Consider the following 282330-nt stretch of genomic DNA (forward strand, 5'->3'; position numbering starts at 1 on the left):
GCAAGCAGGCACTCTCTTCCTGTATTGCAAGGGATCTTACTTTGCCATTGTGTACAAGCAAGCTGGCTTCAGTACAGTAGCTCTGTCATTGACTCACATTCCTGCAGAACTCCCTGTTAATATTTCCCATTGGCCTAACAGACGTGATACCTACCTGTTATGCAATATTTTTCCCACAACTTATTCTTCATCCTTTCAGACCTGTCCATTTTGAATTGTTCCAGCCACCATCCTCGTGTGTGCAGCCTGCTTTCTAGATCCCACCTCAGAATCAACACTATGTTCATTGCTCTCAGGTTTTCACTGTTTCAGATAGAATTTTCATGTCCTGCTAGCAATTTCCAAAGTCCAGCCACGTTACAATGCGCGCAGTCCTACCATATCAAGTTGACAATCATGAGAAGCAGTCGCTATCTCCTTTCTAGTAACTTGCATGCATTTGTTAGACGTAGTTGAGAGCACCATCTAGTGCAAACATGAGTTTGTTGATCCATAAACAAAGTGCATCCACCACATTGCATGCGCTTTCGTTTATTGTTTTCCTGAAACCTATTTACTTAACCAGACAGAATCTTTTCCGGGGACAATGAGAACGCATCATTCCATCCATGCCGGATAATGGTGAACATGATTCTCAAATTGATTCTGATGCATACATCAAGGGTGGTGAACATAATACCTTCCAGGTGTTGTTGGACTACAACTCCCATCAACCCCCACCAGGTAGCTATGTTGACCTCGGGAGACAGGAGTTGTAGTCCACAACATCTGGAGGGCACCTAAGCCAGGCAACCCCTGGCTTAAGACTAACCCTGTAACAACAACAACAAAAAGTGAAGAATATTCAAGACTTTGTTAAAGGATAGAAAATTGTTTTGTTGTTTTGTTGAATTTTAGTTATGCTTTTCAGGTCTATACATTTCACTAATTTTACAATCATTTTAACATTTCAAAACTTGACTTCTTTCCCCCTCTTTCTGTGGTTCCTTAAATTTATTTTTAATATCTTCTGCATATACAAATTAACTTAATTTGCTCATTTATCCATCTACTTTAAATATATACTCTTATCAAACTGCAGGTTATTACAATAATCCTGCCAATGTTCTTATTTATCTGTAAATATTCAATAAACCATTTCCATTCTTTTATAAAAAAGTTTGTTATCTTGATATCTTATTCTTCCAGTAAGTTTTGCCATTTCTGCATATTCCATAAGTTTTTGTATCCATTCTTCCTTTGCTGGGACTTCTGCTTCTTTCCATTTTGGGGTGAGTAACATTCTTGCCACTGTAGTGACAAACATGAATAAGTTTCTATACAGAGGTTGACGGAAGTCCTAGGGTTGACCGAAGTCCTAGGCTGTGATAGCCAAAGGTTTATTATATTGTATAAGATGGGATGTTATCTCTGGAAAACATGTGCAAAAACCAATAAAAAATTTACGTGTGTGTGTGTGTGTGTGTGTGTGTGTGTGTGTTTCTATACGGTTTTGGTAGTTCTGTCCCTATAATTCCCAAAAGAAAAGCCTCCTTTTTTCTTTTTTTACAAAAGTTATTTCAAACATCCTTTTCAATTCATTACATATCATTTCCGAGTAAGCTTTAACTTTACTACAAGACCACCACATATGGAAAAAAGACCCTTCTTTCTCTTTACATTTCCAACACTTATTTGATTTAGATTTATACATTTTTGCCAAATTTACTCGGTGTTAGGTACCATCGAGATTTCATTTTCAAATAATTTTCTCTTAGACCATAACATGCTGAAAATTGTTAACGACAAAATTCATTAAATAAACTGAGACCAATACAGGCAAGACGGAGGTGCTGCTAGGTGAGTGATGCTCAACCCATCACACACCCCTGAAAGGAAGACATTGTACTCCTCCCAAAGGATCAGGTCTGTATCTCTGGTTGCTTATCATTACAGGAGCGAGTGGCCTCTGTAGCTTGAAGCCCCTCCATGGCTTGAAGTTGCGACCGTACATGAATGGCGATAGCTTGGCTACCATTACCCTTACTCTGGAAACCTACCATTTAGACAAGGGATGGGGAATCTGTGGTACTCCCCATGTTGCTGGACCATAAATCCCATTGTCCCTGACCATTGACCATGTTGGCTGGGGCTGCTGAGAGTGGGAGTCCAACCCAATCTGGAGGGGCACCAGTCCTCCACCTCTGGCTTAGACCATTGCACTACATTCTATATGGGGTTGCATTTTAAAAACGGAACAGAAATTGCACTTTGTCCACTATAGGGCCAGAAGATTGCTAATCGGGACTGGGCGATTCTTATCACATTACATCTTTGCTTCAAGAGCCTCACTGGGTCCCAGTCCATTTCTGGGACCAAATTAAAGTGTTGCTGTTAAACTTTAAAGTCCTTAATGGCTTGAGTTACCCCAAAGCTTGGCTTCTTTCCATATATAGTTCTCTAAGACGTTCTTCAGAAGCCCTGTTCCAAATGCCTCCATGTATTCCATGGGTGTCCATTCAAATTTATCTACCTTTCCTGAATATAAACACTATCCTATTTATGTCATGTTCTCCCCCCCCGCGCCACCCAGTTTTATTACACATAGCCAAAGGCTGCCGCAATGTACACAGAATCATTGAACAATTAAAAGAAAATATACTGGATTGATACAAAAGACTTAAAACATTTATATTATCAAAACATTACATACTCTAAACAGAGCTATAAAAGTACCCAATATACAAATCAAGACATTAAACAATAAAATCCATAAGCTAAAATCATCACATGGCCACTAATATATCAAAAAACAATGTCAATTAATAGAGTGTGCAATTATACTTGGAGTTTGGTGACAAAGATAGAGCATAGCCTAATGTAGATAGGGTCAAATAAATTCATCTCCTTTACAGTTGGTGGCTACCTTGGCTATATAATTTGCTCTAATTTTCCTAACAGCAGTTGCAAAGAGTGCTACACGCCAGGTCACATACTTATCTGCGTCTGCGAGGAGATGTAAAATCATGTCAGAGGGGTTCTGGCCAGGGGACCTTGTCATTATAGGTGCTAAAAAAACCTTTCTCTTGCATCATTATATAAGGGACAGCGCAAGATATAATGCATAAGGTCCTCTACTTCAGGACATCCCCTAATGCAAACACGTTCGTTTGTTGGTTAACTCTTCCTTGTGTGCTTCTATCAGCTCAAACCTGGTGGCCTCAGATGTTCAGTTGACTGAAGATATAGTCTAAAATTTCTTGAGGGCACTGGGTTGGGGAAAGTTGATTTGAATCTACTGAATAAAAAAAATTAGAGATGTGACAAGTGTCTCTAGCACACTGTTGCTAACTTATTCAGCAGTGCAGTGGCCAGAAGCCAGATATTCTGGAAACCATCCTTTCCCTCCTACCACTTTCCCAGAAAATCTTGTTTATGCTTTGGGAAATCATGCTTTTCTTTCCTTCCTTCATTTCCTTTAATTTTCCGGCTTAGGGAAAAAAAACCCTGTAAAAAGCACAGCACGCAGGAAAAAATTGTGGGAAAGTGCTGGATGCCTAACAGCTATTATTGAGTATTCTTTTCTATTTTATGCAACTGGATCTTGTGTGAATTCAGGGCTAGGTGTTTTAGAAGGAAGCTGAGGAAATGCCTCTGCGCTCTTCCTTCTCACCCCCACTTCTAGAGATCTTGGCTGGGAGCTAATTGAAGATAACCAGGGCTACAACCCTTCACTTTCACCCCACATGCTTGCAACATCTGCCCAAAGAACCAATCATAGCAGGCCAAAGGTAGAGATCTGAATTCTTCTGCACTCAGGTAGCACACCAGTCAAGATACTGGACTTGGGGTAGCAGTCTTTGTATTGCAGGAACCATAAGAAGAATCCAGGTGGATGAGACAAAAGGCCATCAAGTCTATAATTCTTCCCGAAGAGGTCTCTGGGGAAGCCATGGTTAGTGTATTTCAAACTAAGGCCCGGGGGCCGGATCTGGCCCAATCACCTTCTAAATTCAGCCTGCGGACAGTCCAGGAATCAGCATGTTAATAATAATAATTTATGATTTATACCCCACCCATCTGGCTGGGTCTCCCCAGCCACCCTGGGCGGCTTCCAACAAAGTATTAAAATACGGTGGTCTGTTAAACATTAAAAGCTTCCCTAAACAGGGCTGCCTTCAGATGTCTTCTAAAAGTCTGGTAGTTGTTCTTCTCTTTGACATCTGGTGGGAGCGAGTTCCACAGGGTGGGTGCCACTACCGAGAAGGCCTTCTGCCTGGTTCCCTGTAACTTGGCTTCTCGCAGTGAGGGAACTGCCAGAAGACCCTCAGCGCTGGACCTCAGTGTCCGGGCAGAATGATGGGGGTGAAGATGCTCCTTCAGGTATACTGGACCGAGGCCGTTTAGGGCTTTAAAGGTTAGCATCCACACTTTGAACTGTGCTCAGAAACGTACATGAGTAGAATGTGTGCTTTTATTTAAAATGCATCTCTGGGATATTTGTGGGGCATAGGAATTCGTTCATTTTTTTTTCCTTTTCAAAATATAGTCCGGCCCCCCACAAGGTCTGAGGGACAGTGGACCGGCGCCCTGCTGAAAAAATTCGCTGACCCCTGGTATATCTACTTGTCTGTATTGTCTGCCTGAAAGGCTTCTAGGGTTTCATATAGGAGTCTTCCACAGCTGTACTTGGAGATGTCAGTGGCTGCAGCTGGACTTTTTCAGCGCAAACTAGATGTTCTACTGCTGAACCCTCCCCAATATGCCTCTCCACAAACATGTGGAAATACGTATTTGGCAATAAACTGAACAGAAAAGCAAATCTCATGAGAAATCTTTGCTCAAAGATCTTATCAGTCTCCTTTTTCAGGGAGGGGCAGTTGAGACATCCATAAAGCAGGGAAAACATAAAGCCAACTGTTCTCCTTGTAAAAGGTGGTTTACTGGACACTTAAGATGGGAGAAAATGCATTGAGTGTCCTGGGAAAGAGTTGCTGCTGCTGTTCCCCAAACCATCAGACCCTTTTGTGCCTTTCCATATGGACCAGCCAGGGGTGGGGAACCTGCGTTCCTTGGCTTAGTTTGTTGGGGATCTCAATCTACGGTAATTTTATGTGAAGAGAAGGGGGGTGGGAAGGGAGAAAATAGGAAAAGGGAACGCAGATTGGACAACAGAAAGGAGGGGGAGGAGAGGGGGTGGCAGTCAGAGAGAGTAAAAAGGGTGTGGCCCTGATAGGGATGGGTGAGTCTGCCAAGTTTGGTTTTTCTCAGTTTCTCATTTTTCTACTCTCTCTCTCTCTCTCTCTCTCTCTCTCTCTCTCTCTCAATTTTTTATTTCCAAAACCGAAAAAAGAAAAATTACAAACATCAAATTCAACATCCATATTCATTTTCTAACATAAACCTATTACATAATTAACTAAATTAAAACATACCTAATTACTCTAAACTTCTCTTTGCTGTATACAAATATAACACAGTTAGAAATTTCATATTAAAGCTTTTATATTATAAATAATATTTCAAATTCCCCTATACCCCCCATTCCCCTTCACTGTGGGTACGAACCCCCCAGCTAATTATCCCAGGCAATTATAGACTATAAAGTCATATTGTCAGCACTCTGGGATAAGCCACTTTTCTCCATGCAAGGAAACATATTAATAGATCCAGAGTTTTGGACTGGATTGAAAGGCCAGGAATAATTTCTTTGTTTACTGAGCTGGACAGAGGGATAAAAATTGTTGTCTTCTACTCATTTGAGCCACACTACAACCCCTTGTGTGAATCTTAGGTTGTGTCAGTTTGCATTTCTTAGTGCAGAAAGTATTGATCTGGTGTGTAGAGGTCTTTCCTATTCTAATTAATTCAGGAGGGTTCTGGAAGTTTCTCTATGTGAAAGAAGCAAGCAGAAAGTTCATGATGTTTGGGTTATTCCTTCAGAGAAGCTGAGTACAGCTAGTTTAAACCAGTTCGGTTATCTCTTCTTCAGGGTCATGCTGACTATAATAAGAGGCCAGAAGGAGACTGGGTTTCTCGTTCTCTTTCTATCTCTTTTCCTTCTGGTGTGGTGTTCTGTACATAGTATGCTTAGTGTCAAAGTTTAGACTTATTATAAGTTATTGTAAGTTTAAGTCTGCTGCAACTGGATTTCTTATGGACAGTGCCAATCCTGAATGTATTGGATTTGCATGGACAGGCAGAGTCCCCCCAGCCCCAGGTGACCCCTGGGTGGAATAATGACTCAAGAGACTGTGTTATGGGATTAAAATTGGCCACAACTTTATTAAAACTTCAGGTGCAGGGAGACCTTGGCTTAGGCATTGGGCATTTATCCCTCCCAGTCCCTGGCAGGGGAGCTGGGGAACATCAGGGTTATCTAAATTGAGTGGGGATTGGGCTGGCTCTGGAGAACATATGTTCAAGCAGAGAGTCCACCCCCCATTTTGCCGCCGTCGGAGGGGAGAGCAATGACAACCTCTCAGTGTATGGCCAATGCCTCCCCTCAAACAACCCCTTTAACAGGGAACCATGGGATCGCCGCCATGAAGAGGAGGGGGGGTGGGTCACCGCTTCAGGGCCTGCCCCCCAGTTATGGAAGATAGACTAAAGGATTCCACCCAAAGCCTGAAACTGCCAAAGTTGTGCCGTTTTGCTACGGGAAAGGCAAAACCTGCCAATGCTGGAAAATTCCTTTCTGGCCCTTCAACAGCGACCGTGACGTAGCAGAACCCTTGCACCTGTGAAGAAGAGGTTCACCTGCAAAAGAAAGCTTAACTGAGGGAGGGCAGGGTGGGAGAAGCTCTGGAGCCGACTGAGGATTCCCGGGTAAGTTCCGTCCTCTATTGTATGGGCAGGTCGGTCCCTCCCCTTACCTGGCCAAATCTCCTGGCGATGTCTCCCCAGCCGGGGTTGGATAACTGGCAGAGGTAGGCGGAGACCTCCAGGTGTCTGGCTGGGGGGGGGCGAAGCCAGGCTGTACTGCCGGGAGCCGCATAGGTCCAGGGGGGCTGTGCATGATCACGCAAAAGGTGCCTCCATTTGATGTGGGGAGTGGTCATTGTGACCATTGTGCTCATTTGCCTTCAGTAGCAGTGAAGCTCTGATGGAAGAAATACAATTGCCTCTGAACTATTTCTGGGGAATCCTGCAACGTGTGGAAGAAGAAGAAGAAGAAGAAGAAGAGTTTGGATTTGATATCCCGCCTTTCACTCTCTTTAAGGAGTCTCAAAGCGGCTGACATTCTCCTTTCCCTTCCTCCCCCACAACAAACACTCTGTGAGGTGAGTGGGGCTGAGAGACTTCAAAGAAGTGTGACTGGCCCAAGGTCACCCAGCAGCTGCAGGTGGAGGAGCGGAGACGTGAACCCGGTTCACCAGATTACGAGTCTACCGCTCTTAACCACAGTGTGGTGTAGTGGTTAAGAGCGGTAGACTCGTAATCTGGTGAACCAGGTTTGCTTCCCTGCTCATGGGTGACCTTGGGCCAGTCACGCTTCTCTGAAGTCTCTCAGCCCCACTCACCTCACAGAGTGTTTGTTGTGGGGGAGGAAGGGAAAGGAGAATGTTAGCCGCTTTGAGGCTCCTTCGGGTAGTGATAAAGCAGGATATCAAATCCAAACTCCTCCTCCTCCTCTTCTTCTTCAAGTTTTTACTCTGCTAACTATGAAATGGAATCTGCTCTGGATCAATACTGAGTAGAATTTCAATGACAGTAAGATAGTGACTGAACCAACAAAACCCAAGAGCTTCATAGCTGAATGTCAGGTCCTGACCACTTGACCACACTGCCTCACATTCCTATAGCAGCAGCACCACAAACCAAATGACATAGACCAAGTCATATGCCATTCCTCATTCACACAAAGAAAAGCATCGCACGTACCACTGAAGCCTTACCCATTATGATGTGTAGGCAAAGGTCTGCTCTGCTTGCCACAAATACATGAAGTAAAACCCATAATTTATAGAGCTGCAACATTTACTCTGTTAGTTGATTAACAATTAAAAATCTTTTGATAGAAAGAGCGGGCATGATTATTAAGCATCCAAAATAATGAGACATTGCACACAGTTATTGAGCCTAAGTATTGCCCTGACCCCAAAGTTACCAGTCTAATAACCAGGGCTTTTTTTTCAGCCGGAACTCCTCTCAGCTGAGCATCATTGCCATGATAAGAGAATAAGAGAGGCGTTCATGGTGATTTCTGGCACCTTTTTTTCTAGAAAAATAGCTCTGCTAATAAATGATAACTATAAAAGGGTGGGGAAGAGTAAAGAAAAAAAAGAAAAAATGAAAGAAGAAATGAAAGAAAGAAATCAGGGATAAGATGGATAGTAAAAACATACAAAAAACTCCTGGAAGAAATATAATTTTAAGAGGGAACTCCACAGAGAATTTGAACAAAAGAAAACATTCACAAAAGGGACACCTTATTTTATGGAGCAAACAAGGAACTAAGGAACGAAGAGATCATAGAAAGATATTTATGCAAAGAGGTCACTTTCATAGGAAAGATATGAGGAAACCACGCAACTGACCGTCTTAAAAGCTGATAAAGCATCTTGAACTAAACGGTAAGGAATCTGTGAAAATAAATCATGGAAAGAGTCACATGATCAAAAATAATAAATAAACGAGCCAAAGAATGAAAAGCAAAAATAATTGCCCTGGGATGAGAGACAGGAAAACCAATAAGCAAGTAATTACGATAATCCAAGGAAGGCAGTGAAAGAAAGAAGTCTTAGAAGGATAAAAGAGCAAAAGAATCAAAAGTAGTTACTAGAGCAGAATTAAAAGAGGAAGCTGCAGTAACATGAGCAGACATTGCAGAAACAGAAGACAGATATTGCATTAGGTAAGCTGAAAAAAAATTTAGATTGATGGCTTTGGTTGGCATTTTTGGAGCTAACTTCTTACTGTTTTATTGTGGTTTTATTTGTTTGAATAATTCATTTTATGATGTTTATACTGTTCTGGTGATTGATTTTATAAAGTAGCTTAATAGACACTCATAAACTCGAAATTCTGGCTAGGCTGCAATCACCACAGTAGAAGACAGGGGAATGCATATGGTATACTTCTCAGTAGTGGAACACCCTCCCATCAGATGTCAAAGAAATAAACAACTATCGGACTTTTAGAAGACATCTGAAGGCAGCCTTGTTTAGGGAAGTTTTTTATGTTTGAAGTTTTATTCTGTTTTTAATGCTCTGTTGAAAGCCATCCAGAGTGGCTGGGGAAATCCAGCCAGATGGGCAGGATATAAATAATAATCTATTTATTATTATTATTTATTATTATTATTATTATTATTATTACTTCTACTACTACCGGGAACTTTGTTCTACTAGCTCCTACCACATACACAAACTGGTTCCTTAACCAAGAAAGGCACAGAAGCTAGCTGAACAAGGATAGGACAGTTACTACCAACATCACAATTTTGTCTCTGGGATTCTAGGAAACAACAAAGTAGATAGATAACACAAGGCTGATGTCTTCCAACTGTTGAAACAAAATTAAAAAAAATCCTTCCAGTAGCACCTTAGAGACCAACTAAGTTTGCTATTGATATGAGCTTTCGTGTGCATGCATACTTCTTCAGATACACTGAAACAGAAGTCACCAGACTCTTATATATAGTGAGAGGGTGGGGAGGGGTATTACTCAGAAGGGTGGTGGGAATGGGTGATTGGCTGATAGGTGTGGTAAACCTGTTAACGACTGTTAACGACTGCAATTGGTCTTACAGGAAAAAGCAAGGGGTGAGATGGCTAAAAATAGCTTTATCATGTATTATGAGATGAGAATCCAATGTCTCTATTCAGACCAGGTCTCTCCCTGGTTTTAAGTTTGGTAATAAGTTGCAATTCAGCAACTTCTCTTTCCAGTCTATTTCTGAAATTCTTTTGTAATAAGACAGCTACTTTGAGATCTCTTCCAACCGTAGTACACCATTTAAGCATCGGAAAAAATTGTTAAAACAGGGTGCCTGTTTTGTAAGCCAGCCAACACGCTTAAAGGGGTGAGGTTTCTCTTCATCCACCTTTGAAATGTCCTAGTGCAGTTGGTACTCCATTAGACAAATGGGGCATATTCCTGGAAGGCATCCATTATAAGGAATGTCAGCTAGCTGCTGCCTGCTATTGCTGTCTCTCCCAGTAGTGAGAGGACAGAGGAAAGAAAGCACTCCTTCACACAGTGCATAAACTATGCACTGTTTTTTCCTCACAGGAGGCAGTTATGGCCAGCAACCTCGATTGATTAGATAAATTAATGGAGGAGAAAACTATCAATGGCTATTGGCCACAATGGATTTGCTCTGCCTACCCCATTGGGTGAAGCCAGGCTTCTGAAACCACATGAAGGAAGAGTGCAATGAGGCTGAGGGTACGTTCTGTAAGAGTACAGTGGTACCTCGGGTTACATACGCTTCAGGTTACAGACTCCGCTAACCCAGAAATAGTACTTCAGGTTAAGAACTTTGCTTCAGGATGAGAACAGAAATCGTGTTCCGGTGGAGTGGTGGCAGCAGGAGGCCCCATTAGCTAAAGTGGTGCTTCAGGTTAAGAACAGTTTCAGGTTAAGAATGGTCCTCCAGAACGAATTAAGTACTTAACCTGAGGTACCACTGTATTGGGAAATAATTTATAATGAATTGGGGGGGAAATGTTTAAAAGTACTTTAAAACACACACACACACACACACACACACACACACACCAGAGTCCTTTTGGTTGGGGATAATTCAGATGGAAATTCCCAGGTGTCAAAAAAGATTATCTATGTATGCCACTACTGCGGCCCATGTTTGCTAGCCCCAAAATGGAAAACGAGTGAGGTCTCAACTAAAGAAGAATGGCAACTTAAAGCTGATGGAATATGTTCAGCTTGCAGACTTAACATATAGAATAAGAGAACAAGAAGAACATACGTTTAGAGAAGATTGGGAAATGTTTATTGAATATATCGGTGAAAATTGTGTACAGCTGAAAACGCTGGCAGCATTAAGATAAATTCAACAGTGTAAATAAATTTTGATGGATGTAATAGTGGACTACTGAACAGTTTAGTTTATGTACAATATGCATGGATTTATGTTACGTAAAATGAACCCATGGAAAGAGAAGAAGGGAAGCCATTGCTATTTTAAGGTTGTTTAAATGAATATTCTAAAATGTAAAATAGAAAAACTTAATAAAAATTATATATCTAAAAAAGAAGGAAGAGTGTCCTTGTGCTCAGTCCTGCTTGAAGAGTTCCCATGGGCATCTGGTTGGGCCATTATGTTCTTATGACACACGTGTGCAACAACTAAATGGGACCAGGGTGGACTTTGGTAATATGGTGCCCTGAGGGACGACAAAATTTGCCACCCCACAACTTTGAGTAGGCACCCATATACATAAACATATAAGTTGTTGTTGCTGTTGTTGTTTTGCTCCCCCTCAGCTTGGTGCCCTGTGTGGGGGAACCGCCTGCACCATCCTAAATCCGGTGCAGACCAGGTAATGACTGGTGCAGAAGAAATGATACGCTGAGTTGTTCAGGGTTAGCCCTACATAAAATTACCTTTGGTACCGATTGGTCCTCTCAGGTCTCCACCTGGAAACTGCCAGGAACCAAACACACAGTAAATAAGTTTTAAGGCAGGGCAGCTGTAGAACGAGTAAAGCTCCATTGTGGTTTCAACATCTGCCAAGATGTGCACGATCAGTAAGGAGGGTGGAGAAAGTAAGCAGAAGAGCAGATAAACAAGAAATATAAATAGCTCCACTGAAGCCACAGATAAGTGCAAGTACGCTCAAGGCATCTGTACACGTGAGGTGCCAAGGTCAGAGATGTCTCAAACCAAGACTTCCAGCAACTAGTTGTGTACCTCGTTTGTTAATAGTGCTCTGTTTCCACTGCCAGGTGGATAGCCTGAGCTCTGGTCTCCAGCCAGGGGGGCCAGCAAGACTCCAGTATGAGCTTGCCTGAATGTTCAGTCAGCTGATTCCAGTGGCCAAATCCTGTCCACCAGACCCTATAAAGCAGGGGCCATCAACCTGGCACCCATGAAGGCTTCCGGTGGTGCCCAGACTCTGAACTCTCATCTAAAGTAAGTCTCTAGCTCACCTAGAAAGAAAGTTATGGGACAAAATGTGCAGGTACGTTCTAAGTGATTTATGTGAAAAGACAGTGATGTGGCACCTTGTATAGTATCCTTGTACTGCAGAATGCAGAACTAGACAGCAACAATTTGTTTGCATATGACACAGAGAGAGAGATCTATAATCAGGACCAGCAGGACATACCTGACTTCCCATGGTAAACATAAGGTTGTTGAGGGTGGTTGTCCCTTATTTTGTCTTATGCCACACTCCCTCCCTGGCAGCCATTTTGTAACTGGCACCCCAGCACACTCTCCAAAGTCAAAATGTGCCCACTTGTCCAGAAAGGTTGATGAAGTCTGCTATAAACTTTGAGCCTCAGAACTTATCCTCAAGTAGCTTGTCTCCTGTTTTAGAACTATCTGCATACCCATCTCTGCTCTAGAAAAGGAAAAGCAGATGCAACTAAAACAAACAGAGCAATTCTGAGAGGAAAACACACATCTGAAAAATAAATTAGCCGATATGGATAGCCGCCAAGAAAGAGAAAGCATGGAAGCGAGAATTAAACTAGCAGACCTTGAAGATCACAGTAGACGCTGCAATATCTGCTTCCACAATTTCCCTGAGAAAATGGAGGACAAAAACTCAGTCAATCACATCACACGCTGACTAAAAACCACAATCCCAAACCTGAAACTCGTAGACGATCTGAAATGGACACACACAGGTCTAAGACCCATGCCAAAAGCCAACGCCCCTCCGCAACACATGCTTGCATGCTTTGCCCACTACAAAAAGAAAGAAGACCTATGGAACAATCTCAGAAACTCAACCAACCTCCGATATGGAGAAAATCCCATCCTGGCCTTTCAGAATTTATTGTAAGAGACCCTAAACTGAAGAAAAAACCTATGCCCATTTATCCAACGTCTTCAACAAGCAGGAATCAAGTACCAATGGGGCTTCCTCTTTTGCCTCATTGTAACAACTGACACAACACAGCACACAGACACCAACATACCTGAAGCCCTGCAACTACCGGAGAACCTCAGACTTAACCCTCCACCAGAATGGCAACCATCAGACCCACCGAACGACAACCAAGACGGAAATACAGTGAACGATTGGAGGACAGTCAACAAGAGAAAGAAGAAACAACAGAAACGACATGACAATGCAAACCAAGACAGTCAAGTACCACTCAAAGAACAGCCCCATCGAACACACAACACAAGACTACGAACCAACCAACCAGGCAGAGGGCCTTCTTGGTGGTGGCGCTCGCCCTGTTGAACGCCCTCCCATCAGATGTCAAGGAAATAAACAAGACATCTGAAGACAACCCTGTATTGGGAATTTTTTAATGTCTAGTGTTTTACCATTTTTTATGTGGTGTAAGCCACCCAGAGTGGCTGGGGAAACCCAGCCAGATGGTCGGAGTATAAATAATAAAATTATTATTATTATTATTATCATCATCAACCTCATCTAATGTCACGGTCCGGTCTACGGGCGATCGAAGTCCCGGCTGAGGACGTTGGAACCGGGGGCAAGATGGGGGGGGGGGAGGGGACAGGAACGAGAGTCCAGAAGCCAGGGGTCCAAGGCTCAGGAAGCAGGGAGTCACGAAGTCAAGTGTCCGAGGGTCGAGAAACAAGGAGTCAAGTAGCCAATGTTCAAGGATCAGGAAGCAAGAAGCCAAACACAGCAAAGCAGGAAACGAGTTGCTGTGGCAAAGAGCCGAAGGGAAATGCTGACCTTATATCCCTTCCCAGCTCTTGCCACCAGGTGCAGTGAGTTACCAAGTGGCCTCACCTGTGCAGCCACACCTTGCCTCTCCAGAACAAACTTAGGAAGGCCCCAGTCCTGCGAAGCCCTACTGCTCACAGGGCCTGGCTCCTGCACACACTCCTGACAGCAAACCCACACACCAAAGATTGACAACCTTGCAACAACAACCACTGCCAAATGAAGCAGCCAGAAACCACCTTGAACCAATGGACTGGTGAACTGCCCCTTTCCCCTCCTTTCCTCTCCCCCCATGCTATCCACAGAGACCCCTCCCACACCAACACCAACCCAGATGACACTCACCCTTGCCACCCCTCCCACCCCACCTCTCCACAGACCAACCCAGGTGACAGTCCTCCATTCTCTCCAACTCCACCCACCCAGCCCCTAATATGGTTCCATTGTTGAGACATTTTTATCTGGCTCCTAGGAGGAGGAAGGAGGCTGCAATGTTTGAATAAAGTTTTAGGGTGTGTTATGTGTGTGTGTTCCATTTTGTGCTGGTAAATAAAAATGCTTCTAAAGATTTTGAGATATTCCACACACAGTTATCTCTCTGTGTGCGATTCATATAACTTACATTGTATTGCCACTGAATTAATCTCTCACTGATCACATTCACCTGGTGCCTTCAAAACATATACAGTGGTACCTCTGGTTACGAACTTAATTCATTCCGGAGGTCCGTTCTTAACCTGAAACTGTTCTTAACCTGAGACACCACTTTAGCTAATGGGGCCTCCTGCTGCCGCTGCGTGATTTCTGTTCTCATCCTGAAGCAAAGTTCTTAACCTGAGGTACTATTTCTGGGTTAGCGGAGTCTGTAGCCTGAAGCCTCTGTAACCTGAAGTGTCTGTAACCTGAGGTACCACTGTATTTTGGCATTTCTTCTCCCAGACCTTTGGCTAATTATATTATTATTATTATTATTATTATTATTATTACTATTATTATTATTATTATATCCCACCCATCTGGCTGGGGTGTTGTTGTTGTTGTTATATTAACATTTATATACTACCCTTTGTTTGTTACTATGTTACGCATTTTTGCTTTTTTATATTGTCAACCGCCCTTGGGTGAAGGGCAGTATAGAAATTTTATTAATAAGTAGCAATAAATAGTAAATACTTTTGATGAGCTGAGGCAAGTTTCTTGACCAGTGCTTTGCCACTGGGAGTGAAAAAAGAATAATCCTCATGGTCAGCTCTGTTTATTATTAAACGTTTCCCTCTCCGTTAGGCCCGCCCCATTAATCCAGTCAGTCTAGTCAGATTTGGCCTGTGTTCCGGAACACGAGGGAAGGAATACTAGCATAAATGGTAATGTTCACAGCAGACGTAATTTATCGATCTGCCTGTGCCACTTTGGTCCACTGTGACACAAATTAAGAATCTCCTAATAAACCTAGAGAGCCCTGCAACTTGCCATATGGCACCCATATAAATGAAGATTAGACAGGAGTTGAATTCCCTGTAATATGATTATGGTATATAAATAGGAGCAGCAGAGACCAGGATAGCACCTCCCCATTCATTTTGCACTATCCTGGGACGCACAACCCTTTAACAAGCTCGCTCAGTACATACAGATTTGTTTAAAAGTCGCAGCTATGACGGAAAGTCCACCCTCTGCCAGGGCCAATACGCTTGCTGTAAATCCCAAAACATCCTCTATTTAGCAACCTATTTAGTGCAGTTCTTTTGATGAAACCCTCCCCGAGCCTGAGGATTAAAGAAAGCTCAGTTGAACGTTACCGTTTCAATTACCGTGCCATATTTATGTATGTGATAAAAACACTCCATCTTTCTGCCCCACCTCGCTGTAGTTCAAGGCAGCTTACAACAAATCCCATCTACAAGCAACAAAAGATAACAGAAGTTAATAAGAACAACACCTCTCCGGTTTCTCCAATGAAATAAATAGGTATTAAAATGCATTAAAAGTGGCTGGATCTGCCTATGACAATTTTAAAAAAATATAACTAAAATAACAGCTGCATGGGGGGGGGGAATCATCTAGCCTACCTTACTGGTTCTACAACATACCACACCTTCAGTCATTATTCAAAGGCCTTGAGGAACAGGTGTGTTCTGTGCTCTGTGGAAACCACAAACGTCATCTGTCGTTCCACAGCCTCAGGGCCAACACAGTAAAAGCCCTGCTCCTAGCAGATATTATTCTAACTTCACACTGCAAGAACAAAACCCTACCTAGTTCAAAGAATGCACTTAGCAGAGGAGTTTACCTATATGTGCCAGGGTCTGAGTGAAGGGGGGTGGGTCTATCCTTGTGCAAGGTTTTAAAAGTAAGTATAAGGATATGTCCAATTTCACAGTAGGAATGAACTGCTTTCAAGAAGTTAGTAGGGTAGGTTTTTAAGGCCGCAAACACACCATACATTTAATGCACACACACACCGGAATCATGGAAACTGTCATGTGTTAAAATAAATTAAAAAATTGTCCAGTAGCACCTTAGAGACCAACTAAGTTTGTTCTGGGTATAAGCTTTCATGCACATTGTTGTTGTTTAGACTTTTAGTCGTGTCCGACTTTTCGTGACCCCATGGACCAGAGCACGCCAGGCACTCCTGTCTTCCACTGCTTCCCGCAGTTTGGTCAAACTCATGCTGGTAGCTTCGAGAACACTGTCCAACCATCTTGTCCTCTGTCGTCCCCTTCTCCTTGTGCCCTCAATCTTTCCCAACATCAGGGTCTTTTCCAGGGAGTCTTCTCTTCTCATGAGGTGGCCAAAGTCTTGGAGCCTCAGCTTCACGATCTGTCCTTCCAGTGAGCACTCAGGGCTGATTTCCTTAAGAATGGATAGGTTTGATCTTCTTGCAGTCCATGGGACTCTCAAGAGTCTCCTCCAGCACCATAATTCAAAAGCATCAATTCTTCGGCGATCAGCCTTCTTTATGGTCCAGCTCTCACTTCCATACATCACTACTGGGAAAACCATGGCTTTAACTATACGGACCTTTGTTGGTAAGGTGATGTCTCTGCTTTTTAAGATGCTGTCTAGGTTTGTCATTGCTTTTCTCCCAAGAAGCAGGCGTCTTTTAATTTCATGACTGCTGTCACCATCTGCAGTGATCATGGAGCCCAAGAAAGTAAAATCTCTCACTGCCTCCATTTCTTCCCCTTCTATTTACCAGGAGGTGATGGGCCCAGTGGCCATGATCTTTGTTTTTTTTGATGTTGAGCTTCAGACCATATTTTGCACTCTCCTCTTTCACCCTCATTAAAAGGTTCTTTAATTCCTCCTCACTTTCTGCCATCAAGGTTGTGTCATCTGCATATCTGAGGTTGTTGATATTTCTTCCGGCAATCTTAATTCCGGTTTGGGATTCTTTAAGTCCAGCCTTTCGCATGATGAATTCTGCATATAAGTTAAATAAGCACATACCCAGAACAAACTTGGCTGGTCTCTAAGGTGCTACTGGACATTTTTTAAAATTTTTATTTATTTATTTTGACTACATCAGACCAACATGGCTGCCTACCTGAATCTAGTGTCATGTGTTAAGTGTGCTGCGAATTATAGTTCTTTGAGGGCTAGGAACACAGTTCCCAGGATTCTTTGGAAGTTAATAATCTGCTTTAAATGTATGGTTGTGTATGAAGTAAGAGCAGAGTACGACAAAACTTATTTTATGGCATATGTTGGGTAGAGTTGAAAGCAAATGCTCCATTCGTTAGGAGGGTAAAATCTGAGCTTCTCCTGTTGGTGATTTTCTTCATGGCCTTCAAATAAAAGAGAAGTCAAAGAGTTGCTATGAAAGAACCTTGGAAGTTAAGCGCTAGATGAGGTTTGCAGACAAGGTTGTATTAATACATTCTTGTTTCTGGACATGCTCTTTGATGGGTATTAGTAAGAGGATATAGTAAGTACAACTGATCCTCCACAGACTCACGTGTGTGGGTTAACACAAAGAAAAGTGGCTTGTGCTTGTTTTTGAAATGCAGGGCTTACACATAAAGAGCCCAGTAGCAGAATTTAAATCCCATCATTAGGCAGATTAAATGGAACATAGGAATACGTTTTTCAACCTTTTTAATACGTTCCTGCTCCTTAAGGAAGCTGGCACCCTCTTCTCTCTTTCTCAATAAGACAGACCACAGACTGCAAGGTAAGTTTAAAAATGCTTTACTTACAGTTACTAAATCCCAGACTTGCATTTTCCTTAGTAGCAACGATAACATGCAGGTTAATGTTCTTAATTGAAAAATATACAGCAGGGGTGGCCAACTCCCAAGAGACTGCAATCTACTCATAGAGTTAAAAACTGGCAGTGATCTACCCCCTTTTTTGGGTTCAGGTCAACGTTGTTGAATTTTTTCAGGGAGCTTTTTTTAGAGGAACCACAGTTGTTCAGATTCTTTGTGGAGAGCCAATGATCTATCAGTGATCTACCGCAGACGTCTAGTGATCTACCGGTAGATCACGATCTACCTGTTCGACATGCCTGATATACAGCAAGGCAGCCTCAGATCTGAGTCAGAGAGCTATGTTAAGGCATGTCTTTTTCTGTCCTCAGTGGGAGCTGGGGGAGGATAGGAAACAAGCTTTACATCACAGAGCCTACTCTAGGCATTTAGAACTCTGTGATTCTTAACCCCTTCACATACTAACTAGCATTGTTAGATTTGACTGCAAATCTCCCACACTCTTCACATGGCAGATATGGTTGTTTATCAAGAGGTAACTTATCACCATGTGCATGTAACCAACTGCTAAGCTGGTCCTCAGTAATGTTCTGCTAAGTGTCATGGAGGACGACATCACTCTTAGCTTCCCGGGATTTCCATCCCGGTTTGAATGTACCAAGAAGTATGTTCTTTTCGACCACCTCACAAAATGGTTGCACACACATCACCTCAAGGTACCCTGCAGTGAACAGTAATCTGTATTCACTGCCCATTGCCTGCAGCTAAGATGCATTCCATATGGACAAAGAACCATTGCATGATCCAGCAGCCCAAGTCACATGCAAATAGAACGTATGGGACTCACACTGGAGCCGAAACAAATGGCTCCCCAAAATTCAATTACCCTGCAAATGCTATGCATATTAAAAGAGATTGCGATTGTGGTTCTCCAGTTTATGACAGATTACCACAGCGTGTCTGTGTGTTGAAACAACTTGTCCCTGGTTTGGGATGTGGGTTTGAGCATAAGAGACAACTCTGATTGAAGTCCCTTTTGCAGCCCAGCCTTGTTTCATTATCATTTTAAGCACATAACATCACGCTGTGGGTTAAACCACAGAGCCTAGGACTTGATGATCAGAAGGTCGGCGGTTCGAATCCCCGCAACGGGGTGAGCTCCCGTTGCTCAGTCCCTGCTCCTGCCAACCTAGCAGTTCAAAAGCACGTCAAAGTGCAAGTAGATAAATAGGAACCGCTCCGGCAGGAAGGTAAATGGCGTTTCTGTGCGCTGCTCTGGTTTGCCAGAAGCGGCTTAGTCATGCTGGCCACATGACCCGGAAGCTGTGCGCCGTCTCCCTCGGCCAATAAAGCGAGATGAGCGCCGCAACCCTAGAGTCGGTCACGACTGGACCTAATGGTCAGGGGTCCCTTTACCTATCACTGCTCAGGAACAATGAACAGCAGCAGTTTTCCTTTAATACTGAAAAGGCAAAAAAAAAGGTTTTAATCTTTATTGCCTCGGGGAACTGTGTTGCAGCACAAGGGGTATGTGCATAGCGGGTGTGTGTCTCTCATTAGAAAACGCAGCTTTGGTTTCAAATTAATAATTTTGTGACTACAGAACTGAGCTCGTTAATATCCTTTGATGTGTGAGCAAAGAGGCGGCTCTATCCCTTAGAGGCTCAGTTCATAAGCAGCTTAGACTTGTTACAGCAGACATCTAATCCAAGGGGCAACACAGGGCTATCCCTACTTCTGACACTGAAAAGTGTGGCTTAGGAAAACACTTACATAAAAGTGCCCCCTAAGTACTGCCAAGACCAAGGCGAGTGACTAGCTCATGTCTAACACAGAAAAAGAAGTACAACAGGTCATCTCTTCTGTGTTCAGCATATTGCATTGCAACATGTGAGCCAGGGCCAAACCACAGCCCCAAATTGACTTGAGCATTAACTCAGAGCTTCCGGGGATTCATGGCTCAACCAGCCCTACAACTTCAGGATTTCAGATTTAATGTTCTTGTATCAACCTTGATTCAAATGGCAGGATTAAACTGATAAGTGCTTAGCATGTACGATTAGGAGGAGGCTGAATATTTTACTTACCTACTGAACTTGGACGCCAGAGTTCACACAGAGCTGTTGCCAAGTATTTTGGTTTGCTGATCAGTTTGTTCAGCATCAGTATTTCTGCCTCAGGTTCAGTATCAGTTTGTTGTTCAACAAACACAGAAATCTAAGCCAGGTGGTTTAATATTTTTTCTCCTATTGACCCTGCACACGTATCCCTTCTTGCCTGCCCCTAAAACCTATCAACCTTTTTCGCTGCCCCATCAAAACCCAGTACGGCCTTCTGTTGATCTGCCCAAATCTTAGCTCTTTTCCTTGACCTTGAAAATGTGAAAATTCACCTTCTCACTTTCCAAAATTATATTAGCCTTCACCTGTTCAGAACCCAACAATCCATTGTCCGCTGATCAGGTACTTTTACAATCTCCGATTGGCAGGCCTAGGACCACACAGAGCCACTAATAATAATAATAGTAATAATAAATTTTATTTATACCCCGCCCTCCCCAGCCAAGATCGGGCTCAGGGCAGCTTACACCTGGTATAAAAACAATTGATTAAAATACAACTTAAAAATAAGATTAAAATACAACATTAAAATGCAGCCTCCTTTCAGTAGAAACACATTATTGACACATTTGCAATTAAATTTCCCTCTAGATTAAAGGAAGCTGCTATTGGTTTCCTGAGACTGTTGTGGCTAATTTGGTACATTTTAAACGGGGGCCAGAATTGTTTATGGCTCCATGCTGAGAGGGGAAGTTTAGTGACTGTGGACCTTTGAGGTAATTTTTGGAAGGCAGGCCTATCCGTGATGGAACTATGTCAGGCCTTACGAAATTTATCTCAGGGATAGACAACCTGTGGCGCTCCAGATATCACTGTATTGCATCCCTGATCATTAGACATGCTGGAGTCGGGCAACACTTAGAGATACAGGTTCCCCTAAACAGGTTAGGTTTTTTGTTTTGTTTTGTTTTTAACCTGCTAAGAGGATTGTATCCAACTAATGAAGATTGGAAACAAGTACATTGCAGGGAAAGAGCTTTAGGTATTATTAATTATTTTTATGATTTTATTTTATTATATTCCTGCCTTCCTCCCAAACCCCTCAGTTAACTATACCATTATACAATTATAATACAATTTGCAATATTAAAGTACCATAGTAGAGCACTTGCTTTGTTTTTGTGGTTTTTATTCTATATGAAGGTCAACTGTGTTATACTTTTATTTATTAATTAATTTACTGTGAGTACCACCTTTATCCAAAGGTCACAGGACAGCTTGCAACATTAAAAATACAAAATATTTTAAACATTATATTTTTGCAACCCGGCCTGGGATCATTTGGTGATTAAAAGAACTCATCATCTGGCATTTGGTTTTCTGTATACTTGGATTTTTGTTTTAAAATATGGATGAAGACTTGTTTGGCAGATGGGAAAATATATGGTTTACTTTAAGTGGTTTGGTTTGGTGTTTTGTTTTTTGTCCCCCCCCCCCAAAAAAAATTAGGCAAGATATATGTACCTAAAATAAAAATATTTGGGCCAATTTTTAGTGACCTAAGGAACTTATTTCCCAATTAAGTTGGCCAGATGCAAAAGAGGACAGGGCCCGTGAACCTTGAAAATCTGTGAAGAGTGGATTTCAGTAGGTACACCTGCTGAAATTGCCCCTTCTCCATGACCATCAAAGGTATGGAAGCACTATTGTCTCTTGTTGCATGTAAACATGTTGTGTCCACATGAGTAGTTGTACCAAAACAAAGTTTGGGATGCTTGCTTCAATCTCCATTCCATTTAAACTAATGCAGTGTAGATAATGCAGTGTTCTTACTGACTTAACTTGAGGAGGAAACCTTTCTCATGGGTAGGGATTGGGGAGAAATTCGATTCAGGTCTCATTTGAAGCTGAATCTATAAAATTTGCAATTTCCAAAACAATATGTGAACTGAGGCACAGGTATCCTTTGCTATGCACTGACTATGCCAACCAAACCATGCTTAAAAAATGCATCCACTGGGGGAAAATACGCATAAAAATGAATGTATTGATGACAATAATGCACAAAAATGCATTATGTTAGGGAAAACTGCCGGCAAAAATGTGTACATGAAAAATATGCTTATTAGCAGAAATTCGCACTATAATGCTGGTGGATTTTCAAGATCTTTTTTTTAAAAGAATGCAAATTGCTGCCAAATGTAGAGAACTCAATTTAATTTTAGTAAAATGAGAACCAAAACAGACAAGGTCTTCCATTCAGGGCCAGATTAAGACCTTTAGAGGCCCCAAGCACTAAAAAGAATTGGGTGCCCCCAAATATATCTAATTAAAAATACAAACAATAATAAACCGTAAAATAAAACTTTATTTTTTGAAACCAAACCTACAGTAAGATGGAAAATAATGTTTGTTTTTGTAGATTTGTATAAAAAAAGTTTGTTTTTGTTCAGCTGCACCATGGTTATTCCAGCAATGGGAAATTTCTGTGGTGCCCCCCTTGATGTGTTTATATTGCTTACTGGTTACCTCAGCGCAGTTCCATCCCTACTTATGAGTAATTGCTATATAGCATGAATGTGACCTGTCGGATCAGGCCTTTTGCAACTGGAGCTATGTTTCCTCTAAACTGGTTCTGTTGTTTAAATAAACTGGCTGCCACACACCTGTTTGTGCAGGCCCACTGAGAGGTTGGTTTCCAGCAAAGCATACCTGCTGTAATCTCCACACTTTGCAAACTGTATTTGCAGCATCCATCTTAAGGAAGGGCAGAATTGGCGTGAACACCTGGCTTCCTACAAGCCTCTACAAGAAGCAACAGATTTATTTTCTGCGTCTAATGAGGCATCGTAAGCACCTGCTCTGAAAGTGCATTTCCTGAAGACAGCTTTGTGTAGCATCAGCCTGTCAGAGTATCTTTTTGCAATGGTTTATTTCTGGGCGTGCCGCTATTAAGCATTGGACACAGCAAACCCAGCAGGGCTTTTAAAAATGTGCCAGTCACAAAGCAAGCAGTTCGGGGGGGGGGGGGAATGTGCACTTCTAAAAGAACATTTGCGCAGTTCAAAAATGCAAAGTTGCATTTTCTTCGGTGGCGTAGCAACTGAACGATAACAATTTTTTAAAAAAGGAAAGTGACCACAGACACTGATCACAAGCCATTTTTCTCCCCTTGCCAAAGACTTTCCTGGTGGACTCTGTTTTTATGCTCCATAGCACGTCCACCAATGTTTGAAGGACGAAGGAAATCATTTTAGAACAAGGGGAGCCCTTTTCTAACAAGTTGTGTGACGTTGCCGATGTCATGAAAAGGGTCAGAAAATATCCAATATGTGTCAAGGCAGGAATCTGGAAGAGGCCAGCAATAACGAGGTACCAGTAAACTCTTTATTCAAAGGAAAAAAACAACTTAGGTCTAGGGATCACAGCAACCCTTCGCAGTAGGCCTTGCCCCAATGAGGCAGTTGCGAGGACTGAAGGTCCCTGTCTTCCCACTGCTCTCTAAGACTCGTCCTTCCCAAGCAACATGAGACTTTTTCACCTTGTCTGTCTTTGCTCTACCCTCTTCACGCCTCTTCGGGTTCTGGGGGACCAGCCGAGGAGCTGGTCGCAGCAGGAGGGGGAGACTCCCTGGCTTCTTCAGCAAAGGGCCTTCTCGGTAGTGGCGCCCGCCCTGTGGAACGCCCTCCCATCAGATGTCAAAGAAATAAACATCTGACTTTTAGAAGACATCTGAAGGTAGCCCTGAGTAGGGAAGCTTTTAATATTTGACGAATTATTGTATTTTAATATTTTGCTGGAAGCCGCCCAGAGTGACTGGGCAAACCCAGCCAGATAGGTGGGGTATAAATAATATATTATTATTATTATTATTATTATTATTATTATTATTATTATTATAGCCTGCTTCATCTGTCTCCTGCTCTCACCTCCTCTCCTGCCTCTGATTCTGGACTGCTCTCTCCCACAGTATCTTCCTGCTCACTGAACCCACCGCCAATCCCTTGGCTCTCAGTGTTTTCACTTGGGGGGGTGTTCCTTAGGGGCTCCCCAGCATTCCTTTGCATCATCAGTCCACAGAATCATAGAGTTGGAAGGGAACACAAGAGTCACCTCATTCAACCCCCTGCAACACAGGGATCTTTTGCCCAACTTGTGTCTCGTGCTCTACCAACTGATCTACCACAGCATACAATACATATAATGTTCTTAACAAGTACCTTAGCTATGCTGCACAAAAGATATGTGGCTGAAAGTTGGGGCTGAGCAACGTCTGGCTTTCAACATCGTGATGTATCACTAGTTAAACAACGCGAAATACCGATATAGCATGGCGGCTGACATAAGGATGTAACTTTGTAGAGGCGAATGGGGTAATGTCCCGGAAACTGCTACTAATTAGGCATCTAAAATAATAATACAATAATAATAATTTATTATTTATACCCTGCCCATCTGGCTGAGTTTCCCCAGCCACTCTGGGCGGCTCCCAATCGAGTGTTAAAAACAATACAGCATTAAATATTAAAAACTTCCCTAAACAGGGCTGCCTTCAGATGTCTTTTAAAAATAGGATAGCTGCTTATTTCCTTGACATCAGATGGGAGAGCGTTCCACAGGGTGGGCACCACTACCGAAAAGGCCCTCTTTCTGGATACATTTTTACCTTTAACATATTGTTACAACTGTTATTTTATAGTATAGTAGTATCTTGGAAGTCAAATGGAATCTGTTCTGGAAGTCTGTTCGACTTCCAAAACGTTCAGAAACCAAAGCGCGGCTTCTGATTGGCTGCAGGAAGCTCCTGCAGCCAATCGGAAGCTGCAGAAGCCCCATCGGATGTTCGCAAATCAGAATACTCACTTCCGGGTTTATGGCGTTCGGGAGCCAATTTGTTCAACAACTAAGGCATTCGACTACCAAGGTACTACTGTACTGTCTAGAGCAACGGGGAGAAGGAATCATGAGAAAAGCAGTTACTGGCTTCACGGTTTTCTCACACTACAATTTTTTACATAGCACACACACACAGTGATTTGCGATATATCACCACGTTGATTTCAGTAAAGAGGACTTAACTGCTGTCTCTGTGCAATTCTTGGCTAGGGGTCAGTAAAGAGCTACCTTTCCACAGTCCACTCAATAAGTGTACTAGGGCTAAACTTACCTTTTCAGTTTCAAAAACTGTGAGCAGCTTCATATTTCTTCAGGATTTCAGAGTAGGGCGAGCCGAGGAGCTTCTCCTGTATCATTGATCACTCCTCACCAAACACGAGTAGCCTTTATCATGCTTTATCCTGGTGATTAATAAACACTGTAGCATCAAAGTAAATACAGCACAGTTTATTTAATGCTGGATTGAACTACAGCTGTAACAAAGCAAATTTATTGCTCCCAAACTGGTCTCCTTTTCAAAACTTGAACAAAAACAGGACAAGGCCAAAACGTGATGTTTTAATTAATTCATCAAAACTTCAGACGCAGGCACATGTACAGGAGTAATTTAATTTGATGTCATACAGCTTGTAAATTTTAGGAAGCTACTCACACATCCACTATGATAGCTCAGATTTCTTCAAAGCTCTAACGTATCTTTAACCAAGGAAAATTTCCCCAATGTAATCCATTTGCTGTCCTGATTATTTAGATGCTTGTTTTAATGAGGTCAGTGAAGGAGGACCACACTTGAAGAGAACTTTGGAAAGTCTCAAAACATACTGGTTTTATTTGCTGAGGAAAGGTATTTTAGTAAATGAATTTTAACTGTCCCAATTAATAAATGCCTTCATTTGTTTTAAGCTCCTATTAAAAAAATTGCATCTGCTCTGCACTTTGCATCCTACCACCTTCAACATGGTTCACAACAGTTTTCCATTAGCACTCTTCTTTTTAAAATAATAATAATAATAATAATAATAATAATAATCCACTGCTGTGGCAACTCCAACCTGCCAACATTTGCAGCACAGGCTATTTATTCACAATGGCCCCATTACCAGTCAATAAATAAATGTTGCAAGTAGGACCCATTAACAGCTTCTCCAAGTCTTGATTGCACAAACAGCAACAGCCAAGCAGTTGTCAACACTGGCTTGAACCCAACAGTATGTAAAATTCAGGTGCACAGCATGAGTTTACCATGCAAAACATCTCAGTCCAATTCCTGGCATCTACACATCCACCTTCAAACTCTAGAAAGGACTGTCAGTCAGTGCAAACCAGGGATGGGTAACTTGTGGTCCTCTAGATGTTGTTGGACTTTAACTCCTGTCAGGGAACTGCCATCAGTGTCCGAGGGAGAGAGCAAGCTCCAAAGAGATCCCAGAGAGCGTCCCGGGAGTGGGAGAGGCAGCCCGTCTTCTGGGGAAGAGAATCAACGTAGCTCCAGTGGAGAAGGGGGGCAGATGGGGGAATCGGCGAGGCGGTCCCATGACTCCTTGCCGGGGACCAGCGGGGAGAGGAAGGGTCCTCCGCTGCCCACACCCTCCTTGCGCAGAAGGCTTCTGCGCAGGGAGAGTAGGAGGAGACTAGGCGTCAAAGAGCTTCTTTGCTGGAAGAAGTTTAAGAAACGCCCACTGACGGATTCTGCCAGCGATTGAGACAGCCACGGGCGAGTGGCTGCCCGGACAGGAAAGGTTCACTCAGGCAACCCAGCCAGAGGTTGGGACAAGCTTACGCACGAGCAACCCCTAGAACCATTACAACTCCCATCAGCCCCAGCCAGCATGGCCAATAGTGAGGGATGATGGGAACTGGAGTCCAACAAAATCCGGAAGGCCACAAGTTCCCCATCCTTTGTCTTGGACTAGATGGGCCAAAAGCCCAGCCTGGAAAAATACAGCTTCCATTACTGCTGAGAGGGGTGTGGGATCTCCAATTGCCAACAGTTCCCACTCACACAGCTGAACCCCCCCCCCCCGGCCATGTCAAACATCATTTCAGATAGTTTCCCAACCTTCAGATGTAAGCAAAGAAAAGAAAAAGCAGAAAAGTTCCATTCCAAGAGTGGAACTTTGCTTGCAGTTATTAGAATCCTGGCTGCTATGTTTACAGATGCCACAGAATTAGCATGCATGATATGAACGCATGCATCCCAAGTCGTTGTGCAAAAAGCTGGGAGTAATATGAGTCAGCATCCCACATCGCACTGCAAAGGATCCTAGAGCATACCACAATCTTGCCTTCGTAATGGACTGGCAACTGCCAAGGCCATGTTAAAAACTGGGCTGTGGGACATAGATCGCCTGGAACTAATCTCAGCTGCGGAAAAAACATGTTCCCCTCTTTATTTTTTACTCTCTTGGGCGCAGGAATTTAACCTTAATTACTTACAATTTGTGTTTAACCCGCAAGAAAGAAGGGCTTTTTCGCTGGCTAGGTTCAATTCTAATCCTTCTAACCTCCTTTGGGGTAGGTTCGCGGGTTTGGCAGAAGGAGATAGGATCTGCCCATGTGATGCCCACCTGGTGGAAACTCTAGCTCACATGGCCCTTAAATGTAAAATGTATGATGATCTCTACCAACAATTCTTAGACCAGCTATGTATCCCAACATGGAAACCAGAGACAGAGGTCATACGCTTCTTATTACAGGGGAGAGACCAGGAGCTCACCAAGACAGTAGCTAAGTTCCTCTATTTGATTTTTTGCCACCGAAGTACGCTACAGGATCCTGCCCTTGCTGGAGACCCACAGAGGTGAAATAGATTACTCGCCTCTTCTTCCCTTTGGCAAATGACTGTACTGTTGAAATGGCGACGAGATCACATTGGCCTATTTATTCTGAATGTTTGTATGTGATGCCAATAAAGGTTTGATTATGATGATGATGGTAATGGACTGGATGAGAACCAACAAAGCAAAGCTCAGTCCAGTTAAGGCTGAGGCACTGCTAGTGGGTGGTTCCCCAAACTGGAAGGATGGGAGGTTGCCTGCTCTTGATGAGGTTAAACTCCCCCTAAAGGAGCGAATATGTAGCTTGGGAGCCCTTCTGGGTCTTTTGCCGCTGCTTGAAACTCAAGTGGCCTCAGTGGCATTGAGTGCCATCCATCAGCTTTGGAATATGTCAACTAAAACTTGCCGTCAAATTTTGAGAAAAGCAAAATTAAAGGAGAAAGTGGGGCTCCTGCTCAGGCAAAGAGGAAGTAAAAAAAATACAATCAAGGAAAAAAATATTAGTTCGATTTTACACAACAGGCATCACAGCTTAGTAGCACCCCCTTTTAAACCATGGCTTGTTGATTGGGAGCACCCTATAAACTCACACATTCCCCCCCCCCCTAAATTTCTTGCATGTGCCTTCCTTGGTTAGTGTTAGCCATGGTTCAACATTATATCTGAACCTTACTTTTTACTGGTTTGCTTTTAGAGTAGAAATTGACCCAAGCTAACTTCAACCACTAGTTTAAAGGCAAACTACGATTCGCTCTAGATTTTTGTTGTTGTTGTCATTTTACTTTTTGTGTTTAATTTCTTTATTTGATCTGAGCCATTTATATCCCCATTCCAAAAAGTTCAAAGGTGCAGACAAAAGGAAATACAACAGATAAAAAAAGCACAATCGAGATATGACAAAACGCTAAAGCATCATTACTTAGAAGAAACAGAGCAGCAAAAACCTTAAGAACAGTGGCAAAAAGTTCACCAAAATTATTAAGAAGATCATCAAGGAAAGAGAAAGAAAAAGAGGAGACAACTCTCTCTGGGCAGGGAATTCCAGAGTCTGGGTGTAGCCACTGCAAAGGCCCTGTCCCTTATTTCCCATCACACAGCCCACTGGGCCTTCAGTAAGCTTAAGAGAGAAAAGTATTTTTTAATTTTTTTTTATAAACAATTAAAACTATGGTTAAATACATTGAAATATAACACTGAGCCAATTTATGCTATCCATAAGTTGTGACTTCTGAACAGGGCCTAATAATGCCATTAACTACAAGCTGGTTGCTGAATTCTTATTATGAAACACTTGCTGGTCTGTGACTACATATCAAAATTAGTATTATGATCTTAGGTTTCTCCCAGACAGCCTGTTTATTCAGCATTCACCCTGATTCGTTTGCGGGGAGGTTAGATGATATCATGTCAAGCAATTGTTACCCCACATTTTCCAGTGCATTTTCTCATCGCATTCCTTGCCACCAAGAGCCTGTTTTGAGGGGGAAGCAAGTTTGTTGTGGAAGAGAGCCAAATCAACTTTAACTGCGCTACTTGAATTGGCTGGCATGTTTTTGAATCCTACTCAAAAATAGTGACAGTCTGGAAGTGCCTTTTCTTATCTTTTCTCTTTTCTCCCATATTAGTTTATTGAGAAATTCCGTTATCAAAGAAAAACAAGCAATTACTTTTCAGTTGCTGGGATTTGGAAATTGTTAAGTACTCTGTCTACTCCAGTACAGCAGGGTTAGAATCAGATCATCCACTTTTGCACTAAGACGCACAGTAATAATTTTAACATGCAGGAGGGAGCAATGGCAGGACACATGCTTGGCATGCAAAAGGTCCCAAATTCAATCCCTGGCACCTCCAACCGAAAGCATGAGGTAGCAGGTAATGTGAAATACGTTTGCCTGAGACTCTAGTAGACAGCCGCTGCGAGTCAGTGTAGACAATATGGGGCTGAATGGACACACAGTCGAACCTGATAGAAGGCAAATTCCTTTACCTTGTCGGTGGAAGAATCAACAAGCAATGGGCATTCAAGTCAGGTGCCTGGAATTTGGAAACGGGATCAAGGAATGCACCCTAGGAAGTCACAGAACCCAACTGGAAGTAACTTGGCATTTTCCAAGGATAGACCATTCTCTCCAAAATGCAAAAGGGAATCAGAAATCAACATGACCTTGCTAAAAGAGCACCCAGTGAACCTTGAATTGGCATATAGGCTAACTTTCTGTGCATGTGGCTGGTACATCCCAAACAGCCCATTGCAGGAATCACCTGCCACCTTGACCAGTTCAAAACGGTCTCCCTCTATTGCTACTACAGTGAGAACTATAATAGGAGCAACAAGGGAAGCAGCGTACAGTTTTGTGAAAATAAATGGAATAAACTCATAGCATATCACCTTGAATTACTTTAAGTGAGACGTAGATACAAGTGCCCATTGCGTTACAGAGCGCAGATGAGTGCCTCCCAGTGTAAGAGTAGAAAAAAGCCTCCAAATTTCTTCTTCGTGACGTACTTGCCATGTCGTGCACAGAATGAAAAGGCCAGGGCCGCCCCCTTATTTCCTAAGCTGCCTGTCATTTTGTTGCTTCCTAGGAAAGCACAGCTGCTGACATGCATGTGTTATTATCTGCAAATATCATTTTCACAGGTTTTTTTTAAATAAAAAATGATCCCCCCCTCCATATATGTTATATTCCGCCTCCCCCTGTCCACCATGCACCTGAATACGCACCAAGCCCTGCCCTTCTGTTGCTCCATGCCTGCACAACGCACCAGGCATATCATATGCGCATGGCAGGATGGTGGGAGATCATATTCTACCTCCTGGCTTTGAAGCAAGAATCTGTCAGGGTAATCCAACTACACAAGGAGCTTCCCAGGAGCACCGTGAGCTTGGAAGGTGTAACGATTGATATATACAGTGCATTTCTTGATAATTTTCTGGGGTTCAAACTAGTGCCGAGCTGAAAAGGAGGAACGTGTTTTGCAAACAGTTCTATCACACCACACACCACCGTGACACAAGCCCTACTTTTCCAGTGAATTTTCTGCACCTTTTTGCAAAGAAATGTCAGTGCTCCCTTGGTGGTGGGTACTAGGGTCTTCCCAGTGCTATTTTTCTAGAAAAAGAGGTGCCGGAATTCACCACGAACACCTCCCTTGTTCTCTTATATAATGGCAATGGCGCCGGAAATGAGTTCAGGTGAGTTCTGGCTGGGGGAAAAGTCCTGATCCAGATCTGTGGGCTCAGATTCACCTGGGGGCTCCTTAGAGAATCTACTAGGCCCCATACCATGGTTGACTACTGTTCTGGGCTCTAAAATAATAATCCAAAAACAATGCAGATGGTGGATGCCATCTCTGTTTCCAACCATGTCCTGGAAACAGAGGTTCTTGGGGGCATTTGGGCTCTTTGCTGCCTTCAGCCACCCTTGTACGTCCCTCTTGACCCCCAGAAATGTTAGGGGGCACCATGGCAAAGGGGTCCTCGCACAACAGCACTTTGCCCAAAGCCCAGTCAACCCAGGAGCCAGTCCTTTATAAATATAAAGATAGCTGAATACATCAGCTATCTGTATCAGCTGAATACAGTTAGGACATAATGTGGACAACCATTTGGATACAAATGCACACCCATTGCAAAATGGATGGATGGCATCTGAAATTTATATGCGCAACTAATGCACATCCAAATGTAGACTTTCATGCATTAGATCTGCATCTGGATGTACATCTTCAGCATTCCTGTATTCTCATTCTGTCCCAAACTGTCAAGCATCAGAATGCACAACATGAACTAGCTGGCAGCAAACAACTTGCCATAGAGCAAGAAATCTAGGGAATTCAAGAAGCTGCCCTACATTGAGCCAGAGCATTGGTCCATGTAGCTCAATATTGTCTACACTGACTGGATGTGGGTCTTCAGGGCTAGGTCTCTGGGGATGCTGGGGATTGAACATATGAGGTTGACATGCAACCCATGTGCTCCCCCACTGTGTCACAACCCTTCTGTGAACTGGGAGTTAAATCTAGTTGCCTCTTTAGCCCCCCAAACTCAGAGCATGTTGTCACATCTTCAGATCTGATTTGCTCTGTGGTGCTGTGCCTGAAACCAGTCCTAAAAGAAAGCCCTAAAAATTGCATCGAACCAGGAGCATATTAAGAAGATAGAAGATTTTGCAAGAGCCTTTTCATACACCTTCCCAGAACGTTCCCCCCCCCCCCCACTGAAAACCAGAACTCACTAAAATTCAGGACAGCCTTAGTTTGAACCACTTTCTTCCTTCACATTATAAAGCTGACAGTTATCTCAAGCATTGAGTTTGTGGCCAATTCCTTACAGTCTACACTAATCAGGTGCATGCAAACCACTGTGTCTCAGAAATCAAAGTGCATCGTTAACTTTTAAAAAATTGGGGTGGGGAAATGAACTAAAAACATTTATTCTTCTTTGTCCATTGTTTTAAGCACGGAATCTTCCCCTAAGATTTTGCAAAGTTCGTTCAGTCTCTGCTGCATTTTTGGCATTCCTGCAAGCTGGGATTCTAGTCTCTGTTTCTCCTCACTGAGGGTTAAGCGGATAGCATTGTCCAACTGTTCAAAGCGCCAGTGTCCTTCCCCATCAAACTGTAGCAAGTGTGTATGGTACTTCCTGCAGGAGAAGAAAAGAAACACTCAGAAATCCAGCAACAAAATCTCAAACATTCACAGGAGGACCATGATGAGCGGGCAGACTCTCAGGAAGAGACCAGAAACGCAACAGGTTCCGTAGGGTTCATTTAGAAGAGCATTTGCGAAAGCTTGGAAGCTGCAAGAATTTCAACTTTCAGAAACTAGTGCTATGTCTGCAGAGAGCAACCTCCATTGGCTTCAACGGTTAAGAAGACGGTTTCTGCACGTGTTGTAGAGGGGCAGATGGGGCTTGTCAACCTGGGAAGGGAGCCCATCTAGGAGAAGGAAAACTCTGATCCTAACCCTTCACTGCCTTTTTGATAAATATAAATATAGATAGATAGATAGATAGATAGATAGATAGATAGATAGATATAGATTTTCCAATATCGTTCCAATAACAGCCTCATTACAACAATGCCAATTTTACCCAATTAATACAATTATTAAAACCAATTATTTATATACTGAATTATGCAGTTCAGTTAAAGTGACCTCCTCACGTGCTAGTTTTGATGGGTTCCTCTTTGTTTCGTTTTGTTTTATTTTCTGCGTTCCAAAATCTTAATAATTTCAGTTGCATTCCCTTCAAGATAGTAATCCCTTATACAACAGCTACAATCTTATGGTTTTAATTTGTGTTAATATATTATAAGTAATTTATAAAGTTTCGAGTTAGGTACTCAAGTCTGTAATCATTGTTCTGTCCTGCGTGTGGTTATCCCCCCCCCATGATGTTGTCCCAACCATATATGGCGTTGTGTCCTTCATTCTTCCAACTGTTGATATTTCCCATCGTGACTCGGAGTAAGTGGTTGTCTCACAGTTTTCCAAAAGCCTCCACATCACTCCATCCCGTGATTGTAAGCTTGTAAGAGACTCCGCTGTTTCAACAAATAAACCGTCCTCACCATTTCCGGCCCCCCCCAACCTAGGAAGAGCATTCCAATTCCAAACTGCCAGAAAACATGTGACCTTGGAGGTGGCAAACTTCTCTCCTCCTTTAAACTAAAAAAAATTATAGTCGGTTATCCTTCCAGTTAGATTACATTCAAAATTGTCTCAGCCTCCTTCACATTCCTTTGAAAATAACAGAGTGGGGGTGGATTCGTTCTATATTCCAACATAGTCCTTTCAAAGGGTGAAACGCCCCGCCCCCTTTTCTCTCTCTCTCCATCCCATTCCTCTCACACATGCAGTTCCAGTTTGATGTTAAATTTCATGTTATTAATCCAGTTTCTTCAGTCTTCACTTTCTATATTATATTTTAACCTTGCATTCCAAGGAGGGTTGCCAAATCAGAAACGTAGAAGAAAAACTTTGAAAAACAAAGTCTGTGGCACCGAATAAAACCTTATCTCAATTCCAACCTTTAAATCCTTGTAGCTGAGATGTTCCGCGGTTTGTTGTCTCATCGCCTCTAGCATATGCCTTTACTTCAGTTAAAGCCCAATCAGCAAGATATCCTCTGCTTCTGGGACCGGATTGGGGGTGTGTGTCACGATAGTCACATTGAACCCAGTGCTTTTGCTTGCCCTCACATTCCATAGGGAAGTGAGTACCAGACCGCAGGGCAATCTGCAGGTGAGAGCCTGTTCCTCTCCCACCCAGAGAGGAATTCAAAGAAAGAGTTTTCCCCATCATTCTTTGTTTATCTCCGTCTGTCTCTCCCTGCAGTGCCGAGGGAGACCTCCATTCCTGGCATAGGCAGAAGGCCACTTCCGACATCAGGAGGAGGTGGGGTTGCGGGCTCACACCCCCAACATGCGCACGGAGGCTGGTTTCCAGCCCCGCGCGATTAGGGGAATCCTTGGGCTGCGTCATTCCCTGAGCCAGCCAATCAGCTGGCTCAGGGGGTGTAGCTTGCCTCATTTAAGGCAAGCGCGGCCCCGGGATCTCCCTCTTTGGTCCGCGCAGCTGTTGTGGTTTCCCACCCACCCGCCCTTTAAGGTTTCCCTTCTGACCTTACTATGGACTTCGGTTGGTCGCCGTTAAGGGGCCTGGTAGGAATTTTTTCCACTTGGCAAATTGGCGCCGGCCATTTGGTTTTTCGCCTACCTCGTAGCAAATCGTCACAACTCCTTGGCTTTGGCGGTTAGGCATTGGTAGGGGTATTGTTATGTAGATGTGTTGGGGGGGAGGAGTGCCATCACCTCTCCCAAATATTGAAGGGTAGTCCGGTAAAGGATTCCGGGGGGCGTTGTCTTGTCCGAAGCCTATGGAGGCCAGGGCCTAAAGCGCGCCCCCAATTGGTGACCCCGGGGGAGTACCTAGTTGATGTGCATCAGCAGGGCTCCCCCTGCTGGTGTTAACCCTATCTGGTTTTCTAGCAAACAGGCTGAAGCCGGATAGTCTGATAGGACCAATGCCTAAGCCAATACCACTCTTACCTGTAACCAATTAAGTTGTGGCCAATTTTAGCCCATTAACCTTAAATAATTGTGTCCTGTGTCTTTATTCCTACTGGGGGGAGGCGGGAACTCGCCACGCAAACAGGAAGCCCTAACCCTCCACTGCCTTGCAGGATATCTTCGGGAGAAGAAAAGGCTAAGGAGCAAACCCTACACGAATCTGGAGTGGAGTCTCTAAGACAGTTGGATGGCACCTTGTACGCCTCCTTCTGGCAACTCCTGTAGCCCACCTGGTGCCAAACATATTGCTCTGCTTTCCTTTGGACCACATCAGCGAGGCCAAGATGAGGGTCTTGTTGGCTGGGCAGCCCAGGACCTCCAGACACGCTGCCCAGACTTGCGCCCCTAGGAGGTCACTTCAGTGCTGCTAACAGAGTGGTTTGACTTCACATCTGGAGGTGCACTTCATAGTCTCTTGAGACAGACAGATGCCAACAATAGGTGCTGTTTGCTTCAAGAGTCTTCCTGTGATTGGGAATGCCACATAATCGTGAGGTGAATACAGTACCTGATGAAACCTACATACATTATAAGGCAAGAAGGTTTTTTTAAAAAGGTCCTAGGTAAAGACTCACCAAAGAGATGGTCTGTGTGTTATTGAAAGCAGGGATATGCCAGCCCCCTTAGCAGCCTGAAATATCTTTCCTTCGACGTCAATGCTGACAGCACTTGTACACTCATCCAGCAATGCATATTTGGGCCTTGTAAAGAAGGAAAACAAATAGTTATTCATTCACTTTTTGAAACAGCTAGGAGGCATGATTTAGGCGAACAAAGATGCACATTCTCGTGCGAATCACACTTGCAAGTGTCCACTGGATTCCCCCCACATGCGCTGAAATTTTGGATTCAGAGCAATCATCTTAGCTATATACTGAATGAAATCCCCCCCCCTTTTATGTGGTAGGCTGCCCAAGATAACTTCTGTAAGCTAAATGAAAAGTTACATCAGACACCCACATATCAGAAATTCAAGGCAGCTCAAGGTGTGTGCACCCATGAGAACGATCCACATTTGAACTTGAAACAGACTTAATTGACGTGAAATGCAATTTGCTCTCATGATCACTATGAGCAAAGCAAATGGGGATCCTTCAAACTGTGAAACTGATTTCAGCAATCTTCTCCAAAAAAGTTGAGATGATCTTCCAAAATGCTACCAAGGACTATATGGAGTATGGAAAGGCGGAGGTCTGCATCAAGTATTTTTCTTGATGCCCCCAGTGACATAGGGAGCAGCTGGTGCAGAGATCTCTTCACCCCAAACGATGTCTCTTCTAAGTTTTTATCTGGAAATGGGAGTCCACACTATTTCCCCCACCATGTGCTTGACCAGGCACAGGCAAACTCGGCCCTCCAGATGTTTTGGGACTACAACTCCCATCATCCCTAGCTAACAGGACCAGTGGTCATGGATGATGGGAGTTGTAGTCCCAAAACATCTGGAGGGCCGAGTTTGCCTATGCCTGTGCTTGGACTGTCCCTTAATTTCAAAGCAACCTGGACAACCTGCCACAAGTAAACATACTTAAATGCAGCTTCTGTCAGCTTGGCAAGACAAGTTGCTGGACCTACTCTTAAGAAAATGGTTTTTAATTTTTTTTGTTTTTGTTTTTCAGCATGACCAGGTTCTTGTTTGTACAGACTATAAATGCGCAAAGAGCAACTTGGGAACAACTAAAGTCTCGTGTTGCCACCCTCCAAACCTCTCAGGGAAGGGGGACATAGAAAAGGGCCTCAAGTGATGAATGCAAGGTCCAGGTTAGTTTGGCTCTTAAGGTCTTGAGGCTTTATAGGTCAATACCAGCACTTTGAATTGGGCCCTCTACAGCACCATGTGCTTTATTCTGCCTCAACCCCCTGAGCAATACCAATACAATCTACCTATGTCCATCCTATCCATACTTGGAAAAAATTTACTTACTTGTGGTAGAACATCCGAGCCATCCCCATTCTCTGCTTTTCTCCTCCGGACAGGACATCCTTCCAGTCTGTAACAGCATCCCACCCTTCAAAGGCACCCAAAAAGAACAGGTACGTTTTACTCTCCGATTTAAACTTCCTTTTCTTTCTTTTCTCCATTTTTGTCTTTAACAGGTCAGCTTTAGAGTACAATCCTAACCATGTCTACTCAGAAGAAAGTCCTGCTGAATTCTAAGGAGCTTATTTCCAGGTAACTGGAGTTCAGAGAGCAGCTTTAAGTAACAAATGGACGTTTACTATACTGTACTTTGGGTATTTTTATAAATTTGGATTATAAACATATGCACAGTGCAGATGAGCTGCACAAGGGCTGCAACCTGAGAGAGGTAGACTGGGCATGGGCTTAAAAGTTGAAAGCAGACTGAGCTTAAAAGGCTCAGTCTGCTTTCAACTACAGTGGTACCTCAGGTTACAAATGCTTCAGGTTACAAACTCCGCTAACTCGGAAGTTGTGAACTTTGCCCCAAGATGAGAATGGAAATCGTGCGGTGGCGGCAGCAGGAGGCCAGATTAGTGAAAGCGCGCCTCAGGTTAAGAACAGTTTCAGGTTAAGAACGGACCTCTGGAATGAATTAAGTTCGTAACCCGAGGTACCACTGTACAGCAAGTTCCTACAGATAGTTCCTTGGCGCTATCTGTGGTCCTGCAGTATCTGCTCTGCCCCCTTCTCTGGGGGATCTGGCAACGGCGCTGAGCAGGGCATCAGATTTGCAGAAAACCCAGCAACAATTATATTGCTATTAATTACCGTATTTTTCGCTCTATAAGACGTACTATTCCCCTCCTAAAAAGTAAGGGGAAATGTGTGTGCATCTTATGGAGCGAATGCCGGCTGAATAGCTATCCCAGAAGCCAGAACAGGAAGAGGGATCGCTGTGCGGGGCTCCCTCTTGCCGTTCTGGCTTAGCCCCTCAGTCCCTTCCCCCTGCCCTGAAGAGGCTTCACGCGGCTAAGCCAGAAGCTAGAACAGCAAGAGGGAGCACTGTTCTAGCTTCTGGCTTAGCCCCTCGGTCCCTTCCCCCCACCTCCCGGAAAAGCCCCAAAGAGCCGAGTTCCCTTTAAAGAGCCGCGCGGAGTGTGTGGGCCCTTGGGCCCTTCTCCCTCCTCGGGGAAAAGCCTGCAAGCACTGCACACACGCTCCACGCGGCTCGTGAAAGGGAGCGCTGAGCAGAGCCTGGGACGCATACAGGCTCTGCTCAGTGCTACCTTTAAATAATTTTTTTTTCTTGCATTCCCCCTCTAAAAACTAGGTGCGTCTTATGGTCAGGTGCATCTTATGGAGCGAAAAATACGGTACTTGCAAAGTCAGAAACCTTTCCAGACTGAAGGCAGATCCTGAGTTCTCCCAACAGACCCCTTCCTCCTCCCCTCTAAGTGGGCAGGTAGTGTCTGACATTACTGGGACGCAGGTTTCGCTGTGGTCTAAACCACCAAGCCTCTTGGGCTTGCCGATTGGAAGGTCGGCGGTTCAAATCCCCGCGACGGGGTGAGCTCCCGTTGTTCGGTCTCTGCTCCTGCCAACCTAGCAGTTCGAAAGCACGCCAGTGCAAGTAGATAAATAGGCACCGCTGCGGCGGGAAGGTAAACGGCATTTCCGTGCGCTTTGGTTTCCGTCACGGTAGCCCATTGCGCCAGAAGCGGTTTAGTCCTGCTGGCCACATGACCTGGAAAGCTGTCTGTGGACAAACACCGGCTCCCTCAGCCTGAAAGCACCGCAACCCCAGAGTCCCCTTTGACTGGACTTAACTGTCCAGGGGCCCTTTACCTTTTTACCTTGACATTATTGGGGCAGCCCTGAACTTGCTCGATTTGAAATAGGAGACCTCAAGCGTTTACCTCCTTCTCTTTGCACTATGTGATTCAAATGAACTATCTGCAGGATGCACTCCAGATCCTGGTCTTGGTAGCCCTTCTCGCGCATGTCGTCCACAGAGTCAGGATAGATCACTTGATCCCGCAGCGTTCCAATGGACATGTAAGGTCTGTAAAGCAACAGAGAGAAAATTAGCCGCCTCCCGGGGAGTCACATCTCAACCCTGCTGTTTAGGGTTCTTTGAGCAGCGCATAATGCTTTAAATGTGGTGTTTCTAAATACTGTAATTATTTGAGGGTGACTGTTTTAGTAAACACACTCTAGAGAACAATGCCTTGTTTGCAGAACAGACTGCAGTGCAGTGACATGGATCACTGTGGCTCAAGAGCAACCCGCCTGATAAAGAAGAACCGCACATTATCCCTCGCACAAAAGTCACCTTGCCTGAGTACACAGTAGCATACATCAAAGTAGGAATGCATTTTCCTGTTCAATTTCTTCCGGGTACACCGTGGAACTCTCATTTTTGAGCCTCGGTTATTCAAAAGCTGCGATTTTTCGAAATTAACGTTGCCCACATCTAACAGTGAGTAGAATGCCCCACACCCCATTTTCCAAGACAACGGATTATTTGTATACATTTATCAGGAGCTCCCAGGACTTAAGCAGGGAATCTTCAGCTCTTTGCTGCTCTCTATGGTGAGCCACTAGGACTGCAGATTGCAGCATATTTTTTTAAGGGATGTACTAGTTCTCAGGTGCTCGACTGGTTCTACCCACCCAGGCTGGCCACCAAATCCTCCTAACAGGAAGAACTACAAAAGCCTTCCTTCTCCCAGGTGTCAAAAACGGTTATTTATGTATGCTTCTACTGCGGCCCGTGGTTTGTTAGCCCAAAAATGGAAAACGAGTGCGATCCCAACCAAAGAAGAATGGCAGCTAGAGCTGACAGAATATGCACAGCTTACAGAGTTAACATGTAGAATAAGAGAAGAAGAAGAACATACGTTTAGAGGAGACTGGAAAATGTTTATTGAATATATCGGCGAAAATTGTGTACAGCTGAAAACGCTGGCAGCATTAAGATTAATTCAACAGGGTAAATAAGTTCTGATGGATGTAATAATGGAATACTGAATGGTTTAGTTTTTGTAAAATATGCAGGGATTTATGATAAGCAAAATGAACCATGGAAAGGGAAGAAGGGAAGTCAATGATATTTTAAGGATGTTTAAATGAGTATTTTATATTGTAAAACAGAAAATATATACCTACACAAACACAGCCTTCCTCCTTGGGCTAGAACAGGCATAGGCAACCTCAGCCCTCCAGCTGTTTTGGGACTACAATTCCCATCATCCCTGACCACTGGTCCTGTTAGCTAGGGATCATGGGAGTTGTAGTCCCAAAAGACTGGAGGGCCGAGGTTGCCTATGAGGTTGGCTAGAACTTGCCTGGGCAGCAAAAGCCTTCCCAGCTCTGGCACATTTTGGATTTACTCTTTCAAGCTTTCATTCCTAGCCTTGTTCCTCAGTATTGACTCCTGACTTGACTTCCCAGCTCTGACCTCCTGGCACAACTTTCTGGTTTCCAGCTTCACTCTGACAGGTGCTCAGCCTTGAGAATGTCCTCTGGCACATTCAGATAATGGCAGACACGGAAAAGTGGGCAGCCTGCCGGACTCTAAAACTGTCTGTGCTACAAACAAGCAAATACAGCAACTTTCACCAGGTTTACAAGCAAAGAATCTACAAATATTTATGACCAGGGTACATGAGAACTAGACGTAAGATTCAATATTCGTTCTCCGCAAATGGAGCATAGCTGGATGCCTACAAATAATTATTTCATTTGGGCTTATGGATGGTAGCATTTTTGTAATGACAAAACAAACAAAATTTCCAGGACAATTTGCCAAGCTAGATTCTCCTATAGATAAGCACACAGGCAGTCTAGAGCGCTCCAGTTGGAGAACAGCCTTTACCAAAGGTGTCATGGACTTTGAAGACACTCGAACTCAGGACGCAAGGGAGAAACGTGCCAAGAGGAAGGCACGCTTGGCAAATCCACACCGTGATCAACTCCCGCCTGGAAACCAATGTCCCCACTATGGAAGGACATGTGGGTCCAGAATTGGCCTCCACCATCACTTACGGACTCATTGTTAAAACCGTGTTTATGGAAGACAATCTTACTCAGCTACGAGTGATCGCCAAAGAAAGAAGAATATTTTTCAGCAAAAAGAGTAATTGCTTTGTTGTTGTTTTATGGCAGGTTGAAGGTTCATCCTAAACACCTTGTGAGAATATTTGGTTCATAGTTCCACAATGTAAGGCCAGGACTAGCCGCCTGAGAAACAGTTTCTACGCAAATGCAATTCTGGTTCTAAACGCAGCATAAGGGGTCTCTGTAGTATATTGTATTTTAAAATGGGGTTTTAGAGTTTTTAGGGGGTTTTGAATGTTTTATGTAGTTTTATGTAGTTTTGTGGTAGTTTTATGTAGTTTTTATGTAGTTTTATGTAGTTTTTCAATTTCATTGTTCTACATGGGACAATGACAATAAAGATATCGTATATCGTATATGTTTGTTTTCACATGAAAACTTAGTCTACTTTTATAGAACTAAATACTAGAAATACATTTTCACGGAATCAGATGCAATACCTAAATAAACATGATATTAACTGTAACTCCAAGGCTTGTATTTCAGATCATCTGTGACATATCAGGACAGAGTTAGAGCACCAGTGAATATTTGCTTGACATTATATGATAGCTACCCAGAAATAAGATAGCAAATATTACAATGTATTTGGACAGAGGCTAAATAATATTATAAGCCATTTGAGCAAAGGACCCTGTTTTATGTGTGAGAATCCCCAGAATCTCTGCTTTACTTGCTTTTATACACTTGCATATGTTTTAAGGTTGTTTAATTGTTTTTTTGTTATATTATTTGTTTTGATGGATATCGTTTTTATGCTAAAGATAGTGTACACCACTTAGGGGTTTTTAAAGGACTAAAAGGTTTAGAAATTCCTTTAAATAAATAACTAAATAATGAAATATAGCAGTTGTAGAAGGATTCAGGATCAATATGCGCATGTGAAATGAGCTTAAGGCGGAACTGCAGTCTTTTGCTGTGGCTTACTAAAGGAATTCATTTGCTCTGGGCATTTAAAAAGAAAACTGCATTCACTGAATACTGGCACCCAGTGCTCCAAAAAATGCTTCCTTCTTTGTGTTACATGGACACATGTTACATGTGACAAATGACATTGACTCAGTACGAAATTAGAGCCAGGATGTGGCATGACCAAAAAATGTTACATTCTTAAGGGTTTTTCAGCTTGGTTTTTTGCTTTCTACTAATGCATATGTACATATTACCCATATTTTTACTCACATGGTGAACACATATGTGATATGAAACTAATGATACTATGTGTTCCCATGTCAGAAAGCTGTAATAATATTACCTGAATTTATTACTGATAATTTTACCCGATGCTGAAAACGAATGTGATCAGAGGACTTTGGCCCTTCCTTCCTTCCTTCCTTTCCAAAGAAACTGGCCTATATTGCATTTCACAAGGGTCTTTGTCTTCACAGCAGTGGGAAGAGAGACAGTGTGGCGCAGTGGTTACAGTGCTGGACTAGGACCAAGGAGACCTAGGCTCAAATTCCCACTCAACCACAAAGCTCAATGAGGGACCTTTGGCCAGTCATGTTCTCTCAGCCTAACCTACTTCAGAGGGTGTTGTGGGGATTAAATGGGAAAGTCATCAAGTCATCTCAAGCTCCTTGGAAGCAAGGTGGGATATAACTGCAATAATAATAAGTGCTACGTCATAAATAGAAAGCAAATCTCTGACTGGAGAGGCGGCTCTCTCCGGTTCTCACATGCAATGGGCATCACTATAGTGAAATCTCTGAGCAGACCGCCAGCTCAATCCACAATTCCTCACACACCGTTTGCACGCGATGCAATTCCACACGCATATTATTTGGATGATGGTCCATGTTTCTAGAATGAATGGCCCTTTGACATGCTTAACATAATGCACTTTATTTCAGACATTGTAGGTGCCCCAGCTTTTTGAAGCACCTAGCCAGTTATTTGAACCAACTGTCTTGCCTCCTTATCAGAATCTCTGCAGCAACGATTGATGTCTACAGCAATGTGAACGGAATCTGGCTCAGCAGGAGCACAGACACACTGGTATGGCAAAGAACCACCACTGAACCTGGAAAATGTGGGGTCCCATCAAAATCCACCAATGGGCTCACTAGATTAAGGTGAGGGGGACTAAAATAGCATTCCTTTGCTTCTATTCTCTCTTCATAAACTAGAAAGAATTGTGCTGTGTCATGAAGATAGCTCATGGACTCTAAAGCGCTTTTCACATTAAAAGGGCCATATTAACTGTATAAATAGGGGACTGGATCATTTGAAAAGCAATTTAAAAACACAGAATCAGAACTGAGACAAACAACTGGGCAGTGAGAGCAACTGGTGGCAATTTCTTAAGGCCTCTGGACTGATTTTATTCTGTTGTTCCTGGGAGAACCGCCCCTCCAGAGTTTAGGAATTAGGCTAATATGGGTGCTGGGCTGACACAGCAGTCTTTCAAAACCTGCATCTTACAGATGTGCTATGAACATTTGCTGGAATTCTCAAGGCTAATGGATAGGGGAAAAAAATCTATTGAAAAAATGATCTACAGAACACAACGGAAGGCTTTTACAGAACATAAACACTAAGGGCGTTTCTTATAGCGAAGACTTCGGTGGGTTAAATAACCATTCCCCATCTCCTGGGAACTTTGGGAACTGTAGTTCTGTAAGGGGGTCTTTAACCAAGAATCCTCAACACCTTTAACAAACTGCGATTCTGATGCTGCATTGTAAATTTGTACTAAGGGCAGCCTCAATGGTTTTAATGTATGTGACTACAGCAGCAAGGATTCTATATGAACCAAAATGGAAGAATGGTTGATAAAAATCTTGTAATATGCAAAGATGGCATATTACAAAACTGACAGCACTGATAAAACATACAACTTTAGAATCTTTTAAAGAAGACTGGGAACCCTTTCTGGTCTATAGAAAAAGTTATTTCCCATATGCGAAGACCACAGTGGGGTCTGAAGTGTAAGAAAATAGCAGAACATATTAGGAAACATGTTAGAGAGGATGAAATTAGATGACGGAACTTTAAAACACAATTGTATGTAAGGGTAAAGGTAAAGGGACCCCTGACTGTTAGGTCCAGTCATGGACGACTCTGGGGTTGTGGTGCTCATCTCGCTTTACTGGCCGATGGAGCTGGCGTACATGACTAACTAAGCCGCTTCTGGCAAACCAGAGTAGCGCACAGAAGCGCCATTTACCTTCCCGCCGGAGCGGTACCTATTTATCTACTTGCACTTTGGCGTACTTTCGAACTGCTAGGCTGGCAGGAGCAGGGACTGAGCAACAGGAGTTCACCCCGTCACAGGGATTCGAACCGCCGACCTTCTGATTGGCAAGCCCTAGGCTCTGTGGTTTAACCCACAGCGCCACCCGCGTCCCTAATTGTATGTAACTTGGGTTATAAATATCAATGTTGGGCAAGAAGGAAGTCACTAGTTCTGTTGAACTGGAATATGATTGTTGAGTATCAAATGTAACTTTCTATATGGAATAAAGAATAAAATATTTATTGTAATAAAATAAAATAAAATAAAATAAAATAAAATAAAATAAAATAAAATAAAATAAAATAATAAAATAAATGTACCGTAGATTTGCCCTGTTGGAAGTTAAGTTCTGTTATATACATTTGTCCATCATGACGATGGATATGGAGGAACTGCTAAAATATACACGTCTGGTGGGATGTCTATAGCATTCTTCCACTCCATTGAAATAAGTTCAAGGGTGTTTTAGGGCAAGCTGCAGTTTCCACAACTCTCTCCAGATATAAATAATTGATTTGAGCCCAAAATAGCCAACCGTAAGCTTTCCTCTCCAGTATCCAAGAGCGCCTGCTAAATATTTCAAGGAGCTCAATTACCAAGCCTGAGCATAATTACCTTACACCCGCTAACATAGTTTACGGGGCACGGATCATAGAGCTTTCCCAGCACGATGCGTAATTAGAAGCTGCTGTCACAGGCAGAAATATATTATTGCACAATAAACAACCGAACCGCAGAAAGAGCACAAATCCTTAATCTGGAAAGGAAGCCGTGCGATTGAAGGATAAGCCAGGTTAAGCAACGCTCCTTGATTTCATGAAATTTTTATCGGCTCCCTTGCAGCCGCACAAATCAGAAACTGCCCCCGTCAGGGATTCAGAACCACTGGGGAGACGCAGCAGGGAGCTGGCTGTCAATCACGATAAAGTCAGCGCTGTGAAATCTCAAGCAGCTGTCAGGACATTTCCTGCCCTTTATGACACTTCCTTTGTAAGGCTCAGGTGCCAAACGGAGGAGCCGTAGAGTTGGGGAAAAGATTACAAGAACACATGGCCTGAACGTAATGCATGACCGTGACATCAGCAAGTAAAAAAGGCGGTCAGCTTTCTTGTTACATCACCACTAGGGAGCACACTGACAAAGAGCTGCTGCTGACATGATCGTTATTGCTATTATTATTTACATACAAGCCAGTACAAGTATTTGAACAACTGCCACCCTAACAAATACAGTGGTGCCCCGCAAGACGAACGCCTCGCAAGACGAAAAACTCGCTAGACGAAAGAGTTTTCCGTTTTTTGAGTCGTTCCGCAAGACGAATTTCCCTATGGGCTTGCTTCGCAAGACGAAACGTCTTGCGAGTTCTTGCGAGTTTGTTTCCTTTTTCTTAAAGCCGCTAAGCCGTTAATAGCCGCTAAGCCTCTAATAGCCGTGCTTCGCAAGACGAAAAAACCGCAAGACGAAGAGACTCGCGGAACGGATTAATTTCGTCTTGCGAGGCACCACTGTAGATGTCAGTATCTGCTTCAAGCTGGGAGGCACATTGGGGAAACTGGCCAAATCTATAGTAAGGCAGAAGCACTTACCGTGTTGGCCTGAATATAAGCCTCACTTTTCCCCCAAATTCCGACCGTGAAAAGTTTAAGTGGGGCTTAAATTTGTGACCTTACAAAAATGGGCTTTTACGATATTGCTGCTGAAACAGATATACGGTAAAACGGAATGGGTGTGAGTGCCTGCGCAATTTTAAGGGAGTGGCTTATATTTGGGTATTGCCTTTTTTTTCTCCCCCCCCCCACACATATTAAAGGTGTGGCTTATATTCGGGCCAATACAGTATGTGAACCCATTCTAAACGTGCAGAACTGAGATGGGATAGGTTGACATGACAAAACTATGCAAATATGTGCAACCAAAGGCCTACAAAAAGAAGGTGCCACGTTTCTAAGATATGGCAGTCGGGAAAAATGTATTCAGTGGGCAGACGCAAGACATGTAGACTTTTGAAATGGGGTGTGGGTAGCTGAATCAGTTTATAGTTATGTTTCCTGCTAAGCATATGAAGACAGAATTCGGAGTCAGGGAACTCTGAAGAAAGGGCTGGGCATAAAGAATTGAAATGTTCTACTGCACCATACAACCCAGTAGGGAAGAATGGTTAGAGTGGGGGAGGCACCCAATGTGGTCCTTTCTAGATGTTGGAATAAAACTGGCCCAGGGTCAGTAAAGATGGAAGCTAGGTTCAAAAAGCTGTGTGTGTGTGTGTGTGTGTGTGTGTGTGTGTGTGTCATATTGCTAGCCCTGGGTGTGAGTATTGGATACTCAAATCTGCAATCCATCCGCGAAGCTCCTTGAGCCAGTGATCCTATCACAGCTTAACCTACCACACTGGGCTGATCTTTATCTATAACGTGGGGAGGGGAAGGACCCTGAACCCCCCCCCCCCACTTGAGCTTCGTGAAGAACAGCAGAAGCAGATGGGAAGAGAGGAGTTCAGGGATATTTAAAAATAATAATTTTATTAAGCTGCGTGTTCTTGATTCTCAATTCCATCCTTTTACGTGGTTTTGTATGGTTTGTGGCATTTTATGCATTGTGACTCACTGTTGCTTTTATTGATTGTAGTTTAGTAATTCTTTATTGTAAGTGTAAGCTGTTTAAATGTCAGCAAACAATACTGTTTACTATTAGATTCTAATAGATTGTTGAATCTTGCTTTATTTGATATAAGTTGTTTCTTGTAAAGTTACTGTTACTTTTTTGTATTGGTCAGACAGTTATTATTACTGTTTGATGTTTTATTATGTTTTTATGTGTGTTGGAAGCCATCCAGAGTTGCTGGGGAAACCCAGCCAGATGGGCGGAGTATAAAAGAAGAAGAAGAAGAAGAAGAAGAAGAAGAAGAAGAAGAAGAAGAAGAAGATAAGCTGGTGAATGTAATAAGTAATAGCAACAAGTATTAAAATAATCTGCAACACCAATTAAATGAAGAAAGCAAAATTATGTACAAAATGTTTGCTTTGGATGTAATCTACATAGTTTTTATTATTAAAAAAAAGGTTTTAAAAAAGTTATTACGTGACATTTACACACACCTTAGGGCGCAAATGTAAATATGTGTTCCTTAACTTTGACCAAATCCTCCGTCATTCAAGACCTCCCAGGCAAGGGGCATTATAAATATCAACTTTGACGTTGTGCAAAGTATTTTAGGAAATATAATCTCTGTCTGGGATTTCTCTAACTCTAAGCCCTGGTTCTAATTAGCAGACGGCCAGAATGCCTGGGACGGTAGGGGAGAAAATGACAGTTAATCTCTAAAGCTAATATTCCCTCCTGGAGACTTGCCCAGGTTACTCCTATACATTTTATAATGGTAAATTGTATTGTCACATTTCTGGGCCGTATCTCATGCTGTATCAGTAGGCACAATGATACAAAAACAATTCCTAAGGCTATCTGTATATTCACGTATAAATGGAGAGTTCTTACGGACGAAGGCAAGCAAAATTCTCAATTAAACCATATGGAATCAAGACAATCCCTGTCTGAGCAGATTCAGCTAGGGCTACATTTAATTAGGAAGGCAACACAGCATGTTGCCTTAAAGGGCTAGTCTACTAATTCAGAGAAATCCAATACAAATAGTGGCATTTGCAAACTGTGCTGAGTAAGATTCAAGCAGACAATGGCTGCAATGTCTCCTTCATTACTGACTTTCGGGAGAAGTTTAAAAACATTCCTGTTTACCCAGGCATTTGATGGCTAAAAGATACAGGTCAGGACAACTTGAAACCAGTAAGCTTTTAGATATTCTATTTTTTTAAATGTTCTTAGGTGGGTTCAAAATGTTTTAAATAGGTTTTGGTTACATTTTAAAATGTATTGTTTTGACTTTTTTATGTTGGCTGCCCTGGGCTACTTTGGAAAGAAGGATGGCATAAATAATGGCATAAATCCATAGATGTTTTCCTGCACTAGCCCAGTTGTGGTGAGGCCTTGGCCCTTCAGATGTCGCTGAACTACATCTCCCATCACTCCTGGCCACTGGCCACACTTGTTGGGGCTGATGGGAGTTGTAGTTATAAGCATCTGAAGGTCCACAAGTTCCACACACACCACCAGAAGCCCCTTTCCCTTGAAAGATATTCACACAGAAAAGTCTCATGGTGGTTTAAGCTTATTGTCCCCACTTCAGTTGAGAGTTATTCATGGCTGAATCTCACGGAAAGCAACAATACCAGCTCTTCCATTGCTTTCAGCAGCTAGGTAAGAGCTAATGTGCTTTTCATGTTAGGAGTGGGCAGTTTTTAATCAAGCTATTGCACAAGATCCAAACATCATTAAAAGTCCCACTTGCTTTTGTCAAGATAGAGCAATATTCTGCTGTTGGACCACCCCAATTACTCTTCAGATTGGTGCTTACCCTGTGTCTGTATCTGGCGATGAGTAAGTCCCCTCCTTTCCTATATCCTCCCACCTACCACGCCAGTGTGAAAATTTCAATAATCCTCCTTTTGATTTTTCCTGTTTAGAGATTGAGAATCATCCCTAGCGTCACTCTAGTGGAAGCTAGTGTAGCCTTTTAAGAAGTCTGTCAACAGTTGTTGACTGTGGCCTTTCTCTCATTTTTCTAAAATCAATACCTGCCCCCGCCCCAATCCAAGAAATCAAAGAAGCCCAGATGACACTTGTAGACCTCCGATAACCTTATATTGGTTAATTGTTTTTAATTGTTTTGTTCCTTTGAGTTGCCTTGAGCACTATATCTTCAAAAAGCAGGAAACACTTGTAATTTATAAAAAATATATTGTTTTGCGAAAACAGATACAAGTAAAATCACAAACCTCTGAGGAATGTAGAACATATGCTGAGGAGGTGGTTTGTAAAGAACTCCTTCATAGACAGGCCACAAACCACTTAGAATCCTGAAGAGAGAACTCTTCCCGCAACCATTAGGTCCAGTGATTAGAAGATGCATACCTTCTTCCACCTACAAGTGATGAGAAACACAATAACCTTTGAGAAAGCAATTATTTCCACCAACAATCTAACACAGGACTGACTTTGATGCAACGTCAACCAAAGCTTAGAGTTATGACAATGCGTCTCAACAAACTATGGTTTTCAGTCTGAACTTCAAACTACAGCTTAGGAAGCAGGCTTGTTTCAAGCAACCACAGTTATGACAAACCACAGTTTAGGGTTTAGGCAACATGCTAAACTGTGGTTAATCTAACATGGAAGCGGAAGCTTCCCATCTCTTTCTTGTTGCTGCGGCGAAAGAGGCGAGGCGGGAGGGCGATGCAAGCTGGAATGTTAAACCACAGTTTAGCATTAAAGAGTGTTTTTTATGCACATGATTCGCAGCGATCCACACAATTGACCTTTTTAATATTATGTTTGGGGGAAAACACGGCAGTGAAGAAGAATGCTGCAGTGAGAATTATGCATAAAAAAACACTCTTAGACTAGTCTTCTGTGCTCCCACTGTGGCTTGGACAGGAAAAAAGCAATTGAAATATAAATGTGGAGCCCCATTTAGCATAACCAAGAACAGTGGCTTCATATATATAGTTCATAGCTTGTGTTTTATTCCCGCGTGCTTCCTCTATTGGCTATAAACCAACTGCAGTTTGTTTTTTACTAAGTAGGGACATTTGGCTTCTGCAAAAATAGGTGTGTGAAAAACACGCCCATGCAACATGTGCCATAATCAACAAGAGTCCCAATATTTCTTGGACTGGGCCTACAGTTTTAGGACAAAACCTTTCCTCGGTTGACTTGACCACACTAAGGTCAAAATCGTAACATTTGCTTTCCACAATGTGTTGAGTTTTGCGGTCTTTATGAACTGAGATTAATATGGGAAATCTAGGATCTCATTCTATGTCAGCAATTTGTCGTTAGTGAAAATGCATATGATTATATTTAGATCTAAATGAATATCAGAGTGGAGGAAGTAAACTATATATAAACATGGCAATTTTTCGCCAGAATTTTTACCCCTTCTGCACTTAGAAAGTGTCTCTTTTTAAAGAGACCATGTATAGTTACAACAATCATAAACGTTATAGTGCTAATAAAGTATGAGACACCCCCTTCTCCCCCAAAAAACTAATTACACACACACAGAGAGAAGTGGGAACTGATACCCTATGCCACAATCGCATACCATTGTGTGTAAAACGTTATCATTGTGTGGTTCCCACCTGATATATATTCCCCTACTGCCAAATGAGGAATGGCGCAGTCAGTAGAGCAGAAGACTCTTAATCTCAGGGTTGTGGGTTCAAGCCCCACATTGGCTGAAAGATTCCTGTATTGCAAGGGGTTGGACTGGCTGAGCCTCGTGGTCCCTTCCAGCTCTGCAATTCTACAAATCTATGATTCCTAGGGAAGTGCTGAGCAGGCGAGGAAGACCCACGCAATCAGCCCTGGCCACATGGTTGCAATATTAGCACACATTCCCTACTGGGAATTCCCCACTAAGATGTTCTGTGGGGGGGAGTGTGAAAGATTTCCTGGTGTTTACAGTGGTACCTCGGGTTAAGTACTTAATTCGTTCTGGAGGTCTGTTCTTATCCTGAAACTGTTCTTAACCTGAAGCACCACTTTCGCTAATGGGGCCTCCTGCTGCTGCTGCGCCGCCGGAGCCCGATTCTGTTCTTATCCTGAAGCAAAGTTAACCTGAAGCACTATTTCTGGTTTAGCGGAGTCTGTAACCTGAAGCGTATGTAACCTGAAGTGTATGTAACCCGAGGTACCACTGTATTTCCTAGCACTGAAAGTTCTAGGAATAAAGATGTACCTACTAATTCGCCAGGTATAAAGCACAGTATTTTTCGCTGTATAAGACGCACTTTTCCCCTCCTAAAAAGTAAGGGGAAATGTGTGTGCGTCTTATGGAGCGAGTGCAGGCCGCGCAGCTATCGCTGAAGCCAGAAGAGCAAGAGGGATCGGTGTGCACCGATCCCTCTTGCTCTCCTGGCTTCAGCGATAGCCACGCAAAGCCTCTTGAGCGCAGCTGGAGCGCTCCTCACTCTTCGCTCAAGAGGCTTTGCGTTGCTTTCTTGTTTTCCTCCTCTAAAAACTAGGTGCGTGTCAGGGAACTGCCATCAGTGCCAGAGGGAGAGAGCAAATTCCAGAGGGATTCCAGAGAGCGTCCCGGGATTGGGAGAGGCAGCCCATCTTCTGGGGAAGAGAATCAGCGTAGCACCAGTGGAGAAGGGGGGCAGATGGGGGAATCGGCGAGGCGGTCCCATGACTCCTTGCCGGGGACCAGCGGGGAGAGTAGAGGTCCTCCGCTGCCTACGCCCTCCTTGCGCAGAAGGCTTCCGCGCAGAGAGAGTAGGAGAAGACTAGGCGTCAAAGAGCTTCTTTGCTGGAAGAAGTTTAAGAAACGCCCACTGACGGATTCTGCCAGCGATTGAGACAGCCACGGGTGAGTGGCTGTCCGGACAGAAAAGGTTCACTCAGGCAATCCAGCCAGGTGTTTGCACCGGCTTATGCACGAGCAACCCCTAGAACTATTACAGTGCGTCTTATGGTCGGGTGCGTCTTATAGAGCAAAAAATACAGTATTGCTGGCTCACAGCATCTACATGATCAGCTCTCAGCCAATTAATGTGGCTGAAAAAGTTTATCACATCAATGGGCCAACAGCTGATTTGCATATGAAGCCATGCAATGCTATCCACTTGGTGAAGTAATGGGTTCACCATCATCATCATCATTATCATCATCATCATCACATATGACTCACCCCCCCACCCCATGAGGAAGCAGCGTGGAACAATGATATCCCATGGATCTATGCATATGTAGGGAGAGAGGTTATATGCTTCTATTCTTTACTGTGGAGGAAGCCCCTAAAAGGATCCTCGAGGGAAAATTATGGGCTATCTGGAAAATCACATAGTCCAATTCCATTGCTGATACTCTGCCATTTATGGTGTCCTCTGCTCAGGTGAGTCCTGCTTCATCTCAGCAGATGGAACTGCAGAACATGCAGAAATTAATGCATGCAGATGATGTATTAAAATGAATGGGAAAGCCAGATAAATTCTTGGGTGCACATCTGTGCTGAAGCACTTATGTGTCAGGATCAGGAAACCGTATCAAGAACACAGAAGCACAAAGATAAATTCCCTCCCTACTGACCATGTCCTAATTTAATTATTATTTTTTAGATTCTGCTCTGAAGTTTGCAATTCCGTAGCCTGTACATTTGCTTAGTTCCGTAAAACTCAAGGTCTGTTTGGCTGGAAATGAGCCATGCTTCAAATCCTGAAGGCTCCTACCGACTTTTAAAAGGAACAGGATCAGTTTACTGATATACAATCCTTGTTTACAGACTGCAAAAAGACAGATCGTGAATCTCAGGGCCCAGTCTCTTTGGACGCACTACGCTATTAACCAAGGGTCACTAACCTAAAGCCTGGGGCCGGATCTGGCCCAATCGCCTTCTCAATCCGGCCCGCCGACAGTCTGGGAATCCACGTGTTTTTACATGAGTAGAATGTGTCCTTTTATTTAAAATGCATCTCTGGGTTATTTGTGGGGCCTGCCTGGTGTTTTTACATGAGTAGAATAAAGTAAAGGTAAAGGGACCCCTGACCGTTAGGACCAGTCATGACCGACTCTGGGGTTGTGGCGCTCATCTCACTTTATTGGCCGAGGGAGCCGGCGTTTGTCCGCAGACAGCTTCCGGATCATGTGGCCAGCATGACTAAGCTGCTTCTGGCGAACCAGAGCAGCGCACGGAAACACCGTTGACCTTCCTGCCGGAGCGGTACCTATTTATCTACTTGCACTTTGACGTGCTTTCGAACTGCTAGGTTGGCAGGAGCAGGGACCGAGCAACAGGAGCTCACCCCGTTGCGGGGATTTGAACTGCCGACCTTCTGATCGGCAAGTCCTAGGCTCTGTGGTTTAACCCACAGCGCCACCCATGTCCCATGAGTAGAATATGTGCTTTTATTTAAAATGCATCTCTGGGTCATTTGTGAGACATAGGAATGTGTTCTTCCCCCCCCCCCAAAAAAATATAGTCTGGCCCCCCACATGGTCTGAGGGACGGTAGACCGGCCCACGGCTATAAAAGGTTGCTGACACTTTTGGGGAAGTGAGAATTTCAGAACACATTTCTTCTCCCACAGTATATGGGGGAAATCCCCATAGTGTTTTGTTTTTCACAATTACTGAGTAAAGTAGAGGCTGACACCTTGCCTTATGTAGATTCTGGCCACTTGCCTTCTAGGTAGTGGTGCCCACCCTATGTAATGCCCTCCCATCAGATGTCAAGGAGATAAGTAACTATACAACCTTTAGAAGACATCTGAAGGCAGCCCTGAAGGGGGAAGTTTTTAAATGTTTAATGTTTTATTACGTTTTTATATATGTTGGAAGCTGCTGCCCAAAGTGGCTGGGGGAACTCAGTCAGATGGGCAGGGTACAAATATTATCATTATTATTATTAATTCTCAGTAAAGGTGTCTGGATGAAAGCGAAGAAAAACTAACTTCTTACTGTAAATCTAAGTGAAGGGGTCACATCCACATCAAGCACACCCACACGCCCACCTGAATCCTGGGAACTCTAGTTCACCCCTCAAGAGAGCTACAATTCCCAGCACGAACAATCCTTCCACAGATTCTTTGGAGGAATCTGTGTGCTTTAAATGTGCTGAGAAATAATGTATGTATGGAATGTGTGCTATCAACCGGCCCAGAAGGATGGGATAGATTAAAGAAGTATACACAAGCTAGTTAAAATTATTTTCAGTAACTAAAAAAAACAAAACAAAAACCAAACCCAGTAGGTTCTGTTAATACTTCCAGCCAGCTATCAAGCATGCTTTCCCATCTTCCTGGCCCTCAGGATCACGGATTCTGAAGTCTCAAGGCTGTCTCAGCAGTAGAGCACTCACCCAACTTTAATACAGTGGTGCCCCGCAAGACGAATGCCTCGCAAGACAGAAAACCCGCTAGACGAAAGGGTTTTCCGTTTTGGAGGTGCTTCGCAAAACAAATTTCCTATGTGCTTGCTTCGCAAGACGAAAATGTCTTGCGAGTTCCTGCGGGGTTTTTTTCCTTTTCCCCCCCTTTTTCCCAAGCCGCTAAACCGCTTATCAGCTGATCGGCTAAGCCGCTTATCAGCCAATCGTTAAGCCGCTTATCAGCTCATCCTTAAGCCGCTTAACAGCTGATCGCTAAGCCGCTTATCAGCTGATCCGCTAAGCCCGCTAAGCCGCTAATACTGTAGCGCTAATCCGCTAAACCGCTAATGGGCTTGCTTCGCAAGACGAAAAAACCCGCAAGACGAAGAGACTCGCGGAACGGATTCTTTTCGTCTTGCGAGGCACCACTGTACTCTTTTCTTGACTTGATAATGTTTTTAAGGCAAGAAGCAGAACTGCTTGTCTACTTAGGAGGCATAGATAGGACATCTAACGGTAGCAATGGAACCCAAAAGTAGCTCTTAGGTGCTCTGAGCGTTCCAGCTGTCGTTATTAACCTGGAAATGGCATGATAATGGGAAAAGGCCATCCTCACTGTCTAGCCCTCTTTGCACATCCCAGTCCACACATTTAAATCAATGCATTGAGGGTGGCAGAACTGCAGCAACTGGCCTTGTCCTTAAGCTAAGGGCCTGTGTGCCAGGGACCCCATTCCCAATAGTTTAGTCAGTATAGCTGAAATCACTAATTGAACTGCGTCTGAAGGACTTGGAGCAACAGAACAATCTGGCCATTATGAAGAAGCGCTGCCCTTGGTATGCCTCCCCCCCCCCCCCAGTTTGACTCCCTGGCACCATATTTGTATAAATTAACCATCCCAAAATACAGACGTGCCTTCACATTGGCCAGATTGGATGTGATGCCCTCTGCCGTACTTGAGGGCAGATACCGAAGGATTACAACTGAGAAGCGACTCTGCCCCTGTGGAGATGGCAAACTGGAAACAGTGGCTCATGTTCTCTTGTCTTGCCCCCTTTATAAAGACCTGAGGAATGAGATCTTCACCCCACTCCTACTTAACATCCCAGGCCGCCCATCTGAGGCCACACTGTTCTTCCTGTTATCAGATCAGAATGATCAGACAACAGCAAAGGTTGCTAGGTTTATCGAGGGTGCAATGAGATTAAGGGCCACTATTTGAACGATGGTCTTGGTCATTTGATGGTCCTTTTTATCCATTGTTGTTGTTTTTTAATTGTATATATTGCTTCTTTTATGTTGCTACAGCCGTTGGCTAAGGCAAATAAAGTTTATCTATCTATCTAGTCAGTATAGCACGGCACTCTTAATCTCAGGGTGGGGGGTTTGAGCCCCACATTGGGCAACAGATTTCTGCTTTCCAGGGGGTTGGACTAGATGACCCTTGCTGTCCCTTCCAGCTATATACTTCTATGATCCACTCATTGGGTGGAACAAGAAAAAGGTCTGTACTTACACGGGGCCTGTACACATGGCAAGGGCTCCTTACTACAAGTACTGATCCTAGATGTGTAATAGTTTACATGCATATATAGTCTTTTCTCATGATCTCTGCAATGGACAGGGGCAAAAACCAATAGATGCCTGTTTTCCTCTGCACATTGATTTAATGTGCGGGCCGCAACATGTGAAAGGGAATCCTGTCTCCCTGTTTACTAAAGTCAGAGAAACTATAAGCTTCTAGCTTTGAGTCACTACGTCTGCTTTGCTTGATTCCCCCTCTTTTATATATTGTTGTCCAATTAATTAACAGAAGGTACAGGAACTGCATGCTGCATTTATGCTAACTGTGGTGGCCACGGTCGGAAGATTCTTGCACATCGTCTTACTTTGAAGTTTAGCCTTGACGCCACCACATCTCCATTTGGGGTAATGATAGGAACGTTTTCACAGATAATTCCATGATCAACATCTATTACTCTTCCTACAAGTAAAACAAACAAACAAAAATTACAACATGTTAGTGAAGCACACACATGTACAGGAAGACAGACAAAAAGCTGTCAGTCTTGGGAGGGCTTATTCATGCAACGGACCCCTGACCGTTAGGGTCCAGTCGCGAACGACTCTGGGGTTGCGGCACTCATCTCGATTTACTGGCCAGGGGAGCCGGTGTACAGCTTCCGGGTCATGTGGCCAGCATGATTAAGCCGCTTCTGGTGAACCAGAGCAGCGCACGGAAATGCCGTTTACCTTCCCGCCAGAGTGGTACCTATTTATCTACTTGCACTTTGATGTGCTTTCGAACTGCTAGGTTGGCAGGAGCAGAGACCGAACAACGGGAGCTCACCCCATCGCAGGGATTCGAACCGCTGACCTTCTGATTGGCAAGCCCTAGGCTACAGCACAACTTCTGAACCCACCCTTCTCCTTTCAGGATCTTCTAAGTCTGCAAAGCACTCCTTGGCTTCACCTTCACTTAGCATTAGAGAGAATGAATGGTATTAGGGGTGATTAAACAGCATTAAAGCACACTGCATGGTTATTTCTTTTAAGTCCCAGCAGATGGAGCATGAACGCTCTTTCCAGCCATTAGCTGGAATACGGTGTTGTGTGTTGGGCCGCAGAAAGGTTAGCCTGTCTCCTTTTGGCTGGATGTGAAGGGCACTGCCTTACCTAATGCTAAACAGGAGTCTCACAGCTGCTTCCGTGAATCTGATCTTAAACATTACACTGAAACCAGCCTCTAGCTTCTGAATTCACTGGTTTAGCATCGTATTTCGATATCCAAAGCACGCTTCGCTACAGATGAGCAGAAACTGTTCAGAAAGTAATAAGAAAGGCGAAGCCATTTGACTTTTTTAAAAACTTGTATGAATCCACATGTCTAACCTAAATACTGAAACCCTTCTTCATCGCAAGAATGTATCACTGAATGAATGCAATACCTTTTCTCAAAGACTTAAAACTGTTCCAAATAGTTGAAAACTATTCAACTATTGTTCCTAATGTAAAATAAACAATAGATTCATTATAAAGTCTGGCAGCATTTCTCTGAAGATTAACAAGAGTTCAGATATGCTTTTAAATAATCCAGATTTGTAACCAGGGAACGACTAAAGCAGTAGCAGCATACTATAGCCACACTTTTGACAATGTATTTATAGAATGACCTTCCCTAACCCCCATTGTTGTATGCCACTATAATTGTAAAAGTAAAGGGACCCCTGACCATTAGGTCCAGTCATGACCGACTGGGGTTGCGGTGCTCATCTCGCTTTATTGGCCGAGGGAGCCGGCGTACAGCTTCCGGGTCATGTGGCCAGCATGACTAAGCCGCTTCTGGCGAAACAAGAGCAGCGCACAGAAACGCCGTTTGCCTTCCCACCGGAGCGGTACCTATTTATCTACTTGCACTTTGACGTGCTTTCGAACTGCGGGGATTTGAACTGCCGACCTTCTCATCGGCAAGTCCTAGGCTCTGTGGTTTAACCCACAGCGCCACCCGCGTCCCTATAATATTGTAATCTATAATTGTAGATTACAATAAATACAGTAGTGGGCTATATAACTGATTTATTATACACTTTTGATCATGAGAAGTGAAGGAGACATAACGGTATAGGGTACAATACCTATCCGAGATGTAGTTAGAAATATGTAAAGTGGGGATTGTCTCCTTTACAGTCTCCCTCCTACATAGAAAGGTTCTAATTTTCAATTCATGGACTTTGAAAGAGAGCTGGGAGAACTATCCTCAGAACACAAAACTTAACCAGAAAATGTGGTTACAATTTAGAAAAGTGCACACGATTTGAAACCTCACTGCAGAACCAGAAATTACTTTTCAGTAAGTTCTCTTAAAGAATCTTCTAATGAGGGTGAAAGAGGAGAGCGCAAAATATGGTCTGAAGCTCAACATAAAAAAAACTAAGATCATGGCCACTAGTCCCATCACCTCCAGGCAAATAGAAGGGGAAGAAATGGAGGCCGTGAGAGATTTTACTTTCTTGGGCTCCATGATCAGTGCAGATGGTAACAGCAGTCACGAAATTAAAAGAAGCCTGCTTCTTGGGAGAAAAGCAATGACAAACCTAGACAGTATCTTAAAAAGCAGAGACATCACCTTGCCGACAAAGGTCCGTATAGTAAAAGCTATGTTTTACCAGTAGTGATGTGAGAGCTGGACCATAAAGAAGGCTGATTGCTGAAGAATTGATGCTTTTGAATTATGGTGCTGGAGGAGACTCTTGAGAGTCCCATGGACTGCAAGAAGATCAAACCTATCCATACTTAAGGAAATCAGCCCTGAGTGCTCAGTGGAAGGACAGATCCTGAAGCTTAGGCTCTAATACTTTGGCTACCTCATCAGAAGAGAAGACTCCCTGGAAAAGACCCTGATGTTGGGAAAGATGGAGGGCACAAGGAGAAGGGGACGACAGAGGATGAGATGGTTGGACAGTGTTCTCGAAGCTACCAACATGAGTTTGACCAAACTGTGGGAGGCAGTGGAAGACAGGAGTGCCTGGCGTGCTCTGGTCCATGGGGTCACGAAGAGTCGGACACGACTAAACGACTAAACAACAACAAGTTCTCTTAGTTTGAGTAAGTCCTCCAATCCTACCCTATTTCACAACATGCTAGGATGCTGTGGAATTCAATACATATTTAAAGCAGCACCTTAAAAGCCACCATTTACCGTATTTTTCGCTCTATAGGATGCACTTTTTCCCCTTCAAAAATGAAGGGAAAATGTGTGTGCGTCCTATGGAGCGAAGACGCCATAGCCCCGCGACCCTCTCCCGGCTGGAGAGGTGACGCGCGGCTATGGCAGGAGCCTCTATAGCCGCGCGTCACCTCTCCAGCCAGGAGAGTGCACGCGGGGCTAAAGAAGCACCCCACAACCCTCTCCCGGCTGGAGAGGTGACGCGCGGCTATGGCAGGAGCCTCTCCGCTGCGCCTTTCCGCTGCTCCCTGACCTGCTCTTTGGGGCTGGTGGTGGGCTTCCCCCCGTCAGCCCCAAAGAGCAGGTCGAAAGGAACCTGAAGCCTGGAGAGCGAGAGGGGTCAATGCACACCGACCCCTCTCGCTCTCCAGGCTTCCAAGGTAGCCGCCTGAACGCACCTTAAACGGCACCTTGTTTTAGAGCGGGAAAACAAGAGGGGGAAAGTTCTCCCCCTCTCTGCGCAGCGCCTCCTGCTGCTTCTCTGAAGGAGCGCTGGGCAGAGAGGGGGAGAATTTTTTTTTCTTGTTCTCCCCCCTCTAAAACAAAGTGCGTCCTATTGTCCGGTGCATCCTATGGTGCGAAAAATACGGTAACAATCCTGCAAGCAAGATGACCCCCAAAATAATATACATGTTAATAGACAGAATGAGGGGCGGTCAAAAATCAGCTGTGGGGGGAAAGAGTATGCATTGGAAGCAATGAACAAGAAAAGAGTATTTACTAAGGTTAGTTAAAGAGAAGGGAGATAATGGGGAGGGAAGTTTTCTGGATAAGCCAGGAAATAAAACAAGTATTAGATGAAGAGTTACAACAATTTCTTTAGAGAGGGCTACTGGAAGGCAAGCAGCATGGCGTCCCATGAGAAGTAAGAGGCATGAAGAGGAAAGCAGAATAAGGGAGAGCTGAATGAAAATACTGGAATTCCATTAGCAGAAGACCTTCACGCAAATGTACTCATACAATTCCTGGGATTGTACCAAGGTGGAAAAGTGAAAGTTTGAAATGCACTGCCACATTTTTCATTCTATCATGCAGAATACTAAACTAGAATTATCTTCCTGACATACTATGTTTTCATGTGCAGGGGGATTTTGAAGTGGTGGAGTATTCAGGTATGTCACCTTCCATCTGAAATGGTGCAGCCACAGGAACCAGGTACCATGTTGTTGTTGTTTTTGTTGTTATTATTATTATTATTATTATTAAATGCACAGATCGGCCTTTAGCATCTCACAGAAAACAGATTATAAAAGTCAAGAGTTGGATGTGGAATATGCATAGCTGGGACCAGAAGATACCAGGATCTATTATTCTATGCAAAGGAAATGAATTAAGTGGATAGTTTTGTTTAAATAGCTGTCCCAGGGTTTCAATTTCAAACTGCAAGCTGTTAAGGAGGAATCTTTTAAAAAAATTAAAAATGCATCATTCATTACCCTTGATTTCCAATGGGCCGTCGATATGTTGCTCTGTTTTATCTCTTTTCTTATTGTTGCTTTCACATTCTTGAGAAACAGCTGTCCTTTTGTAAATGCCCCTCTTCACTTCATCAAAGACTGAAAACATGTTGTACACACGAGCTGTGTAGCCTGCTAACTCTGTGACCTGCAAAACGATAAACGATTGAAAAGATTAAAAACAGAACTGTGCCGATGAATTATTGTAGCACGTGCTTTTACTCTACCAAGTATACGACCGTGTAATGTGCATTGTGTTCTGTTATTCCAGGGGAACAAGATGATTCCATGAAAGCAATGAATCCAATTGGAAAATATCCAATTCAGATATTTCTTCCTAAAGATAGGAGCTTCCTATAGAAATTCAGCTTCTTAGCGTAGTGTATGATGATGACACCACCACCTGAAAATCACTGGATGGCAGGGGCAGGAAAAACTTCAGCAGCTTTAAGCTGTCTGTAAGTGATTCGTGGACCAATAAACAACAACCTCAAGAAAAGAATAAGTACTTCTCTTTTTCATTTCTGCTGCCAACTTCTTAGAGAAAGGCAACACCGTTCACTTGGCTTCAACCAGCATCTGGTGACTGATATAGAAAGCAACTCTAGGCCTAATGCGCTCCTGCTTGCCTGTCAAAGACACACTTTCAGATGCACTCGTAAACATTAAATTCTAGGCAAGTGTCAGAACACCCCACTGCTTGATTTAAAAGTAGGGTTTGACGCCTGTTTACCAATTTATTCCCCCCTTCCCTCCCGGAAACATTTGCTTGAGATGTTATTTGAAGGAGGAATTTTGCATGTGAACGAAAACTGGATTAATGGTCTGTTGTGGACTCCCCAATTCATCTACATCATGGGTAGGCAAACTAAGGCCCGGGGGCCGGATGCGGCCCAATCGCCTTCTCAATCTGGCCCGCGGGCGGTCTGGGAATCAGCGTGTTTTTATATGAGTAGAATGTGTCCTTTTATTTAAAGTGCATCTCTGGGTTATTTGTGGGGCCTGCCTGCCTGGTGTTTTTACACGAGTAGGATGTGTGCTTTTTAAAAAAATGCATCTCTGGGTGATTTGTAGGGCATAGGAATTCATTCATATGTTTTTTTCAAAATATGGTCCGGCCCCCCACAAGGTCTGAGGGACAGTGGACCAGACCCCTGCTGAAAAAGTTTGCTGACCCCTGATCTACATGCATGTGTGCATGCACACACACTCATGCATGCTCACATATCGGGTCAAACACAACAACATTCAGACTACTATTGCACACACTTTCAAGCATACTGTGATTTTTTTATGTCTACGTCCAGCAGTGTTCTGGACATGCCATTGCTGCTGTAGGTGCAGCCAGATTCAACACAGCATGCATCCACTGTAACCATTTTACATCCCTGCTTTTATTTTGCAATTGATTTTTAAATACAGCTGTAGGATTTTTCTGGCTTTAAAAGAAAACGAAGAGAGATGTCCAGCGCTACAACAACATGCTGCTTTAATCCTATACTGCTGCACAACACGAATTCCATAGCGTTATGATCTTACACACCTCTCTTTAACTAGAAAAGCATTTGAGCGATAACTGAAAGATTAACAAAACAAAATTGGGGTTATAAAATGGTACCCACCACAAGGGTTATAATGAATGGGTGTTAAGTAGAGATAAACTGCCTTCCTGATCCGTCCCTGCCCATGTCTAAACCCCACTATTTTAAAAAGATTGACAAGTAGTGCTAAAGGAATCTACATTGTAAAAACAGTGATATTCTTCCAATCTCTTTTTAAAAGACTGCTTTTTGCAGTCTGAGAAGAGACAGAAGCTCCACAAGTGAAATAAATAATAACAATTAATAATAATAATATTAATAATAATAAATTTGTATTTATGTACAACCTTTCTGGGATGCGGGTGGCGCTGTGGGTTAAACCACAGAGCCTAGGGCTTGCCGATCAGAATGTAGGCGGTTCGAATCCCCTCGACGGGGTGAATTCCCGTTGCGCGGTCCCTGCTCCTGCCAACCTAGCAGTTCGAAAGCATGTCAAAGTGCAAGTAGATAAATAGGTACCTCTTCGGTGGGAAGATAAACAGCATTTCCGTGCGCTGCTCTGGTTCGCCAGAAGTGGCTTAGTCATGCTGGCCACTTGACCCGGAAGCTGTACGCCGGCTCCCTCGGCTAATAAAGCGAGATGAGCGCCGTGACCCCAGAGTCGGTCACGACTGGACCTAATGGTCAGGGGTCCCTTTACCTTTACCACCTTTCTGCCTAAGGCATCCAAGGCAATTTACAATTTTTATGGACTACAAAAATGAGATAACATTTAATGTTGGCTGTGGGGAGGGAACAGTTCTGCTAGAGCAGGCCTTGTTGGTGTCTGTGTCTGCTTCCTGCACATCCTTCCTCCTCCTCGCAGTATCCCAATGGATACCATCTGCCCAAGAGAGGCAGGAGCAGTCTGGCTGAAGCAGGCCTGGTCTTCTCTGTGCCTCCTTCCCTCAGCCTCTTATTTCTCCTGACAGGGCAGATGGTGAATGACAAGGATTAGATGACAGTGTTGCGTGAGAACCTCATTAAACACAAGTGAACCAAACCTGCTGATTCAACACTGAACATCCATGTGGAAGCACTCACACACCAATTTTACAGCAGAATCATTCAGTTGTGTCTTGACCCCAATGAAAGATGATGCCGTGGAAGTTGCCTGGATTTTTGTGTGTAGGAAAATGTTTGAATGCAAATCCCATCCACCTTCACCGGAATAATGTTGGCTCATTCTATTCAGGCCCTCACTCCCTTATCTGATTCTTCTGCGATGCCTCTGTTATAGATGGCGGCTGAAATTATTCCTATGCCTTTGGCCCTGGCTCAGCCCGTCTTCCAAAAACATAGGAAACCACACCCAAATTTCTGGGGTGTGCGATGGGGAGAGATTCTGAAAGCTGGCGAGTTCCCAATCCACAAATTATGACAACCCCAAACCGTAATGTGCCGTCTCCATCTGCTGGCAGAAAGGAAGTAGGCCGAAACATCTGGACCAGCAAGATGGATGAAGGCAAAAATCCATTTAGGCCAGAACTCAGTTTCCTACAGTGGCCAACCAGATGTCACCAGAAAGCCCACACAGGCCTGAAGCAATACTTGTCTCCTATTTCTGCTCCCACCAACTGGCATTCAAAGGTACAGACGCTACAGGTTACATACGCTTCAGGTTACAGACTCCGCTAACCCAGAAATATTACCTCAGGTTAAGAACTTTGCTTCAGGATGAGAACAGAAATCGCCCGGTGGCGGCAGCGGGAGGCCCCATTAGCTAAAGTGGTACCTCAGGTTAAGAACAGTTTCAGGTTAAGAACAGACCTCCAGAACGAATTAGGTTCTTAACCCGAGGTACCACTCTATAGTGTATCTGAACCCAGAGGTCACAGCTAGCTATCACCGTCTCCCCTCCCACTTTCCAAAGCCATATAAGCTTATGGGCATCAGCAGGTCTTCTCAGAGCAAATTCCATAAATTAACTGAGGGCTGGCAGAAGTTTTGGGCTTCATCCCTGGTACTGAGCTCTCTGTGCCCTGAAACGGGGCTGGTAACCTGTGTGTGTGTGTGTCCAAACTGGTTTGCCAGTTTGGGTGGGAGCCGGGATGTTTAACTGTCTCGCCAGAGTGGTACATGCTCTGGTTATCTCCTGCTTGGACTACTGCAATGCGCTCTACGTGGGGCTACCTTTGAAGGGGACACGGAAACTACAATTAATCCAGAATGCAGCAGCTAGACTGGTGATTGGGAGCAGCCACCGGGGCCATATATAGCACCGGGCCTAAAGGCTCTACACTGGTTCCCAGTATGTTTCCAAGCACAATTCAAAATGTTGGAGCTGACCTTTAAGGCCCTAAACAGCCTTTGCTCCTGAAGGAGCATCTCCACCACTATCACTGAGCCTGGACACTGAGGTCCATCTCTGAGGGCCTTCTGGCAGCTCCCTCACTGCAAGAACTGAAGTTACAGGGAACCAGGCAGAGGGTAGGGCCTTCTCAGCAGTGATGTCCTCCCATCAGATGTCAAGGAGGTAAAGAGCAACTTTTAGAAGACATCTGAAGGCAGCCCTTTATCGGGAAGTTTTTAATGTTCAATGTTTTGTTACCGTATTGGCCCAAATATAACCCGCACCCGAATATAAGCCGCAGCTTTAAAATTCAAGGGGGGAGGAACAGAGACAACATTCCGCAGGCACTCACACCCGTTCCATTTTACCGTATGCCTGTTTCAGCAGTGATATCATAAAAGCCAATTTTTGTAAGGTCGCGAATTTAAGCCGCACTTTAACTTTTCATGGTCGGAATTTGGGGGGAAAGTGAGGCTTACCGTATTTTTCGCTCTATAAGATGCACCAGACCATAAGACGCACCTAGTTTTTGGAGGAGGAAAACAAGAAAAAAAATATTCTGAATCTCAGAAGCCAGAAAAACAAGAGGGATCACTGTGCAGCGAATGCAGCGATACCTCTTGCTGTTCTGGCTTCTGGGATAGCTGCGCAGCCTGCATTCGCTCCAGAAGACGCACACACATTTCCCCTTACTTTTTAGGAGGGAAAATGTGAGTCTTATAGAGCAAAAAATACGGTATATTCAGGCCAGTACAGTATGTTCTTATATGTGTTGGAAGCTGCCCAGTGTGGGTGGGACAACCCAGCCAGATGGGCAGGATAAGAATGATGATGATGATGATGATGATGATGATGATTATAATATAATAATAAGTGGCCAGAAGCAACAGCGTCTTAAAAAGCAACACACACATTTAAAATGCCACCTTTTGTGAGGGCAGCAGTAGGTTTCCTGTCCTGTTCTCCTCATGGTGCTTTCTATTAAAGCAGCAAGGGCTGGGACTTCTCCACTAGCTTCCACTATGTCTTCCTAAAGGTAAAGGTAAAGGGACCCCTGACCATTAGGTCCAGTTGTGACCGACTCTGCGGTTGCGGCGCTCATCTCACTTTATTGGCCGAGGGAGCCGGCGTACAGCTTCCGGGTCATGTGGCCAGCATGACTAAGCCGCTTCTGGTGAACCAGAGCAGCGCACAGAAACACCATTTACCTTCCCGCCAGAGCGGTACCTATTTATTTACTTGCACTTTGACATGCTTTCGAACTGCTAGGTTGGCAGGAATGCTAGGTTGCTAGGTGCCAATTAAAACACAGGTGGGGACAGGGAGAAGATGTCTCTGCCTTCGTCACCGAAAGTGACATTAAAACATTACAGAAAGGTCCTGAGACTTCTGGAGGCGGCGCGATCGGCAATGGCTGCCCGATCCTTGTAAGGAGAGGGTAGCTCCGCTGAAAACGGGTCGTCCGCTACGGCGAAGCGGAGACCCATTAAGGAAAACTACAGGCGGCAGCAGCCTGTAGTCTCGGGACCCGGCGGGCGTCAGAAGCAGCCCCCAAAACGTTGAAGGGACCCCGTAAGGGGCTCCGGATCGCGGAGGGGGTAGCGGCGCTGTGGGTCGCTGCGCAATCAACGGAGCGAAGCCGCGTTGCTGTTGCCGGTGAGCGCTGACCTTTCTTCCTGCAATCTTCAAATTCAGAAAAGCTGCAACTCGTGAGTAATTTGGACTTTAAGAATTTTTGGAGACCTTTAAAATCTTGAATTTGGCTGAAAGCGGAGTGACGATAAACAGGAAGCCCGTCTTCCGCTAACACTGAACTTGAAAGCAAAGAACAGGAGGAGTGGAGACTAAAAGCGATGCTTTAACCAACTGCTGGCACCTATTTAAAATAGCTACTAGGGCAAAGAGATTTTAAGCTGTTTGCTTTTGGACTTATTTGGGAACAAGGATATCCTTCTTCTGTTGAACCAGTGGATTACAAATTAAATAAGAATCCCAGGTGCTGGAGCTGCCTGAGTAACTGAGCACCAGTCTGCAACATTGGATACTTTGAACTTAGACTTTGAAACATTCTGAGCTGGAACTTGTTATTTTGAAACATCTGCAGTCTAGGCACTGTCTGAAACACTGTTTTGCCTTACGTATACTCTGTAAAAATTTAACTCTGTGGAGGTCGTTGGATGTTGAATTAGATCTATAAATCTGAATTGGACTTGACTTTCTCCCTTAAGACATTTTAAGCTCCCTCTAGAGGATTTTGGACTTACAGCAGTGACTGTGTTTTACTTTCCTTTTCCCGGCCTTCTGTTTGACTGTTGCATCTGGGCTTCTACATTCTCATGGGAACAACTCAGTTTGACCTTGGTCTTTAGATAACTTTGGAATGAGTGGAACAAGGAAAAGGGGAAGAACCAAACAAACAACCTTAACTTTATCTGCAGCCTCACAGCGTAGATCATCTGTGCCTGCTTTGCCTTCCACTTTGCCTCCTGAGACAGAGGCGGCTTCCCTGTCACAGGCAGGGGAGGGAGAAACGGAAGAATTACAATTGGAAGATATGGCCTCAGGAGGGAGCGCTTCTGTTTTAGATAAAATTTTTGAAAAATTGGAGGCTTTGGATAGAAAGGCTGATTTGCAAACGGCTAAAATTGACCAGAATACAGAAAGTCTGAATAGATTAACTGGACAAGTCGCACAGAATGTCCAATCCATTGGAGAGTTGAAGGAGGCTGTAGGTGAAAACCGGAAATTGGCTGAGGATACTAGTCAAAGACTGGGAGAATTGGAGAAAGAAGTTAGACCACTCAGCAAACAAGTTGGAGAACATCAGATTCACTTTTTGATGACAGAGCTGCGGAACAGGGAGGCCAACTTGAGGATACGGTCAATACCAGAAGTAGAAGAAGACAATTTAATTGAGTTTTTGACCAAAGAATTTTCCAAGTTTTGGAAGTTAGAGGAAAAAGATTTTAAAATAGTATCTGCTTTCAGGCTTGGAAGATTTAGGAGGAAAGAGAAGCCCAGAGACTGTTTGATTATACTGAGATCCAAGGAGGAAAGGGATAAGATTTTGGGCCTGCACTACGGGAAGTCACTGGACATTCTGGACAAGAGAATTGAAATTTACAAGGATATCCCTAAACAACTGTTGGACCTTAGATCTGACTACACGGAACTAGCAAGATTGTTGAGGAGCAACTCAATTATCTTCAGGTGGGAGTTTCCTCAAGGATTATCTTTTACTTTCAGAGGGAAAAAGATCAAAATTAGAACATTGGAGGATAGAGACAAGTTTCTGGAAGCACACGGAGAAGATCTTCACAAAGGACTTGGAGCACCAGGGCCCGAACCTTCAGGGGAGCCTGCGCCCTCGGATCCTCAAGGACCGGAGAACAAGGTACCACCCCAGCAAGAATAACCAGATTTATTCAGGATGTCTCTGCAGCTTCTGAGCTGGAATATAAATGGCTGCAACAGTCCGGAGAAAAGGAGAAAAATCTTTCACATTTTAAAAAAAGAACAATTGGACATTATTTGCTTACAAGAAACACATGTGACTAGGCTCCACAGAAAAGTGTTAATAAATAAAAGACTCGGCCAGGAATTTATATCTTCTGACATAGTCAAAAAGAGAGGCGTAGTGATTTATGCAAAAGAGAGCCTTTCACCTAAATTTCTGTTTAAAGATGAAAATGGAAGAATTTTGGCAATAGAAATACAACATCAAGGAGAAAAAATTTTGATATTAGGAATCTATGCCCCAAATGAAGGAAAATCGGATTTTTATAAGAAGTTGCATGAGACTATGCTGGATTATCTGGATTACAACAACATCATCATGATGGGAGACATGAATGGAGTCGTATCAACCAATATGGATAAGTCACAGAATCAAAATGTTACTAAAGAGGGAAGACTACCAAAGACCTTTTTTGAAATGACTGACAATATGGACTGGATTGATATTTGGAGAGTGAGAAACCCCCTGGGAAGAGAAGGAACATTCTTCTCTGAAGCCCAACTGACTTGGACAAGAATCGACCAAATATGGATAACTAGAAGTCTGGCACCTAAGATTAGAAAGGTGGAAATCTGCCCAAAGACATGCTCCGACCACAACGCACTGAGAATGGATATGACACTGACCCCAACCGGCTCCTTTAGATGGAAGATGAATGATGGCCTGTTTAGAGACCAAGAGATTGTAAAGAAGGCCCAAAAAACTCTAAAGGACTATTTTGAGGTTAATATGAACACCAGGGTGGAAAAAAGAACTATATGGGACGCAAGCAAGGCCGTGATGAGAGGGTTCCTGATACAACAGAATACCATAAAGAAAAGATCACAGAATGAAAAGAAGGACAAAATTTTGGAAAAAATTAAAGAGCTAGAGAAGAAGTTAAGATCTAACCCAAAGTCCCAGCCGATTCTACGAGAAATTAAACTTTATCAAGCACAATATTCTAAATTGATAAACCAGGAAATAGAATGGAAGATTAAAATAATGAAGCAAAAAACTTTTGAATCGGCTAACAAATGTGGAAAACTGCTAGCTTGGCAGTTGAAGAAGAGACAAAAACTAAATACGGTAACAAACCTAGAGATTGAAGGAAGAAGCATCCAGAACCCTGGAGAGATCAGAAAGTGTTTTCAGAAATATTTTAAAAAGTTATATACTCAAGGGCCACAAGATGAAATTGAGATTAAACAATTCTTGGAGAAAAATGGATTAGCAAAGCTGTCAGAAGAAAACAAAACAATTTTGAATGGTAAAATAACACGACAAGAGATTGAGCAGGCCATCCAGAACATGAAACAGGGCAAATCGCCAGGGCCAGATGGGCTGACCTCCATCTACTATAAGACATTGAAAGACTACCTGATACAACCATTGTTGGAGGTCAGCAATGAAATTATGGAGGGGAAGAAGGCGCCGGAATCATGGAAAGAAGCTTTTATCACATTGATACCAAAATCGGAAAGTGAAAAGACACAACTAAAGAACTACCGTCCCATTTCCCTTTTAAATGTGGATTACAAAATATTTGCAGATGTCTTGGCACGTAGATTCAAGAAAGTTTTAAATGAAGTAATTCATAAAGACCAGGCAGGCTTTCTCCCAGGTAGACATATGTATGCTAATACAAGGAACATCATAGATATATTGGAACTTTTGCAAACAAACATAAATACTAAAGCAGTTTTAATCTTTATAGATGCGGAGAAGGCCTTTGACAACATATCCTGGAAATTCATGAAAGGGAATCTAAAAGAAATGGGAGTGGGACGGGGGTTTGAGAATGGGATTGAGGCAATATATTCAGAACAAAAGGCTAAACTGATAGTTAACAATGTGGTTACAGAAGAGTTCAAAATTGAAAAAGGTACACGACAAGGCTGTCCGATTTCCCCACTACTATTTATCTCGGTTCTGGAAGTGCTCCTGAATATGATTAGAGGGGATCGGCTGGTGGAAGGGATCCAGGTCGGAGCGAAACAATATAAACTTAAAGCGTTTGCAGATGACCTAGTTCTGACATTACAGGAGCCGGAATCTAGTACGAAAAGAGTATTACAACTGATTCAAAACTTTGGTCGAGTGGCGGGATTTAAATTAAATAAACAAAAAACCAAGGTATTGGGGAAAAATTTGACAGATACTGAGTCGGAACGGTTTCAGAGGGAGACAGAGTTAACGGTGGTCAAGAAAGTGAAATACCTAGGGGTAAACATAACAGCAAAAAATCTGAGTTTATTTAAAGATAACTATGAAAAATGCTGGTTAGAAATTAAGAGAGACTTGGATAGTTGGTCAAGATTAAAACTTTCTTTGCTAGGCCGAATAGCTGCCATCAAGATGAATGTATTGCCAAAAATGTTATTTTTGTTTCAGACACTACAGATCGTAGACAAGACAGAGTGTTTCCGGAAGTGGCAGAAAGATATTTCCAAATTTGTCTGGCAGGGCAAAAAGCCCAGAATTAAGTTTAAGATATTAACGGATGCAAAAGAAAGAGGGGGCTTTGCCCTGCCAGACTTAAAGTTGTATTACGAAGCGGCAGCTTTCTGCTGGCTAAAAGATTGGCTACTTCTTGAAGATACGGATGTATTAGATTTAGAAGGTTTTAATAATGCATTTGGATGGCATGCATATTTATGGTACGACAAGGTTAAGACAAACAAGGCCTTTAAGAACCATATTGTCAGGAAAGCAGTATTTAATGTCTGGATGAGATACAAAGACTTATTGGAGAATAAAACTCCGAGGTGGCTGTCACCCCTAGAGGCTAAGGCCCGAAAAAGAGCCAATATGGAGGCCAATTGGCCAAAATATTGGGAGATATTAGAAAGAGATGGTAACAATTGGAAATTGCAGAGTTTAGAGAAAATGAAAGATAAAGTGCGGGACTGGTTACACTACGCTCAGATTAAAGAAGTATTTAAAAATGACAAAAAGTTAGGATTCCAGGTGGAGAAGTCAAAGTTGGAAACTGAACTGTTAGAACCTAAGACTAAAGTACTTTCAAAGATGTATAATTTGTTGCTGAAATGGAACACACAAGACGAAATGGTCAAATCGGTTATGATAAAATGGGCACAGGATATTGGGCATAATATTATGTTTGAAGACTGGGAAAGGTTATGGACCTCTGGGCTGAACTTCACTGCATGTAATGCTTTGAAGGAAAATGTAATGAAAATGATATATAGATGGTACATGACCCCAGTCAAATTGGCCAAAATATACCATTCGTCTGACAATAAATGTTGGAAATGTAAGGAAAATGAAGGAACCTTTTTTCACCTCTGGTGGACTTGCCCGAGAGTGAAGGCCTTTTGGGAGATGATATATAATGAGTTAAAAAAGGTGTTTAGGTACACCTTCACTAAGAAACCGGAGGCCTTCCTCTTGGGCATTGTCGGCCAGAGTGTGTTAAAGAAGGACAGAACATTTTTCATGTATGCAACAACAGCAGCAAGGATACTGATTGCTAAGAACTGGAAAACTCAAAATCTACCTACGCTGGAAGAATGGCAGATGCAGCTGATGGACTATATGCAATTAGCTGAGATGACCGGCAGAATTCGAGACTCGGGAGAAGAGAGGATGGAAGAAGATTGGAAGAAATTCAAGACTTATCTGCAAAAGTATTGTAATTTGGCTGAATGTTGATTGGGATGTCAGAGTAGAAGTAATTGTCTACCACTAAATAAGATTTAAGTTTAAACTATATGCTAATGATCAAATCCAAGATTATGAACAAAATGATAATTTGTTTGGAAACAATTTTTTAACGATGCAAGTGTGTGCGGGAGGCGTGGGGGAGTCCAAAGCAATGATGAAAAGATGTCAAATAATTAATGCTATTTGTTTAAATATGTTTATGTATTGAAAAACTTGAATAAATATATATTAAAAAAAAAATAAAAAATAAAACATTACAGAAAGGTCCTGCCACAGACACTCTGCTAAGATAGTAAGATATCTATTGAGATTGGCAGCCCTATCGAGATTCCCAGCCAATCACAGCTGATCCCAGAGGAAAGTGAAGCCTGAAGTTGGTGCCGATCAAGCTTTAAAGCAGGGGTCAGCAAACTACTTTAGCAGGGGGCCAGTCCACCGTCCCTCAGACCTTGTGCAGGGCCGGACTATATTTTGGAAAAGAAAAAAAGAATGAATTCCTATGCCCCACAAATAACCCAGAGATGCATTTTAAATAAAAGCACACATTCTATTCATGTAAAAACATGCTGATTCCTGGACCGTCCGCAGGCCGGATTTAGAAGGCGATTGGGTCAGATCCGGCGCCCGGGCCTTAGTTTGCCTACCCATGGTTTAAAGCCTGGATAAGCTCAGTTGGTTAGAGCATGGTGCTGATAACATCAAGGCTGCAGGTTCAATCCCTGTATGGGACTGCTGCGTATTCCTGCCTTGCAGGGGCTTGGTTTAGATTATGCTCAGGGTCCTATCCAGGTCTACAATTTGAGGATTCTTTTTTTTAAAAAAATTAAATTTTATTAAATGTTACATAAAAATAAAATAAATAGAAACAATGCATAACCGTACAGAAAAACATTTATCTATACAATTTTCCAGAATGCAGACTAGAAAAGAAGACAGACAAAAAATAAAAGAAACAAAAAAAAATGAAGGAAAAGAATACTTTTCATAATCAATAATTCCAAATTCATACTTCAGACATTACAATATATAAATCCTTGTTAAAATATTATAAAAGACTTCCACCGCATTCACCACACGTCTCTTGGTTATCTTTCCCCACCACCACCATCGCCCAAGACAAAATGGCGGCCGGGATGCTTCCGGCGGCTGAGGCGAACGCCAAGAGGGAAACTACTGTCAGGGAACTGCCATCGGAAGGAAGGGAAGTGAAAGGGCTCACACAGGTTGGGAGAGACTCAGCAGCTGAAGAGGGAACCAGTAGGGGGAGAGGAGCTGGGCTGAGGGAAAGGGAGCTGGAGGGATGGCTCAGAGACACTTCCAGCGAAAACAGTGGGGAGGTTTCAGGACCTCCTGTAGGGACACCCACTCCTCGCCGGAAACTGTCACGCAGAGAGTCCAGAAGACGTGTTTCCGTTAAGGAGCTTTTATGTTGGAAGCGATTCCGAAAGCAACCACTGTCGGAATCTGCCAGCGACTGACGGAGCCATGTTTAAGGGGCTCCGTTACAGACAGAGGTTTGCAAACTTGACCAAACTCTGAGGGACTAGGATTTTACACACAAGCAGCTCATCGTCCCATCACAGCATTCCGACAGTCTTCGTGAGCAGCTTGTGCAGGAGAAGGCATCATGAGCAACCCAGCCGGAACCGGAGAAGCAGGAGCTGGAGCGGGTCCAAGCCTGGAAGAAAGGTACCGGGTGTTGGAGGTCCAGCTAGCGCTGCAGACGGCGAGGCTTGAGGAGAGGAGGGCTCAGGATGCAGACAAAAAGGGGAAAGACACCCAGCTCGTCAGAAAGGTACCAGGATTGGTGCAGAAGTTTGGGGGGGAGCCCAAAGACTATCATGGCTTTCGGACAGAGATGCAATATGCCCTCAATCTGCAGTTTGATGAATTCCCTGACGAGGAATCAAGAGTGGCTTTCGTGATTGGGCATCTTGAAAAGGGGGCGAGAGACTGGGTTAGACCCCTGATGGCAGCGAATAGTGACGTCCTAAAGGACACGATGAAGTTCTTTCGCGCCATGGATCTGATGTTTTCCAGCGATATTGAACAGGGAGTGGTCCGCAGACAGTTAATGGCTTGCAAACAGGGGAGCCGATCTGTCCGTGAGTACTGGACTGAATTCACCATGTTGATCCATAAATTGGGGTGGGATCTATCGGCGGAACCCATTCAAATGCTTTTTGAAGAAGGGCTTTCTTCGGCTGTGAAAGACGAACTTTCCCGGGCGCCCAGGGCGGAGTCTATGGACCAGCTGACCAAATCAGCGCTGACCATAGGAGCGCGCCAGGAGGCGAGAGCATTGGAGAGGCGGGAAGGGAAGGGGGAACGTTGGAAGGAGTTCCGCATTCCAGACATTCCAGAGCCAACTTTCCCGCCGGCAGAGCCGATGGAAATCGGAACAGCGCGCGCGCGCGCAGTTTCAAAGCCCAGTGAGGGGGGAAAGAAGGAGGGAAAAGGCGCCCGGAAATGCTATCTCTGCCAACAGCCAGGTCACTTTGCCAGAGTCTGCCCCCAGAGGAAGGAATGGCAAGGGATGGTAGGAGCTGTGGAGGGAAGAGAGGAAGAAATACCGAAGCAAGTAAAAGCCAACGCCTGGCTGCCACCGTCGGGGCACAGCAGTCAGGCCAAAGAGCAGTGAAAGTGCCCACGCCAGAACCTCCTAAACCCGCCCTAGTGATAGAAGTGGCGCTAGAGCTGCCAAACGGACACCCTCTAAAGATAAAGGCGCTGTTGGACTCAGGCAGCTCCTGCAATTTCATGAGCAAAGAGTTTGCAGCTGAACACCAGATACAGACGATCCCTTTAAGCAACCCCCTGCAGGTGACCACGATCGATGGCAGGGAGCTGTTGGGAGGAGAAGTCAGCTTGCAGACCGTCCCAATGATAATGAAGGTGGCAAGGCACACCGAACTGATAGCGTTTAATGTGGCCACCTTGGGAGGAGCTCCCATTATATTGGGGATGAGCTGGCTAGCGTTACATGATCCGCTGGTGGGCTGGCATCAGAGAGTGGTTTCTTTTGGTTCAGCACATTGCTTAGAACACTGCAAAGAGGGAAAGGGTTTGGCAGGGGCCCAAGCCACCCTAGCAGGGACTGAAGTAACGGAGAACGTGAAGGTACCACGACAATACGCAGATCTCCGCGACGTCTTCAGCGAAAGGGAAGCTGACCAATTACCCCCGCATAGACCCTTTGACTGTCAAATCAATTTACTCCCTGGGGCACAGCTCCCTGTAGGCAAGCTGTACGCCATGTCAGACAGAGAGATGCAGGAGCTAAGAGAGTTCATTGACAAGAACCTGAAGAGAGGGTTCATCAGAGAGTCCAGGGCGGTGGGGGGCAGCCCAGTGTTTTTTGTGGATAAAAAAAACACGAACAAGCCGAGGCTTGTGTGTGACTTCAGGGCCTTAAATGCAGTGTCAGAACCAGTGGCTTTCCCTATGCCCAGGATTGACGACATTTTGACAAGGGTCAGGAAGGGAAAGATTTTTACTAAACTGGACCTAAGGGGGGCGTACAACCTGATACGAATAAGGAAGGGGGATGAATGGAAAACCACCATGTTCACCCCTTTGGGGGCATTTGAATATTTAGTTATGCCCTTCGGCCTACAAGGAGGCTCCGCGTGCTTTCAATCGTTTATGAACCACGTCCTGGGGCCTTTGCTTTACAAGAATTGTGTGGCCTTCTTAGACGACGTGTTGGTGTATTCTGAGAATGAGGAGCAGCATGTGAGAGACGTCAGAGAAGTGTTGAGCAGGCTGCAAGCCAACCAGCTGTGGGTGAAACTGGAGAAGTGTCAGTTTCATACCAAGGAGGTGGAATTCCTGGGGTATCGCCTGTCAGACAAGGGATTGGCCATGGATCCCGGCAAGGTCCAGGCGGTGCTGGAATGGAAAACACCCAAAACAAGGAAGGATGTGCAGAGGTTCCTAGGATTTGGGAACTTCTATCGTAAGTTCATCCGAAACTTTGCCCACCTGACGGCGCCCATTACGGACTGTCTCAGCAGTAAGAAGAAGTTCGTTTGGACTGAGGAGGCGGAGCGAGCATTTGAGGAACTAAAAAGGGCCTTCGCCTCGGAACAACAACTCCTGCATGTGGATTTACAAAAACCGATGAGAGTGGAAACTGACGCATCAGACAGAGCGATTGGGGCGGTGCTTCTGCAGCCAGGGAAGGAGGAGTCAGAGTGGAGACCGTGTGCCTTTTTTTCGCGAAAGCTGAACAAATCCGAGAGGAACTACACGGTGTATGACCGAGAACTACTAGCCATTCATGAGGCGTTCCGGAGATGGAGGCACCTGCTAATTGGCGCACAACATAAGGTGCAAGTGTGCACTGACCACAAGAACCTAGAGTATTGGAGGACGGCACGAGTGCTCAACCAACGGCAAGTGAGATGGGCCCAGGAGTTCTCCAAATTTAACTTTGAGATTTGTTACGTGCCAGGCCCAGAGAACATTAGGGCGGACGCTCTCTCACGCAAACCTGAATATTTGGAGGAGGAGGGAGCACCCGAAGAGAGACATGTCATTCCAGAGGACCGCTGGGTGTGTGGGGCGGCATTGGTGGGACAAAGAGAACTGGTAGAGGAAACAGAGAATGATGAATACGCCCAGAATAAGCTCAGAGGTCTTAGGGGTGAGGGAGAGGAACCAGGGGGTTTCGAGGAAAGAAATGGAGCTTTGTATTACAAAGGGGCACTGTATATCCCTGAAGGAGACTTAAGGGGGAGGGTACTCAAGCAGTTGCACGACAGCCCCACGGCGGGGCATTTTGGACAACACAAAACCATGTGGTTGGTCACCAGGGAATTTTGGTGGCCTAAGGTGAGGGAAGATGTACGGGAGTATGTAAGAGGGTGTGAGCAATGCCAGCGAGCCAAAGGGGAGAGGCGGGCACCGGCGGGGCTATTAGAACCCTTACCAACCCCAGAACGACCTTGGGAGGCAGTGTCGATAGATTTTATGACTGATCTGCCGAAGTCCAAGGGGAAAACAGCCATCATGGTGGTGGTAGACCTACTAACAAAGATGTGCCACTTTGTAGCCTGCTCGCATGCAGTCACGGCGGAAGAGACAGCGAAGTTATTTGTAGAACACATTTTTAGGTTGCACGGGGTGCCATTGAGGGTGGTCTCAGACCGAGGAAAACAATTTACTTCCAGGTTCTGGAGGAAGCTCATGAGCTTACTGCAGGTGGAGGTCAACTTTTCGACTGCCCGGCACCCTGAAACCAACGGGCAGGCGGAAAGAGCAAACGGGGTCCTCCAGCAATACCTGAGGTGTTATGTCAATGACAGAGAGAATGACTGGGTAGAAAAGTTGGCGCTGGCGGAATTTGCCTACAACAATGCCGAGAATGTGTCCACAGGGATGAGCCCCTTCTTGGCTAATTATGGGTGTCATCCCAGGGCTTTCCCAGGGGGAGAAGGGGAGAGATGGGGTGTCCCGGCAGCCGAGCATTTTGTAGAAGAAATGGAAGCAATCCATCGTCAGCTCCAACTCAACTTAGAAAGGGCGAAGGAAGAATACAAGAGGCAGGCAGACAAGAACCGAAGGGAAGGTGAAACCATAAGGGTGGGAGATAGGGTGTGGCTGTCAACCCAAGGGTTGCCGTTCAAAGGAGGTTGTAAGAAATTAAGACCCAGGAGATTGGGTCCCTTTGAGGTCATTCAACAGGTCAACCCAGTGGCTTTCAGGCTCCGGTTACCCAACCACATGAAACTGCACCCAGTATTTCACAGGTCGTTACTGTCACCGTATGAGGGGGGACGAGAAGGGATGGCCACTCGGGGACCGGTCATAGAAGAAAGGGAATGCAGCAGCCATGTGGCAGAAATCCTCGACGCCAGATGGAAGGGGGATCAGGTGGAGTATTTGGTAGCGTGGGAAGGAGAACCGGAGTCAGAAAACACTTGGGTAATGGCAGAAGATATCAATGACGAGGTATTGATAGAAACGTTCCATCAAAGGTTCCCAAGGAAACCTCAGCCTGTGGAGAGGTTCCGGAGGGAATACTTTGGGACCACCGATGAGGAGGAGGAGTTGGAAGGATTCTCGGAATCGGAAGGGGAAGGGGAGATGGACTCTGAGGAGGAGGAGTACTTCGAGACCAGGAACCGCAACAGGTGGAGAGAAGTGTTCGGGACATCGGAAGATGAAGGAAGTTCATTCCGGGGTTTTGCCTCCTCACCGCCCGTAGAGGAGGGGGCGAGAGGGGATGAAGGGGGCCCTGGAGGGGAGGTGGATGTCAGGGAACTGCCATCGGAAGGAAGGGAAGTGAAAGGGCTCACACAGGTTGGGAGAGACTCAGCAGCTGAAGAGGGAACCAGTAGGGGGAGAGGAGCTGGGCTGAGGGAAAGGGAGCTGGAGGGATGGCTCAGAGACACTTCCAGCGAAAACAGTGGGGAGGTTTCAGGACCTCCTGTAGGGACACCCACTCCTCGCCGGAAACTGTCACGCAGAGAGTCCAGAAGACGTGTTTCCGTTAAGGAGCTTTTATGTTGGAAGCGATTCCGAAAGCAACCACTGTCGGAATCTGCCAGCGACTGACGGAGCCATGTTTAAGGGGCTCCGTTACAGACAGAGGTTTGCAAACTTGACCAAACTCTGAGGGACTAGGATTTTACACACAAGCAGCTCATCGTCCCATCACAACTACCAACCAACCAACCAAACAAACAAACAAACAAAACTCTTGGTGATCTAATTCACCTCACAATTTGAGCATTCTGTGTCTGAGCAGTAGCTTCAAGGCCTGCTGAGCTGTACTAGGATTTTCCATTCTAGCACAGCCCACCACACTGGAAAGGAAAAATGAGTCACCTGATATCATAGCATTATCAGGTGTCTATAATGTCCCTGCTTGCTCACCTGTCTTCTGAACTATATAACCCTACCCTGCACAGTTCTCAACGAAATGTGCATTCCAATGTACACTTGGATGAACACCCGGAGTCATCCTGGTGGAAAAAAGTCACATATAACTCTTTATTTGAAGGCTCAACCAGACTGAGTAGGTGTTGGCATTTGTTTGAAAAGTTTGTACTGAATATTAAGATTATTATTATTTATTTTCATCTTGCCTCTCCTTCCAGAAGGAGCCCAGAGTGGCCATTTAAACAATGAATAAATGCAGTTTAAAAATCTTGACAGCTAGCCATCTCAAACCTGTCAGAAATGATGACAGTTCGAGATGCAGGTTTGAGTTGTCTTTTAGCCCAAGCAACCCGGGTTCAAAAACAGTCCTGGCAAAAAATGAGGAACTTGGTGTTGGAACTTTCTACACAATTCAACAGATTTGTACTTGTAAACCTGCATGTGTCGCTCTAGTATCACATTGCATAGTATTGGTTTCATCATGAATAAATAATAAAAAATAATAATGTGGACATCTATTTCACAGCAAGAACTTGCAGAAATATAAACCAACTTGGGAAATAAGCACACAGTTTTTAACTGTCTCTGGCGCTTAAGTTTGGACTTGTAGACTGCAAACCTTAACTTACATTAAAACGCTGCCTGTATGGAGTAAAGGTAAAGGTAAAGGGGCCCCTGACCATTAGGTCCAGTCGTGGCCGACTCTGGGGTTGCGGCGCTCATCTCACTTTACTGGCCGAGGGAGCCGGCGTACAGCTTCCAGGTCATGTGGCCAGCATGACTAAGCCGCTTCTGGCGAGACAGAGCAGTGCACAGAAACACCGTTTACCTTCCCGCCAGAGTGGTCCCTATTTATCTACTTGCACTTTGACATGCTTTCGAACTGCTAGGTTGGCAGGAGCAGGGTGTCAAGGGCCGTGTCGGCCGGCTGGTCTTCCCCTGGGCAGGTGGGCAGGTGTCTCAGTATAGCCCCACTTTGCTCCGGTGGGGATGCGGTTGTTCCAGTGGCATCGGATGGGCTGACGCCCTCCCCGCCCAGCGCCCGCACCCACCCACCCACCCTGGGCACCAGCAACTGATGCTACACCACCGTGTTCAGTGGCTGTGGTGGCAACTCACCCTTCCCCCAATGACGGTCTCTATAATTTGGATCCCAGCCTTCCTTCATAATTGCATGTACAAAGCAGTATTTCAAAAACTCCAGGCAGCATACATCCCCCAAAACCCAAGCTATTTACTTTCACTTAACAGGAGTTCCCTATCTCCCAGCCCCCTGCTGGTGGTGGCTGGGTGGATTGGGGAATTCTTGAGAATGGTGTGAAATATCCTGCAGGAAGCTGCTGATGGAGGGGGAAGTTGGTGAAAATCACTTTATGTGAATAGAGGAGCAACTTGGGATTCAAGTCTATTTATTCCTTAGGAAGACTTGCATCTGTGGTCATTATAAGAAATACAGTCGTACCTTGGAAGTCGAACGGAATCCGTTCCGGAAGTCCGTTCGACTTTCAAAACGTTCAGAAACCAAATCGCAGCTTCTGATTGGCTGCAGGAAGCTGCTGCAGCCAATCAGAAGCCACGGAAGCCCCGTCGGATGTTCGGGTTCCAAAAGAACATTCGCAAACTGGAACAATCACTTCTGGGTTTGCGGCGTTCAGGAGCCAAAACGTCCGAGTTCCAGGGCGTTCAGGATCCAAGATACGACTATATTCAAAAGCAGACACAACAAATGCTCTTAAAACACACAACCTTGGGATTTAATAGTGACTATATTAAGGAACTTTTGAAGCTTCCTGTGAATCTTGTCTGGATTTCCTGTTCCCACCCTCCCTCAAATGGGTATACACAATTGCATTTTAGACTATGTTTACGATTCTTCCCCCCCCCCAAAAAAAACCCAGTTGTTATTATTTCTGCTTTCATGCGTATTTCATCCAGTACCTCTTTGTAAGAAGACATAATCCTTTCAATGGCATCTGCTCCCGAGGCCAATAAATTTCTTGAAGTGGTGAAGGTTTCCGTCCTCTCGCTGACCATCGCTTGTTTCTGACCATCTTCTAATTCTAAAGGCAAGAAAGAAAGCTTAATTAGAGCAAACCTACTTGAAGCATATTCTAACTCCACTAAAGAGAAACTTCTCTAGAAGGAAAGGAGATGCGGGCAAAATTTGTGTAGTTAAATCAGAATCAGTCAAACGCAGTTGCCAAATCCTGACTCAAAGAATGGGCCTGTGGCAGCAGCAGCGTGTCAAGGAGACCTTGACAAATACTCCTTCTCTTGCCAGCACACTCAAGGAAGGGAAACTGCAGCATCTGCCTAAAGTCTCCCCACTATGCAGTCATCAAAAATACAAGAGCATTTGAGTAATTCCGGTTCTGGAAGAACAGTTTTGGAGAGACTGCGGCAACTCAATTTCATATTTGCATCTCAGCATAATTCAAAGCACTGGTAGCTACATTTAAAACCCTGCAATCAGGTGGCAAATGCGTAGTCTGATACGGCCCCTGAAAACCCCTGGTAGTTTGGTGGCAGCAGATACAAAAACAAATGCAGTCCTACCGATCTCATTTGGGTCACATGGTGAAGTACCTGGCACAGATTTCTGCTGCAGTTGCCAGGGGGAAAGGATGTGGGGGAAATTGTGTGCAGTCAAAATTGTGCTACGATTTCCATCGAGGGCCAAGGATCCAAATTCCACAGCCCATCATGGAGTGCTGTGTGCGCGCTCTGGTATACATACATGTGTGCGAGGGCACTTTTATACTACACACATTTGGGGGGCCATTGACATGTAGCCAGTGTGGTGTGGTGGTTAAGAGCGGTGGACTCGTAATCTGGTGAACCGGGTTCGCTTCCCCGCTCCTCCACATGCACCTGCTGGGTGACCTTGGGCTAGTCACACTTCTCTGAAGTCTCTCAGCCCCACTCACCTCACAGAGTGTTTGTTGTGGGGAAGGAAGGGAAAGGAGAATGTTAGCCGCTTTGAGACTCCTTAAGGGGAGTGAAAGGCGGGATATCAAATCCAAACTCTTCTTCATCTTCTTCTTCCTTGGAGGACCATGTAGCTATCGGGTGATAAAGCTTTGACCCAAAGGCCTCGGATCCAAAATACCCAAAGGAATACATTCTGCTATATCAATTTACCTGCTCCCTCCACTCCTCTTAGTGTGGAGCACAACTGATTGTGGCAAGAGATAGGGCTTTTGAGGAGCACCAAAAACCATGCACCAGGCAGGGGTAAAAAAGCCACTCTCTAGTTGTCATGTGCTGGCTGGTGAGGATGCAATAGGCCTCCAGCGTCACTTACGGACTCATTGTTAAAACCGTGTTTATGGAAGACAATCTTACTCAGCTACGAGTGATTGCCAAAGAAGAAGAAGAAAAGAAGGTGAAGACTTTTATAAAGTTTGGCAATCTTTTTCTTTGCTAAGCACCTAATATTTTATTTTAAAGGTGTGGTTCATGTCTCTGCTTCTGTTGTATTTTCACTGAACTTTAACTGAATTATTATTATTATTTATTATTTATTAAGTTTCTATACAGCTCTTCATCCAAGGATCACAGGGCATTTTACAATATAAAACTGAAACTTCAGGAAGGGATACACGATTATGTGGATTTCAAAAACACATGTGTTGTTTTTAAAGGACAGTAAGGTTTTAAATTGTTGCAAGACACTCTGAGTACCGCCATAGGGACCAGAAGGGTGGGACAGAATTTTTAATATAAAAATAAATACAAATAGTATAACATGAGCAAACAAATGACAACAATTGTCTTCGGCTTTGCCATTACCCAGTGGTTTGTCACCCAATGCCCCATGATTCCTGTTTGTACGTCTTAAAAATATTTCACTCATTCGTTTGTTCATTCTGTCCCTGTTTTCATCATACAAAATGATCCCAGAAGGGAATACAATCAATTATCATTAAAATAAAACATAATCCATAGTGCAATTGACTGAAGGCAAATTCTATTGTGTGTGTTAAAAAAACAAACCAACCTGTCATCAAAGTAGAATTTAGGAAGCCTTAGGAAGTCAAAGAAGAATTTAGGAAGCAAAGAGTTCATTCTTGTACACACTGTATATATCTATTTATAATATTTATAAGCTGCCCTTCCCAAGGTGACACAGAAGTTTACGGTTATTTATATTGCATATTGATTATTCAAAAACATAATGCTAAAAATGAAGAACAAATAACACTAGTGACATTTAAAAGCAATAAAACACGTCTAAGTCACATGGGCCGCCATATTGCTCACTGCTGGAAGGTTCCAAATTATCTTTAAAAAGCAACCATATACAGCGCATCACCTCCCTTGGAGAAGCAGATGGAAACAAAATTTTCACTCACAGAGCGATGACACTTCAGCCAAAACCTCTGCGTTACAGTGGAACCTTGGTTCTTGAACACACTTCATTCCGGGAGTCCATTCAACTCCCGAAACTGTTCCAAAACCAAGACGCAACTTCTGATTGGCTGCAGGAGCTTCCTGCACTCAAGCGAAGGCCGTGTTGGATGTTTGGCTTCCGAAAAACATTCAAAAACCAGAACACTTACTTCCCGGTTTTCGGCGTTTGAGAACGAAGATACGACTGTACTTCCCTCAATTTTTTCATGCAGATGTTAAAATGCACGGGGCACACAATGGAATCTTGTGGCACACCGTAGGTCAATGGCCAACCCAGCAAAATGCTCCAGAAAGATACCATGTTTGATGATATGGAAAGTTACTTAGAGGTTCAGGAGAACCAATCCAACTGAACTTCCTCATCCAGCCTTCATTGTAAGTTGTCCAACAAGACAACCATGGCTGTGTCTATCCCATAGCCAGGCCTGAAACTGGGAGAGTAAGCTCCACTGAGCTCAGGGGCGGATTAGAGTCACATAGGATTTGTACTGTAAATCCTGAATAATTTCTTCACCTCTACCATTAATCACTGATCATTACTAGAACTCTAACAACTTGTTTCATTAGGGAAGTTTTTAATGACTGAAGTTTTAATGTATTTTTAATCTTTTGTTGGAAGCCGCCCAGAGTGGCTGGGGAGACACAGCCAGATACGTGGGGTAGAAATAATAATTATTATAATATTATTATTATCATTTATATTCACTATATTTTTTCCACAGAATTCAAGGCGGTGTTCCCAGGCACTGGCAAAAAACTAATTAGTTTCAGCAAAGTCCCCGTGTTATGTCCTCTCAAGGGTCGACTTTCATTTGCTTGTTTTGACTAGAACAGCTATTAAATATGTTCTTGTTATTTTAGAAAACAAGACCCCCCCATTTGAGAATATTACAATAATGCATAGTTGAATAAAGAGATGTACTTTGTGGGGAATCATTTTGTTTTCGTCACTAGGAATTATGTTTGCGTTGTGAGAGAGGAAAAAACCTTAACTTTTTTTTTAAACGCAAACTGACAAGGAAATGTGGAGAAGTCTGGGAAAATGACAAAAGGGAATGAAACTGAAATTATGCATCCCAAGTCAAGCCTCTTTTGAGGAATGGGGTGGGGAAGAAAGAGGGAGAATAATTTCCTGGAATATCCTGACATGTCAGGCTGCCCCATTCAATGGTTTGTTTCAGACCCCATTTGCATATATCCACTGCTGCAGTGGGATAGGCGATAACTAAATGCTGAATATAATAAATAGTGTTTGCACAAATCAGTTTAATGTATTGATTACACGGTATGAACTGGCTAGAATTCGTCTCATTTTCTCTTTCTTTCTGAGACTGCTTGCAAGTACAGAAAAGGCATTGCATGATGTGCTAAACTAGTTATCAGAAACAATTAAGAAAAGAACAAAAATTGCATGTGTGTAATAGCAATAGCTGGACCCACCTTTATTTAAAGGGCAACAAATCTGTAGTTGTTTCTTTTAGTATTATTGTACGTTTACTGCCAAGAAAACGTGATGGGGGATTTTCTGCCTCAGGCACCAAAGTAATTTGACCTACCTTGGGCACTAAGCCCCTTGACTTGAGCCTGGGGGCACCATTTACTATTCTGCCCAAGGCAACAAAAGGTTTTTGGGTAGGACAGCTGTTTTTATAACTTACCATATTTTTTGCTCTATAAGACACACTTTTTCCCTCCTAAAAAGTAAGGGGAAATGTGTGTGCGTCGTATGGAGCGAATGCAGGCTGCGCAGCTATCCCAGAAGCCAGAACAGCAAGAGGGATTGCTGCTTTCACTGCGCAGCGATCCCTCTTGCTGTTCTGGCTTCTGAGATCCAGAATTTTTTTTTCTTGTTTTCCTCCTCCAAAAACTAGGTGTGTCTTGTGGTCTGGTGCATCTTATAGAGTGAAAAATACGGTAGTTTTTCCTAGAGTTGTTCCACCTAGCCACACAATGCTGGGCAGACACAGGGTTGCTGCAGCTAAGAATATGTAGACACCTTCCTGACCGATTCCTCCAGATAATCCCACTGGGATGAAACCGCCACACAAAACGTTTCACGTTCAATAAAATGTTATTACCGCCATCAGCAAATCCCGTCGCAGTGATGATAGGTACGGCCACCATAATCAAGCCGCTGCTGCTCCAGACGTACTTCATCAGAAACTGCTCCAGCATGATGTACCATAAGCGTTTGGACAAAATGAGGTTCATTTGGTCTGCTAGAGCTTTGTAACTTTTCTCTAGTTGGTTCATTTCTACCTACAGTGTAAAAATGCAGATACTGATAAGAGCATGGAACATGTGATTATGGATGCACTTTAAACAGATAAGCCTAAACAAGTGAATATATATCTGTCCAGAGATAGACAGAAGCCAACAATACCAGGTGACCAGTAAGTAAACTCATATTCTTACCTGGCTTTTAGTACACCATTAACACCAGTCCTGAAAGACCTACATTGGCTCCCAGTACGTTTCCGAGCACAATTCCAAGTGTTGGCCTTTTAAAGCCCTAAACAGCCTCGGCCCACTATACCTGAAGGAGCGTCTCCATCTCCATCGTTTTGCTCAGACACTGAGGTCCAGCACCGAGGGCCTTCTGGCAGTTCCCTCCCTGCGAGAAGTGAGGTTACAGGGAATCAGGCAAAGGGCCTTCTCAGTAATGGCACCTGCCCTGTGGAACGCCCTCCCGTCAGATGTCAAGGAAATAAACAACTATCTGACTTTTAGAAGACATCTGAAGGCAGCCCTGTTTAGGGAAGTTTTTAATGTTTGATCGTGTTTTTGATATTCTGTTGAGAGCTACCGGGGAAACCCAGCCAGATGGGTGGGATATAAATAAATTAATAATAATAATAATAATAATAATACTGTTAGGCAGGGTCTCAGTTGGTATATGTAGTTTTGATCAACTCAACAACCCAAACAGGGTAGCTTGGACATATCTTCCTAGAAGTGAAATATGCAGTGGAGGCTGGAACATTAAGGCAAACAAAGCACTCCTCTACCAACCTCAGCCTGCCCTCACTCAATCCCCACCCGCTTGCCCAAATTCTTACAACAAGCAGTCCAGCGAGGTGGCACTGCTTGTGAGCTTCATCCACCTTAGCCTCAGAGTTGCTCTTGCAGAACTCAGCAGGGAGGAGGATGGAGACAAAACTAGAATTAATTGACTGTGGTTTTACTTACTGCCTTCTCTTCTACCAATCCTAATGGGCAACAGCCAACAATGGAGATATGTTAATTCCCAAGCTTCGTGTAAGATAATGATAATAAGTATGGCAAGAGATTGTTACTCACTCATGCTTCCACTTTGTGTCCCATCTGGAACCACCAGAAAAGCAACCTTTGTATTAAAATGGTAACATAGGTAGACCTGTTGATTCAAGACACCTGATCCTGATTGTTTCACATATTATGTAGCAGCAAATCAAGGTGTGTACACCCAACAGCAACCTACCCCAGTTCCATGAGGGCTGTACCTATAGCCCAAATACTGCCTACTCTGATGGGCAGAAGACTTCCAGGGTATTAGACAGAAGTACATCTCAGCCCTGCTTCCATATCTATATAGAAATGTGAGAGGGTTGAACGTGGGACACCATATAGGTTCTACCACTAAGCTCCATCTCCTCAGTCACATAAAATGGTGACTCATTACAACTCTACCCATTCTACAGCTTCTCCATCAAGTTCAGTGTAGATCTTTGCACTATCCTATGGCATCCTTTCAAGAAGTAATGTTATGGAACAAATTACACCCTCTGGCTCCTATGGGACACTGCTGCTTTGGAATAAGAGCTAATCCTTTAAACATCCTGCAACCCTCTTCATTTTGCTTGGCTAAGGAATCTCTACCAACATATACCAGCTGAACATCTGGCCAGTTAATGCTAACATCAACTCAATCACTTACAGCATGGATGATGATGATAATACTTTTATAACGAGTACAGATATTTATGAATCAGAATTGCTGTTTGCAAATGAATGGTGATTTTAGCAAATACCCATCTTCAAATTAAAACAAAACATTGTGTTGTTATTTTTAACTCCATCAAAATACAAACCAGGAGCCAAGGCAAGGATAAATAACTTAAAAGCAAATTATAACTTAATGGCTTTGTTGCTGCTTTTAGACTCAGACCTGCAAGTTTTACTTAGGTCAGAGAATTCTAGGAGCTTTGATTCAGTCAAACTTGATTATAAAAATTGCTTTTAATAATGTTTGTGTGCTTCTGGCTGGAGCTGTGATCTTTGAAGTATGGCAAAACATCATTTGCTGGACCATCCTCGGGAATTCTCAACTCTGTTTTTGTGGGGAATGCTCTATTTAAGTGCATAACTGATATAGGCTTAGGTACCTGACAGATGCTGAACGTGAAAATGAGCAGTCCGTTATTTTTCAGAGGATTAACCCTTCTATAGGTTCTGTTATACACTCAGATAAAAATATTCCTTTGATCAACTTTCCTTTCTGTTTTCCTCTGAATGAGCCTGAAACTTGATTCTGACTCCCATTGGCCCACATGCAATCCCTTGTGAGGCTGCATGGGTTCTTCATCAGCTTGTGTGGATGCTACTGCCTCCATATGAGGCCAACACACACAATCACTGTAAGTTGCAAGAGGACTGCTAAAACTGGTACAAACTGTGATGGCTGCATATACGAGTGCCACATCAAAGCACTTATCACCAGCAGTGCCTCATTTCCCCACGCCAAGCAGTTGAGTGGGCACCACCAAGCACACGCCCACGTGCTGCAAGTCAACTGCGAATTCCTCAAACGCTGACAGCTAAACTTGCCCATGGCTGCATATCAATCATTTCCTGCATAGCCTTAAGAGGTTAGGAAGGCTATAGCCAGAAAACTTCTATTCTAGATAATAGGGTAAGGGTAAAGGTAAAGGTAAAGGGACCCCTGACCATTAGGTCCAGTTGTGGTCGACTCTAGGGTTGCGGCACTCATCTTGCTTTACTGGCCGAGGGAGCCGGCGTACAGCTTCTGGGTCATGTGGCCAGCATGACTAAGCCGCTTCTAGCGAACCAGAGCAGTGCACGGAAACACCGTTTACCTTCCCGCCGGAGCGGTACCTATTTATCTACTTGCACTTTGATGTGCTTTCGAACTGCTAGGTTGGCAGGAGCAGGGACCGAGCAACAGGAGCTCACCCCGTTGCGGGGATTCAAACCGCCGACCTTCTGACTGGCAAGTCCTAGGCTCTGTGGTTTAACCCACAGCGCCACCCGCGTCCCCAGATAGTAGGGTAGGAGAGCTGAAAAGAATGCCAATATATTTCACATCTGGCAAACAATGTGCCCCTTTGGTTTCAGATGGTACATGGGTAAGGTAAAGGTAAAGGTACCCCTGCCCGTATGGGCCAGTCTTGACAGACTCTAGGGTTGTGCACCCATCTCACTCAAGAGGCCGGGGGCCAGCGCTGTCCGGAGACACTTCCGGGTCACGTGGCCCGCGTGACAAAGCCGCATCTGGCGAGCCAGCGCAGCACACGGAAACACTGTTTACCTTCCCACCAGTAAGCAGTCCCTATTTATCTACTTGCACCCGGGGGTGCTTTCGAACTGCTAGGTTGGCAGGCACTGGGACCGAGCAACGGGAGCGCACCCCGCCGCGGGGATTCGAACCGCCGACCTTTCGATCGGCAAGCCCTAGGTGCTGAGGCTTTTACCCACAGCGCCACCCGCATCCCAGATACATGGGTAGATGAGTCTAAAAGCCTGGGACACAAATTTTCACAGCCTTCCAGTGTATGTGGTGGTTCATTTACCAGAAGTGATATATTCAGCATTAAGTATGGAAGTGTTTACTCAATTCTGAGCAAACTAAGCTCCTTGATGTATTATTTTGTTCTAGGAGGCTTAGTTTGTTCTGGGTTTTCTAGTCTCGTTTACCCATGTACCATCTGAAACCAAAGGGCACATTGGTTGCCAGATTTTAATTTTTTCCAGCTCTCCTGGAAAGCAACATTTTGGGAGAATTTGGAGGTACAGCTGGTATGAATCAGGCCTGCATTGTTCTTGCACCAGCTCTAAGTCTAGGCCAGTTCCTTGTTCATCAGCACAGCCATGATGGTGATGGGAGTCTCTCCTTGTATTGCTCCAAGGAAGACAACTTCTTCTCCTTCCACCTGTGCTAAAGACCAATGTGACACCATAAGAAGTTCTGGTGCAAGCAGGACCTAGGTCCAGGTTAGCGACATAAGAAGAGCCCGTTTTTAAGGTGGAAAACTCTGTCCCCACATTAAAACAAATTTTTAAAATGCGCACTGAATATATTTGCCACCTTGATTTTTTTAAAATACTCATTCATTTTATGTAACTAGTTGTTAAAGCACCCACAACACTTTGGCCTGAGCTATTTAAAGACTTTGCAGCGCTGCATCTCTGCTCAGCTACGCAGATCAATGGCAAAGGTTGTATTGCTGTCCACATTGAAAGAGCAAAGTTTTCCCCAGGCTGCCAAGTGAAAGTGCTGCATTGATCAGGGTGGGACAGGAGGGGGAGGGGAAATGATTTCTTGCAACCAGGACATTTGAAAGAATAGGAAGAACAGTCTATAAGAAACGAACGAAAACAAAGCCCATTTTATGCTTAGCCCTCACATGTGTTTTCTCAGGAGTGAGTCCCTCTAAATTCAGTGGAGCTTACTTGCCAGTAAGGGTTTAGGGATTGCAGCCTTTGGCACTCTTACACGGGAGTAAGCCCTACTGAATATGATGGATTTACTTCTGAGTTAGTCATGCATAGGCCTGCACTATCAGTCATCCAAACAACTGGGAGAGAAAGAGTAGAAAATGGGATTCACATGGGAGTGTGCAGATAAGTCCGTGGCCTTTTTATTTTGTATTAAATTAATCCCAAACCTCAGGTTCTGCAGCCACTGTGGCTGCAACAGAAGGGAAATTCACCCTTTTGTAGGAAGAAAAGAGTGCTTAGCATGTATTAAAGGGAGAGAGCTAATGACTGTTAAGCTACTACTGCCAGTACTTGCTCTGGCCTTTTCCAGGTAAAGGAGAAAAACAAAGCTCCTTTACTAAGCCTGCAGGATATTGTAAACAGGTCTGGGTGTCATAGGAATTCAACTCTCCCAGGGATGAGGGCAGCAGCAGTAGGAGGGATTGCCAAGTACTACAGCTGAGAGGTCTCTCCTGTCTCCGATGTCACCCAGCTCCTGTGTCTCCTCCTCCTCCTCCTCCTCCTCCTCCTCTTCTTCTTACCTTGTGGCCCCTGTAGAAGGCGATCTCCTCCACGTTGGCGATGATCCGAGAGTGGACGTAGCGCAGGTAGCCCTTGCGCTGGGCCTCCTCGGCCACCAGCTTGCCAAACCTGGGCGAGCAGGCTTTGAGCACCTTGGCGGTGGCGTAGACCACCAGCCCGGCCAGGAGCGTGGGCCCGATGGGGCTGGCCCCCCTGGACCTGGCCGTCTGGATGAGGGTGTAGGAGGTGAGCACCACGTCGAGGATGGGCTTGGTTAGGTTGGAGTAGAGGTGCGCCACCGACTGCGAGAACATGGCCATGTCCTCGGTGAGCGACTGGTCCGGGTTGGCCAGCCGGCTGTCCATGTTGATCACCTTGTAGTAGGTCTGGTCGGCGAAGTAGGTCCGGTAGGCGTGATCCACCAGGCGGGTGCGGAAAGCCAGCGCCAGCTTGCCCTCCAGGTAGCGGATGGCGCTGTTGACGAAGGTGGCCGGGATGGCGATGGCCAGCCACTTGATCAGCTTCCAGGCGAAGCTGCGCGGCCGCTTCTCCACGATGCTCTTGACGATCTTGCCGTCCAGGCCGGCCACGTAGATGGAGAGGAAGGTCCGCGACACCAGCGCCGCCGAGTGCAGGCACAGCCAGCCGCTCTCCGCGCTCACCGCCCGCGGGAAGAGGATCTTGCGCAGCGCCAGCAGCTGGCGGAAAAATTCCGCATTGGCCGCCGGAGACGCTCGGCCGGCGGCGGGGAGACCCGGGCAAGGCAGCAGCTGCAGCTCCGGAGGAAGATCAGCCCGGCTGCCGCTGGCCATCTGCCTCTGCTGCGGGTCCTTCTTGCAGCCCGCCTGCCGGAGCCGCCTGCGGACCAGCGGGCAGAGGATCTTCAGCCCGTACACCGCAGCCAGCAAGCACGCCGCCCTCTTCGCGGCGCCCGAGCGGCTCCATTTCTCGCGCCCGGGGGGCATTTTCCCGGGGATCCTCCTCCTGCCTGGCTTATCTATTCCACCCGCCCAGAGGGAGGGGCGCAGGGACGGCAGCCGCTCATCCAGGCCTGGGGAGACCCATCTTCACGTGGCCCCCTTCCCCCCGCGCCGCCGATCGCGCCCGCGTCCCAGGCGGAATGACTCCGGGTCCGCCGGCAGCCGAGGCTTTTTCCCTGCCACCACCGGCGAATCATTGCCCACCCCGCCGCGGCAAGCCACGCCCCCGCCGCCCGCTCATTGGTCGCCGAGGCCTGGGAAATCCTCGGCCGGCGAGCGGCGTCGCTTTCCTTCTGGTCCTCCACAGCGCTCTCGGTTAAAAAGTGGGATTCCGAAGCCGAGCAGCGGAAATCCTTTCCGCTGCCGGGTTGGTGTAGCGTCGAAAGCATCTGCTGTCATCTCTCTCTCTCTCTCTCTCTCTCTCTCTCATAGCTGTCAACTTACAGATTTGAAATAAGGGACCAGCAGCCTCGAAAATAAGGGATCAGCAGCCAAAATAAGGGATTTTGCATAGCTTATACAGTGGTACCTCGGGTCACATACGCTTCAGGTTACAGACTCCACTAACCCAGAAATAGTGCTTCAGGTTAAGAACTTTGCTTCAGGATGAGAACAGAAATCGGGCTCCGGCGGCGCGGCAGCAGCAGGAGGCCCCGTTAGCTAAAGTGGTGCTTCAGGTTAAGAACAGTTTCAGGTTAAGAATGGACCTCCGGAACGAATTAAGTACTTAACCCCAGGTACCACTGTACATCAATCCGGCACTGATGTAGCCATGCTGCTTTGGCTGCCACTGACTGTGTTTTGCAGGGAGTTGGACTAGATGATCCTAAGGGTCTACGACTCCGACCAAAGAAGAGTGGCGGACAAAACTGGTGAACAACGTTGAGATGGCAAAGCTTACAGGCAGAATTAGAAACCAAGAAGAGGACCTCTTTAATAAAGAATGGAGAAAGTTTATAATTTATTTGAAAAGCTATTACAAATACATACATACATAGAGTTATATATATTGGTAGGATTGACAGAAAACTTGTAATAAAATTTTGAACTATGGATGGACAAATGCTTTATAAAAATAGAGTTATGAAAGGGATGCAGAGGGGGGAATCACTACATTAAGATGCTGCACTGGTTGGAGGGAATGCTAAGCAGCACGTCGGGGCTGCCGTCGTCCTGGCACGAGGAGTTCCATCGGCCCTTCCTCGAGAGAGAGGGAGGGAGAGAGACTGGCCCACACCGCCCGCGAGCCCGGCATGAGGTGGTTGCGGCGCCACGGCAGCCACTAAAGTGCCGCCCTTCTGCACCCCTCCCCATCCCCTCCTCTTCCTCCTCCCTCAGGCCGCCTCCTCAGCTGCCGCTGCCGTCTCCGGCTTCCCCTGGCAGCGCGGTGGAAGTCTCGCAAGAGAAGGGCTGCCTGCCCACCTGCCACCACCCATCTCCTCATGACACGCCCCTGAGGGGGAAAAGGGAGAGACGGAGACATGACAGCTCGTGCACGTGCTCTCTCGCGCGGCGGAGGACCCCGAGCCGCTGCTTCCCTCCTGAACCAGGCGAGCATGAAACCCGGGAAATTTAAGGGATATCATCAATCCGGGACAGCAGTGGGAAACGGTACTGGGATAAGGGAGTTTCCCGCCAAATAAGGGACGGTTGACAGCTATGCTCTCTCTTCTCCCAGTGGTGGCATGCGGTGATCTCGGTGAATTCCCTTTCGGGATCTGCTGCCCCACACGTGCTCCTGTCCTGGGGAAAGGTGTGGAACAGAGGGGTGGAAGGAGGGGTTCCGCCCATCATCACAGGCTTTCCGAGATCGATCTGTAGCCTAGCCTGCAAAAACTTGCCCCTCTTTCTCCCCAGTTGCAGCCTTCCCTCTGCCCAGTTGCAGCCTTCCCAAAAGAGTTGCATTGCGAGCTAAGGCAGTGGAAGCTGAGAAATTGTCCCTGCTCACATCCAGGGCTTTAAAAAGAAGGGGTCTGCACATGCAAGTTCCCTGTGCATAGTGCTTCCTTGCATATTTGAATGAGCCTTGCAATCAGAGATGCAAAATTTGGAATCAACTTTAAAAAAACAACAACGAAGTTATCCCAGGAATGGGGACTGGTCAGGTGATTTGAGAATTCCGTGAATGAATCTGCATGTGCAAACTATTCTTTTGTTGTTGTTTAGTCGTTTAGTCGTGTCCGACTCTTCGTGACCCCATGGACCAGAGCACACCAGGCACTTCTGTCTTCCACAGTTTGGTCAAACTCATGCTGGTAGCTTCGAGAACACTATCCAACCATCTCGTCCTCTGTCGTCCCCTTCTCCTTGTGCCCTCCATCTTTCCCAGCATCAGGGTCTTTTCCAGGGAGTCTTCTCTTCTCATGAGGTGGCCAAAGTCTTGGAGCCTCAGCTTCACGATCTGTCCTTCCGGTGAGCATCAAAATATTATTATTGCTATTATTAATAACCCACACTTCACCCTAAGGTCCCAAGTCAGATTACAGCGCTTAAAACACATTGTTAAAAGAGTTTTAAATAATTTCCAATCAGAAATAAGGTGGGTCCTAAAAATATACATCTCAGGTGTCAAAAGCCAGGTTAAAGAGATGTCTTCAGCATCTTCTGGAAGCTGTATAATGAAGATGCCAGACCCACCTCTGTGCGGAGGGAGTTCCACAATTTAAGGGCTACCACAGAGAATTCCCTCTCCTGGGCTGTCAACCCCCCAAGGTTCAGAGAGTGATGGAACAACCTCTGCTGATCTTAACACCTAAGGGGGGGTTCTGTAGGGAAGAAGGCAGTTTTTTCAGATGGCCTACTAAGGAGAAGAGCTCTCTAGTCATTTCTATACTGTTCTCAGACAGACCCTTGAGCAATAGAAAATAGGTTTGCTGCTTTGGAGGTGAGGGGGACAGGGCCTTGGTACCATATTGATGCAATTGCATGTTGAGAAAAGTTTTGTTTTCTGCTTCTGCTAAAGGCACAGATGCCACATCAGAAAAATGGTAGTGACCTCAAAAGGACAAAAGGATTTAGGGCTCTCTGACAGCACTCCATTGATAGCAGAACTTGGCTAGCAGAAACTTCCTCATGCGCTAAGTGCTGAACTGAAAGACAAAGTGCTAAGAAGACCACAGCACAGTAATTATCATCTGGAAAAACCCTGTGTGGTTATTGCTGCCCTCATCCTGACATTGATTTAAATAATGTACAGTACATATATAAACTTCTATTCTTGTTTGTGAGCTAGCAAGAATACAGTTTAAGGCTTGAGGTTTTCACTTTCTGCAAGCCCAACCTTTTTATGGCACTGTTTTGATGCTGGCTTGTCTCATGAAGGCTGTGATCCTAACCACATCCATCGGCCCGATAATAAATGTTGGAAATGTAAAGAAATTGAAGGTACATTCTTTCACCTTTGGTGGACGTGCCCAAGGATTAAGGCTTTCTGGGAGATGATCTATAATGAAATGAAAAAGGTATTTAAATATACCTTCTTGAAGAAACCAGAGGCCTTTCTCCTGGGCATAGTCGGCCAATTGGTGCTAAAGAAGGATATAACTTTCTTTATGTATGCCACAACAGCAGCAAGAATACTTATTGCAAAGTACTGGAAGACACAAGATCTACCCACTCTGGAAGAATGGCAGATGAAGGTGATGGACTACATGGAACTGGCGGAAATGACTGGCAGAATCCGAGACCAGGGAGAAGAGTCGGTGGAAGAAGATTGGAAGAAATTTAAATACTATTTACAGAAATATTGCAAAATTAATGAATGTTAGAATGATGTCAGAATGATGTTAATTGGTTTTAGCAGCAATGTCATAAAGGTGTATGTAAAAATGGATTGTTAATAGGTGAGAATCTAAAGCTATAATATATTAAGTTAAAGGACTAAGACAAAAACAAAGAGGGAAAGGAATTGCTGAATTAACCAATTGAACTGGAATACAAAAAAGGGAGGTGAGAGGAGGTCAGGGAAGCAAGGAAATGAAATGTAAGATATGGAAGGATTGATTTGTTTTTAAGTGTTTTTTTTTTCTGTACTTTGTATTTTGTATGTTTTTTCTCTTTTTTATTTTTTTCTTTGTTTCTTTTCTCTTTAACTATGTAATTTTTTGTTTCTGAAATTTTAATAAATATCATTTAAAAGAAAATAAAATACTTGTAAGCACCAACACAACGATCCATTTTGCAACAAGAGGCTTGAAATGTCTTTTTCTTTTACAATGTGACTAATAACCATTCATGTCCTATCTAGTTTTCTTCCTTTGAGGACCAACGCATACCAGGAAGCAGCTGAAATACGGCTCATGTTTCATGGCCTGGGTTTTAGTCAATGCTGTTCAGCTTTTCTGCAGACCTATGACTGAGAGGCCATCACATATGCAAGCCATCTTGCCAGGTTCACCCCGAAATATGGCACCAATCATCTCCACATCCCTGTAATTAAGGGGCAGGTTGTACACATTGCAGATACACACACACAAACACACAACAAATGTGGCCATCATTTCTCATAAACAATGTAGTGCATATGAGTGTGATTTGAAAGCTCATGCACCCCCTTTAAAAACGGCTTCTGGTTGGTAACTCTGGTTTATCTGTCTGTGTTGAGTGGCCCCAAAGTGTCAAATGAAATAAATGAAATTTATGCAGACAGGTTGTTAACAGTTTATGGAGGTCACTTTGATCTAATTTAACTGTTAGACACATAAACATCCAGAAATATACATATACACACTGTGTGTGTGTGTGTGTGTGTGTGTGTGTGTGTGTGTCTTTTAAAAATACAGTTTGGTTATTTTAATTGTAACTGTTTTTAAACAAATGATATGGTTCAGAATGGAACAGCCATTTAATGGGGAGGGCATGGATGGGTTTTGGAGGCAAAGCATGTGGACCAAATAATGTGGTATTTGGAAGATTTCTGGAGCACTGCCATTACAGTAGCAAGAGGGCAAGTTGGAGAACTAACTGAAAGCAGAGTTCTGCAATGAGTCAGGAAGCCCAAAGTTAGATGTAACTGTAAACCAAAGTGAAGCTTGATAGAACACAGTCTGCACAGCAAGCTTTGTTTATTCAGCTTTTTCATTTAACCATTTATATTCCACTTCTCTACCAACTTGAGGCAGCATGCAGTATTCTGAAATCACGTCAGATATCACCACCCATATATAATAAGAAGCTCACAGCACTCCAAAAATGACACATTGCACAAAGCAGACCATATCAGCAGGATATGCAACATCTCTCAGCTTGCAGTATTTTAAAATCACACCCTGCCAGACTTGAGGTTATATTATGAAGTGTCATGTCTTTGTTGGTTGAAAGAATGGATGAAGTTAGAAAATAATGAATTATTGGATTTAGAAGGTTATGATAATAGATTCGGTTGCACGCGTATTTATGGTATGATAAAAAAAGAATACATAAAGGGTTTGAGAACCACATCTTTAGAGGATCTTTGATTGGAGTTTGGAATAGGTATAAAAATGTATTAGAGCCAAAGATTCCACATTGGTTATCACCATTAGAGGTTATGAGTATTAAAAAGATAAATATGAGCAGGAGATGGATAACATATGAGAAACTATTAAAAAAGGAAGGAAATAAGTGGAAATTGAAACCATATGAAGAAGTAAAAGAATATGTTAAGGATTGGCTGCATTATTTTCAGTTAAATGAAATGTTTAAAAAAGAGGTTTTAAAGAGGGGATATTCTGAAAAAGAATCTAGATTTCAACAAGAAATCTTAAACAATGAAGTGAAAATTTTATCTAAAATGTGTAAAATATTGTTGGAATGGAATACTGTGGACGAAGAGGTTAAATCTGTTATGATTAGTTGGGCTAGAGATTTCAGATATAATATTGAATTTGAGAAATGGACTAAATTATGGAAGGATGGGTTAAAGTTTACAGCTTGTACAACGATTAAGGAAAATGTTATGAAGATGTTATATAGATGATATATAACACCAGTAAAACTGGGTAAAATGTATAAAGTGTGTAATAAATGTTGGAAGTGTAAGGAGACAGAAGGAACATTTTACCATATGTGGTGGGAATGTAAGAAGGTAAAAAGCTTCTGGGAGATGATCTATAATGAGTTAAAGAAAATGCTGAAATATACTTTTTTAAAAAAACCAGAAGCTCTCTTGTTGGGAATACTGGATAATGAAATTAGTAAAAAAATGTGAAATTAGTTTTGTATGCAGTAACAGCAGCCAGAATTTTGCTGGCACAGAAATGGAAACAGGAAGAGATGCCCACGAAAGAAGAATGGAGGATGAAACTGATGGAATACGCAGAAATGGACAGATTGACGGGGAGAATTAGGAACCAACGTGACCAGAGATTCTCTGAGGACTGGAAGAAATTTACAGAGTATATCAAAATTTTCTGTGATGAGCAAATAACGTTCGTTGGCTTTCAAGAAGCTCTGTGAAATTACTGTTAGAAATATTGTTTAAAAAATATGATGTGATTAAGAGTATTTGAGTGCAATATAATATTGGGAAATGTGAGACAAGGATAAAAAATAAATGGAAAATTATCAGACAAGCTGAGGGAAGTTCTGGAAAAAAAGGTTTAAGTTAAAAATGGATGTATAATTTTGTAAAAATGTTTTTTTTTTATGGAAAATCTAATAAAAAATATTTATTAAAAAAAATCACACCAAGTGAATTAGCACCCATATCTAATTATATATAAATACATAGCGCTATAATTATAAAACATTGCACAAAACATAGCACGTTAACCAAGCATGAAATATATATTTACTTTTTTAAAAAAAATATTTTTTATTGATTTTCTTTCTTGCAACAAATATCCATAATCATTACTAAACATTCATTTTCCAATTTCCCCCCTCCCTGTTGACTTCCCTCAACCTCCATTTCTGGTTTGTTACATCAGATGGTAAAATCTACTGTTTATATGTGATACTATGTTTTCCCATTGTTATATTTCTTGTTCTCTGTAAATAAAATTGTAAATGTTTATTTAAATCCTGCCAGTGAGTCCATTTTTTTGTTGTTTCTGCAAATATGTTGTAAAGGGTTCCCATTCTTTTTCAAAGTCACTATTGTCCTTTTCATGCAACTTGTCCATTAATTTTGCTAACTCTGCATAGTTCATCAACTTTTCTTGCCATTGATCTTTGGATGGTTCTTCTCCGGTTTTGTGCTATTAACATTCTTGCTGCTGTTGTAGTACACATAAATAATGTCCGTTTTTCTTTTGGTGACTCTTGTCCCAAAATACCCAACAGAAAAGCTTCTGGTTTTTTAACAAATAACAAAATGTTATTTTAAACATTTTTTTTTCAATTCATTGTATATTATTTCCCATTTTAAAAAAATAATCTTTCAGTCCCACCACATATGGTAAAATGTACCTTCCCCATGAAATATATATTTACTGACCAACCAAATGGATGGGTTTAATGGCCCTTTTTAAGGACTAGAAGGGAATATACCTGACCAAGGCTGCAAGGCAATGAGGTCATATTTAGATGCTTTCCCCCACAATCTGAGGTATGGTGGTGACAAGATGCCAAGCAGATATGATCCCTGGCTCCTCTCATTTTAGAAACTGAACAAAAGGAAAGGGGATAATTAGGGAAACTTAAAAAAAAAAAGTATTTGCCAGGCTTGAAGGGCAAAACTGGCTGTGTGACTGGCATGCATCCGATCCCAAAGCTTGGAGGAAGGGAAAGAAAATCTTAATACATAAAGCAAATAAATAGGTTACCCAGAATAAAAGAGAATGGAATCTCATGTATAGCTCCCCAAATATGTTTCCATCCTTGCTGTGCTCAAGCTTTTAAACGCAAATCTGCTACAAGTGTTTGAGCAGAAACCTGTTGCTGCTTTTACAGTGTTCAGTAAGGACTTTGGGCTCATCTGCAGTTGCAGTTTTAATTGAGGACCCAAGGGCAATGAGCTGGGTTGCTGAGGAAAGGTACCTGCGAATGATATGACAGCAAAAACAATAGTGCTAACTAAGGTGCATGGGGAAAACAATGCGTTCAGTACCAAATATTCCACACCATATACACAAGATCACATCCTTGTCTGTATTCTGCTTTGTTCCAGAATTAACACCTTTCTGGTTTCACACCCAACAGCGGAGAAAGAAGACTGTAATTCCTACTGTGACCATGACATGGCGGTTTAAGGTTGTTAAAGGGTAACTAATCCAAATGTGGAACATGCAACCCTCAAGTTATGAACCATCTTTTCTCCCGACAAGCTGATTTTAAACCTGCCAACTTCAAAGTAGTTGTGACTTTGTGTTTGTGTTTAACTTTCTACAACCTTTGGGGAGACCAAATTCCTGAGAATAAGACATTATACATAGCTGTCAGCCTTCTCTTTTTTTTGCTGGAAATTCCCTTATTCCAGCGCCGTTTCCCACTGCTATCCCGGATTGTTAGATATCCCGTAGACTGTCCCCGGGACAGGTGAGGCTGCTGATCCCTTATTTTCAAATCTGAAAGTTGAAAGCTATGCATTATAGCCCTCGGCAGCCTTGAGAAAACAGAGGATCATAGCTCAAAAGACCACAGTAGGGTGACACCAGACTGCTAAATTATTCCTCTACAAATATGATCTGCGGTAGGTTAATTTCATGTCCTCCAACGAAAATAGGGACAACAACAACAACAAGAAGAAGAAGTGCTATTTTTCTAGAAAAAGTGCTGGAACTCACCAGAAATGCCTTCCTTTTTCTTTTGTAATGGCAATAGCACCCAACTGAGAGATGTCGGGACTGAGTTCCGGTGAGTTCCAGCTGGAAAAAAGCCCTGATGATGATGATAATAATAATAATAATAATAATAATAATAATGTTATTATTTATACCCCAGCCATCTGATTGGGTTGCCCCAGCCACTCTAGAAGGCTTCCAACATATATAAAACATTTTTTTTTAAAAAACTTCCCTATACAGGGCTGCCTTCAGATGTCTTCTAAAGTTACCGTATTTTTCGCTCCATAAGACGCACCAGACCACAAGACGCACCTAGTTTTTGGTGGAGGAAAACAAGAAAAAAAATATTCTGAATCTCAGAAGCCAGAACAGCAAGAGGGATCGGTGCGCAGTGAAAGCAGCAATCCCTCTTGCTGTTCTGGCTTCTGGGATAGCTGCGCAGCCTGCATTCGCTCCATAAGACGCACACACATTTCCCCTTACTTTTTAGGAGAGAAAAAGTGAGTCTTGTAGAGCAAAAAATACGGTACTTGTATCTCGCATAACTCCAAATGCTGGGGTGAAAACTGGTGGAGATTCTATATCTTTCACACAGTACAAGCCCCCCCCCAACATGTTTAAATCATGTATGGCCATGAACACACATGCAGGGACGAGAGGGGGCGGGACACAATGTTCTGTGTGGATGTTAAATCAGATGGGATGAGGACTTTGGCCATTGTCTAACTCTACCCCAGCTCCTCAAGCCTTTTGATTACACCCTTATCTGCCCCCCTCCCTTTAATAATCTTTCTGGTTTCTATTCCTTATTTAACTGCTGGAGAAAAGCTGCCTCTGCCTTTGCTCCTTCCAAGAGCTCCAGGGAGGCCTTGGCTGTCTCTGAGGGGAAGAGAGACGCAGAGGAGTCCAGCCTTCGTACCACATTCACTCCTGGGGGGCTCATTGCAAGAGCCAGTTGCCTTCCTGCAAGGCCTACCTAGAAGGGTGGTTTTTTAAATATATAAAATAAATAAATCATCCGTAGGCCGCTCTGTTTTCTTGGGAGAGAAAATGAACTGGGTTGGTGGCTCTCGGTGAGTGCAGCCAAAAGGGCCTCATAACTGCTTGCAGCAGAAAGGAAGGCCTCTGACCTCAGGCAAAGGTTTTGTGAAAAGAATTGCTGAGAGACAGCTGGGAGCATATGAAGTTCCTCAAATGCAGATTTGCAAATGTCGATTTCCTTAAATCATTATGTTACGCTTCCTCAAATGTAGGTTTAGGTTTCTTTCAGTCATTACATTACACTTACTGTGGTTCTGAGGGCTATAGGGCCACCAAAGCAGTACCACAATAGATAAACAATGAAGCTTTTATTTTTATGAAGCTTTTATTTTTATTTTTGCAAGGGGAGGGCTTTGAATTTTTGCCTGCTGTTGGGGGAGAAGATGGCAGCCATGTTGGAACTGATCTGTGCAGCTCAGGTGCAAAAGGACAGCATCGCTCCCTATTCATTAGAACACTTGATTTTTAAAAGTGCTTTCCAATGAGCGTTGCGTTTGACAGTTCAAAAAGTTGTACTGTTTAGAATTCACAATCGGGCATTTGAGGATGACAGAAGCGGATGTGCCCAAGATGGCAAATTAATTCCATGACCCAATTTTCCCAGAACCTCCATCTTTGTGGTCCTAGAACCACACAGGCCTTGACTAAGGCCTAGTTTTCATTCAGGTGATAAAAGCTGCCTCAGGGCTTCACCACTTCAGGTCAAGGCTCACATGACTGAGGGTCAAGAGAGAGATATATAAAGAGTAATATTATAATTGTGGTAGAAGTTTTTGCTACAAACATATTCCTGCATTGTCGGGGGTTGGGCTAGATGACCCGCAGGGTCCCTTCCAATTCTTCTGTGATTCTATGTAGAGGCATCTGTATTCTGGGAATAGGTAATAATTACTATTTTCACCACACTTCAACCATGTGGTAGGCTGCCCTCCGCATATAACTCCACACACCAATGCACTTTTTTGTTGTAAGAAGACCCCACACTTCTTTATATGTGCATTGGAAAGACACAAAGTATAAACATGTTTGACTTTCTTATGTTTGGAATGTTTCTCCAAATATACATTCCTTCCGCATCCAAGACTGGATATTGGGAAGAAGACCCTTGTCACATTGATTTTTCATGTCAGGGATTAAAAAAAAAAAAATTTAAGGAGAATTATTGACTCAGATGAGGCCCTAGGATTAGACAAATCCACAGAGGATAAGACTAGCAATGGCTATGTTCTGCCTCCACTGTTGGAATGTCAAGTTTCTGGGAATCACAGGTAGGCAGAGCACTGTTGTGCTCAAGTCCTTTGATCAAAATGTAGAATTTAAGGATTTATCTTTATTTTATTTGTTTTCCCTCCAGTGGAGAGAAGTCTATTACTGGCTAGTTGGCTTTAAAACTTTGAATTAACAGGCATTTAAGAACTGAAGCATTCCATTGATTAGTGCAGATTAGCTTTAGCTGATGACCTGGTAAATAGAAGAGTATTAAACATGCAGTATGTAAATGTCTCCTAAATGTCTGCAATCGTTTATTATTTCTGTATATTACTAATGTAATTACAAATTCATGTTTCTTTTAAATCTTTCAAGTAAAAGAATCATGCTCACCAAGGAGAAAAGAAAGCAGAAGGTAAGGAAGAATTACACTGAATTAAGAGGCAGGTGCAAATGTGATTTCTGCTTGCCAGAAATAAACAACAGAGAAGAGAGTATTTGCATCATTGAAGTCTGGAAACAGATTAATTTTTCCAGAGAGGTAGATGTGATATTATGAAGCCATTCACGGGGTTCAAACACTCCAATTTTTCTGCTTGTAGACAGAAATGTCCCGTGATTGGAAATGAGGAATTAAAAACCCATGCAAGTCAGCCATTCCCAAATCACGTTTTTTCAGTTCATATTGTCAGTGTCCTTTTCAAGGTTCTACTTTCAGGCTGAATTCTTTCACAACTGCTAACTCTTCTCTTTTGCTGCCAATGGCACTAGCTGTTTTGAGGATCTTGATGGAATGATCGAGGGAAAGTTCCTTTTTTTTAAAGGCAGTTTGTAATTGTTTGTCACCTTGAGCCTCGAGGTGGGATATATGTATGACCAAGGGCCTGTTTCTTTAGCAAGGAAGTGTACATTGTTATGACATTTTTTCTGTCATTCTTAATTTAATAGGACTTTTTCGAAAAAGAAAAGCTTAAATCAAAGATGAAGCTGTTGGGAATTTCTCCCCTTAAAAGCTCAGCTGTCAGCTTAGATCTCCTCAATCTGTGTGTTGTTAATCAGATATCTACCAAGAAAGATTGTTCTGGTGAGTTTAACTGCAAATTTATTTGTCAAAGTTTTACCATTAAAAGCATGACCACAGGAAAAATGTGGCAAAGTTCTCCAACATTCACTCCATCAAATTTACTCCTACTTCATCAAATCTGAACCACAACCTTTTTGTGTTCATTGAATGTCTTGCTAACTAAAAATGAAAACATAATGCCGAAAAAGTTGTAACCTACAATGAACATATCACCAATAATGAATACTGTATAGCACTGTTTAAAAAGTGTTTTGGTCCTGCACTCTTACCAAAACATTGGATGTCCCTCTTTAATTCACTCAAAGGACTGTTAATCTTTTGAGTACTTTCATTACAGAAAATGTTCGAAAAGCAGTTCATGTGGATATTAACAGAGGAGTAAAATTCCCACTGAGAAGGCGCAATGTAGAACTTCCCGAGTCACCACAACGTAGACAGTCCAAACCATACCAAGATGACACTGAGCACAGGTACATCCCAATATAATTTTCTGAATTGTAATATTTTGATTCATTATATCTGTCTACCTACCGACGTACCTACCTACCTATCATAGACTACATTGGCATGCAGGAGCAGCTATGTGAAGAGTTATAGGTTCTAGCTGAAATGAAGACATCCCAGGCAAATGTTTTAATAATCACTGCACATCACAGATTCCTAGCTCTTTTTCTTATATATGCCACAACCTCTCTCACATTAAAGTGAAAATGTAAGTAGCCTATAAGAATGCTATGGAATTTTCTGATCCCTTATGAAAATCAGTAGCCATGAGATGCTACCGTTTCTTTCTGAAGTCAGAGGATCCCAACAAGACAAGCTGAGAAAAGTTTTAACATTATGAAAGAATGGTGACGTTGACAGTGGTTGCATACAGCTAGAGCTCCTGTTTTAAACTGATTAATAGATCTTCCTGTTGGTATAAAACTGTGTGAATTTTTTTACATTTAAAAGAGGTGTTCCATGTAGAGAGGTGTTTGGGAGCCCTGTTTAGTGCCCCTAGTAAAGCTACAGATAGGTAGCCGTGTTGGTCTGCCATAGTCAAAATAAAAAAAATCCTTCCAGTAGCACCTTTAAGACCAACTAAGTTAGTTCTTGGTATGAGCTTTCGTGTGCAAGCACACTTCTTCAGATACACACTTACATCTGTGTATCTGAAGAAGTGTGCTTGCCTAGTAAAGCTATTAGGCTCAGAATCAACATTATTTATTCAAATAATAAAACATGACTTATTTATTTGGGCTCTGCATAATAAAGTGACACACCTCATTATCTTTTGCTTGGCTTGGCCTTTTGGTGTTATAATTACTTTCCTTTGTTCTCCCTTTGACAAAGTGGAGTCTGGGACATGAAAGTTTATGCCACAATATACAAGTTAGCTTTGACTCAAGGTCCTTGAGGAGACCACAGCCTCCTTTCGCTGCTATACACCTGAAGTTTGTCTCTAAGGCAATGAGTAGACAGGCATAGGTTTACATTGTAAGAGTTTTAATTTTGCCCGAGTCAGCGTCAAGAAAACCTAAGAATACCAAATGCCCTCTACTTAGTCTGATAAAGATGCAAATCTCAGTACCTCTGAAAATATGCAAAATTTTCCATAAACAATAACACCTTGGAAGTCCCAGGCCTCAAGGAGGTTAGACTGGCCTCGACCAGAGCCAGGGCCTTTTCAGCTCTGGCCCCGGCCTGGTGGAACGCTCTGTCGCAAGAGACCAGGGCCCTGCAGGATTTGACATCTTTCCGCAGAGCCTGCAAGATGGAGCTGATCCACCAGGCCTTTGGCTGGGGTCCAGTCTGACTCCTTCTTCTTCTTTTTATAAGACCCTGTATGTAAGTGGCCTCCCTAGCCCTTTCCACTGGCTCATATAAGACGAGCACAAACATTTGGGCCTAGTGAGCACTCAATACTCCCAACCCCTATAGTTATAATCCGTGGGTTGACATCTGATTTTATTCTGCTCCTTGATTTTTAGCTGTATTTTAATCTATTGTTTGATTTATGTTTTTAATGTATCATATACTGTAATTTGATGTTAGCTGCCCTGAGCCTGGTCCTGGCCATGGAGGACAGGGTATAAATAAACTATTATTATTATTATTATTATTATTATTATTATTATTAAATTTCCTTGTCATAATAGGATACAACAGGAGGTATTAGAAAACAGAAGAAAATATCTATCTGAAAAGCAGAACATTCAGTCCCAAGTAAGCTATGCTTATACCATGCCTACCAAGATTTTTTCTGTTACACTCAGTTGTGTCACTGTTGGCTCTATGTTAGTTGCAGCATAATATTTTGCATCCCCCAAATGGCTCTTGCTACAATTCCTGTGAGATCTTGTACAATAAAAGTTTGTGCCCTAGTGATTTACATTTATTGCATAGTTTTGTTTAATAGTTGTCTTTCCCAAAATAGGGCTGGTGGTGGCATATAAACCCATAATCATCAAAATACTATTTTAAAATAAGATTCATAAGCATAAGTAAATCAGTGTATGCTAGTAGAAAGTCTCAAGGTTCATTTGATTGTCTATCAGGAAAAAAAAACAGATTTCCCAGGGTTTTAGAAGTTAAGCAAGTGTCCAAGGACATACTGCATCTGCTACAAAGTGTTCTTATAATCTGTTGACAGTGCCTACAGTCTTCTCAGCCAGCAAATACTATGTGTGAAGAACCTTGGTTTTCAAAGGCTGCCTGCAGGCAAAGGAATTTCAGTAACCCAGATGTAGACACAGCTTCTGGTCTATATTTCCAGCAGTTGAATAGGTAGGGACGGGCTTTATATTGCAAATAAAATATAATGCAGAGTGGATTTTTATCCACTTAAAAATATAATGGCTTCTGAAGTGCATAATTATATTACTTTTTGTGTTTTCTGCATCTTGAAGATAAAACTTGTGCTAAGATATTACTGTACTGGACTTCCCGTGCTTTTTGTTTTTCATATACAGAGAATTCAGTTCTTTGTTTTGAGAAATCAGATTTTAGAGTTGTTTTCACAACATATATTGTGGTATTGCTGGAGCTTTGTGCAGACATTGGAGACTAGGCATGGCGAGCATATCAGAATCACGTTTCCCCTCGCACACAACTCCAGTCCTAGCATCACATGATGGATTGTCATATTTACAGAGGGGCCTACGCTCATAGAGCCCATTGCCTGCAGGGGGCAGCTGCCCAATCTATACATTCTAATTTTGTCATGTACAGATTGCATGGCTGAAGCCTTGACATTTTTGACTACAAACTTAGGCCCATATGCAAAAGGATGATCCAATATAAGATCATTACAACGTGGTGTTACAACATCAGATAAGCAACCAAACATCACAATTGTGATTCCTGCACCATGCATATCAAACATTTACATGACACTTCGGTTTAATGTAAATAGTCTTCTTCTGCCAGTTCTTGCATTAATCACTGTGCTTAATTTATGAATTAGCTTATGACGAAAGAGGATCAGAACGCTCTCATAAATTACATAAACAGAACAGGGAACAAAGCCAAATGGACTATTGAAATGACACAGCATGACAATTATTAGCTTCTTTTGTCTCATTAAACCACACTTGCACAAATAGGATCGTAGACTACTGTGGCTCTCAGCAAACACACTGCCTATTTTTAACAATACATTTAAAATGTATTGTTAAGTATGGCATGATAGTATTCTGAGAGCCATTATGGATCTGAACATGCTTTCAGAATTCTATCACAGTATACATGATAGCCCATTAGGTGTTGCATATTGCTAACATCTTTCCCTGTGCTTTTCATGCAAAAGTGCTTTATGCCTCTCCTCCTGCTACTGACAAGTTTACTGCAGTGGAGCTGCAGTGACATACAGTGGTTGAACTAGTTAGTCACAACTGCTTAAAATAAGATGTTTCATACGATTCTGAAAAAGACTAAAACAAGGTCCCAGTTTCTCTTCATAATTGAGATGTAACATGCTTAAAGTATTCGGAATTCTTAAAAAATTGGGTAATTTCAGAGAGAGAGAGAGAGAGAGAGAGATTGAGATCATATCGAAGAGAAGAACATGCATGTTTATACTAGTAATATAATATGTCAGCAGATTATATGTTGCTTAGCTGTTTAAATGCTCACCTTTTCATTTCCCCCACCCCATCCCCACAAAGTCCAGACTATAGTAACCCACTTGGCAAGTCTCCCAAGGTCAGTGATGACACAAATTTCAGAAGCCATCGCAATGAAGAGCCATTGTTTGGGTTTGTGAAGAACATATCAGAGGCTACCCCTGGTGAAAGCTCTGGACCCATTGCAGCTTTCTTTGAAGAGGAGAAACAGCAGTTTCCAACTGCTCCTTCTTCCGATTCCAGCCATTCTTTTGGTAACAAAAGCATCATCGACCAGCTGTTTACTGATTCAGCTAATGCAAATGAAATATCCAGAATGCCTAGTCCTTACGATATGGAAGAAATGCACCAGATGTCAAGTGGTGCTCACAGGTGCCCTGCTGAAAGAGACCTCAGAGGCATTTTCACAGCTCCAGAGCAGATTTTCTTCCCAAACAGCCAGAGCTTAAATGCAAGTACCCAGGAGTCCATTAATCAGCCAAGAGATGACAGTATTCAAGAACGAAAGCCTGTAATGTTTTCTGAACAGCAAGAGAATGCTAAAAACTTTGGAAATACGGGTAAATGTCTGTGATGGAAGAAGTGGGTAAAGACAGTGTAGAGGCCTTCTCATATTTAAGGAGCCCAATAATACAATTAGCAAAATGTCCTTTTGTTAATATAAGTGCTTCATATGAGGGTCTATATATCAAAGGGACCTCTTGAGGTCCTATATATTGAAGGGGATACACACAGATGCACTGCTATTGGTATAGACAATATCTCTTACACACTGCTTTCTTTTTCTGCATGTAAGGGAATGGCAGCCATTCACTTGTCTGGGAGAAATTAGAGGGAAGCGTTGGGTGCTGAAGCTGCATCTTACTAGGTCCAGAATCCCAACTGAGAAACAATATTTGCTTTCTCTCTAATGTATTTGCATTGCATCCCACTTAACTTTATCCCATATTACTGCATGGATTCCATCAAGAAAGAGGACAGAGCCAACCTCTATGCAAAGTCCCACTTGTTCACTTGCACTTCCTTGTACAGAATACTTATTGGCTTTTAAGCTTATTACCAATACCCTTGTCTTTTAAAATAAGTTACCAATATCATCATTATATGTGCAGTGCATTGGCTTCCTGCCAAATTTGGAAGTGGATTAACAGCATACATAACTGTTCTTGTCATGGAGCTATGGGGAGATGCAGCAACAATTATCACTGCTGGTTATCTGGTTGCATTTAGAATTAGATTACAGAGAGACATATTGATCCAGAATTCTATGTGTGTATATGAAGCTTCTATACAAGTGGCATTCCCGTTCATTTCCATGGAGGAAGTCAGTGAGCGAATGGATTCCCATTAAAATTAATGGAGAAATTGTTGCAGGGAAAGTGTTCATTGAGATTCTCCACACCTAAAACACATCACATCACATCACATATGTGGGGTACATACTTGGTTGTTGCTTTTTTTGTTTTGTTTTTTAAATAGCTTTAATAAATGGTTATTAAGTAAGCCCCACGGAGAGCCTCAAGGTCCATAAATAGCAACACCCTAGTGGTCCCGGGCCCCAAGGAAGTTAGATTAGCTTCAACCAGAGCCTTTTCAACTCTGGCTCCGGCCTGGTGGAACGCTCTGCCTCATGAGACCAGGGCCCTGCAGGATCTGATTTCTTTCCGCAGGACCTGTAAGACAGAGTTGTTCCGCCTGGCCTTTGGCTTGGAGCCAATTTGATTCCCTCCCTCTCTTTCTTTTTTTCTTTTCCTTCTCCTCCTGCAATGAGGCTACCTTTTAATATTTTAATGTTTCAATATTTTAATGTTGTATTTTAATTTTGTTTTTAAGTTGTAATCATTCAATTTGTTTTTATTATTGCTTGTAAGCCACTCTGAGCCTGTCCTTGGCTGGGGAGGGCGGGGTATAAATAAAAATTATTATTATTATTATTATTATTATGGACGTATCTGAAGTTATATTTTATAACTTTTTTATTTTCAGTGGGATTTGAAAGCCAAAAGAGAAATATCAAGGTAGCAGACAGCATGCAAAATCGCTTAGAGAAAAGGTAAGTCTTTGAAGCTGTCAGGGAACTGCCACTGGCTCAGGGGGGAGAGGGGAAAAGCCGGATGGATTACAGAGAGCCCCCCAAAGATCGTGGGGAGCAGCTCCTCCTCAGCGGAGGAGAGTAACCACGCCTCCAGTGGAGAGGAGCTTCAGGGCTCGGAGGAGGCGAGGCAGTGCCAGGACCTTGCCTGGGCAAAGCGGGGAGGAGAGGGGTCCTCCGTTACCCACGCCCTCCTTGAGCAGTAAGCTTTCGCGCCGAGAGCGGAGGCGCAGACTGGGTGTCAAGAAACTACTTTGCTGGGGAAGGTTTAAGGACCGCCCACTCACGGATTCTGCCAGTGAATGAGCCAGCCACGGGAGAGTGGCGCTCTGGACAGATAAAGTTTATTTTGGCATCAAAAGCAGGGCTTCACAGCCAAGCAGGGAGGCATTTGCCTGCTTGCTCTCGAGCAACCCCTTGGAACCCTAACAGAAGCATTTGTGCTTCATTTAACCCAGCATGGTTTACCTCGCCTGGGCCAGTTCACTCCCACAGAGATTACTCTGTGGGCTGGATCGAGTCTGTGCAGACACGATTTCTGGCACCGCGGAACTGAGTCCCCGCTTTGTGCCGGTTTAGCGCAACGAGAGGGGAATCACTGAGCGGGTGGCTCGGTTTGGGGGCGGTTCATCGGCCATTTAAATGACCCCCGTGGGCCGCTTGTGGCCCATGGGCTGCAGGTTGTCGACCCCTGATTTATTTTTATTTATTTTTATTAAAATAATTTTTATTAACCGACCAATCACATCAAATCAAACCAAATTACATAAATTCCAAATTACAAAGCCGAATTTTAAATTTTTGTTGGGGGTACACATATTTCAAGTTCCGAAGGGGATCCAATCATCTTCTTGCTGCTGCTTTAATGTCCACAAATCTGTCCATATGATGTTCACAATACTGTCCAGTCCTTTCTTATTATTTTCCACATCTACTCTTGTTATTCTCATATATTTTTCCTTTCTCTTTGTGACCTCTGATGCTCTCCAAAGCGGGTTAAAGCAAGTTGTAATGCTGTGTGGATATTTTTATTCATCCAAGAATCATATTCAGACGGCTTCCGTATATCATCACTTCCATAAATAAAAACAGTCTTACCATTGTTAATCTTCACAAGTCTGTCGCTTTTATCCAACCTCTGAGGAGGTTCGCCAGGAATGCTGTCCGAAAACATATCCATTCCTCCTCCCGGTTGCAATTCCTTCGACAAAGCCTGGCAAGATGGTGACTGTTTTTATTGCTGCGTCACTCCAAAAGCTCTTATTCTTTACTCAATCTCCATAAAACATACTTTTGGTTAAAGTTCATTTCCACACAGTCCTTAAACATCCTGCTTAGGTCAGTTAGCCTACGGATCCAGTATGAGGAGGGGTTCTTGGTTAATCACATAGAAGAAAAGAAAAAAAGTCCCCCCCATCCACTCCCGCTACCGACATACCCAGCCTTTAATATGTCCTCTCCATGAAATATTCCTGTTGCTCCGACCCGTCGCTCTTCTTTCACAGAGGTCCCTTCAGTTAGTAGTCTTCACTCCCCTTCTTCACTTGAAATATGTGCATTTGCTTCTTCCAAATTAATTATTACAAATTGCTGCAGCTAGTGGTGCGATCAGGGACAGCGTCGAGGAGAGCCGGAGTCCACACAAGGGCATTCTGCCTAGTGCCCTCACCCCCTTCTTTCGAATCTGGGGGTGATTTATGGGCACAGCAGGCAAGGGCAGTGTTCCCCATATCCTTGGGGCAACAAGGGAGGCTGCATACTCCCATAACAGCCTCTTAATTACCTCGTGTGGGCCAGAGAGATGTTATTGTCAGCCATCTTCCAATGCGCCCCTAGTGGCCCCCCGTCGACCCCTGATTTAACCTTTAAAGTAGTGATATGGTGCCTACTGCATATATGCAAGTATTTCTGTTGTGACAATCTCTATAGCAGTCTGACTCTCCAGTTTCAGTGTCCGATTCAATGTGTGCATTTTTAAAAGCCATTTGATAAAGCCACCATGGCCAGAAAATAGTTTTATGATCCACATCTGTCAGCTTGCACACCACAGGTTAGCGGTAACCAACACGGTCCCCTCCATATCTGGGGGACTACAAGCACCATAATCATTGACTCTTGGCCATGCTGCCTGGGACCGATGGAAGCTGAAGTCAGACAATGTCTGGAGGGCAACATGTTGGTTACCCCTGCCAAAGTCTGAGGTAAAGGGTATAATCCATGATAGCAGTTAATTAGTGATAGCTGCTGTTCAGCAAAGTATCATAGATGTTTACGTACTTACTGCAGTTTCTCAAAGTAAGTCACTGTGCAGTTGCCCTGAGGCCTAAGAGTTTTAAATTGATCTGAATGACAAAAGGACATACCAGCATATCACACCAAAGGTTAGGCTGGTGTTTGTGTTACATCAGATGATCCCATGCTATCACTCCATTTCAGGTTGCAAGATACCTCACACTCCTTCCCCAACTTTGTTTCCTAACAAAAATGGTTGTGTTGGGAAATACAGCGATACCTGTTGAATGTTTAGAAGTTATTACTGAGCAAGGAAACCTACTGCCTATTGCATGCAATTACAGTGGTGCCCCGCAAGACGAATGCCTCGTAAGACGGAAAACCCGCTAGATGAAAGGGTTTTCCGTTTTTGAGTTGCTTCGCAGGACGAATTTCCCTATGGGCTTGCTTCGCAAGACGAAAATGTCTTGCGAGTCTTGAGATTTTTTTTTCGCTCCCCCCCCCTTTCCTAAGCCGCTAAGCCTTTAATAGCCTTTTAGCAGCTAAGCCGCTAAGCCGCTAAGCCTTTAATAGCCGCTAAACCGCTAATAGCGCTAATCCGCTAATCCGCTAATAGGGTTGCTTCGCAAGACGAAAAAACCGCTAGACGAAGACACTCGCGAAACGGATTAATTTCGTCTTGCGAGGCACCACTGTATTATAGAACAAAGATCAAGGCTGAGCATATGCCTTATTTTAGAATTACAGTCTTTGGCCCCATTAGGCTAATGTTTTAAATTATAATGCATCTTATTCCTCTTCTACTGTTACAGTGTGGCATAGAACAGGCACTTTCAGATCAGGAGCCCAGTGTTAGATCTCCACTATTCAAAAGGGTATAAACTATTCAGTTAACACTATAGTTTAATTATAGCTACCATAACATACCAAAACACCACTAGCAATGTTAGTTTTAGTTTGGTGATCAGGGACTGAAACTGCGATGGAAGTGACTCCCCTCTCCCGATATTTTGCAGCAGGAAGGCTGGATGGGCAGAACATAATCTGAGTAACTTGCAGATATTTGGACTTGAACAGGTAAAAGCTCTGTATGATTTGCATTGTGTGTAAAGGGAAGAAGCTCGAGTAGAATATGGCATGTTTTCAGTGCTACTTATGATCTGAACATAGAATTATTTTATGCTGTGTGCCCTCTGGTGCTGAAATCTGGCATCTTGAGCACTTTTCTCATTATATGAGGAAAGGAAGTCTCTTCCAATGAGCTTAGGTTGGGCTCTTGACTATTCCTTAATTGTCTGAATATTGGTTGGTGGGGTACACCAAATTGCAAGCAAAATTCTTTAGGGGTATGTTTTGAAGAGTAAATTTTCAAAAATGCTCCAGGTTAGCAGTGCTACTTAGAGGAGCACGACTCACATTTGTTTCAAACACTGCATTTCATGCCACTGTACTGAGAGTTTGTGCAAACAGACACATCATGATGCGAACTAAACTGGGAATCAGAATTGATTGTAGGTAGAGCTGAGGAGAATGCAATAAAGAAAGCAGGGACAAAGTGATGGAATATTACAGCTGAGAATGTAGACAGCAATATAGGTAGCAGGCAAGCAGGTAGATACTACGGAACTCCAGGACAGGATAGCATCATGCAGGTTGTTTCCCCGCCCCCTAACCTGACATCCACCATACCTCTGTGGGCATGGTGAAATGAACACAGTGACATGTGTTTTCTTAACGACACATGGACAGAGTAACTCGCTGTAGGGTTTCCATTTTTGTTGGCCAACCCACATTTCGTTGTCACATCTAGATCAGCCTATAGAATCAGCCCTTAAGAATTCGGTGGGAGCAAAAGGCTGAGGAGTGAAAAAGAGAGATCAGTATTTCCTATGCTGGGATAGCTCACTCAGTAGAGCATGAGACTCTTAATCTCATGGTCATGGGTTTGGGCTCCACATTGGGCAAAATATTCTTGCATTGCAGGGGTTGGATTTGATGGCCCCATGGGCACTTCCAACTATATGATTCCATGGCAGCTCTTTGCTCCTTCTTTTCTAGCTCTGCTATAATGTCAAAACAATTATTAAAGTTAGTATAATTTGAAATTAGTATGACAAATGCCTTTATTATTATGGGTAGCTTTTACTTGGGTTACCTTGGAGTGGAATTTTGATTTTCTTCAAGTATAAAATTGACAGTCCTTTCTATAGATTACCTGATATGGCAAGCATCAAGACCTTGACATTTTAGTTGTTTTCTCAAACTCAGTATGACAAAATGTTAGGTTCTGTATAGAGAATGGCATTAGTATGTTGGCAACTGACTTGTTTTTGAGAGTATGATTCAGCTGTTAAGGGGGAGTTAATTATGAAGTGGGAAACTATTACTAACCCAAAGAGGACTGGCTAATTGCCACTCATCACTCCTGTGGAAAGTGGGCAAATTCCCAAGGATTTATATCAGATATGAAGGTTGTGATGAGGAGAAACAGTATTTGATTTTCCTGAAGTGTTTTATTAATTAATTTGTCTGTTTTATTTATTCATTAAATCTATATCCCACCCTTCCTCCCAAAGGGGCCCATACTTTCTAGGTCATCTTTCAGGGTTACCCCTTCTAAGGCAGCTTCCAACATACTGAAACAAAGCACATTACAACAACAAAAGCATAGCGTAAAACACCACACGGCTCATCTCAAATGTGTGTGACAGGAGAGAGCCTATGTGCAGCACACGATACACTCAAGTGTTACCCTTCCCTATCAGTTCAGCGCTTATTTCTCTTGTGTGTGTGTGTGATAAGGGAAAAGCTGAAATATTAGAGACTGTTCTCATTCTGCAGTGGACCAGTTGCCTGCCATTCCCCCAAACTGTTCTCAACAAATCTGAGGGCCACACCCCTAGAGTACATATGGAGAAAAGAGCTAGATCACTGTAGAAGCAGAACTTGGGAAGATCAAATCAACTTGGTTCAGGCAGTGGAGGTGCACAGATGAAGGGCGAGATGATTCTCCTAATCATACTCTCCATTTTTAATAGCATCAGATGTTGAATAAACTCATTTGTCTCATCTGGTGGTGAAAAGATAACTTACCCGGTTCAAACCAGGACAGAGGAACGGCCTAGAATGATGGAGATGCAGGTGAAAACTCACCAAACTTGCCAATGGCAGCACTCAATAGGATGCGGGAACAAACTCCTGCAAAGAAGAGCCTCACTTTCCCCATTTCATTTCAGCAAGCTGTGTTTGTGCATGAACGAGAAGCTACAGTGCTTTTGTCTCAGGGTGCAATCTGGGGGATGCCTATAGTCCAGCCCTCTACAAACAGTAGTTGTAGCAATAACAATGAAGCACAAGACTCCCCATCTGCAGCTTCAGGTGAGGGAAGGTCCTTAGGTCAACTTGGCTTGATAGGTGTCGCCTTTAACTCTTCCTTCCCACCAGACTTAGCAATAGCAGAAATTGTGAAGCCTATGGAGAAAGTGTAGGAGGCCTGGTTGCTTATACTGAATGACCTCTTCTATGTAGAGTCAGTGTTGTGCAGCAGTCTCATGAGTGAATATCTACACCTTGTCAAGTCATTTAGCAAAGGTCCAGTGGTCTAGTTGCTATGAAGACAGATAATGACCTAGTAATCTTTCTTTATGTAAAAGGCAAGTTATGTCCATTTTCCTGGGTCAACTTCGAAGCTCATGGTTTGAGATCATGGTAGAAATAAGAGAATGTGAGCTGCTTAGTGCAATATTATTGGAATGACTGGTCCACAATTTGTGGGATTTGCCTTAAATAGAATTGAGGAACTCAAAGTAAAATGTACAGTAAATGAAGTTAGTCTAACATCTTTATTTTTTTTAAAAAAACCAACAACAACAACAACCCGAGAAAGGAAGCCTGTAATTACTATGATCAGCACTCAAAGCATGGAAAACAAAAAGGTTAGTACTAATTTCAGATTCCTTAGTTTTCTTAATGGTCAAGAAGAACAGAACACATGTTCTTTAAGTCTGAGTATCTCACCTAATGAGTTCTTATGTAGCTTTAACTCTTCTTAAATAGGTAAACCACTGTTGATGGACCTGTTGATGGCATTTTACCATTGTACTGTGGAGAGTGTATTAACTTATGGTCTGTGTGTGTGGTTTGGGAGCTGCATGGCCAGGGAAAAAACAATGCTATCCAGGGTTGTAAAGACTGCAGAGAGAATAATTGGGTGCACTCTTCCCACCTTAGATCAAATCTATGCTGTCAGGTGCCATAAGAAAGCTGCAGAGATAGTGCAGGATAGTGCGCACCCCGGAAATGATCTCTTTCAGCTTCTGCCTTCTGGAAGAAGGTATAGGGTTATAAATACCAGGACTAGCCGCCTGAGAAACAGTTTCTACGCAAATGCAATTCTGGTTCTAAACGCAGCATAAGAAGTCTCTATAGTATATTGTATTTTAAAATGGGGTTTCAGAGTTTTTAGGGGTTTTTGAATGTTTTATGTAGATTTTCAGTTTCATTGTTCTGTATGGGACAATGACAATAAAGATATCGTATAAACCACTGGGCGGAACAAGCCTATGAGGGTGAGGAGGGAGAATCTGCGGTGGAAGATATCACCCAGTCCAAAGCCATATGGGGCTCTTGACAACAGAGCAAAATAAGTGTCCTTTAATTTCCTCCTTCCCACTGTCCCTTGCCACTTAGTCATTTTCATCTTTTAAAAAATGTTTCCCTCCCATTGGTTCTAAAACATGGGGAAATTAGACAACATTCTTTTAGAAAAGTTTGTTAGTGCTTAGAATTTTGAGATATATATTGTTTCAGATGAAGAATCTCAGCTAAGCAACCAGTCACCTAGTTATTCTCCAAACCGAACAGAGAGCTATGCCACTACTACATCTGCTGAGGTAAAGTGAGACAAATATTGCCATAACTGAGTTTACACAAGCTTATCCAAGGGTCTGGGAATAAGCAGGGGTGCCAATGGTTTTTTGTTTTTGTTTTTTTGTTTTTTTACCCCAGTACAATGTATATATTTATGAGCAGGGTTGAATGCAGCAGGTCACATAAACACCAAAAACCATTCCTATATGACATTAACTATAATGGTGATTCCCTGGACCCAGACGTGCACAATTAAACTAACAATTCTGTTTCAACAGTCTGAAGAGGAAGAGCAGGATGGAAGAGCATTGTCTTACTCTGAGAACCCTTTTGCAAGAAATGATGGCAATCCACTTCCAGTTTCAGGAAATCAAAAGCTGCAGTGCAGTTGCCAGTCAATGGCCATGTATTCCATTTTCCTCGACAAGAAAACAACTGACATTCACCCCCAGGCAAAACCAGCCAGGCCCCTGAAGAAAGATATGTTGCACAGAGCTCAAACACACAGATCGTGTGAAAATAAACATGCTAATTTCAAGGCGCAGCTCAACGCTTGGTCGCAAACAGAGACACGTGCTGAAGAAATAGAAAAATCTGACGCAGCCGTGCAATGCAATATAATGCAGGCTTGCAGCTGTAATAACGTGCCATCCTCTGTCCATAGTGCTGAAATCACCACTTCCGCCAGCAAGGTAGAGACCACTGGAGGGCAGAACATTCCTGCAGATGAAAGCTGAAGCGCTGCTCTGAGAAGCACCCATTCGTTGAGAGTTAAGAGTTTGTCTCTTGAAACAGTACATGGCAAAATAAACTTAGGCATTCTGGATTACAGTAATAAAGGGGAGGCGTGTGATTAAATAAAGAAGTCATATCAAATCAATCTATATGCTTATTAGCTGTTTAATAAATATGGGTGTTTTGACCAATTTATTCTTTTTAAAGAATGTGGACACACATATTTGTCCTGCTCAGACACAGTTAAATCCCTTGGCCATGATCAAACATAGGGTTAAATGTATACTACAGTGATTGTAACAGGTTTAAGCATGGTTAATTTAGTGTTAATTGGAGCCAGTTTAAATAAGGTGTGTTGCGTTGGGTGGCGACCTCTTTTGCACAGCTGTTTGCTCCTCCCCCCCAAAAAAAATCAGTATATCCTTCTGTAGTATACACAACTGATAAGAACATATTATGGTAAAAGAAATGTCTGTCTGTTCTCATTCTGCCTTTTTCATCTCGAAGGCAATGGACCAATTCAGAGGTAACAAGTTGCTTGGACAAACCATGGTTTGTTGGTAGATGAACAAGCTTGAACAAGCCCTCCTCTACCCCATCCCTCAACCTCCTCCATGTGTGCTCAGCTGCAGAAAAAACTTACAGGTTTCTTAAACCATATTTGCCTGTGATCTCCAAACTGGAGAACTGCGGTTTAAGCACTGACTACAACCAGAATTAGTCTGCAGTGCTGGTTGGGGGGCAGCACTTAAAACACAGTTTCTGGGTTTATACTCAAAAACTGTGGTTTATAAAACTGGGTTTCCTCTGCAGCTGACTGTGCAAAAGGAAGAGGAATGGAAAGCGTCAGGATAGGGCAAGCTTGTTGCTTCTTCATGTGCCAAGAAACTGATGGCTTGGAAAAGGCCCCTTACATCTGAATAGGATCGTGGAAAAGGGAGTCTTTATATAGAACCAATTGTTTCCACCTCTGTTGTCAACACACAAAATACTCTTTTCATTATCTGCATTAGAAATTGCTGAACAGGAACACAGAAATTCATTGTGCAATTAGAACTGTTAACCAAAGTTACTTCATTGTAATCTGCTATTGCATAAACATTATGAATGGTAGTATATAAAATAAAAAACATATTCCAAAACATCATTTCTCAGCCGTTTAACTTAATTTAACCACTACCGGCTTTTACTTTGTTTGGATGTTTTTCTTGAGCCTGAAAGGTTGACATTTACTCTTATTTTATTCAGTAGCTATGTGATCTGCAATCTGAAATAAAATTGTTTTCTTTTACTCTCTGTTCTTTGAAACATAACTCTGCTAAGACACCCAAATCCTCTATTGGCTGTTGACTGTATTCCTTGCTTCAGCACGGCCACATCAGTGTCAGTCAGCCCTGACAAGCTGTGGCTGAACAGAACCTCCACTTTTATTTTAAACTCTGGCCTTCTGATTACTTCCCACGATCCCATTTTGTTAGGAAATGTTTTGGGTCAGAAGAGAGACATTAACTGTTGTTCTTTCAGTACTGAAAGAAAGGCAGGGATTATCTGAAGGTTAATATGCTGTGCCTTTTTCCTTCTCAGTGAGCATTGTTGAAAGATTTGCTGACCCTGCTTCAGCTGGGTCCTTCTGGTAACACGTTCTCATTCAGGAGACGTTGTCATGTAAAAGGTTTGTGCGTGTGTGTTCTCTGGCATTCAAACTGTGTTTTAAAGCACCAGAAGCAGATTCACACATAAAATAACAACAGTAACAACAATTTTCCTTGACAGGCAACACACAAACCAGTAGACGTTAGCCAAGTAGGTGTTTCTACTGCAGGACACTCCAAGGTGCTATAATTCCTACATAACTGAAAACTGAAAGAGCTTCTTTTAGAATCTATAGCAACCTGCTGGCAGAGGAAGAATCCAGAAGAAGGACACAAGACTATTTTCTTTACTTGGTCCTTTCCATCTTCTGCAGGCAAGATTTAAGTGTCCATTCTGGGCTTACCAGTTTCATCAGTCTTAGTAACTAAACTGCCTTGCACTCAACATTTTTGGGAAAGGCAATATATACAAACAGATTAGCAGAACTAGCACACGTTGTTGTCATTTAGTCGTGTCCGACTCTTCATGACCCCATGGACCAGAGGATGCCAGGCACTCCTGTCTTCCACTGCCTCCCGCAGTTTGGTCAAACTCATGTTGGTAGCTTCAAGAACACTGTCCAACCATCTCGTCCTCTGTCGTCCCCTTCTCCTTGTGCCCTCCATCTTTCCAAACATCAGGGTCTTTTCCAGGGAGTCTTCTCTTCTCATGAGGTGGCCAAAGTCTTGGAGCCTCAGCTTCAGGATCTGTCCTTCCAGTGAGCACTCAGGGCTGATTTCCTTAAGAATGGATAGGTTTGATCTTCTTGCAGCCCATGGGACTCTCAAGAGTCTCCTCCAGCACCATAATTCAAAAGCATCAATTCTTTGGCGATCAGCCTTCTTGATGGTCCAGCTCTCACTTCCATACATCACTACTGGGAAAACCATAGCTTTAACTATAGGGACCTTTGTTGGCAAGGTGATGTCTCTGCTTTTTAAGATGCTGTTTAGCACACATACAGCACCAATATTTCAACCTGTCAAATGTCCTTTATGTAATAAAAATCAATTCAATAAACACATTTCAGCAAAGCAAGCAAAAAGAAGAGTATCAATTATACATCAGAAGAGTGTATATATTATATATAAACTGGGATGTATGTGATAACTCTAATTACTGAATTTAAGAATACTGTTTCCAAAATTTGTGAGCTGAAAGTCTTTCCTTTTACTAATAAGCGTGCAACATTTCTGTTGTTGCCCATTTGCTGAGCTTACATGGACAAAGCCATCTCTTCAAATACAAAACTAAGGAGTGGTTTGCACTGCCTTTCTCCTCTGAGCAACCAGCAGCCTTATAATCAAGGGATTCAAGTTCCTTGTTGGAATACTTGTTTGGCTGGAGTGCCGCAAGGAAAAGGTGGGGTTTTCCGGTCCAAATGCATAGTATGGGAGCAAAGATATTCTAAGCTAGCATTTCTCAAAGTCACTGTGCCTTTGGACGGTGAATGATAAGCAAGAACCAGAAAATGAAGTGTCTCCCATCCTGTAAGTGCAACGTGACATGCTGTACCTGTGTATTCTCTACCTGCCATGCAAATGTTACAGAATACCAAGGTATTCTATGGTAGCACTAGCTGAAACTGCATAAAACAGATACAGGAAGCAGAAAGCCTTTTTAGATCTATTGGTTGTGTATGTTTGTGCAGTCTCTGAATTCACCTCGGGGCACTGCGACATGGATTCACTGCTGTTGCTCATCCATTCTCTTCTCAGCCTCGACATAAATCAAAACACATTTTCATCAGGGCACAGTCCCCACATAGCTAAGTCATTTCAAGACTGCTTTGGCACTTCATCATGGAAAATATTTAGGAATGCACCCCCTTAAAGAGACAGCTGGTTTTCAGTGCATCACTGCAAAACAGTTAACAGCTTCCCCCACAGGCTCTCAGTCCCAAAATACCATTTCCATTGAACATCTCACTTGGTTGAAGGAGGGCAGATAGAACATGCCCTTATAAATCACACTACCTATATTTTATAAAGTATTTTAATATAATCTATGGTGCATCAATTGCTACCTACTTAGATCTTTTCACTCTGTTGGAGTGCATGCTAAAAGAACTTGAAAACTTAACGTGTAAATCATTCGAAATCCAATTTCAAAAGGCCCCATAGATTGAAGATTAGTAAACATTCTACGCTGTATTTGTCTCACCCTTGTGGGATTTAGAGGCTGGAAGATAAGTTCACCCCAGAGTAACTTTCACATGAGAAACCTTTCAAGCATAGTTCTAATTAGCGCAGCTGATTTCTGATAGGAGATCATGCATCTTCATTGACCATATGTTATCTCATAGATAGACAGATGATGATAGATAGATAGATAGATAGATAGATAGATAGAGATATGCTCTTACTTTAGTCAGCGCTAAGCTATCAAGCTGGTTATATATGGGCAAGGCTAAGGCTCAAGGAAATCCTAATCACATGATCTCATTTGCATTTTGGCTGTACTATTGTAGTCATGGTTACCAGGAGCCAGAGCAAGTTTCTTAATGTGGAGGAGCATACCTGCCAAGCTGGCTTTCTTGTCATAGAAATGAACTTATCAACTAGGCACCATGACCAAGCATGGAAATTCCATATGCAGGGTAACAGCTGTTTGGCCCAGCGTAAGGATACTTCACAAGAATAAATGTTTCCTTTTAGAAACCTGTGATCCTAGGCTTGTTTGTGCTGTTTGTAGTTTCAATTAGGTACCTGTTCTCTGAATTCTGCACTGCATGGTTTTAATGGAAAAACTCTTTTCATCGTTCTTCAGCTGCTTATATCTCACTATGATTTATTTTTTAAAAAAATATTTATTTGGTTTTTCAAATTAGAATTTTACATTCACATATCCAACATACAACATAAAGACAAGATTCCAAAGAATCTCCAAGACTTCCCTCCTCCCCTTTGTGGGTCCTATTATTAATCATTTCCTCCTGCATCTTCTATAATAACCCAAATCTTTTACATCTCCATTATATCCAAAATTCACCATTAAACTACAAGTGTTAGTCCAATCCTACTAATGATTTTAACTGTTTACAATGGTTTTTAAGGTAAATTATAAATTTTCCCTATTCCTTATTTAAATTTCGGTCTTCCTTTTTTTAAATATTTTTTTTAATTGTTAAAATAATTCATCATTGGTACACATATATTACAAATATACAAGCATACAAACATACATTTCATACAATCCTTAAAAGTGTTCAAACATACACTCAATCCCACAAATGATTCCTTTTCCCATCACCATCCACCACCCCTCACCCCACCTTTGTGTTAGACTTCCAATCTACTCAACTGCAATTTCTTTCCACTTCTATTACTTTCTTTCACACACCTTCAGCCTAATTTTATACTTCTTTTTCTATTACACATTGTTATCCATCTTATTTTGTATTTCAATATTTGAAACGGAACTTGTTTATTCTAATAGGCGTTCTGATTTTTCGATATGGTTTTGCAAGTATCTTTTAAACTCCTTCCAGTCCCTATCTATCTTCTCTTTTGAGATCCTTCCAATTTCTCCCATTGTTTTGGATATATTGTGGTACTCCAATAATTTGGCAAGCCAAAATTTCGGTCTTCCTGATTTCTGATTCTTCCGGTCATTTTTGCCGTTTTGGCATAATCCATCAACTTAATCTGCTATTCTTCTCTGGTCACGGCTTTGTACTCTTTCCATCTCTTGGCCAATAACATCTGCACAGCTATGGTTGCATACATAAATAGGATTTTCTGCTCCTTTGGGATTTTGATATCTCACTATGAAATCTAATGCATTTGGAAAGGGCAAGGTCCAGTTGTGCAGATACATACACTGACTCTCCAGCAGGAAGCTATTTAACTAAATAACCATTTCCAAAACTCAATTTGCTTGCAAGAGGATTTGATTTCCAGGCTGCATTCCACACAGGCTCCTTTGTCAGCTACATCCGTCACCTCAAAAAGGGCCTTCAAACCTTTGCCAAAAAGGAGTCAGTTCCAACAGAATTAATAGTACTGCCAAGCAAATATGGCCACATGGTCCAGAATCAACATCCAACCTCTAATAGTTATTCTTTCCCAGTAATGTTTCATAAAGTGGTCCCATCACAGTTACCTTCAAAAATCCATCTGCTCATATAGAGAGCTAGCAATCTTATGAAGGGTTTTAGCATAGACTTTTGTGCAATCCTAAGCATGTTTACTCAGGAGTAAGTCCTCCTGAGTTCAACGAGGCATTGTCCCTAGTAAGTGCGTTTAGGATTGCAGACTAAGATTGTAAATTGCTTGGGGTAGGAATTTTTGCTGTGCTGTTGACAATGCTATTTATACAGTGGTGCCCCACAAGACAAATGCCTCGCAAGACGAAAAACTCGCTAGACGAAAGGGTTTTGCGTTTTTTGAGTCGTTCCGCAAGACGAATTTCCCTATGGGCTTGCTTCGCAAGACGAAACCTCTTGCGAGTTCTTGCGAGTTTGTTTCCTTTTTCTTAAAGCCGCTAAGCCGTTAATAGCCACTAAGCCGCTAATAGCCGCTAAGCCGCTAATAGCCGCTAAGCCGCTAATAGCCATGCTTCGCAAGACGAAAAAACCGCAAGACGAAGAGACTCGCGGAACAGATCAATTTCGTCTTGCGAGGCACCACTGTACCATTATTTCAAAATGTATGCAAGTGCTCGGTTATGTTATTCCACATTTAAATACTACTTTTGTTCACTGGGAAGCAGTTTGAAGTTGTACGTATTACACTGGCTAATAATATTAATAATAACAATAATAGCAAGAATTCATTTATATGCCACCCATCTGACTGGGCTGCCCCTGCCACCCTGGGCAGCCTCCAGCAAATTAAAATATCAAACGCAGTAAGATGTCAAACATTAAAAACTTCCCTCTACAGGGTTGCCTTCAGATGCCTTCTAAAAGTCAGACAGTTGTTTATTTCATGGACATCTGATGGGAAGGCGTTCCACGGACCAGGCGCCACCACCAAGAAGGCCCTCTGAACATTTCCATATTCCAAGGAACTGTGATTAGCAGTACATCTCTGCTAGATAAATATGCTCATTTGGATAATATGCAAAGTAGCCCTACGAACAGTCAGAAGAGTAGACCTCAGTGACCTCATAAGGTCACCCTTGATCAATGTTCTCACCAGTGATGCACATTGCAGAGAATAAAGGCTGATTGTCACATGGAATCTGGCATCTGTGACCACGCCGAACATGGCACCGCGTAACCAATGTCACCAACCCGCTTCATTCATATGTTATTGATGCACGCCCATCCACAAGGAGACATCAGCTTTGGAGCCTATATGAAGGCAGCGGCAATTCCAGCTGCTGTTTCCTAGGATACCTGAGTCTCCTGACTATGCATCCCCTTGTCCAGATTAATCTGAATTTTGTGGCAGCAGCTGCATTCTGCCGAGATGCCTGCTTGCTCACCATAAGCATATGTAAATAGCAAAATTTTTAAAATCCTGTCGATATAGAATGAAGCCAGTGGAGCAGAATCGTTGCAGACAATCACTCTTTGGAATCTCATTCGGGCTCTCCATCTCCAGATCTAAAGCTTTCGCATTTTCCCAACGAATCAGATAGGTAGTAATGATTTCTGACCCCACAGGGAAGTTTTATTTAAAAGCTATCAAGCAGGGGGCATAAGCCATCTTCCTCTCTAGCTCATAAGAAAATTGCTTACTCCGTTGCGGCTACTTTTATGTTATCTCTGACGACTCCCGTCTTTTCCAAGTAATAAGCAAGCAGCAGGTGCTGCTGACTTGTGACTTTGCTTTGATGCCACTACACAGCACACAACATACCCCCCCACCTCTCCCCGGCAAATTCATTAGGCAGGATTGCGTCAAAGCACCATGGAATAGCAGGAAGGGAAGCGGTACTCGCGCCCACGCAGAAAAAGGTTTCGCTGTCATCTTGCATCGGTGGCATTCAGGGAAGATACAAAATCATCAAGTCTACTGCTGTTAGACTGCAGATCAGCAGGACGGGCAGTTATTATCTGTAAGTTGAGGCCTGGATCCAAAGAGCTGTGCAACCACTTTCTGCACATCCAGAAAGCTTTGGATCTCAAGTTCTTTGTGCAGATCTTCCTCATGGCAAACCTTGAAAAGCAGTCTGCATGGCACGACCTCCCGGCATATCAAAATAAAAATCATCGTCATGGCCAAACCCTCAGCCTTTGGATCTTGACGCTATTAAGAAGGATCGCTTCTCAGCAATATCTTCATGCAGTTTTCACTTGGTATTTTAGTTCCACTTGTGTTCACTTACACTCGCCTTGAGAAACAAGGGGGAGACCTAATGTTTTACCATATGACGACATTAAAACTTGCTGCCTTCTGGGTAAAGATCTGAGGATTATATGAGAAATGCCATTTCTTGTCCAAATTAGCATGCACAGCTGTAGGCCTCAGATACCCATTTGCAATTTTAAAGTTTTGCTGCCAGGTCTAGGTGGGTGTCTGCGTAGAGAAGACTTCCTAGCTAAGGCAATTGTTAAAAAAATAAATAAATAGACATTTGAATTCTATACCAGCTGCCTTAAAAAGCAGAATATTTTGCTTTTCACAGTCACAATTTGTGGGTGGTTTTAATCGAAGCATGGTGTTAATTTTTGACACTAAAGGCAGCCTTTAATAGGTCAAAGTTAACAAATGACCAAATGCTACATAGATTACTATGGATTTTATGACGTGTCTTGACATTTATCAGTTTAATTGCCATAAAATCAAAAAGTGCTTCAAAAGTGACCTTTTCACATGAAAAGGGGTCTCTTTTTCGGGGTTGTTTTGGAGCAGAGAAAAAGTTAGTTTCAGACCATAGCTAAGTTACCTTGGGCTCTAAAGTTAAGGGTGTTCACTGAAGGAAAGTTTACAACTCCAGGAGCCCATAGCAACATTTTCCTGGGTATGACTGTTTAAAGTTTGCTGAATGAAGGCAAATGCCAAAATCTGAGACTGGTTGACATCATATTGGAATTAGAATCTTTGTGCTGCATCATTCAGCAAGACTTCAGGAGTTTAACCTTCTATGAATTTTACTACCACTTAGGAGAGGTAAGTGTCATTTTGCGAAACATATTCACACAATTCCTTATCAGGTTCTGTCACAGCAGTTTCTTGACAACGTTCTTTAAAACTCTGTCAAGCACAAATAAAACCCCAAGAAAGATTTTGTAATCAAGTGCCTCACCTTTATTTTTGTTCATTTACAATTGTCAGACAATTCTTTAATAAAGATATTTATTCTTATGTAGAGAGACACTGAACTTTCAGGAGGGTAATTTGAACATAAAAACATTCAACTGTGTAGCACTACATTGTCATAAAATGTACACCACTTTTTATACATTATAGGCTTGGTTGGTTGAGCGACAAAACGGAATTAATGTTAAATGTGGAGGGAGGGGAGGATGACTGATTCAATACATGCCTTTCTGATGTGATAGGCAGAATTCCTCACGTGTTATTTCACCACCCAAATTTCACACGGCGAGGTGTTTACCTAAAAATCACCTGCATGTGAAAACAAATTCTTGTGATGAGGCATAACTGCTTTTGGATGCCACTTCAGACTTGGGCGGCAGATCGGTGGAGAGATAGGGGAAAAATATGACTGAATATTCTGCAGCAGGGGAGGTAAGACAAATGTATAACTAAATTTTCTTCCATAAAAAGAAAATCCCCGACATCTAGCTTTCTAAGTGCCGGGAACTTTAAAAAACAAACATAAAACAATACAGTACAGTACCAATCATGTACTTAAACATGTTCCAGGACAGAGGCGGCTCTAATACAGATTTTTTTCTTTTATATCAATCCATGTGACCCTTGAAGTAGAAAACATCTACTTCCCTTCTTTGGTATGTTACATAAAATAAAATAAAATGTCAACATCCATTTGGAAAAGACCCAAAGAATATATGTACTCCAACATTATATATTTATATGTAAAGCTTTATAGTTACACATGCCCAGTTCCTGAATGTAATATAGTTTATATTTATTACATACAAAAATTTATAGAAACTAGTTTCTTACACTAATTTTAACTGCTTTGATTTCAAGAGATGCAAGTCAGATTAGGAAATATGTTTTCATATTGTACTAACAAATCTGTTGGCTAAAATATTTTCATATACAGTACTTGGAACAACATTAGCACTTTGTTACAAAACACCACAGTGATTATTATTGGCACATTAAAAACCTTTCTCTATATGAAAATACACAAAATAAATAACTTCCCAATATTTTTCTTATTTTTAAATCTATGTAATTACCTTTAAATAATTTACTCTCCAGTACTGGAGCCATTTTTACCGAGAAGAATATACTTTGCTGATTTCTTACCTTGAAAGCATTATCTCAACTGAAACCATTCTAGGTTACACCAAATGGTAGCTGTACACAAGGCTATTTATAGAAAACAACAATTTTGCAAGAAAAAAAAGGTGACTTGTTTAAATCCAAAGAATAATTCAGGATTATTTTGTCATCAGTAGCTACATTTAAGCTGTCAAAGTTACCCGCAATAACACACGTTTTAATAATAAAAAAACCCCATAAAACACATATTGTAGCCTCACTGCTTCTGGCCTGATGCACATCCAGAAAAGAGGCAAAAGAAAGAAAAATGCACAAATCAATTGATTAAAGTGCTACTCAGATAATTTATCTTCACATTAATTTTTCAAATACTGATTTCATTGCAGCTTCTCTCACGTTTCTAGAAGTTTTAAGGACTACCGGGAAACACATTTGACATTTAGCGATAACCACGGGCACAGTCCACTGGGAGCTTCACCTATGAAGGGCCATCAAGTCAAACGGAAGATGTACAAAAACAACCATGGGCTCATATCTATAGAATGCAACCAAAGTTGCAGTAACTTTTGAATCACTCGTTTTGAGCTAGTACTGGGTGACCATACCTTGTTGCCCTGGACCTAGCTCAAAAACAAGTCTAGCCTTTCGAAGGGTTGGTGGACAGTTCAGCTTTTAGGTCCCCATGATTACGGGTGACACAATGGACACTCTTCATCCCCCTTCTACTACCGCTGAGAATTAATTTTAATTCCTCCAATCTGAATTGAGTGATGTCAGAAGAAGTCAAAAGAAAAACTCACAGATCCAGAAGCAACAGATCCAGAAGCATGCTCATTAGCTACATTATGTTGCTTAGAGACACTGGGAAGTTACAAGCTGGCCCTTTGACATGCCTTGAAACGATCTCCCACTAGATAAATTTCAGAAAGGGGAGAGGGAAATTGGAAGCGGGGGAACCTGGAGTCCAAACAACCATCAGGCCAAATATGGGCTTCTGCTGTAATTAATGGTGCTCCTTTATTTATTTTTAAATGGGTACTCTTCTGAATCTATCCAATTCTGAAATGTGATGCCACCCCTAGTTTAAGCCAACTCAGTTCTTCTTGGTGCACGATGGTGACTCATTGCTTGGCATGTATGTTGGCTATATGGTTATATGCAGTCTGTAAATTTCTCAACCAGGAGCCACCAAGCTTTCTGGGCCAGTGGGCATTCTTGGAGTTTTGAGAAGGTGCCATGGGCAGCAGGCACAAATGGCTACCGTGGGGACATGGCATAATGGATGCCACATCTCTGAGACATGGGACCAGAAAATGGTGAGGGCATTCAGTGATGAAAAGGGCATCTGCATCAGCTACTACTGCACTCACTCGCAAAGAATTTGTACATCATTTCTGTTCTGAACAGATGGGAGGGTGGGTTGTCCTGGCATCCAATGAAACGTGGGCATGTTTAAAGGACCATGTTTAAAGGGGCATGGTCAATACAGGAGGGGCCAAGCCAGTGCAAACAGGAACAGAGCAAAAACAGCCAACAGTTTCTGGTGTCTTGTGGATTTCTGAGGTCACCGTAGGAGATACTGGAGGATGAACTGGCACCTACTGGCACAAAGTTGGCAACTCTTTCCCAATGCCTGCTTTGAGATCCCCCTTTTTGGTCCTATCTAGGCGAGTTGCTCTATGTCTGAGATGGCACGCATCCTTGTACAAAGCCTTCTATGCTGAATGGGACATAGTCTACTATTTTGGTATATTTACTGAATACATTCCAAACCTGCTTAATGTTCTTTAATCTTTACAGAATTCTCAACGACAACACCTCATCGTTACTAATGGTGGGCATCAATCAATTTGCTTGGCATTTCCCTCAGTGGTCTTAGACATTAAAAACATATTGACTTCCCATTCCTAATGTGAGCTTCCTTCAAAATAAATTCTACATGATCTCCTGCTCTCATTTTCCTCATAACAGTGCTTTCACTGTAATTCACAGGACAATAAAAGTTATGGAAATTAAGTCTGGTGCACATATAACAAGTAAGGCTACTTGCTTTTATTAAGTTCCTCACCCTATTTACTCATGCTTAATAACTTAGTGGGAGGGAGAAGGTATAACAGAAAATAAATGAATATTTTCTACTTAGCTAAATCAGTAGGGCATGGGACTCTTAATCTCAGGGTTGTGGGATCGATCCCCTTGCTGGGTGAAATATTCCTGTATTGCAGGGGGGTTGGACTAGATGACCCACGTGGTCCCTTCTAACTCTACCATTCTATCATACTATGAGACAAATCAAAATCTACCTGAATGTTGAACAAAATAGAAGATATGGATAAACCGGGGCGGGAGAAGGAGAGACAGAATTAACCAACAATCCTGAATTATTATTTTCCAAAGGTGTGTTTGTAACAACAATGTGCTATTTTAGATCATCCCAGAGTGGGCTGCATGGTTTGTGATAAACTTCTATTTAGAGCAATCACCTTCTGATTCAATCAGACAAGCAGCAAATAAGTGTTATTGTCCCAAAGCAGGTAATTAGAGCCATAAGATGGTGACCATACAGTACCAATCATCTGCCTTATCAAATGTGTTCGCTTGGACCTGGACTGGTATGGTCCATTCCACACACAACCCTAGGTGTAGACAGATGCCACCACTCCAATCCTGCACTGCAAATTTTTCTGCCCAAAGGACCTGATCCTCGGACTGGAAACCTCCGTCCACCTGCAGATTGCTTTTGCTAGGCTAAGATGAGTTCTTAGAAGAGGTATTTTAAGATTTCTCAAATACACCATATCTGAAACTACTAACTGTCCTGAAGCACAATAGATCTGAATCAAACAGACCTACAGAAACATGTGGGCATTAGAAAGTTTGAATAAAAGTGTTGTGCTTAGGTATGCTGTCCGTGTTCTGTTACAAATAAAAGTCCTAGTAGAACAGATTGACCTGCTACATTGGAGAACATTCAACATTAGTCATACTTAAGTTACGTCCACCGATTTCGATGGGTCTACTCTTGAGTCGGGCTAAACTACATATCATCTATTGTAATTAAATAGCTGTATCTCAAATATTAAAACTAGGCTTTTCTGACAAAGTTAAGATGTAAAATATAAACAAAAATATGCTGTAAAATAGAAACATTTCTCCTTTACTCTTTGATTATAAACATTCACAGATTCCAAAAATAAAACCCCCAATTTTGTAGGACTTTTTCAAGTAACATTCAATTCATTGTTATTATAAGTAATTCTTGGTACTGTGACTAAGGCATTATTACAGCATAAAGCAACATCAAAAGGAAGACTTATGCCAGCGTGTCTAGAAGGGAAAATAAAGCAATGGAAAAAAGGTGGCTGTGGATTTTGTGCTCTTGTTAGTGAGCTCAAATATACTGCTTTTGGCCTCTAACAGGTAGAGAGAGGGGGGAAATGTCAGGCCTGGCTTAAAAAAAATATACTCCCTAAGAAGATAAAATATGTTTCAGAAAAAGAGATGAGGATGGCGGATGGCTGAACGTCATTTGAGAGAATGTCAAAGAACCAAAATGCTGGCTAATGCTTTTCCGTTGATAAAGACGTCAGCGCAGTCTGGAAAAATAAGAAAGTTAATATAAATGGGAACACTATTTGCAATGCTCAACACATGGGCTTGTGACAAGGTTCTGTCTAGAGCAATCATCTTTTGATCTGATTGGGAGAGCAATGAGCAATTTTTATTGTCCCAAAGCAGATAACCAGAGCCACAGAAGATGAATAGATCACCAATTAAACACCTATATCCTATGTGGCTTTAAGCCCCAACCCTGCAAATTTCTGAGATCAATTTGAAATCTCCTCCTGGGCGTACCTTTCACACATTTCCCCTCAATTAAGGCTTTAGGCAGGAAAACCAGTGAAGGCATATTTAAGGACTGGCCCTATTAAAGGCAGCATTTTGGCACAGACTTCATTATCATTGGACTTTATTGGTCATAGCAACCAATTCCAAGAGGATGTTTAAGGGGCAGGCAGAAACCAGTTTCATCATAAAAGCAGACCAGTTTGGTTTATTTGCCCATTTTTAAAAGGCAGATGCAGATTAAACCCATTTTAAGGCAACACTGTTTGTTTGATGGAACCATACATTTCAAGGTTGAACGGTGGCTGTGGAAAATGTGGGATTGTTCTGGAAAGAGAGCAGCTAGCTTGAAAAGGTGAAGCTCTACACATCGGAGCCTTGAGAAAGACAGCGCTTCCTTTCCATCAGTCCCCTGCCTGAAACTTCAAAAGGTTAAAAGGGCAGGTGGATGTTTAGCAGAAAGAGCCAGTGGGAATGCAAGTCCTCTTTGGGGTCACTCTCATGCCAAACCTCCCATACAGCTTTTCAAATGTGGGTTCTACAAACAGCACTTAAAAATGAATGATTAATTTGCCTTTTAAAGGTATCCTTTCCTGAAGAAAAGTCTTATTTCCTTTCTCCCAGTCACAAAGGAGGATGTATATACCTTAAATGCAATTTGGAAGAGGCTATAAACTACAGATCGGGGTCTATAATATTATCCCCTTAACTGGTTTTTTTAAAAATCCCGAAAGTCTCTTGAGCCAAATGCTATCCAAGGGAAGCAGAATCAGAAGGGGCAGGGGGAATAAGAGGAGACACCCAGTCGACATAGCAGAAATTTGATGGCAGCACTAACTCTTTGATTAGTGCAGTTGCTAACCTAGGCATGTGCTTTTAACTTCTTGTTCTTCTGCAGAACCACCTTTTCCTTAAAGGTAAAGGGACCCCTGACCATTAGGTACAGTCGTGTCCGACTCTGGGGTTGCGGTGCTCATCTCGCTTTATTGGCCGAGGGAGCTGGCATACAGCTTCCGGGTCATGTGGCCAGCATGACTGAGCCGCTTCTGGCGAACCAGAGCAGCGCACGGAAACACCATTTACCTTCCCGTCGGAGCGGTACCTATTTATCTACTTGCACTTTGACGTGCTTTTGAACTGCTAGGTTGGCAGGAGCAGGGACCGAGCAACGGGAGCTCACCCTGTCACAGGGATTCGAACCGCCGACCTTCTGATCAGCAAGTCCTAGGCTCTGTGGTTTAACCCACAGCGCCACCCGCGTCCCTAGCTGCTAACCTAGGCATGTGCTTTTAACTTCTTGTTCTTCTGCAGAACCACCTTTTCCTTAGGCATACAATTATATGCAGGAGGGGGTAGGAGAACTTTGCGGGCTTCCAGAAGTTGTTGGGACTACAACTACCACCATTTCTGACCACTGGCCATGCTGGCTGGGGCTGATGGGAATTTATGTTCAACAACATCCCAAGCGCCACAGGACCCCTGCTCCTGATGTAGGCTTCAGAGTGTTTAGAGTGCTTCACACTCATTTCTGTACTGGAGCCCTTTCGTTCTTACTTTTCTGTGTTTAGCTGGAAGTGAAGGTTCCGCACAGTATTTAATCCAGAACTATATTACCACGCTCTCCTCAATGGCCAAGAGTCCTCTGTAGGGTTTATCCATGAGCAAGTTTCATTCAATAAAAGGTGCTCAACCAAGTTAATGGAAAGTTTCCTGTACACAGGTCCTGCCTGTTTGTTCGATCTTTTGGAGGGGAATAGAGATGAACATTAGTTGCTCCAATGGTGCTTTCCATTCTTTGGGGAGGGCAGAATAAGGGGAAATAAATGGGCGTTAAGAAGCTCTGTGTATCTGCCCCCTCACCCTTTTTATGGTAGAAGTTCTAGCCCACCCATAGCTTCATAAAGGAGAAGTGGCTTCATGAAGGGATCAGCTTTTGTCAAATTTTACCAGGTTCAAGGAAGCAATGTGCATGGATCTGCTGTTGAACAAAACAGACTGCTACCCAGAATTGCCCGTGTACAGTTGTGTTTCAAGCAACCACCCACAACACTACCCAAGAGAGAATGCTAAAAACCAGCGCCAAAATTCTCTGCAGACCTGCCCTGTGGCTGTTCTCGGGGGTCCCTTGTGCAGAGCAATGGTCGTAAAACAGTGGCAAGTTATTACAAAGACAGGCATGCCCAAAGGAAGGAAGGAAGCAACCCAAAGGGCTGCAACACCCTGCCTTCTCCTTGCATACAAATGAATCTACTTTTGAAAGAAGTAATAATATTAAATTACAATTTCCACAGCAGGCAGCCGATTTCTCTCTCCCGCTTGTTTTGTAAGAGGCTGAGCACTTTTGTATCAACCCTCAGTTGCCAGGTAACCGTACTTTAATGATTCATCTGGTTTCTGAATAGCTGTTCTTTTTCACTTTTTTCAAGTGGGACAAAAATGCATGGTATATCATCAATTGAGTTTGGTATCGTCATTCCTAGGACCTCAGACATACACCCACCTGGAATGTTTGTATCCTCCCAGAATAAATCCCTCCCCCTCACAATTGTCCCATTATGACTAATTGAAAGATCAATGTCCTGTTTTGCTGTATTCGTCTCAAATGACATGGTTTGGAACAGGAAAGTGAAGCTGGATAAGACAGTAGAAAGGAGAACCAGACCAGAAGCAGGGCAGTGAGGTCATCAAGAACAGCTCCTTCACCACCACCCCCTGCCAAAAACAACACCACCCCGGCTTGATTAAATACACCAGCAGCTGAAAATCATTCCACATCAGAAGCATCATTGTCAGAAAGATGGTAATTACTTCCCTTCACCCGGATATATTCAATATACCTCCCGTCATCTGAATCTGAAATGCCACATGTACACAGTGAGTTCTCAAATAAGCATTCAATTTCCTCCAGTTTCTTCCCTTTCGTCTCAGGAAGGCAGCCGTAGAGGAAAATGAGTCCCACAAAAGCAAATCCCGCATAAAGGAAGAATGCTCCTGCAATACAAACAAACAAACAAACAAACAACCCCCCAGACACAGAATTAATAGAAAGTTTTCCTCTAAAACAAAATACAAGGTCACAACAATAAAAGATCTACTATGTATCTTAGCAAAGTTAAAGTGAAGGTTTCAGAAACAAGTAATTATTTTAATATGCATTCAAATAATTATATTGGTCAAGACTCCAAACATTTGTTTGATTTTTGCAAAACCATGATGGCGTCCCAATAACCCTCAAATCTCATTTAAAATTTCTTTAGTAAAGAGACTTGCTAAAGAATGCAAGTTACCACAGAAAGAGACTGGGGGAACTCAGTAATATGGGTTTTTGGGGAAAGGGCAAAGCTATCAGCTAGATTATGGGACGCGGGTGGCGCTGTGGGTTAAACCACAGAGCCTAGGACCTAGGATCAGAAGGTTGGTGGTTCGAATCCCCGCGATGGGGTGAGCTCCCATTGCTTGGTCCCGGCTCCTGCCAACCTAGCAGTTTGAAAGCACATCAAAGTGCAAGTAGATAAATAGGTACCACTCCGGCAGGAAGGTAAACGGCGTTTCCATGTGCTGCTCTGGTTTTCCAGAAGTGGCTTAGTCATGCTGGCCACATGACCCGGAAGCTGTACGCCAGCATCCTTGGACAATAAAGCAAGATGAGCGCCGCAACCCCAGAGTTGGTCACGACTGGACCTAATGGTCAGGGGTCCCTTTACCTTTATCAGCTAGATTACAAGCAGCATGACTTGAAGGACTCAGGAATGTGTCCCCAGACACGTCCTGGCATCATGGTGAAGCTGGCAAGGCTGCCCTGTCAATGGTGGTAACTGCTGAGTCTCCACACCAGGCCCTGGATGCCACCTTAGTTTTCCTAAAGTGCAATGTCCCAGACTTTCCACTGTTCCATGCCAACATGGGTTTTTGTCACCACAATGTCACACAGCCAAGCATTACATTTTGGGAGAGCTAGGATTTATGGGTACAAGCACAACTGCTGGGGAACCAACAGAGAGCATGTGGCCAAGGGCATCTCAACCCTGAAACTGGCCTGGGATGACTAAGTGATGGGTGGCTTGGCAACACACCCTGTCCTTAAAGCCAAATGATTAAAAAATGTAAAACATCTACTACTTGGAGGTTTAACTACTCACAAACCACCGAAAGCACTAATACAGCTTTAGGAATGCTGTTTAGAAACAGAACTCAGCAACACAAAGTCTTGAAAAGAGTATATATACACAAGTTTTCTAGAGGCCTTTAAAAAGGAAAGCTAAACTGCCCATCGAGACCTTAGCTGATGAAAAGCTAAAATTCCAAGGATCTTAAATGCAATGAACTTGGTACTATTTAAGACAGAACACACTTCTTACCATAGTACGTCAGATATTCAGCTGTGTGCAGAAATGTAAGTGACACTAGGACGTTGAAAATCCAGTTCACGCCGGAAGAACAGGCATTTCCTGTACTTCTAGCCCAAAGGGGGTATATTTCAGAATTTACTGTCCATGGCATTGGTCCCATTCCTTTTAAAAGAAACATGCCACAAAATTAATTTTAATAAACATTCACATCAAATACTGAAGGATCTTCAAAAATGGGATGTGGTACAAACAGAATGTTGGAACAGTAATATTTTACTTCAGTAGAAAGCCGCCATATGAGGAAAAATTAAGTTACTCAGAGATCTAAATCTTATATTGGGGGGGAGGTATTATTCAGTACACACTAGTGTCTGTTGGGAGTGACAGAAGGAAATGGAGATTGAAGAATATTGTACCTAACTGTGGATCTGATGAAGGGATACTTTTGGGAACAGGAAGGCAGAAGTCAACCTGTTTTTATAGATGCATAGATGGAGGTATTCCAACCATTATTGTATGTATTCCTGTGGCTTAGAAAGATGACTCTTTATCGTACATATTTCTGTAGTTCAGAAAATTGTCGTTTGAATAGAATTATTTAAGTACAGTGGTACCTTGGTTTAAGAATAGCTTAGTTTATGAACAACTTGGATTAAGAACACTTCAAACCCAGAAGTAGGTGTTTTGGTTTGTGAACTTTGCCTTGGAAGCAGAACATGTTCCGCTTCCTGTTGAGTGTGTTCCATTTGTAAATTGAGTCCCCTGCTGCTATGGGAAAGCACACCTTGGTTTAAGAATGCTTTGGTTTAAGAACGGAATTCCGGAACAGATTAAGTTCGTAAACCAAGGTACCGCTGTAGTTAAATGCTTGCTCCTACAATGCTAAAAGGACTAACTCTTCAACACACTGACACTCGGCCCATGGAGCTGATAGTTTTAGCAAGATGAATATATGAAGGATATTGAAACTGACAAGGGCACCAAGAAAAGCAAAGAGATACATGGGCTTTTGGGGGATTATTTTAAGTAAAGGAATGGGGTATGGAATGTGTTAACAATATGCAGAAATGGCAGGAGAATGTAGCCTTAATCCGCCTCCTTTGATTTTTCATTGCTATTTAAAATCAAGGAAGTAAACAGCAAGATTAAGGGAACTGGAAAAGGGGGAGAAATTCCTGTAACACTGGGGGGGGGAAATATGAAAAATTAAAAAGGTATAGTAAAACAAAGGCTGAGTAGCAAGATGATATTAATCATTATTGCAAAGGTCAATCTGTTGAGTTGTTACATTCCAGGAGAGTTCCTGATCCAATATGAGCCTGAGGCTCTCACACGGACGTCTTTCTCGGGGGGAGGGGAGTAATGAGTGAGTGAACTGGGTTATACCAGTTATTTGAAAGCAATATCTCCCTGCCCACTCTTGTCAGAGAACAGAGGTTTTCAATCCGGTGGCCAAGGAGACAGTGTGTTCAAATAAAGGCAAGAGAGGCAGTTCGCTCATCATTTTCTCCTCGAAGTGAGGCAGGCACACAAATATGTCTAAGACTTTTATCAGTCCTAGAATTTTTCCTGGAATATAGCAGCTCCACAGGTCCAATTTATTTCATATGACAACTAAACACGCCAAATCTGTTTACCTGGTGCAAAGAAAACCAGGTATAAAATAAGTCCCACGAGCGCCGTCCAAGAATATGGTGTAGGGCAGAAGTTATATGCCCAATATGTCTCTTCAGTTTTGAGTCTGGTCTCATTTGAACATCTGCAAGATAGCCAGCATATAAAACAAAGGTTTAAAGGTAAAACCGACATCTATAAGCAAAGAGCAAAACAAAAGCTTAAGGATAAAGTGAGCGCTACAAGGAAAGAATAAGAATCATTAAGTTATAGCAGGCAGACTCAGACCAAAGAAACACAGTACCTTCTGGCTAAAAGCAGATCACTGCATGCAGGCATAGTCTCTAGGAGACCGTTCCATAATACTGCAGGCAGCTTATTCCATTGCTGAATTATTCTTATAGACAGAAACTTGACAAAAATTGATGCCCTGTGTATTTCAGAAGTGTTGCTTATTTTCCCGTCTCAGAGGATAAGGTGGACAAATATTGCTGCTCTTCTGATCTCCAGAGGGGTAGCTGTGCCAGTCTCCCACAGCACCCCCTCCCAAAAAAACCCCCACCCATAACAAAATAATGCCGTCCAAGTCTCATGGTACCTAAAGGGCTAATAAATAATTTTATTCATTTATTTTACTTAGGAACAGTTGCTCATGAAACATCCCGAAGCCATTACAATAAAAACATAGCCATAAAAATATACAGAAAACCAGTTTCGGATCCAGACAGATACAGAACAGGGTGGGGTAAATATCTCCACTTAAAAGGCTTGTTGAAATAAGGAGGTCTTCAACAGCTGCTGAAAAGAAAACAGAGATGATATTTGTGTGATATAGATAGACTTCCGGGGGCGGCGCGAACGGCAATGGCGGTCCTCTTCTGAACGGGAGAGGAGGCTCCACAGACAACGGGTCGTCCGCTACGGCGAAGCGGAGACCCACTCCGGAAAACCACAGGCAGCAAGAGCCTGTGGTCTTGAGGCTCGGTGGGCGCCTTAAGTGACCCTCCAAACGCTAAAGGAACCCCGTAAGGGGCTCCGGAGCGTGGAGGGGGGTTGCGGCGCTGAGAGCTGTTTCACAGTCTGCGGAGCGAAGCCGCGCTGCTGCTACCGGTGAGCGCTGATCCCTTTTCCTGTTAAAATTCGGATTCGGACGAAAAGCAACTTACTCGTGAGTAAAGACTGAATCACTTGAAATTAGAGACTTTAAATCAAAAATCTGAATTTGCTTGAACTTGGCTGAAAGCGGAGAGACGTGGAAACAGGAAGTCCGTCTTCCGCTGCCATTGAACTTGAAAAAAGCAACTAGTTGGAGGAGTGGAGGCTGAAAGAAAGAGATTTTAAATTTTACAGATCTAAGCACCCACTGAACCTGCATCCTAAAGTAAAGATCCTAAGTTAAAGATTTGGAATTATTATTTGCACTTGACTTTCCTCCTTTTATTGGATTATAATCAAAAGGTGAAACCCAGGGTCCGGAGCTGCCTGAGCTTTGAGAGACTGAGCTGTCAGTACTGCAGATTTGGATATTGTATATTGGAACTTGCAACAATCTGAGGGTATTGAGACCTTTGAATTTGAAACATTCTTTTTGGAGACAAATAAGCACTGTCTGTAACAAAGTGATTATTTATTAACTCTGCTAAATATTTGTATCTGAAGGTTCCTGGATACTAAACTAGACTCTGAAAGACATTTTAAGCTCCCTCTAGAGGATTGGATTAAAACAGTGACTTTACATTTACATTTACTTTCAATTCCCTTGTTGTTTGCTTGCTCTGGGCCTTTCTATTCCCATGGGAATAACTCAGTGTGACCTTGACTGATAGATAACGTTGGAATGAGTGGCACAAGAAGAAGAGGAAGAGTTAGACAAACAACTTTAACAACTCTAACCTCAGCCTCGCAGACACGCAGATCATCTGTACCTACTTTGCCCTCAGAAGTAGAAGTAGAAGAAGTTGCCTCGTTACAGGCAAAAGAGGGAGAGGGTGAAGTAGAGCAGTTACAATTGGAAGATATGGCCTCAGGAGCATCTGTTTCTGTTTTAGACAAAATCTTTGAAAAATTGGAAGCTTTGGACAAGAAAGTAGATGTGCAATCAGCAAAGATTGACAAAAATACAGAATGCTTAAATAAATTAACTATACAAGTGGTACAGAATACACAAGCAATTGGACAGTTAACGGAGGCCACAGCAGAAAATCGGAAATTGGCTGAGGATACCAGACAAAAATTGGAAAATTTAGAACAAGAGGTAAGACCACTCACTAAACAAGTTGGGGAACACCAGATCTATCTTTCTATGATAGAACTCCGAAATCGTGAGAATAATTTGAGGATTAGATCACTACAAGAGGCAGAAGAAGGAAATCTAGCTGAGTTTTTGAACAAAGAATTCTCCAAGTTCTGGAATTTGGAAGAAAAGGACTTTAAAATTGTGTCAGCTTTCAGACTTGGAAGATTTACAAAGAAGGAGAGGCCCAGAGACTGTTTGATAACATTGAGATCAAAGGAGGAAAGGGACAAGATTTTGGGCCTACATTACGGAAAGTCACTGGAGGTTTTGGACAGAAGAATTGAAATTTACAAAGATATCCCAAGACAACTGTTGGATCTTAGAGCCGCCTACTCTGAACTTGCCAAACTACTAAGGAGCAACGCAATTCCATTTAGGTGGGAATTTCCCCAAGGAATATCTTTTACCTTTAGAGGGAGAAAGGTCAAAATTAGAACATTGGAAGAGAGAGATAAATTTTTGTCTACATACGGAGAGGACCTTCAAAAAGGAATTGAACTACCTTCTGGGCCTGGGGCAACGCCAGCACCAACACCAGCACCTGGGGAACCTGAAGATCCAGAGAAGATACCACCCCTGGAGAAATAACCAGATCAATTCAGGATGTCTCTGCAATTGTTGAGTTGGAATATTAATGGTTGTAATATTCCGGAAAAAAGGAAGAAAATATTTCATATACTAAAAAAAGAACAATTGGACATTATTTGTTTACAAGAAACACATGTGACGAGGCTCCATAGAAAAGTGTTAATAAATAAAAGATTGGGCCAGGAATTTGTATCGTCGGATAAAGTTAAGAAGAGAGGCGTGGTGATATATGCAAAAGAGAGCCTGTCACCCAAATTCTTATTTAAAGATGAACATGGAAGAATTTTGGCTATTGAGATACAATATCAAGGAGAGAAACTGTTGATATTAGGAATCTATGCACCTAATGAAGGGAAATCGGAATTTTACAAGAAGTTGCAGGAGACAATGCTGGATTATCTGGACTACAACAACATCATAATGATGGGAGATATGAATGGGGTCGTATCAACTAACATGGACAAGTCACAAAGTCAAAATGTTACAAAAGACGGCAGACTACCTAAAACCTTTTTTGAAATGACAGACAATATGGATTTGATTGATGTTTGGAGGACAAAGAACCCACTAGGAAGAGAGGGACCATTCTTTTCTGAAGCCCAACTGACCTGGACAAGAATCGACCAAATATGGATTTCTAGAGGCCTGGCACCTAAGGTCAGAAAAGTGGAAATCTGCCCAAAGACCTGTTCCGACCATAATGCAGTAAAGATGGATATGACACTACTACCAACTGGATCCTTTAGATGGAAGATGAATGACAATTTGTTCAGAGATCAGGAAATTACTAAGAAGGCCCAAAAAGTTTTGAAGGATTATTTTGAGATAAATATGAATACTACGGTGGAAAAAAGAATCGTCTGGGACGCAAGTAAAGCTGTAATGAGGGGATTCTTGATACAACAGAATGTAGTAAAGAAAAGAACACAAAATGAGAAAAAAGATAAGATCTTGGATAAAATAAAAGAATTAGAGAAGAAATTAAGAGTGAACCCGAAGTCACAGCCAACTCTGAGAGAAATTAAACTTTATCAAACACAATATTCTAAACTGATAAATCAGGAAATCGAATGGAAGGTTAAACTAATGAAACAAAAAACGTTTGAGTCGGCGAATAAATGTGGAAAACTGCTAGCTTGGCAGTTGAAGAGAAGACAAAGATTAAATACGGTTACAAACTTAGAGATTGAAGGAAAAAACATTCAGAATCCAGTGGACATCAGAAAGTGTTTCCAGAGATACTTCAAAAAACTATACACCCAAGGGCCGCAAGACGAAGCTGAGATTAAACAATTTTTGGCAAAAAATGGACTATCCAAATTGTCACAAGAAAATAGGACAATCCTGAATTCTAAAATAACACGACAGGAGATTGAACAAGCCATTCAGAACATGCAACTTGGCAAATCTCCAGGGCCAGATGGGCTGACCTCCAAGTACTATAAGACATTAAAAGACTATTTGATACAACCTTTGATGGAGGTCAGCAATGAAATTATGGAGGGGAAGAGGGCACCGGAGTCGTGGAAGGAAGCGTTTATCACATTAATACCAAAGACGGAAGCTGAAAAGACACAACTTAAGAACTACCGTCCCATCTCCCTTTTAAATATGGATTACAAAATATTTGCAGACATTTTGGCAAGTAGATTTAAAAAAGTTTTAAATGAAGTAATCCATAAGGACCAGGCAGGCTTTCTCCCAGGTAGACATTTGTTTGCTAATACAAGGAACATTATTGATATCTTGGAACTGTTGCAAACAGATATAAACACAAAAGCAGTTTTAATCTTTATAGATGCCGAGAAGGCCTTTGACAACATCTCCTGGAAATTTATGATGGGAAATTTAAAAGAGATGGGAGTGGGACGGGGTTTTGAGAATGGGATTGAGGCGATATATTCAGAGCAGAAAGCTAAACTGATAGTCAATAATGTGGTTACAGAAGAGTTTAAAATTGAAAAAGGAACTCGACAAGGTTGCCCTATCTCCCCTTTGTTATTTATTTCGGTTCTGGAAGTGCTATTGAATATGATTAGAGGGGATCGGTTGGTGGAAGGAATTCAGGTCGGACAGAAACAATACAAATTAAAAGCTTTTGCAGATGACCTGGTTTTGTTTTTTTTTTTTTTTTAAATAATCTTTATTAAAGTTTCAAAAGGTTACAAAAAAAAACAAAACAAAAACACACACAAAAAATAACACAAAACACGACATAAAAAAAAAAAAAAATTCCACCTTTTAGATCTCATTTTCAATAACTTCTTTTCATGACTTCCCCACGCCTCCCCTTATTGTATTCCAACTCCAATTGTTTATTCAAGCAAGTTTTTATCCTTAATGTCCTAATCATAATTTATTAATTTACTTAACCATAAATTATTAATGTGATTCTTTATAATAATTTTAAACCTTAATTCATTATTATCCATTAATTTAGATTATTTAGCAATTTTTAAAATATATACCTTAATCATACATAAAAAAAAAGATAAAAAAAAGAGATATAAAAACAAATAATAAAATACCTTCCCTAAGATTGTCCCTAATTCCCATCCACAGATTCCCCATTCTTATAATAATAAAGAGCATATAGTTTTACACTGCAAAATAAAAATCAGACCCCCTTTGGACTTCTAAACCCCACCCTTCTCTTCCCGGTTTCAATCCCAAACCAAAGTCCAATTAGTCCATCTTTTTAGCCTGGTGACCTTACGTCCGAGGCTCTCAGATCTCTCTCAGTCCCTTTCCGCCGGCTTCTTCGAAAATCTTTCATATTGAACGCCCCAGGTCGGGAAAGTACCTTCTCCATGTTAACCATATTTCTTCCAGCAAGGCCTACTTGTTTAGAGGTGGAGCTCCAACTCTGTTTCTTAAGTCTATATGTCCCAAATAATCCAGTTTTCATCTTAGTCGAATTGGAATTCTTCTTGGCAGGTCTCCGGCTCTCTTTTATCTTCTGTAACTTTTCAGCCACCCCTTCTTTCTGCTCCTCCTGTTCAGCTGATGTCTTAGTCTTTGGTTTCTTTTCTTGTCCAGCTGCCTGTGTTTTGAGCATCAAGTCCCTTTCCAACTCAGTAGGTATATTTTCTGTTGACTTCGGTTTCGTAGGACTTGTAGACAAAACATGGCCTTGCTCTATCCTCTCTTGCAGCTTTCCCATGAGAAAAATAAGCTCTTGCAAGTCAGCTCGTATTTCCCGACCTAGTTCCATTCTTGTAATATCCAAGAATCCCCTCTAGAGGGATTCTAGTTACTTAGTATTTCTTTTCCCTTCCGATCCAAAAATCAAGTTTATTTGTATCAGTCTTTCTTTACTTTCAATATTTTGTAGCAGTATAGCCGGTTAGAATTTAAGCTTTGATTTTTCCGGCTTTGACAGCTAATTTGACAGCTGTCAAAAGTTTTCTATAAATCCTCTGCAGGCTCTTTTCACGGGTTACTCCCGGGCTTGAGAAAGGTGGTACTTAGTCCAAATAATTAAACTTTTGTCCTCCGGCACATTAACTTAGTCCTTTAAATCTGTGGAATTTATATCTTTTATCGAATTACCCCAATTCTTCACGCAACCTTAGTTGACAGCTCCTTGCTTCAGACTGTTTACAATAAGGGGGGGGCGGACTTCCCTTTTTTTCACCTCCCCCGCTCGTGCCAAATTCAAAATCAAATTATTTGTAATCCAATTTCCAATTACTCACGGGTTGTTGTTCTTGATTTTAAGTCCAAATTTTAATAGGAAGAAGTCAGCGCTCTCCGACAAATGGCATGCGGCTTCGCTCGGCAGGGGAAGCAGAAGACTCACAGCACCACGCCGCTCCCCGGCACCCGTTCCGTAGCCTTTAAAAAGGCTCCTTCGCGAGTCGGGAGGGCGCTTAACGATGCCCGCCGAGTCACCATGTCCACGGGCTCCTATGCCCGTGGTTTTTGAGGGTCCCCGTGTCGCCGGCACGGCAAGACCCAGCCCCTGTCAAGCCGATTCCCTCCGGAGCTCGGAGGGAATCCGCCATTAGCCGATCGCGCTAACCCGGAAGTCTGCAGATGACCTGGTTTTGACCTTGCAGAAGCCAGAGCCTAGTACGAAAAGAGTATTACAACTGATTAATGACTTTGGTCGGGTGGCTGGATTTAAATTAAATAAACAGAAAACTAAGGTTTTGGGAAAAAATTTGACTGATACAGAGTCAGAACGGTTTCAGAATGAGACGGAACTCAATGTGGTTAAAAAAGTAAAATACCTAGGGGTAAACATAACAGCAAAAAATCTAAGTCTATTTAAGGATAACTATGAAAAATGCTGGACAGAAATTAAGAGAGACTTAGATAGTTGGTCAAAATTGAAACTTTCTTTGTTAGGCCGAATTGCTGCTATCAAGATGAATGTATTGCCAAGGATGTTGTTTTTATTTCAAACACTTCAGGTTTTGGACAAAACGGAGTGCTTTCAGAAGTGGCAGAGAGATATTTCTAAGTTTGTCTGGCAGGGCAAAAAGCCCAGAATTAAGTTTAAGATATTAACTGATGCAAAACAAAGAGGGGGCTTTGCCCTGCCAGACTTAAAGTTGTATTATGAAGCCGCAGCGTTCTGCTGGCTAAAAGACTGGCTACTTCTTGAAGACACTGATGTGTTAGATTTGGAAGGGTTTAACAATGCTTTTGGATGGCATGCATATTTATGGTATGACAAGGTTAAAGCAAATAAGGCCTTTAAGAACCATATTGTCAGAAAATCACTGTTTAATGTCTGGACAAAATATAAAGACTTGCTGGAAAATAAAACACCAAGGTGGCTTTCACCTTTGGAAGCTAAGGCCCGAAAAAGACCCAATATGGAGGCTAAATGGCCAAAATATTGGGAAATACTAGAAAAGGATGGAGATAACTGGAAATTGCAGAGTTTGGAGAAAATGAAAGACAAAGTGCGAGACTGGTTACATTACGCTCAGATTAAAGAAGTTTTTAAAAATGACAAGAAACTAGGGTTCCAGGTGGAGAAATCGAAACTAGAAACAGAATTGTTAGAACCAAAGACTAAGGTACTTTCAAGGATGTATAACTTGCTGTTGAAATGGAATACACAAGATGAAACGGTTAAATCGGCTATGATAAGGTGGGCACAGGACATTGGGTATAATATCATGTTTGAGGACTGGGAAAGGTTGTGGAGTATTGGATTGAAATTTACTGCATGTAACGCTTTGAAAGAAAATGTAATGAAAATGATTTATAGATGGTATATGACCCCAGTCAAACTTGCAAAAATTTACCACCTGACTGACAATAAGTGTTGGAAATGTAAAGAGTGTGAGGGAACGTTCTTCCACCTCTGGTGGACTTGCCCTAAAGTGAAGGCGTTCTGGGAAATGATTTATAATGAATTGAAAAAGGTATTTAAATATACCTTCACTAAGAAACCAGAGGCTTTCCTTTTGGGTATTGTCGGCCAAGGGGTGGTAAAGAAGGACCAGACATTTTTTATGTATGCAACAACAGCAGCAAGGATACTTCTCGCAAAACACTGGAAAACTCAAGATCTACCCACACTGGAAGAATGGCAGATGCAACTGATAGACTACATGGAACTGGCTGAGATGACCGGCAGAATTCGTGACCTGGGAGAAGAGAGGACTGAGGAGGATTGGAAGAAATTTAAGAATTATTTACAAAAATATTGTAATTTGAGTGAATGCTAAACAGGATGCTAGATCAAAATAACTGAGCACCACTAAATTTAGAGGATTTTAAGAAAATAAGCAAGATTGTGAAAATATAACCCCTTTTGAGAACTAGAAGATTATGAAACATAGAAGGGATATAAGAATGCAAATAAGATAATAAATTGCTGACAAAATGTTATAACGATGAAAGTGGGAGAGGGAGATGTGAGGAAGTCCAAAGAAAATGTGAAATTATGTTAAGATAAATGTTATACTGTTTATTATGTTTATTTCTATTGTAAAACCCAATAAATTGTTTATAAAAAAAAAAAAAGATATTTGTGTGATATATTATGGGATGGAGTTTTTAAGGGTAGGTGCTGTCACATTAAAGGCACGATTCCTACACCATACGGAATGAACCTCCTGATGAGATGGTATCTGCCGGAGGGCCTCTCAGGTATACAAAAGATGAGGTGGTATTTTAGATATCCTAGTCCCAAGTTGTACAGGGCATTGTTCAGGGAAGTTTTTATGTGTGACATTTTAGTGTATTTTTTGACTTTGTTGGAAGCCGCCCAGAGTGTTGGGGAAACCCAGCCAGATGGGTGGGGTACAAATAATAAATTATTATTATTATTATTATTATTATTATTATTATTTGAACCAGCATCTTGAACTGAGCTCAGTAACGAACTGGTGGCACTGAGCAGTCAAGCCCACTTGCCCACAAAAGCTTATGCTGTATAATTAATTTGTTAGATGCCTCAAGACTCTTGTTGCTTTGCCGCTCTTCTGAGATTCTTTTAAAGCTCAGAACTGCCTCGAACCTTTTCTGCAAGCGAAACACACACACACACACACACACACACACACACACACACACACACTGTTCCTTTAGGACCCTGGAGTAAGATTCTACACACCGTTGTGGAAGTGTTTCCCCACGCTACAGAAGGCATAAGTGCCCAGAAGGCGGAATGCCATGATCATCAAGTTTCTCACATGGGAAAAGAATAACAACATTTATGAAGCACGTAAAAACCAGAATGCTGTAGAATGTTAAAAATTAACTGAATTCTGACTGCAAGCGTGCAGTCAAAATAAATAGGCCGCATTTCCTTTGTTCAGAGACTACCAACAGCAGCAGCTGCCAGCTGGTAAGTACTTGGCTAGGTAGTTCACTGCATATGCAGATCCATTATCACATGGAGGGGGGGGTGAGAATTGGGATTGGGAAATGCCTCTCAGCCAGTTCTTTGATTTGGGGAACCTGTCTATGATCAGATTTGAAAGCCACAGGGAGAGAGCATGCTTTGAATGCAAGCAGGTGTCCAATACAAATCCTAAACTGCTCCCCTTCACAGTCTAGTTTCCCCCCATAAGTTTGGCTTTAATTTTTGACTGCTTTGTCTGTATTTGGTACTTTTCATACCATTAGCCACCTTGAACTTGAAAATGTTTAAATCTGGCAGTCCCTTATAGAAAATAAATAAATCAAATCTCATGTAGGCTTAAACACATATTGTAAAGATCGTATCAGCTGCAACCACAATCTCTTCTTTCTCATTTCATCTGCTTGTTTTGTATGAAGTGTGATGGCTGACTCCAGTAACCATGAGAGCCTTTGTGATAAGCCTTACATGGTAAAATAGTTATATATTCGCCCATTATTGCTAGTAATTAAGGGTGATGGAGGCAATTTTTGTCTTTGCGTTGAAGAGCAGCACTACGCACATGCGCTGTGGGTTTCTCCCCTACTAAACAAGTGGATTCAACACATCTACTTCTTTCTCTGACCCACCTTGTATGGCCAGATTCTTGCATTTACGTCAGTTTAAATTACGGACAATAGGGTAACAGCTTCACATCCCATCAGCTCCTTTTAGTATTGCCGTTAGTATTTTTTGAGCAGGTGCACAGTGATGAATAGTGGCTGATTATCCATGTTTGAAGTGTCTTGAAGCAAACAATACTGTAATTGGCTTAGTAGATTCCTTTCAGGCAGCACTGCAGCTGCCCACTAAAGTGAAGTCCAATGTTTTCTTAGGAACGCAGTAAATAAAGATGCTAGCCGGTTTGTCATCTTGTATCCCGGTTAGGCGGTATGAAGCTATCTGCTCAGTAGCTTACATTTGTAATTATCAAAACGCCCATCCTTATAACTGGCAGAATATGCAAAGCAAGAGCACATGAACGTCTTGAGGTCTCATAAGGCAGGGGTTGGCAAGGTTTACCTCGCCTGAGCCGGTTCACTCCAGCAGAGATCCCTCCATGGGCTGGATCGCGCATGTGTGGCCGCGATTTCCAGCGTCTGCACAGATGCGGTTTCCAGCACCGTGGAAGCGAGTCCCCGTGCTGTGCCGGTTTAGCTCAGCGCACGGGGACTCGCCACGCAGGCAGCTCGTTTCGGGGGCGGCTTGGGGGCCGGTTAAATGACCCCCGTGGGCCGCTTGTGGCCCATGGGCCTTAGGCTGCCTACCCCATCATAAGGGATGCAGTGCATCTCTATATGCTCTGCATTTGGGAGCCACACTGCATTTTCTTTGAAATCTCTACTGCAGGAACAAGGCTGGAGAGCAGTCTTCTGCCTTTAACACAATAGAGATCCTAGGAACCGGGAGAATCAGCAGCATTTGGCAATGTCCTAGACTGCAAGTCAAGAATCAAGCCTCTCCTGTCTACATAGCCTCACCTCTCTATCTGGGGACCTGAATCTTGGGCATGCTAAAGGATGGTGAAACTCTACAAACTGGTTTCCGTATACACAGGCATGCAGAGACTTATAACCCTGGTCAGAAATAACTTCCATCTTCATACGTATAGCACTCAGGATGTTCTCCATTTACATCTTCATCTGAAGATAGCAGGCGTCTTCCTGTGGACAACTTGTGGCCTTGCAACTTCTATCAGCCCCAGTCAGCATGGTCAATGGTCAGTGATGATGTCAGTTGTAGGCAAATAACATCCGGGAGGGCCAAAAAATTCTCCTGCCCTGACTTAGGCGAAGTGCAGATTAAGTGAGGATTTCTAGCTGAGCTGCAGGGCAGGAGTGAATGTGAAGATGAGACACCTATTCACTCAACTGGAGAACTTCAAAATACTGCATGGAAGGCAGCAGGAAATGAAGCTCCTTACTCATTCCTCCCAACCTTGCTGGAAACACCAAAAATCCTCTTTCCTTCGTCACTCCATTAATGGCTACAGTGCCCTGAAACACAAACTAGGATGACAAACAAGACACGAATCTGAGAGATTCACGATAGGCTCTCGTGCCTCTAATTTCTTTTAAAAGCAAATAACTGAACATGCTATTTATACTGTTAGGAAACCTTAGCCTTCACTCTCCCAATGTGCACGAGTTGGTATTTCTGGAAAGAAGGGCGAATGGGCAAAGATGCTCAGTTATTCTACCTGATAGGAAGAAAAATAGGGCAGATAAATGGAATTACAACTTCTCACCTCATTTACGGATTGCTTTCACCAGCCTCAGATACTTGTGCATATTGCAGGCGATTTAGGCCAAAATAAATTAGATGGTGGTGATCTGCTGATACTAGTGATTATTTCCTATTTTTCTAAATAAAAAAACTGTCATGGGAGCCGCCACATGATCACCCTAATACAACAAACAGCAACTCCAGGGTGAGTGGATGACTTTTGAAATATGGCACAGGAGAAAGGGTTAACCCCCTGCCACATAGCATGTGGCCCTGTACCTTATTATGTGAGACAAAGATGGATACCCTGTTGGATCAATGCATCAACCTCTGATGGATTATTTAGATGATGTCACACTGCGTATGTCCAAAGAACAGCTCCCACAAAAAACGTCCTTGCATAGTCAAAGCAATCTCAGCCTTTTGCTGCTTCTTGAGACCTTCAGCATTCCCCTGAGTTTGGCTCTTACTTCCGTTCTTCCAGCTGTGTCAGGGCTGATGGGATTCAAAGCCTTTCCTTCAGCAACTGAAAAGCCATGGCAGCACAGGGCCAAAGGTGCTATCTTCTCTTAGCTCAAACTGGAGTCAGGTGTTCCCTGGATGATACGTTTTCCAATTGCTTTGTTGACTTTGGCTCCACCAACTCCCCACTTTTCGTGTCACACAGGATCAGAAAGCCAAGATGCCTGGCAGCAGCTTGTTTTCCCAACTGTCCCATTTAATTAGCCTCTCCAATTCCCATAGCTTCTTTAGCCATTCCCAGAGCTTGTTGCTTCTGAGCATGCTCATTAGTGTTGGCAAGTTGAGAGCTCCAGGAATTCTTCTCCATCTGCCTCAGACCTATTTTTTCAGCAAACCCCTGGAGAGGTATAAACAGAATGCCAGCCGGTTTTAAATCAGCTTTGTTGCTATTGCAAAAGCAAGCAGGAATTCCAAAGAGCCCAAGGGATGCATTATTAAAGGGCTAGTGCAGTCACTTTCCAGAATAGCTGTTCAAAGTAATCATGGGGAGGTGGAGAAGAGAGGCAGACATTCTTCAACTTGCTCTTCACTGACAGGGAACATGGCATACCCACAAAACGTTTTCTAAATATCAGGTACAGGAGCTGGCTTGGCATGGCGAGAAAGCAGCATATATATCTGATGTGTACAGAATCAAATAATTTTAAGTTGCAAGGATCATCTAGTTGAACCCGTTGCGATGCAAGAATCCTGCCCACAGCTATCCCTGGGTGGGCTTGAAACACCAACCTTCTGGTTAAGAGCCAGCCACAATGACCCTTTGCACCACCTGAGATGCCAGGTACTAGTTCAAGTTCATGTTCAGTATAGACAGAGCTCTAAACTTGGAACTATAGCCAAAGTCTAGCAAATATGCGCCTTCTGGGACGGCATCTTCAACACAGAACACAGGAAAAGATCCAGGCCACTGATGAAGGTTGACGCTGAAATGACACATTACACATGTGTTCCACATCATTGGTCTATCTGGGACTTTTTGTATGCAAAACAGCTGCTCTACCACTATTATTCTTTCCAGCAATATTCTTGTTTTTCAAATGTAAGACCTGGCCTTACCAAGCTGCTTTAAGTGGAAGAAGTATGGTTTGGGAGATGCTGCTCAGACCTTTCTCACATGGTCATTTATTTCCAGCTCGGAATCACTATGCCTTTGGGAACTAGGGGACAGGGGGAATAGCTGTGGTCCCTGTCTCTTCACCCGTCACCTGCCCTATATAAAAAGCAGTTTTGGAAGGAGTATTTTTGAGGCAAGGAAGAAGGGCTATCCTTATGCAATTCATATAATCAGTTATCAGTAATCAATATATTCGTATATGCTCACACATAATCAGGGCTTACAGTATTGTATAATCCATTTTGAATCAAAGGGAAGCTGTGCCTTAGCTAACTGCATACTGCTTGAAACAGCAAAATTAGGAGCCGACCTTTCCCCTACAAACATCCGTGTACCCTGGACAAGGGGAAGACGTGAATCAGAGATACTGGTACAAAATCCCCTCAGATACAGGCTAAATTAGTCCACTGGAACAGGAAGAGCTAAACCACAAAATCTCCAATACTCCCTGTCCTGTCATAACTAGGGGAGAGGTTAGACAGAGCGTCACTGCAAGCAGCGGAAAGCAGAACTAGAACTCCGTGCTTGACCAGTGCTTGACCAGGAGCTGGAAGCATGGCAAGAAGCTTGCTAATTGGCTAATTTTCGCTTGCAATATCGTGACTGCCAGCTTCATTTTGAGCATTAAGCAGCCATTAGCCAGGAACACTTCCTCCACTAGGTCACAGCCTGATCAAGGTGATTTGGATGGAGACAACAGTGAATTCTGTGAAAAGTGTATTCTGAGCATAACATCACCACATGCAAACAAACAAGAGAGCACGCTCACAACTCTGCTGCTATGGAAGTACCGTAAAAGTGTGGTTATTTTGGCCTCTTTGCTTAAATGCCCTAACCTGATACTGCATGAGTTGCCACAACATCATACGTTTTACTTAGTTTTTGCGTATATCAATTATTTAGACACTCTTCCAACAATTAACTCAGATTAATGGAAATGCAAACATAAAAGGAGAAAAATTATGGCAAAATAATTTGCAGAAAAATTATCTGAGTCAGGGCTAAAGAGTTGTAAACAAGAACATGCCATGATTTATGTAGACTAGAAAATAATAAGGCTAGATAACAACATTTCCCTCAAAATTACTGAGAAAGTGGAAGCATAGCAGTCTTGTAGTTAAAACAGATTTATGCATATTGATCATCTTGTACTTTCCACAGACATCATACAAAGGGTGTGTGTGTATGTGTAATTGCCACAATAAATTAATAAATATAGCACAATATATATTCTTTATATTTCAGAATATCTCCAGTGATGTTTAACTACTCCATCCCAGGCTGTGCTTCTAATGAATAAAAAAAGCTTTATGAAGAAAACCTCCCATTGGTGCCGATTAGAGTCACTCTCTTTTTTTAAGGGGTTAATTGTGTGTGATTTTTGTCAAAAATATAGCTAAACTTTTGCCCCTTATATCATGTGTTCCCAATGACAACTGGAGCCCTCTGCAACTAGTATTCATTAAAAAGGAAAATCCCCTGGTGTGGTTGCTAACCACACAACTAAAGTAACATCTAACTTGATCCTAAGCAGGACCCTGGGAGCATTATAAAATTATTAGTATGCAAAGTAGCTACAGACACATTCTACTCTGTTTTGTACAGCACAGAACTCTGGGCCGCCTAACAGAATTGGCTAAGGACAGATGAGATTCAGGAGAGACAAAAGAAAGTAATTCCTCACAGCACATATGAAATCCCCCACCAAACAGTGTGGCGACAACCATTAATTTAGACTGCTTTCGGCTAAGCACAAACTACTTTGCAGAGATGTGCAAAAGTAGTCCCCGTTTGAATCCCTCCCCCAGGTTCACCGATTTATTGGGTGTCATTACTATTCTTTGGGACACGAGTGGCGCTTTGGGTTAAACCACAGAGCCTAGGACATGCTGATCAAAACGTCGGCGGTTCGAATCCCCGCGACGGGGTGAGCTCCCGTTGCTCAGTCCCAGCTCCTGCCAACCTAGCAGTTCGAAAGCATATCAAAGTGCAAGTAGATAAATAGGTACCGCTCTGGCAGGAAGGTAAACGGCGTTTCCATGCGCTGCTCTGGTTCACCAGAAGCGGCTTAGTCATGCTGGCCACATGACCCGGAAGCTGTACGCCAGCTCCCTTGACCAATAAAGCAAGATGAGCGCCGCAACCCCAGAATTGTCCATAACTGGACCTAACGGTCAAGGGTCCCTTTACCTTTACCTTACTATTCTTGCTTTTAAGAACCAAGGGCAGAATGCTCACGCTGTCCTTCCTTAGCTTTCAGTACAGTCAAACCTTGGTTGTCGAATGGAATCCATTCCGGAAGACCATTTGGCAACCGAGGCGCGGCTTCCGATTGGTTGCAAGAACTTCTTGCACTCAAGCAGAAGCCGCGTCACATGTTCAGGTTCCAAAAAAGGTTCGAAAACCGGAGCATTTACTTCTGGGTTTTCGGCATTCGGGAGCCGAAATGTTCGGCAACGGAGCCATTTGAGAATCAATGTTTGACTGCAGTGTATGCATTCCTAAACAGCTAGTGCAAGACCACATGTCTAGTACAATAGTGAAAAGCTCTTTCCAGGGTCGGATGCCAATCATTTGGTAACAACAGAAGGAGAGGGCTATGTTTGTGGGTTTCCCATAGGCATCTGACAACTATGGGAGCAGGATGTTGGACTAGATAGGAAGGCCTCTTCACATCTTGTCTTGTGACTTATCCAGGAAGAAGCAGCAACAAGTGCCAGACCAACAGCAGATTTAAAATATGGCACTGAGCGTTATTAAAAGGAGGAATACTGCTATCATGTTTTTTGAAGTTTTCTCCTCACAGCACTTTTAAGCTCACAAAATTAAGAGAGAGGAATATTTAGGGCATAGTCCTTATCTGCTTTTAAAATAGATTAAAATTGTGAGGGATAATTATGTCAGTACCCTGCCTCTGATTACCAGCTGTCCACTTCTTGAAAAAAATAACAACTAGATGGATCTTAGTCTGACTCAGAATGGCAATACTTAGATTCTCAACTATATTAACAGGAAGTCTGAGAATATGGGTGTTGTTTCTCTGTGTGGACCAAAGTCATTGAGGCTTAATTGTACAAGTATTCACCTTACACATTATGCTGCTCGTATATATTTCATCAAGGGCTCTATTCTTTCATTTTGAACAGCAACTCATTTTAAGTTTAGCAGCTCTAGAAAGTGGGCCAGTAAGCTATTAAATGCACATAAGAAACCAGCTGCAAAAAGAAAGTATGTTGTTACTTTTGTGTGTCTCGAAGAACCCAAAGGCACACCTAATCCTGTTCACAGTGGCCAACCTACTTCCCACAGGCATTACTGTGACAGATGAACAGAGCCAAACTATAGCTAATGGTTTACTGTGAGCCCACAGATGGCTCTTGCTTCACTGTTCCCCCAGCAGTAGCAAAAATCACAATCCCTGGCTTAGTATTACATCCAAACCGAGGATCATGGTTTGCCATGTTCCAAAAAACCCAACCATGTTCAGACAAGGGTTGCTCTTGACTAACCGAGTATGGTTGGTTTGTAGAGAAACAAACTATAACTCCCAGGTTAGATGCAGAAATAAGGCAGGGATCGTTGTTTGATCTAGGGGTAGGGGAACATCCACAGAATTCTACGGTTTACCATGATGTGCAACTGGGCCACTGTAATCCTGAATTTCACCACTAAATGTGTGCTGTCTGTCCTCACCACAGCACAGGGAAAAGCACAGCTGCATGAACAGGGAAGACTGTTTGCTTAACTCTCTCCAGCTTTCATACAATTTATTATGACACTAAGCAAGTGACTGGGCAACTGAACTGCAGTTGAGGGCACAATGGTGTCATTTTAATCAGTTTCACCCAAACAAGGCTTTTGCTACTGTATACAAACCAGAAAGTTGGTCTAGAGCTGAAACACCAGGAGCTGTGCTCTGAAGCCTTCAGAATTTCTATCACCAATCATCCTGACAGCAATGCAGAAAATGCTCATGAACATCTAAGACCCCAGAACGTCACAGCATAGCCAAAGACACTAAGCGGGGTGGACATTAAATATATTGTCTGCATTCTGAACACATCCACCCTCCTGTTCTTATAAAGGTTTGTAACTCCTCCACTTTTCAATTGAGGAGGGTACCCTTGAACACATTGCAACCACCCAGCGATATACTTAGCAAACTGGTTCTTAAGCAGATCAAAATCAGTGAATAGAAAACAAGCTATTCAGTAGTGAATAACACCTCCCAAGAATACTGCAATGATTCACTGGTCAACAACAAATTTGTTGTCTGCGTTTTTTCAGTTGATTTAGGACGAATCTGATGCACTGAATCCAAAAATCACATTGGTTTTGCTCAATCAGGTCAAGTTTTTGAGCTATGGCCACATGTCGTTTTTTTACGTTTTTGTTCACATGTACGCTTGTGTGGAGCATTTTAGAAGAAGGTGGGGGTAAAATGCCATGTTGAATAATTGTTTTGATTGGAAATGATTATTTTAATGACAAGAAGTATTCAGGTCCGATAGTTCTGGGTGATTATGTCGAAAAGGGATCAGTTTGAAGTCATAAAACCTTGAAATCTTCCATAAATTGGTGCGGCAAAGAATAAAGTTATTTTGGTATTAAACCTGGTGACCAGGATAAAGCTTGGGCGCCACACATGGTGTGCAAGGCATGCACCGAGACTCTACGTGGGTGGACCAATGGCAAGAGGAGTCTGAACTTTGGAATTCCCATGGTTTGGAGGGAGCCGACAAACCATGTCACTGACTGCTACTTCTGCGCTGTCGATGTGACTGGGATCAACAGAAAGAACCGGAGCAGCCTCAAGTATCCTGATCTTCAATCAGCACGTCGTCCTGTAGCTCATTGTGATGAAATTCCAGTGCCTATCTTCGGAGAACTTCCTGACATTAGTGACGAAGATGCCTCCAGTGTTGAAGGACATGAAGAAGAAGAAGTGGTTCTTGAAGATGATGCTCCACATCCATTTTCCCAAAAGGAGTTGAATGATCTAGTTCATGACCTCAGCTTGTCAAAGGACTCTGCCGAACTGTTGGCATCCAGATTGAAGGAAAAAAACCTCCTCTCTGACAGTGCTCGCATCAGATTCTTCCACAACAGGCATCAAGAGTACCTCCGTTTTTTCTTGGAAGAGGAGGACTTGGTGTACTGTGCAGATATTGCGCAGCTTCTGCTCAAGCTTGGAGTGCCACAGTATGAACCCAAAGATTGGAGACTGTTCATTGACAGCAGCAAGCAATCACTGAAATGTTTTCTGCTACACAACGGCAACCAGTTTGCCTCTATACCCCTGGCTCACTCGAGTACACTGAAGGAGAACTATGAAGCGGTGAAGTATGTGCTGGAGAAAATTGGTTATGATCAGCATAAGTGGTTTATTTGTGTTGACCTGAAGATGGTGAACTTTTTGTTGGGACAACAGTCTGGCTTCACCAAGTACCCATGTTTTCTGTGCATGTGGGATAGTAGGGACCGTGCTCAGCATTACATGAAGAAGGACTGGCCTGTGCGGGAGGAATTGGTGCCTTGCAGAAAAAGGAACGTCATCAACGAGCCTCTGGTGGACAGAGACAGAATACTCTTCCCACCGCTGCACATCAAGCTCAGCTTAATCAAGCAGTTCACCAGGGCTCTGGACTGCTTCACTTACTTGTGCCAGGCTTTTCCAGGTTTGACCATGGAGAAGTTGAAAGCTGGCATCTTTGACGGTCCTCAGATCCGTCAGCTCATCAGTGATCCAGAGTTCAGAAACTCAATGAACGAAGTGGAACTGGAAGCGTGGAAGGCATTTGTTCTGGTAGTGAAGAACTTTCTTGGCAACAATAAGGCCAGAAACTACGCAGAACTTGTCAACAACATGCTGACTGCTTTCAGAAACCTGGGCTGCAACATGAGTGTCAAGATGCACTACCTATTTTCACATATGGACCAGTTTCCTGAGAACCTGGGTTCAATGAGTGATGAGCAGGGGGAGAGATTCCATCAGGACATGAAAGAGATGGAGACCAGGTCGCAGTCATGATGGCTGACTACTGTTGGACTCTGAAGAGAGACCTCCCTGCCGCTGAGCATTCCAGGAGTTCCAAGAAATGGAAGTTCAAGCCCTGAAGTTTGAAAAATGGTGAAGCAACATGCAATTTACGTGTACTTACCTTTATCAATACCCACCATTCAGTTTACAGTAATCGATGTTTCTATCAGGTAATCAGTATATGTTGTTGGAAAAACATTTTTTTCCCTTAAAAACATATTTAGGATGATATGTGTTGACAAAAATCAGCTGATAATGCCACAAAAATGTAATCGATTTTGTCACAAGATCTGTTTTTTTTTTCAAATCAACATAGCACAAAAACCTGACCTGATGGAGAGAAACGGATGCCATTTCTTGATTCAGCAGTGCAAAAATACCCTAAATCAATTGTAGAAATCTAGACAACATTCAAAAAGTAAAAAATTGTTGCCCAGTGTTAGGTTGCCAAGAAGCTTTTCGCATTCGCCCAGGTTTAATGAGACTTAAAGCTAAAGTGTTTCTAATGTCCTGACGTAAGCTTGTTCTCAATGCCATCCATTTCAAACATGACTTTGATTTTAGTCCTTACAGAGTAAACCAAGTTGGGTTTTCTTTTCAATTTGTTTTCTTCTTCTTCTTCTTCTTCTTCTTCCGATGTGATATTCCCTTTTCCTTATGTTACAAGGCTCGCGCTTCATTGGATTGCAAGAAAGCAACTTTTGCATGCAAGCAACAGTATTTAGCTGGTCTTTTATGCTCTCACCATTGTGAAAGGTCTTCTTTTAACAGAAAGAAGTGAACAGCGCATAGCCTTGCTTTAATGTCCTATTATTCTAAACGCTATTTCAGTCATTAGCCATCATTAAGTACAATTATAACAGCTGTAATCAACAGCACAAGAATAGAAGAGCACAGAGACATGTTTGTCAGAAGAACAATGATTACATTAATCACACTTGACGTTGATTTTTGTCTTGAAATATTTCAACTGTTTTAGAGTCGGAAGGTGAATTGTGAAGCTTCCAGATGACAGAACTAGGTTCTTCCCACATGAATGAACTAACAGCATGATTGTATTCTAATCCTGAATGATACTTTCAAAAGGTAGTGCAATTCATTGGTGCAGCTTTGAGTACTAAATATAAATTTCATGCATTCTTATAGTACATTATACAAATACCATTTGCTAACCTGATTGACCTATACATTATTAAACTAGCCAGCCTTAACATATTTCACAACTGCATTGAAGTTATGTTACCAATACAATTAGTAAATCCAATCTTAAAAAATTACCCTTTCATTAAAGTTTATTTATTTAATCTATTAAATAAATTATTTAATAGATTATTTAATCTATCTCAGGAAAATTAGACTCATGAAAATGACCAAAAATATCTCAACTTTTTGGAATGCTTACAATTCTTCAATCTCTTTGTCTTTTGAGGAAAGGGGGGGAAAGGAGTGGAAGACTAAAGAGAATACCGTTCTGCGTTGGGGTGGGGAGGTTAGGTTGTTATGATGCCTAAGCCCTTTCTAATGCCTGGATCCAGCAAGGGTTAAAACCTAATGGAGGATCCCATTGGCTGTATTGGTCACTAGTATAAGAAAAGAAGTTGCACTGGGTGGGCCCTTTCCCTCACATGGCTGGTAGTGAAAAAGACAAAAGTGTGGTGTGTGTTTGAGCTGGACTGGAAGCAGGCTGCAGGAGAAGCCTGAGAGTGAGAGCCAGGCTTGATTTCTGCTTGAATCAAAGACTGTGGCTATGGGAGAAGCAAGACCCTCTGCAGTGTTAATGCTGCGAGCTCCTCCATCATAGGCTCAGGTTGCATTTATGTGTAAATAAACCATATATCATTAAGACACCACAGTCTCCGCTGTCCCTCATGCCAAGGAACCCGAACCCTGGGTAAATAAACGCCTGGAAACCCTGGAATCTTGAACCGCTCAGAGACTGGGATGGCATGCAACAATACATATTGAGAGGGGCCATATTCTTAAATCCCCCTAAAACTGAGAGGTATTATACATTGCTGCAATTGATGTAAGACTGAACTTCTACTGGCACCAAATTAGGAACTTTTATAAACACTGATGTGGACATATTTTAAAAAAGCACTAATGGTGTGAAAAGAGTGTGACACTCATTAACAAACAGCCCATTACTTCTGACAACTGTGACTAGATTTGTATGAACCCAAGTGATAATTCCACCTTCTCAAGCACAGTTTAAGTCAGTCATTCTGACAGCTATTCAGTTTGATGCATCGCATGAAAATACTAAAAAGCAGTGAAATTTCAGCAGGTCAATGGGACACGGATGTCACAAAATAGTATGTAATCTTTCACATTGTTATGAGTTGGTATTTGCTTTTCAAGAGGTATCTGAATGAAAAGAAGTTTGTGTGTGTGTGTGTGTGTGTGTGTGTGTGTGTGTTTTAACCATAAATTCCAAGTTTTGGGCTGGTGGGATATATTAAAGGACCATGAAGGGATATGGCACATTAGAAGGTAGCATCAGAGATGGCTACTTTGTGAACGCACACACTGGCTGCCTTTTGGCTCATTGAAATTCAGTGAGTAGCATGTTCTTGAATTTACCACTATCTATTTCCTTTGGCCTTTCTCCCTACTATCACTTTCTATGCCCCTCTACCTGGGAATAAAAAATGGGAATAAAATGGCTCACAAACAACAGTCTGTACAACAGAAAACTCTTAAAAAGTATTTTGTTTGGTTTATACGACTGAAGGAAATGGGCTTGCTTCTTAATTTCTGCAAAAGAGCATTTGAGGGTGTTCAGAATTTGCAAGGAAGTCACCAATTACAAACCCAGTTAACCATACTGGAGTCAAATAGGATACTTCCCTTATATAGTTTCCAAATTCAGAATGAGTTTCTAGAGTTAGAAACTGGACTCAAGGACAGAGATTGTTTAAATTCCTTGCCAGCCACCTCCATATTAACTGGGAGTGGGGTAGCCAATAGCACTACGTATTTTAGAAAATTTTACCAGACACAGAAATATATTCTGGTAGATGCCAGCCAAAGTAGTGAAATACGTCATCCTGAATTATGTTGCAGTTAAACTTGTCTCAAAGTATCATTACTGTCACTTCTTTGTCAAACAATAATGGGCTTCTGAGTAACTAAAGCGATTGATTAGTACAGGTACTCTGTTGCCATAGGAGCTAATGGTTGGGCATCCTTCTAGATGGGGGCATTGTCTTTCTTCTCCCTCTTCTGGCTGCATGTGATGTCATGGAAATGTCATGGAGTGAAAGTGAACAAAAGGGCCTGGAAAACTAGAAACTGGGCTGGACAGATGCAGAGGCTTGGCTTGCTCTCTAGGAGAAAATAAAGCTATGGGTTTGGTACCCCCACCTCCAAAAACACCAAATAGGAGAATGCAATCTGTTTGAGTGGTACAGCTGTGAGCCTTCCATCTAATGCTAAGCCTGAACATATGTGTAAAATAAACCTTTGATCACAGAAAACCCTACCAGTCTCCAAAAACCAAAAACCAAGGTAATTGCCGGAACCCCTGAAAGCTGCTCAGAGATCAGGGTGCATGGTGCAATATTTGCTGTTGCAACATTGTGTCATCTTTAATTATTTTTGCTTCTTGCCACCTCATCAATTTGATGTGCACTAAGTCCCTCCACTGCCAGAGTCAGCATTGGGTCTTGGCACAAGGGTTATTAAGGTTTGTTTTTGTCTTTGCCATTGATGTTCAAAAAGAAAGTGTGATGTGACCTTTAAGTCAGCACTCACAAATGATTCCATCCTACAGCGTTTTTATTTTTTGAGAAAGGGGGAAAATGGAAGCAAAATGAGAGGGTTTTTGACAAGAGGAAACCTCTGGTGCACATTATTATTATAATGACAAAATACCAGTTTGAGGACAAGTGTAACAGTGGCACTTCTTATAAAAGGATATTAAGGTCCTTTTAATATGAAATTAAGCAACACAAAAGCAACGTACCTGCCCCAGGCTGCTTCCATTGTAGACTTCCTATCAACAGGGACACAGGAGGACTCCACAACACTTGACTTGTTTAGTTTGTAGCAAAAGCCACAAATTGGATCCAGCATGCACCCATTACAGTAACTGAAAGAAATGAAAAATCACAAGAATAAGCCCAGCCTTTTCACAGCAAAACATCAATTAGCCAATGGAAGCAATCAGACTGGCTCATAGGGCAAGTTTGTACCTTGGATATCAACAACTTTTGGTAACTCTTGCTAACATTAAAACTGAGAAAGTTTTGCTGCACAGAGAACATCTGCACAATTGCTGAAAATAAAAGGTAAATAAGCTGAACATACAGAATAAAATCCCATCAAAATTAAGTAGTACAGATTTTCCCATGGTTTTAATTACATAATTAAGCATGCTGAAAGCTTCCCTTTGAAATAGAAGCAGACGGATAGGAGAAACATCAGCTGGATCATGAATATTGTTGCTAAATTCTGATGAAGCTGGACTAGCAATATAAATCATGCTAATGATCTAAGTTTAATGGTTTGTCTCCAACTTGTGTTTTGCTTGGAAAGTGTACATCAGCACACTGCTTGTTCACGTTAATAGTTCATTTTTAACTATGGTTTAAACTAGTGGTGGTGAACCTCTGGAATTTTGAGTGAACCACAACCATCTTTCCTGTGCCTGATATCATATGACATCAAGCAATTGACAGATGGGTGGCCCCATGCAGCTGTTAGAAAGTAATCTGAGGAGGGCTGGCCACTTCTGGATCTGGAGAGACAGAAAAGCCCAGTTTGATGGATAAGTCATCATTGGACAGCGGTGAAATTTTCCTCTCAATAAGTAGACAGATAAGAAAAATATCCCTACAATTACCAATTGCAGACAGGAAGGAATTAAGACACTATTGCACTGGAAATTAAGTTTTAGCAATGATAATTAAGGCAGGGTTGATCATCAGTCAAAATAGCATATATTTTGTGTGTTTGTGCGCATCTCTACGCACTCACACGTTCTTATATACATCCCTAACTTTGGATGAACAATAAAACCAAACACACATCTTACACCAAACAGCAACAAAATTTACTAGTTTTTACTAGTAGTAGTTCAAAGCTACTAATCAATTGAGTATGCTTACTACTTTCCAGAAAGGGATAGATTCCAAGTACTGTTAGCAATTGTGACTTTTCCGTCCCTATTTACAGTGGTGCCCCGCAAGACGAATGCCTCGCAAGACGGAAAACTCGCTAGACGAAAGAGTTTTCCGTTTTGGAGGTGCTTCGCAAAACGAATTTCCTATGGGCTTGCTTCGCAAGACGACAATGTCTTGCGAGTTCCTGCTGGTTTTTTTTCCTCCCCCCCCCTTTTCTAAGCCGCTAAGCCGCTTATCAGCTGATTTGATCAGCAGATAAGCCGCTAAAAGCCGCTAAAAGCCGCTAAAAGCCGCTAATAGTGCTAATCCGCTAATCCGTCAATGGGCTTGCTTCGCAAGACGAAAAAACCGCTAGACGAAGAGAATCACAGAATGGATTCTTTTCGTCTTGCGAGGCACCACTGTATATGAGGGTTTGAGTCTGTAAAAAGGTGAGGGCTGTTCTTTGCAAGTGCGTGTAATATGAAGTCATCCAGTATCAGTGATGGAAATGACGTTACCCCCACATGGAGACCAGCTCCTTTTCCTTCACCTTGTTTTTGGTTATTATCCATAAATTACATGCAAGATTAAAAGCTGAGCCAGATAAAAAAAATAAGCAGATTAATATTTAAACGGACCTCATCCCTTGAAATAAACTGTGCACAACTGACTATAAGCCACTAAAAAGGAACAGTTTAATATTATAATTTTAAAGTATATCTTTTAAAACCAAAGGCAATGGTGGCATTATACTCCACTATAAAGTGTCAGGAGCTCATTCTACACTTGAGTAGGACCCTGGCAGAGACACACACCCGACTGGCATGTTCTCTCCCTCCTGGTCGATTGTTCGGGAGTTTCAAAAGCTTTCTTCTGACCGAACATCACAGCGACCGATGCCAACAGACATCGGCACACTTAGGGATCCGTAGAGTCTTCGCAGCTTGCATAACAGACCTCAGCAACTCAGCATTTTGGCTAATCTACTTTATTTACATATAAACACACACGGAACACTGCAACATGGCTCCCTCTCTAGCATCAGACAGCAAACAGAAAAAAAACAAAGGACAATAGTCCCACTTCACGGAACACAGTAACACAAACATTCTGTCTCTGTCACTTCCCATACACCGTCATGTGATAGACAACAATCCTATGACTGCAATCATGGAGCAGGAATTCTAACATAAAGGACATATGAGGTATTGCTGGTATGTCCAGTTATTGTCCATATGTTCAGTAAATTTACCTATATAAATACTTTATTGGGAAAATAATGTTAGTAGGAGGAATCTAGTGGAATATATTGCTCAGCTTTTACAATGGGTGCCAGTTGTGGCCCAGTGCAGTTCACTGCTGGGCCAGGGAGGCTGCACAGCTGGCAGAGGACGTCACTTCTTCCTACCTGAGACTTTCTTAAGAACTCAAATGTGAAATTGTTCATCTTTTGACAAAGATGTGTAACATCTTACATATTTCTATACTAGATAATTAGAAGGTAGCCAATGTAAAATCAACACAGGAAATTATAGGCCTGTTGGTCTAATGTCTATCCATGGTAAATTGGTAGAAAGCATTATTAAGCATATTGAAGAACGAAGTACAGAGCCAATGTGAAGCACTTCCTCAATGGGGAATCCTGCCTCATCTACCTTTTAGAACAATCCCTATCTAACAGGACCAGTGGTCAGGGATGATGGGAATTGTAGTCCCAAAAAACTGGAGGGCCGGAGTTTGCCTATGCCTGTTTTAGAGGTTCATGTCAACAAACACATTAAGACACTGAATACTTGGACTTCCAAAAGGCTTTGGACAAAACCCATCACCAAAAGCTCTTAGGGGTCAATGAATATGAAGACTGGTTCTCTAATGGATTGTAAGTGTTTAAAGAACAGGAGGTTGAAAGGTAAGAATCAACAGACTATTACAGTGGAAAGAGGTAAATATTCAGGTTCCACAAGGATCTGTATTGGCAGGGATGATATTTATTTTAGAAATATCTGAAGCTTGAGGTGAGCAGGTAAGCGCCCATATTTGTGTATGAGACAAACATGATTCAGGATGGTAAAAAAAACCCAAGATAACTCCAAAGGAACCTTTCCAAATTGGGAAAGCACAACAAAAGAGTAAAATATATGCAGGTATAAAATGATAAGCTCTGAAACTAGGATATTTTACCCTATCGGTACATATGCAAGCTGACAGTAACCAGTCAGGAAAAGGAGCATGGAATCACTGTGAATAACTCAATGAAAAATGTCAACTCATTATGTTTAATCAGTGAACATGGCAAATTTCCGTGCTGGGAATTATTAGGAGAAGGACTGAATGATCATAAAAATAAAAATGGACAATGTAATAATGTTCTTATGTAAATACATGATCTAGCCTCATATTGAATATTGTGTTAGGTAATACTGGAGAACCAAACACTGCAGAAAAAGGCAGGCAAAATTATCTAGGGGGTTGGGAGCACTTTCTATATGAGAAGAGGTTAAAAGGTTTGAAGCTTTTTACGTTAGAAAAAAAGACAAGAACCCAACAGAGAGGACGATAAGAGGTTTAGTTATGTATGGTGTGGGGAGGGAAAGAATCTGTCCTCTTGTTCAATGACTGCAACTATTTCCTGAGTAAATGGTGGGGAGGGGTCTTGCCTTAGGCTCTCTTGTGAGCTTCTGCTAGGCCACTTTAAACTGGATCCTAGGCTAGACAGGCCCTTTGTCTGATTAAGGAGATGTATTATTTTGTTCTTCTAAGGAGACCACGTAAAAATTGGGTAGTTTTATTGTGGCAAGTAGGAATCACAGCACTGAATTTATAGGGACCTATGAACAGGATGTGGGTGGCGCTGTGGTCTAAACCACAGAGCCTAGGGCTTGCCAATCAGAAGGTCGGCGGTTCGAATCCCCAAAACAGGGTGAGCTCCCGTTGCTTGGTCCCTGCTCCTGCCAACCTAGCAGTTCGAAAGCACGCAGTGCAAGTAGATAAATAGGTACCGCTCTGGTGGGAAGGTAAACGGCATTTCCGTGCGCTGCTCTGGTTTCGTCAGAAGCGGCTTAGTCATGCTGGTCATATGACCCGGAAGCTGTACGCCGGCTCCCTCGGCCAGTAAAGCAAGATGAGTGCCGCAACCCCAGAGTCGTCCACAACTGGACCTAACGGTCAGGGGTCCCTTTACCTTTACCTTATGAATAGGCCTTAGTTCTGGTGATGCTAAATACACAATCTTTTATCACAAAACTGGTCCTCTCAAAGAGTGCTTCCACATTGGGCACACACACTATAGAACAACCACACTTTTGTTCACTTACACTTACGAGACACTTGCCTGTTCAGTTTCTGCTCCCCTCCTCCCTAAGCTCAGGAAATCCAACTGTTTATAACTCAGTGCCGTAAATGCACATTTCCCCAGCTCGACATTGGCTATGACACTGCTATTCTGCTCAGGTATGGCCTGTGTGCCTTGCTGCAGCCATTTCCTTCTCAATAGTCCTCCCATCCTGAACTGAAGTGGAGGCCAGCATGACCAAGAATGCAGTAGCAGGGAGAGGCCATTTATACTAAGGTTACCAGATGTACCCGTTTCCCAGGGACAGTCCCCGGATTTACAAATCAGTCCCCATACAAAAGCCATTGAAGTTGAAAAGTGTTCCCAGATTCATTGAAAAAAATCTGGTAACCTTAATTTATACACAACGGTCTTAAGGAAAATCTTCCCTTCCCCATGACTGGATACTGCTAGAACTACTCTGAAATGTTATGAACTGACCTAAAGTAGCTGCCTCTCATTATATATAAAGCAAACAGCCAACTGCTTAGTAAAATAACCAGTCACTACCTATATTATACCATTTCATTTTATTTTAGTCAGCAGACTAACTCAGCATCAACCAAAAGCACAACGTTTAATTTAACTGTTTCTACACAATATTGCAACCTGCAAAAATAATTTACTTTACACCTAGTTGCTCATGTAGACAGAGTTGCATAAAAAGAAACACAACAAAAATTTCATCATACTTCCAGGAGTCTGAATCAACCTGTCAAAGGAAAAGCTTTCAAAATACTTAAAAACCTCAATACAACTTATAATTAAGTTTCAAGAAGAGCAGAAGTGCTTCAGATCCAGAACATCTTGTATTCCTTGGTGTATGGAGTATTTATGGAAGTTTCGTTTCTCTTGACAAACGAGAGAGGGATTTCCTTGCAAAAGGCTAAGCTACAAGTAGCGGGTCCACAGCTTTAAAGCTGTCACACATTTCAATAAATGAGGATTCTCACCCAGCAACACACAGCAGGGAAGGAAGAGGAAAATATATTCCAACTATCGAGGTAATGTGCAGGAGATCGGACGTGTTGTCCAGTCAGCCACTTCCTGCAGCGACACAGACAGTGTGCTATATTGCAAAGCACCCATTTTTGCTGGTGCCAGAGACAGGCCCCATAGCTAATTTTCTGTACCCCAATGCAGCACAATTAGATCTGTCAAAATGGGAATAAAATACATATTTCTATTCGCCTAGGGCTTGCCGATCAGAAGGTCGGCGGTTTGAATCCCCGCGGATCCCCGCGAATGGGTGAGCTCCCATTGCTCAGTCCCTCCTCCTGCCAACCTAGCAGTTCGAAAGCACGTCAAAGTGCAAGTAGATAAATAGGTACCGTTACGACAGGAAGGTAAACGGTGTTTCCGTGCGCTGCTCTGGTTCGCCAGAAGCGGCTTAGTCATGCTGGCCACATGACCCGGAAGCTGTACGCTGGCTCCCTTGGCCAATAAAGCGAGATGAGCGCCGCAACCGCAGAGTCCACCACGACTGGACCTAATGGTCAGGGGTCCCTTTACCTTTACCTTTAATGTACTTCAGAGACAGGCTAGAACTGTGCACCATATAGCCTTGAAGCCTGGGGCATGAGTAGAGCCACTGCAGGTGCAGATCTAGTTGATATCAACAAACCTTCAAACAACTGCTACTCTACCTGCCCTATTTAGCAACAATACGCCTGTCCCCTGGTACAAAAAGAAAACGTTGGATTGGTCTGTTTCATTCAACCCACCTTTATAGATTAGTTAAACAAGTGATATTTACATCAAATGTTATTTTTAACATTGATACTTTTAGTACCCTTAGATGGGAGCCAAACACACTTTTGTATAATTTAGATTTTGATAATATGTCTATGACCATGGAGGGTTTTTTTAGACATGCCTTTAAAAAAAAGCAATTGTTGGTATTTGATGTAGTTCTATTAGATATTGCTAAAATTCTCTTGCTTAATCAAGATTGTTGCAGAAGTGTGTTTTGGGTATATGGTTTATCAATCTTTCATTAAGTTGGATATATCATGGAATGGAGCTATTTTTCTTTGGTAACTAATAACTGGGTATAAACACGCCTTTCTTTGAACATCTTCTACCACCCTCTCATTTTATATCATCTTTTGCTTGCTGCCCAATTGTATCCTTGCTGATTCAAGTAATTAAGGGTTTCTCAGCAATCCATCAACCAATATTTTAGATTTGTTCTGTATGCTATTAATCTCAGGTATCTTCTGGAATTCTTGATTAAGTTCTAGTAAGTAAACAAAATAAATTTAAATGCCTGGAGACTCTTCCTTAAACACTAAATATTCTGTGTGCTTATACAAGGGTATGGGTAGTAATCCCCCGACAGGCTGTTATGGAGGAAAGCAAGGTGAAAAATCGAACTGTCAGTCTGCTACATAGAAATCAGGCTTAGATTTGTCCTCTACAGAGAGGGAAATTGTCACAGCTGTAGCTCACATTCTTTCGCTGTTAGAACTAGTACTGAAATGCTGCACAGTCGATCTATTCCAGGGCTATTTCCCATGTACCTAGTTGCAAACTGCATTACAAGACTGAAAGTGGCCTTTGGAAAATGTACTTTTTAAAAATTACATTTATATCCTGCCTTTTTTTCCATCATGGAACCCAAGGTAGCATCCACGTGGTTCCCAGGTGACCATACTGAGACCTGCTCAGCTTCTGCAAGGTGGTAGCTTCATATGCCTTCCTATCATAACCTGGAACCAATATCACAAGGTCTTTTACCTTCTGAGTCCAGCAAAACCACTGCTGAGAGTGCTGCCTGCAGAAACAACTCCCCACTCCAAATGCCAAGGAAGAAAAAGGGGCCTGAGATAATTAAAAAGAGAAACCAGCACACAATGTGGAGCCCACAGAGCCCAGTCTGAAAAAGAAAGTGATCCCCTTTCATAAAAATCTCCTTATTCCTTATATTAGGGTTTGATATCAGGTTTAGCCAAGTGTCTAAATAAGATGGGTATCATGTCCATGTCAAATACTGCTCATACGTTACATATAAGGTGTGCAGCTGTGATGAGTATGAGTTACTCGTGCGTAAACTGGTGCCTCTCTAGGCTAATTTGCCTTGTTAAACCTTTCTGACTGCACAGCCCTTTCTAATCATGACTGTCTCAGTCACTGGCAGAATCCGTCAGTGGGCGTTTCTTGAATCTCTTCCAACATAAGAGTTGAAATAAAAAAATTCCTTCCTGTAGCACCTTAAAGACCAACTAAGTTAGTTCTTGGTATAAGCTTTCGTGTGCATGCACACTTCTTCAGATACACTGAAGAAGTGTATCTGAAGAAGTGTGCATGCACACGAAAGCTTATACCAAGAACTAACTTAGTTGGTCTTTAAGGTGCTACAGGAAGGAATTTTTTTATTTCGACTATGGCAGACCAACACGGCTACCCATCTGTAACTGAAACATAAGAGTTGTTTGACACCCAGTCTCCTCCTCCTCTCACTGCGTGGGAGCCTTCTGCGCAGGGAGGGCGTAGGTAGCGGAGGACCTGTCCCCTCCTCACTGAGTTCCAGTGAAGAGTCCGGGAGCCCTCTCTCCGATTTCCCCATCTGCCCACTTTTGTTCCTGGTGTTGCGCTTAAATGCTTCCCCCTCCACTGAGCTGCTTCTCCCCCTGCTGCTGGGTCCTTCTCCAGCATCATCTAGGAGCCTCCCCTTCGCCTCCTGCTCCGATGTCAGTTCCCTGACAGCAGCCTAGGAGTCATTTTGGACTCACAGCTGTCCATGGAGGCACAGGTCAAATCCGTGTCCAGGGCAGCTGTCTACCAGCTCCATCTGGTACACAGGCTGAGACCCTATCTGCCTGCGGACTGCCTCGCCAGAGTCGTGCATGCTCTGGTTATCTCCTGCTTGGATTACTACAATGCGCTTTGAAGGTGACCCGGAAACTACAGCTAATCCAGAACACGGCAGCCAGACTGGTGACTGGGAGCGGCTGCCGAGACCATATAACACCAGTCTTGAAAGACCTACATTGGCTCCCAGTACGTTTCCGAGCACAATTCAAAGTGTTGGTGCTGTCCTTTAAAGCCCTAAACGGCCTCAGTCCAGTATATCTGAAGGAGCGTCTCCACCCCCATCGTTCTACCCGGACACTGAGGTCCAGCACTGAGGGCCTTCTGGCGGTTGCTCACTGCGAGAAGCCAAGTTACAGGGAACCAGGCAGAGGGCCTTCTCGGTAGTGGCGCCCTCTCTGTGGAACGCCCTCCCACCAGATGTCAAAGAGAACAACAACTACCAGACTTTTAGAAGACATCTGAAGGCAACCCTGTTTAGGGAAGCTTTTAATGTCTGATGTATTACAGTATTTTAATATTTTTTTGGAAGCCGCCCAGAGTGGCTGGGGAAGCCCAGCCAGATGGGCGGGGTATAAATAATAAATTATTATTATTATTATTATTATTATTATTATTATTATTATTATTATTTAAAGCGTCCCTTGTGTTAATAATAGGTTGCTGTATTGCATTTTTATTATATAATACAAGGTGGAAGTAGAACAAAATGTTGCTGGGTAGGGTGCTCCTTTTCAGTGTTCCAGTTACAGTACCCTGATATAAAGCTCTTCCAGGGACAGGGAAACTGTGGCCATCAAGCTCTTATTAGACTACAAGTTCCATCATCCTTGACCACTGGCCCTGTTGGGAGTTGTAATCCAGCAGCATCTGCAGAGCCATGGGTTTCCCATCCCTGCTCTGCTCCGTTCCCGATTCCAACTTCCACATCCGACTTCCATAAGGCAAGTAGAAATGTTAACACAGAAATCGCCATAGCACTACATTGAATTCCTTCCCTAGTTTGAATGTATCATTGTTCACTTTCGCTGCTCCTAGATTTCTGATTTGCTTTGTTCTTAAGTGTTAGTTGTATTTTATTGCTTTCAGAGTTTGCTTTTATCTGTCATGTTTTATATGGCAATTTATTTCATTTATGAATAGCTTCTCATGAGGCATCCCAGAGCAATTTGTAATGTAAGGACATAAAAAAACAGAACAGTTGGATATATTAAAAAGTTGTAGAAAACTGAATATAAAAATAATTTTATAAAACAATTATAAATATAAAAGCAGTTTAAAACAACAGCACATAAAGTCAATGTCATTCAAAGACAGATATCAACAGGGATAAATATTTTAGGGGGGAAAGATTTATTATTATTATTATATGGTTTTGAGAGTGAATTATACTGTTCTGGGTATTTTAATGGAACAACATACATATAGTATTGAAACTGGAATCTTATTACTTGTATGTGGTGGGTTTAAATATAAAATGCATCAGAATTTAAAGATATATGGGAGGAAATCATTTCCCATTGAACTGCAAGATTCCCGATGTTGCAATTCATTCTTTCGTAAGGGAAGCACTATAATTTTTCATACAAACCTTTCCCTTGGTAGGGCTGCCAGTGCTTTAAATTTTTCAATATTTTCCTTATGTTTGTTCTATTATGTCAAGATTACATAAAATAATATACATACCAGATGTGTGATTTGACACTAACTTTTGAGGAAAGTGTTACTATTACTGCTTAGTGTTCTCGGATCTAAAATACAGTGGTATCTTGGGTTAAGTACTTAATTCGTTCCGGAGGTCTGTTCTTAACCTGAAACTGTTCTTAACCTGAAGCACCACTTTAGCTAATGGGGCCTCCCGCTGCTGCCACGCTGCCGGAGCACAACTTCTGTTCTTATCCTGAAGCAAAGTTCTTAACCTGAAGCACTATTTCTGGGTTAGTGGAGTCTGTAACTTGAAGCGTATGTAATCTGAAGCGTATGTAACCCGAGGTACCACTGTATCTCAAGGTCAGTGTTTTCCCCCTTATACTATTTATTTTAAACCTTTTGTTTTCCGATGCACATTGGTGATATCAAGCATACCTCATCTAATACTCTAACACTCTCTGTGTCAGTTACAGATAGGTAGCCGTGTTGGTCTGCCATAGTCAAAATAAAAAAAATCCTTCCAGTAGCACCTTTAAGACCAACTAAGTTAGTTCTTGGTATGAGCTTTCGTGTGCAAGCACACTTCTTCAGATACACTGAAACAGAAGTTGCCAGATCCTTCTATATAGTGAGAAGGTGGGGAGGGGTATTACTCAGAAGGGTGGTGGGAATGGGAGATTGGCAGATAGCTGAGATGAGCCTGCTGACGACTCTTAACGACTGTAATAGGTCTTACAGGAAAAGGCAAGGGGTGAGAAGGTGAGAAATGGCTTAGTCATTAGACTCTCTGTGTCAGGCTGCCTTTGAAAAGTGCTCAGAAACTTCAACTGGCTGCAGCCAGATTGTTGAGTGGGGCTGGCTATATGGAGCCGAACAACTCCTGACTAACAGTCCTCTTCCAGCCACAATTCAAAGTGCTGGTTATATGGCTCAGGTCCAAACTATCCGAAAGTCTGTTTTCTCTCATACAATCCCTGCTTGGGTTTTGAGATCTTTGTGAGAGGCTCACCACCACAGGCACGCTTGGTAGGGACGCCTACCAATTATTATTATTTAATTCCCCCCCCCCCCTGTTTTTACCTGTTCTTATTTTATTTGTAAGCCACCTTAAGTCTGTGTCAGAAAAGGAGGGGTATAAACCAACCAACCAAACAACCAACCAACCACCATCATCCATTAGCTTCCTGCCTAACCTGTGACAGCTAACCTAGCAAAAATTAAGAGTGTGGCGTTGCAAAATGTCAACATTCTATTACATACTAAAAAAAAAATACTCCTTTCTTCATGTTGAGACTGACCTAAAAATAAAATTAATTTCATATTTCATATTTTATTACTAACATGACAGATGTCTGGACTCTTTGTGTTGAGAGATGCTACCCTCCAGGGTTTTAAATTAAATTAGGAGATTTAATAGAGAGAGGAACATGCTAAAGAAAGGTTAAATGATAGTACCCGGGAACAGCTTTTATTGCTTAGCCAATTTCAGGATTTATTATAAGGTCATTCTTCAGCTCTACAGCATGAGCTTTCCAATAGAATTTTAATTACATTTTGATTAGAGCAGTGGAGAATGGTTGGAACAGGCACATGTGCTTCATTCTGGGATTCGGTTCTTCGGAGCTTTTCATGGAAACCACCAGAACCTCTATTTTTCAGCTACATGGGGCTTGTATTTTATATTGTAACAAAACATAGAAGTGTTTTAAAGGGCACTAACTGGAGTAAAGTGTGGCTTTTAAAATCCCAGGGCACTTAAATGCTGGTACAGATTAGACCATGGATGAGCAGACCAATGGAATACAGACCAGTTTTTAATGGAGCATCTGCTGGTTGCTACATTAAAGAATATAAGAAAATCCCTGCTCAATCAAGTCAAGTGTTCATTTGGTCCAACGTCCTATTTGCAGAATTGCCAATCAGATGCGTACAGGAAATCCAATAGGGCAATGGTACACGCCATACCTGTAAATTCCAGCAACGTATTCAGAGGCATACTGCCTCCATCTGTGGACACAGGACACAACTATTGTGGCTAGTAGCCCTATCGACCTAATCAAAACCATCCAAGCTGGTGGCCATCACTAAATTTTGCAGCAGCAAACAATGTGCTGTTTCGACACACTGTGCATCTATTATACCAAAACTTTCATTTCAGTCAGCAGTGAAGATTGGTATGACTAATTTGCAAAGTTAATTCTGTGAAGATGACTCATTCATTGGTGATCTCCATAAATTGTGTGTGCTGGGGCAACAGATTGTCATCTTTGCCTCACATGAACTCTACACACAACTGGCTCTAGAAGACTTTTGTCTGGAGGAAAACGCATGTAGGAATGCAGCCCCATTTAATGTCTGGATCAAAGTTACACAAAACAGAACATTTAGGTTTCTATTTTGCTGAAAACACACACACACACAAATATCTATACAGAAGTTCGCATTTTTAAACTGATCCACAAAGGCTTCAAAACTGAGTAGTAAATGGTAAATTAACACAACTAGAATCCCCTGCCATGTCTCATAGTTGAGCATGTGCTGCCTGCTTTTAAAAAATTATTTTTAAGTCCATTTGTTTTCCCCACCCTGCTTCTTAGGGCTAATCTACTATGTCTTAGGGCACCCTTGTGCCTTAAAAAGCAGGCACAATAAAGTACATTTCTGCTCCTCTAACAGTCCTTGCTCAAAATTGAAAGTGTAGTAATGGAAAAAGTGTACCAATTATGTAAATATGGAACAATATTTATTATTACACAAGGCTTCATTCTATTTGGAATATTACCATAATACTATTAGAGTGTAAAAGAGTTTCATGTAGCAAGACAAGCATTTAAGATCTCCACTGTTTCTATTAAGACAGTGGATGCATAAAAAATTGCCGTATTTTTCCATCTATAAGACGCCCCCATGTATAAGACACCCTCTATTTTGGGGCACACCGATTTAAGAAAATGGGGGAGATGTATCCGTGTAGAAGATGCCCCAAATTTTTGACATTTTTTAGGGGGGAAAACCTAGTCTTATACACAGAAAAATACGGTAAATGGGTATCTAACAAGAAAGAAAACTGAGTTTGTAAAAGTTATTTTGAACAAAAGGGTTGCCTAGACTTTTATCAAATTATGATTAATTTCCAAACCATTAAGTATTACAGTGTGGAATAAGGATCTGGAATGAGAGATTCACAAATATTTCCATAGTAATTGAGGTAATCTACTGACCTTAAATTAACTGAGAACTATTACAAATATGCAAGATAGTATGTGACACCTTAGAAGTTTAAAAGTTTGGGATTTTTTTGTTATTTAGTATAATTGATTTTTAAAAAATATTTTAAACCCACTGCCCGAACTCCCGAAAGTAATTGCAGAGTTTGTAGTCTAATACGAGGTAGATATTCTGGTTCTCTTTTATTGCATCAATAAAGTAACTGGGTGTTCTTTTATTTAATAAAGGCTGAAATAAAAGGACTGCCAGTGGAGCATGCAATTAAACAGTTACAATGAGAGTAAGAAGTGCTCCACCCAATTCTGTCAACAATACCACATTATTCTTTTCCGAAGAAAAGAGCTCCAAATGCTTTTACATTTCATCACAGGGAAAGTGCTCTACCCCTTTATCATTCTGGATGACTGCCCAACCCCTTCTGCCCTTTTCTAGCTCTATAGTATCTTTTTTGAGACAGGTGATCAGGAATGTACACAAATTTTCCGCCCCTAGGCAGTGGGCACCCAAAGCAATTTACGGCAATTCAGCACAATCAGATATAATCCACAATCTGAACGTCTAATGAAATTGCTTAAAATGTATTCATGCCAATCCACAGCAGCGAAAGAAACACAAAAGTCAAGTATTTTCAACGTACCTATTAGAATCTAATAGCATAATCCAACCTTAATTTCATCCAGCGTACCTGAATATGATCTGAGTACCATTACCTGTTTCACTCCTGCTCTCAACTTCATTTGTTAGACTGAAAGTGCACCCCACCCATTGCTAGATGATGTAATGCAGGAGTAGCCAATGTAAAGTCTTCCAGATGTTTGGGGTACAGCTCCCATAAGCCCAGCCAGCACGGTCAGGCATGATGGGAATTGTAGTCCAAAACATTTGAAGAACACCATGTTTTCTACTTGATGTAATTTCCACAATGCCACCAATAAACTACAATCTCAGGTTCCATTTCTCCACTAATTTGTACTATAACCGGAACCTGTTTTTCATTTTATGTGAACTAGGTTTTAAATTGAGGAGTTACCATATTAAGCTGCATCTCTAACACATTTCTCTGCAGTACGCTATTTGCCCTTCAAACACCCTACAACGAAAAGAGATGTGTGCATTAAAATTGCTTTCCCTAAGTTGTGAAAGCAATTCTGTTCTTATCATCTGGAGTTAGTTCCGTCTTCAATCTTGTTCTAGTAATAGCAAAGAAATCATGTACTGGGAGAAGAGAGATAGGGTCAATCAACACACAAATGAGAAAGCTATGTTACACTGGCATTAGAGAAACTTCTGTGACAGAAGTTTGTTTATAAAGCTTTACATGGAACTGCATTTCTTTGGCAGTTTTTTATGCAGATGGGAATTTCCATTCCCATTTGACTAAATTTCCAGCAATTATAAATTAGACAGACATGGTCAGCTGGAGTTGCAGGGCGATATCCAAAGCTTTTGACAGCTGTAAAACCTTACAAGGAGTAGAAATATCACATCAGAAGCTCCATGAATATAATGGTATCACTGTCCCCTACTTCAGCAATTGTCTGCACCCACAAACTGAACTCATTAAAATTCACCTTTTTAGGTATTACTTGTGAAATAACAAGTCAGTGTTATATAGTAGTAACTCTGCACAGCTCCTTCATCTCCAACACTCCAGGCATCTGCTATTGGTTTCCAATATGCTTATAGGTGGCAGATATGCTGTAAACGTAAGCTGAGTTACAGTATAATATCATGCTTTCATCCAAGCAATGTATCCCTTAGAGGAGAGCTGGCAATATTGCAAGAATCAGCTTTGTGAGACATAAGCTCGAGTTCAGATCAGTTTCTACAAGCATTCCTTTAATTTACAATTTTGTAATCTATGCCTCCTGTATTGCCAAATGCAATTCAGTTAGTCTTTCATCAGGAAGAGAAAAAACCATTGTATTTCTATAAATATGTTTAGTTTAAAATATAATACTGCCCTCTTCCTTTGTTGCTCTGACAACTTCTCTTTACAAAGAAATGCTTATTTATTTAGAATATTTGTAAACCACTTCTTCAAAAGAATTTTCCAAACCAACATAGGGCTAAAATCTGTAAAACGAAAACAGGCCATGACCACTTCAGATGCATCTTATGTGCATGATCTCACATGCGCAAACCACGCCAAACCTGGATGTAACCCACAAACGTCACAGAAAGGGGCGGAGGTCTAGAACATAACCCTCGCACAAATCAGTCACTGCCTATATTAAAAACCTTCATAATTAAAAACAAATATAAAAAACCAACAACACTTTAAAACAAATAATAAGTAATCAAATCATTTTTCTGGATAAGAAAAGTTTGCAGCAAGCATCTAAAACAATATAGTGAGAATGGCTCACAAGAGCAGAGAACATTAAAGGAACAACAACTTCTCAGAAATGTGGAACAAATATTATGTGAAAATCGTAAAAGTACAAGTTCTCCCAAACAAAGTGATCAAATAGGCATACATGGAGCAATGGGGGTCCCTTAAGTAACCAGGTCCCAAGCTATTAAGAGCTTTATATACCAACAGTGAAACCACAGAAGATTGTTGAGCAAAAGCATAATATGCCGACAGAACTGAAGTCTCATTAAGCAATCGTGCTGTAGCAGTTTGCACAAACTGCACAATGTAGAAACTACCCTGTCATGAGTCCTGAGGCATCATCGAACTCAGATGTGGAGTACCAGGCTGAGAGAGATGAGGGGAAAATGAGATGACACGGGGAGTTAATACTGGGGGAAGAAGGCAGCTGCCCTGGCTGGGGAACGAGGACTCCCATCTTCCTTCTTTCCTTCCAGGGAGACGAGGAAGAATGGGCATCTCATGGGCTGATGGGGAGGGCACAGCCTGGTCGCCCAGGACCCAGTGGCACTGCTGTCGCTGGGAAAGATGCATCCTCCCCAACCCAGAGAGCATCTCCATGCTTGGTGATCTTGCAGGGCATGAGTCTTGTGAGTAAGCATGCCTTGCCTTGTCTTGTGCCAGGGGCTCTTCGGATCTAAGCCAAAGTGTTTGCCTAAATCAGGAATGGGGAATGTGTGGCCCTCTAGATGTTGTAGACTACAACTCCCCATCGTTCCTGACCACTTGGGCCTAATAGGAGATGGAACAAAAAATAAGATAAATGGAAGGGTGAAGGGCCCCCACTCTGGCCTAAGTAATAGACTAAGTTTCCTGAACCCTAGGAAAGCAATCTGGACCAACTTAGGAATTCTCTACAGGAAGGGTGCATGGAGTAAGTTCTGCACAAGTTGAGTTCTTTCTATGTTTTTACTGCAGACAGACAACTACCAAAGAGGTCAGTACATCTTCTGCTGATATACAATTAATAACAATCAAAATACAATGAGCCACTAACATTGCTCATTGGCACACCTCAGCCGCAAAGGTACAAACCCTATGAAGGAAGGAACAGAAATATCCCTTATATGTTTTGAACACAAAATCCTCAGCCAATGAAAGTCTGCACTAGAAAAATAAATTGGATTCTCATCAGAGGTTTTTAATGAGGAAATCACAGCAACTTACCTGTATTTTGTGCAGGTAGAATTTTGACCTGAAGGGCCTTCGGGATTAAGAGTGACTTGTGGTGAAACCTGAGCTGACAGCAAAAATCCCAAAGCTAAAATAAGAAGCGCAACTGTAGTGCCTACAAGAAAGAAACAAAACACTTTAGTTCAGAACAGAATTTTACTAACACAAATGTGCTTCTTTAGCAGAAAACTGCTATTTTGTTCAATTTAACAATGTTGAGCTGACTTTGTCCGTTGCAATAAAGTATTTATATTAGGCACCTAACTCCTTGACATATGCAATGCTCAAGAACATCACATAATACAGAATGGCCAGGAACAAGGGACCGGGTTGCTACTTTGATGAAAAATTCCTCACAATATGTTGGTGCTTCATCCACATGCTCAGATGGAATTATATCTACAAAAAGGCAAATGTCACAATAGCATCCAATTCTAGCATCTGTCAATCCAATCTGCCTTATAACACCTGAGACTGAAGTAAACAGGTGTTTAGATAGTCCTTTTGTTAAGAAATGCTGAGTGTAGAATTCTGTTTATCTGAGGAAAACATGGCAAGTAGCATTAAGAGGACAACATTTCTTCAGAGATTTGCATTCTTGAAGGCCCAAATTCATTCTATGGCATCTACAAACAAGAAAAAGATGTTGCGTAGACCAGGCAAGAAATGATTTATCCTTACAATATAAGAAAAGGAGGTTGGAGCCTTATGGCTGCAAAGTCCTACACTACCTGTAACTTTAAGCCTCCCCAAACAAGAGACAAATGAGGCCCTCTGCAGGTCTTCCTCAAAAAGGAGAACACAACACTTAGTCAGAGCCAGCCAAGTAGCAGGTGTTCATAAGTTCTTCTTGAAGCTCACTTGCTAAGTGTACTTTGAGGGAAAGGATAGTTCTGCCTCTCATCAGCATTGAAAATTTAGATCAGGCGGGCAATGACCCTTCCTTCTCATCTCTGAAACGTGCTGAAGCATGTTGAAGCACTTGAAAAATCTGCGACATTCAGTCTGAAAACCAGTCTCTCTACAGTAAGATGTATTCACTGAAATCTGTCAGCAGAACTTACAGTACTCTACAGATTTGAATAGGATGGAGTTTCAACACCCCTGTTTTCAGAAAAACAGCAAACTGACTTCTTTATTAAAAAAAACGCTTGAATTACTACAGGGTTTCAAAAAAGCAACTGGAAATTGAAAACAGTCACCAGCTGAGAAAAGTTAGTTACTCATTGTTACTGAAAATTACTATTTCCAAAATGCTTTACATTACTAGCTCTTACAGTGGTTTAGGGCAAACAGAACAGGGTATATCTTGGAATTTCAACATAGAAAGCACAATCAAATCAAAAGCAGACAGCTGATTAAATAGAAGCTGTATTTGGTATTTATTTGTTTTGGCTTATATCATGCAAACCTGTGGCTTACCAAGAGCATGCAGATGTGGAGGCCGTGAAGAGCTGCTCAAAGCCTCTTTCTTCCTCCTTCCTCCCTTTTACTGCTGCACTATGCAGAACCAGGTCAACATTTGGCTTAGTGTTTCATCCAAACTGGGTTCCACAGGTCAGCTATCACTTCACAAATCACAAGCTGTAGCCAAGGTTTGTTCTTGGCTCCAGCTCGGGGTTGAGGCGAGAGCTTACCCACAAATTGCAGTGCCAACACACAAGCCAAGCCTTGGCTTTGTTCAGGAGGAACGAAAAAGACCAGGAGGCAGCAAAGCAGCTATGAGCTCTTCTCTGGGTGCCTGCCCTTTCACATGGTCTAGGGAAGTCCAACTTTGGTTTACCACGTTGTGTGAACCAGGTCTAGGCATACAACAGTGAACACTAAATAAAGATGAGCACACCATAGCTAGTTCACTTATCAATGCAAACCAGGCTGGATAAAAACTATTTACACAGGCAAATTAATTTAGAAACTCTTAAGAATTTGCACAGAAGACTGAGAGTTACATTATTTTACTGTGCAACACTGTTATCAAGATTAGCTATTACGAAGTCTTACCATTCTACATTGTTGCTTATAGAAGCATAGAATTGTAGAGTTGGAAGGGTCATCTAGCCCAAGTCCCTGCAATGCAGAAATCTTTTGCCTAATGTGGGGCTCAAACCCACAAGCCTGAAATTAAGAGTCTCATTCTTTAACAACTGGGCTATCCCAGGTCTTCGATTCATAACTGCTTGTTACTGGTTGTTATTCCTGCTCCCGAGGCTAGGAACTGAAGCAATGGATCCAAGTTACAAGAAAGGAGATGCTTGTTAAACATCAGAAAAAACTTTCTGGCAGTTAAGAGCTGTTTGACAGTGGGACAGACTCCCAGGAGGCAGTTCCAGGTGGACTCACCTTCCTCGGAGGTTTTTAAGCAGAAGGAATTTGGCCATCTGTCATGTATGATCTACAGTGGTTTAAGAACAGCTTAGTTTATGAATAACTTGGATTAAGAACGCTGCAAACCCAGAAGTAGGTGTTTTGGTTTTTGAACTTTGCCTTGGAAGCAGAACATGTTCTGCTTCCTGTTGAGTGTGTTCCATTTGTAAATTGAGTCCCCCACTGCTATGGGAAAGCACACCTTGGTTTAAGAACACTTTGGTTTAAGAATGGACTTCTAGAACAAGTTAAGTTTGTAAACCAAGGTACCACTGTAGTTTAAACTCCTGCATCACAGGGGATTGGACTAGATGACACTTGATGTCCCTTCCAACTCTACAATTTTATAATTTGATTGCTCACATGCTTTTGGGGGCATATATGCTTATTACCTTTCATTCTAAACCTGCAGAGAGGCAACTCATCCAAAAGAACCCCAAATATGCCACACCTGATCAACACAGGCCTGCCTCTTCCAAAACCTACAGACATCAACTTGGCTTGTTAATTTAAGAAGCTTTAAGAGCAATCTTCTGCCATTCTTACTGCATTTCCCTGTCTCAATAAACTTTCTTCTACGCAGTCCATCTTGGCCTGAAACAACATGTCACACAATAATGAAGAGAACTAACACAAAATTGTACCTGCTAAGCTTCCGAGGGTGAGTTTTCGCCGGCCCACTTTCTCAACAAGCCAGACTCCAACAAGAGTGAAAATGAAATTAGTGAATGCTGTCACTGCAGCAAGCCAAATTGCAAGCCGGTCATCTTGAACACCGGACATCTGCATAATGGTGGCACTGTAATACCTGGAAAGTTAAATAAAAGAGAATAAAAAGCATTGTCCCTGATTTGGTCAATGATAAAACGATTTCATATATGGGTTTTCATTATGGAGAGTACTGTATGAGATTTGTACATTTCGGCAGTTACAATATTTTCTTTTACAATGGCACTAAGGAACTGAACACGTCCTGTGCTTTGCTGGGCAGCTTGACTCGGGAGACTCCAGAAACTTGTTGCTTAAAAGGCTCTGAAATTTCCAACACATGTCCTAGGAACACTGTTCTCCTGACACTCACAAATCCTTGTTGCTTTGAGGCCAGTTGGGGACAACTTCTTCCTACAGAAGAACATGAGAAAGGATGGAATGTTGCCATGGAGAATGTGACACCAATTAAGAGTGTTAATTCATAATAAACTTAAGAATTAAAAACTCTTAATTGCTATTCTCCACTCCTGTAAGAAGGACAGATCCTGAAGCTGAGGCTCCAATACTTTGGCCACCTCATAAGAGAAGAGAAGATTCCCTGGAAAAGACCCTGATGCTGGGAAAGATGGAGGTCACAAGGAGAAGGGGACGACAAGAGGACAAGATGGTTGGACAGTGTTCTTGAAGCTACCAACATGAGTCTGACCAAACTGCGGGAGGCAGTGGAAGACAGGAACGCCTGGCATGCTCTGGTCCATGGGGTCACGAAGAGTTGGACACGACTAAACAACTAAACAACAACTCCTGTAAGTTAAATTATATTCATCAGGGAATCACAAGACAGTTTACAATATAAAAACATAAAAATACATTCCATAGTAATAAACAAAAACAGTTTAAAAGGGCATAGATTGTTTAATCAGCCAAAGGCCTGGGAAAAGAGGAATGTTTTTGCCTCGTGCCTAAAGATATGTAATGAAGGTGCCAAGTGAGCATCCCTGAGGAGAGTAATCCACAAGTGGGGAGCCACTGCAGAAAAGGCCCGTTCTCATGTTGCCACCCTCTGGACCTCTTGTGGAGGAGGAACACAAAGAAGGGCCTTTGATGACGACAAAAGACTCTTCCAGTGTCTATACTGCATTCAAACAAAATGTGTTACTGTTGCAGGCGATAAAAGTGCTTGTCACTAGTGGGTCTGCTGAGCCGTCTATTTAGTACACATTTCAAAATAACTGAATTTAACAAGTGCTATAAACTTTTAGGGGGTCTGAAATCTTATGCTTAGACGTGACCAATTTAAGCCAACCTTTAAAGCAGAAGGATTCCTTTTTGTCCTAAACGGCTGGTAGTGTGTTCTTATGACAAGACTGCATGTCAAATTTCAAAATGGATTTCTAAATTACTACTACAAATGCTATCACTCTGAAATACTTCAGTGAGAATTATTTAAGCATTCAAATTCTTGATTCCAAATTGCAAAATCTTTCAAGTTTTGATGAAGTCACCAGCAAACAAAATGCTGCAGTCCAGCTTTCATTTTAAGTTTGCACCTCATTTGTATGAAATGCCATCTCATCAACACACAAAGATTTTATGATCCAAAGAAACGTAATGGTTGTGATCTTTTGTTCTGCTATAACTGAAATATCCTGGAATCACCAAATCATTTCTATTTTACCATCACGTAAAATACCAAAGGATGCTGGTACTTTCAAAGCCTCTCAGAGCCAATTCCTCCTTTCTGCTCATGTTTTTTTCCTTATTATTACATTAGTCCTTCTCCTCCTGCTTTCAGGGCAGGGGTCTGATTGCAGATCCAATTTATCTGTGCTTTCCACAAGAAAACTGTGACAAAGCTTCCATTTAGCCTTCTATTCACAAGAAAGGGTCTCTATTGTTTAGACACAATCTTAAACCATAGTGAATTCGTCCCTATTTCATATGCTCCCTTCTTCCCTGACACAGCCATGAGCAGACTGGCAGGGTCTGCATCTGTTTCAAGATAACCAGAATTATTCATTATATCTGATCAGAAAAGCAGAAAACCATCTTAACTATGGTTTAAGGCAGGGATGGGGAAACTCTGTGGCCCTCCAGATATTATTGGATTTGAATTTCCTTCACCATGGCAACACATGGAGGGCCACAGCTCCTCCATCCCAGTGCAAGACTAACCAGAGTTGCCTGAAAGCAGAAACAAGAGCTTCCAATCTCTTTGCAGCTACACCAGAGCAGCAGGAAAGGGAAATATGGGCACTCCAGCCTTGTGCACATAATGCTAAGCCATAATTATGTCTGGAATAAATCACTATCAGTTTCTGACTATGACAAAAGTCTAACTGATTAAACTTCAGTTTCAAGCATAGTTGGCAGACAGCTGCTACCTGCTCAACTAAGGACACTTAAAAAAAAGCTTTTCTTCCTCTCAGATGCTCCAACTTTTAAATTGAAAAAGATTCCAGTGGACAAGCCACGACTCCTTATATTTCTCAGAGTTGGTAGCAGAGACCGCCAGAGGGAGCCCTCACAATAAACAGTATACTTCTGAGGAAGTGGTGCTTTTGAGACACTCTCTCACCTATAAGTATCAGCTCTGTATGTAGCACAAGCAATCATGCTTTCACATGATGGAATGAATAGACTAAGTATTCTAGGCTAAGAACACAATTCAGGAACAAGAGACACACTGGAACTGGGACAAAAGAGGAGACAAGACTAAGGTCTACAGGCAAATTAGACAAAGGCTGAAAGGCGGACCTTTAAAACGCGTGAAAAGGTAAATTTTATATATCAATGTATTTCAGAACAATCACCACTCTTTCCCCTTTTCAAATGTTCCTGCTCACTACATATTGACATTTTCAGTAATATGCACTTGTTAGTTCCTTTCCTCCTATGAATTACATCTGGCTCAAAATTACTGCCTGCAATTTTTAATCCTCAATCTGAAATCTTAAACTATTTCTTTGGATGTCACTGTGTCATTGCAGGTAAGAGAAAGAGGAAATCCCAAATGTCAGTATCATTCATAATTTAGATTTTCTGTTTAGCTCATCAAACTGCTGGATATGAAACCCAAACAACTGAACGCTGTGCTTCCTCAGTGAAAACGATGCTGTCATCCTTTTAGTTTCTTAACTCTGTAATTATTTAACCTTCATAGTATACCTCCTCTCTTTATAGGAGGAGGATCTTTTGCAAACTGATTCTTAATGAAGTTGGCTTTTCAGTGGTTTGACAGACTTTTCAATCACAGTTAAATAGGATGAATGTTCCCAGTGCAAAAGCACCTTTCAGCAGTTACAGTAGTTTCTCTTTCAGAGCCATGATATTGTTACATACCTTTTACAATGCAAAAATAGCAAGAACAATTTTTTAACACATTAACACAGTTTAGGAAAGTGTCTAGGAAACCGCTTTCTCCACAACTTGTAACTCAACTGCGAACTCAGCTCAAGGCAAAATGATACCACAAGCAGCACTCTAGCAAAATTGTTAAAGCTTTAGAAAAGAACTGAAGCAAATAGTTTTACAACTGACTCATGTACCTTCTTCTACGTTCACAATACCAATTCTTATGGGACTATTTTATCCATTTGACTCCAAAAAAGGTATCTTGTAGAAACACAGTGAGATACTGAAATTCAAAATGCTGTTCAAATATGACTGTGCTTAACCACATCAGGTTTATGTTGTTAATATATACAATTCCTGTCAGAAGGAGAGGGGAAGACTGAAGCACACTAGTCGGTTGATTCACATTATGCTAAAACCCTGTATCTGAACCCAGCTATTGGCTATTCTTCGCCTCCATTTCTGCAAATCAGAAAACAGTGCTGCTATCTTGCAAATTTTGCAACCATTGAGCCCAGGTTAGTCTCACACAAACCAAAGGAACATTTTACAAGGCAGTGATATATGACAAGAACGAGAGGGGTGGAGGGGAAAAATCACTGAACTGAAAGTGTTCCATTTAAAGCTTGGTAACTGAAAAAAAGCTGAACGTAAAGAGTACAGTCCATTCATTATGTGCAGCAAGATATTTCTTTCCTGAGTAGCAAAAACCTGTCCCACAACTGTTTCAACACGTGAGGTTAAAAATCAGTTTATCACGCACACAAAAAGAGCCCACAATGGTCTTGTAATATATTAATGGATAGTGTATTTAATATAGTCATGCATACTTACTTTCATGATCCAGTAAAGGTAAACTATATTTCTTAAGGATTATTGAATTTATTTTTTCCCTTTAGGGCAGATGAGGCTAACTTGTAACTCTCTGTTGAACATGCTAGGTGTGGCTGATGGGAGTTGAACAGGTTAGCCACTCCTGCTTAAAGGTAACACATTCACCATCTTGCTGGGCTTTTGCACATGCACATCAGTATAGAAAATTTCCTGAAGTTCTGAGAAGAAAGCAACACATACACTAGCTCAGTTCAGACCATCCTGTAGCCCAAACCATGATATGATGGATCAGGAACAAGCTGATGGGCCATATACTACCTCTCTCCACTATATGCAACTCCACTTTCTATTTCCGGCCTTGATATTGACATTCTGCTGTGATGTCCCAGTTAGCAAACTATGCTTTACTGCTTTCCATTCAAACCAGAACCAGAAACCCTTGGTTTGGAGCATCATCTAAATTGCTTCAGTAACGCTTTCTGTGACAATATAACCATGTTCAATTCTTAATGTGGTTTTCGAATCCATTTGCCGAGACAAAATCCTCGTCTAGTGGCTACCACACAGCTATTTTTAAACTCTTCCTTGATTTTCCAGATAGCTTGACAAAGGTGCGGCCATGTATGAGTATCTCTTAGTTCAAGTCAAGTATAGGGAATCATGCTAAACCACTTAACTTGTATCTCTTTTTTTACTTCTACCTCTTTCATCAGAGTGCTTATTAATCTTTGCTACTCTTCTCTCAGATGTGGCGTGTCTTCCTCTGCTGCACATCTACACAATCTTTAAACAGAATGGATTGTGCCTCATCCATTCCAGTACTCCATTGTATTTATTGCTTTTGGTGAAAGGTCTTAGCAAATACACACAGTTACAATAAATAAATAAATGAATACAATAATATGAAACATTAAACCAATTTAAGGGCTATGTTCAGGTGGAATTTAATTGCATACCAACAATCCCAGGTTGTGCAACTAAAGCTGATTTGGTGCTCTTGTGTAGCAAACCCCCTTTCCACCAAAATTGAACATTTTGCTGAAGGAGAGTGACAGGAAAATGTGCTAGAAAGTGTGGGATAACCATTGCTTGACACAACATTTTATAACCTCCCGGCAACTAGAACTGATGCTCAGTCTAACCTTGTCTAACCTCCCCACAAACACTGTTGAACATTTGTTTGAACAAACAAGTCTGAAAACAATCCAAGATTATGTCACTACCGTGTGTTAATCACCAGTACTGATTGAAACACCACCGTTTTATCAGCTGAGGCAATCTGCTGCAGAGTGAATAGACACCTCTCCTATAAACCTTATCCTAATTTCTTAGTGACAATAGCAAAAGAGGGCAACACAGCAGGCCACCTATTTACTGATATCATTTAGCAAAGGAAAAAAATCACAGCCAACTTTGGTGAGAAATTGTTATTATTATTACTGGAAATTTTATGATGCAACTAAACAAACTGTCAATGGTGCATTACCCACAATACAAATTAGACAACAAGGACATAAAAGAAGAAAAAGCAAGAAACATGTCCACACTCAATAAAGAAACAGGCAAGACAACAGGACACACCTGTGTATTTCTACTGCTAGACTGGTATGGTTATGCTTGAATCCTGAACAGAACATTCACAATATTCAGGCATTCTTGGTGGGGACATGGGAGACGGCCTTATCAGTGGTCTGCTCCCAGACTTCTGGGAACTCCTTCCCTAAAAAAGCTAGACCAGCTCCCTCCTTGCTGTCCTACTGGCAGGTGAGTACTTTCTTGTTGCCACAGGCTTTTGGGAACTGATTGCTTTTAATTAAAGAGCTGGTGCCCTGCTGTTTTTATTGTAGTCACTGGTATGTTTTTAAATGGATCTTATATATGTATATAGTTTTAATTCTATCAATTGTATTTTAATTATTGATTTTCTGATTTTTTTGAGAGGTTCTTGTTTTTAATCTGTAAGCTGCCTTGAGTCCCATAAGAGAAATAGGCGAAGTATAAATAAACGTATAATAATAGTAATATACATTGTAATGGACTAAGACAAATAAATTCCACATTTGAAAATTAATTGTGGTGACAAAAGCATACTAGAGGCAATACATCTAGAATAAAGACACCAGACCTCTCCAAAAAGGAAAATTGTACACTTTGAATGATTACTATTCAGCACCAGAGGCACTGTAAAATATCCTAGATGAGATTTTCATGTTCAGAACACATATCCCCAATACAAAAATGTTGGGCGTGCTAGAAAGCCCCTGTGCTGTTTTCAGTGATAAGCTAGTCAACACAATGTATGCTGTTGTTTGTGGGCAAACTAGTATTCAGCTCAAACATACCTTTGAAAGCTAGAATTATCCACCCCTTGGAGTTACTGACATGTCAAATTAAAAGAACATGGGAGGAGCAAAGCACCTGCCTCCTCATTCTGAGGAAGCCATGCTTTGGGCTTAATGTTATGTGCAAATGTGGTGGTTATGTTCACCTGTCTTTTACTAGAACCCCAAGTACCCAGTGCAGAAGACATGCACTGATGCCCTTTTCATGAGTTTGAGAACCCTCAACGTTTGCCAATGAAAGGCTCCCCATTTCAGATGGTTGCCTCCTAGTGAGAGAAGGGAGAGCAAGTCATGCCATGCATATTTTGTTTTGTTTAATACTCAATTGTCACAGTGCAGCTAAACTAAGACTGTGTGGATAAGGCCAATATATAGTTTGGTCATTAGGTGGTACTGGACTAAGTTGTAAATGGGCAGAGTTGGAAATGGACAGACAGTTTCCTGTTCTTATTTAAGGTATATAACAAAGCTCTTGTCTAGCTTTTGGACTGGTAGATAAATCAAGCCATGGTACCTTAAAATTACACATTCTACGTCCCCCTCCCCCCTGCCAACATCCCTCACTATGATGACATAGTAAAAAAATAGAAAAGGCTGCACAATTCCTCAACATTATGAAAATGCATTAGCGCACAGACTTCTTTGCATACAGAGCGTTATCCCCTAATGAAATCATTCTCTTGAACCAAATTATTCTTGAATAGCCTAGTGAAGGTATTTAAAATTCTAGGAACACTTCAAGTTTAAGTTCACACACAGAAACCATCTCATTATTTTCTCCTTTTTCAACTTTTAATTAAATGTGCTACATCAGTAATATTTACCTTGCATAAATTAACTTTTTAAAAGAAACACGTCTAAACTTTTAGGACTGCTTAATTAACATCAGTAAGAGCCGCCAGCCTAAAACCAGACAATTCCTGGGAATACTGGTTTTCTTTTCTTAATCAAACATTGAGATATTATATTAGACTAATTATATACTATATAAAGAATATAAATGCATATCTTTAGGTGCCCACCAATCTTAAATTTTAAAGCAACAGGCACAGTTGTTAGTTCTGAATAGCATTTCTGTATATGTGTATATTTATTAAAATATTAAAATATTTAGAACCCACTCTCTATCCAAATATTTCAGGGTAGGGGCACACTAGTAATTAAAACAATCCAACTACGAATCAGGAGTTGATATAAGAAATAACTTTAACACGCAGTGACAATCATTACAAAACTAAGCTGTGAAACTAACAGTTACTAAAGCTTCAGTATGCTTAAATATCATAGTGTAGATTGCTCCCATGGTCCTGAGTAAATATCATTGCAGCAGGCTGTGTACAATGCATTTACTAAATACATTCAGTGGGGCCAAGAGGTGGCTCATGACCTATAGCAGACTTGACCCCGAGCTTTCATGTTACTCACATACATTATGAAAGAGCATCTGGGTCATGCATTTCTTCAGCATAGTTGCCTAGAGACCGTTTCGCCATCTGCAGCAACAATCTAGACCCGTGCGAGTTAAAGGCTTTTATGCATTTACTTAGGCATACACCTCATGCAAACCGCCTGCAAATCAGGTTACATATTGCTATTCCTTTGGTCCTCGGATATTATCTACCACTCACTACACGAGGAAGAAAGTGAAGCTATCCATTGGGCAGTGAAGGTTAATGTCCTTACTTTCTATGCTTTACCTAACCTAGGAAGGTAGCCCATATAGCAGAAGGAAAACTCTGATCCGAAACCTCTACTGCTTTGAGGAATTATCTTCAGGAAAAGAAAAGGCTAAATAGTCAATTCTACACAAATCCAGAGTCCCTAAAATAGTTGGATGGCACCTTGTACGCCTCCTTCTGGCAACTCCTGCAGCCCAGCTGGTGCCAAACGTATTGCTGTGCTTTCCTTTGGAACACATCAATGAAGCCAAGAGAGGGGGGATTTTGTCATCTGGGCAGCTCCGGACCTCCATATACCCTGCCCAGGCTTGGACTCTAGGGGGGGTCACTTTGGTCTGCTAATGCAGAAGTTTGTCTTCGCCCCCCAGAAGCACACTCCATTGTCTTTCGAGAGAGACAGTGTTGCCAACACCAACAATTACATAAGTACCGTATTTTTCACTCTATAAGACGCACCAGACCACAAGACGCACCTAGTTTTTGGAGGAGGAAAACAAGAAAAAAAATATTCTGAATCTCAGAAGCCAGAACACCAAGAGGGATCGCTGCGCAGTGAAAGCAGCAATCCCTCTTGCTGTTCTGGCTTCTGTGATAGAGGCGCAGCCTGCATTCACTCCATAAGACGCACACACATTTCCCCTTACTTTTTAGGAGGGAAAAAGTGAGTCTTATAGAGCACAAAATACAGTAAGTAATAAGTAATGTGCCACAAGACCAATTAAATTTATTATTCTGTGCTTTCAAGATACAATGTAAATGAAATCAAACTGAACTGAGTATCATCCCCACTTTCGCAGAACTATTCATATCCAACGAATGTGGGGGTTTTGGTGATGATGTAGCTCATAGAGCATCAGTTTTTTATGCAGAAGGTATCATCACATAGGGTTGGAAATGTCCTCTGTCTGAAACACTGGAGAGCTGCAACCTGCCAGAATAAAAAACTGAGCTAAATGGACCAGTGGTCTGATTCAGTATAAGACTACAATCAGACCTCAGTTCCCGAACGCCTCCATTTTGGAACATTTCCGCTCCCAAACGCTAAAAACCCAGAAGAAAATGCTCTGGTTTTCAAACATTTTTTGGAAGCTGAACATCTGACGTGGCTTCCGCTTGAGTGCAGAAAGCTCTTGCAACCAATCAGAAGCCGTGCCTTGGTTGTTCAACGTTTCGGAAGCCGAGCGGGCTTCGGGAACGGATTACGTTAGACAACCGAGGTTTGACTGTACTAATTTTCCTAAAATTGATGAATGCTTAGGTGGGGGTGACTGCTGGATGCTAAGGTCAAGTGAGTTGCTTGAAGTGTTGAAACATTTTTGTTACTTAAAAAATCTTAAACCTACACTTTCCCAGAAGGGTTATTTGATTTTACCACACCCACACCAAACATTAATTCAATCTTGGGGGTATTTTTGCCCCATCCCCACAAAATGTACCAAAAATTACTATTTAGGCCCTGGTAGTTAACTGCATAGTAATATTAATGTGTATGCCATCTGAGTACTAATTTGGCAGCATCCGCTCCTGATACACACAAACTTAAAATGTTTGCTTCTGCTCCATCTGTTTTGGCATATTATTCAGTGATCATGGGAACCTACAAAGAAAATGTCTGGCAGCTACAAATCCCAGAATTTAACTTTTGGAAGTTATGATCAAGAACAGCCAACATCCACAGCCTTGTTAATTGTCTCAGGATGCTTCATTGTATACACATCTTGAAGTAGCAATATTCCCTCTATTTCTGACAATGCAATCTATACCTTCAAGCGTTCCAAAATGTCCCTTCCTAAGGTGAGGAGGCTGCTCAGAGATGAGGGCTTTGAAAGCATGTGCTGGGCCAGTCCCTAGTTCCCTCTCACTTAAAAGGAAGGGCTATCAAGGCAAGGAACAGGCTGGCTGATAGCCATCCCAACTTTCAGCCGCCTCTCCTCAAAGAAAATGTGTAAACCTTCATTCTTTACACCAACATAAATTGTTTAGAGGAAATCTGGACTGAATATGGCCTGGAAAAGGTTTAAAAGTAAGTCAAATCCAGGGTTGTCACCTTATTGCTATCTTTTGCGATACAGAATGTGGAAAATCATGACTATTAGGGGATTTGAAGAACTGGAAGGGAAATGGAGTAACAGAATTGAGGCAGGTCTACAGACAGATGGGTGGAAGGGTTAGGATTCTGGTGTGACCAAGGCCAGCACAGGGCCCAGATTCTTTTCTTTCTTTCTTTCTTTTTTAAAAAGGTTGACCAGACATTTCTGAAGAAAGTTAGCACACAACATGCAGATGTAGTCATTATGATTCAGCACTCAGGCAGCACAATTGCAAATGACCATCGCTTAATCACTGTTGCTGAGCATTAAGAGGAAGAAATGTGGATGCCCTCATCTGTGATTTGGGAAGGGTCCCTCCCAGAGCTGCAAAAGAAAGAAAGAAAGAAAGAAAGAAAGAAAGAAAGAAAGAAAGGCAAGAGAAGGAGGAGGATACTGGGGTATGCTTGTTAGAGCCCCTTCCTCATTATCATTTCATTCATTCAATGTGCTGTCTTTGCAGAATAAAACACAACTGGTATGCTTTACTCAGAAGCAGCTCTGTTGAAATAAATGAGGCTTCCTTCCTAGTGGAGATAAATGATATGACAGGAATTTCAGTTTTTGCCCACTATATTTATTCATGTGTGTGTGTTTTTCTGCACTTATTTTTCTGAACATGTCTTTCTCAACTCTGCATTTAAGCACTAGACCCCAATCTGCATATTTTGGAGCACATTTTAAAGACTCCTTGACAGAAATGAGCTCTTCAATTAAATCATTAAATTAACTGGCTCTATATCAAAAATACTACAAATCCAAGAGGCAAACACAGAAAAAGCCATAAAGACATGGCCAAATTAACTTTAATCACACTGCCTCAAGTATGCATATGCTTTTTGCACACTCATTTACCCTCTTGGATGCATGGATGCTTAGAATACACACAACCAATAAACTACACTGGTTAAATTGGTGACAACAAGCAAGAGGTCGTTGGACTGTCATGCTGGACTCTGTGCCTGTAACTAGGCATAATTACATATTAAATCCAAGTGGTCAGAGCTCCACTGTTCTATCATGCATAAAGAATAAAAGTATGTGAAAAGGGCTACTGTATAGAAAGATAAGACTATCGACACAGCATTCTGGGATATATTCCACTGCCCCCAGGTTGCAATCCCTCAATCATCTTTGCTGAAGCAGACCCAGACAGAATAGAATGTGATTCAGGAGGTACTGCCTAAGGAATAAACAATAAACTTTAAATACAGACAACACACACACTTCAAGGAGATCAGCATATTATCCGTGGCACATTTCAGAGAGCTGAAAAATTTCATCATTTCAAAAAATCCCATTTGGATCCGATCAATATCAAACTTTCATTAAAAACGATGGAGCTACATGTGAATGCAGCAGTTTTTCAACTTTATGAGTGTGGAGAAATTCTAATCACAAAAGTGAAAAATACCTTAAAATATAATCCAATATAATCCATTACAAATAAACCATTGCCATAATTTCATCAAATCAGGTTATAAACTAAATATTTGGATTTGCAAAAGACAATATTTTAAATAATTGTTGCAATGCAAATAAGGATTAATAAAAGTGTTTTGCTCTTTGTGGCAACTCTGACCTTATCACTAAATATAATTCAGGAATGATTAAGAACTCAGTTATTTCATTATTGCCTTTATGTTAATCAAAATCATCTCAACCATGGTCTCAAAGGGGTCCATCATCTAAGACTGTGTATCCTGGAAGTTACACAAAGGGATCGAAGTGCTGGAAAGAAGGGGGGAATCCTAGCAAATATGACCAATGTTCAGGGTCAATGGGAGTTGTAGTTCAGCAACCTAAAGAGCCCCACACCTATTAGAATTTTAAAGCCTGCAGAAAGTGACTGAGGCTGTAATCTTATTCCACTTACTTGGAAGTAAATTCTATTCAACTTAATAGGTTTACATGTAGTTTACATGTAGAGGATTGCACTATAAAATGTTTTTTTTTAATTTCAGACTCTTTGAATGAGATGCTGCCCAAAGAGAAAATTCTAGACAGTTTTGCTTGACCCATAGTTTTTTTTTGTTTTTTAAAAAATAAAGAGAACAGTTGATATAAGAATTTAATATCTCTGTTTTTGCTAATCACTGCAATATATTTAATTTTTATATATTTAATCAGGCAAAACATAACAGCTATTTCTACCTCTGAGCTACAATTTCCTTATCAGATTATTTTTCTCACATGAGAGAATGATTACATCTCCAAACTTAATTAATCCCATAGGAAAAAAGGAACAAAAAGGAATATACAAGATTTTTTGCAAAAAAGGGTTCACCTCTGAAAATGTATAAGTCCAAACCTACTTGTGTTTCTGAACAATTCAGTTGACTTTTACAAGACTACTTCAAATCAAAATATATGTGAAACATTTTCCAATTATGTGTGTGTCACTCACAGCAACTATTCTACTATAATGGACATATTTAAGATGAAGTAGACACAGCAAGAGGAGGGTGAAATGATTCAAAATGAGAGCATATTTCCCAAGAGAACTGTCCTATTTTACTAATAAGCCACACTCCACTCCCAGGCACATTACACGCATCACATCTCATAATGCATTTCCCTGTCTGTGTATGTGTTTTCTAAATGGGGGAGAGGAACTCCACATATAAACTTGTTACAGGGTAAATGGTAGGAAGTAATGAATGCTGAACAGCAGGAGTCGTTTTCAAAGCTACTGGTAGGGCAAGCAGTGAACCCATCCAGATCTACCACATCTGCAACACACTTAAGTCCTGGATACAACGGACGTATCAAAACACAACCTCCAGGAGGTTTTAAGATTTCCAAAAAAGGCAAACCTCAAGAGCAGCAGAAGTCATAGTGGTCCCTCTTCACCAGGCTACTGTTGCTAAAGACTAATAATGATAATAATAGTAATTTTTATTTATACCCCGCCCTCCCCAGCCAAGGCCGGGCTCAGGGCGGCTAACAACCAATAATAAAAACAAGTTGATTGAAATACAACTTAAAAAACAAGATTAAAATACAACATTAAAACATTAAAACGCAGCCCCATCACAGGAGGAGAAAGGGAAAAAGAAAGAGGGGGAGGGAATCAAATTGATTCCAAGCCAAAGGCCAGGTGGAACAACTCTGTCTTACAGGCCCTGCGGAAAGAAATCAGATCCTGCAGAGCCCTGGTCTCATGCGGCAGAGCATTCCACCAGGCCGGAGCCAGTGTTGAAAAGGCCCTGGCTCTGGTTGAAGCTAATCTAACTTCCTTAGGGCCCGGGACCACTAGGGTGTTGCTATTTATGGACCTTGAGGCTCTCCGTGGGGCATACCAGATATAAATTATAAAATATAAATTAACATGCCACCTAGACTTTTCAGGAACGAGTGCATATGAAAACTGCCACATGATTTATTGTTAGCGTCGCCTGCAGCAACCAAGCAGGCAACTTGCTACACTGGCAATAATCCTCTCTTCTCCAAGAGCCACCAAGGCCATAGATGTGTTAGTAAAGGTAAAGGACCTCTGGATGGTTAAGTCTAGTCAAAGGCGACTATGGGGTGCAGCGCTCATTTCACTTTTTAGGCCGAGGGGAGCCGGTGTTTGTCCACAGCTTTCTGGGTCATGTGGCCAGCATGACTAAATCACTACTGCATGGAGGACCGTGACGAGTGCCAGAGTGCATAGTGGTACCTACCAATCTACTTGCACTGGTATGCTTTTGAACTGCTAGGTTGGCAGAAGCTGGGGCAGAGTTGGCATAGAGGAGCGATAGTCCTTCCTCCCCAGACTCTCTATACGTTGCTATTCAAGCAGGTACCTTCTCAGAGACTATTCATAAGCTATCAGATCACATGTAAGAGATATGTAAAGAAGGCTCTTCCTATTTCTGGTACAGCAGGAGAACTGATAGGTAAGATGCCTTTCAGGGGTAGATTAGAAAGATACGCAGTTCCCAAGCTGGATAGGGAATTTAGTTTCTTGTGCAAGAATAATATTTTTTTGTCATTTCTAGCTAAGCTTTAATATTCTTCAAAAGGTGTTAGTCAGCTTATATATTGCACCGAGGGGTGGGGAGAATAAAGAAATGCTACAGGCAACATTTTGTTGAAGTATTAAGGATACAAAATACCACAAGGGGCACTATCCTCTATCATATTTTAGTCAATTTTTTGAATGGATCATCTTGCTATTGTCGTTGTAGAGAAATACTGAAGGAGAGTCTTAGAAGTGAGAATGTTCAGTTAACACGAAAAGACCGACTGTGGTCTGTCACAGCCGTCAAACAAATAAACAAATATTTGTGGACTATTAATTTAATGCACAATGTGCAATGAAATAAACTGGAACCTATTTGGACCAACTGATATAGCAAGTCTCTTCTGCTAACTGCCTACGCATTTTATAAAATATATAAAGGAGTTGCCTCCTATTGGAAAGTACACCTCAGTCAGGAGATAAAAGACCTTATTTTCAAAAGACCTCCTGGGGGAGGAAAGCATGTCACAGGTGCGGCTCTTTTTCATCAAGTCCTGCCCACTCACTTAATCTTGGTGTGAGATTGTTTCTTGTTAAACTCCAACTGAGTTTGGTTACCTAGATATGTCAGTCTCTCACCAGCAGAACCTGTTTTGACGCTCTCAAAATAACGGTGACTAAAATCCACAAAGTGCAAGACATGGTGCCATTTGCTATAATAACTTTAGCAGGATATTACACAAGGGTTGCGTTCAGTTCCTGCCAACCATCGTCAGATTTCACACTGACCATCTTTCAAAAGATTTCACCTCAAGGCAAATCGTGTCTCTCCCCCCCCCCTTTTTTTAAAGGAAAAATGGGTTGTATAAAGTGCAGTATTTATAGCTCCAACTCCAAGATGAACAATTGAGTAAACATCCTGACTGATCAGTGTTTTTCAAAACATACGAGAAACGAGCCCAAGAAACCTCCTGCACAACCTCATTAACAAATTTATGAATTTGGCTTGCATCAAGTGTGCATTTAAATGCGGAAGTGACTTAAGTGACAATGAGGTTTTTAAACATACCTACCTTCCATACCTTGCTCTTGCTACAGATAATGTTGGCTATGTATTCTTCCAAACATCAACAAATATATGATGAATAGTGGGAAGGATGCATAGGAATATTGTGAAAGGGAAACCAATTGACTGAACATTACATTTTTTTTTTAATGGAGATGAATTTCAGCACCTCAAATCTGGCAGGCTGCTATGTTTGAAAAAAGCAAGTCGTTCTCTCTCAGTTTTACTAATTATCAAAGCTGTGTATTACAACAAAGCCTTTGGGCTCTCTCCCACATAGCACACACTCACAGCTTTTTGATCGTGCAGTGAAGTTATAATGCTGAATTTGTGACATTACAGTTATTACCAAGGCAACAGGCTGAAATCAAATAGTACTATGACTTCCTGGCAGGATCAAGGAGGAGAAATGGCTGGATTGTGAAAGACTCACACAAATGGCTTAAAAATAGGAACAGAGAAGAATACAAAGACACCAGCAAGATACATTTCTCCCAAAGCAAAATGATTTGCAATACTACTGAATTCTTACACAGGATCTCACAGCCACAAAAATATTGTCTGAAATCATTAAAAAAACTGATATTCATATTTAAGACTTATCAGTTTCTTAGGGTTATAAGTACAACATTCCTACTAATTTCTACTAATTTTGTACGATTTCATGCAACATCATTTTGCTAGAGTTTATCAGCAGGTCGTTTAATCTCCTAGTCCTTTGACATTTGAATATCCTCACTCTGATTTACAGTTTTCAATTATACTTCCTATCATTGAATCCCACGATCAAGTGTCACATTATGAGGATGCAAGTCTGCAATACCAATAAAGCATTTCTAAATGACCTCCACCATTAGAATGACAATTACTGTCCCGTAAGTCGGGAGTTTCCTATCTCCAATACCCTTCCCAAAACAGACTAGATTTTGCCTACGGCATTCTCCCATTTGTTTGTTTTTAAACTTATTTAAGACTTCGTTCACGTAGTAATGCCACCAGCTAGGCTGCAGATATAAGCTTACATGATGCCCGTCCACATAAAAATCACTGCATCCGTCAGTGAGATTGGGGTGGGGCGGAGCTATCCTGCGCTTCTTCCAAGGAGCACAGCGCCTTCATTTGAGAGAATTATTGGCCCCACGTCATCTATCAAGTGGAGCCTTAAACTTTGTCATTTCTGTTGTCACTCTGACTGCTACACCATATCACAGTAAGAAGCCTAGGCTGTAACCCTTCTTTGTGCAGGGATATTAGAAAGGGTTATGGAGCTACATTCAAGGATGTTAGCTCAGTCCCAAGTTCTCAACACAGGTTCGCCACACCAGTGACAATCAGCAGGCATAAAATGAGCAATAATAAATTTTGAAGATTGTAAAAGTTCTGCAGGCAAACTAATTGGGTCAGAGGCATGGTCAAAGTTCAATTAGGATTTAGGGCGCAGTAATATCGGGCTCTCTGAATCTTCCACTTGGTTGCAACTGACAGAAGAGAAACAGCTAGTCTTCCTTTATCAGCTCAGCTGGGTCCAAATGCCATTTGGTTCCTCTTCTATCAGAACCGTCTCCATCAGCTGCTATTCCAGCGGGTTGTTATGTAACTTCATTACATAATAGCATGAAAGGATTAGTACCTGAATTTGCTTATTTTCCTCCTTTGTATCAGATCACAAGTCACTGTTATAAAAATGCAAACAAAAAGTAATATATAGGAACACAGGAGGCTGTTTTATACAGGCTGAGACCATCGGTCCATTAGCTCAGCACTGCTTAAACTGACTGGCAGCTAGTTGTACAAGGTTTCCAAAAAGGAAACTTTCCCAGCCTGTGATCTTCTATATGGAAAGCAGATTCTCCACCACTGAACTATGACCCTTCTGTACAAAACATGTAGTAAATATAATGAGACCAGTTTCTTCAACAGCTGCACATGGAAAAACCTTGTTTAGCACATTTTCCTCCCTACCCAACACGCAAAAGCGATGGTTCACTCTGCTACCATGGTCCTCTCATTTAAAATACAGTCAGCTGGAAAAGATATGGCAGAAGGCTAAATGTGTGCAGTGCTGCATCTTTACGTTAGTAAGCCATTAAAATGTATAGGTCATAGAATGTGCTGAAGGTTACCAAGCAGTCTGCTGTCATATACTACAATTCATATCTAGCAAGGCGACAGGTTTTCAATCAAAGCATTTCACAGTGCGAGTCCCCTAACATACATTTGTGTGTGTCTGTATCTCAAACACCAAAAAACAAATTGAGGGGAAATGAATTTACACTGAATTGTGTGTTTCTAATACTTGGTGCCTAAAGATTTACTTAATAAATCCACACCAGAGCTGCTGTAACGCATTTTAGAATTTAAGAGGTTTTTTTGCAGTAACTTCCGCCCTTCTCCACTTCCTCATTGTCAACTAGATCTGTTCCATTCACAGTCTGCAAAAACTACTGCTTGGTAAGGTGTTTCCGATCTAAGCACATCTGTAAGTTTAGGATAAGCAAAGTCAGCTAATGAGTACCATAAATCTTACAGGGTTTCAATATATTTCCAAAGAAAGAAAAAAGATTTGGACCTACTCCAACTGTGTTTTTTCTTTGGGAACTTCAGATATTTTCTCATTTACCATATGCACACATCACATTTTCAAAGTAATTTGATACCAGCCCTACACTTTGTGGATTTTGTTTCGCCTCGTAGGGAAGCATGCTTAAATAGGTGCACTGGAGAAAAATCTGCTCTGTTACCTTGAACATTAGTCTAAATGCAGTTGACAATGCATTTTCATGCAAAATTTGAAAAGCACACATCTAAAACAAAGGAGAAGGTCCCCAGGGATATGAAAAGCAGAAAACCACAGGAATCTACAGAAAAATGTAAATAGTAGAAAAGTGATTATTAAATTTACAAAATATTATTACATGTGAATGTATATATAAACTTAAACAGTTGCCACTGTTGGGTAACAATTACAACAGTATCTCCAAACATCTCAAATTAATATGACAAGATTTCCTGCACTGCATCCCATGCTTTATCGCAACAAATGGAGAGTTTCTTACAAGTGGAGTTTGTCAATTTATAAATCACCTTTATACTATTTCCATTGTTTCTGGGCTTCCTGACATTTTCTCTACTGCTCACCCCTCGCCCTCTATACTATCTGAAAAATATACATGTCACTGAAAGCTTTTTGTCTATTTTCTGTTGTACCAAATGAAACATGTTCTTTAAATAAAAAAACCAAAGTTGAAAAAGGGATACATACATGACTGTGTTAATACCTGCCAGTTGCTGGAACATTTGCAGACCACAACCCACTATTAACTCTCTTCGAGTTGGAGGATAGGTCAGCATTCTGCAGATCACAGGTCCAGCTTGAAAAAGTAAAGAAAAATGAAATTCATTACATCAATCAGTATTTCCCATTATGGCAACCAACCACATCCCATATTTTGAACTTTTTCACACGCTATTTATTTCATACATTCTTTATTATGCATAGCAGATGAATAACTAACCACAGATCAAGTGGTTTCAAGACTGTTGTCATGCTGGGACATAACAATCAATGAAATAAAATGTTTCAAGCCTCTGGAAGACAAATGATATATAAAGGTGGGTATTTCAGGAAAGCAGAAAGCCAAAAATGATAGTGCCATCAAATCCACATCACAAATGGCTTACAAAATTAATTAATTTCAGATATATATACAACAATTGTTCATATACTAGTCTAAGGATAAGAATTTAAATTAATAATTTTCCAGTAATAATAATAATAATAAATTTTATTTATATCCCGCCCTCCCCAGCCAAAGCTGGGCTCAGAGCGGCTAACAACAATCAAAATAATCCAACATTCTAAAAACATACATTATAAAATTAATTAAAATCAAATTGATGGCAACCATTAAGCAAAATTCTGTGCAGATTGCCAGAGGAGGGGGTAACTTTAGTTTAATAAATACTACAGGACCTGAAAGAAGGGATACACTGTACCAGGGTTTCCCAGTCTTAGGTCTACAACTCCCATCATTCCTAGCTAGCAGAACCAGTGGTCAGGGATTATGGGAATTATGGCCCCAAAACAGCTGAACACCCATGTTTGGGACACCTTATGATATACAATACCAGCAGGGAAAATGAAAGTTGGTTAATTATACAATTGCTGCTGAAATCTATATAAAAAACAAGAAGCACGAAGGTTATTTCTCTATGCTATTCCCCTATTAATTTTAATGTCCATATTTTAAGATTAGCAATGCAACTAAAATCCATAAAAATATAATACTATAGCCATTGCATACTCACGGCAGGTTTTATAATTCAGATATTGCTCTAGTCTTTAAAATTATGCATTGTTCTAAAAATTTAAATTACGACACTATTCCCCACATATATAAAACATGGTAATTAAAAGTATCTACTGCAACAATACAGGCATAAAAACAAGTACTGATAATCTTCAGTCTTAATGATAATAATAATAATATTAATAATAATAATAATAATAATAATTTATTATTTATATCCCACCCATCTGGCTGGGTTTCCCCAGCCACTCTGGGCGGCTTCCAACAAAATACTAAAATACAATAGTCTGTTAAACATTAAAAGCTTCCCTAAACAGGGCTGCCTTCAGATGTCTTCTAAAAGTCTGGTAGTTGTTTTTCACTTTGACATCTGGTGGGAGGGCGTTCCACAGGGCAGGTGCCACTACCGAGAAAGCCCTCTGCCTGGTTCCCTGTAACTTCGCTTCTCGCAAGGGAACCGCCAGAAGGCCCTCAGCACCCGGGGGTGAAAGATGGGGGTGGAGACGCTCCTTCAGATATACTGGACCGAGGCCGTTTAGGGCTTAAAAGGTCAGCACCAACACTTTGAATTTTGCTCAGAAACGTACTGGGAGCCAATGTAGGTCTTTCAAAACTGGTGTTATGTGGTCTCGGCAGCCGCTCCCAGTTACCAGTCTAGGTGCCGCATTCTGGATTAGTTTTCGTTTCCAGGTCACCTTCAATGGTAGCCCCACATAGAGCGCATTGCAGTAGTCCAAGGGAGAGATAACTAGAGCATGCACCACTCTGGCAAGACTGTCCACAGGCAGGTAGGGTCTCAGCCTGCGTTCCAGATGGAGCTGATAAACAGCTGCCGTGGACACAGAATTGACCTGCGCCTCCATGGACAGCTGTGAGAAGTCATTAAGTTTCTCAAAAACTCAAAAACTGAATAGATGTGGTGGTACACGCATCCTTACCATATACAGCAGGATGAGTGCTTAGTATACTAAATGACAGATTATCAGTCAGTTCTCTTCCAATCAATAAGATATAAGAGATGTCTTCACTCCCCCTGCATTGCTTGTTGGTAAACGAAGTAGCTATTGTTTCTTCAAGCTTATTGCTCCTCTAGGACCTTCCCTAAGCACTCTCTTTTCTTGTATTATCTGTTTGCCTCCATATAGAAAACCATTTTTAGCATGCCTTAATTATACATGCTAAGGGCTGGAGAATTCACCAAGAGAAATAAAAGCGGCTGCGGTAGCTCAACCGTCTTCAGTACAGTGACTCCTAGGTCAATATATTCACAAGAGATTAAATGCATGGCATTCAGACAACACTGTCCATGAAGTTCGGCTCAAAATCAATATTTATAGGGAATAAATTATACGTAACCTTAGATATGATTTTTTCTATTTGCTTAACAGCATTCATTCGCTACCCAATAAGGTTGATTCACTGTTATATTAAAAGACAGTTAACTGCTGCATTTGGTAACACAAAAACCTAATTCATCAGCCTCAAATTTAGATCTCTCAATTGTACCTTTTAAGGAGGTCCAATCTGCTCACTTAAAAAAAAGAAGAAGATTAAACCACAACTATCCAATTCAGGAGAGCCAACCTTTCCATTATAAATAATGTACGGTATAAATTATTTAATTGTTAGTAAAAAAAACTGTAAGACACTTACTGTTGGCTTAATAAATTCATTTATCTAAAACATAGAGTCTGATTTCGCTCCTTCAAAAGGTACCACCAATTTAAAAGCAAGGAGACAAAACAGTCAAGTACAGCAGTTCAGAACAAGATGCATGGTTTATGGTCATTCAGTGCTATCTTAAAAGTATTGGGGGTTTTCCTACCAACGTTTTAGGATACAGGTAACTGACAACTTATGTTTATTTAACTTGTGCGCATTCAGCTTTATGCACTTGGCAATAAAATAGATAGATAGCTAGATAGAGGACAGACATCCAGGAATTCCATGTGCTTTGACTATATGCGATTTTGAGTTTATGCACTATCCCCGAAATGTAACCCCAGTGTAAGTTGAGAATTGCCTGTACAAGAAAGTTCACTTTGCAGCTTTGACTCCAAACAGCTCTACTTGAAAACCAAATGCAGCCTTTTAGCCCATTTTACCAATGCCAGCAATTTACTTCACAACCACAATTTTATTCTACCTAGGCAGAACCATATGTTACCCTTCTTGAAGCCAATTTATCACTAAACAAAATCCAATGAAGTTCTCATTAATGAACGAAAGCACTACACAATTCCAAAACACATCAGCAACTGCAGATGAGAAGTTTTTATTCCCATGATATGTTTTCCTATCAAATAACATTAAAGTGCTTATTTATCTGATTTGTCATTTTAAAATTATATCTGTGGTCTATAAACCTCTATAAAAGTTTTTCAAATCAAAATAGCATGCATAACTAATTATTTCTCCAGAATTTTCCTATTATGCTATTCAATACAGTTTAATTGTTTGAAACAGAGGTTTTAATGCTCACTTTATTACAACTGTACAAAGACTATGCATCTTCCAGTAGGGGTTCCAGAGCTTATTTCTTTATTCCAAGTCTTCCTCGGATACTTAAGAAATCAACAGGAAAATAACATGGTGCCAAGGTCATCCTGCTCTGATTTAATTATTTCTGTTGGAATAGAGTATTGTTCTACTCTCCAGCACAGTTTAAATTACCCGGGTGTTTTGTTAACTTCTCACAGGTACAGGGCATGGCTATTTTCAAAGGAATGGAACACCTTCAATTATGTCAAAATATTCTATCATATTATAAAGTCTAGAAATGTCACTGTAACCATTTCTTCTCAGGATTAAAATCAGAACGTCAAGCTACACTTCCCAGAAAAAAAAATGGATGATTGAATAAAGGCCCCTTTCCTTGTTTTCTTAGCAGAATGAGAGCCACGCCAGCAATGGCGCTTCATCCCTGCCAGCAATGAAGTTAAATATGGAAGAAACAAGTTCGGTAACAAGAGCTAAATAATACAAACCGAAAGGGGCTGGTGGGGAGAATGATGCATGACAAAGACTCTCCTCCTGGAAGAGAGGGGAGTGGTTGTGGGCGGGAACCCGAGTCCCGCCTCTAGCAGGGGGTGTTAGCCCCCTGCCTCCCACTCACCTGGCTGGCGCCCACGCCCATCGGCAGGCACCCAACCAGGTGCCTCCGAGGGGGCGTGTTCAGCAGCCTAAATGCTGCGGCGCCAGCCCCTCCTCTGCCTCACTCTTCATCGTCCCGTCGCGATTCACCCACCCTCCACTCCCTTTAAGCTCAGGGTCTTAGTTTTCCTTGGCCTCGCTATGGACCTTAGGTTGGTCCGGGGGGCCTGGTAGGAATTTTTCCATTTGGCATTAGGCTTTTTGGTTTTTTCGCCTACCTCGTAGCAATCGTCACAACTTTTGTGGTATTGGTGGGTAGGTTAGGCATTGGAATAATGTGTTGTGGTGTTGAAGGGCTAGGTGTGGTCATCGCCTATGCCTTCAATTTTTGGGTATTCCGTTAAAGGAATCTGGCGGTCGTGTATTCTGTCCGATGCCTGCTTGGCGGGAGGCCACGGCACGACCCTCGGTGACATCAGGGGAGAGCCTATAGTTGGATTAGCATCAACAGGCTCCACCTACTGGTGAATAAACCCCCCTCGTTTCAGACTCACCCCTCTCTGAGGGGGTGGAGTCAGCTGACGTAATCCAATGCCTAAGCCAATACCTTTTCACTTGCTGTAATCAATAAAGTTGTGGCCTTTTCTTGCCCATTAACCTTATATCACGTGTCCTTGTGTATTCATTCCTCTTTGGGGGGATCGGGTCCTCGAACCACAATGATCTTTTAAAAAACCAACTACACTGTGCAGACCCCATGCTTACCATGGGAAGTCAGCTATGTCTCATTGACCCTGACTGTGGAGTTACAGCTTTAAAAGCAACAGGAACTGTCCTCCCTCAAAAAACCCCAACCCTTAAACAAAGCTTAGGCTGCTATCCTGTAACCACTTACCCCAACAAACACAAAGAAATCGACTTCTGAGTAGACATATAATGTGTTGTACTGTAAGTGAATTCTTATTGAGTGTCTGCTGTAGAGCAGAAGACATGTCTAAGTCTCTTTGAACTAGATGAACTCTTTTCCAACTCTACAGTTCTATAACTCTTTGTAAAGTGTTAACCTTTTGCATTTTCCATTTGGGTCGGAGATTCTGCATTTATTGTGTAGCAGTATTCTGGTTTCACCAGAAGCGGCTTAGTCATGCTGGCCACATGACCCGGAAAAACTATCTGCAGACAAACATCAGCTCCTCGGCCAGTAAAGCGAGATGAGTGCCGCAACCCCGGAGTCGTTCGCGACTAGACTTAACTATCAGGGGTCCTTTACCTTTACCTTAGGGATGTGGGTGGCACTGTGGTCTAAACCACTGAGCCTAGGGCTTGCCGATCAGAAGGTCAGTGGTTCAAATCCCCATGATGGGGTGAGCTCCCGTTGCTCAGTCCCAGCTCCTGCCAACCAAGCAGTTCGAAAGCACGTCAAAGTGCAAGTAGATAAATAGGTACCGCTCCAGCGGGAAGGTTAACGGTGTTTCCATGTGCTGCTCTGGTTTCGCCAGAAGCGGCTTAGTCATGCTGGCCACGTGACCCGGAAGCTGTCTACAGACAAAACGTCAGCTCCCTCAGCCAGTAAAGCAAGATGAGCGCCGCAACCCCAGAGTTGTTCGCGACTGAACTTAACTGTCAGGGGTCTTTTACCTTTACCTTTTATGTGCAGAAAATACTTTCTAAGGTGTGTCTGACCTCAGACAAACTCAGCACAGGAAAAATACATTCTGGTTGCTTGGAAAAAAGGAAGAGAAAACCACAGTGCTTCCAAGGACTACCAGACAACAGGGCAGAAGCAGTACACATACACTAAAGGGGGAAACAGCAGCTCTTTAGGACTCCAGGGATTCCTATTGCCCAGCGTCCAAACAGTTTGTTAAATATTTATCTAGATGACTGATGCTGAGTGAAAATGTTATTTTTCAGATTATCATTTAAGTACTCAAGCAAACACAATTAACCAAACATTCATTTGTGAAACATGTAGTCATAAGAATAAAGATTTTAAACCATTAAATCTGATATACTGATTAACCTTTCCAAGGGTTATAATATTTGTTGTATAATATTTTGTAGTTACTACTATTCTGGAAAAAGTCAATAGAATTAGAAAATCCTTTAATAGACGTGCTTTAGACTTCAAGTTATCTTAAATTTGTAGATTTTTTTTTTTTTAAACTGAGGGTAGATTAAAATTTTTTAAGTAAGGGTCCCTAATGGCCTTTGTGCATATTGCCATTCTTGTTGCTAGGATACACTGAAAAGGATTCTACAAAAGGTTGGACGACGATGAACTCAGAAGCAATCTCACTGATGCAGAGAGGATACTTCACCTTCCCCACAGCTGAAACCAAGCTCTGGAAAACCACAAAAACATGTTTTAGAAGCAGGGCTGGCCCCAAATATTTTGCTGTTAGCGGTGAAGGACTGGCACTCCTTCTCTATTCCACATTCAAAAACGGCCCGGACTGACAGTTGAATCTTACTTCAACAATGATAGCAGATTAGCATCATTCACTGCACCTAAAGTACCAGGCTAGGTTTGGGGGAACCGGAGAGGCTACATAGCATGTACAAGCTCTGTCCTCCAACAGAGGAGAATCGCTAAGTGGCTTAGAAGTAACAACCCCTGAATCTGCCACTTGACCCAGTTGCCTCATCCAGCCCTGTTTGGAAAGGAGTTGTTGTTGCTGCTGCTGCCGCCTACCACTGTACTAATTCATAGGCTGCTTTCAAACCACTGTACATGGTAAACCACTCCGAACACCAGTACAAGTCACACCATCTACATGTATTATTGCTTTGCGTAATGCTACGATCACGGCTGTAAAAAACAATATGAGTTAAAACTATGGCACTCACTCTCACAGGAGGCAGTGATGAAACTCGGGAGTTGTATGTTCTCTATAACTCTTATTACAAAGAACTGTAATAAAGGTCAACAACTCTTCAATATTCCCTTTTCAATGTTTATCAGGAATAAAAATATATGCTAGACCCCATTTTCCTTTCAATTAGATTAGTATATCCTCATATTTAATCTTCCATCAATCTACATAAAATAATTAGGAACAATTAATATGATCATCAATATCATTATACTTTATTTTGTGGGTGGGTGCATGATTCGCTGTTTGCTGCCCAAAGCATATCATCATCTTCTTTTTTACACATTTTAGCTATTGTTAGTATGTACAGATGCCGCCAACTATGCTATGTGCCTGCAGGAAGCTCTGGGCTAGGCAGGATCCAATGTCATCTCACAAGGCACACTCCCCCAGATGGATGGGTGTGTGATTCATGTTGTGGGGTAGGCACAACCAGTTGCTGATTTAATTTCTTATGAGCATTTCATAAGCAAGATAATTTGGACCAAAAACAACTGTTCTAGGACTCAAAGGTGGGAGCCCCCAGTCATGGAAATATACTATATGGGGCACTCCAAATCCTATCTGGGGGTTCAGGGATGAATGAATTTTCATTCTTTTCAGTGTTTTGAACTTGCAAGCAAATAAGGAACTGGGAACTAGTAACCTACTTGAGCACTGTTTTTATGTGGCATCAGGGTTCCAGATCCCAGGGCATGGCATACAATACATTAACTCTGCTGAAACTACATAGGCCTGGCTTGGCTTGGAAACTCCCCAGGAGTCCTATACATGCTGCCTGGAGTTCAACGGAAGCCAGGAAGGATATAAAGGCACAAAATAAAACAGAACAGGCTCTGAAACAAACAAGGGTAAATTGCTCCTTCTAAGCTAGATAATGAAATGCTGAATGGCAAAATAAGGAAAGGGGAAAGCCAGCTGAAGTAGAAGCCTTCAAGGCATGTAGGAAAAGCATGTTTTTAAGAGCACTTAAAGAACCAAACTATCAGAAAAACAGGACCATGGGGGCATGCTACCCTCATGCTGTGGCCAGCGCTTGCAGCCGTAGACTGGTACAAACCCTCAGTTGCCTGGGGCTTAATGCTTTCTTCTCTTCAGCCTGGCATAGGATACTAAGAAAGGTTACTTACTTGAAGGCTAAGGATTGAATCCTATGCACCTTTATTTGAAAACTAGTCCCTTTGAACAAAGTACATATGTGAACAATAGACATACAGTATATCCTGAATATACATGCATGATTGGGGTATAACAGGTGTCTAAAAGCAGTGGGTGGCAGCAAAATAGTGTTTCTCAATGAGATACAAAGTGAAAGTCCATGTCATTTGGTTGGTAGAGTCATAATGATTTCAGTTTGTCTTTTTTTTTAATAACAATTCAAAAATATCAATGCAACACATGTCAACTTAAACCTTTTCTGTGTTCATACTTCTAGAAATAAGGTATTGCCAAAATTGTAACTTCAGTTTAATACATCTGTTTGTACTCTTTTTCAAGGCTGTTGGACTGTAGCTATATCCAAACATTGTCTTGCTCTGCATTTACAAATGCTGCAAGCTACTGGGAAAACTGTTTTCCATTGTCATAGCAATGGAAGCTAAATACTATAAAGCGCAGCGCTTTTGAAATAAAATGTGAATAAAGATGTTCTATACAGGCATTTCTGTAGCTATTCACTTGTTTAGAATCTGCCATAAACTGTCATTTTATTCTTGCTTCTAACAGATCTAATTTAGTTTTAACAGAATGTTAACACTTCAGAGCTCCCTCTTAGAACTGCTTGTTCGCTCTTATAAAAAAAATGCTAATATGCAAGAGAATAATCCAATTCCGGTATAATCACTGAAGTCACAGAAAACCACTCAAACACAATAGAGCTTGAGCTTTAGTTCCATTATTTATAAGCAATCTTTTTGATGGAAAAATAGCGCAAGGTTGATATTGTTTGTATTTCAGGCTGTGATGTAAATTCAAGAAATCTCCACGCCTGCATAATGAAATTTGTAGTAGGACTAAGGTTCCTGTGCTGCCTCTCCCAGCTTCTTGTTGGGGAAGAGGAAATCCTAAAAACAGAACTCCTCTAATGCAGTGTTGACAACAATGCTTGACCTGAAAGCCAAAGTCATAACAGAATGAACACAAACAAGATCACCGAATATCACTGCATTCGAAGCTCACTAAAACTGCTAGCTCTGAAATGTTAAAATCTTCTGAGTTTTTAAGGAGGAAGGAACTTATCTGAAACCCTTCATCATGACTTTCCAAAGTCCCATGAGCAAGAAATATATTAATAAATTAAAGTTTGAGTAGTCAGGGCTGCATAAACTTGAGACCAGACTTATCCTGCTAATATCTGTTTTTACAGGAAATAAGAATTATACATTAATCTGCTTATATCCATACACTATAAATAAGAGGCCAGTGTTTCAGAATCTGTTTTGCATCTTGAAAGGTAAATGAGGAAAATCCTCTTATATCCTCTCATACCAGTGTCAAGAGCTTCTTCACCAATGCAAAATTCACTTTAAGAAAAACATATTTTTCCTAAACAATTATTTGGGTACAGTACCAGAAGGAACTTCTTGTGTCATTTTTAAGAAACCCCATTTTACCATCAATGAGAAAAACAAAAATTGATAATATCTCAACACAAACATCATAACAACCCTTGAATCACAATAATTTGATTTTATTTCCATTTTTAGAATAAACTCTGATCCAAGAAAAAGCCATAAGCCATTTCCCCCTTATGGTCAACAGCACATAATATTATGTTGTATATTTAGTGTGCAGAACAGCAAGTGAGTAAATGCATAAAAAAAACTTAACCTATGATTCAGTTTAACACTCTTATGTTAGACCCACATCTCTCCATGGAAAAATCATCATGGGCTAGACGCCAAACAGCAACATTAAGCAGCACAGTTTGGGCAAGCCCAGAGGAGATTTTTTTTTAATTTTTTTTTTTAGCTACAGACCCCGGAGACACAAACAGCTCTTAAAAGTCCACATGGTTTCAGAAGTGGTTTGCAATACTGCACAGTTTCAGTTCACAAAAAGAGAAGCCAAAACCTCTTGGCACGCAGAACTAGTTGTGGGGGGGCTTTCTGGATCTCAGCCGAGATAACAGCCACAATCCAAAGAAACCGAAACACTTGCACGGGGATCTGTAAACACAGGCCACAGAAGAGATAGGCTGTTTTGCAGATTTTAAGATTTCACCCCCTTTTCCCAGCACTGGGAACTGCTGTGGTAGAAACAGCAGTCAAACTACAGACTGCATTCAAGTTTTTCATCCTGTGTCGTTATCTTGGGACCAAGTAATGAAGGCTTGGGGTGGAAAAGATCACCTCACTGCCTGCTCCAGTTGGACTACTTCACAGCATCCTCCTTACAGGGCCACCAACTATAGCCCATGTGTTGGTAACCTCAAGGCTGGATTACTGCAATGCCTCTACGTGGGGCTGTCCTTGGGGTCTGGTATGGAAGCGCCAGCTGGTGCAAAATGCGGCAGCCAGATTACTCATGGGGGCATCTGGCTGACAACATATGAAAGCATTGTTGAAGAATCTGAACTGGCTGCCCATCTACTACAAAGCCAAGTTCAAGGTCCCTGTATTGAATTACAAAGCCCTGGACCATTTAGGTCCAAGCTACCTCAGAGACCACCTTAACCCTTCTATCCCAGAGCAGCCAGTGGGATCACCTGTAGAAGCATCAGTGGATTTCCCCCTAGTTGGCAAGGCTCATTTGATAACAACAATTGACCAACCCACCTTCTCTCTGAAGAAGCATCTAAAACATGGGTAGGCAAACTACGGCCCAGGGGCCAGATCCGGCCCAATCACCTTCTAAATCCGGCCTGTGGCCATCCGAGAATCAGCGTGTTTTTACATGAGTAGAATGTGTCCCTTTATTTAAAATGCATCTCTGGGTTATTTGTGGGGCCTGCCTGGTGTTTTTACATGAGTAGGATGTGTGCTTTTATTTAAAATGCATCACTGGGTTATTTGTGGGGCATAGGAATTTGTTCATTTTTTTTTTCTTCAAAATATAGTCCGGTCTGAGGGACAGCGGACCGGCCCCCTGCTGAAAAAGTTTGCTGACCCCTGATCTAAAACATAAATCTGCCTCTTGCATTTCCCTGCTACTGGATCTGTACTGTACATTGCCAGTCCGTGTTTATATACTTTTTAACAGATTAAAAAAACTAATCCTGTTAAATAAACTCTGGTATAAATGGGGAAGTTCAAACACTAGCAGCATGGGTTGAAAAGTTTATTCCGTTCACGAACATGTTCACTATGACTGAAGTCTCACTCCAGTTTGGTTATAGAAAATGCACAGAAGTGGCTGTATAAGGCAAGTATAATTTGCATGACCCAAAAGCTAACAGAAGCAACTCACGAGAATTCAATATGCTAGTTGGAATTTGCCAGCCTTTATTTCTTTGTAACCATACTGGGAACCTCACACACCAAAATCCACTGCGAATAAAGAGAGGGAACAGACTGAAAGGTCACTGTAGAATCCCAAGTTTTAATATCGCAGTTGAAGGATATCAGAGCTAGCGTGCACTAGTGAGTTACTCCTGACAAGCAATTATATAATTAGGTTGTGACAATTAGAATATATACACCTAGTCAATTGAGAACAGAACAAAAATTATCCTTCAAATTATTAATTTGTTTGAAAAAGTATATATGGCTGATTCATTATATTGGCTTCCCCTGTTTAACTGAATCCTTGAAACTCATTAGCAATTCTTAAGACAATTATAATTTCATTATATTAAAGTACAGAACCAAGTCTGATATTAACATATTAATTTCTTCTGAAAAATACCAATAGAATTGATGTAGGAGCAAGGCTGTATATAGAATAGAGCTTAGTTTAATCTTATTTTCACTGGGAGTATGGTTTGCCTGAAACCATGGGTTGCAAATTATTGGTTCTTCTTGTTTTTATTGTTATTATGTATTTTGTGTTTTAATATTGTGATTTTAAGTTGAGAACTGCCCTGAGACCTGCAGGTGCTATACAAATAATATTAGTAGTAGTGGTAGTAGTAGTAATAATAATAATAATAATAATAATAATATAAAATCTATTTCAAACTAACCTAAAATACTGTTAACACTGTCACTCATTAATAAATGTACAAAGAAAGCAGAAATTCAGCCTTACCTGCACCAACTTCTTTTTCTTCCTCTTCTATGTTATTCTTGATGCTATCATATTCTTCATCTATTGTTTGATTACCCCGCATCAGAGACAGGATTCTTCTTGCTTTTTGAGTCTGTCCTTTTTGAATAAGCCAACGGGGGCTTTCAGGAAGAAAGAGGAAGCCAAAAAACTGTATTACAGCTGGAACTGCCGAGAGGCCCAACATATATCTGGGGGAAAGAAAAGAAACATTTTTAATGCAAATTTATCAAGATTCTCTCCATAAAGAACAGCAAGGCTTTAAGCCGCTTTCTGAATACGCTCAGTATTTCTCTAAATAAGCAGATGGAGGTAACATAGTTTATATCCTGAGAATTCCGTATCAGACGATTCCAAGAACTCTTGAACAGGTTTTCAGTTGTTCCCTGCAGACATAATTTTAACATTGCTGTTTGCAAATCAGTTATTTCAATTACTGTTAGATAACATAAACTTAGCCCAAAGTTAACTTATATTAGATTGAGAACTACAATTATTTACATGTATCAAACAGCAAATACGCTGAACAAATGCAACTCCAGACCAACTAAAGAGGCCTACAACTACAGTGGCATGACAGCTGACATATTATTCTCTCCCATTATGGATCTAATATAGAAGACAATCACAGCTGTCATGTGTCAGGGGACTGCCATCGGAACAGGGGAGGGAGGCAGGGGAATACAGAGAGCCTCGACGCCAGCTCCAGCGGTGGGGAAAGCCATACCTCAAGTAGAGTAGAGAGGGAAGGGGCCAGCCAAGCGAGGAGAGGGCTCAAAGATGCTACTGAGAGCCCAAGCGCCTCACCTAGCCCGGCTGGCCAGGAGGGATGTGCGCCACTTCCGTCGCCCAGCTTGCACAGGGATGTGAAACACAATAATAATAATAATAAATTTTATTTATATCCCGCCCTCCCCAGCTGAAGCCGGGCTCAGGGCGGCTAACAACAATAAAATAATGAAACATTCTAAAAACATTTCATTATAAAAATTAATTAAAATCAAATTGATGGCAACCATAAGCTTAGGTTCTGTAAAGATTGCCAAAGGAGGGAGTCAGGCTGTGCCCTGACCAAAGGCCTGGTGGAACAGCTCTGTTTTGCAGGCCCTGCGGAAAGATGTCAAGTCCCGCAGGGCCCTTGTCTCTTGTGACAGAGCGTTCCACCAGATTGGAGCTGCAGCCGAAAAAGCCCTGGCTCTCGTTGAGGCCAGCCTAACCTCTCTGTGGCCTGGGACCTTCAAGATGTTTTTGTTTGAAGACTGTAAGTTCCTCTGTGGGGCATACCAGGAGAGGCGGTCCCGTAGGTACGAGGGTCCTAAGCCGTATAGGGCTTTAAAGGTTAAAACCAGCACCTTAAACCTGATCCAAGGAGGTGAGGTGGAGATTTGGGGTGTCTAAGTTCTTACATTGGGGAAAAGCCGGAAGGGGCCGCTCCCGGATTCTGCAAGTGACTAAGATGGACATGAACTTTGTGGTTATGCACTGTAAATAGTTTGCACCAATAAAACCTGTAAAAGACAGGTCTGAGTCCTGCCTGGTTACTCACGAGCAACCACCACCCGCATCTGCCATCATGTTTGTCAGACAAGAGCTTGACGCATCGTAAACAACATTAATTGACAATTCCTTACATACTGAATCATTAACTATTTTTCCAAATTGTTCCACACTGGGCTGGAAGCATTCTTGTACTGTTGGTTTTCTTGGAATCAAAAATAAAAGTACTTCATTCTGGGGGAGAAAAATTCCATTTCACTTTTGTCCCTTGATAAGATAAGCTGCTGTTCCTGCTAAAATGACATTGGTAAGTGTGTTACATTTAGAATAGCAAAAATGTTCAGATACTTTTAAGTGTAATGAAAATCTTATGGATTACTATAGTACGCAAACACACAAAACCAGCAGCATGGTTGAATTTTATCTTGGTAATTAGCATTCCAAAAGTTGGCCATTCTATTTTTCAAGATATTTACTGACTTGCAGATTGCAATGGCTTCTAACAAATGGTTATTATATTTTAAAATGTTTTTACTTAATGTTACTAACATACAAGTAAGTTTTGCTTTAAGTAAATGTTTTACTAACATGCAATATTTGTTCCTTTCACTATTATGACAGAATTTCTTGTAATGGCAAGTGGAAAAAACTGAATCTGAAATCCACACCTCCCAACTCACTCACTCTTAAATCAATTCAAGCACACTATTGCAATTTTCTATAAAAAGGAGCTCCCCTCCCCTGATAATTCAAATATTTTTTTTATTACAGTTCAGTTTAAAAATACAAAAACCATGAAAGAGGAAATCTTATGGTGAGTTAGTTGGCTATCACCCAGGGTTCTATAAAGCATCTTTAAAGTACAAGCAGGTTCTCTTCACTAACTAAACAGGCATGAAACTATACCATTTAAAAATACTTAAGTACCCTGTGGGATCACACTCACAGAGTGCTCAACCAAATGTCCGAGGGAAGCCTGCAAGCAGGAGCTAAGTGAAACAGGGCTCTTCCCGTTTGTGATTCCAAGCACTGGGCATTCAGTGGGCATGCAGAGATAGAACATAGCCATCATGATTGAGGTTGAATCCTGACAAGACAGAAGTGCTGTTTTGGGGGACAGGGGGTGGGCGGGTGTGGGGGATTCCTTGGTCCTGAACGGGGTAACTGTGCCCTTGAAGGACCAGGTGCGCAGCCTGGGAGTCATTTTGGACTCACAGCTGTCCATGGAGCCGCAAGTTAATTCTGTGTCCAGGGCGGCTGTCTACCAGCTCCATCTGGTACGCAGGCTGAGACCCTATCTGCCCACAGACTGCCACACCAGAGTGGTGCATGCTCTGGTTATCTCCCACTTGGACTACGGCAATGAGCTCTATGTGGGGCTACCGTTGAAGGTGACCCAGAAACTGCAATTAATCCAGAATGTGGCAGCTAGACTGGTGACTGGGAGTGGCCGCCGGGACCACATAACACCAGTCCTGAGAGATCTGCATTGGCTCCCAGTACATTTCCGAGCATAATTCAAAGTGTTGGTGCTGACCTTTAAAGCCCTAAACGGCCTCGGTTCTGTATACCTGAAGGAGCGTCTCCACCCCCATTGTTCAGCCCGGACACTGAGGTCCAGCGCCGAGGGCCTTCTGGCGGTTCCCTCGTTGTGAGAAGTGAGGTTACAGGGAACCAGACAGAGGGCCTTCTTGGTAGTGGCGCCCACCCTGTGGAACACCCTCCCTTCAGATGTGAAGGAAATAAGCAGCTATCCTATCTTTAAAAGACATCTGAAGGCAGCCCTGTTTAGGGAAGTTTTTAATATTTAATGCTGTATTGTTTTTAACACTCAATTGGGAGCCGCCCAGAGTGGCTGGGGAAACTCAGCCAAATGGGTGGGGTATAAAAAATAAATTATTAATTATTAATTATTATTATTATTATTATTATTATTATTATTATAGCTACTGATAGCCCTATCCTCCATGAATTTGTCTACCACTCTTTTGAAGCCATCCAAGCTGGTGGCTATTGCTACATTTAATGATTTTTCTAGATCACAGACAGAAGATGGTCTATTCAAAACCAAGCAATTAAAAAAATTTTTTTAGCTTTGGGGATCCTTAAAATTAGTTCTCTGAGTAACAGAAGAATCAAGACTTTACATGATGTTGTACTGAGAACCATAGAATTGAAGCCATGGGTCTCCAAGAAAGCTAGCATGCATATTGATTGCATTTGCTATAGATCTTGCCACCCTGCAAATTACAATGTTGAAAGATAAAATCCATAGCTCCTTAATTCAACCCATTAGTAAATTTCAGCTAGATTTGCTGCCATTATTCAAAGCCAATTAGCATTCTAAGGGCACCAACTTAAAACCACAAAAAGGAAGATTCCAAGCGTGCAAAAACAAAGCAAAGTCTACATTTAATTCATTTAGATTTGCATCTAAAATTGTTGGGTTTAAAATAAAAATGTAATCTGTAAAATGTAACATATTTGGATAGTTTCTTTTTCACCTATTATTATTCATCATCATCAATCTTTATTACGGTCCAGAGACCCAGCAAATTGTTACAAAGCAATACACAATTCATATAGCCTACCTCCAGGTTAAACAAGCATTTTGTTCAGAATATAGGGATCATTGGTTCTTGCAACCACTGATAAAAACTTTGCCATTATTATTATTATTATTATTACTCCTTATTGTGATTTAAAAAGGGTAATTAATTTTTTCACTAAAGAGTACAAAAGACATTGCAAACAAAAAATGTATCTATATCATGTGTGTATACAAATAAATATTTGTGTGTACTACACACACATTTCACACACAGACCATCTAAATGGCAGTGCAGCTCTAACTTTACTTTCAATAACAAACAAACAAATTACACTAACCTCCATCCATCCTTTGGAAGATAACTGAAGGCTCCATCTATAACGCTTGCAAAGAACTGTCCTCCTGTGATGAAGAGTGTGTTTATAGTAACTAATCTGCCTCTTAGATGAGGTGGAGCAACTTCTGCAATGTATACTGGGACTGTCATAGAAGCAATACCTGGAAGAAAGTAATTAAAATTCAGTATGAACCTATTTACAAATAAGAACTATTATTTTATCATTGGCATGTGTTATCTACAATCATGACACTCAATCATAAACAGGAGGAAACATTCTACCTTTGGTAATCAAACCAAAGTACATGCTATATAAATATAGCATGTTTACAGCGCATCTGAAAGATAAGAGTTCCAAACGGAGGAGAAATCATTTGATCGTGAATACAGCATAGAGAATTGCACTGCAAGTTGAAAATAATCAGATAAAAGAGATTGTCAATAGATAAGCAAACAGAAGCTGAACATGTAGGAAGCGTGGTGACTATTTATACGTTTGGAGGGATTTATATCCCTCATTTCAAAGCATAATACAAAAGAATAGTAGCAAACAACATAGCCGACTAAAAAAGGAATGAGTTGTAAGCAATCCATTAAGGGATATCTGTAACCATTAAAAATCATCAAAGGCAATTAAAGCCTAATAGAACAGGGCATATGTCATCTGGCACCTTAGCATATTTTAGCCCACTATCAACCCGGGCTACATTATGACTCCCTCATACTGGTGTATTTCCATTGACATTAACTAATATACCAGCAGGTCCACAAAGCACTTTATTAAAATAGATTTCAGTAACAGGCATCTTACCAAATTGCTACAACTTTCTATGAAAAAAGTAAGCTAACTAGTTTTTGTGGCTGTATTTTTTATGTTGTGTTTGTCTCAAAGCACACCTAGTACTTAGAGATTAGTCTAAGTACTTGGAGAGTTAAGAATATTATAATCTTATATCCATCGGAAACTTACTTACTCTGCCAATTCAGCTGTATCAAGTCAGATGCTAGAAACCAACCCCTTTTCGAAACCAAAGGCAGAAGAACTGTATCAGATACACTTTGTCTCTGTCTTCACAGGGAAGAGCATAGAGCAGATCTCTGTGCCTGAACTAACTTTTGCAGAAATGGAGTCTTAAGAATTAATTAAAATAATTATTTTTTTTTTAAAAAAAGCATGCTAAGAAGTCCAGTGATCCACTGAATTGTTGGCCCATACTTTATCTGCACTGAGCTTGCAGAAATAATTCAATTCCAGGTGAGCTGAGTGCCAGGCAACCTCTGTATTTTATATGAATTGTGCTCTTCACTACTCTTGGTTCTCAGTTTGGCTGCCTTGGAATGGATTTTGTTGCAGGACTAATATCTTGAACCTAAGAAGACTAAGATTTTTAAAGACAGTAACGAACAAAAAAAAAAAGCTGTCTTTTGAACAGCCTCAATAAGCTGCACTGCCATACTCTATGTTCTTCAACCTTGGGTACCCAGATGTTGTTGGGCTGCAACTCTCATCATCCCGAAGCTGTAGCTGAAGATGATGGGACCACATCTGGGCAGCCATGGTTGAAGAACACTGTGTACTGAGCTTGCAGGACTCTGCGAGGGACAAACTAGAAACATGTAGCAGAAACTCTCCCAGCAGCCATTTGTACATGTTACAACCAAGACGAAATCCCTTTCATCTTCAAATGCTTTGTGATAGATGAGTCCAGGCACTCGTGTCAGTTTCTCCAATTTGTGGCCACCGTTCAACAGATACCTGCCAGCAGCATATTGTACACGGTATTATGCTAGCCAAACAGATGGCCTAAACCACCAATTACAGGAAATTATGAGATAGGATAAATTGAAAGATACAAAAGAGCTGGTTATGGATTTCAGTTCCACACAACAAAGTTGCTGGAACCTCTCTTCTGCCAACTCTGTCCCACCATGTTAAACTGAAATTGGATGAAGGAGTGCAAGTTAATGCTTACGGACACAATTAGAGTTAGAGCCAAACTAAACATTACAAAATGTGCATTATCTGCATTGTCTTTCTATATATTTTCCCCCTCTGCCTTCTTTCTAAGGCTTGGCTTCTCCCTGCCAGCCACAAATCAAGGGGATGGCAGATGGTGATTCACACATTACACAATGTTTACATTACACATTACTAGGTAGGAGGAACTGTGGCAGCTTTGAACATTTTAATGTCTATTTTCCCCCCTTTAAGATCCTCCAGCTAATTCAACTTATTAACACTACACACTGCTTTTCAAAGTCTATCATTCTCATTGTGAAATGTTTGCAGTATGGGAAAATATTTCATTCTAGAGAAAGAATTTGTAACAGATACAAGTTTTTAGGTGATGTACAAGTTAATGAACAACCAAGTAAATATGGCTGCTTAGTTATACTCATAAGAGCCAACTCCTAGGGGCCAAGGTCCCACTGTGTCCCCCCCCCCATAAATTACTTGATGGGGCTGCACCCCCAAAGCCTTTCATTAACTTTTAGACACAATAATACAATACAGAAAACTTGAGTTCATGTTCAGAATGGAGACCCGTGACATGCTTCAGAAATGTACCAGAAATGACAGGCATTAACATGAAGTTTGTTAGTTACGATGGTATATTCGAATTCCAAAGTCAATCTGAAGTTCATGAATCACAAACACACTGGTAGATAACTTTTAAAAGAAATAGATAAAGTCTTATTACAATAATACCTCAAAGAAGTAAATCAGTTTGCAACCTTTAATATTTGCCAATGTTAGCAAGCTTCTGATATCATATGTCCTAAGATTATCCATTTCTTACAAGAGAAATACAGAAACTTGGTTGTATAATCATTCATTTATGCATTTTATTTGTATGCCGCTTTTCCACACACAAAAAACTCGAGCTCTAAGTGGCTTACAACAAAGAAAACATGAATACATTTCAAACAAACACCACAAAAACATTTCATAATAACATAGCGCAAAACAATAGCAAATATACTAATATACAAAACCCCCACATTTCAACATGATAAAGATAACAAGATTACTTAAACAACGCGCAGCAGCCAATAGCGAAAATAACAAAAGATGTGTCATATCAAGCACAGGGCTTACAGTTAATGAGTTAAAGGACACATCCACCAACTCATGTTCCAGATGTGGCTGTGAAGATAAGAGGCAGGTCACTTCAAAGTGGTGCTGCTTCTTATACACATTAACTGAATCAATTAATGTCATATCAAGCAGTGCACATTAATTTATGTGAACTATATTTAGATAATACAGGACATTCCTAACAAAAGATAGTTAATTATCCCCGTGTTCCAAAAGGGGGTGTTTAAATTACACCTCGGCATTTTCCAATAAGCTTTTGTTAGTCTAAATAAATGCAGTTGCTCTGGGCAAGTACATCAGTATAAAGGAAGAAGCTATGAATATAACAGCCACTGATGTGGGGTCAAAAATGCTCCATGAACGATTATCTACTTTGAAACGACTTGTTTCATAAATTAAATCAGTGGTATAATTCAAGACAAATTCAAGTTAGATTAGGCAACTGGAAGAATACTAGACAAATCTTTAAGATGTAAACAATATAAGTGCAGTGTTATCCTATTGCGCTGCTAAATATCTTAGGATACGACCAGCCAATCACCCCTCAGATTTGGCTTTGAGACTTTGCCATTAACAAAATATGACTGGTGAAATAGCTTTATGATACTGCCACATTTATTATGCTATTTTTGAATAGTATTAAAAAGGGATGCGGGTAGCACTGTGATCTAAATCATTGAGCCTCTTGGGCTTGCTGACTGAAAGGTTGGCAGTTCGAATCCCTGTGATGGGGTGAGCTCCCGTTGCGCTCCTGCCAACCTAGCAGTTTGAAAGCACACCAGTGCAAGTAGATAAATAGGTACCGCTGCGGCGGGAAGGTAATTCTGTGCGCTCTGGTTTCCGTCATGGTGTTCCGTTGTGCCAGAAGCCGTTTACTCATGCTGGCCACATGACCCAGAAAGCTGTCTGTGGACAAACGCCGGCTCTCTCAGCCTGAAAGCGAGATGAGTGCTGCAACCCCATAGTTGCCTTTGACTGGACTTAACCATCCAGGGGTCCTTTACCTTTCACTATTTCTAGTGGCTAGGATCATTCAAAAGAGCAAAGCCAGAGGAAAGTGGCACTAGGAACACAGAGGAAACAATCCCTGTAAACAGATGAAAATGTAAAGGAGCTACGCTAAAGGGGCTATTCAGGAAACAGTGCATCCACTGAAAACCTCCCTTTCTCCCCGAAATTACCGTAATAGGCTACACTTCAGCTTAGCCCTCCCAGCTATGCTGATCATAAAAGATTACCTTTAGCTGTTCCAAGCGCATCAAGTTCCCCAACTTGCTCTTGCTGGTAACTAATGAAGTTCTACCTTTTGAACAAATATTTAATTTCAGTATGTGCTGCCTCATCTCTTTCCCCTCCAGGTTAGCAAACTCTCAGTTCCAAGTCACATGGGATGAATAAATCCTCAGGCTTTTTGCTAGCTGCTGGGCAGAAAGGTCTATTAACACTTCTGATTTTTCCATCACCTGCATGACAGTTTGAGATAAGAGTTTTTACTGTTCAATTGCAGGATCTGGAAGGAGTGTTAATAGACGCAGTAGAAACACAGAGGTGGCAGGATGTGTGTGTGTGTGTGTGTGTGTGTGTGTGTGTGTGTTCCACAATATACTGTAGTATTTTCTGCACAAAAAAAGCCACCATTAAAACAACTGGCATTAAGAACTGTTCTCACCAGTTGTTAGAAGTTGAGTGTGACCTGCCTGCTTCCCTATCATATTGCTGGTATCCTCTGGCTCAAAAGACAAGAGACCACCTCTGGGGGTGAAGTCAAACCACTGCAATAGCAACACCGAAGTGACCTCTCTATGGTGCTAGCCTGGACAGTGTGTATGGAGGTCCTGGTGGTAGTAACTAAATTTTAGTCAGAGTAGACCCATTGAAATTAATGGACCTAACTTAGTAATGTTCCTTCATTTCAATGGGTCTACTCTGAATAAAATATAATTGAATATCACCATAAGGAACAAGTGATTTAATCCTTCTAAGTGTTTACTTTGGGGGCAATAGCTTTCCAAGCCATGTCCCCATTACCTTTCATCCTCTCCCTTTTGACATTCTGGCTGGTTTTTGGCTGGCTGAGATGGTTTTATGATACTGGTATCAATCATTCGTTTTGTTTCCTTCTGCCGCTTTTATCTGTTCTGTTTTATCTCACTGATGTATGCTGCTTAAACTTTTGTATTTCCCCCCCCCCATGTTGCACTGTTTTAGATGCTAGCTCCCTTGGATTACTTTTAGGAAAATAAGGGTTGTAAGGCTTAAATAAAAATATTAGCAACAGTAGACTCTAGACATTTGGAAAATTTCCTTTATATGTATCTTTTTTCGTGGCAAATTGAGCCAACATGGTATAGTGGAAGTGGGAAATCAATGCTTACATCTGCAATACTTTAGGATTTCACAACATGACCGTTAAGGTGGGTGCCATCATATTTTCACTTGCTTGGAGCCTTGCGAGCTCTTGACATTATCATACAAATCCAAATATTCCAAACATCAATGGGAGAATAATTTGAAGAGCTTTTAAAACCAATTTGAACTCCGTTTTTATAGTATGTATTTTCTGAAAAAAATAACCTGAATATAAATATGTTGGTCTACATTTATCTCATAAAACTGAATCATGACCATCTGTCAGACAGATAAAAGCTACTTTAGGTGTGGGCATTATAAATACAGTAGGCTGCATATTGTATTTATTATTATGAGGTTCCAAATGAACTCACGACTAGCTACTCATCACGGTGCAGAAATTTAGGAAGTGTAACTTGGCAGGATGATCCATTGAGCCCATATGGATGGTCCTGTACTTCAACAAGGATATTTACTTTCCATCACATTCTATTTTAGCCAGCACTATTTTGTACAGTTACTACCATCTGCTGCTTCTTGAAAACACTTGTTACAGCCATCTTATGGCCATATACTCTGAACTCAGTCCCGCTTTGCTCACTAGTATTTAATGCCAAATCCGTAAGAATTGCAAATCCATAAGGATTGCACCCAACAGAAATCTGGCTGCTGTTTCTAAGCAAATAAAATTCAGCAGCATGATTCAAAGATTAAAAATGTGTTCTTAGGTTATATTCAGTCTCTTGTTGGCCTTGTTGCTGGCATCTATCTGTCTTGGGAGACAATGGAAGAGTGCCCCTTCAGGGGTAAAATCAAACTGTTGGCGAGTTACAGCGCCTGCTATGGCTGTAGAGACCGATATGGAAGAGAGCGATTGTTGCAGGAGGGTCAGATGAAGCCATCTGGTTTTGCTGCTGCGGATGCACAATGGTGTTTCTTCAGTCTGCACTCCTCCCAGCAGTCATACCTCCTCTGGTCACTGCTGTGGATACACAACCTGCCTTCAGGCATTGTAATTGTCTGTCTCCCATATGGCGGGTTTAATGTTGCCAGCCTTCATGTCCAGATCGCAGACATCTTTGTAACACGGAGTTGGTCTGCCCACAGGCCTAGTGCCTGAAGCCAGCTCCCCATAGAGCATGTCCTTGGTGATCCTGCCATATAAATTCAATAAATAAATCTTCCATTCTGTGGACATGACCAAGCTGGCATAGACATCACTGAGATCAGAGTACAAAGATGCTGGGAATGCGTGCTTCCGAGAGCAGATCATTGTTTGGTCATGCTATGCAATGCTCAAAATTTTCCTAATGCAGCACATATGAAAGGCATTGAGGCATTGGTCCTGGTGGATGTAAGTTGCCCACGACTCTTTCTCACACTGCCATAAGATCCAGTGTGGTGTAGTGGTTAAGAGCGGTAGTCACGTAATCTGGGGAACTGGGTTTGCGTCTCCGCTCCTCCACATGCAGCTGCTGGGTGACCTTGGGCCAGTCACACTTCTTTGAAGTCTCTCAGCCCCACTCACCTCACAGAGTGTTTGTTGTGGGGGAGGAAGGGAAAGGAGATTGTTAGCCGCTTTGAGACTCCTGAAGGGGAGTGAAAGGCAGGATATCAAATCCAAACTCTTCTTCTTCTTCTTTCCCATAAAGCAGTGTACTCAACATGCAAGCCTGGTAGTCCTTCATCTTGGTATTGGTCATTAGCATCACATTCTCCCATACCCTTTTGGAGAGGCGAGCTATTGCTTGTGCAGCTCAGCATCAATGGAAAGGTTGCTGGTTATGGTGGAGCTCAGGCAGACAAAATTGTCTAGGACCTCAAGCATGTGGTCACCACTGCTGATGCGTGTTTAGATTACCCACATTTTAAAAAAAGCTTTCAAGCTCTTGGACTTGCTTGGGGGGGGGGGGAGGCCCACTTGATGTGCCAGTTTTGGAAGGCTAGAGATTGTCCTGCAAAAGCATCCCTGAGCCTTGCAGAGGTGGTGCGCTGAGCAGACATTGCCCAGCAAGCAAAGTGGAGAGCTTAAAAGATCTTTTTGCTCCAGGTAACCACAAGTGGACCCAGAATGAAAAGAGCTTTTAAGCTCTCTGTTATGCTTGGGATTTGATTTGTGGAATTTTAACCATCCTGCCTTCTACCACATTTGTTTGAAATCGTGCAAGACTAATAATAATAATAATAATAATAATTTATTATTTATACCCCGCCCATACAAATGCATGTAATATGAGGGATTACTGAAAAATAACCCAAGTGGCAGAGTAATAAGTGATTGGCTGAATTGTGCCCTACTAGGGTTCGGCACTTTTTATGTCTATTTCAACGGAAGGATTAAGCATGTGCTGAAATCTCCCCTATTCATCCACAGGTTTGAAGGGTGCTTGACTTAATTTCCACTCTACCTTCTTGTAGCCTGTATTTCTTATGGTGTTTCCATATCAATTTTGCAGCATAGTTATAAAGTGGTTAGGAGACCAAAGGTATTTATTTGCCAGGATGCCACAGTGGCTCATTCATGATAAACTGATTTTGTAAAATTGGGGAGAGTGCAGAGGTAATAGCTTGAATAGCAGGGCAAGTACAGCACCATGAATAGCAGAGGAAGACAACGCCTGTACTTTAATATATGAACCACTCTCAGGCTTTGCATTTTAGCGTGGAAATTTCCTAAAGTGCAATCTCCACAGCTAATTCAAAAGGACTCCTTCTACATATAAAACTAGATTTTAAGATACTTAGCCACTTTAGAGGAAATCCAACACTGAAGATGCAAGAGAATTTATCCAATATTAAACGTCAAGTGCCTTCAGCTTCTTTTTTGCTTCTCTGCAGACCAAAAGACACTTTCATTAATAATTTTCTTTCAATGTTGTGCTCATGAACTACACCCTAGGCTTGAGTGTGAATCACTGTTATTGAATGGAAAGTGACTGGGAGAGGGAAAAGTTGGATAAAAATGGTGCCTTAAACTCACTAGAAAGTTAACATTTTGAAGGAGGTATATTTTTATCATGTACCTACTAAACCAACTGTTCAGGAATAGTGCTATACAAAGCAAAAACGAACAAGGATAGCATTTTTAGAAGTGTTATTCATTACAATAATTTATATCCTGTCTTCCTGGATACAAGTCCTTCAAAGGCAATTTACAAGTAACATTTGTTGTTGTTGTTGTTTAGTCATTTAGTCGTGTCCGACTCTTCGTGACCCCATGGACCAGAGCACGCCAGGCACTCCTGTCTTCCACTGCCTCCCGCAGTTTGGTCAAACTCATGCTGGTAGCTTCAAGAACACTGTCCAACCATCTCGTCCTCTGTCGTCCCCTTCTCCTTGTGCCCTCCATCTTTCCCAACATCAGGGTCTTTTCCAGGGAGTCTTCTCTTCTCATGAGGTGGCCAAAGTATTGGAGCCTCAGCTTCACGATCTGTCCTTCCAGTAAAGTAACATTTAACTACTTTTAAAAAATCACAATAATATGGACATACTGGTGTCATCAGGATCCTTCCATCATGACAACTGTTAGTAGCTTAGCCGAGTGACAGACTCTATCATGGGGAGCTGAGAGTCTTGCCAGAGCAAACCCTGATGTCTCCTTCCCTCTTTCCTGGTATGTTTGAGGTTTGTCACAGTAACAAAAGGCTTTTTCCACTGATAGCTATTTATTAAGCTTTATTAATATGAGGGACTTTAAGAAGGTAGTTTGCATGTTCACTTAGACACCAGCTTTACAGATCTTAAAAAGTCCTTTAAAAAAGGTCCCTATTCCACAGGTTCAAGTCCAACTACAATCAGACACAGGAGTGGTATTCTTCCTGTTTAATTAACTGAACCTGGTAACCTCCAATTCAGAGACCCACTCAAGTCAATTTTTGTCCAGTGTTCAGTCACTTTCCATTGGGGAGAATGAAGTGATTAACTTTATCTTCCTTGGTCTAATGACTGCTCCTCAAGCCAATAATTAAAGAGAGCATAAAAGCAATGAACACCGAGGGCAAATAAAGAAAAAAGACAAAATCTTAATACATGAAGTCTAATCTATATATAAACTAGTCACAGCTTCTGAATAAAAGCTTATGCCCCTACAACATGTAAAAGTACCTGCATCCAGTGTCCTATCCTATGACATGGATGGTTAACGTTCTCAGTTAATACTTAAATATTTTTCATATTGGGGCAGGAGAGGTAAATAAACTCAAAGCAATTACGCAGCAAAAACACATTGTCTATAAGCAGACACCAAAATGCTGAAAAACCAATGCCATCCTGAGGAACACCCTATTGTACCAATACTTGGGCTTGTGGCTGCGCCACACCGGCCTGCTTGAGGCATGTTTTACCAATCTTTTACAATGCTTAATAGATTGTATGAACAGTTTTGCAGGTAGCAATAATAACAAAATGCATTTCCAACTGTGTGGCTTCTTGCTACCTAAGATCTTTTTTTTTTTAAAGCGGCTTTTACTCTGCTGCAGGGGTGCACATCATATTTTACTGTTCTGCTGGTTTTATTGGTTATGTGAATAGGGAATATGCAAGGAACAAGTCTCTAAAATCACCATCAGATCAGTAGGAAATGAATGCTGGTTCCCTTCACTGCAGGATTTTACTACACCCTAATTAACACTAGCAAATGAAGGGAGTCCATGAATCGCTCCTGATCTTTTAGCCATGGTGAAGAGATCAGCAGCATTACGTCTGCACCAGCTCTACATCTATTTGGGCAACAGTCCGCCCAGGGGAAAAGAAAAAGTGCTGCTGGTTGTCTGGGTAACCAACCATTTCAAGGATAACTAAAACAACCCTATAATGCAGCTTCTCGATGACACATGTCACTTCACACTCAGTTTCCAAAAAGCTTATTGCTTGACAGGATGCTTCATTATCTTTTTCACATCACCATGCAACAGAATGAGAAACCATGGAACAACAAAACGCATCCCAGTGGAAGGGTTCTTGTACTATGTCATTAAAAACTGGGAACTGTAATCAGATCTCAAAGTAGATTATGTGTATAATTTCAGGGATTTAATACGCCGACATGAAGCAATACTCAAAGTGCAACGAATTGTGTCAAACATCTGCCTGCTGTTTTCCAGGCAAAGAAACAATGCATATTACCAAAATGTATTTGGTAATTAATTGCACTTTCCAAGTTGACTTCCCTGGAAGCTGACATTACTGCAGTCATTAAGAATCTGAAGCTGTTTTAGCATTGAAACCTATGCCCTCAAGTCTTAGGTTTCCCCAAATACAAACAGAATCATAAAACAAATGTAAAGGACTAGTAAAAGTGGACAGAGAAGTCACCACAACCCTCATTGCCTCAACTCTGCATCTTCCCCTTCTACTTATCCCCTACTTAGCTGAGAATCCCAGGTTTTCTCAAGCACATACACAAAAAGACAAATATTTTCAATAAAAGTTGTTCTATTGTATATATTGTAGAAAGCATCTAAGCTGGACAGTAAAGGAAATTTAGCGTATTTATCTACTGTGCTTCTACTTGCAAAACATGAGTATCTCAAGTCCAGAGTTCTGCAACTCCAGCATGCTACAAACAGAAAAAATTGGGTATCTTTGCTGTTCTGCTACTACATCAGTAGTAGCCTTCTTGCAACCAGTCTCTGGATTTTCATTACAACATGGAAGACATGCTTAAACATTCCAAATATCAATCCCACAGACAGAAATAGGGACCTCGGTTTCTGTAGATTTCCAATTATTCTGCTCAAGTTTTTCACCTTGAAAATATCTGTCGCCTTCTAAGGGCAACATGTTATACAGCAGTCAAGTAATTTGAATAACTTACACATCTTAATTTAAATTCATGTGCATCTACTGATTTCCCTAATGAACCAGAAGCAGTTCAAATACTGGAATGCTCATTATGCAGCTTCCAAAGAGGAACAGAAAACCCACACCTCATTTGTATGTCTTACAAAGCAGTCCCTGTACAGAAGATGTACTGAAGAACAACAGTCAACATAGGTTGACTGTCAAGTAACAACAGAAATCTGTTCATGCATTAGTAATAAGTATCACTCCCATTATTTACTGCAGACACTGGCTGTCAGTACATAGGCCCCATTAATCTGGTAGCTGCTGCACTTTAAGTTTGACCTCTCGTACTGTAATCGCTCCTAGCCACACTGAGTGGATGGAATGGATTTTTTAAATCAGATTTAAAAAACAAAAACAAATAAAGCATGTTTCAAAACAACCTAATTTGAAAGGAAACAAAATAAAAAATATGCTCAAGTCTTAACTTAGGTCTTAAAAATTATTCATAAATATTTGCCAAACAAACAGTTAAAAATCAGTGGTGTTCTGAATAGAAAAATGAGATAGTGTCATGTACTGTATCATGCCCAGGCTTAAAGGTAAAGGTAAAGGTACCCCTGCCCATACGGGCCAGTCTTGACAGACTCTAGGGTCGTGCACTCATCTCACTCTAGAGGCCGGGAGCCAGCGCTGTCCGCAGACACTTCCGGGTCACGTGGCCAGCGTGACGAAGCTGCTCTGGCAAGCCGGCACCAGAGCAGCACACGGAAACGCCGTTTACCTTCCCGCTATAAAGCGGTACCTATTTATCTACTTGCATTTAAGGGTGCTTTCGAACTGCTAGGTGGGCAGGAGCTGGGACCGAACGACGGGAGCTCACCCCGCCGCGGGGATTCGAACCGCCGACTATGCGATCGGCAAGTCCTAGGCGCTGAGGTTTTACCCACAGCGCCACCCGCGTCCCATGCCCAGGCTTAGGGAGTAGCAACCCACAAATCCTAGAATCCAGGGTATACCCTCCCGCATATCAGGACATCTGCTGAGACCACACTTCTACTCCTTTTTTATGCCTTCCAACTACTTGAGTTCTGCACTATTTTCCATTGTCTAGTTGACTATTTATGATTTGACTACTCAACCAGCATAGGTACGTACTTTCCATCTCATTCCATTTTGTCCAGCGTTATACCTGTTAGAGCCCTGCCTGTGCAAATTTCCTCAAAGTCAATCCTACTTTGTTCAATAGTTTGAAATACGTATGCCCAGGATTGCAACCTTCACCTTCAAGCAAGTGGTCTTCTTGCATATGTAATACCCTTGCACAGAGTCATGGCTGTCTAACATGATAATGAGAAAAACAAGTCACTTTTACAGTGATTTCTGTCAGGCATGGGCTTCACACATCAGCATAAGCAACTTGAATTTGGATTGATATCAAATGGGAAATAGTGTGCTCATTCACTATAACTTTTGAACTTTATGCTTCAAGAAGGTAATGTCTTGGGCCATTCGTAGCTACAATTATTTATATATCACACATACTGTAGAATTCTTAACTGGAGATGGTCATCACAAACCAGAACTCACTCAGCTGCTTCACTGGGTGAATCTGTTTTTCCAAGAGGAGAGGGAGAGGATACCCTCAGTCAATGTGAGAGGCAGCACGCATCACACATTTAAGCTGCAGTTTGTTAAGGGTGTTAGGAATTGTAGCTTTGAAAGGGATAAACTACAGTTTCCATGACTTGGGGGGGAGGGAAGAGAAATGTGTTTTAAATGTAAAGTATTTTTTTTAAGCATTCAGCAGTCAAACTTCAAGGTTCTGTTTTACTAAAGGATAAATATTTCACTTCAAAAGTGGTCGTTCGGGGCATTGGAGTTTTCGGTGATTTTAAAAAAGCTGACATATTAGAAGCTTTCAGGCTGCTATACTTTCCAGTGTTCAAAGTATGTTAATTGCCTGCAAAAACTTCAGCAACATCTACACAAGCAAGCTCTAGCGAAAGCTAATTGAAATTGGAAATAAGAAACAAGCCTATATGGAAGTGTTTTATTTTTTTAATGCATACAACTCACCCAAGGGCAAACTTCTAGCATTTCTCCTCACTTGTCAGTGTGGAGGTTATAGAAAATGGATACAACATGCACTGTTCCTTAAACAAAAACATTAAACAGTAGTTTGTACCTGCATCCCATATAGTTATACTTGTATTTTCAATGCAAAATTAGAAGCAAACTCACTACAAGTTTTTCATTTAAAGCTATTAAGCACTAATCTGTTGTTGGGGGGAAAGCATGAGCCATATTACTAAATCACAGGTATGTGGCTAGCTGAAAGTCACATACCGGTATTCGTGTTAGAAATTCCTCGATATATAAGCTAAGTGCCAAATGGCTCCTTAAACCAGGTTTACAGTCACAAACAAACATTTGCACAGTTTGCAAACGGAATGCCTAGTTGCCATTTTGGGGACAGACGGTTCGAAAGTCGTATTTTTCAATATGACTTTTTTGTTCCTGAAATTCATTCTAATTGTGCAGATAAAATATAACAGCTATGTGTTGCTAGTGTGTGAAAATAGTCAAGATCCAAGGATCCCCAGGCATGCACCTCCAGATGGTGGAGACGTCAGGAGCCAGGATGGCACCCAGGCATCTTCACTTGGTCGCAGGCGGCTGATAGCCAGGTGCAAAATGTACCTGGCAAATTTTGAATGCTGGTGTATATACCAGTGGCAAGTAAGAACTTTTACCATACAACAAGGCAATAAGCCTCTTATCAGCAAAGGCAGCTGAATTCTTTGTTTCTCCCCTTTCCATCAGAATTCCACAAAAGAACTGACACAGGTGTGCTGGCTATTAGGTTTTGTGGACTTAATTGCAAAGCTGCTCTACTGAACAACAATCAACATGACAACATGAATTATAATGTCTAGCACTTTATACTAATCAACTAAATAGCAGTTACTTGGCATCAATTCAGTATCACCAACCATGTTCATATTGAGAGCAGTGGTGATAATTTAATAAGGTACCACTATTTAAGAGTATTTAACTCAGTTTTTAATATATCAAAACATGAAACGATGTTGAAAGATAAAATATAAAATCAGTAAAGACAATAGCCTTGTCCAAAACATTAAGTCACAATACACACAAAATGAAAACTTCTACTAGTGCCCCATAGCTCAAGAACACAGAAAAGATGAGTCAGTTTTCCTTATTGCTCTTTAGTGTTCCAACCTATTATTTCTAATTTGAACATACACTTACTGTTCAGCTATGTTTATTGGTTTTTTTACAGCCCTCAAGAAGTTACTTAAGCCCCTTAGCTCCCTCTGATGGTCGATTTGACAATGAAAAAGTTAATTGTGATTTTTTTTTCAAGAACAGAAAAGAGGCCTTTAAATTTAGTGATATGGTACTAGAAGCACTCTAGATATTGTTGAATTCCCAAGTCCCATCAGTCTCAACCTGCATGGCCAATGGTAACTTAGTCTAACAACCTCTAAAGGTCTACAGGTTCTCATCTCTGCTTTAAGTCTTGCTGCTGCTACTACTATTATTTTTAATTACCCACTCTTTACAATAATGTCCCAGGATGGTTTAGATCAATTTTAAATTCTGTATTAAAAAATGCAAAATTAGAAGCAAACTCACTACAAGTTTTTCATTTAAAGCTATTAAGCACTAATCTGTTGTTGGGGGAAAAGCATGAGCTGGATGTTGTTATACAGCCATATTACTAAATCACAGGACAGTTCAAAACAAATGACAGTCACAGGAATACTTTAATACTTGAAGTAGTCTTGGGTTATTTTCATTTGGTTGGTATGATTACATTTTTTCCATTAGCTGTTGTGTTCAGCTTATCAGAACCTGAAAATAATTGATTAAGCCTTTCAGAGATGTTACATTCCACCCAAGAATTGAACTAATTATCTTTCTCTACAAAGAACCCAGTTTGACTTCCAAGTGACTTCCAAGCATCCTGCTACAAACTAGGTCCACTCCTGCTTGCTTTTATACTGCAACAGGCACTTTTAAGACACCCTGCAGACTAAAGCAAGTTTTTTAAGTTCTTATCTTACCACCAGAAAAAAAACAAAGCCTGCTGAAGGCTACACCTATAAACACACAGACACCATCATTAAACTATTTCACTATTTTTCTAGACCATTTTACAGCCAAGTAATTCGCATCAGATACATTTGCTGAGCACCTAAGGCTGAAATCCATTATTCACACTCAAGTGGTTCCATCTGGTGACCTAGGACTACTGAATTAAATGGACTATTGTTTAAATCCATGCTATTCATGACTCAATGGGCAAATCTGGTTGAATCAAACAAATGAAGAAGGGCAGCAAGCCAGGGTTTCACTCCCACTAAAGCGTAAGTGTTTGGACCAAAACCTGATAACTCAAACCTATTAAAAGAGATAACATGTTGATTAATTTTCCTTTACAAGACGTGCAGAACACAGACTGACATACAGGTTAGTTAGTCTATGCAAATTATATTAATTTAAAAGTAGGTGCACATAAAAAGAGAAAAACAATAATGCTCATTTTTACTTTTAAGACTAATTGCCAAATTACCTTTTTTGCAGAGGGTTAGATCCAGTCTAACTGCACTTCAGTCCCAATAATTACAGTACCCAAAAGCTTTGTACAACCAACGAAGAGTCAAATATATGTACTTCAAGTGTAAACACACTAAATTATGAATTCCCAGAAATAAACACAGCTGAGCAGTATGAATAATTATGAATTATTACTCTCGATTCATCAGCCTTATGCCAATACAATTACACTAACTTCTCAGGAGTATTCTACAAACTCCTGTAATTGTTCAATGAATGGCTGAGAGCAGAGGCTCCCTCTATCTGTTTTCAAAAAGTTGCTGCTCTGTTTGAAAAGCACATCCCATGCTTCTGATAACAAAAGCTTTCAACAGTACAGCTTCACAGACGCAAACTGTGAAAAGCAATGCAACAATGGTTTTCAACTAGCTGGTTCTGTCTCCCAACAAGAAATAAGCTTGAAGTATGCATCACAACTGGGACGCGGGTGGCGCTGTGGGTAAAACCTCAGCGCCTAGGACTTGCCAATCGTCAGGTCGGCGGTTTGAATCCCTGCGACGGGGTGCGCTCCCGTTGCTTGGTCCCAGCGCCTGCCAACCTAGCAGTTCGAAAGCACCCCTGGGTGCAAGTAGATAAATAGGGACCGCTTTATAGCGGGAAGGTAAACGGCGTTTCCGTGTGCTGCGCTGGCTCGCCAGATGCAGCTTGTCACGCTGGCCACATGACCTGGAAGTGTCTCCGGACAGCGCTGGCCCCCGGCCTCTTAAGTGAGATGGGCGCACAACCCTAGAGTCGGACACGACTGGCCCGTACGGGCAGGGGTACCTTTACCTTTACCTTTATGCATCACAACTGAGCAAGTTATTAAAAAAAGGAGTGTAGTACACAATTATGTAATGAAAAACCAATGGCAAAAGAGATAAGTATGATCTCATGTATTTGTAGTACTTGTTGATTACAAGGTTTAGTTCTCATTTATATTGTCAAAGGGTTAAAAAAAAAAATGGAAACAGACTCTGCCCACAGGATCCAATTCTAAGAGAACACATTAGAGGAGACAAATGGAAGTAAGACTGAAATCAGAATATGTATGACAAAGAGAACAGCATAGTGCTGAATGATCTCCAAGAAAAGATGACTGAAGGCATCGGCTGAATCAGTGACAAAGTTTTCACACTGCAAACAACCAGAAAAAAAGAAGATATACCAAGAGAAGAAAAGATAAATACGGGCAAAATAACAAAACCACAAACTTTTAAGATAGAGAAAAGAGGTTTCAACGATAGAGAGGCCAATAAGAAGATAACATGTACTGTGAAGAATACAAAGTTGACAGAGTTTATGAATCTCTGGCTAATGAATTTTCAGGATATTCTTGCCATCTTGCCTTTGTCCAAGATTGAGAGTACCGAAGGTAGACACCTAGACATACTTAAACAAAATTCCAAATGAACTGTTAAAAAATGAAGTAGAAAAGGTGTATGTGTTCCATTGTTAATAATTTGATCATCTGACCAGCACTTATCACTAGGCTTTCTTCCTCAGCATTTTTCTACACAAATAGTAAGCTGTACAGGGCTGATGCCTGGGTTTAAAACTATTTTCACAGTTACACTCTCAGTCTAAGCCTATCCTAGAGTTATGGGGAAAAGAGAGTGGGAAGATCATATAGGCTTCCCTAAACTCCTTGCCAGGAGGACTGAATAAAAGTTCTACAAAAAATATTCCTTCTACAAAAATGTATGCCACTAAGTGCAAAATCCTACACACATCTATGCAGATGTCCCACATGATTCAATGAGACTTACTCTGAGGCAAGTTTGTATGGTTGCAGTTTATGTGTTATCAACTGTTAAAGGACTTTAGTAAGTTTATCTTCCAAGGTCAATTCATAAAGCAAGTTCTGGGAAAGCTCAACTTTCAGATACTGTGTATTATGGAACAATGGCATCATAAGAAACAGCAAGGACCCTTCAATATGCTAGGAGAAAAAAATGAAACAGGTAAAGACTGTTTGCCATTACTGTACTTAAACTTACTTAAGTAATGCTACAAATTAACTGTGGAATTGCTTTCCCAGCTGTACAGATAAATGGTGCCTTTTCAGAGATGTGACGTTTCTCCCCACAATACCATTAGTTGCATCATCTGAATTTTAACTCAGGGTCTTTTGAGCCAAGGTTAGCCCTCCTGAACATCTTTCAAAAATATAAAGCACCGCTATCAAGCTACAATATAATTGTATTTTGCCAGCTAGACTACATTAAATATTCTATGCTAAAGAAAGCACCATTGGCAGTGACAACAATGATCACCTTTAAAATGAATTTCTGACTTGCAAAAGGACAATGAGAGCACAAACAGTTCCCTTTGAGAACAGATAAACATAGGGCTTTTCTTTTAAAAAGACAATTACAATGATGATAAATAATAATGACTAACATCTTATTAACAACTTCCTTCTTACATTAGAGTCAGGCTCTTCACTAGGCAGTAGACATTAAGAGCTGAAGTCTTAATTTCTAAAGTTATCCAGACTAGGCTAAGAGCAGTGGACAGATGAAAGGGGAGGTGTTGGGGAGAGCCATCTCTTCGCTCTAAATGGAAAAACGCTGAGGTTACAAGGTGCAAACCCCGAGCAGTGTGATAAAGTTACCTGTTCTGCACTGCACACACCACACAATTGCCATACTACTCTCAAGAAAAGTTTGCTGTATGTTACAACCAGTGCTTTTTTCCCCCTAGGGATACTCAAGGGCATGAGGTACAGGCACGTTTTTCTAGAAGAAAAGCCCTGGTTAAAAGTGTGGCACTTACTGTAGCCACTTTATGGTGAACACTGGCACCTTTTTTCTCTAAAAGAAAAGCCCTGGTTAAAAGTGTGGCACTTACTGTAACCACTTTATGGCAAGCTCTGGCACCTTTTTTATGTCCCCACTGTGAAAGGACATGTGGATCCAGAATGGGCCGCATTGTAAAACCATGTGTATGGAAGACAATTGTACTCGGCTACAGGTGATCGCCAAAGAAGAAAATCCCTGGTTAAAAGTGTGGCACTTACTGTAACCACTTTATGGTGAGCACTGGCACCTTTTTCTCTAAGAAAAGCATTGGTTACAATAGCCGGGGGAACTCTACATATGTGCAAAGAAACTAGCTTTTGGGGGGGGAGGGAGAGAGAGACTTAAAAGAGGCAAGCTGCAAGATTCCTGCACGAAACAGTCTCAGTCCACTTCCACTGAAACAAGCAGGCACGCAGGTCTATTGCAATGCCCCAAAGTGGAGCTGAAATGGGGGGGGGGGGCAAGTGTGGTGTGTGCAGTGCAGAACATAGTGGTGCATGGAAGTGAGAGCTGGACCATAAAGAAGGCTGATTGTCAAAGAATTGATGTTTTCGAATTATGGTGCTGGAGGAGACTCTTGAGAGTCCCATAGACTGCAAGAAGATCAAACTCAAACCTATCCATTCTTAAGGAAATCAGCCCTGAGTGCGCACTGGAAGGACAGATCCTGAAGCTGAGGCTCCAATACTTTGGCCACCTCATGAGAAGAGAAGACTCCCTGGAAAAGACCCTGATGTTGGGAAAGATGGAGGGTGCAAGGAGAAGGGGACAACAGAGGACGAGATGGTTGGACAGTGTTCTTGAAGCTACCAGCATGAGTTTGACCAAACTGTGGGAGGCAGTGGAAGACAGGAGTGCCTGGTGTGCTCTGGTCCATGGGGTCACCAAGAGTCAGACACGACTAAACGACTAAACAACAACAACATGTGAATGAGTTAAGGACCGCTGAGTTTTCCCACTAGTGATGTACGTATGGAAGTGAGAGCTGGACCATAAAGAAGGCTGATCGCTGAAGAATTGATGCTTTTGAATTATGGTGCTGGAGGAGACTCTGGAGAGTCCCATGGACTGCAAGAAGATCAAACCTCTCCATTCTTAAGGAAATCAGCCCTGAGTGCTCACTGGAAGGACAGATCCTGAAGCTGAGACTCCAATACTTTGGAGAAGACTCCCTGGGAAAGACCCTGATGTTGGGAAAGATGGAGGGCACAAGGAGAAGGGGACGACAGAGGACAAGATGGTTGGACAGTGTCCTTGAAGCTACCAGCATGAGTTTGACCAAACTGCGGGAGACAGTGGAAGACAGGAGTGCCTGGTGTGCTCTGGTCCAGGGGGTCACGAAGAGTCGGACACGACTAAACAACAACAAGTTCTCTTAGTTTGAGTAAGTCCTCCAATCCTACCCTATTTCACAACATGCTAGGATGCTGTAGAATTCAATATATATTTAAGGCAGCACCTTAAGAGCCACCATTCAACAATCCTGCGAACAAGATGATCCCCAAAATAATATACATGTTAATAGTCCATGGGGTCAGGAAGAGTCGGACAGGACTAAACAACAAGTTCTCTTAGTTTGAGTAAGTCCTCCAATCCTACCCTATTTCACAACATGCTAGGATGCTGTGGAATTCAATACATATTTAAGGCAGCACCTTAAAAACCACCATTCAATCCTGCGAACAAGATGACCCCCAAAATAATATACATGTTAATAGTCCATGGGGTCAGGAAGAGTCGGACAGGACTAAACAACACTGGGGGGAAGGGGTGCGTGGAGGATGCAAAAAAAAAAAAAAGATGACAGCAATGCCCCAAGTTTTTCCAGGGGGACCCGAGGGGAGGGTGGCTTACCTATGCCCAGCCCCACCACGACGCGCCCGGCCAGCAGCGTCTCCTTGTCCTGCGCGGCCGCCAGCACGGCTGCCCCGGCCGTGAAGATGCCGCTGGCCAGCAGGATGCAGGCTCTCCGGCCGCACCAGCCGTTGAGGACGCCGCCCAGCAGCGCCGAGAGGGCGGCGGCGCCCACGGTGCTGGAGACCAGCAGCTCCTGCCAGAAGGCGTCCAGGTGCAGCTCCTTCTTGAGCAGCAGCAGCGCCCCGGACACCACGCCCGTGTCGTAGCCGAAGAGGAAGCCGCCCAGCGCCGAGAAGACCGACGCCACGTACACGAAGCTGGGCGTCTCGTCCCGCTGGAACTGCCGCCGGGCCGCCCGCTCCAAGTCCGAGCAGCCGCCGCCGCCGGACGCTTGGCTGTGGAGGCTGGAGCACGACTCGGCGGCGGCCAGCAGGCTCCTCTCGCCCAGGCTAGCCGAGCCCTCGGCGGCGGCGGCGGGCGCCGGCTGCTGCTGCTGCTGTTGCCGTCGGCGCTTCTCCCCCATCAGGTTGCTGAGGCTCTTCAGGGTATATTCCACATTGGCCTTGCGGGACATGGGGCAGCCGGCGCCGCCAGCCCTCTTCGGCGGCCTCTGCTGGCGGGCGCGGGAAGAAGCGCCCTGAGGTAAAAGCCCCGCTCGGGATGGCGGTCGGGCGGCCGGCCGGCGTGTGTCGAGAGGCGGCTCAGTGCGCGACTCGCTGCCGAGGCGCCTCGCTGCTGCTGCCGCTGCTGCAGCCGCCTCTCATCCTCCTCCTCCTCCTCTTCTTCGCTCGCTGAGGCGAAGGAGCGCCGCTTGCCGCCTCACGCCCACCGGGGCCTCGAGCGAGGGAAGGAGCCAGGAGCGAGCTGCCACCTCAGCCCGTGACTGGCCCAGCGAGGAAGCGAGCGAGGCGGCCATGAGGCGGGGCGAAGGGCGGGAGAAAGGGCGGAGCGGCCTGTGCGTGTGTTTTGTGTGTAGCCGCCCTCCTCTTTTTTTTAACTTTTTTTTTTTTACATTCTTTCCCTCAGGAAAATAAATAAATATCCCTTTCTCGTCGTCGTCGTCGTCCCCCCGCCGCCTCGCAGGCACAGAGCAAGCGCGGGGAAGGCGTATCTTGAGCACGCGCGTAGTGGTCGCTGAGGGGGGAAATGGCCCAGCCTGCTCCCTCAGGGGTCCGCGTGGGGCTTTGAAATCCGTGGCAGGGATCGCGTGGGTTTGTACGCCCACGCGTCACGGGGATCCCACCCCTGGAACTCACGGCAGGACTGGGGGGGGGATCAGGACCCCCGCTGGGCAGGAGGGGCCCAAATGCCAGCACATTTTGAAGCATTCTTTTTTAAAAAATAATATTTATTTGGTTTTTCAGATTAAAATGTTACGGTCACATATCCAACATGCGGCATAAAAAGAAGAATCCAAGGAATCTCCTCCCCTATTGTCAGTCATTTCCTCCTGCATCTTTTATAATAATCCAGAACTGTTATGTCCAAAATTCACCATTAAAGTACAAGTGATATTCCAATCCAGGGGTCGTCAAACTTTTTCAGCAGGGGGCCGGACCACTGTCCCTCAGACCATGTGGGGGGCCAGACTATATTTTGAAGGAAGAAAATGAACGAATTCATATGCCCCACAAATAACCCAGTGATGCATTTTAAATAAAAGCACACATTCTTTGTTGTTGTTGTTTAGTTGGATTACTGTGATGTTAAAAGGTCTGCCTTGGATTCATATCGAGATCATTCTATCATTTTTGAGATTGCATCCCAGTACAGCTTTCGCCACTCTTTTGTTGACTATGAGGGCCACTCCATTTCTTTTACGGGATTCTTGCCCACAGTAGTAGATATGATGGTCATCCGAACTGAATTTGCCCATTCCCATCCATTTTAGTTCACTGATGCCCAGGATGTCAACATTTATTCTTGTCATCTCATTTTTGACCACATCCAGCTTACCCAGGTTCATGGTTCTTACATTCCAGATTCCTATGCAATATTTTTCTTTACAGCATTGGACTTTCCTTTCGCTTCCAGGCATATCCGCAACTGAGCGTCCTTTCGGCTTTGGCCCAGCCGCTTCATCAGCTCTGGATCTACTTGTACTTGTCCTCCGCTCTTCCTCAGTAGCATGTTGGATGCCTTCCGACCTGAGGGGCTCATCTTCCAGCCTCATAACTTTGATATGCCTGTTGTCTTTGTCCATGGAGTTTTCTTGGCAGGGATACTGGAGTGGCTTGCCGGTTCCTCCTCCAGGTGGATCACGTTCGGTCAAAACTCTCCACTATGACCTGCCCATCTTGGGTGCGCTGCTCAACAAAGCTCATAGCTTCTCTGAATTATTCAAGCCCCTTCGCCATGGCAAGGCAGTGATCCATGAAGGGGAGCACACATTCTACTCATGTATAAACACCAGGCAGGCCCCACAAATAACCCAGAGATGCATTTTGAATAAAAGGACACATTCTACTCATGTAAAAACATGCTGATTCTGGCCAGATTTAGAAGGCGATTGGTCCGGATTCCGCCCCCGGGCCTTAGTTTGCCTACCCATGTTCCAATCCTATGAACAATTTTAACTGTTTACAATGGTCTTTTAAGATAAGTTATAAATTTCCCCCGTTCCTTCTAAAAATTTTGGTCTTCCTGATTTCTGATTCTTCCGGTCATTTGGGCCATTTCAGCATAATCCATCAACTTGATCTGCCATTCTTCTCTGGTAGGGACTTTATTCTTTCCATCTGTGGCCAGTAACATCTGTGCAGCTGTGGTCGCGTACATAAATAGTCTTTTCTGCTCCCATGGGATTTCGGCACCTAGAATTCCTGAAAGGAAGGCTTTGGGGTTTTTTAAGAAAAGGTTGAGTATAGTTCCTTATCTCCTTGGTTTGGGGGTTGCATAACTCCATACGCTCCAACATTTCTCTGATGAAAATACGGATGACCTCTTCAATAATAATAATAATAATAATAATAATAAATAAGTGATATTTTTCTGGGAAAAGAGGTGCTGGAACTCACCATTAGCACCTCCCTTGTACTCTTATACAGTGGTACCTCGGGTTACATACGCTTCAGGTTACATACACTTCAGGTTACACACTCCGCTAACCCAGAAATAGTGCTTCAGGTTAAGAACTTTGCTTCAGAATAAGAACAGAAATCGTGCTCTGGCGGCGCGGCAGCAGCAGGAGCCCCCATTAGCTAAAGTGGTGCTTCAGGTTAAGAACAGTTTCAGGTTAAGAACGGACCTCCAGAATGAATTAAGTACTTAACCTGAGGTGCCACTGTAATGGCAATAGTGCACATGATCTGAGAGATGTCGGGACTTTGTTCCGGTGAGTTCCAGCTGAAAAAAAGCCCTAATAATAATAATAATAATAATAATGTTATTATTTATACCCCACCCATCTGACTGGGTTGTCCCAGCCACTCTAGGTGGCTTCCAATATATATAAAAACATAATAAAACATTAAATATTTTCTAAAAAGCTTTCCTATACAGGGCTGCCTTCAGATGTCTTCTAAAGGTTGCATAGTTACTTATCTTGCATAACTCCATGTTGTTGTTTAGTCATTTCCGACTCTTCATGACCCCCTGGACCAGAGCATGCCAGGCCCTCCTGTCTTCCACTGCCTCCCGCAGTTTGGTCAAACTCATGCTGGTAGCTTCGAGAACACTATCCAACCATTTCGTCCTCTGTCATCCCCTTCTCCTTGTGCCCTCCATCTTTCCCAGCATCAGGGTCTTTTCCAGGGAAGTCTTCTCTTCTCATGAGGTGGCCAAAGTATTGGAGCCTCAGCTTCAGGATCTGTCCTTCCAGTGAGCACTCAGGGCTGATTTCCTTCAGAATGGATAGGTTGCATAACTCCATACCCTCCAACATTTCTCTGATGAAAATAGGGGCGTCCTGAGAAAAAGTGGGATATTCCGGGATCAAATTGGAAACCGGGACAGCTTCTGTTAATCCCGGACTGTCCCTGGAAAACAGGGATGCTGGGATGGGCTGTCATCCTGATCTGCTTGTGCAAAGCATATGTGGAGGATCATAGAATTATAGAGTTGGAAGGCGCTATGAGGGTAATCTAGTCCAACCCAATGCAATGAAGGAATCTTTTGCCTAACAGGGGTCTCGAACCCATGACACTCGGGTTAAGTGTCTCGACCTCTGCCAACTGAGCTATGCAGGCTTTAGGATAGTCTATGTTTGGTCTTTATTGAGCATCTGCTCTGATTTGTTTCCTGGAGGACTTATACAACCAAGAGGTGTCATCCTGATTTCGTTGTGGGTTGCTGATTGATTATTTTTAAAAAAATCTTCATTCCACACTTTTGGGTGTGTTTCCCCTTCGCTATGCTAACCCCCAAAAGCCACTTTTGTTCAAGTTTGCTAATGCAACAGAGGACTTTGATCCACTAAATGTGCAACCCTAAATTTACGGTATGTGCTGGAATCCCTCCCGTAAAATAGTGGCTCCAAAGTGAAGTAAAATGTTAAAGAAGGGCTTATAGAAGACCGTTAAGTCTGAAATTACCTAACTGCACTAGGGACAACAGCTTGAACCACCAAAATGAAGACTGCAATTACTATTGAGTAAATATGAACAGGATCAGGCTGTAAAATGGCAATCCCATTCACGTTGGCAGCTTGAGTAGTTTGTGGCAAATCTCACTGAGTACAGGAATTGCAGTAGGACAGGGATAGGAGACTTGTGGGCCTTCAGACACAGTATTTCCAACTGCAGCTTCAGATACAGTATTTCCAACATCACACACACTGCTTGGGCCTGTTGCGAGTTGCAATGCAACAACATCTGGAGGGCTGTAGGTACGCCATCCCTGCAGTAGAAAATTTGTTCCATGGCACACTCTCTTGGAATTCAATAAGACTTGCTTTTGAGTAGATTTTTGTTTTGTTTATAATATATATATATATACAGTGGTACCTCGGGTTAAGTACTTAATTCGTTCCGGACGTCCGTTCTTAACCTGAAACTGTTCTTAACCTGAAGCACCACTTTAGCTAACGGGCCTCCTGCTGCCGCCGCGCCGCCGGAGCACTTTTTCTATTCTCATCCTGAAGCAAAGTTCTTAACCTGAAGCACTATTTCTGGGTTAGCGGAGTCTGTAACCTGAAGCGTATGTAACCTGAAGCGTATGTAACCTGAGGTACCACTGTATTCATATAGCACACCTTCACAAAGCGTCACGGCAGTGCACAACAGCATAAAACATTTTTCAAGCAGTTTGAAGCGATGGTTAAAATGGCTGACTGCTCAAGGGACGTTTTAAACAATTGCATAGGCTCGTTGACATAAAAAAAGTCTTTAAGAGACTCCTGAAAGTCAAAAGTGAGGATGTACAGTTAGGCCTCAGATTTTAGAACCCCAAACTCTTTAAATGTGGGGATGGAAGTCTTGTGTAAAACTCCAGTGGATGCAACTCACTGAGTGAGTGGATCTTCCCTTAACAATAAGAAAGTTTCTTTCTTTCTTTCTTTCTTTCTTTCTTTCTTTCTTTCCTCTTCTTCCTCCCTTCCCCATCCCTATGGTTGCTTCCAGATGGGGGCTTAATTCTGCAAACAAGTCATTCAGATATAGAAAACAAGCTGTTGGCAACAGTTATTTTAAAAAACAACAACAACTTTGTTTTTCTCTGCAGAAAGGGTAAATCCAGATTAAACAAGAAAAAATATGGCATTTTAACACCAATGACATGCGGGTGCAATAGAACTTTCTTCTGAATAGAGAATTGCTGGGTTAAAATATAAGGCAAATGACATTGGTTCTACTTAACTGGTTTTGAACCTGTCTAGCTGGTTTTCTCTCATGTAGCCAAACTCCCCCCCCCCCCAACTCATTAGCTTGGAAGCTAAGCATGCAAATGGCCCATGGGCAGGATTTTTTCAGTGGGAAAGAGGACAATTTCTAACTCATTTTCTTAGGAGGGTTGCAAAAATGCTCCTTATTTTTATAACAACGGATTAAACCAGCAAAGCCTCAGCTGAGTGTCTTTTCATTTAAAATTGCTTCTGCTTCATCCAGCTCTGTTAAACAAACCTTCCAGGTTCACATTCTCTCTCACATTTAGACATTTTTAATTGGATGGCTTATGAAAGCATGTTTGATATACGCCCTAGTCTGAAAATTAACAGGATGCTAAGAAAATAAAGAGGCCAGTCAGTAAAAAAATTAAAATAATAGATCTCTTTGTTTCCCATAAACTTTTTCAAATCTTCATTCTGCAATAAAAATATAGTAATGAAATAATATGGAATAAAACGTGGAGCAGGATGAAATGCAACACAGTTGTATGGATGTAAATCTCAGAATGCTCAATGGGACTTATTCCTAAGAAAGTATGCATATTATCTATCAATCTAAGCGCCACCTCTGTACGTGGCACAGCTGTGACACTCCAGGTAGTGCATAGATGGGACTCTAGAAATGTTAATGCATTTAAGGGACAATAGACAAAAGGGAAACAACATAGAATGAGGGGGGACAGAGGCAGGAGTAAACAAAAGAAGATGCAATGACATTCTGAGGGTTTAAATTATATTTCCGCAACTCTGTGAAAGTAGTACGGATAGGATCACTATGCCTCCTAGTGGTTGAAAACATTAGGCTTAACAAAGGGAAAAAATATAGTCTAAGTCTCAGTCCTATTTTTGCCAGAACAAGGCTTTTAGTTTTGTTGGGTTTTTAAATAACAAAACTGTCATCTCTGATGACTATATCCCTGATTCTTATATACACAGGACAGTTCACTCAGCTCAACATGTTTTCTGAACGCATTGCAAGGGACAAGTATTCCCAGGTTCTGTGGTGTACCCCATTCCAATGCATGTTTATTCAGAAGCAAGTCCTCTTGATTTCACTGGGATTCTTCTTCTTCTTCCTTGGCGATCCCTCATAACCGAGTAAGATTGTCTTCCATAAACACGGTTTTAACAATGAGTCCGTAAGTGACTGTGGAGGCCAATTCTGGATCCACACGTCCTTCCATAGTGGGGACATTGGTTTCCGGGCAGAAATTGGTCACGGTGTGGATTTGCCAAGCGTGCCTTCCTCTTAGAACATTTCTCCCTTGTGTCCTGAGTTTGAGCATCTTCAAAGTCCATGACACCTTTGGTAAAGGCTGTTCTCCAACTGGTGCACTCGAAGGCAAGTCTTTCCCAATTGTTGGTGTTTATACTACATTTTTTTAGATTTGCCTTGAGACAGTCTTTAAACCTCTTTTGTTGACCACCAGCATTACGCCTTCCATTTTTAAGTTCGGTATAGAGTAGTTGCTTTGGAAGATGATAATCAGGCATCCGCACAACATGACCAGTCCAACGAAGTTGATGTTGAAGAATCATTGCTTCAATACTGGTGATCTTTGCTTCTTCCAGTACACTGGTAATTAGTTTGCCTGTCTTCCCAAGTGATGTGTAAAATTTTTCGGAGACATCATTGATGGAATCTTTTGAGCAGTTGGAGATGGCGTTTATAAGTGGTCCATGTTTCATAAGCATACAGTAAGGTTGGTAGTACAATAGCTTTGTAAACAAGCATTTTGTTTCCCTGCAAATGTCCCGGTCCTCAAACACTCCGCACTTCAATCTGGAGAAAGCCGCACTTGCCGAGCTCAGGTGATGCTGGATTTCGGCATTAATCCATACTACCCTGAACATGCCATGTCTGATCTTGGGGACTTATTCCCAGCTAAGTAGGAATACACATTTCACTTGCCTCCTGGTTATCTGTGTAGTATTGCGTGAGCTTATAAGGAAGTAGACGGCTTATTCATCAGATGGCAAATACATGGCCAAACCTGTTATGTATTCAGTGGCCTGTGTTTGCCTGAGCTTGAGTCTGGACTAAGGATATCCAATCACAGAACAATTCAGGATTGGGGCCTCTGCCATTGGCCCTTAAACTCAGAATTATGATTCGCAGCTTGGAAGTTTAGATAGCCAATCACGTTGGGAGTGGGAGTGGCCTCAGGCCTTCAGAAATGTATATAAGCAGTTGCTTTGCCCCTGTTGTCTAGTTCTGTTAGCTCAAAAAAGGTTCTTGCTGTTATCACTGTGTCTTGCCTCGTGGGAACCCACCTACATTTCAGAACCTATCATGGTAGATGTTTAAGAACACAAGAAGAACCTGATGGATCAGGCTAATGGTCCAATTAGTCCAGCATCCTGTTTTTACAACCAGATACCTATGGGAAGCTCAAAAGTAGTACTAGGGAAAGTGTGTTCTCCTTCATGGAGAGCACGTGTTGCGGTGGGGTCTAGCAAGACACCCCCTCTAGGTTTCTGGGTGGAACCGTTTGGGTGGCCATGACTGTGATTGGGCCAAGTTGGTTTGTTGGGGAGATTTTGAGGGTTGGCGCATTTAGAGGGTTGGCGCAAAGGTTATATATTCTTGGCACACGGGTTTTTTCAGTCTCTTTTGCTGCGTGCATCGGATCGCCTGCCCACCCACCCTCGCTAATTTAGGGCATAGCTGTCAAGTGTCCCTTATTTGAAGGGACAGTCCCTTATTCCAGCGCCATGTCCCGCTGCTGTCCCTTATTGATGGATGTCCCTTAAATGTCCCTTAAATGATGTCCCTTAAATGATGTCCCTTAAATTTCAAAGGAAGCAGCTCCTCTCCCTCCCTGCCTGCTAGCCAGGGAGGAGGGAGGCTCCAACTGTGTTGCTTGGCTGTGTTGCTCACCCAATAAGAAGTCTAAGAACAACTGGGGGGTGGAGCTTACATGCCTTGTGTGTGGCTAGTTAATGCAAGCTGAGGGGTTTTTTGAATGCTGGACGCCATTTTGTTGCACGTGCTGCTGCAAACTTTGCAGTGCAAAGCCAGGCCGGGGAGCCATCTTAAGTTGAGGCTGCATAGGCCTTGTGGTGCATGTGATTCAGATTCTATTCAGTTGAACCTCTGGTTACAAAGTCGGTTGGACAGTGTTCTCGAAGCTACCAGCATGAGTTTGACCAGACTGCAGGAGGACAGGAAGACTGGAGTGCCTGGAACAGGTGAGGCTGCAGGTCCCTTATTTTGGCTGCTGGTCCCTTATTTTCAAGGCTGCTGCTCCCTTATTTTCAAATCTGTAAGTTGACAGCTATGATTTAGGGCTGTTGCGTTTGACCTTGCTATGCCTGTCATGGGGTCATCTGCTTTTGGGGCAGGGGCCTGGTAGGATTTTTGTCCATTTGGCGGATTGGCTGGTGCCATTTGGTTTTTGCCTACTGCGTAGCAAATCATCACAACTTGTAAGGTTGCGGTTAGGCATTGGTTAAAATTTGGTTGGTGGAGGGGTAAGGGTTGGCTGTGCCTGCCCCTCCAATGCTGCTGCTGCAAGGGAATTCCATTAAAGGAATCCAGGGTCTCGCCATGCTTTTGTCCGTATCCCCGGCAAGGGGCTAGGGCCTTGCAAGCCCCTGGGAGCATGCGGGGAAGGGTGACAGTATGGTGTCCAGTCCCATTCTCTCCCCAATATTGTTTTCCCTTACTGACTTTCACTGGAATCCGGAAGTCAGTTCTGTCCCAGGGCAGGGACAGATAGTCTTAACCAATGCCTAAGCAACCACTCACATTATGTATTTTAATAAAGTTGTGACCAAAATTATGCCAAAAACCTTAAACAAAAATTCTTTGTGAATTGTGATTCATTTAGGGGGGTGGCTTGGGGACCTCTACACGCAAAAACAGCATTCTTCTCTTGTGATTCCCAGCAAATGGTATTCAGAGGCACACTGCCTCCATCATGGCCAGTAGTCGCTGATTGCCATATCCCCCACAATTAGTCTTATAGCTGCATATGTCAAGGCTACCTTCATTCATTTGATTAGCTTACAATGATTAAGATAAATGTAGAACCGTGCATGCGAATATCTGAATAAAAATCTTTAAATTCCAAGACTTAAGAGAGAGAAATCCCCATGCGTCTTGATTCCCAAAGTCAAAGGGTCTTGGGTTCCATCCAGTAGACTTTTGACACATGTTAGATAGCACAATTATAGCAAAACAGATTCCCCCACCGTTAGATTTGATAGCGGTCTCTAAAATCAAGATGATGGCTTGGAAGATGATGCTCACTGACTAGGAGATTTGTTACCTGTCTCTTAATTAATCCTTGTGTCCAATTTTACGTGGGGAGGAGAGTTTGGGAAGAACTTTAACTGGGCAAGTGAGTTCTACTGTAATGCGATAACAGCAATGGCTTATCTCAGAGAAGACGACTTTCTGGCAACTGCACCCACAAGTTTCTAAACAGGTAAAAATGATTCCTTTTAAAATATGCAAGCTTTCAAGTTTCTGCTAAACTAACAGTAATGATTTTATACTTCACAATTAGTGCCCCAATTAGTTGCTAATTAGGAGGAGGACTAATAGGCAGACATACTTTCAAAAGCCAATTAAAAAACAACAACAAAGCTCATTGCGGAAGCAGTTCCAATGACAGTAAAGGCTCTTTAGTCAAGGTTGCCTCAGCCAAGCAAGGATGCTGCAATCACTGAAGTAGATCACAAAAGAAAGATAAACACAGGCATTCCTCGCTGAATTTTCTTCTCCGTTCATCCATCCCCGGATCAATGGATACAACTGTAATGGGGTCTTAGTTGTGTTGGATGTGTTGGCCCAGAATATGGTCTCAAGGTACATGAGACCACTGTCTTGCTGAAGCTAGGCGGTTCCGGTTAGTGCACAGATGTATAGATGTCCTTCCTGGGAACCACATGTATGTTGCCTTGGGTTCGATGATGGAAGAAAGATCAGATATAAATGGCAGAAAATAAATACCGTATTTTTCGCCCTATAGGGTGCACTGGCCCATAGGGCGCACCTTGTTTTTTTGGGGGTAAATAAATAAATAAATAAATATCCCCCCCCCCAGCCGCGGGGCTGGGGCAGGGGAAGCCCGAGCTTCCCTCGACCCCAGCCCCCAGAACAGGCTGCTATCTGCAAGCCAAGCGGACATCTGCGCAAAGTATGGGGCGCGCTCCGGGGCGTGCTTCGGGCTGCAGGCTGCTGCCCGCAAGCCTGCGAGCCCGCAGGAACTCCCGCCGGGCTCACAAGGCTTGCGGATAGCTTCCTGAAGCCTGGAGAGCGAGAGGGGTTCGGTGCACACCGACGCCTCTCGCTCTCCAGGCTTCAGCGAAAGCCTGCATTCGCCCCATAGGACGCACACACATTTCCCCTTCATTTCTGGAGGGGGAAAAGTGCGTCCTATAGGGCGAAAAATACGGTAAGTAAATAAATGGTGGTAATTGGCTCCTTGCAGTAGGGAAAGAAACAACGTAATCTGTGACAGTTTTATCTGCAAAGCTCTTCTCTGAATTGGAGGTTTTTACGGAGGGCAAATGTCTCCAGAAGCAATGTGTCCACGTAGTTTTTGTCAATTACTCTTTTAGCATTTCAACCAATAAAAAAGTAGATACTTACAAGGTTCCCCCCCCCCCACTTGTGAAGGAATAGTCCATCAGCGATCATTATAGCAGGATCATTGACTTAGAAAGACCGTAAGAAATTAATCTGAAGTAGATCCCATGAAACAATTTAGATTCTCAGTGTTTCTGTTAGTTCTTTAATCCTTTGTTTATGAGTTAGCATTGCTGAAGATCACAGGGTATATCATTGCTCATTTTTAATTTCCTATATTTTTGTTATCTAGTGCTGAGAGACCATTATTTTAATCTCCGGAAGGCCCTCTGCCTCTATTCCAAAAATTCTAGTTCCTTTTTTTTTTTTAAGCACAGTCTTTCAAAAGGATTAAAGCATGTCATTCCTACGAAGGTAAAAATAGTAATGTTTATTCTATTCAGCTGGCACCACAGGATTAGCAAACAATTTATTGCTGTTATTATACTTAACATCTCTAAAATAATAAAGTAATAAATATGAAAAACATGTCATGGATACCCACAAAGAGCTTTTCGTCTGTACATGTGGAAAACAGAGGGGATTGCATTTCAGAGCCATTATTTTGGCTCTGGATTATTGTGATGGTGTACAATAAAGGATAACACAAATCTGCATAATAGAATTTGATGGAACACTGACTTTTCAAAGGAAACCTTTTAGCACATTGCTTTTCAACCAGCCTTCAAGGAGAAGGGGGGGAAGGCCATTCTTCCCTGTGGTGTGATACAAACCTAGCCCTGTATTTCTAGAAAGAATTATTTTGTTGGATTTTAGGTTTTGAGCACATTTTGATTGGGTTGCGGTTTTTCTTCTTAGCAAACTGTATCTGATGGAAAGAATGGAAAGGGAAATAAAAAGTTAAGACTGAAGATTATTTTTTTTAAAAAAAGTTTCTATCATGACAAATAACATAGTAGAACGGCACTCTAATTTATGTGGACATCCCATTTTTACTGGCCCTTCCACTGTACTTTTTGCAGCAGCCTGAAACAAACTGGTAAAGCTTTTCCTGACACAGATGAAAGAAGTGGGAAAAGTTTGTCCTAGTTTATATTTGTGTAGGATACTGTTGAAGGCATAAGAGCAGTGCCATCAAATGAATGAATGAATGAATGACAAGTTTTGCCTGTCTAGAGGCTGCAATCCTATATCTGTTATGTACTGAAGTTCTCACCCTAGGCCAGCAGGGGGAATACTGTAGATAGTTTTCACTCAGGTCCACATATGCAAATAATGAATTGAAAGTGACGTTCAGTGATTGGATAGTTACAGAAAGTTGTTACTGTTGCCTTGTAGTTGAGCTCTATATAAGCAGGTTGGCTGAATCCTTCAGCTCAGTTCTGTTCTGCCCTGTGAATAAACAAGAGCTGTTTGAAGAATTGCTGTGTTGTCTGATATGTTCACCCACAACTTAACAATATCCACTTACCTGGGAGTAAGAATGCACAGGGTTGGACTAACAGTGTCCTTTTCTCAGGTGATCTGTCCCTGGGAATTAAAGCATCCAATGAAGGAGACTTTTATGGGATTCAGCAAGTCATAGCAACAAGCAGGATGAGTAAAGAAGGCCTTGGTAGGTTCAGTAGTTAAGGCCGTAACAAGACATTTCTCCACCTCCCTTGGTTTTGGTGACAGATGGGTGAAAGAATACCTCTTTAAAATATACCAATTTTAAATATACCAAATATATATCAATAATGGGCTGGTTAAACCAAGTATGGGACATGGCATCGGTGGTTAAACCAGTGATAATATGGATGCATGAGCGAAGAGAGAGAATATGTTTATAGGAAATTGCCTTATTTTTGATACAATAAAAGTTCATGGCAGCCGTATGCTACCATTCAACCACTTTAAAAAATAAATAAATTGTTATTTGATTTTCAAAAATATAAACATACACCAAAAACCAATTCAGATACCAAATATCGAGATTACTCTGAATCTCCTGGCTTCCATCCATCCCTTCCATGGGTCCTATTGATAATATTTTCAACTGCACATCAATACTTCTCTAATTTTTTGTCTTTCTAAATTATCCATATATTCCATTACATTACAAGTGTGGTTAAACTCCTGCCAATGTTTTACCTTGCTTACAATGATCTCGTATATAAATTATAAACTTTCCCCATTCTTTTTAAAAAGTTCTTGTCTTCTTGCTTTCTGAGCTTCCCAGTTAATTTTGCCATTTCGGCATAGTCCATCAACTTGGTTTGCCATTCTTCTCTGGTCGGGTTTGTCTCTTCCTTCCATCTCTGGGCTAAAAGTATCTGTGCGGCTGTTGTTGCATACATGAACGGTCTTTTCTGGTCCTTTGGAATCTCAGTACCTATAATCCCTAATAAGAAAGCTTCTGGTTTTTTAAACAAAAGTTATTTTAAATATTTTTTTTCATTTCATTATATATCATTCCCCAGAAATTGTTAATTACATGTCCACGACATATGGTGAAAGGTACCTTCTTTTTCTTTACATTTCCAGCAAGTATTTGAGTTCGTTCTATACATCTTTGCTAATTTGACCGGGGTTAAATACTCCCAGTACATGATTTTCATGTAGTCTTCTTTCAATGAACAACATGCCGTAAATTTCAAATCTGTTTTCCACCCACCATTCAACCACTTTACCCCCTTGATCTTGTTTGGGAACATCAACATTATAAGAATTATCCATTCCATAGCATTGCTGTGAGGTAAACACATTTTTGTCTGCCCTGCAGTGTGAAACCAAACCAATCTGTAGCCCCTCTTGCTTCTTTCCATCTTACAACTATAATAATCATAATTTTATTATTTATACCCCACTCCTCTGGCTGGGTTTCCCCAGCCACTCTGGGCAGCTCCCAGCAGAATAGTAAAATCACGCATTCAGTAATATCCCATTGAAGGGGTGCTGAGAGGGAGCTAGATAGCTTCTGCTCTACTTGCTTAAGTTGCCACTTTCATTCTGAGGCACAATCTTCTGCTTTCTCCAGAATCGCAACAGCAGGAGATGGAACTGGGCTGCCTGTCTCACAAGAGTCTCCAGAGAAATACCACTTCTGCTTGGAAATACCAGAGAACGAGCATATGTCAGAATGACCTTTTATGTTCTTACGTGTCAAACAGAAAACTCCCGCCTGCACTGCAAATAGGCTTAGCCGAAAAGAACATGGTATTCCTCAGTGACCTCCACAGTCTGAAAAACAGTTATTTGTAAAGTTATCGTTTCAATAACGCCGAGAACTCATGAAATGTGCAGCAAACCGGTCTGTACGAGAAGCGTAAACGCAACAACAAGATAATTGAATACAAAAAGAATCACCTAATTCAAAAGCCTGTCATTTAATAATCACTTAACAGCATAGTCCTATTATGAATGTTCCAAAGAAAGTCCCATGAGATGCTGTTCAGGTTGCTAGAACAGTATCTGGAGGCAAAAAGTGGCTGAATGAGAGTCAGGAAACTGAAGATGAATCCACTCAAAATGGAGGCCCTGTTGGTGGTAGGCAGTTCTCAAGTCCAAGAGTTGGGTTGACAGTCTGTTCTGGAGGTGTTGGGCTGCCCCTAAAGGAGAAGGCTCATGGCTTAGGGTGTCATGGGACGCGAGTGGCGCTGTGGTCTAAACCACTGAGCCCCTTGGGGTTGCCAATTGAAAGGTTGGCAGTTTGAATCCCCGCAATGGGGTGAGCTTTCGTTGCGCTCCTGCCAACCTAGCAGTTTGAAAGCACACCAGTGCAAGTAGATAAATAGGTACCGCTGTGGCAGGAAGGTAAACGGCATTTCTGTGTGCTCTGGTTTCCGTCACGGTGTCCCGTTGCCCCAGAAGCGGTTTAATCATGCTGGCCACATGATCCGGAAACTGTGGACAAATGCCGGCTCCCTTGGCCTGAAAGCGAGATGAGCGCCGCAACCCTAGAGTCGCTTTTGGCTGGACTTAACCGTCCAGGGGTCCTTTACACTTTTATACCTTTAGGGTATGCCTAGAGTCACGATTGTCGCTTGAGGCTCAGGTACGTCACCTATTTCCAGCTCCAGCGGTTTTTGCCAACTATGGACCTTTCTGGGCCGGGACAGCCTGGCTATCGTTGCAAACACTCTGGCAATCTCATGTTTAGTCTGTTGCAGTGCATTCAGCATGGGACTGCCCTTGAAGACAGGTCTGAAAGCTGCAGCTGGTACAAAGTGCAGCTGCCAAGGTGTTGACTGGCACTACAAAATGGGGTCATATTTCGCAAGTCTTACAAGAGCTGCTCTAGATGCCTGTTGGCTCCCAAGCCCAGTTTAAGGTGCTGACCAAGTCATATTGCTGTTGTTTAGTTGTTTAATCGTGTCCGACTCTTCGTGACCCCATGGACCAGAGCACGCCAGGCACTCCTGTCTTCCACTGCCTCCCACAGTTTGGTCAAACTCATGCTGGTAGCTGCGAGAACACTATCCAACCATCTCGTCCTCTGTCGTCCCCTTCTCCTTGTGCCCTCCATCTTTCCCAACATCAGGGTCTTTTCCAGGGAGTCTTCTCTTCTCATGAGGTGGCCAAAGTATTGGAGCCTCAGCTTCACAATCTGTCCTTCCAGTGAGCACTCAGGGCTGATTTCCTTCAGAATGGAGAGGTTTGATCTTCTTGCAGTCCATGGGACTCTCAAGAGTCCCCTCCAGCACCATAATTCAAAAGCACACAGTATATACCCTAAATTATTTGTGACCCAAACATGTGAAAGAGCACCTCTCCCCATAGCTACCAACCTGTGCCTTAAGGTCTGGGGGTGGAAGCCGTGCTTGCCGTTCAACTGACAACTGCAATTCACTGTGCAATAATGTGAAGCAGGGTCTTCTCTGTTGTGGCACCCTGGATCTCTTTGCCATTAGAGCTATGCTTCTCCCTTACCTTAACAGCTTTTTGACATCGAGACATTTTTCTTTCTGATTTGGGGGGGGGGGGCATCTAAAGAACTGATGTCTCTTTCTGCTGAGGTGCTGTTTTGCATTATAAATTGCTTTTATAGTTTCAATACGTTGGCGAATGTGTTTGTTTGTTTTTAATGCTTTTATTTACTGTGAATAGTTATGTTTGACCTTTTGTATGCTGGTGTGCATCACCCTGGAAACCTTTGGGTTGCGGGCGGTGTGTAAGTATGCATGTCTGTCCTGCATAAATAAGTAACTTTCAGTGCCTTCTGTGAAATGAAGCATACTGTGATCTTCAAATTAAAATCTCATTAAGCAAAATCAACCAACGGATCATTTTAGCAGCAAGCAGCAAGCCTCACATTCTTTCTGTCAAATAGATGTCCCGTGAGTGACATATGGGTAAATGAAATCATTTGAGCTGGGTTTGCAGATGAAAGAGAACACAGGATAGAGCAAATTGAATCTCTCAGCTCCTCCAGACTGGAGTGGACACATACTGTATAGTTCCTTATCATTTACACATAAGCCTTCTCAGGGCAGACATTACCCTTTACTAGTATGTCACTGTGCTTCCTTTCCACATTAATTGTGGGTTGTGCCTGAATTGAGAAATGTTCCATTTCCAATGTTCCAGTGTTCACACTCTTAATGTACCCTCATGTTCCCCCACTCTGTAAATGTTGGGAGTTATGGGTGACAGTCCTCTTTCCCCTCCCCCTATTTAATGTCTAGTATATCGTCTACTGATTATATAGGAGCATAGGAGATTAGAAGAGGAACTACATGTCTTCCTGAGCTATGGCAAACCTGGTTATCGTGGTGAAGTTTTGCCTGCAGTTGGACAACTGTCTTTCTCAGCCATCTCTCTCCTCTGAACTGAGCTTGCAAGCAGATACCTTGCACAGACAGAGATGTCCCTCAAACCACACACCCAACCCCTTCCTATAAAAAGTGGGATGGTGTTTGTGCACGTGCCACACTACAAAATATCGAGGATCGTGGTCTAAACCCCCCTTTAAATCCATATCAACGAGAAGAAAAGAACTCACTCTGAAACTCACCTACAGGTGGTACCTAACACCAAGAAAACTAGCGCTAATACGCCTAGGAACCTCACCAAAATGCTGGAGAGGGTGTACCTCCACAGGCACATACCTCCACATGTGGTGGGAGTGCCCCAAAATCCAACTATTCTGGACAACAGCCACACGAGAAATATGTAAAATAACTAAGCAATTATTAGACATCACCCCAGAATTGGCCCTACTAAACATCCTCCAAGGCAACAATGCCCATTTACACCACAAAGAATTCATAACCCACCTACTTTCAGCAGCCAGAAACACCATAACCAGACACTGGAGAGACATGTCAGGAGTAAGCATGGACCAATGGTACTAAATAGTACGGGAAACAGCCCTACTAGAAAAATTAACCAATAAACTGAAACTGACACGGGGACAAACAGAAGAAGACGCCTTTACCCCAGTATGGCTCCCCTTTATCACATACACAGCCCAACAAGACAATGACAATAATCCACCAACAGCATACAAATCAATACTGTATGGCTAACCTGATCCAAAACACCCACCCACCCCACTCACACACGAAAACAAAGATCACCACAGCCAATCACAAACAAACAACCACACCATAGGCCAACCCCAACCTCTCTCACCACCAAAGGAACACAAGTGAACTGCACAAGCAGCGCTGACACCAAACCCTACATACATTAAGCATAATAGGAGCATCGCCCCCGACCCCACCCCCACCCATCTTCCCTCCCTCCACCCCCTTTTTTTCCTTCTCCCCCTAATGTCTCAACAAATGAAATGGATCTGTAAAAATGTTACATGGAAAAAATACGAGAGACCTTACACTTACTTCTGTAAAACAAGAAAATCTTTAATAAATAATTAAAAAAACAAGAAAGGAAAGGGAAGTTTCCCACTATGAATGGCAACTCCCATCTTTCAAGCATAGCTTTTTGCATTACATTAAATGGCTACGGGTGATATAAACAACTTGTCTGGCCACCACTGCAATGAAATAAATAAATGTCGAGGATCCATGCCAGATGTTTCGCAAAGTCAGATTTTGGGTGTTACAAGAAAAAGTGGGGTTTTGAGTACATTATTCCAGAATGCTAGCTGAAGAGCCCCAGGTTCTTCAACAATGTGTGCACTAAATGCTTTTGTGGAACAGCTTCAATAGAAAATTCTGTCCAAATTAACCAAAATTCCAGTGGTGGGTTTGCATTGCTGCAGGCAAATAATTGCACCAAGCCCTGTACAGCACATTTTGCTTTGCTAGAGCACAATATATTCTTTTGTAAGGATGTATCAAATAATCTACTGACATGCAATGTATTTAAAATCTACTCCAACCTTGTGACCGTTGGTTTAAGGAGTGGCTTTTATGTGGTAGAAGACCAGCTCTTTCATTTCGGTTGACTTTTTTACCCTTTTAAGTCTTGTATGCTGCACAGTTTATGGAAGACGATATAGAAAAGAAAGCTAATCAGTAGGGCAGGCTACATCTGCGAGCATCACATGATAGTGACTGCTACAGTTGGCTTCTTCTGGAACAAGATGTTATTAAAAATCATTACTCCCAAGACCAGACTTGTTCATCATGCAGCTGCACTGGGGAAAAGATTATGCACGGAAGGATCTAATAAGATGTGCTCGATTAGATTACAAACGGAAAAATCCTTAAAAAGTTATTTTCACACACATTAAAAAAAAAAGCGATAATTGGAAAATCAGATGAGTTTCTTTTCAATATATTTCAAACATCTGGGTCTTGTCTGGGGCAATCCTATACGTGCTTCCTGCTACAATGGGGCAGGGGTAATGTAAGATAAAGGAGTGGCATGACTCACTTGCCTCTTTTGTCACAGAAAACAGGTCATTCCATCCCCTGTGAGGTGCCGCTATCACAGGTAAATCCTGGAGACTAGTTATCCGCAATAACCTTCAGCAAATGTTCACAAAATATTTAGGCTGAGAAAAGTTTACCTTCTTTCCGGCGGTGATTCACTATTGCATTCTTGGAAAAACTATTAATTGAAGCGATAATTGAAAAGACCTTTGCAGGAGAAAGCTGATGGCGGTGTGACGAGTCAGGCTGCCCCAGGATCACTTACTCATCCAGCTGGCTGGGCAATTAATATCTCTGAATTATGGAGAACACCTAAGGAAGCTTTCGTAGAAAAACTGAGAGTTAAAGGAAACCTCTTTTCCCCCCATTACTGTCTGTGAAGATTAAATAAATCCAGATGAGTTCCCTACTGCATCCAGGGTATGACTTAAAGGAGAATAGTGAAAGGAACTCTTTTTCATGTTCCAAAACAAATAGTCATCTCTGTAGCCTGGAGCAGGAATGAGGAATGCTTTCTTCTCCAGCTTTGAGGGACAAGGCAAGAGGGAGAATGTACCATATGACACTGCCATTCATTGCACTTGTGATATTTCTTTTGTCCTCTGTTGAAGCAGAAGCAGATCTGTTAACCGAAAGGATTGCTTCCATTAACTTTGGTTTTTTTTAAATGATATTTATTAAAGTTTCAAATAAAAAGAAGCACATCAATAAAGGAGAATTTAACAGTAAAAAGAAAGATACACAATACAAAATACAAAATTAAAAATAAAATAAAAAGAGAAAAAAAACAGTTAAAAACAATTCTATCTTTTCATTACTACTTTTGAATTTACTTATTTTCTGGACCTCCTCCTACCTCCCTCTTTTGTATTCCAATTTAGTTTATTTGTCCAGCAATTCCTTTCCCTCTTTTTTAATCCCAATCCTTAATCTTAATATAATATAACATTACATTTTTATCTATTAATAACCAATTTTCCATTCTTTTAACCTTTTTATTCCTAATCCTTAATCTTAATCTATATATAACTTTAAAGCCTGTATAGCTAGAAACCATTTAATTTCAATCCAACATCACTCTAACATTCATTAATTTTGCAGTATTTCTGTAAATAATCTTTGAATTTCTTCCAATCTTCTTCCACCGACTCTTCTCCCTGGTCACGGATTCTGCCAATCATTTCCGCCAGTTCCATATAGTCCATCAGTTTCATCTGCCATTCCTCCAGTGTGGGGAGCTCTTGTGTCTTCCAATACTTTGCGATGAGTATTCTTGCTGCTGTTGTTGCTGCTTCCATTAACTTTGGGCACAGATATGAATTTATTTAATATTTAAAGACTGCTACTCTGCTCGCTCGCTTGCTCTCCTTTGCTTTTCGCTTTTTCACTACAGCCTCAAGGTCTCAAGACTAAGAACAATAAATATAAAAATAAAAAAACAAGAGTATCAAAAACTGGAAAACAACAGATAAAACACAAAGCAAAATGGAGGTATCCACCTAAATGGTTCCGCTAGGGGTCAGCCAACTTTTTCAGCAGGGGGCCAGTCCACTGTCCCTCAGACCTTGTGGGGGGCCAGACTATACTTTTTTTGGGGGGGATGAACAAATTTCTATGCCCCACAAATAACCCAGAGATGCATTTTAAATAAAAGCTGTTTTGGAAGGATATGAAAGGAGCAACGCTGGAAAAGTGATAAAGCAAAATGTGGCACATTGCCTTAAGAGAAAAACTTACTCAGATGCTTTGCTTATTAGAATAACAAAAACACTTTGACATCTTTACAGTGGATTGATATGACTTTAGTGCACATATACAGTGGTGCCTCGCAAGACGAAATTAATCCGTTCCGCGAGTCTCTTCGTCTTGCGGTTTTTTCGTCTTGCGAAGCACGGCTATTAGCGGCTTAGGGGCTATTAGCGGCTTAGCGGCTATTAACGGCTTAGCGGCTTAGCGGCTATTAACGGCTTAGCGGCTTTAAGAAAAAGGAAACAAACTCGCAAGAACTCGCAAGACGTTTCGTCTTGCGAAGCAAGCCCATAGGGAAATCCGTCTTGCGGAACGACTCAAAAAATGGAAAACTCTTTTGTCTAGCGAGTTTTTCGTCTTGCGAGGCATTCGTCTTGCGGGGCACCACTGTAAATAAGAAAGAATACAACAGAGGAGCGTCTTCACATTATGCAGAAGAAGTATGGGACCTCTAAGTACCATTCGGGATGCCAGTTCTTGGCTTTGCTGGATAAAACTACTTTTCCAAACCAAAGAGAAAATAGGATAATAGAACTATGACTGTACTTTTCTTCTGGTGTTTATGGGTAATTTTAGTATACATTTACTTTGTATTTTTAAAAAAATAAAAAATAAAAATAAATAAAGCATGTACTAACAGTCAAAGAGGGAAAAGGCATCTGAAAAATGCTAGAACTTTAGGTAAAGGTAAAGGGACCCCTGACCGTTAGGTCCAGTCGCAGACGACTCTGGGGTTGCGGCGCTCATCTTGCTTTATTGGCCGAGGGAGATGGCATACAGCTTCCGGGTCATGTGGCCAGCATGACTAAGCCGCTTCTGGCAAACCAGAGCAGCGCACGGAAACGCCGTTTACCTTCCCACCAGAGTGGTACCTATTTATCTACTTGCACTTTGACGTGCTTTCGAACTGCTAGGTTGGCAGGAGCAGGGACCAAGCAACGGGAGCTCACCCCGTCGCGGGGATATGAACCACCGACCTTCCGATCAGCAAGCCCTAGGCTCTGTGGTTTAGACCACAGAGCCACCCACATGTACTAACAGTCAAAGGGGGGGAAAAGCATCTGAAAAATGCTAGAACTTTACAGATGTGCTAATGCTTCCAAGTTTGTCAACATGGGAGATTGCCCTCCCTTCAGATGTCAAGGACATTAAGAACTACATAGCTTTTGGGGGCCAATAGGGGGCGCATTGGAAGATGGCCGACAATACCATCTCTCCGACCCACACGGGGTAATTAAGAGGCTGTTATGGGAGTAGGCAGCCTCCCTTGTTGCCCCAAGGAAATGGGGAACACTGCCCTTGCCTGCTGTGCCCATAAATCACCCCCTAATTCGAAAGAAGGGGGTGAGGGCCCTAGGCAGAATGCCCCCGTGTGGACCTCGGCTCTCCTGGACGCTGTCTCTGATCGCGCACTAGCTGCAGCAATTTGGAATAATTAATTACAAAAGAAGCAAATGCACATATTTCAAGTGAAGAAGGGGAGAGAAGTCTGCTAATTTAAGTGACCTCTGCGAAAGAAGACGATGGGCTGGAGAAACAGGAATATTTTACGATGAAGATACACCAAAGGCTGGGTATGTTGACAACGGGACTGAATGGGGGGGGGGGACCTTTTTTACTTTCCTTCTATGTGATTTACAAGAACCCCTCCTCATTAGAATTGTCGGTTGAACTGACCCAAGCAGGATGATTAAGGTCTGTGTGGAGATAAACTTTAACCAAAAGTATGCTTTATGGAGATCGAGAAGCAATAAGAGCTTTTGGGAATGGCGCAGCAATTAATTCGGAGTCGCCATCTTGCCAAAGGATTTATAGCCGGGAGGAAAAACGGACTTGTTTTCAGACTCCTAGTGAATCTCCTCAGAGGTTTTGAGAAAGGAGGCAGATTGGTGAAGATTAATGACGCTAAGACTGTTTTGATGTATGGAAGTGATGTTATATGGAAAACGTCTGGATATGGCTACTGGATAAAAAAAATAATATCCACGCAGGATTACAAACTGTTCTAACCAGCTTGCGGAGACTATCAGAGGTCACAAAGAGAAAGGAAAAATATATGAAAATAACAACAAGAGATGTGGAAAAACAGTAAGAAAGGACTGGATAGTACTGTGAACATCATAAGGTTAGATTTGTGGACATTAAAACAGCAGTAAGAAGCAAGAAGTTGATTGGATCCCCTTCGGAACTTGAAATATGGGTACCCCCAACAAAAAATTAAAATTTGGCTGTGTAATTTGGAATTTATGTAATTTGGTTTGATTTGATGTGATTGGTTGGTTAATAAAAAATTATTCTTATTAAAAAAAAAAGAACTACATAGCTTTTAGAAGACACCTGTAACGGGAAGTTATTAATGTCTGGTGCTTTATTATGTTTTATATATTCTGTAAGCCCCCCAGAGTGCTTGGGGAAACCCAGCCAGATAGGCTGGGTATAAATAATAATAATATGATGATGATTATGATTATAACGCACCAAGTAGCCTTCCCACTAAGATTGTGTGACCATCTGTAGTGACCTTGAAGTGTTCCTGCCGGTCAGAATCTTCCATGTATTTTGGAAAGTTGTTTTGTTTGTTCACTATGCATTTGGAAACTGCCAAGAAAATTGTTCCCTAGCTTGGGTCTCTGGGTAAGAAGCTGGCCTTTTGGAAAGAAGCTACTTCCCAGTAATTGGGATGATCTCATCGAGTTGAAGCACCTGTGTTCTCTGGTCTTCAAGGCCAGGGAGGAAGCCTACTAATTGGGGACTCATTTCTGTGGAAAAACAGTCTGCCCAAGTGCCAGAAAGTGCTTTTTACCATAAAGCTAGCTTTCGCCTTTTCTTGCCTGTTTCTATGCAACCTCTGGGAGATTATATTTTGTGTGTGTCATGGACTGATTCTTATGCCCGTCATTGTCAACTGTATTTTAGATCTGTAGTTTTTGGGCCTTTCCGTCGCCTTACATGCGGCTATCTTTATTCGATTTTACTCCTTTCTTTAAAAATAAATCTATCTCATTTAAAACTGGCTTCCATTTTGGGTCAAGCCTTGGTACTGGGCCCACGTCCTCTAACTTCTTTATGATTTGTTACTGCGTAAGTTATTTACCTGAGTTTCAGGGAGACGCTAGCTCTTTTCTGGAATCTTAGGGGTGTCTGGTAAGGCCTGGGAGTCTCCTGTGTCAGGAGCTCATCCTACACTTGAGTAGGACCCTGGCAGAGACACACACCCGACTGGCATGTTCCCTCCCTCCTGGTCGATCATTTGGGAGCTTCATAAGCTTTCTTCAGCCCGAACATCACAGCGACCGATGCCAACCGACACCAGCACACTTAGGGATCCGCAGAGTTTGCGCATCATGCGCGTGACAGACCTCAGCGACTCAGCATATTGGCTAATCTACTTTATTTACATATAAACACACACGGAGCACTGCAACATGGCTCCCTCTCTCTCTAGCATCAGACAACAAGGAGAAAAAGGACAATAGTCCCACTTCAGGAAACACAGTAACACACAAACATCCTGTCTCCGTCACATCCCACTCTGTGGAGTCAAAACATACACCGTCATGTGATAGACAACAATCCCATGACTGCAATCGTGGAGCAGGAATTCTAACATCCTGGCCTAGGCTACTTGGATTTGAGGAGTAGGGGCAGTGTACTACCTTGCAAGGTTGGTACTAGACCCTGGACATTATATGGCAGCCAAATCACCAAGGTCTGAGTTTTAGGGGTTTGGGGACAGAGGGGCCTTTCGCAGCCCTCCCTGGAGATGTTGGGGGCTGAAACTGGGACCTTCTGTGTGCAAAACCGATGCTTTACTACTGAGCTATGGTGTAAGTGTATCCCCATTCCAATTAATCTTTGATTAACGTCTTTCCCCTGCAATCCCGTACCGCTGTGCTGCGACTCTAAGCTCAGCAATCAAACGTTTTGTTTTTAGAAGCTTCATAATTGTTTCCCTGGTGTTCCATATCTCTCCGTTCCTGTCCACTTTTGCCCCCGACTGCATTGCGGCATCTACCGGAGAAGAAACCATGCTCTGACAGATGTTAAAATTGTTCGTTATTCCTGCTTTTAAAAACAACCTATTGTCTTTGTCGAAAGACAGATCTGCAAGGTAGTGGATGAGTTCATGAATCATAGGCTGACAGTTAAGCAGGTAAGAAACAAAGATAATGGCAAAAAAAGAGTCATGTGTCAGTCAACTCCCCTACAGATCATTTTTCAAACGCTGCTGCTGGCAGGGTTTGAGGGGTAGATGTCAGGATGGCTGCTTCAAACTTTAAAATGCTCCGCCAAGTCCCAATGGGGAAACCTTGCTTCAGTGCCTGCAAGAGCTGCCAAACCAATCCAGTTTGCAGAAAGTTATAATGAAAGCCACAAATCTTCTTGGGAAGATCTGGAACCCAACAGCCGACACTACATGCCTGCAAATCTTCCAGGTAAACAAGCCAACAGTTTTCAGACATGGTCTATGAAGACACTTACAAAAGGACAGCGAAACAGAAATGGAGAGGGAAGTGTTATCTGTACTGCTTTATTTAACATTTATTTAACATTTACAGCTTGCTGACAGCTAGAAGGTTAGGAACAAAGGCAGCCATGTTGGTTTATAAGGAGAAGGAAAATATTGGGCGTTTTTGGTTACGGACCTTCGCCTTTCATTAAATCAGTAATAGTTCTCAAGATCACCTTCAAGGCTTGTTCTTAAATTCCAGCCTACATATCACATTGACTAGATACTTCCTGTTTCTAGATAGATAGCATACATCCCAATTTGTTTGTAGGGAGATTTGTTGTTGTTGTTGTTGTTTAGTTGTTTAGTCGTGTCCGACTCTTCGTGACCCCATGGACCAGAGCTCGCCAGGCACTCCTGTCTTCCACTGCCTCCCACAGTTTGGTCAAACTCATGCTGGTAGCTTTGAGAACACCATCCAACCATCTCGTCCTCTGCTGTCCTCTTCTCCTTGTGCCCTTCATCTTTCCCAACATCAGGGTCTTTCCCAGGGAGTCTTCTCCAAAGTCTTGGAGTCTCAGCTTCAGGATCTGTCCTTCCAGTGAGCACTCAGGGCTGATTTCCTTCAGAATGGATCGGTTTGATCTTCTTGCAGTCCATGGGACTCTCAAGAGTCTCCTCCAGCACCATAATTCAAAAACATCAATTCTTCGGCGATCAGCCTTCTTTATGGTCCAGCTCTCACTTCCATACATCACTACTGGGAAAACCATAGCTTTAACTATAGGGACCTTTGTCGGCAAGGTGATGTCTCTGCTTTTTAAGATGCTGTCTAGGTTTGCCATCGCCTTTCTCCCAAGGAGCCGGTGTCTTTTAATTTCATGACTGATGTCACCATCTGCAGTGATCATGGAGCCCAAGAAAGTAAAATCTCCCACTGCCTCCATTTATTCCCCTTCTATTTGCCAGGAAGTAGAGTTGGAAGGGTTCCCCTCTCCAGGATCATCTAGTCCAGCCCCTGCAATGCAGCAATATACAATTGCCCCATGTGGGGATCGAACCTGCAACCTTGGCATTATCAGCACCACACTCTAACCAATGGAGCTATCATTACTTTCCTCCTTGGAAAATGACCAATGAGGCAAGGTCTAAAGGCAGTTCAAAGTTCAAACACAGGCCAGGGATGGGGAACTTGTGGCCCTCCAGATTTTCTGGACTCCAGCTCCCAGCAGTCCTAGCCAGTACAGTGAAGGATCATGGGAGTCGTTGTCCAGCAGCATTTGGAGGCCCACAAGTAGACGGCTTAAGAAATCACAACACTGGTTGAAAAGACATAGTTCCATTGCTCCGACTGGAATGGAAGGCTTGTAAATCTAAGCCTTCATAAACCCACACAGAACACAACTGCAGGCCATCTTGTGCTCCTGGAAGTTTTGGTCTGCTAATGTGCAGTAGATTATTTATGAATACAGTGGACACTCGGGTTGCGGACGTGATCCGGGTTGCAAACGTGTCTGTGTATGTGCGGGCTGCGATTCAGCGCTTCTGCGCATGTGCGACTGCCGAAACCCAGAAGTAACCAGTTCCGGTACTTCCAGAATTCGGTGGGTCCGTAACCTGAAAAAACGCAACCTGAAGCGTCTGTAACCCGAGGTATGACTGTATCCCGTTACTCCTCAGGAGTCCTTGTTCCTCAGTGTGGGGCCAGTGTGGTGTAGTGGTTAAGAGCAGTAGACTCGTAATCTGGGGAACCGGGTTCGCTTCCCCGCTCCTCCACATGCAGCTGCTGGGTGACCTTGGGCTAGTCACACTTCTTTGAAGTCTCTCAGCCCCACTCACCTCACAGGGTGTTTGTTGTGGGGGAGGAAGGGAAAGGAGATTGTTAGCCACTTTGAGACTCCTTCAGGTAGTGATAAAGCGGGATATCAAATCCAAACTCTTCTTCTTCTTCTTCTCAGGAGGGTAATTGGGCATCTGGTGGCTGACTGAGTCTGTATCTTCAGTCATTTGCTCTTCCTAAGGCTTGGTGGCTGCTTGAAATCAGCCTTTGATTCCAAGAAGGGGTTATCTATGTCTTGAGGGGGACATATTTATTTGTACTGGATGGAAACTCAACTGCAGGGGTAGCCAATGTGGTGCCTTTCTGATATTGTTGGGTTATGTAAAAAGGTAAGGGACCCCTGGACGGTTAAGTCCAGTCAAAGGCAACAACGGGGTTGCAGCACTCATCTTGCTTTCAGGCCGAGGGAGCCAGCGTTTGTCCACAGACAGCTTTCCGGGTCATGTCGCCAGCATGACTGAACCACTTCTGGTGCAACGGAGCACTATGACAGAAGCCAGAGCGCACGGAAACGCTGTTTACCTTCCCGCTGCAGTGATACCTATTTATCTACTTGCACTGGTGTGCTTTCGACCTGCTAGGTTGGCAGAAGCTGGGACAGGTTCAACGGGAGCTCACCCCATCACGGGGATTCGAACCGCCGACCTGATTGCCAAGCCCAAGAGGCTCAGTGGTTTAGACCACAGCGCCACCTGCTTCCCTACTATTGTTGGGTTACATCATCCCTGGCCCTTGGCCATGTTGTCTGGGGTTGATGAGAACTGGAATCCAACCATGTCCAGAGTGGATCACTTTGGCTACTCCTGCCAACCTAGCAGTTCAAATGCATACCAGTGCGAGTAGATAAATAGGTACCACTGCGACAGGAAGGTAAATGACGTTTCCATGTGCTCTGGCACTTGTTCTGTTGTGCCAGAAGTGGTTTAGTTATGCTGGGCACATGATCCAGGAAGCTGTCTGCAGTCAAACACCAGCTCCCTCACCCTGAAAGCAGAGATGAGCACTGCACACAAAGGCAAATTCAACTGGACTTAACCGTCCAAGGGTCCTTTAGCTTTATGTTGCATAAATGGAGTGACATCTTTTCACATGTCAAAAAAGAACAATTTGCTTAAGTGGGTAGGTGCTAAATCAACTTTCACTTTATTTGAAGAAGAAAAAGGAAATCAGCTGATTCTCACTGCTCACTATGAGAGTGAACTCTGCCAAACACCCACTCCTTCAATCTGGTACAGAGGCTAAGGATAACTTGCTCTCTTCAGAAATCAGGCTAAATGCCTATAATTCAAAAAGGAGGGGGGGAATGAAATAAAAATAGATGTTTAAAAATGGATATGCAGTAACGAAAAGGGGGGAATAGCCAAGGACCAAATAGGAGGACATTTTAGATGGCATATTAGAGAGAGTGAATGGAAAGTGGGCTTTTAAATCTCAATAAACACTAATTACACATTTGGCAGAAATTTCTTTTTCCCTAACATTTCCTAATAATGGAACTAACATCCTGCTCCAGCCAGACTGCCAGCCCATGGGATGCTAAGTAGGGTTTGGAGGTGACTGGCATTCATTCATTCATTCATTCATTTATTCGATTTATTTGTATGCCGCTTTTCCACACACACAAATAATAATGCTCCAAGTGGCATGGGTTGACAGTTACTTGTGCTCAAAGAGGCTTACAACAAAGAAACAGGGATCCATTTCAAGCAAACACTACAAATCTGATTTCATAATACAGTGATACCTTACAACCATAATCCGTTCCGGAGGTCCGGTTGTAAACCAAAACAGGTTGTAACCCAAGGCGCGCTTTCACCAATGAGGCCACCCAAAAAAAAAATTGGTTGTAATCCAAAAAATATGGGTTGTAATCCAAGAAAAGGGACACGCACTTCAGGGTTTGACATGGTTGTAATCCAAAACGGTTGTGATCCAAAACAGTTGCAAACCAAGGTACCACTGTATAGCACAGAAGGAAAACGATAAAAAGAGGACTAACCAATGGGAACCCAAGGGGCGGAGTTAACTGTGTATAAGGTTTTAAGCACAGAGGTTTTTTGGAGGGAGTTAGAGTTGTTGAGAAGACAGTCTGGAGTTAGGAGAGACAGAGAAGATAAGTCTGTGGGTTGGGCTAGTCTGGTGTGAGAGAGGGAGAGAATTTGTTAAGAGGAGTCAGTCTTGCTGGGCTGTGTATGTGATAAAGGGGAGCCATACCGGGGTGAAGGCGTCTTCTTCTGTTTGTCCCCGTGTCAGTTTCAGTTTACTGGTTAATTTTTCTAATAGGGCTGTTTCCCATACTATTTGGTACCATTGGTCCATGCTTACTCCTGACAGGTCTCTCCAGTGTCTGGTTATGGTGTTTCTGGCTGCTGAATGTAGCTGGGTTATGAGTTCTTCCCAACACCAAAGAAACACAAATGAACAGCAGAGAACCTGCACGAGCAACACTGACACCAAACCCTACATACATTAAGCAAAATAGAAACATCGCCACCCGACCCCACCTCCACCCATCTTTTTTTCTTTTCTTTTTTCTTCCCCTTAATGTCTCAACAAATGAAACTGATTTGTAAAAATGTTACATGGAAAAAATACGAGAGACATTACACATACTTCTGTAGAACAAGAAAATCTTTAATAAAATAGATAGGTAAAGGTAAAGGTACCCCTGCCCATACGGGCCAGTCTTGACAGACTCTAGGGTTGTGCGCTCATCTCACTCTAGAGGCCGGGAGCCAGCGCTGTCCGCAGACACTTCCGGGTCACGTGGCCAGCGTGACGAAGCTGCTCTGGCAAGCCGGCACCAGAGCAGCACACGGAAACGCCGTTTACCTTCCCGCTATAAAGCGGTACCTATTTATCTATTTGCACCTAAGGGTGCTTTCGAACTGCTAGGTGGGCAGGAGCTGGGACCGAACGATGGGAGCTCACCCCGCCGCGGGGATTCGAACCGCCGACCATGCGATCGGCAAGTCCTAGGCGCTGAGGTTTTACCCACAGCGCCACCCAAGTCCCTTAATAAAATAAATAATAACCTAAAAAAAAGAGGAGCCAGTCAAACAGTTGAGATAATCAGTCAGAAGGTATTAGGAAGGTATAGGCCGGTAAAGAAACTAAAGTTAAGATACTGACAGGAATATTATCTGAGAAACCATAAACTTGTTAATGTTTGTAAAATAAACTTGTTTTTTTTTTTTTGGTTCACTTTTAACAACTGACTGGACTCAGTGTTTTACCAGAGAGTAACTGGTTAGTGGCAGTGGGGAAGCGATCACAGTGGTGGCACAGGGATCAATAGACCGTTAAACGTCCGGGGACCCTGTGTGATCGCCACACCTGGTATTCAGAAGCATACTACCGTCCAAGAGTGGAAGGAGAACTTAGCCGTCAGGGTAGTAGCCAATCTGGATTCAGCTGAATGAAATATCTCCTGTTCCCCATCAGCTGAGCTGCTGAAGTTACAGGGCGATTCTAAAAGTGTGAACAATTACTGTTGTGTTTGCTATATTATAAGGAGAGATATAGGGATTGGAGGGGCTGTTAATAGGAAAGGATGCAGAGGAGGAAAGCATCATCGTCACAGTGGTAGCCAGCTATTCGTTTGTGTGGTGTGTGTGTGTGTGTGTGTGTGAATGAGTGGGATGTGAGTAGCAGCCGAGGGTAATATGCAATTAAAACCATGGTTTCCTGGCCAATACAGTGCCATGGGGGGTCCCACTGAATAAGATTCTCCTGAATCATAATTCCTACGCCACTCCAAAATGGGGCTAGAGAGCACAGCACCCCCTCACTCAGGCTTTCATAAATGTGTAGCGTTGAAATTGGATTTGTGACTATCTGCTGAATCAGAATTTCAGTGGTGTCATGCTCCAAGACATTTCTCAATTGGGGGTTTGGGAAGTTGTGTGCCATACCTTTTTTTGCTGAAGTACAAATACCAGCTATTAAATGTACAGTGGTACCTCGGGTTACAGACACTTCAGGTTACAGACGCTTCAGGTTACAGACTCCGCTAACCCAGAAATAGTACCTCGGGTTAAGAACTTTGCTTCAAGATGAGAACAGAAATCGTGCAGCGGCGGCGCAGCGGCAGCAGCAGGAGGCCCCATTAGCCAAAGTGGTGCTTCAGGTTAAGAACAGTTTCAGGTTAAGAACAGACCTCCGGAACAAATTAAGTTCTTAACCCGAGGTACCACTGTACTTCGGTGGGTGTCATGGCCCCCTGTGTCCAGCAGCAGTAAAATTCTGAGTCGGGGGTCAGCTAAGGAGAGTTACAGGGCTCTGAGCCTGTTGCTGGAGATGAGGAAATACCTGAGGAATACAAGGCCCTAGAACATGGGTAGGTAAACTAAGGCCCAGGGGCTGGATCGGGCTCAAGCATTTTCTAAATCTGGCCTGCAGACGGTCCGGGAATCAGCGTGTTTTTACATGAATAGAATGTGTCTTTTTAATTAAAATGCATCTCTGGGTTATTTGTGGGGCATAGGAATTCGTTCTCCCCCCCCCCTTCAAAATATAGTCTGACCCCCCACAAGGTCTGAGGGACAGTGGACCAGCCCCCTGCTGAAAAAGTTTGCTGACCCCTGCTCTAGAAGAACCCCCTGGATCTATAGGGCCAGAGCCTGAACCTTCACAGCCACCTTCCTCTGAGCCTGAAGAACTACCCCCCACTCCCCCTGAGACCTTACCAGTCCAGTGATGAAGGGAGGGCCCCAGGCAGGAAGTTGAGGAATAGAGAAGTCCCCAGCTCCAGACACTGTAGTTTCAAAAGAGTGGAAACAGGGAGATATTTTATGAGCAAAAGAGGCTCAGTCTGCGCTCAACCTGTCTTGAAACAAGTTGCTCACCTGGAGCTATCTGTGGTGCTGAAACTTCTAAGCAACCTCAATAATAAAATAATCCAATTGCTGTAATGTGCAGAACAAGGATTAGGCTTAGTTTACTAAAATTGCACTATAGCACTACTAGCATCGCTAGGTTTATTTCTTTGCAATAAATAAATAAACGAATAAAAATGCAGTCTTAGTAAACTGACTAGGTTGTACCCCACAAATTGTGATAATTGTATTGACTCTTAATAAAAAATATTCCTTCTAGTAGCACCTTAAAGACCAACTAAGTTAGTTATTGGTATGAGCTTTCGTGTGCATGCACACTTCTTCAGATACACTGAAACAGAAGTTGCCAGATCCTTCTATATAGTGAGAAGGTGGGGAGGGGTATTACTCAGAAGGGTGGTGGGAATGGGTGATTGGCAGATAGCTGGGATGAGCCTGTTGACGACTCTTAACGACTGCAATAGGTCTTACAGGAAAAGGCAAGGGGTGAGAAGGTGAGAAATGGCTTAGTCATGTATAATGAGATAAGAATCCAATGTCTTTGTTCAAACCAGGTCTCTCCATGGTTTTAAGTTTGGTAATGAGTTGCAATTCAGCAGCTTCTCTTTCCAGTCTATTTCTGAAATTCCTTTGTAGCAAAACAGCTACTTTGAGATCTTGTATAGAATGTCCTGGGAGATTGAAGTGTTCTCCTACTGGTTTCTCTGTTTTGTGATTCTTGATGTCTGATTTATGTCCGTTTATTCTTTGGCGTAAGGTTTGGCCTGTTTGTCCAATATAGAGAGCTGAAGGACACTGTTGGCATTTGATGGCATACACAATGTTAGACGATGAGCAATTAAATAGTCCCGAGATGGTATGTGTGATGTTGTTGGGGCCAGTAATGGTGTTGTCCGGGTGTATGTGGCAGCAAAGTTGGCATCTGGGTTTATTACAGGCTCTGGTGCCAGTGTCGGTGTTAAGTCTGGTTGTAGTATTATTGTGGGTTAGGAGTTGTTTAAGATTGGGTGGCTGTCTGTAGGCAATGAAAGGTCTTCCTCCCAGAGCTTGAGAAAGAGAACTGTCATTGTCCAGGAGAGGTTGTAGATCTCTGATGATGCGTTGTACTGTTTTAACTTGGGAGCTGTATGTGATGACTAGAGGTGTTCTGTTATTTTCTTTTTTGGGTCTGTCTTGCAGCAAGTTCTCTCTGGGTATCAGTCTGGCTCTGTTGATCTGTTGTCTAACTTCATCTGCTGGGTATTTTAGTTCTAAAAAGGTTTGCTGTAGATCTCTTAGGTGAGAGTCTCTGTCTGTAGAATTGGAACAGATGCGGCTGTAACGTAGTGCCTGGCTGTATACAATGGACTGTTTGGTATGTTTGGGATGGTAGCTAGAGGCATGTAGATATGTTTGTCGGTCAGTTGGTTTACGGTATAAGGTGGTGTCTATGCGCCCATCCTGTATTTTTATAGTAGTGTCCAAAAAATGTATTTCTTGCATAGATTGATTCATTGTTAGGTTGATTGTGGGGTGAAAATCATTAAATTTCTGGTGAAAGGTGTCCAGGGTCTGTTGACCAAGTTAGACAACAGATCAACAGAGCCAGACTGATACCCAGAGAGAACTTGCTGCAAGACAGACCCAAAAAAGAAAATAACAGAACACCTCTAGTCATCACATACAGCTCCCAAGTTAAAACAGTACAACGCATCATCAGAGATCTACAACCTCTCCTGGACAATGACAGTTCTCTTTCTCAAGCTCTGGGAGGAAGACCTTTCATTGCCTACAGACAGCCACCCAATCTTAAACAACTCCTAACCCACAATAATACTACAACCAGACTTAACACCGACACTGGCACCAGAGCCTGTAATAAACCCAGATGCCAACTTTGCTGCCACATACACCCGGACAACACCATTACTAGCCCCAACAACATCACACATACCATCTCGGGACTATTTAATTGCTCATCGTCTAACATTGTGTATGCCATCAAATGCCAACAGTGTCCTTCAGCTCTCTATATTGGACAAACAGGCCAAACCTTACGCCAAAAAATAAACGGACATAAATCAGACATCAAGAATCACAAAACAGAGAAACCAGTAGGAGAACACTTCAGTCTCCCAGGACATTCTATACAAGATCTCAAAGTAGCTGTTTTGCTACAAAGGAATTTCAGAAATAGACTGGAAAGAGAAGCTGCTGAATTGCAACTCATTACCAAACTTAAAACCATGGAGAGACCTGGTTTGAACAAAGACATTGGATTCTTATCTCATTATACATGACTAAGCCATTTCTCACCTTCTCACCCCTTGCCTTTTCCTGTAAGACCTATTGCAGTCGTTAAGAGTCGTCAACAGGCTCATCCCAGCTATCACACATGGTCAACAGACCCTGGACACCTTTCACCAGAAATTTAATGATTTTCACCCCACAATCAACCTAACAATGAATCAATCTATGCAAGAAATACATTTTTTGGACACTACTATAAAAATACAGGATGGGCGCATAGACACCACCTTATACCGTAAACCAACTGACCGACAAACATATCTACATGCCTCTAGCTACCATCCCAAACATACCAAACAGTCCATTGTATACAGCCAGGCACTACGTTACAGCCGCATCTGTTCCAATTCTACAGACAGAGACTCTCACCTAAGAGATCTACAGCAAACCTTTTTAGAACTAAAATACCCAGCAGATGAAGTTAGACAACAGATCAACAGAGCCAGACTGATACCCAGAGAGAACTTGCTGCAAGACAAACCCAAAAAAGAAAATAACAGAACACCTCTAGTCATCACATACAGCTCCCAAGTTAAAACAGTACAACGCATCATCAGAGATCTACAACCTCTCCTGGACAATGACAGTTCTCTTTCTCAAGCTCTGGGAGGAAGACCTTTCATTGCCTACAGACAGCCACCCAATCTTAAACAACTCCTAACCCACAATAATACTACAACCAGACTTAACACCGACACTGGCACCAGAGCCTGTAATAAACCCAGATGCCAACTTTGCTGCCACATACACCCGCACAACACCATTACTGGCCCCAACAACATCACACATACCATCTCGGGACTATTTAATTGCTCATCGTCTAACATTGTGTATGCCATCAAATGCCAACAGTGTCCTTCAGCTCTCTATATTGGACAAACAGGCCAAACCTTACGCCAAAGAATAAACGGACATAAATCAGACATCAAGAATCACAAAACAGAGAAACCAGTAGGAGAACACTTCAATCTCCCAGGACATTCTATACAAGATCTCAAAGTAGCTGTTTTGCTACAAAGGAATTTCAGAAATAGACTGGAAAGAGAAGCTGCTGAATTGCAACTCATTACCAAACTTAAAACCATGGAGAGACCTGGTTTGAACAAAGACATTGGATTCTTATCTCATTATACATGACTAAGCCATTTCTCACCTTCTCACCCCTTGCCTTTTCCTGTAAGACCTATTGCAGTCGTTAAGAGTCGTCAACAGGCTCATCCCAGCTATCTGCCAATCACCCATTCCCACCACCCTTCTGAGTAATACCCCTCCCCACCTTCTCACTATATAGAAGGATCTGGCAACTTCTGTTTCAGTGTATCTGAAGAAGTGTGCATGCACACGAAAGCTCATACCAATAACTAACTTAGTTGGTCTTTAAGGTGCTACTAGAAGGAATATTTTTTATTTTGACTATGGCAGACCAACACGGCTACCTATCTGTAACTGTATTGACTCTTGTTATAGAGCCCAGAAACTTGTTTCAGCTTACAAAACTGTTTCCTTCCCCAGAGACAATCTCAATATGGGAACATTGCACCAAATGCCATTAGTTCCACCCCACCCCCCAGTGTGAATGTGTGGATCGTGCATGCGAAGGAGCGAATGGGATATGGGCACAAAGAAGGGATTGCAAAAGGCAAATCATATCTGCACACAGTGTGGAGCCAGTGTGGTGTAGTGGTTAAGAGCGGTAGTCTCGTAATCTGGGGAACCGGGTTCGCGTCTCCACTCCTCCACATGCAGCTGCTGGGTGACCTTGGGCCAGTCACACTTCTCTGAAGTCTCTCAGCCCCACTCACCTCACAGAGTGTTTGTTGTGGGGGAGGAAGGGAAAGGAGAATGTTGGCCGCTTTGGGTAGTGATAAAGCGGGATATCAAATCCAAACTCTTCTTCGTCTTCAGGTCTGCAGCTATACAAAGATAGTGAACAAGTCAGACGCTAGATCATAATATTGCATGTACTGTAAGATGTTATTGTCAGCTCACAGTCATAATAAATGAGGAACTCACAAGGTTGCAATCTTTAATAGTGTTATCTACCATTTCAGAGACATATTTTAAAAAGCATCTTAAAAAAAGATATCTTAAAAAGCAGAGACATCACCTTGCCAACAAAGGTCCGTATAGTTAAAACCATGGTTTTCCCAGTAGTGATGTATGGAAGTGAGAGCTGGACCATAAAGAAGGCTGATCGCCAAAGAATTGATGCTTTTGAATTATGGTGCTGGAGGAGACTCATGAGAGTCCCATGGACTGCAAGAAGATCAAACCTATCCATTCTGAAGGAAATCAGCCCTGAGTGCGCACTGGAAGGACAAATCCTGAAGCTGAGGCTCCAATACTTTGGCCACCTCATGAGAAGAGAAGACTCCCTGGAAAAGACCCTGATGCTGGGAAAGATGGAGGGCCCAAGGAGAAGGGGACGACGGAGGACAAGATGGTTGGACAGTGTTCTCGAAGCTACCAGCATGAGTTTGACCAAACTGAGGGAGGCAGTGGAAGACAGAAGTGCCAGGCGTGCTCTGTTCCATGGGGTCACGAAGAGTTGAACACGACTAAACGACTAAACAACAACAACCATTTCAGATAGCGGGTGGATTATTCAATAGGAGCAGTCTGACTTAGGCCCTATCTGCACTACACATTTAAACTTGCCACTTGAAATAGTTATAGCTTCCCCCAAAGGATCCTAAGAACTATAGTTTGTTAAGAGTGCTGAGAGTTGCCACGAGGCCCCTTGTCCCCTCCCAAAACTACAATGCCCCAAGTTCCCTGATAAACAGGGATTACGCCACTCTATAGCTGGGGGGGGGGGGAAGAGATATGCAGATGAAGGGCAGTATACAAATTTAATAAAGAACAACAATAAATAATTTGTAGTTTACCACACAGAGGAGCTGCACACATACCCAGAACTTCAAAATAGGTGGAGGGTGAGCTGAGCAGAGCACAATACTGGATGCAGAAAAATTCCGTGGAACACAGCATTGTGCTCAGTCTGAGATTTCTCTTGCATTGCTTCAAAAAGGCAACATTGCTTGTTTTCTTACGAGCACTGGCTTATGTGCTTTTCTCATTGCAATTGATTTCCCAAGCTGGGGTGAACTTACCTAATGAAGTCATTATTCATGACTTCTAATGTTGATTACTTCTAATCTTCTGGTAATTCCAGGGTATTTAATGCATAGCAAAATAGATTTTCTTCTTCTATTTCTATGTAAGGAGAGGCCAGGAGAGGCGAGTCACCTGTGGACTGGAGCCGCCCTATGCCTCGGGGCAGATAAATGCCAGCCAGCCCAGTCCCAGGTTGTGGGAGCAACATTGTTGCTAGCCTGTTCCTGCCTGCACCCTGTCCTGCTCTTCTGCCAGAGTTCCTGACCTCACCCGACTCCCTGCCTTGGACCCCGCTTCAGCTTTGACGGGCAGCCTCCATACTGTACCCTCGACCTCGGACTGGACTCGGACCTCGCTGCACGGTTAGCCCTCAGGACCAGCACACTCTGCCTGTACCGGCTGCAGTGGCCCCCGACACAGGTTTTCAACCTCTCTTGACCAACTACATTTTTTCCTGTGGCACCCCTGTGGAGCTCAGGAGCCCAGTTATGCCACCCCTTGCCTGCAGAGCCGGCAGTCCCTCACCCCTTTTTCAAACACCCTTCCTTGTGGAGTGTTCCCTCAGCCTCCTCTCCTCTCCCTTCTCCTTCGGAGTTCTCTGGGCAGCCGCTGCTTCTGCCCTTGGTCTCTGAGCTGCCCCTCTGCCCCAAAGAGAGCTGCTTCCTCACACTGCCCTACATGGGCCTGGGAAGCACCCCCAGGCCAGCCCCAGAAGCACCATTCGCCTGGGGAGCTTGTAGCCAGGGCTGCTGCAACAAACAGCTGTGCAAGCCTTTGGGAGGCATAGACACAAGAGGGCATCAGAGGAGGGAGGGAAGGACAGAGGGACAGAGACCAGTGTTGCCCGCGGCACCCCTGACCATCATTCAAGGCACCCCAGGGTGCCATGGCACTCTGGTTGAAAGCCACTGGCCTAAGACATAGTGTTGATGACTCCCAGCCTTTTGTATTAGACTATTGAGACGGCCTTGTCTGGGATCACAGAGGACTGCTGTTCTGTACTGAAGTTCTCACCCTGAGCCAGCAGGGGGATACTGTAGATAGTTTTCACTCAGGTCCACATATGCAAATAAGGAATGGAAAGTGACGTTCCCTGTTGCCTTGTAGTGGAGCTCTATATAAGTAGGTTGGCTGAACCTTTCTGTTCAGTTCTGTTCTGGGCCTGTGAATAAACAAGAGCTGTTTGAAGAATTGCTGTGTCGTCTGATATGTTCACCCACAACTTAACAACTGCCACAAAAGCTATAGAGCTTTCTGAAAATGTTTTGGTCCTTCATGTATGCCTGATTTTGTTTTCTCTGCTGGGTGGTTTGGTGTGATCTGCACCTGGGGGCTATGTCCAGTGAACAAAAACCCAGGTGTATTAGACACCATACACCCTCCATAACCCTTTTATTTTGCTTTCACATATTGTAAGAAAGAGGGGATTGTCTTATCACTGACATTTGTAATCTGTTCTGAGAATTCTTTTTAGGTGAAGAATGGGACAAAGCATACTTTAAATAAATAAATACACTTGTACCTTGGGTTAAGAACTTAATTCATTCTGGAGGTCTGTTCTTAATCTGAAACTGTTCTTAACTTGAGGTACCACTTTAGCTAATGGGGCCTCCCGCTGCCGTTCTCATCCTGAAGCAAAGTTCTTAACCCAAGGTACTATTTCTGGGTTAACGGAGTCTGTAACCTGAAGCGTATGTAACCTGAAGTGTCTGTAACCCAAGGTACATGCTGGAGGTGTAAAACAAAAACCAGATGCAGCGGAAATGTATGGAGACTTAAATTTTGGATAAGGCAATGATCCCATTTGGACAAAGAGATTTTAAGGCAAAAGGTAAAGGACTGCTGTACAGTTGAGTCCAAAGTCAAAGGTGACTATGGGGTGGCGACGTTCATCTCTCTTTCAGGCTGAGGGAGCTTGCGTTTGTCCACGGACAGCTTACCGGGTCACATGGCCAGCATGACTAAACCGCTTCTGGCGCAACGGAACACTATGACAAAAACCAGAGTGCACAGAAACACCGTTTACCTTCCCGCGGCGGCGGCACCTATTTATCTACTTGCACTGGCGTGCTTTCAAACTGCTAGGTTGGCAGGAGCTGGGACAAAGCAATGAGAGGTCACTCCGTCACGGGGATTTGAACCGCTGACCTTCTGATCGGTTTAGACCACAATAGGTTGAAATACACATAAACTTTTTGGTTGTGTATCCTGCCCCTTCTTGCCTCCTTTTGTGTGCACTTGAATGTAGTATTGAAGTGTTCAATTAACCATAGTTTCTCATTTACCGGTAACTGAAACCAGTAAACAATGGTCACCAGGTTCTAACTAAGCCAGGCTCTTTAACCACAGCTACCAATGTGCAAGAAATGATGTCAGTTATATGTTAGGTTTGTTATTGGCTTAATCCTTGTGGTTTGTTTAGGGGTAACAAACCATGGCCCCAGGCTCAGACATAATGCTAAACCAGACCGTGGTTTGGCTCCCAGCAGCAGGAGGAGCAAAGCACTCACAATTTCAGCGGTGTGCACTAGCATGCTGCATATTCACCTATAAACCATAGTTTAGTTTAACTAATGTTTGAAATGACGTATGGACATGCGTGTTTGTGTATGGGTTTCTAATGTTATCCAAGGATGTGTATTTATGCATATATATATATTTGTTGCGCATTTGTAGGTCACATTTTCTCTGATCTGTTGTACCCAAAATAAGTGATTAAGACAGAAAAAAAACAAGTATAAAGCAAAAGCATCAAAAGGAACATAGACACAGCAGTAAATTGCAGATAAAAACAAATAAGCACTAATTAAAAGTCTTAGCAGCCTATCTGCCATACCCAAATAGGCTTCAAGTAAAAAAACCCAAACAAACAGAACAATAACTATATACTAAACACCCCCAAAGTCAAATAATTAGGGTAGACTTTTCATAGTGTTTAAAGCAAAATAAAGAAGGCGCCAGTCAGATCTCTTGTGCGAGGTAGTTTCAGAGAATAGAACATAAACTGGATTTTCTTATATAAACTCAATATATTCTGTTCCAATATTAACAGACAAGCATCATGACGTATAGCAGGTGTCAGCAAACTTTTGGCCAGTCCACCGTCTCTCAGACCTTGTAGGGGGCCGGACTATATTTCGAAGAAAAATAAATGAACGAATTCCTATGCCCCACAAATAACCCAGAGATGCATTTTAAATAAAAGCACACATTCTACTCATGTAAAAACACACTGGTTCGTGGACCATCCATGGGCCGGATTTAGAAGGCGATTGGGCCAGATCCGGCCCCCGGGCCTTAGTTTGCCTACCCATGACATATAGATTCCGCATTAAAAATATTGCACACATGAAACACTAGGTGTCACTCTAAAGTAAGACATATTCATAGACACAATGAAGAGAGAGGAACCGTGTTAGCAGCAGCTTTTATATATATTTTTAAGAAAGATAATATATTTAATTATCTTTTCCAAATTAATTCTTTTGCAGCTAAAACACATTCTATTCTCTCTCACTCTCTCACACACACTATATCTATATCTATCTATCTATCATCTATCTATCTATTATCTATCTATCTATCTATCTATCTATCTATCTATCTATCTATCTTTCTGTCTATCTATCTATCTATCTATCTATCTAATTTTTTTGGGACGCGGGTGGCGCTGTGGTCTGAACCACAGAGCCTCTTGGGCTTGCCAATTGGAAGGTCAGCGGTTCGAATCGCGGTTCGAATCCCCGCGACGGGGTCAGCTCCAGTTGCTTGGCCCCTGCTCCTGCCAACCTAGCAGTTCGAAAGCATGTCAAAATGCAAGTAGATAAATAGGTACCACTCCGGCGGGAAGGTAAACGGCGTTTCCGTGCACTGCTCTGGTGCGCTGCTCTGGCTTAGTCATGCTGGCCACATGACCCAGAAGCTGTACGCCGGCTCCCTTGGCCAGTAAAGCAAGATGAGCGCCGCAATCCCAGAGTCGGCCACGACTGGACCTAACGGTCAGGGCTCCCTTTACCTTTACCTATCTAATTTTTAAATATCAAGTATAAAAGCACTCATAGTTCAAACTACAGTCTGATATATCCTGGTTTAATTTTTGAGGGCAAACATATTTGTGCTTGCTTGCTTGCTTGCTGAAGTGACCTAATTGCAGCACATTGTACAGTACAAGGATTGTTCCCTGCAAAATAAAACCTTGCATTACTGCTTCCCAAACATTCCGCAAGAAGTACTTAAACAAGCATCTTTATACAAATCATTGGCTTAAGTGCTGTAAAGTCATGTTTCTCTTCCAGCGCTTGGACAACTCACTGCATCAACAATCTGAAATATGTCACAAATAGATTTAGTCACAGTTTATGGCCTCTAATTGTGAAGCAAATTGTGAAACGAAGACAAGAGTTTCTTTGTGGAGGAAGCCTTATAAAATATGTGATAATGACAGAAGCAAAGTGTCCCACTTTTCAGAAAGTAGAGGACGCCGCTTATGCAACAACGTTTGCACATTTAAGCAGTCATTAGCCATGTTTTCAGCTGAAAAAGAATCCCAAACTGTTAAGTGCAGGTGGATTTCTCGCAATCAGATGTCTTTAAAGAGCAGATTCATGACTTGGGCTAAAACTGCATTGTAAAGAAATAATCCAGAACTTTACATGCATCATGTACTTTGCTCTTTTCAGGAAACCAAAGCAGGGAAAATAGTGGATGATTGTAAATGACCATATAGGTATTTTTTGCAGGTGATTTCCTCCTATCTCATATTTTATGCTGCTAAATTTAGATCACTTTGTCACCAAAGTGTTACATTGCTCCCAGGTTTTGCAATCACATGCATACTATACCCTGGCTTTTGACACCTGAGATGTGCGTTTTCAGGGGCCAACCTAATACTGTGGTTGTAATCTGTTTCAACTGTTTTTCATTCTGAAATTTAAATTGCTGTAACCCACCCTGGGACCTGCTGCGGAAGAATGGGACATGGGTGGCGCTGTGGGTTAAACCACAGAGCCTAGGGCTTGCCGATCAGAAGGTTGGCAGTTCGAATCCCCGCAACAGGGTGAGCTCCCATTGCTCGGTCCCTGCTCCTGCTAACCTAGCAGTTCGAAAGCACGTCAAAGTGCAAGTAGATAAATAGGTACTGCTCCAGCGGAAAGGTAAACGGCATTTCCGTACGCTGCTCTGGTTCGCCAGAAGCGGCTTAGTCATGCTGACCACATGACCCAGAAGCTGTACGCCGGCTCTCTTGGCCAATAAAGCGAGATGAGCGCCGCAACTCCAGAGTCGGTCACGACTGGACCTAATGGTCAGGGGTCCCTTTACCTTGGGTTACAAACTTAATTTGGTCCGGAGGTCCGTTCTTAACCCGAAACCGTTCTTAACCTGAGATGCGTTTCACTAATGGGGCCTCACGCTGCCACCACACCGCCGCACGATTTCCATTCTCATCATGGGGCAAATTTCGCAACCCGAGGTACTACTTCCAGGTTAGCGGAGTTTGTAACCTGAGGTGTTTGTAACCCAAGGTACCACTGTAATACATAAAATGACACCATCCCCCATAAAATTGTCTTTTATAAGAACCATAGAAGTAAATGGAGCCACACAAGAGCACATTTACAGACCCTCCAAGGTCCCTACTTTCCAGGGACAGTCCTGGATTTACAGAAGGCATCCTGGTTTCTGATTTGATCCTGGAATGTCCCGCTTTTCCTTAGGATGTCCCAATTTTCATTGGAGAATGCTGGAGTATATGGAGTTATGCAACCTAAGGAAGTTAGATTGGCTTCAACCAGAGCCAGGGCCTTCTCAACACTGGCCCCGGCCTGGTGGAACACTCTGCCTCATGAGACCAGGGCCCTGCAGGATCTGATTTCTTTCCGCAATGTCTGTAAGACAGAGTTATTCCGCCTGGCCTTTGGCTTGGAGCCAATTTGATTCCCTCCCTCTTTTTCTTTTTCTTTTCCCTCTCCTCCTGCGATGAGGCATTTTAATGAGGCATTTTAATATTTTAATGTTTCAATATTTTAATGTTGTATTTTAATTTTGTTTTAAGTTGTAATCATTCAACTTGTTTTTATTATTGCTTGTTAGCCACCCTGAGTCAGGCCTTGGCTGGGGAGGGCGGGGAATAAATAAAAAAATATTATTATTATTATTATTATTATTATTATTAACCTCTGAGCCAATGAGATAAGTAACTATTCAACCTTTAGAGGACATCTGAAGGCAGCCATGTACAGTGGTACCTTTGGTTACAAACACCTCGGGGTACAGACTCTGCTAACCCGGAAGTAGTACCTCGGGTTAAAAACTTTGCCCCAGGATGGGAACAGAAATTGCACGCCAGCGGGAGAACCCATTAGCTAAAGTGGTACCTCAGGTTAAGAACGGTTTCAGGTTTAGAACAGACCTCCAGAACAAATTAAGTTCGTAACCAGAGGTACCACTGTATAGGGAAGTTTGTTTAATGTTTAGTGACGTTTTTATATATGTTGAAAACTACCCAGAGTGACTGAGGCAACCTAGTGAGATGGGTGGGGTATAAATAATGAAATTATTATTCTAATTATGGAATAGGATGTCTCTGTTTCATTGGAGATATGTTGGAAAGTATGCATTTGTATTCTTGCACAGCTTCTATTACTTGCACAGGACAATTTTCCAGATAACTGTGCTTTTACTTGGAAGTACGGTAAGTCCTATTGAACTTAGTGGGCACCTGCTTCTGATAATAATAATAATAATTTTTTATTTGTACCCCGCCCATCTGGCTGGGTTTCCCCAGCCACTCTGGGTGGCTTCCACAGAAACCAAAAATACAGTAAAATCACACATTAAAAACTTCCCTGAAGGACTGGGGCAAAGTGACAGACTGAGTTTTTTTTAAAAAAACTGGCAAAGTAATAATGTCATTGCAATTTTCTTGCGGGCAAGTATCCCAGCTTAATGTTTAGGACCATTGAGGCAATTATATAACAAACAGAGCTTTCATATTAAGAATTCCCCAATAGATTGGTCTTAAGATCAAAGTCAATAATATACAGACTCTTTGTTAAAAAACAAGCAAACCATTCTATGTAATATCTAGTCTATGGAGGAATATATTACAGAATATTAGCAGGCAAGCTCGTTCACATAAGAAAAATACAACAATAAGCCAACAATTTTTCTGTTCCCAAGTATAATCTGCTCCTCTTGATCTTTGATCATCAGATTCCTTGACTCCTGGACCATCTGACCACTTGGACTGCTGTTGTTCAATCCTAGGACTGGACCTGACACTGGATATGGACCCTGCCTGCAGGCAAGTGCACCTCTGACACTCTGTTGGTTGGCTGGTTGCCCACTCCCCTTAGCTTGCTCGTTGTTTCTTCAGCACGAAATTGTGACACATTACACTTTACCCAACCCGCAATAGCTCCTTCAAATCCCCAACACTGTTGCCAATCCTCATTCCCTACAATTTGCCAAAATTTCCCCACACTTCATCTATACGTTCTCCCTCCTCTACGCAGATTGGCCCAGGCCCAATATCTCATGGCCACTTAAGGAGAGGATGATGAAGGGCAGAAAGTATTGGATGGATTTGCAGCTAGCTGACTGACTGAACCTAAAGAACGCTCACTAATGGTTCCTCATCAACTTGGGGAAAATGGACCCGTTGTTCTATGTCTTTATAAATGACTTGGATGAAGGCATTGAGGGGATGCTCATCCAATCTGCAGATGACACCAAGATGGGAGGGTTAGCCAATGCCGTTGAAGACAGATGTCTCAACAGACATGCACAAGAATGCACACCTGCACACACACACACACACACACACACACACACTGATTCAGGTGTGTTTTGAACTTTCCCACAAATAAGGTATTGCGAACTAGTAACCAACTTAAGCATTGTACTGATGATGATGATGATGATGATATTTGTATACCCCACCCTTCACCCAAAAGATCACAGGCTGGTTCACAGCATAAAAATACAAAATGAGAATATAAAATATAAAATAAATGTTTACTTGTAGGTAAGTTCCACTGTGTTCAATGGAGTTTACTACCAGGTAAGTATGCATAAATGATTTCAACTTGAAGATCTGAAATCACAACTTTGAACATGAACAAGGCTTTGTCAGCAGCCTGGGTGCTACGTTCTAAACCAGCTGAAACTTCCAAAGGCTTTTCAAAAGTCGCCCAATGTATAATTAGTAGGTTCACCAACCCCTGGGAACAGGAGACTAGAGTTATGCGCTGAAATGCATTGCAACTGTTAGAAGGCCCAGGAGAAAGGTATTTAAATATTATCCTACGATTCTGGAAAAGCAGAGAAGCTCAGTAACATCTACATAATGTGTTCCTTGTCTTCTTTCCTGAATGCACCCGTTGTCCAGCATAACTTGACTTCTCATAATTACATATAATTAAATAAAGTAAAATTAAGTGTGACTGGCAAGATAGAAGACTAGGGTAGTAGCGGGAAAATGCACGGCCTCTGTATGTGCGAATGTGATATTCACTTCAGAATATGTTGTTACTAGAGTGCAGCATAACGCGTACATTTGAATGGTCGCACAGGGGTGTAGGAAGGGGGGGGCGCCCCAGGTGCCATCATGGGGGTGTGTGTGACAATTTATCAAGGAACAATTACTGCCCTACTAGGGAGGTTCATAAAAAACTTTTTTTAAAAAATGCCTGCTGCGAAGGTCTTATCTTACTACAGTAGGGATTATATAGCTATATATGAAATTTCATGCATATCAGTTAATATATTGACCCTCCTCCATGAAAATAGCTGTTTACTTGGCTGTTTTCCTATGTCGTGAAGGCTGAAATTTCAATTCAGTGGAGCAGGGTTGAGATATTAACTGATATGCATGAAATTTCAGATAGCGACTTTGAGAGTATGTTGTCCCTTACTCATGAAAAAGAACAGAAACTAAATCTCAAACACCTTATCCCCTTTTGACATGCCCCTGATAGCCATACATAGATAATTAGCGGCTCTGATTTGCCTTTCCAGGGACGAGCAACAGCCAGTTGTGCTGTTGTCAATGAAAATAACATTTCCCCATAATTTTTGCACTGTATTGCAGGCCCACGGTGCATGGAAAGAGGAACCA

The 282330-nt window shown here is 42.4% G+C and overlaps 3 protein-coding genes and 1 long non-coding RNA gene across 12 annotated transcripts; 1 reads left to right on the forward strand and 3 right to left on the reverse strand.

The window, feature by feature from the left end:
• Positions 1 to 25535: 25535 nt before the first annotated feature.
• On the reverse strand, positions 25536 to 125402 carry ABCD2 (ATP binding cassette subfamily D member 2). Of its 2 annotated transcripts, XM_081023610.1 has the most exons (11): positions 125333 to 125402; positions 114410 to 114819; positions 84668 to 84848; positions 80115 to 80236; positions 60212 to 60380; positions 55939 to 56033; positions 48957 to 49102; positions 38669 to 38814; positions 36774 to 36858; positions 35425 to 35550; positions 25536 to 32418 (listed from the first exon to the last, which is right to left on the reverse strand). In XM_081023610.1, exons 3-11 carry the CDS (start codon positions 84840 to 84842, stop codon positions 32208 to 32210), a joined length of 1275 nt encoding a protein of 424 aa, XP_080879736.1. In that variant the 5' UTR covers positions 84843 to 84848; positions 114410 to 114819; positions 125333 to 125402; the 3' UTR covers positions 25536 to 32207. The 2 variants fall into 2 exon arrangements, with proteins under 2 accessions (XP_080879736.1, XP_080879735.1); XM_081023609.1 differs by lacking the exons at positions 114410 to 114819; positions 125333 to 125402 and adding an exon at positions 89828 to 90985.
• REDIC1 (regulator of DNA class I crossover intermediates 1) lies at positions 100139 to 118004 on the forward strand. Of its 7 annotated transcripts, none has more exons than XM_081023681.1 (12): positions 100139 to 100741; positions 102118 to 102157; positions 102691 to 102826; positions 103164 to 103296; positions 104968 to 105034; positions 105462 to 105595; positions 106975 to 107492; positions 108919 to 108985; positions 112273 to 112333; positions 115143 to 115191; positions 116066 to 116148; positions 116401 to 118004. In XM_081023681.1, the coding sequence occupies exons 1-12, from the start codon at positions 100701 to 100703 to the stop codon at positions 116860 to 116862; spliced, it is 1791 nt and encodes a 596-aa protein (XP_080879807.1). In that variant the 5' UTR covers positions 100139 to 100700; the 3' UTR covers positions 116863 to 118004. The 7 variants fall into 7 exon arrangements, with proteins under 7 accessions (XP_080879807.1, XP_080879809.1, XP_080879811.1 ...); XM_081023683.1 differs by having other exon boundaries at positions 112276 to 112333; XM_081023685.1 differs by having other exon boundaries at positions 100140 to 101414.
• Positions 125403 to 125671: 269 nt separating the features above from the next.
• On the reverse strand, positions 125672 to 236782 carry SLC2A13 (solute carrier family 2 member 13). 2 transcript variants are annotated; one of them, XR_013991152.1, is made up of 11 exons: positions 235744 to 236782; positions 215228 to 215387; positions 210824 to 211032; positions 198620 to 198728; positions 179980 to 180143; positions 176966 to 177086; positions 160259 to 160384; positions 136661 to 136782; positions 135033 to 135185; positions 126069 to 133665; positions 125672 to 126034 (listed from the first exon to the last, which is right to left on the reverse strand). XR_013991152.1 is itself a non-coding variant. In XM_081023661.1 (10 exons), the coding sequence occupies exons 1-10, from the start codon at positions 236318 to 236320 to the stop codon at positions 133439 to 133441; spliced, it is 1968 nt and encodes a 655-aa protein (XP_080879787.1). In that variant the 5' UTR covers positions 236321 to 236782; the 3' UTR covers positions 125672 to 133438. The 2 variants fall into 2 exon arrangements, 1 of the variants encoding a protein (XP_080879787.1); XM_081023661.1 differs by having other exon boundaries at positions 125672 to 133665.
• Positions 236783 to 246865: 10083 nt separating this feature from the next.
• LOC308486773 lies at positions 246866 to 248923 on the reverse strand. The gene is made up of 3 exons (XR_013991293.1): positions 248578 to 248923; positions 248419 to 248498; positions 246866 to 247974 (listed from the first exon to the last, which is right to left on the reverse strand). It is a non-coding gene; the product is annotated as an uncharacterized lncRNA (long non-coding RNA).
• Positions 248924 to 282330: the final 33407 nt, after the last annotated feature.

This window comes from Podarcis pityusensis (genome assembly GCF_964106645.2).
Source record: "Podarcis pityusensis genome assembly, chromosome: 10".
In the NCBI taxonomy this organism is placed as follows: domain Eukaryota; kingdom Metazoa; phylum Chordata; class Lepidosauria; order Squamata; family Lacertidae; genus Podarcis; species Podarcis pityusensis.

Excerpts from the sequence above, each read along its gene's own strand:
- ABCD2 (XM_081023609.1), bottom strand. The coding sequence starts at position 90,772 with ATGCCCCCCGGGCGCGAGAAATGGAGCCGCTCGGGCGCCGCGAAGAGG. Across the intron at positions 60,381-80,114 it reads TTATGTCTTCTTACAAAGAG|GTCACAGAGTTAGCAGGCTA; the intron begins GTACTGGATGAA and ends ATCGTTTTGCAG. Across the intron at positions 36,859-38,668 it reads CATAGTGCAAAGAGAAGGAG|GGTGGGATGCTGTTACAGAC; the intron begins GTAAACGCTTGA and ends GTGCCTTTGAAG.
- REDIC1 (XM_081023681.1), top strand. The coding sequence starts at position 100,701 with ATGTCGATTTCCTTAAATCATTATGTTACGCTTCCTCAAAT. Across the intron at positions 100,742-102,117 it reads TATGTTACGCTTCCTCAAAT|TAAAAGAATCATGCTCACCA; the intron begins GTAGGTTTAGGT and ends AAATCTTTCAAG. Across the intron at positions 107,493-108,918 it reads TAAAAACTTTGGAAATACGG|TGGGATTTGAAAGCCAAAAG; the intron begins GTAAATGTCTGT and ends TTTTATTTTCAG.
- SLC2A13 (XM_081023661.1), bottom strand. The coding sequence starts at position 236,320 with ATGTCCCGCAAGGCCAATGTGGAATATACCCTGAAGAGCCTCAGCAAC. Across the intron at positions 211,033-215,227 it reads CTTCCAAAGGATGGATGGAG|ATATATGTTGGGCCTCTCGG; the intron begins GTTAGTGTAATT and ends TCTTTCCCCCAG. Across the intron at positions 180,144-198,619 it reads GCAGGTATTAACACAGTCAT|GTATTACAGTGCCACCATTA; the intron begins GTATGTATCCCT and ends TTAACTTTCCAG.